The 288,358-nt window shown below is 47.4% G+C and overlaps 4 protein-coding genes and 2 pseudogenes across 7 annotated transcripts; 4 read left to right on the top strand and 2 right to left on the bottom strand.

Moving 5' to 3' along the window:
• The first annotated feature begins 15,901 nt into the window (after window positions 1-15,901).
• LOC144111877 (uncharacterized) lies at window positions 15,902-47,794 on the top strand. The gene is made up of 6 exons (XM_077644904.1): window positions 15,902-16,000; window positions 20,597-20,774; window positions 43,101-43,312; window positions 47,182-47,276; window positions 47,491-47,592; window positions 47,701-47,794. The coding sequence occupies exons 1-6, from the start codon at window positions 15,902-15,904 to the stop codon at window positions 47,792-47,794; spliced, it is 780 nt and encodes a 259-aa protein (XP_077501030.1).
• A 66,828-nt stretch (window positions 47,795-114,622) lies between these two features.
• LOC144111904 (N-acyl-phosphatidylethanolamine-hydrolyzing phospholipase D-like) lies at window positions 114,623-123,531 on the top strand (annotated as a pseudogene).
• Window positions 123,532-131,454: 7,923 nt separating this feature from the next.
• LOC144111894 (ectopic P granules protein 5 homolog) lies at window positions 131,455-139,596 on the top strand (annotated as a pseudogene).
• Window positions 139,597-142,579: 2,983 nt separating this feature from the next.
• On the bottom strand, window positions 142,580-185,916 carry LOC144111869 (uncharacterized). 2 transcript variants are annotated; one of them, XM_077644897.1, is made up of 8 exons: window positions 185,497-185,916; window positions 180,863-181,344; window positions 163,817-165,017; window positions 156,672-156,857; window positions 155,177-155,347; window positions 144,507-144,590; window positions 143,849-144,004; window positions 142,580-142,912 (listed from the first exon to the last, which is right to left on the bottom strand). In XM_077644897.1, the coding sequence occupies exons 1-7, from the start codon at window positions 185,891-185,893 to the stop codon at window positions 143,892-143,894; spliced, it is 2,634 nt and encodes an 877-aa protein (XP_077501023.1). In that variant the 5' UTR covers window positions 185,894-185,916; the 3' UTR covers window positions 142,580-142,912; window positions 143,849-143,891. The 2 variants fall into 2 exon arrangements, with proteins under 2 accessions (XP_077501023.1, XP_077501022.1); XM_077644896.1 differs by having other exon boundaries at window positions 142,580-142,882.
• Window positions 185,917-185,958: 42 nt separating this feature from the next.
• LOC144111876 (uncharacterized) lies at window positions 185,959-227,022 on the bottom strand. The gene is made up of 14 exons (XM_077644903.1): window positions 226,999-227,022; window positions 226,899-226,936; window positions 222,356-222,480; window positions 217,303-217,383; window positions 216,933-216,997; window positions 204,397-204,431; window positions 202,588-202,664; window positions 196,956-197,025; window positions 195,943-196,089; window positions 193,450-194,925; window positions 192,459-192,605; window positions 190,336-190,482; window positions 186,038-186,972; window positions 185,959-185,964 (listed from the first exon to the last, which is right to left on the bottom strand). Exons 2-14 carry the CDS (start codon window positions 226,930-226,932, stop codon window positions 185,959-185,961), a joined length of 3,345 nt encoding a protein of 1,114 aa, XP_077501029.1. The 5' UTR covers window positions 226,933-226,936; window positions 226,999-227,022.
• A 15,467-nt stretch (window positions 227,023-242,489) lies between these two features.
• LOC144111903 (ankyrin repeat and BTB/POZ domain-containing protein 1-like) lies at window positions 242,490-277,215 on the top strand. Of its 3 annotated transcripts, XM_077644942.1 has the most exons (16): window positions 242,490-242,711; window positions 242,824-242,886; window positions 242,983-243,038; window positions 243,603-243,747; window positions 245,949-246,108; window positions 252,014-252,059; window positions 253,289-253,405; window positions 255,071-255,186; window positions 256,718-256,810; window positions 259,597-259,770; window positions 260,683-260,883; window positions 261,359-261,420; window positions 264,692-264,812; window positions 271,559-271,748; window positions 273,943-274,085; window positions 276,650-277,215. In XM_077644942.1, the coding sequence occupies exons 1-16, from the start codon at window positions 242,605-242,607 to the stop codon at window positions 276,944-276,946; spliced, it is 2,091 nt and encodes a 696-aa protein (XP_077501068.1). In that variant the 5' UTR covers window positions 242,490-242,604; the 3' UTR covers window positions 276,947-277,215. The 3 variants fall into 3 exon arrangements, with proteins under 3 accessions (XP_077501068.1, XP_077501069.1, XP_077501070.1); XM_077644943.1 differs by lacking the exon at window positions 259,597-259,770; XM_077644944.1 differs by lacking the exons at window positions 242,824-242,886; window positions 242,983-243,038.
• The last annotated feature ends 11,143 nt before the right edge of the window (window positions 277,216-288,358 follow it).

Genomic DNA, 288,358 nt, shown 5'->3' with positions numbered 1-288,358 from the left:
TCCCATGATACACTCGCGTATTCAAGTTTAGGTCTTATATATCTGTTATAAGCTATTAGCCCTATGGGCTGTGGGACAGGCTTTATTGTGTGGTGGATAAAGCCAAGTTTCTTGGAAGCGGCAGAGCGAATTGTTTCAATATGACTGGCCGGGCTGAGATGCTAATTTAAGGTTACGTATATGGACTTATAATTACCGACCTGGAGGAAATTTCTCGCGGTTCAGCGTTTAGGTGAACTGTCATGGTTTTTTCTTGTTGGTGACCCGCACGGGGTCACCAAGAAAGAAAAACTTTATTGATTTCCATCAACCATTCCACGCACCAATCTCAAAATCGCAAGCCAGTAAGCGATTATGGTGGCACTAGTGCCAAAAAGTCACACATGAATGCCCGGGTGCTATTGAATTAACTTGCCGGAGATGAATCGCGTTGTGTAAAATATGAACGTCCATTTCACAAGTTACACTAGATCTTCGAAAGTGTGCCCAAGAGAAGTACTTGCACTTGAAAATCGAGCAAACCTCCCTCGAATGACCGAGGGGTCGTACTGACAAACTGTATCCCACACAAGACTGCGACTTCATTTCGCTATGCATGGGCACTACCCTATCAGAAACATGCTAGTACATCGCGATACGTTCTGAAAGAAGTTAAGTTTTCTGAATCTTGTTACACGTGTGCCGGTGTAGCGCAGAAGTGTAGTACAGTCCGCACAGAATGGATGCTAAAGCTGTAAGAAAAAAGAAAAATTGGAACGGACACCTAAGCATCGCCTGAAGGGTATGATGCGACAGCGTAATGGAATCATTTCCACAAATGTGGAAGGTCGTTCTATACTTTACATTTTTAGATATATGGGAGTCCTCATACCACTCCTGGCGCAGTGGTGCAATGGTTAAGGAATGCCCCACTGCCCTGCGATGGTAGGTGCTCCCAGCGGTGGGCCTCGTTCGGCCCCGGTCGCTCTTCCCGTGCGACCAATAATTTAACTGCCCCCTGCCACGCTGGGCAGATTGTGATGATGCCGCAAGGTCATGTGACCTATGTGCCCCATTTGCCAGGGCCATGTCCGTGATTTTTTTCGCTCACAACAGCGACGTCGAGAACGCCGGCACCGAATTTTCTGGTGAACGTGCCGTAATGCTATCACGTTAAAACAAGCCTTGGCGCACTGGCTATCTGGTGATCAGAGCGTATGCTGGAGCCCAGGAATCCCCGCCATAAAGATAGCATGTGGATAATGTGCAACTACTCGGAAGTCAATAACAAGCTGACTCATGTGATACGCATCAGGTAAAGTGAAAACTTAGCAGCACCAGAAGCATCCAAAACTGGCACCCGATAGCTGAGGCATGGAATATTCTGGAACATAAACGCGGCCCCTTTTTACGTGTATGAGTGCTCGTAGGATTGTCCAGGATGAAACTGTAATCTTCTCAGCAGTCTATTTGATGTTCGTTCGGAACAAATCGGCGTGGAACGAAACTGCATCCTAATTTGCATAGCTGGACCTAATATTATTTCTACGTGCAAAAAGGGCGCCGTCCTTTTTTTCCAGCACTAGCTGCCCCAGGTTAAGTTCTATTTTAGCGTAGCCGTCGCCGTGAGCTAAACATTTTTAGCATAGCGGAGACGTACTACCGTATAGGAATAAACCAGATTACCGGACGCTTCCCGTGCACGCACGCCCAAGCTCAACACCCACGTTGGATCGCAGACGGCATAACGATGGCAAGAACTGGCATCAGGATCGGTCCCACATTGGCATTTCGGGAAAGCGCTTTCTTTTCTAAAGTTGGCCCGCCTTTCCAGCTGACATGACGTTAGCGTTCGGGTGATGGAGCGCCCAACGCTGTCTTGACGTTCATCGCGCCACATGGGTCAATAAAGCTTTCAGACCGGCTTTCCAGCTTTCAAGCACTGGTATCCAGCTTTTGAAAATTCAGGTTCGACAACGTACGAAGCTTGGCAAGCTGTTGTGGCACGGCTAAGGCATTCATGCTAATGAATCTGTACTTCAGTGAACTGATTAGTGATATCGGGACTAATCATTGCTTTCCTCTTGCAGGAGGACCGTTGCACTGCATTCAAACAAATTCCTCCTCCAGTTCTTGTACAATGACCTCCCTATACGTCAAACCTGCAAAGAGATGCATGATGTCATGATGAGCCTAAATATGGCCGTCACAGGGCAAAAAGAGAAATGATTAAATAACACTGAATTTTGTGAGACACCGCATGCGTAAAGATACTCGCAAGACAGTTTACAGAATAATTTTTATTTGATACTTAGAAACAGTCATCATAATAATTGAAGAAAGCGGATTTGAATTTCATGAATTTGTCAAATGGTTGATTTATAATCATAATAGGCCGTGTCGCACCCCCAATAAAAATTGTTCAAAGTTACAAAATCAAGTTAATCACGTTTTCAAAGCAAATTGACGTATTGTCTTGTTTTTGTATCATAACTACGCACCTTTAAACTGGGACCACATGTTTTTTAACCTTTCTATTGAAGTGCAGTTAAGGCACAGACTGTAGCATCTCCTGCACATGGACATCAAAACAACATCTTTGAACAAAGTTGTTTCTGTATGCAGTGAAAGAGACGGCTTGCACAGTTTTTCGAAATACACTGAACGCAGGTAACTGAGAGCATCTTTCTCTTGAAAAAAAAATCAAACAGTTCTTCTTTGTCGCTTGCCGTACATGTAGCGCAGGAAACGAAACTCTGTCTTTAAAAGCACACAAAGTCACCCGTCGGACAGTCCAGAGTTACATCTTTTTTTTTTCATTGGCGATAAGTTTAGCAAATATAGCTGAAACTAGAAATTGCTCAATTTCTTTAGGCACATACAATGCAAGAAAGATCGGCAGATGCCTCTTAAAGGAGACCCTTAAGCCAATGGCGTCTACCGATTTTTCTGACGTCACGGTTACTGCGATTAACCCATGGTGATTCATCAGCCACCCCCTGCAATCTCACGATAGCAGGTCCAGGGGGTCGGCCAAGGGGCAGGAGAGAATCGGTCCGCGCCATTGGCTGGAGGGGCTCCTTTGTGAAGCATTTGCCGCATCGTTACTGTAGTTGAACCCGCATATAGCGCGCCTGCAGCTATGAAGGCCAAAGCGAAACAGTACGCAAGAATTGCACATATATTTGCGGGCTGCCCTGCAGTGGAAGAACAAGAGGTTATGATTACGGTCGAGCATAAGCGGTAGATGACAAATGTTTTCCCGTACGCATCATATGTTAGAGCACATGACGTTCCAAAGAGCTGATAGAGAAGGTGGTCAAAGCTTGGTGAATTCATCTCACCAAAGACGAAAATAAAACTCTTACTATTCGGGCAGCACTGCACTGCGCACGACGTCAAGCTAGACATTTCGCAGTGATAGTAGGCACACAGCAGTCGTCCTCGCACATTGTTTCGTTCTCTTCTCCTGCCGATTGCTGAAAAAAATGAAGTGGCGCGTAGTGAAAGCAATAATTAATCTCAAAAGCGCATTAATTTTCAAACTTATCACAAGATATAAGGATGGTGGACTTACATATAAGACCTTGCAGGTCAAGGTTATGAAATACATTGGAGCTGGTGTCAGGTGTGGCTTTTCGCTTGCGCAGACTACGAACGGCGCCAGCTCGATCGTGCATGCTTTCGCGGCGCGCTGGTTGTGCGGCTAGGCGCCACCGTGCCAGCCATAGGCAGGACGCGTGGAGCCATGGCTGTGGCACAGGATATAGAGCAGCCGTAGCGGTGGAATGGTGATGTATCGCGTCATTCCAAGGCGAGAGATGGGGGAGTTGACGGGAGGGGGGGAATGGTCCTTATCTTTTCTAGAACTTTTGTTGTCGCAAAGGAAAGTTTATAGCCGAAAAATGGATAAATTGATATCGGAGAACGGTGCATGAGCGACGAACAGCTTAGCTGTGAGCGAGAGCAAACAGGTTTGAGAAAGCGAGATTCGTGCCATGGTGCTGTTGGGGACGAGGGGTCCTTGAGTGAGCTGACTCTTTCAGCGCCGCAGGTCCCTCCTCCGAATGACGTTGTCGGACTTGGTTATGAAGGAAACTGTATAGGGGGTTTATTTTACATTATTTACAAGATTTTGGAATCCATTGGAGGGTGATGGGGGAAGGTCGGAGGATCTGAGAAGATCTGAGGATGATCGAGGATTCCTTCCTCATGGCACTCGTCGTCCGGTTTTAAAAGGGTCCGGTCCCTAGGATTCCCCAGGTCCGAGAATGTCTTCGTCAGGTTGGGCTTGGCCTAACTTGCGCGGTCGTACACACACACACACACACACACACACACACACACACACACACACACACACACACACACACACACACACACACACACACACACACACACACACACACACACACACACACACACACACACACACACACACACACACACACACACACACACACACACACACACACACACACACACACCACTTCAAATAGGGACACGGCCCCGTCACATGCCTCGCCGGAGAGAGAGGGTGCCGCTGGACAATCGCCCCCCCCACCAGAGAGAGCGGTGTCTTCGCTTCCGAACGACAGTTCTCACGCTCAAGCCGGACCCGTCTTCCGGGAAGTCCGAATGGGCGAGGCGCCGGCGAGCAGGCACAGTTGAAGGGGCGACAGTTCTCACGCTCCAGCCGGACACGTCTTCCGGGAAGAATGTTGTTTTCAAACGGCAGTGGAATCCTCCGTCTTGAATCCAATAAACCTCGCGATGACCGAGCGTGGGAACCCAGATGCCTATCGCCGTGCAGGGACCCCGGCTGCAGGTGTCCTGGCCGAATACGCAGCTGAATCAGACCACCGGCTGTCGCCAGAAACCTTACAGCTCCTCCGCGGCCCGAAAAATCTCGAATGTCCAGCGTTGACGACCGCTGGGCAGGAAGAGATGAGATGGCGTCCGTGTTGGTCCCCTGGATTGCAATATCATCGCCCCCAAGGCAGAACCCAAAGCACCACCAACAAAGGAAAGCGCAGGTGGGACGTTCCAAACAGCAAAGCACTGCCCCACCCGCAAGCGCTCGGACTTCGCCAAAGAATCACCAGGCTTCTTCCATTGACAACAATACACTTTTAAAAAAATTGTGTTCAAATTTGGGTTAATGTTGTGCCGACTGAGCGCGAAACATCTCCTTTTGAAACTGCCACAGCCGGATTACTCGGAACAAAATAAAAAAAAACACTCACACAGGAGGAGATTCCTCTTAGTTCTCCCGCTTACATCAGTCTGCTCAAGCCATCAGCATTTCCGTGCAGTTTCCCCTTCTTATAACGCACCGAGAAATTGTACTGTTGGAGAGCCAGACTCCATCTGAGCAAGCGTCCATTTTTGGGGGACATCTGTCGCAGCCACGTTAAAGGACAATGGTCAGTCTCAAATACAAAGTTTGCTCCGTACAGGTAACACGACAACTTCTGCGCTGCCCAAACTAAACACACGCACTCTTTTTCGGAAGCGCTGTACGCTTCTTCTCTACTGGTCAGTTTGCGGCTGATGTAGAGAACTGGGTGTTCTTCATGGTCGTAGCCAACTTGGCTTAAGACAGCACCCAGCCCTCTATCACTGGAATCACACTGGACTATGAACTCTTTCCCATAGTTAGGGGTCTAAGGAAGGGTCGGGACACGAGTGCTTCCTTCATGCTTTTGAAGGCGTTTTCTTTTTGGTTATCCCAACTTTCGTTAGTAGGTGCTCCCTTTCGCAAGGCGTCAGTTAAGGGACTAGCCCGCTGTGAGTAGTTAGGAATATATCGCTGGTAGTACCCAACTAATCCCAAAAATGAGCGAATGGCCGTTTTCGTCCGTGGTTGCTGAAATGCTGCGATCGGGGCAATCTTTAACTCGAATGGGCTCCTAGTTCCCTGGCCTACAACGTGGCCCAAGTACGTCACCTGTGCGCAACCAAATCTACACTTTTCTGCCTTCAGTGTCAGTCCAGCCTGTCGTAAACTGGAAAACACGGTCTTTAGGTGTTCTAGATGCTCTTGCATGGTTTCCAAAAAAATTGCCACATCGTATAAATAAGGGAGTGCAAAGCACTGCATGTCCTTCAGTACGATGTCCATGAGTTTCGAGAAGCTGTAGGGGGCATTCTTCAACCCAAAACTAAGCATGGAGGGTCGAAAGGTGCCCGCTGGGGAGATGAAAGCGGCATACCCGCTCGCGCTTTCTGAGAGGGAAACTTGCCAATATCCCCGTACGAGATCGTGGGTGGAAATGAATTTCGCGCCGCTCACCCTTTCTATCCTTTCCTCTATGTTGGGAATCGGGTATAGCTGATCCCTGGTAATTGCATTAAGCTTTCTATAATCCACGCAGGGACGAGGATCTTTCCCTGGGGCCTCAACAAGAATTAGCGGTGAGGTATAGTTACTTTCCGCTGGCTCTGCAACCCCTAACTCCAACATGCGCTGAATTTCCGCGTCCATTATTTTTTTTTGCCGCGGTGATACCCTGTAGGGTTTCGACCGTACCGGCTCATCAGAGGTGAGCTCGATTTCGTGTGTCAGGAGGTGTGTCTTTCCCGGGCGACTGCTAAATAGGTCAGCGAATTCGCTCAACAACTGCTTTAGCGTGTCGACCTGTGTCCCGCTTAGGAAATCTGCATTCACGGAGTGAGCCAGAATGTTTTCCACGTTGTAAATAGCGTCCGCACCTCCCTTCCAACCCTGACTCTCGCTGTCGAGCTCTTCTGGTTCATTTAGAGTCAGATTGACGATCCCGCTGCGTTCCACGAACGGCTTCATCAGATTGCAATGATAGATTCTCACCTGTTTTCCCCTGCCTGGAACCCTTAGCGCGTAATTCATCCCGAAAGTTTTTGCAACACTTCTACTGGACCATCCCAGTGAACTTCCAGCTTGTTTTTTCTCGATGGCCGGAGGATCATCACGCGATCGCCCGCGGTGAAACCTCGAAGGCGAGCGTTTCTGTCATAATAGACCTTGGCGGCCTCCTGGGCAGCTTTCATATTTCGATTTACTAATTCCCTCGTGTTGTTAAGGCGGTCCAGTAGCTTAAGCACGTACTCAACCACTGTCTGGTTCTCTCCTGTCCCTTCCCACATTTCTCTCAGCATTCGGAGGGGAGAGCGGAGGGCTCTTCCGTACACGAGTTCTGCTGGCGTAAACCCCGTAGCTTCGTGGGGGACTGTTCATAAAGCGAAAAGTGTGGCCGGCAGACAATCCTCCCAGTCTGCTTTATGCTCATTACAAAGAGCGCGTAGCACCCGCTTCAGCACCGAATGCCATTTCTCTACACTGTTGGACTGCGGATGATACACGGAGCTGTGCAACAGTTTTATTCCGCATCTTTCTAGGAATGTGGTCGTCAAGGCGCTTGTAAAGACCGTCGCCTGATCGGCTTGGATTTCGGCCGGAAATCCTATTCTCGCGAACGCTAACAAAAGGGCATCAACTATTTCTGTGAAGCTCAAGTCCTTCAACGGAATTGCTTCGGGAAATTTTGTGGCGGGACATAGCATAGTAAGCAAGTACTTATAGCCTGATTTCGTGTTAGGCAAAGGGCCTACTGTGTCTATTACAAGCCGGCGGAAAGGTTCCGAGATCAATGGAACAATTTTCAGTGGAGCCTTCCATGTCTCTCCCGGCTTGCCCACGCGCTGGCGCGCATCGCATGATTTTACGTAGCGTTCTGCATCTTTGAAACAGCCCGGCCAATAATATTCTATTAATAGGCGCTCTTTTGTTTTATTGATTCCCAGATGTCCTGCCCAGCCATTTCCGTGGCAGAGACTCAGAATGTCCGCTCTGTATTTTTCGGGCACGACCAGCTGATCAAATGTTTTGCCTTTTCTGTCCTGGTAGTGTCGGTATAGTAAGCCTCCCTTCTAATGCATCGTTATGTTGCGTCTCGCGATGACCTCTTTAGCTGTAAGGTGCAGCCTTTCCAAAGTGGGATCCTGCTTCTGTTCTTTTGTTAGGGACTCCTTGTTCACCTGCAGAAGGCGATCAAAACTACGCGATGTTGGAGATAAAACGGATCCTTCAGCGTTTTCTGATTCCTCTACCGACTTAGTGGTTGAAGTCCCTCGTCGCTCATTTGCTCGGTCAGCTGTCTGGCTTTCATTCCTCGTTGGTTCACTTCCCTCCTCATTTGATTGCAACGATATGCTGGCTGGTGCAACTCTGGCTACCTGAGGTTCTGGAATCTGACTTAGTTGAGATGCAAGCTGACGAGTTTTCGATCTTGTCAAAGCTTGTATCCCCCCGCTTCCGAGTTTCTGGCCTCTCTCGCGTAGCAATTGGTCTGATCGATTCGAGAAGAGGTAAGGATATTGAAGTGGCACGGCCTTCGAAACTGCGGCCTCAGTGATTAGGTCTCCAAACGGTCCACAAATTATCACTCTAGCTATGGGAAGGCATACACTGTGTTCTTCTACTGCCTGTTTTATCCACGAGACTTCTCCCGTAAAATCGTCCACTGACACGTAAGACGGGTGGACAACGTCCATCGTCGCAGCGCTATCACGAAACACCCTGCACGGTTTCCCGTTAACGTGCAGCTCGTGCTGGTATGGCTTAAGGAGCTCTAGATTCTCGTCGTTATCCTCGACGCACGAGAACACCAAACGTTGCTTTGTACACTTGGCTGCAAAGTGCCCGACACCATTGCAGTTGTAGCAACGAAATGGCCTACTAGCCTCAAACTCTTTTTTCGCGGCTTTGTCTGCTCCCTGTCTCTTCGCCTGTTCTTCACGCTTTTCTGGCGCTACCTTCGTTGCCTCTGATTGCTCCGAACTTCTAGCACTTCGCGCCTTTCTGCTAGGCCCTTTATCTCGCATCGCGTTTCGAGCGTGTGACGCACCCTCTTCAGTGCTCAACCTTCTACGCGAAACGTACTCCTCTGCTAGCTCAGCGGCCCTTTCAACTGTGTCGACTTTTTCCCTGTCTTGAACCCACAGTTTCACCACTTGGGGAATGCTTCGGTAAAATTGCTCAAGGCAAAAACACTCAATGATTTTGTCTCGGCTTTCATAAACCTCGGCTCCTTTTAGCCACTCTAGCAGATTCGTCTTTAGGCCATACGCGAAATCCGAATAGCCCTCGCTATCGTTTTTCATTGCGTTCCTGAAGCGCTGTCGGAAAGCTTCGGCTGACAGCCGGTACCTTTTTAGCAGGCTGGCTTTGACTTTTTCGTAGTCAGCTGCGTCTTGTGTGCTAAGTCTCGCTATGACTTCAGCTACTTCACATGGCAAGAGTGTCAGAAGCCGTTGCGGCCACGTACTGCAAGCAAAGTTCTCCCTTTCGCAAGTTCTCTCAAAGTTTCCCAGGTACAATCCTATGTCCCTTCCACTTTCATAGGGCTGCATGAATCTGTTCATTCTATATGATTGTACATCGCTTGCTCTTTCAGGAGACCCGGCTCTCGTACTGTCGCCTTTTTTTCGATTTTCGCTTTCAAGCTGCAATCGCTTTAGATTTCTTTCTTCTTTTTCAGCTTCCCACTTTTGCCGTTCTTTCTCTTTTTCTCTTTCCGCTTCCCTTTTTCTTTTTTCTTCCTGTCCCAAATTCCACGTATCTACCAGCTGATCGTAATCTACGTGCTTTTCAATTGTCTTGCATATTTCAAGTTTTGTAATTTTTCCCTGTACTTCTATTGACAGTTCCTCGCATAACAACAGCAAGTCCGACTTTGACAATTTCATAAGGTCCATGACAATGCCTTCTCCGCTTTGGCAATGCTATCTTCAAAAATGTCGTGAGATTACCCTTTCTCAATTGACATACACTTCCCAGTGATTCTAGATTATTCTCTCAAAATCTGAAGCCTGGCGAATCCTACAGCAAAATGCCGAAACGCTTACCGGTTGAGAAATCACGATGTCGCACGGTCCATCCCAGCTGCTGCCAACCAGTTGTTGGGGACGAGGGGTCCTTGAGTGAGCTGACCCTTTCAGCGCCGCAGGTCCCTTCTCCGAATGACGTTGTCGGACTTGGTTATGAAGGAAACTGTACAGGGGGTTTATTTTACATTATTTACAAGATATTGGAACCCATTGGAGGGTGATGGGGGAAGGTCGGAGGACCTGAGAAGATCTGAGGATGATCGAGGATTCCTTCCTCATGGCACTCGTCGTCCGGTTTTAAAAGGGTCCGGTCCCTCGAATTCCCCAGGTCTGAGAATGCCTTCGCCAGGTTGGGCGTGGCCTAACTTGCGCTGTCGTATACACACACACACACACCACTTCACATAGAGACACGGCCCCGTCACATGCCTCGCCGGAGAGAGAGGGTGCCGCTGGACAATCCCCCCCCCCATCAGAGAGAGTGGTGTCTTCGCTTCCGAACGGCAGTTCTCACGCTCAAGCCGGACCCGTCTTCTGGGAAGTCTGAATGGGCGAGGCGCCGGCGAGCAGGCACAGCTGAAAGGGCGACAGTTCTCACCCTCCAGCCGGACACGTCTTCTGCAGTGGAATCCTCCGTCTTGAATCCAATAAACCTCGCGATGACCGAGCGTGGGAACCCAGATGCCTATCGCCGTGCAGGGACCCCGGCTGCAGGTGTCCTGGCCGAATACGCAGCTGAATCAGACCACCGGCTGTCGCCAGAAACCTTACTGTGCCTAGCACACTTCCTTGAAAAAGACGCGGCCGGGAGCCAAGGTGGGGAGATAGGGGACTTGAAAAAGAGAGGAGTTGGCGGATCCTGTGAAAGCGGCTTGAAATTCTCGGAGAATGCGTCATGGGCAGCTCCCAAGGCAATATCAATAAGAGACAAGGAAATGAGAAACGCGCAGGCGTCAGAGTATTTTCCCAGTGCAGTAGGAAAAGCAGTTCATTGCGAGCATCATGTTCACCGCCTGAAACCTTTAAAGTGACAAACGGGGAGCTTGGAGGTCGATTTCGATCATACGGCTTCAAAGAATCGCCTTATGTGTAGGGCTGTGTGATGTGGCCCCAGACATAATAGTAACAAAACTATGAAACAATAAATAAAATATTATGCATGCACAATGTATGCTCTTTTATGGTTTCATATATGATACTACACAAAAATGAGCGAAGATGTATGCAAGAGCAATAAAAAGCAGCTATGTAAGTGCACAATAAAATATACAAGAAAGAAGGATTTAGAACAATACAATTGGCAGGGATGGACGGAAAGATAAAATTCAAGAATACGTCCCCAAAAGCCTGTGTCGCTTTAGGACGTTAAACCACGTAAACCATAAACCAAAATACAAGAATACAAAATATATAATCACATGGTACGATGCTCGGACGCAGTAATCTTCTCTTAACAAATGGCCGCACCTCTTCTTAAAAACGGCGAAATATTTCGCACATGCTCAATGTATACAAATTATAACTCATGAAGCGATTGCTTTGTACCTGGTCGTTGCTAAAACTGCCCGCAAAAGCCCTTCAGCCAATACACTCAGCCGAGTCATTACGATTGATATAGCACTTTGCTTACACAGAAAACGGCTCGATAGTGTGAGAGTGAAATTACTTGTCTAGAGTGAAGCGCGTTCGTGGTGTTTTTGAGATACTTGCGCGAGCGGAGCCACAAAATGCATTCAAAGGCATTGCGTTCCATGACAAAATGGGAACATTATTATGCTCTGAAATCAGGCATGGGGAACTACGTGACTGCGGTGTCTGTGCACCTGTCAGGTAAACAACGAATTTCTTGAAAAGCAGCTTAGCTGAATAACCTGTTCATATTACGTTTTTCTCCTACGACATGCCAGCGCGAAGTCGTTACATCCTCGATTGGCGGGAGGTTTTCACACACACACACACAAATTTTAGTTGTTAGTTCCCGCTCATTCTGGCTGCCTCGATTTCATGTCTGCATTTATTCATCGTTTTCTAGCTTCGAGGCTTTTATTATGCTTTTCTTCTATAAGCAAATTTTTTCACGAAGAATTCATTTGTCTTATGTCAATTTCAATCATTGCCTGCAAGTGTTCAAGCTCTAGGAGCGCTTTTAATGCTTTGCGCGAAATTTTCATGGAATTATGTCAAATAAATTCACTGGCCTCTCAAAGGTTGAAGCCAGTGAATTTTCCTTCTCAGAAAAGTAAAAAGAAAGTACAGAATGCCGCTCGTAAAAAAATTATTTTTCTCCTGTTTTAATGATTCTAAACAGCTACTGACTGAGCACTACAAACCACAGGGCTGGATCAGTGCATGCCAATTATACGTGAACCGATATAAAAAGTCATTCCTGTTCTTACACCTCCTACAGAGCTCATTTCAGTTCCCGCGAGTTCGAAAATTATAAACTGTCAAGATCGTGCTCGTAACAATGACATTAATTTTCTCGGTCACAATACCGAATGCCAGCTGCCAGGCCATTTTACCTGACGGCTCAAAGTCGACTAAGCATTGCCAGCACGCTATAAACATTTTATAAGTCAGTGCAAACCTAGGCTAATATAATCAACATCTTAGAATGGCATAGCCAATTGTGGCAAAACAGTGAGGGATCCCTGGCTAACCTGGCCCATGATTGCCAGAGTTTTATTAAGCCTAAAGCAATACTCGGGATGTGATGGGCAAGCAATCATTGCATGTGTTAATGACACGCATATATAATATCAGAAACACACCGGCGACTCTGAGCCTACCTAGGGTCCAGCCTTGCATGGAGATATCTAATATAGGGCCGATGTGTTGGGCTACTTGGGCGCGGTGGCAGTGTCCGGGGCCAGATGGGGCTACTGCGCATGTGCAGCAGGCGTACGGTGATCTCGTGTATGTCTACGCTAGCACGTAAACGAAATACTAGAACTCTATTGCCGGTGCGTTCCCATACTCTTCGCCTCTCGTGTAACACGCTACTTTTTTCTGTGGTGGGTTGAGCGTGTTTGCGTGATCCACCTTACGATGGTGGAGCCACGATCACGTGACCACACCATGTAAGACGCCCATGCCTCGCGCCTCATTGGGCCTTCGTCATCAACAAATGAGACGCGCTGTTGGAACAAGGCCCGCCAAACGCCTCTCAGGAAAACACACCGGAATCGTCCGAACATAACCTCATTCAATTGCTCCCCGTGCGATTAGAAGCAGTACGCGCGTGCAGTAGTGGCTACCGCATTTATGATGCAAGGTAGTATCAAAATGACTCTGGACAAGCTCATTACACGTCATCAAATGGCAGCACAGAGGTGCGCTCACGGGAGTAATGACGCAAAACAATAAGGCACTGTGCCAAAATACTCTGCTGAGGCAAGATGGAGAGTTGCTTTGGACGTAGCTTCGTAGGCAAATGTGTGGGGCAATTTTCAATTGCACCAGGCAGAAAAAGTGGAAACAATGAGCTGACATGAAATGTTGCGTTAGTCTGAACGATTCGGCCACAGAGACGTTAATTATCCTGTCGCAAGAGTACAGTGATGGGGCAATCAGTCGTGCCAAAAGTTTCAAGTGGCACGAGCTTCAGAGCTCAGCGTCCTTTGAAGACGATTACACATCTCGAACACAAGCCATGCGCGACATCGCGGAAAACATGGAACCTATATATCACGGAACTTTGGGTTGAGGAACGTAGGACTAGAGATAATGACAAACGGGTCCGTGTAGGCAACCCAAAAGGTGGTATTGATCAGGCTGCGTGTCGCTGTCCAGTTGGTCCTCGAACTGCTGACCCCTAAGCTGAGGAGACAACGTTTAGCATTATGTACTCTACCACTGAGCACACCTCTTTGGCGAATTTATCGTCACGCACAATATGTTGTGGCTTCTGTAGCCTCCCCAGATTTATCGCCTGCTAACTTTTTCCTTTCCCCGCGAATGAAGGTGCAGCTCAATAGCTTCCATTTTCATATGATTGCAGAGGCCGACCACAAATTTGAAAATATTTCGCACGTGATTACGCAAAAAAAGATTGCCAGGCCGCTTCCCAGCAGTGGCAGCAACACTTGGGAGGGTGCGTTGCTGCACAAGGTGGCTACTTTCTAGGCTATGCTATTCCAATTTAAGCGTGTAATGTACATTTTTTATCAACAAAGTAAGCACAGAAATTTTTCGGATCATTCTCGTAACACCACGAGCGGCGAGGCTGCTCATCTGTCGTGTCGCTATCGGAACGCTGCACGTGTGCCGGACGCCAGCGCCTATACGTGCTGCAGGCCTAACAGAGGATCAACGCTCAGAGGACAGGGCCTACAAACACACTGTACAACAAAGCCCACTACTCCGTGTCGGCGTATTTCTCGCGGAAATTTCGTTGGGGCGTTGTGACGGCGTCATTGCGCTAATCATTTCTCGAGCCGGTGAGAGCTCATAACTCGTGGTACTTTTAGTCTAAGTCGCTGTAATTTTTTTTTCTTAAGATTTCAGATGCTCACTGCCTCACTGAAAACTGGCGCCGCGAGATCGCCACTAAGGACCGAAGGCTCTGTGCATCATCTTTACCACTTCGAGTCGACTTCCTCAAGCTGCGCGTTCCGCCCACTGCACTTACCGATGCTTATTGTTACGTTTTTATTGCAACTCCCATCAAGCCGCATGAATCATTGGCCAACAACACTGACATTTGTTTTCTTCGAAATAGAAATCATGTGCCCACTCGGTCATGATGATATTTAATATTTTTTTATGGCATATGGGCATCTGTGGCCACAGTGCGCCATGGCGTAAGATATTTTCTTCTATTCAAAGTTTGATGACATCATTTTTTTAAGCAATTTCACCCTAAATAAACCGGGCACCAGAACAATGGAAAGCTTGGACCCATTCTATCAGCAGTGAGAACTCTGCGGAACTAGGCATCCAACTCCGCACCTCCTGCAATACAAGGCGGATGCTTAAACCACTACTCCACTGCTGCGGGACACCATCCGGTCGTAAAAATTACCGCTGTTATTTTAGTGTGGAAAACATTTATTCTGAGACCACAAGTCTTGTGCTATCAAGGCCCATGAAGCGTCCTTTCTAAGTACTAGGCTGTTGCCTCTTCCTCTGTTTGAAACTTAAGCGCTTCAGCGCTTCTCATTAGTTTGTTAACAGCACACATACCGTATACACGCGACTAATGGCCGCGCTCGTGTAAGGGCCGCTCCCCCCAACTTGGCAGTCCAAATTTAGAAAAGAAAAAATTCTCGCCAGCAAATGGCATCGTCGTCGCGTCTCGCGTACGGCGCATTTCGCGGGAGTCACCAGATGGCAACAGCTGTACTGCGGCTTCCCCGCTGCGCTATCTGTGAGCTTCTGGCGCGCGGCACTATCCGGGAGATCTTGTCGCTTTTCTCGTCGGCGTCATTGATCCGTTGTGCCGCCGTTCATTTTGACGACACCCGCTTGTGATGGAAAAGAAAAAAAAACGCTTAACCGCGTATGATGCTGCGTTCCAACTTCAAGTTGTGGCATACGCCGAACAGAATGGAAAACGTGGAGCCGGCCGGAGTTTCCACGTCGACGACAAGTGCGTGCTTGGTGTGACCAAATGGAGGAGCTTGCCCCAACAAACAAGACTAGGAAAGCATTCCGCGGCAAGCCTTGCAAATTTCCAACACTCGAGAAGGAGATCATGAAATACGTCACGGACATCAGGAAAGACGGCTACGCGTTGTCAACAGGGACGCTCCACGTCAAGGCCCTTGGAATCGCACGCCACATGAACCTTTCACCGACGGATTTCAAGGGAAGCGAGGGATGGCTTCGGAGATTTATGAAGCCACAACAACTGAGCATCCGCCGCCGGACAACAGCAGAGCACGAGTACCACCTACACCACATAGGAAACACGGACCAAACACCTGTTTAGTTCGGTGCTCCTGAGAACACGACGGTCAGCCAAGCCGGCGCGAAGAGCGTCCTTGCGCTCACGAGCGGTGCCGAGCGTCAGCGTTGCACTGTAATTCTATCTATCACAGAGGACGGAAGGGAGATGCCCCCGTACGTAGTGTTTAAGCGACAGACGCTGCCCAAGAAGAGGTTCTCGAATGGAATAATCGTCAGAGTGCAAGAAAAGGGCTGGATGTCCGAGGTACTAGTGGTTGGCTGGGTGAAAACGGCGTGGGCTAACCGGCCGGGAGCCCTGCTCCGACGGAAGGCCCTGCTCGTATTGAACACCTTTCGGGGCCACCTCACAGAGCGCGTGAAGGCTCGTCTTGCAGAAGCTCGTACGCATCTGGCGGTTATCGCCGGCGGTTTAAAAAGTATGCAGCAACCACGGGATGCGTCTGTTAATAGGCCGTTTAAGGCAGAATTCCGACGCCGGTACTCTGAATGAATGACAGTGGGCCACCACGAGAAAACGCCGACCGGACGACTAAGGAGGGCGTCAGTTCAGCTGATCTGCTCTTGGATTTTAAACGCGCGGCCTGCGGTGTCCACAGACATTATTGTAGACGGTTTTAAGGTCACCGGGGTTTCCAATGCCATCAAAGGCACTGAGGACGATTGGATACATGAACGTGCGGATGACGCGAGCAGCGGCGACGAGCCGAGCCCGAGCAGCGATACCGATGAAGACAACTACAGAGGATGTTAGCAGCTAGACGCCAGATATCCCATCGTTAGGTATATACGGTACAATTAAAAAAGTTTTTTCATACGTGGATCGAAAATTGAACAAAAATTTCACACTTCCGTGGAAGGCCCGCACCCCATCAAAATCGCGGAAAAAAAGCGCGGCCCTTACACGAGTGTATACGGTAGCGCACATGCGTAATAATGCAGATAAGTTATATTCCAGTGCCAACAAATTAATAAACAGATTTCTGGTTAATTATGTTTGAATTGCTATAAAGCAACATTTATGAGAAAATTTTCAATGAATGTATGGCCCGTTTTACAGTCGAATTCATCCATGGTGTCAACAAAAAATTTTCAAGAGATCAGTAAATGGATGTTGTCTTTGGCACCATGAATTGATAACCTCAAGGGGAGAGAACAGGGAAATAATTTCCTACTTTGCCAGTTCTTTTTCTCGCGAATAACCCGTACATGCTCCCCAGACTAGACTAGAGGCTCGACTGCATGAACAGCATGCACTCTTCTGCGTAAGCTGTCACCACAGCGCATCCTGGGCCTCGACGTACTTTTTGAATCTTTGGAAGTCAGTCGCTCTCCGTACCGGAGCTCATGTCCAATAGGTTATTGTTCAGACCCCGAGGCCACTCGGGAATGATGCCTACAAAGTGTGGAGTTCGCAACCCAAGCGCTCTACGAAAGCGCGTAGAGCACTATCCATGTATGACTTTGCGAAAAAGTCTGATTAAGCAGCAACAGCAGGTAGAAAGTAGTTGATGGATCTTTTCAGGCTATCCGAGTCAAAATATATGCATTTATCCTCGCGACGACTCATCCTTCTAGTCCGGCGTCCTTCCATACTACTGCGGGCAGTCAAAGTCAAGGCGTATGCTCTGAATAGTAATGAGGGGCACTAAGTAGGCACTGAGGTGCGCAAAACTGAAGAAGTGCAAAATTAATTTCACCATTGTACACTATCCAAGGTGGCTGATTTTGATGATGACAACTGTGGAACAATTGAGCACTAATCGCAGCATGCAGTCGGGCATATTGGCTCACAAATGTTTACACATTTCTTGCCCTTTCACTTACTTGCGGCACTCTGAATCAGAAAGTATAGAAGCTGAGTAAAATTGAAGTTGTCAGATTTGGTGAGCGGTTTCATGTACTTTATATTTTTGTAGTGATAGCTGCACTATGCCAGCCACTTTGCGAGGTCAGCGTGGATGCGCGCTAAGCCGTGGCACCAACGCTTCGCCAGCTGTGCGCATGCGCGGAGTGACATCATAGCCCGCAGCTGGTGTGCGCGCCTCGCTGCTGCACCGACGGCGGAGCAGACGCCGCCCTCCTCCTCAGTTGTGCGCATGCGCGGAGTGACGTCAGAGCACGCAGCTGGTGTGCGCGCCGCTCGCCTACATTACGATAGCATTTGGAGCCTTCAGCCTGGCGGCGCCGTGGCCGCCATGGCAGCTGCCAGTGGCGCGGCGCGGCGGCGAAACCGAGTGGGCGTGGAGTGGAGAGGGGGAGATAGTGAACCCTCGTGCAGGGACGAAGATGAAGAAGGAACGCCCAGCGAAACGCAGCGGTGAAAGACTGACTTTGCAATTCGACTGAGCGAGTTTCACTCGGCCCGCTGTAGCTATCACGTCACGCCAGGTTTAACCAGAGCTAAACCACAGCCATTTTTTTCAGGGTATTCCATTTAGGCGAAATTGGTAAACGAAATGCCTTGTGAAGTTGTTCCGAAATCATAAGGTGCGCAGACATCTTTGACAAGAGTAACCTGCAGAGCGACCTGATAGGCTTTCCACATTTGCACAATATGTTCCAGGATGGCAGCAAAGCAGCCACCAGCTCTGTTTAGCAAGTGCGTCAGCTTAACTAAAACATCTTTGACTCTGCTGCTACTTGCAATAAAGCAAAAAAGAAAGCAATCTTAAATTGCGCAATTGAGCGCCATGACTTCAAAATGAGGAGGCGCCATTACAAAAGTGGTGCTTTGATGTAATATAATAAAATAAAAAACGGTGACATTGTAGTCGCTCACGAAATTCAGAAAAAGAACAGACCAATACCAATTCAATTCCGGGTTGCTTAATTATCTGGAGTGGACCGTAATCAGAATAACCACATTAACAGAAACTCAAGGAAAAAATCCTTACCGACTATGTATACAAGAGTAGAAAAACTGTGGTAGCCATCAAGATGTTGGTGAAGGGACGGTTGCTAGGGCTTTAGTAAAATCTGATTCAAAAGGGACAGCTGGACTTTAAGAGCGCTTCACGTAGACAGAACTCACAGACATATAAACGCACGACGCCATCACAGAGCTACATTTTGGAAAAAAACATCATTCCATCTTACTGTATAAACGAAGACGCAAACAGCAAAAGCGTGGAGAAGAGAGCGAATGGAGTAGGAAACGAAGGGCAGAATAAGTAGCAAAAATGACGCTTGGCAAAAGGTAAAAGCTCAGTGGAAAAAAATAAGCCATTACGTAAAGTCGCGCACAGAATGATACAGGGCACACTTCGGAGTTGCATATCTCCCCTCTCGTAAATATATGCCCGCCACTTTGATGCGTTAACGCGCAAGAGGCTTTTACTTGGATAAGCATAAAATACCCATTAACATCCGAAGCGTAGTCCATAATGTCTGTTTACGAGTGTACGTGTGGTACGCAGCGCATAAAAATAAGCGGCTATAACTTCACTTCCTTATAGAAACCGCCGTGAGGCGAATGTTAAATTAAGATATAATGGCTACTGGCAACTGCAGACGCGGTGGTTCATTCATTGTAGCTCGCAACTACCTTCCAATCTATGTAAACTTTATAGGATAAAAATAATGTTCCCAGTGTAGTAGTACGTTCGAAACGTGAAATAATTGCAATTTTCCAATTTACCCCGCCCAGCTCAAGGCCTTTATAAGTAGTGATAAAGACGACCCAGAAACATCAATTTAGAAAAAAAAGTAAGCCGAACCTTTGCAACTCCAACGCGAAGGAAGCACGAACTTATTTCGAATTAGGCGGAGTTCAGATAAAGTTCAGCCTCTTCATTTCACTTAATTTTTATGGGGCCAAGGAGTTAGCTAGTAAAAACCGGAAGTTAGAATTAAATCGAGTTTCATTAATTAAGAATTAACTGTATAAACGCGAGTTATGAGTGGCAGTTCATTGTTGGCACAAAATACGGCGTTAATGCTCTCGCACCTAACGCAAAAACTGTTACGGGAATTCGCAGCATGCAGCGTTGTCGGCACTATACTGAAGGTGCGTAATACAGGGAAAGCTAAACACAGCGAAGTCGTTAGGATCACAGTCTATCGGGCACGAAACAGGCCCAGCGCATGGTGAAGTTATTTGAAACGTCCAGCGTCCACGGACCATCTTTACGTAAGCTGTGCGCCGGAAAGCCCCTAGTAGTCGAGCAGGTTGCAAGTATGTTTCACAAGCGCTGAAATCCTGCCAGGAAACGTCGGCCATTGAGCCAAACCGATTTGACAATGCCTAATAAAGTCATAAATAAAAGAGCTGAACGCTTTTTTTGTGCCAAATCAACCCAAGCCACAAGGAATCGTAAAGTCTTTGTCAAGGAAGAAGGCGATGGCGAAGAGCCTATCATACTGGTCCTCTTACCGTCTCACCTTCCGCAGGGCCTCTTTGTGAAGCCACGTGCCGTATGAGCGTCATGACGGCGCTTTATAAGAGGAGTTAAAGGCGAGTAGCCACCTTTCTCACGTGTGAACCTATTCTCTTGACGCTCCTGCTGGGTCTCTCATGCCGTTGAGCTGTTTGGGGCTTCACTTCCCAAGGGGGATCATTCGCCAAGTGCTTATGGTGGTTGCGAACGCGTAAGGTGTTTTCTGAATTTTAGTTGACCAGAAAACAACTTTGTAAGATATGCATCAGCCTAATTAAGTATCTGCAAGCAGCCTTCATGTCATTTTGCCAACTTGCACCCCTTCAAATGTTTTAGGAGGTTTGCGCGACATCATGACTGTGCAAAAAGTGGTTCTCATCGTGGTGACAGTGCTTCTTTACGGGTGCCTCCCGTGTTGACTCAGTGGCAGCGGGTCCGACGGGGATTCCTCCGCATGAGTGAAGGAGCAGCAAAACGTAAGCTATGTAAGCAAGCTGAAAGAATGGATCGCCAGTGCCATGGACCGGGCCGCCCCGTCGTTGACGAGGAAGCTCCTGGAGGCCGACGTGTCGGCCGAGTGCAGCATTGGACTTCTCACACTGGTGCGCGGAATTCGAAATTTGGAGCCCCTGGCACTGCGACGTGAGTCTCGCTCGGAGCCCATCACCTAATAGCCAAGATTATGTTCCTTGTCGCTTGCTGTTGCGTATAGTGCAATGCTCACTGAGCGAATAACTTTTACGGCATTACAGTGCTTATTTTCGCTCGCTAAATGGCAATGCGAGCCTAAAATGCGCAGGCCCAAAGCCGCACATAGCATTGGGCATACGATCTTTGAATATGTGATATCCTCGGGCATCAAAGATCATTTTATGTGGCTTGCAAAGCTATTGTTGTAATTAATTCCTTCTCGAATATTAGCAATTTTGCTGCACCGAAGCAAGTCCCATCACCATAAAGTGAGACTTCGTAGTTTTTGCGCAGCAGATTAGAAGAATATGCACTGAATTCTGATAACCTCGAGGTGCGAAAGAAGCTCGAAGGATAGATTGCGAATGGCAGTCTAGCAATATTTTCCTACTCTAGATTCGAGCGTCGCGCGCATCGGGCTAGGAGGCATAGTATATGGGTGAGAAGCCTATCCTAGGTGCCGATCGGCAGAGTAGCTTAACTTCGTTGTGGACACCAGTGGCATGACTGTTAACAATAGGCGGTGCGTGTAAAGGGAGGACAGAAGGTGAAAATCGGCGCTTCGGTGAGCACCGAACAGTGCAGAACAGAGCAGAAAACAAAATCCAGCAAGGCTTTTCGAACTATAGTACCTTCCGATCCAAACTGTTCTGTTCCATTAGGAGTTTACTGGAAATTTTTTCTTACATTTGCCTGTTATTTAGAGCGTTCGTATTGCCCATTATCAAAAAGCTCTTGCTGTAGGTTTTGCGCCAGCATTCAGGTTAGAACACTGCACGGTGGCTGGATTACCCGAGAGCACAGGCAGCAGCCTGCCCGCCGGCCGAGCCCGGGCTGGGATACACGGATTTTCCTAGCTCCTGGGCTGGGCCAGGGTCCATCCAAAAGCCCATGCCCAGCCTGGCTCGCGGTTCAAACCGCGCAGGTTTCTTCCGGGATCAGTTAAGTCCCTACTAGTTGCAATCCCTCTCATCACACTAGACAACGTCCCGACTTCCTTCGTGTCAGAGGCGGATGCAATGGCGTGGGGAAGGAGTCGACCACGCGCACCTTCTTCCAACTAAAGCTTTGCGCACGTTTTCGGTACTACTGTAGCCACTCGGTCTTGTTTTTTTTTCCGCTCCCTGGATCTCTAACAGCACGCAGTATGAAACCTTTCTTGTCGCGCCCAAAGGATGCCCAACGGCGAGGTAACTTTGCGAATATGGAAGACACAAGCCGAGGGCCACGCGGGAGCAGGGAGACAATCTTTTTTTTTTCGCGCATCCCATCTATGTAGGTTTGAGTGTGGGGTCAGATTTTAGCCTCCAAGTGCTGTTGTCGGCCTCTTGCAAGAAATCCGCAGTACCGCTGCCCGAAGGAAAAAAAGAGAAGAGATACCTTAAAAGAAAAAGAAAGAGTCAAGCTATCTTGCGCAGTTTGGCGATACCTTCCCGCGTTTAGACAGAGCGGCGGGCGTACTACCTCGATGGAATAAATCGCGAACAACCCGGCGCCAACGCGCCCCGCTGTTTCAATTTTTTTTCACCGCGCTTTTACTTCGGTGATAGCAAAAAGACCCTATACTCGTCCATGATACAATCTAGGACGACCCTAAGGTCTTTCTTGTACCACCTAGGTAAACGCGCGATGAAAATAAATTTCAACAGCGGGGGGTGTTGGCATCGGGTTGTTCGCGTATCATTCCATCGAGGTACTACGTGCGCGCGCATCTGTATGTGCGCCCATAAATATGTGCATTCATGTGTGTGCGCACGTGCGTGTGAGGCTGAAGCAGGTATGCGTGTATGCAACAGCCAGTGGCGAGCAGGCTGGCGTCGACTACACGGAAACAGTGCCGAGTCCTCTTAATACTTTCAGCTGGGTGAGTTGGTTCGTGTTGCTATTGGGAATGCATGTAGCGCGACACGAGGGGCTGCAGTGGAAGTGTATAAACGCTTGTCCCGTTCATCTGAAGTCGCTCGTGTCATACATTCCCAATAGTGCCGAGTTTGCACGCTAGGTGCAGCAAACCGCGCCGCCTCCGAAACTATGCGACACGTGATGCGGCCGCGGTCGTACTACATGAGATCTCATGGTCGCAAAGCAGCGAACGCGGCTTTCTGGGACCCCAAGGGGCTTGTCGATTTCTTCAAAGGGAGAAGCAATACGCAAGAACTGAAACGAATGTATAGTCACTTTCGGTCAGCTAAGCTGCGATGGGAAGCTTTATAAGGGCTGAAGGCTGCCCTAAACAGCAGCCGCACCACGTGCCTACAGGTTTTTACGTGTCGTAATAAATTCTTAAGGGCGAAAGCGAGTTGCGACAGTAGTGAAGGAGGACATACAAATAAAAAAGAAAAGAAAGAAAGAGCAGGAAGAATTGAAAAGAAGACGAAACGCAAGCAAAACTTCATGAAGAAAACAAGACTGGAGACCTAAGAGCACTGAAAGACGTCATCAAGACGAGCTAAGGGTAGTAGAAGAGCGTAAGGGCATTTAGAACAGCGGCGTACTAAGGACAGGGGAAATGGCGCCTGAGAATTGCAAGGAATTCTGACATTGGTTCAAATCTGTCTCATTAGCGGGTTTTTTCTTTTTGTGCAATTGCTGTCCAAGATAACCATTGGAAAGATCCAGGAAGGACTTTCGTCAGGGTAGTTCAAACTTGTTGTAAAGAATGCTGAAAAAGATGGTGTTTGAAAAAAAAATCCTTGAAGTTGTCAATCGACGACTCGGCACGGATAAGACCTGTAAAATGCGGTGAATGCAAAGCTTCCTTTAGGTACCACTGCAGCCAAAGCGGAACCTCGCCCCTGAGTCGAAATGTGTGTGTGTCATATTTTTATTGCTAAAACATCACTTATTTTTTGTTGCGAATGCTTCCACAATTCCAGAAAGAATTAAAGAGAGCATGACGGTTGCTTGTGTGGGCTTATGCGTCAACGATATGCGGCCGTTTATATTTGTTCATGGAGATGGATTCGTTAAGCTCGCCGACAAACTGATTGAAATTGGAGCCCGATACGTAAACCTTCCTCCCAGTGATCTGCTTCCACATCCTACATGTGTGTCTCGAAAAGGCCGCTCATGTAGCCACTGCATTGCGAGACTCTATGAAACCTTTCCCTTTAGGCTGGGTCCAAAGCGGCCTTCGGTACAGCCGGGCCCGGGCCGGGTGAGACATGGGATCAGCGGGCTCTGGCTTGGTCGTGCCGAAAAAAATGGGCCCGTGCAGTGCTCTGATTGGGGTCACCATTTTGGTTCAGGAAGGACCCAGAGGCTTGAAAAGAGGAGACAAGTGTAAGAGCCATGAAGGTGGAATTGTGAGTTTATGTAAATTCAATGGATGCAGAGCACAGATTATGCCCGCTTGCGCCTCAGCAGATAAATTCCGGATGGCAGGAACAGCGAAGAAAAACGGGACACAAAAAACCGGATTGCAAGACCAACTCAGATTATCCAAACGGCTGTATACGGGTGTGTCAGCTAATTTGACCCAAGGGTTAAAAAAGGAATTATTAGAGACATGTGAGTGAAACTAGTTGCATATTGGCGGCAGCCATCTTGCGCTCTACAGGCACATTTTTTTTCTCAATTAATAAATATTGACTTTAGACAACAAATTTTATTTGAAGAGTTGTCGAGCACCTTCAGAAACCCCCCTTCAATCATTTACGATAAGGAAATCCTCACGTGTGTGTTTTTTCCCAGCTCCGAGGAAAGCCCGCGAAATACAAAATAAACCACGTGACTAACGCAATTGCACGCCACTATCGTGCTGCTCTCAAACGTGGTTTGAGCAAACGAAATCACCTGCACCCTTGACCCGACGGCCCCTCACCAGCGGTAGGCCGATATGTTGGCGGTGGTTTCTCGTCTTCGTGAGCCAGTTGGCACACATGACGGTGTGAGTTGCCATGGGTAGAAAGTAATCATGTACTCTTAGAACTTTTGACAGGGTTGAGAAGGGGTAGGCGCTTAGATGACAGCCTGTTCGTGCTTACCCAATGCATTGAAACAGCTAAGGCGGAAAACAGACCTCTGTATTTAGCCCTTCTGGACATGAGCAGTTCATGCGACAACGTGAACATGAAACTCCTGAGCAACATACTAAAGGATGAAGGTATCGGTGATGAGCTAATTGATTGCCTACAGAAAATTTACCGAAATAATAAAGTTGAAATTACATGGCAAGGAATAAGAAGTGCGACAACTGTCGAAGTACGCAAAGGATTAAGGCAAGATCATCCTCTATCATCGCTGCTGTCCATGCTTTATATGATAAATATGAAAAGCAGGCTGAAAGAAGTAATTTATGTTAAAATTTGTTATTCAGGTTAGGCAGATAGGTCATTGAACAAAGGCTACCGGGTTTAATGTATGCGGACGTTATTTTACTGCTAGCTGATAGCCAGGAAGATTTGCAAACTCTGGTTAGTTGCTGTGAAGGTGAAGGAGAAGTTCTGACTTTCAGTTTTAGCGCAACTAAGTCAGGTGTGATGATTTGTTAACAATACAACAGATCACGTGCTTACAGTACAAGGCCATGAAATGCCCAGAGTCTTGGAGTGTGGGTAAACGAAGGCAACATATACACGAAAAAGTACGAACAGTCTGTTAGGGCAAAAGAGCGAAGAGATGCCGGGATAGTGAAACATAGAGGATTATGGGGGTACAACAAATATGAAGTACTGAGAGATAATAGTGATAGTACTGAGGTAATAGTGCCAATACTTAATTTTGGAACAGGGTTTTGTGCCTATAAAGGCAGAGGTTCAGTAGAGATTAGAACTAAATAAGGGAGATGTTGGAATATTGCCACCAGATGCCCAATGCAAAACCACTAACGAGGCAGTAAAGGAGGTTATGGGCTGGGCTTTGTTCGAAGCACTGGACGCTCAGAGTAAAATATTTTGTGAAGAACGCCTAAGGAAATTGGACGATAAGTGGTGAGCAGCTAGGGTATCTAAATACATGTACAGAAAGCGCTTTGACTCAAAATGAGAAAAAATAACCAGGAAACCATCCAGTAAGTACGCAGGACCGAGAAGTAAAGGGCTTTAAACAACGGATAAAAAATGCAGAAGGTAAAAACTTCCTTGAAAGAGAAGCAGACTGTTCAGATACACCGATTTTGAAAATGCAGATCAGGAAGGATCGTTCTATAATAACTCAAGAGGCAGTTCCGTACTCTGTGAAGCTAGGTCAGAGTGTCTTAGAACACAAAGCTACAAAAAAGAAATATAACCAAGAAGATCACACATTTACAGCGTGTAGTAAATCTGCGGAAACAATTCAACATTTTTTTTTCTGGAATGTGGTGGCATCCATCCGGTTGTCGATGCAGGCACATCACTCTCCCTGAGACCCAGGTTTCAGAGATAGCGATGACCATGAGAATGAATCTGAGATGGGAGTTAGCAAAAAGTGATTGAAAGATTAGTGGCTCAAAAGCAGAGAGATGAATAATATTAGAAGTGCCGGATAAAAATGTATGTACATAAAATGGCGAGCATAAACCTATTTGCAACACCGTTAAAGAAATTTTAAGAAAAAAACTAAATGAGAAAAAAGCCGAGCATGGTGGAAAATGCCGCCACCCCGTTTTAAAAGGGACGCTCTCCTCTTCCGTCCATCCATCCGTTGGGATAGCCGTTGTGATCAGTGAGCCGATCGTGTGCCGCCTATCGAGGCGCGGCTACGGTACGTGGTGGGTGGCGTGAGATTATCAATTTTTCTGTTCTACTGCGACAGTATCAGTAGTTATGTTTCCGCAAAATCCCGAGCGTAGTGTGTGTAATGCCTCGGCGAGTGAAGCCTCCTCCCTCCAGAAGCACCAACCACCTCCCTACCCCTCCCCCTTAACTAAGGGGCTACTGACCCACTCACCTGTCCACAACATACACACTTCACATACACGACGCAATAATATTCTGGAGGGTGGCGGTGGGCGGAAGAAGGGGGTAGGGCTTTGGGTGCTGCTTGAGGATGGTGGTTTGTGGGATGGGGAGGTGGTCGGCTGGATGGATGGACAGAACCCCATGTAGGAGGGAGAGAATAGGGCGTGGTTGGTGAATGGTGCTTCTGGAGGAGGCAGGCATCCCTGGCAGGAACTTCAGAAACACCACGCCGGGATTTGGGGTAGCACCATTATTACTGCTGCAGCCTTAAAATAAAAAAAAATATTGACGGGCAGTCATACGATATGATGCGTCAAATCTTATTTAGCAGAATTAGTTTTACATTGCGGTTTTCATTTTCGCTTCTACAATGATCGCCTCTAATTGCCTCCAAAAATTTTATTTCGGCTCGGTTTTTCATTAGGGTGTAGCCTGGAATTTTGGTGGATGGTGCAGAGTAGAAGGTGCAGGTGACTTCCTGGTAGCTGGGGTTCTTTTGCGGGGTGGGTGTAGGTGAGTAGGCGGGTGGCAGTCTTCCGCCGGGTTGAGGTAGGGGGATGCTTTTTGGTGGGAATGCGAGTGGAGGATCGCAGGTGCCAGATGACATTTTATCCGTGGGTGTACCCCGGATGTGTACCCAGCGGAGTGTGGAATCCTACACACACACACACAAGCACGCACGCACAAGCACGCGCACGCAAGCACAGCCTAGACAGGGTTTCTAGCAAAAATTAAGTACGATTGCCTTGCATCAACGCATTTGCCCATCACATGCAAAAATTCGATTTAAACGAAAAACGGTCATGTGACCACGGTACATTGTCGATACTACTATCCCAAGTTCTTTTAAGACTGCTCTTTGTAATATGTATTTGTATATTTTATTCAGTTTTATTTTGTGTTCGTTTTCGCTGTCTTATTGATGTCTGCCGGAAATGTTTTCCTTTTTTGGGATTTATTTTTTCCCTTTTCCTTCCATTGCCTTGATTTTGCTTTTTGTTTGTTCATTTTTCGTCGCGTTATCATATCTTGTATTTGTTTTCGACACTGTATATATATATATATATATATATATATAACATGGTGAAAGAATGCAGCGCGAAAAAGACAAGGACGAACAGAAGTGGACAGGACAGGGCGCTGACTACCAACACATTTATTCAGAAAGATGAGCAGCTTATATAACGCAGTCCAACACTCACGTGACCAAGAAAATAGCAAACCCGTTCAACTATCTAATACAAAAAACAAAACGAAGTACACAATATCAAAGTGATACATATCTAGGTAACGGAAAGTCAGCCAAGAACCGATAAAACCGAGAGGACCACGACGAACCGTAAGGTGCACGCATGGAAAATGATCAGTCAGCGACCTTTGCCGCCAATGCAGAACGAGGCAAAACGAAAACGAAAATAACACTATAGTCACCGATCACTAAGTAAAAGACGAAGCTAAAAGCAGGGTCGGGGCCAAACGCATAACAAAACAATACAAAACGCAACGCAAAAGCTGAGTCAACCGTTCACAGTCAAACTGAGTGAAAAAAGTTGAAAGTTCTCTAGAACAAGAATTAAAAGCAGACGTGATTAAAAAAAAAGACGTGTTTATAGTGGGCCTAGAAAACTGGACTCCTTGTCTGTAAGTAAAATTGAAGGCGTGCTGACGCACTTGTCTCCAGCTTTGGCTATCATCCTTGCCTCAATGATGACCCTTTCAATTTCTGTCCGCGCCCGTGCTCTGACAACCGTGCGCGTGTAACATGGTACGCACCCTTTGCAAGACTTGCAATGGTCGTCCAGGTGCCCGCCGCTTTTGTTACGGACCCTCCGGCGGTGTTCAAACAATCTCTCGTTGAGACACCTGCCGGTTTGCCCAATATACACGCGTCCACACTTCAAGGGAATCTCGTAAATGACACATGTAGCACAATGTGTGAGTGGTTCTACATGTCTAATAGGGCAAACCTTCTTCTTTTGCTTTGTCAGCATTGTACACACTCGTGACAATTTGCACGGGGCTGAGAAGACAAGGTTTACGTTGTTTCTTTTTGCAACCTTCTTTAAATTGTGAGACAGCTTGTGAAGATACGGGATGACGGCCAAGGGAGGTCGTTTGGCCTGTCCTAGCTTGCCTGCGTCTTTGCCTTGCACTTTCAATTTCTGGAGAAGAGTCTCTAAAACGCTACTCACTAGTGTTGGTGAGTAGCCAGCACTGTAAAGACGTTGGACTTGGTTGTTAACACTGCTCTGCATCGTATGGGGACAGCTTTTTGTGAGCGCTGCCTGGATGGCAGAAGAAACAATGCCTCGCTTGATCAATTTCGAGTGAGCGCTGTCATGCGGAAGAAGACCTTTCTTAGAGCGAGGGTTGTACGTCCAACAGAGGTGGGTTTGTTCAAAACTAAAAAGTACGTCCAAAAACTGAACATCCTTGCCTCTCGGCGGTTCACAGGTAAAGTTAAGCCCCCAAAATGGGATTTGAAAAAAGCGACAATTTCAAGAATGACACGCTCCACAGAACCAGGTGGGCAACTTCTGAGGACGATCATAAAATCATGCACATACCGGAAGACCGAATGGACCACATCACCCGGGAGAACCTGGCTAATGCGCTTATCGGCTGCCGCCAGGTAGATATCACACAGGACTGGCGCGATTGATGACTCGATGCATACGCCATTCATTTGCACGAAGTACTGACCGCTGTACTGAACAAGAGTAGATTCAAGGTAGAACTGAAGAAGGCGAAGGAAATTGTCGCTGCTCACACCCGAGCTGTTCTGGAAACGCACTTCACCCGACTGTTGGATCACGTCGCGCACCGCTGCGTATAGACCACCGTGCGGAACGGAATAAAACAAATCTTCAACGTCAATTGTAAAGCCAGTCGTAGCGTCTGAACTGCCTTTGAATCGCTGTAACACCTCAGACGAGTTCCTTACCAGAAGAGGGTCATCTAAAGGTAGGCCATTCAAGTGGCGTTGTAGGTAGGCACCAACTTCAGCCTGCCACGTACCTTTTTCCGAGATGATGGTCCTCAGAGGGCAGTCAGGCTTATGGATTTTGCCTGTGAAGAAGACTTCCAAGAAGCAGTCTCGGGCCTTTTCTGCCGATGATCTTATTCTATCGAGATGGAAACTTGTCAGTAGCTTCAAATCCAAAGTTTTCTGTCTGCTGGGGCGGAATTGAACCTTCTTGAAATTCTTTTCGAGCGCCACCTCAGCCTTCTCCTTGTACAAGTGGTCAGGGAGGATGACAAATCCGCCTTCTTTGTAGCTTTGCAGAGCCATAAGGTTTCCCTCCTTGAGGCGTTTAGCAATGGACACGATGGGAGGCTTAGCATGCGTGAGCGAGGCCCCACAGCGACGTAGAACATCGACGCCATCCCCAATGACTCGTGCCTTGTCTTGCTCTGGTACTCGTTGTGCCATCTGCCGCACCATAGCCAGGAGCTGGTACTTGTTTGAAGGTGGTTGAAAGCTGAATTTGGGACCCTTCTGTAGGACCTTCAAGTCCTTAGACGAGATGCATGCACCTCCGAGAACGGTGACGTTGGTCGTAGACGACTTCACTTCCTTCTTCCTTTCTGGAAGGCGCAGACGGTACTGGTGCCATAGGAATTCAGCCGATTGTGCTGCGAGCTTTTTGTACTCATAATATCTGCAGCTCACCTCCGTCGAATGTGGCCTCTGGGGCGCGAACACACCTAGCCAGTCTTGGAAAAGACGCACTTGTCTCCAGAGTTCTGACTTCAGAATCTTGCACATACGCCGAACATGCCCCCAAGACGGCTCCACAGGGCCGAACAACACTCGCACTTCGAACGGCACAATTTTCTTTTTGATATGGAACGAGAGGATCCTGGCCTTGCAAAAAGAAATAGCGATGAGGTTCACGCAGGTTATGGCTGCGTTTTGCTTGCACGAAGTACTGACCGCTGTACTGAACAACAGTAAATTCAAGGTAGAACTGAAGAAGGCGAAGGGTCCCAAATTCAGCTTTCAGCCACCTTCAAACAAGTACCAGCTCCTGGCTATGGTGCGGCAGATGGCACAACGAGTACCAGAGCAAGACAAGGCACGAGTCATTGGGGATGGCATCGATGTTCTACGTCGCTGTGGGGCCTCGCTCACGCATGCTAAGCCTCCCATCGTGTCCATTGCTAAACGCCTCAAGGAGGGAAAACATATGGCTGTGCAAAGCGACAAAGAAGGCGGGTTTGTCATCCTCCCTAACCACTTGTACAAGGAGAAGGCTGAGGTAGCGCTCGAAAAGAATTTCAAGAAGGTTCAATTCCGGCCCAGCAGACAGAAAACTTTGGCTTTGAAGCTACTGACAAGTTTCCATCTCGATAGAATAAGATCATCGGCAGAAAATGCCCGAGACTGCTTCTTGGAAGTGTTCTTCACAGGCAAAACCCATAAGCCTGACTGCCCTCTGAGGACCATCATCTCGGAAAGAGGTACGTGGCAGGCTGAAGTTGGTGCCTACCTACAACGCCACTTGAATGGCCTACCTTTAGATGACCCTTTTCTGGTAAGGATCTCGTCTGAGGTGTTACAGTGATTCAAAGGCAGTTCAGACGCCACGACTGGCTTTACAATTGACGTTGAAGACTTGTTTTATTCCGTTCCGCACGGTGGTCTATACGCAGCGGCGCGCGACGTGATCCAACAGTCGGGTGAAGTGCGTTTCCAGAGCAGCTCGGGTGTGAGTAGCGACAATTTCCTTCGCCTTCTTCAGTTCTACCTTGAATCTACTGTTGTTCAGTACAGCGGTCAGTACTTCGTGCAAAAGAATGGCGCATGCATCGGGTCATCAATCGCGCCAGTCCTGTGTGATATCTACCTGGCGGCAGCCGATAAGCGCATTAGCCAGGTTCTCCCGGGTGATGTGGTCCATTTGGTCTTCCGGTATGTGGATGATTTTATGATCGTCCTCAGAAGTTGCCCACCTGGTTCTGTGGAGAGTGTCAAATTGTCGCCCTTTTCAAATCCCATTTTGGGGGACTGAACTTTACATGTGAACCGCCGAGAGGCAAGGACGTTCAGTTTTTGGACGTACTTTTAGTTTTAAACAAACCCACCTCTGTTGGACGTACAACCCTCGCTCTAAGAAAGGTCTTCTTCCGCATGACAGCGCTCACTCGAAATTGATCAAGCGAGGCATTGTTTCTTCTGCCATCCAGGCAGCGCTCACAAAAAGCTGTCCCCATACGATGCAAAGCAGTGTTAACAACCAAGTGCAACGTCTTTACAGTGCTGGCTACTCACCAACACTAGTGAGTAGCGTTTTAGAGACTCTTCTCCAGAAATTGAAAGTGCAAGGCAAAGACGCAGGCAAGCTAGAACAGGCCAGACGACCTCCCTTGGCCGTCATCCCGTATCTTCACAAGCTGTCTCACAATTTAAAGAAGGTTGCAAAAAGAAACAACGTAAACCTTGTCTTCTCAGCCCCGTGCAAATTGTCACGAGCGTGTACACTGCTGACAAAGCAAAAGAAAAAGGTTTGCCCTATTAGACATGTAGAACCACTCACACATTGTGCTACATGTGTCATTTACGAGATTCCCTTGAAGTGTGGACGCGTGTATATTGGGCAAACCGGCAGGTGTCTCAACGAGAGATTGTTTGAACACCGCCGGAGGGTCCGTAACAAAAGCGGCGGGCACCTGGACGACCATTGCAAGTCTTGCAAAGGGTGCGTACCATGTCACACGCGCACGGTTGTCAGAGCACGGGCGCGGACAGAAATTGAAAGGGTCATCATTGAGGCAAGGATGATAGCCAAAGCTGGAGACAAGTGCGTCAGCACGCCTTCAATTTTAATTACAGACAAGGAGTCCAGTTTTCTAGGCCCACTATAAACACGTCTGCTTTTAATTCTTGTTCTAGAGAACTTTCAACTTTTTTGACTCAGTTTGACTGTGAACGGTTGACTCAGCTTTTGCGTTGCGTTTTGTATTGTTTTGTTATGCGTTTGGCCCCGACCCTGCTTTTAGCTTCGTCTTTTACTTAGTGTTCGGTGACTATAGTGTTATTTTCGTTTACGTTTTGCCTCGTGCTGCATTGGCGGCAAAGGTCGCTGACTGATCATTTTCCATGCGTGCACCTTACGGTTCGTCGTGGTCCTCTCGGTTTTATCACTTTGATATTGTGTACTTCGTTTTGTTTTTTGTATTAGATAGTTGAACGCGTTTGCTATTTTCTTGGTCACGTGGGTGTTGGACTGCGTTATATAAGCTGCTCATCTTTCTGAATAAATGTGTTGGTAGTGAGCGCCCTGTCCTGTCCACTTCTGTTCGTCCTTGTTTTTTTCGCGCTGCATTCTTTTACCATGTTCACTGACCAACAAGCCCAAACAGCCGCTTTAGTTCATCAGATATATAACAGTTGCGAGGTAGGCACTACCCACGTAAGCAGCAGGTTGGACAGCCGTCGCCGTAGCTGAGTTGGTAGAGCACCTGGCGCGATATTCCGAGGTCGTAGGTTCGGATCCCATCGGCGGCATGGTTTTTTATATAAGTAATATGCGCTATAAGTAATTTTCTTTAAGCGACAGATTAATGTATGTACTATTGTCACGTTCATCAGCACTACAAATAAAAAAAATGGATATTCCTCTAGGCACTTTGGATTCGGTGATTGTTTGTTTCCTTCACATGTTTGTCAAACGAGGCCCTCATTTCATGTTCCTTGTCTGCTATATATTGACACAGTGCATTCCGCCTTTTCGCTTAGCGCTGACTTGAAGCACGCGCCGTCTTGAAGAAGAGGAAGCGGAGGTGTCAGCGATCTTGAGCTGTGGTGCAGACGTTCGTCGGATCCTGCGTTCCTGTGTTCAGTGATCACCGCATTCAGCGTGACAGTTTGGTGGAGGTGCTGGGTAGTGCACCCCATGCTCAGGACCCCTCCAAGAAGCCGGGACTCCAGCCCGCTTGACACCTTGAGAGTCGAAGTTACGCCCACCCATCAAAGTAGCCGGCGGCTGCAAGGACTGCAACCTGAGTTCGGGCCTCTGCAGTCTCGTCCGACCGCCAGGAAACTGACCTCAGCGAGACCATCAGTGCCCACAAACACCCCCGTCAGTATGCCGGATGCCATCTCTTTGCCGTCTGTCGTGCTGCAGCAGCCACGCGAACCACCCACCTTTCAAGGTTTCCCAGGTGAGGACCCGGAGAACTGGCTCGAGAAGTTCGAGAGCATAGCCCAATACAACAGGTGGGCTGACAACTCGAAGCTGCAGCACGTGTTTTTTTCACTGGAGGGTGCAGCTCGTATTTGGTTTGAGAACCGAGAAGCCACAATAACAACATGGGGCTCCTTCAGTTTTTGCAGGCTTTTACCACCGTCCTCAGGAAAGAACGTTCCGAGCTGCTCCTCCAGACACGCGTCCAACTACCAAATGAGACCGTCCTCGTTTACTCCGAGGACATGGCGAAGCTCTTCCGCCGGGCTGATCCCAACATGTCCGAAGAGAAGAAGCTGCGTTTTCTTATGAGGGGCATCAAGGAGCAGATCTTCGCTGGGTTAGCTCGAAGCCCGCCCAAAACGGTCGCCGAATTTGTTTCCGGAGCCACTACGATGGAAAAGATGCTCGACATGAGATCCAGACAGAACGAGCGTCCGCCGTCGCTGATGTCTACCAGCGGTGTCGATGCTTCTAGCCACGACATCCCTCGGGAAACCATCCGAACCGTAGTACGCGGAGAGGTTCAAAAGCTCTTTCCAGCCCCGGAGTCGCCGCAAGTTTCTTCCATTTCGGACATTATTCGGGAAGAGGTCCAACAGGCGTTCACGCCGCCAGCCCCTCTTCACCCGAACACAACACCCCAGATGATGATGTACGCCGCAGCCGTTCGCCGTCCACCGCCGCCTCCAAGTCGCCCGGATGCACCTGGCCACATTCACCGCCAACCACACCCACCTCACCCTTCTCAGGTTCTCCCTCGGTAGAGCGACGTCTGGTGTACCGCCGATTATCGCGCTCTGTGCTATCACTGCGGCGGGCCCGGTCACGTCTACCGCAACTGTCGTTACCGACGTATGGGTCTGCAGGGATATCGTGTCGATGCGCCCCGACCGCAGCGTGGTCAATGGCCTCCAGAAATAAGCGATTACCTGGCCGCGACACCCGAAGCACCACACTGCTATGCCCGGTCGCCGTCTCCACGTCGTTTCTCGTCTCCGCGACGTTTTTCCGCCGAAATTTCGCGTGGAAGGTCTCCTAGTCCTCGTCGGGAAAACTAGAAGCGGCAACCTTTGGGGGCAAGGTTGCTCACCTGCGACATGTCCAAGATCCTCCACTGCTGCACAAACATGACCGACCGCTTATACGACGAACCGACGATCACCAGACCGATAACACGCCTCGCCGCATCAATTCTTCGCCGCAACGAAACCGCCTGGTGCCGCACCGCAGCCGTGAGCGGACTCCGCGACGTTCCCGTACACCTACGACTACAACTGCTGATCTGAACATTTCAATCGACGGTACCGACGTTACCGCACTTGTGGACACCGGCGCCGACTACTCGGTAATCAGTGGACCTTTTGCCGCGACTCTGAAAAAGGTGACCACACCTTGGACGGGCCCACAGCCTCGTACTGCCGGGGGTCATTTGATCGCCCCAGCTGGCACGTGCACATCACGATTAACCATCGAAGAGGACACGTACCTGGCCACCTTCGTCGTACTCGACCAGTGTTCCCGGGACGTAACCCTCGGAATGGATTTTTTGACAGAAAATGGCGCGGTCATTGACCTTAAATCGAAGTCAGTGACGTTCTCCACCGACAACGTAACCCACAGTGCTTTCGAACGTCCCGCGGCTCTTTCCATCCTTGATGACGTCACCATTCCACCCCGTTCGAGCGTTGTGGTCTCTGTCGGCGCGAAGACGCTGCGAAAGTTTGAAGGTGTCGTCGAAAGCAAACCAATTATGCTTTTCGACCGGTGCCTTGCGGTCGCCAGAGGGGTCGTTTACCTCGAAAACGGAGAAACCAAAGTCCTGCTTACGAATTTTGGCAGTGAGCACCAACATCTTAGCCTTCGGACTACTGTGGCCCACGTTCATGGTATCGCCGACATTCGACGAGCTCCCAGTCTTGCCATGGTGTCGTCAACAGAAGTTCACACCGGGGTTCCCGACTTCCAGTACGACATTAACCCCGCACTTTCGCCGCAGCAGGGAGGCCAAGTAGAAACTCTTCTCCAGGGGTACGGCGATACCTTCTAGACTTTTTCCCGCGTCGGCAGAACACACTTGGCCAAGCATCGGATAATTACGGATGACGCCGTGCACCCTCTCAGACAGTCACCTTACCGCGTGTCTTCCACGGAACGCGCCGCAATCAGCCGTAAAGTTAAGAAGATGCTTCGAGACGACGTCATTCAGCCCTCTCGCAGTCCCTGGGCGGCACTTGTCGTCCTCGTGAAGAAAAAAGATGGTACACTGCGGTTTTGTGTGGTCTACCGTCGCCTAAACAAAGTAACTAAAAAAGATGTTTATCCCCTTCCTCGAATCGACGATGCTGTCGATCGCCTCTGCTATGCAAAATATTTCTCATCCATGGACCTCAAATCAGGATATTGGCAAATCGAAGTAGATGAACGGGACCGAGAAAAAACCGCATTGTTTACTACGGAGGGGCTCTATGAGTTTAAGGCAATGCCATTTGGTTTGTTCTCTGCACCGGCGACGTTCCAACGGCTGATGGACACAGTTCTGGCAGACCTGAAGTGGCAGACATGCCTCGTCTACCTTGATGACGTTGTGTGTTCGCCCCAACTTTCGAGGAGCACCTTCGGCGCCTTGAAGTTGTGCTGCAAGCCATGAAGTCTTCTGGGCTAACGTTAAAAAATGAGAAATGCCGCTTTGCTTACACTGAGCTAAAGTTCTTTGGTCACGTCGTCAGTTGCGAGGGAGTTCGGCCGGACCCGGACAAAACCAATGCTATTGCCAATTTCCCTCCACCGCAGGACCAAAAGGAAGTCCGCCGCTTTCTAGGATTATGTGCCTACTACTGTCGCTTTGTGAAAGATTTCGCTCAAATCGCCGAGCCCCTGACGCGTTTGACAAGGACAGACACGCCTTTCACGTGGGATGCCCCTCAAGCACAAGCATTTGAAACTCTTCAACGCCACCTGCAATGACCTCCAGTTCTGGCTCACTTCGACGAAAACGCAGATACGGAGCTTCATACTGACGCAAGCAACGTAGTCCTGGGTGCCGTTCTGGTTCAAATCCACAGCAGTCGAGAGCGAGTCATCGCTTACGCCAGCCTCTCTTTGTCTCGCGCTGAAGCTAACTACTCAGCAACTAAGAAAGAGTGTTTAGCGATCGTGCGAGCGACGTCGAAATTTCGACCCTACCTTTATGGAAAACGTTTTACTGTAGTTACGGACCATCATGCCTTGTGTTGGCTTGCGACCCTCAAAGATCCATCAGCCCGCCTTGTCAGATGGAGTCTGCGCCTCCAAGAATACGACATGACAGTGGCGTACAAGTCGGGCCGGAAACACTCGGATGCCGATTGCCTCTCGCGTGCCCCCGTCGAATCCCCAACGGAGGACGGAAACTACGACGACGACATCACCTTAAAGGCGATCAGTGCAACGAGCCTTGCTGACAAACAATACGCCGACCCAGAACTTCGCGACCTCATTGAGTTTCTTAACGGGACCCGCCCGACTGCCCCGAAGGCTTTCAAGCGCTCGGTAGGGTCTCTCTGCGTTCGCCATGGTGTCCTCGTAAAGAAAAATTTCGTCGCAAACAATCAGCAATACCTTATTGTTATACCGACGAGCCTAAGGGACGAAATCCTTCAAGCTTCACACGATGAACCGACTTCTGGACATTTGGGTGTAGCCCGCACGCTTGAAAGAATCAAAGAGAAGTATTACTGGCCCCGCCTTCATTCGGACGTTACACACTACGTCAGAACGTGCCGAGGCTGTCAGCGTCGCAAAGCGCCCTCAACAAAACCTGCTGGATTCTTAAAGCCTATAGCACCACCATCGCGGCCTTTCCAGCAGATCGGGATGGACATGCTGGGCCCATTCCCTTTCTCAATCGGGAATCAAGTGGGTCATCGTGGCAACTGACTATCTGACCCGATACGCAGAAACATCAGCTCTGCCAAGTGCCACAGCCCTTGACGTAGCAAAATTTTTCATCCATCAGATCGTTTTGCGACACGGTGCCCCGGAGACCCTAATCACCGACAGGGGTACAGCTTTCATGGCTGACCTCCTGCAGCAGATTTTACTCCACAGTCATACAGACCACCGAAGGACGACATCCTACCACCCTCAGACGAACGGTTTAACGGAACGCTTAAACGAAACGCTAGGTGACATGTTCTCCATGTATGTCGACGTTAAGCACAAAACTTGGGACGAAGTGCTCCCATACGTCACCTTTGCATACAATATGGCCGTTCAGGAAACGACAACCATGCCACCGTTCCGTTTCGTTTACGGCCGCGACGTGACCACGATGCTAGACGCCATGTTACCGCATGTGGACGACATCGACCCGAATGCGGATCTTCACACCTTCCTGCACCTCGCTGAAGAGGCTCGTCAGCTGGCCAGGGTGAGGATTCTCGACCAACAATGCCGAGATGCCCAACACTATAACCTCCGACGCCGTGATGCTCGGTACCCATCAGGAGACCGTGTGTGGGTCTGGTTTCCCATTCGCCGACGCGTACTTAGCGAAAAGCTCCTCTGCCGGTATTTTAGACCTTACAAAATCATCAGGCCACTTGGAGACCTGAACTATGAGGTCGTTCCTGACGGCTTTCAGAAGACTCGGCACTCCCAGCACCCTGAGGTGGTACACGTTGTCCGCCTCAAGCCTTACCACGAGCGGTAGCGCTAGAGCTGGACATACGGCCGCACAACACGTGAACTTCCCTTGGTGAACTTTTTTTTTTCAACACGCCGGCTACGCATCGGGACGATGCTCTTTTTTTCCGGGGGCCAGTGACACAGTGCATTCCGCATTTTCACTTAGCGCTGACCTGAATCACGCGCCGTCTCGAAGAAGAGGAAGCGGAGGTGTCAGCGATCTTGAGCTGTGGTGCAGACGTTCGTCGGATCCTGCGTTCCTGTCTTCAGGGATCACCGCATTCACGCGTGACAATATATATATATATATATATATATATATATATATATATATATATATATATATATATATATATATATATATATATATATATACATATGTGTGTTTAAGTATACTGACGCACGCTTAAGAACTGACGTTTCGATCGATTGGGGACCATTCTTGTTCAGAGAGAATATATATATTGTAGGGTTGAATTAGGAAGATAAGTACGTTCTCCCCACTCAATCGCGGCTGACACTGTTCAAAGCCGCCCGGACCCCACCCCGTGATCGCGTACGCTACCGAGCGCTCGCCGAACACGGCGGGCCTTGCTCTGGGGGAGTAAAGGAATGACACATTGGCTGACACAGACATTTATTGCTACAGAAACAATGCCAGCTAGCAACAAGGTACGCTAATGAATCAAGGTCGTCCGACTCACCAGCAAGATTCCGAGCGAATGTTCGCCCGCGCTAGAGCAAGGGATATATACTCCGAAGGCCGGACGGAACGAGTAGGGGAGCCTGTCTCCCCGTCGCTTCCTCGCCCCGCCGGCGAAGAACGGAGCCGCGAGCGACACGTCCGATCGCGCCGACGATCCCAGCCGAAGCGCCCCATGCCCCCTCTCCCTCGCGCGGGCTTTGGCAGCCTCGCGCGCAGCGATGCTGGCGCCCTCTCTTGCCAGTTAATGTAACTGACAAGGGAATGCGCTTTGCCTCAAGGTGAGACTGCCGCTGCACGGTGCCTCGCGAGAAAGCAAACTCAGGGGGCAGCAGGGCAGGTCCCCACTTCCCCCCAAACTTAAATAGACCCACGCGCCTGAAAGTACATGCTATGGAGGAGTCTCCTGGTCTTCATGTCCTTGAGGCACGTCTTGCAGCGGAGGTCACGCCGACTTCCGCGGTGTTCCGAAGGCGGCGTGAAGGTCTCCGCTGGGACGACTCGTATGGCCCGCGGACTACCGTGTCCGCAGGCCCGCGAATCGAAGGCCGGTGGGAAAACTGCAGGCCAGGATCCTGCAGTAGTCGTTAGGGCAGCAGCAGCCGGAGGTGACTGCTGACTGGTCTCGCCACAGCTGCCCCGGATGGATGCGGCGAACAGTATACAATCCGCTCCGTCGCAGCAGGTGGCAGCGAGACGATGTGCACCGGACAGCAAGCCTGGGTGGCTCCACCGGATCTGCAAAATTGCCGAAACGCTCTCGGCGTGCCTTTAACGTAGGTCACGGGAGGGGAAGTGGCATCCGCAAGGGCCTCGTGGCACAATGCCTAACTCGCTAGCAAAACGTGTCGGTGGCTGTGCAAGCGCAAAGTTCGAGTGAACAAAGCCCTTTCTTGAGTTGAACGAGACTGCTCAGTTCGTGCGAGGTTACAAAAAAAACAGACGGGCAGCAAAATGTGCCCCCTCTCAACGACACGGTCCGGTGGTCGTGTCTCTTTTAACGTGGTGCAGGCAGCTCCGAAAAGCCTCAGGCCTAACTACCACTCCGACAACGATCGTGACCACAACAAAGACCCGAAACGGGTTATGTGCGCGCAGCCGCGAGGAGACGTCAGCTTTGTGGGGTGGTCCTACCCCGCTCACTGCACAAAGCAGCTTCTGAGCGGTCGGCGCCCACCGCATCGGACGGGGTCGGAGCGCCCGGTGCCGAGCTGCAATACCAGCGAGCTCGTAGAGGCACCCGTGGCCTCAGGCCACCCGGCACCCGGAGCCGCGACTCGCATAACCGAAAAAGAGACAGAAGACAAAGTATATACAGAAGCTCGGACCACCCACGCGGCTTCCGTACTCACTCGCTTCGGGCTCGGCGACTCCGCGGGCGCTAGGCCTCGCGCTCCCTCGATGCGGACCAAGTGATTCTCATGAAGAAACTCCAGGGAAATCTTAATTAAAAATGTGCTAAGCATGTCGAAAAGTTCAAACATGCTGCAGCGCAATACACCTCGCACTAAAGAAAGCATGCCGCAGGTCCTAGCGATCAAAATTCACTCTAGGCCTAGCACTTGTCAAGTCCGGACAAAGAACGTTCCTCGAACCGAACCGACAGTCGTCCAATGTTCTAAGAACAGGCCCCACGTTGTGCTGCCAGATGTGGGGGTTTGATTTTGGGAGACAAGTACGTTCTCCCCACTCAATCGCGGCTGACACGGTTCAAAGGCGCCCGAACCCACCCCGTAATCGCGTACGCTACCGCGCGCTCGCCGACCACGGCGGGCCTTGCTCTGGGGGAACAAAAGTACGACACATTAGTGGACACAAACAGGCATTTATTGCTACAGAAACAATAACGCCAGCTAGCAACAAGGTATGCTAATGAATCAAGGTCGTCCGACTCACCAGCAAGGTTCCGAGCGAATGTTCGCCCGCGCTAGGGCAAGGGATATATACTCCGAAGGCCGTACGGGACAAGTACGGGAGCCTGTCTCCACGTCGCTTCCTCGCCCCGCCGGCGAAGAGCGGAGCCGCGAGAGACACGTCCGATCACGCCGACGATTCCAGCCGAAGCGCCCCATGCCCCCTCTCCCGCGCGCGGGCTTTGGCAGTCTCGCGCGCAGCGATGCTGGCGCCCTCTTTTGCCAGTTAATGTAACTGACAAGGGCATGCGCTCAGCCTCGAGGTGAGACTGCCGCTGCACGGTGCCTCGCGGGAAAGTACACTCAGGGGGCCGTAGCTCAGTTGGTAAGAGCACCGGACGCGATATTCGGAGGTCGTGGGTTCGGATCCCACCGGCGGCATGGTTGTTTTTTCTGCTGCTTTATAAGTAATTTTCTTTAAACCGATTGATTCGCATTACAAATAAAAAAAAAGATTAAAAACATTCCCCCATGCCCCTTGGTTTCCGTGACTGTTGGCTTCCTTAATATGCTTGTCAAACGAGCCCCTCATTTCCTTTACCTTTTCTGCTAATATATATATATATATATATATATATATATATATATATATATATATATATATATATATATATTAGCAGAAAAGGTAAAGGAAATGAGGGGCTCGTTTATACCTGCCTACCTGCCGGGGCATGTGGTAGCTCAGTTAAACGCGAGATGTTGCTCAGGAGTAGCAACCTGGGATTCAACTCAAGCCAATAAACAACCAAAGTTCCATCAGGCCAGCACATGCCAAAGAAGGGCAGTGGCGCATCGCTTAACCACTTCACCACTGCACCAGCTGTGGTATGAGGACTCCCACGGATCTATAATGTTAAGGAGAGAATGACCTATTGCGCATAGATGGGCATTAATCCTTTATCGCTAACCTTACAATGCTTTCCGTGAACACTAGATCTGAACAACGGAACTGAAGTGAAAACCGAAGTGCTAGCGCAATTAATTTGTATTTGGCGTAACTACGGAAATCAACGATCTTTTCATACGTTGTTGCTGCTGTTTTATGTTTTCTATGCACTAATAACAGCTCACTTAGTAGGAAGAACAGCAGTTTCTTCATCATCAGAGAAAAGCGTGTTTTTAAGAGCATTTATTATGGAAACCACTTCATCTATTGAAGCAGGCGACAAAAATATATAATCCGCAGCTGGAAAAAAATATGGAGCTTCTGTTCTGGCCCCGGAGCTCAAATGGAGCCATGGTGAGCTCCAGTACCTATAAAGTCATCATTAAGTATACTGGCAGGTGAGAACCCGCGTAAATATCCGCATTGGTACGTAGTTCAGAACGAAAGTCATATTTTTACCCCTTCTCGCAGTATTAATGGGTTGTCAGAGCGATTTAAGTTTGTGCAAGATGGATCAAAACTTGTTACTATAGAAAGAAGACTGCCTGCAAATGCTACAGATATTTGTAATTAATTAAGTAATGCAGAAACCGAAATGTATCACAACCTAGAGGATTTCACGGATTTCGCGCGTCTCTCCCAAAAGAACGAAATATGGAGCGACGCGGCACATACAGTGGTACGCTAGGTGAACATCTTTAGTAGCGGTAATCGTTATTCAGAGGACACACAGAGTTAATGCACTGATGCGTCTGAGCAATGTCACAAGTTTTGTGCCACAGGATTGAGACATTTGTGAAACAATCGCTTGGCACATCTCGAAAAACTGTATTCAAACTTTTCTATAGCTTCCTTCTTTGGGTTCTAAAGAATTCGAAAAAAAAAATGACTTGACCACTTTTCCTGTGCCTGGTAAAGGTGTAAAACAGACTTCGCAGCCAAAATTTGTGCGTTATTTCTCTCAGCAGGGTACAGCAGTAGGACTACGGGGAAAAGATTTTCCACTTGATCTGAGAAATTCTTCTGTTATGCGCAGTGATTGACGCCACCGGAAAGTACCCTAGCGGACTTCTGACGTCTGCCCGGGCAAACTTGGGTGCCTTCGACAAATGCGTAGAGACTGTGGGGCACAATGAATTCGGTCAGAAGACAGCGCGGGGCCAGTACTGCAACGTGGTGGCATACGGCGGAAACAAAACCGACCTAGACGACCTCATCGCAGCAGCTATGTCTATTACACATACACGGGTGAGAAGTACGCCTGCTAGATAGTTCGAAATTATTCGGAGGTTATATGGTCGCTCCACTAAATCGTCATTCATTACCCAGGTACGGAAAAAAAGTTTAAAAAATTGACTGTGGTTTAGTTCTGGTAAACCCATGTTGAATTGCGAAAGCTTCGTTTCCTCGGCACGTCGTCCACACAGCGTCTCATTCCGACGCTCTCGAGAATTCAAACCGGTCTCTTCCGCAGTTGAAGAGTCACTCCGGGACGTGGCACGACTTCTTCAGGCCGCATCTTCGTTACGACGCTTCTCGAGTCGTGCGGCGCGTTCTTCTGCCGTCTCCTCAGCACGTTGTCTCTTCCTCGCTTCGTTCTTTCGTTCTTGTCTCTCTTTCGCGCTCTCCATAACGACTACAATGCACTGAGGCCACGGAGCAAGACTATATAGGAGGTTAAACTCCCGTCAGCGCGAGCGAGCGCAGGCGACCAGATAAAAGAGAGTTTTAGTTTCACGTACGTAGAGGGTTCACGTACGCAAATGTGAGAAGTCTACGTAGCCTGCACGCAGGTCGTTTGAAACCCTTATAGTTACACTTACGCGACACACGCCGCGCGTTATTCCTATCGCCATCTACTAGAAAACACAGACACTGGTTGTAGCCTAAATCATCCAAGACAGGTCTTTAAGCCAGGCCATTCGGTCTGTCCTCGTGTTTGGCAGTTTGGCTATGTTTGGCTGGTTTGGGGCTCCCTCAGTTCGTGATTTCGCGAGACCGTTGCTATGACGACGACCAACGCTACTCCGTCAGGCTTAAGAGCTGAAAAATCGCCCTTCTGTCTGAAAAACAAAAGCTAGTTGACGCTTGAAACCTTTTGCTAGGGTAAGAATGGACAAATCGAAGGCGAATACAACAGTTTAGAACACGATATCGCTTCGAGGGACTAGCGACGAAGCTGTTATTGCTGTGAAGCGGCGGACAGGGCGCCGCCATGTTTGTCAACGCTACGTACGCAAGGAACGCAAAGACCGCAACGTAAAAATCCGAATCTCACGTACGTACGTGAGACTCGCGCATACCCTTTGCGTTCTGCGCATGCGCACTGGTCACCCGTAAGAGCTCTACGTACGTGAAGCCTCTACGTACATGAAACTAAAACTCTCTAAAGTCACAATTGTATGCGCCGACGGGACCGCATGCAGTGGCGCCATGCGGCACCTTGTTGAAGCCGCAGCGAAACAAAAATGCAGCGCCCGGGCTGGCAGCTCCGGCGCGCTCTCCGGCAGTGCATGCTCAAAGCAGACGACAAGCAGACGACACGGGTGTTTGCTTCAGCGGGCACGCCATGACGTTGTATTTCTGAGCCCTTAAGTCATACAGCAACAGTTCTTGTCGGTGTCTGTTTAAGGTCCGTAATACTAACAGCGTTGCTACGCGCAGTGCGGCCTCCTTCGGAATTTGCTAGAATAAGATGGGAGGCAGGTGTTCTGTTCGAAATTGCAAAAGCGGTTACAAGTGTGTCAGGGAGAAGGTGAGCGAGGTGAGAAGTTGTAGCCGCTTGTTTCCTTCTCGACTGGCGTGTAGTCATAAACGCTGCGCCGTACGACGCCCGCGTTCTCCTTCGGTAGATGAAACTTAGCGTGGTCACATACTCGACGAACATGAAGGCATGTTTGCCTTCGACGAATGCCAACAGCGCTTACACCCATCCAATCAAAGTCATCGCGCCGGTGTCAAACAAAAGCCCTGCTTAAAACCAGAAGCTACAGGTCATCTTATAGCGGTCATGGAAAAGAACACGTTTTATTTTTTACTGTGCTCAAATGGTTGAAGCCTAGCACCAGTTTATCTTCGGGCTACCAGCGGTAAAAAAGCACGCGTGAGTGCTCTCAATAGAAGTCGGGCACTCGCGGCCGAACGGGAGCAACGCGTTCGACCGGTTGCCTTGGCAACCGAAACGGCCGCTAGGCGCCGCCAGCATGATAGTGGCGCCGCGGGCTTCTGACCTTATCTGGTGGCGGCAGACAGCGGTGTTTTCACTCCTGTATAGTCTTCCTCCGTGATTGAGGCGAAGCGCATATATATATATATATATATATATATATATATATATATATATATATATATATATATATATATATGTGTGTGTGTATATATATATACACATATATATATGTGTATATATACGGCAGCGGCGTCGACGGCGGCGCCATCTGTTGGAGAGCGCCTGCGGTGTTGCTAGCCAACGGCGGCTCAAGCTCGTTCGGCGGCCACGGCAAATGGCACACGGCGTACGGCATACGGCACATGGCATACGGCATACGGTATACGGCTGAAGTGCGCGACGAGCCGAAATGGCTCTCTGGTTGGCGTAGTAAAGCATTCGCTTAACTTCCTCGTGCAGAAATCTAACAGGACAACCTCTTAGAAGTATTTTGCATTTTTATATCCTTTGAATGAATGGCCCTAATAGCAACTGTTGCAGTTAGAACTCTAGCGGCTCATATTGACAGCCTGCACGTTTCTACCGATACGCATCTTCGTAAGAAAATTCTGAGGGATTACGAATTAAATTCTGCCGTAATTGTCCTTAATCATGGTCATAATAGTTCTCTATACTTTTGCCATCTTAAATACCTTTTAAGTAATAAACGAACTATTATTTGCACCATAGTCTGCATCACGTTCATTTATTTCGCCGAAAAGCTCATGTATCGCGTACTCGCCCCACCCAGAAGCACTGTTCGGGGTACGAGAGAAACAGGACGGTTGTAAAAGCTCCCCTTTATGGGTTTGAGTTTGCTGAAAACCAGCTGTAGAGATGGTTAGTACTGATTCTGTAAAACATTCTTAGCAAATGTTTCTTTCCTGAGTGTTAATTCTGACGTAATAATTTCTATCTGGGCGTTGTAGGCACAAGAGTAAGCAAACATACGTGCGTCCAAATGTTCCTGTATGATGTACACATACCGAATAGGCAGTAGTGCCGCTCACTTCGTAGACGCGCACAATACCGGCTTGCATATACCTGCTAACCCATTTGGCATGACAAGGAGCATGAGTTAAATCGAGCGCTCGCATGAGTGTGAATACAAAATCAAGGAAATAAATAGACATCTTAAACTGGCCCGCAATTAAGATTTCCTGCTGATATCCGCAGGGAACGAGGCATGGCTTCATGAAGTGCTGCGCCGTAATAAAGCGGTGGGATCAGATACCTTGGAGCCTTTATTACAAATATGCTCTCAGTGTATTGCCTGCAGGCCAATGATTAGTTTCTGGCATGAGTAAATATTGTGGTGCGTAATAAATGTCAAGGGAAACAAACTTCCGGAAAGTGAATGAAACGAATAATTGAACGTTCGACACGCCCTTTATTTCCCATAACTGATTAATGTCTGTCACTCTAAGATAGCAAATAAGACTAGTCAAGAAAACAATAAACTGTTGTCATGCGTATCGGAGCCAACTTTCTCTTCTGAGTCAAACGAATACAGGAAGCCGGATGCTTGCTAGTAACATTCTACCAGACAGTACAGACTACTGAGGCAACAGGCCGAGCCCATGGCCTTCGCTGTAACAAAGAAAATGCCCGAAACGACCACTAGAGCCCTATCTTGTTTAATGTTGCAAGATTACTTCGAAAAGACCAGTATCATTCAAGAAAGCCGGTTTGCAGCTGCCTAGGCAGATAAAAAACGGCGCTCCTGATTTTGTTGTCGTCGAGAATTTTCATTCTCGACCACTGCATGCCGGGCAGCCAGCTGGTTTTTCGTAAAACCACCTGCAGCCTCCGGTTTTAGTGTCAATGTCCCGTGTAGCAAGAAACATAGACACAAAGATCAGGTAAGCAAAAGCTCGGGTGCCTTTGACAGATATTTTTCTCTCGGCAGGTTACCAGATTTCGAGGGCATATCTATGAGCAGACGATTCTAATCATGCGATTAGGTATTTGTGTGCTCGATGTCTGCAGTCAGGAGGAACTACAGTGAAATGGCAAAATCAGGTACGCCACCGCAGCATTAAACCTGTGCAAGGTTCTCCGAAATTCATTGCCCGCTCCAATGTGATGATCAGCAGTTTTTATTTCTTCGGGCGAAAATCTCTCATTTGGCTGCTGCAACGAATGACAGCATTATGTGAACGAAAAATAATAGTACAGTGACTACCCGTATGATCAAGATCTGTATTTTTGATGCGCCTGACGTTGTCTTCTCAGTGCTTCCTGAAACTCTAGACGCTACCATCAAGAACTGCATCACAGGCCTGTCTCCACGCATCACAACAGCTCAGGTTACTATCCTGTAAGTATGTTGAACGAACTGCACAGGAACGTTGAGAATAGCTCCGCAATTCGCCCGATTTAATCTGCGAAGAGCAGCAAGTTATCTAATGCTCCTTTCTTTCTGCAGAGCATTCCTTGGCACTCTAGGCCTTGTGATCGTGCTTGGAAATGCCGTCGATTTGTACAGCTCACGAAGAAACGAGAAAGAGAAGCAAGGATAAATATCTTTGAATATTTATTGACATCAATTTTTGAAGTATATAACCTTCAAAGATAAATTTTAGGTACCGTATTACGAATTGTGAAGCGATTGTTACGACTGACAAAGGAAATAACTACCGAGGAGTGAAGTTGTGAGCTCTTGCACAAGGGCGTGAACAATCTCCGATTTTTGCACACTGTTACATTATGCGCACTTTCTGCGCCGCGCGTTTAATTCTAGAGCCTGTTACCTTCCTTATTTATCAGCGCTCTATTATTAACTCTGTAATCATTATTACGGCCACTTAAAAATTATTTGCTTTTATTCATACTGTTATATTACCATGCTGGACATTAAGAGTAATGCTTTCCGAAACGTGGGCAAGCATTCTTCATTTGATTTTAACTCAAGAGAGAAAAAGAAGGAAAGCCAAGTTTATAAACTCTCTATCGGCACTTTGATTCGAAAAAAAGCATATATTTTCTTGAACAGCTTTAAGCCGCATATGAATATTTTTCAACTAGGTCTCCTTCACTTCTTACTTTATTGCAGGTGTTCTTATATCGATTCTGAAATCATTCTCTGTGATGTCTAATACGCGCATGATGCTTCAAATTGCGAAAAACAAGAGCTCTGACGCCTACAACATGAGGTTCCTGCACGGCATCCGGTTCTTCAGCATTGTCTATATCCTTGTTGGACACAGCTACGGTGCCCCTACGGAAATTTGGAGTGCGTGAGCCTTTGGCCTCTAAACCAAACGATTACAAGATCCTGCTCAGATATATAGTCTTTATATAGAATGTATATATAGATTATATAGACTTTATAGGTTTATAGCCTGTCATCTTCGCAGCAGCGGCCTGTACGTCCCTTGTAATGCCGCAGCTAATAAGAAGACGCACTCGACAGCGTCAAAGGGGGCTATGCTGCTCGAGCTTTCATCGGAGCTGCTTTTTTATTTTTCTGCGTTTAGCTCTTTACTCATGAGGGCCATTGTCGTTAGCAATGATCAGGTGGCGTAAGAATCTATAATTTAAAGTGAGACTAAAAAGCCGTCCGCTTACCAAAACGCAGTGTAAGGGAAGCACGCCGGTTTGCAAGGCACCTCTTATGCTGCGCTGCATTACAGAAACAAAAATGGACTCCATATCTCACCGTCGAGAGTAGATGTAAGCATGAAATGCACCGCAGAAAGGGCGCACCACATTCCAGAACGTCTCAAATATCATGGTAGGTGCAGTCGAGTTTTGGGAAGCCATCAGCCGCTTTTTTTAGTCAAATAGAAGTGAGATAGTATAAATATACTGCACTTTTCCTTGTCTCAAAGCTAATTTTTCGCGGTGCAGTTGGGACGAATCAAAAGTAAGAAAAGCGAAGCCAAAGTAATCAGCGAAAGCTGATTGACATCGAAAGTGTGCCATAAATTTTTATAATTATTTTCTTTCATCTTAGTGCTTTGCTGCGTATGAACCTTCATACTGTCGTAAGCGACCGTATTATTGTTATTGCCACACTTACTGCAAGATAAGTAGTCTATAAGCAAATTCACTTGGCATTAGCTTCAACGACTTGCATGCCAGGTTAGAGTGAGGTTCGGGGAGGAGGTATCTGTGGCTAGAGCAATCCCTTGAGCTAACATGGTTGCTGCGACTCGGATATGTATTCATTCCGACGCTGCGATGAGCTGCGTGACCCGCGCGTGCTCAGTAAACGGCGGGGCACATGATATAGATGGTGTTGTTGACGCATGCGCTGCTCCGGCGGCAGCGCAGCACGTAGGCAGCATGGGGTCACTGAAAGTTTCGCCAAAGTTCGTTTAGGTTCGCTTTTGTGTTCTTCCTCTGTTCCTGCAGCTGCGCGTGGACCACTGCGACTAAAAGCATTAAATGCAAAAAATACAAACGATGGTTAATGATATTTCATGTGCCAGAACAACGCCGTGCGCATGATGCACTATATGCTCCGAATAAATTCCCAATATCTTGCGCTAGTCAACGTGAAGTCAAATATCAGCACGCTTTCCGTCTTATTCTCGTTGAATTCGTCGACATGTGACCAGAGGACTTATTTCTAGCCCGGGGCTGTGGGAAACGTAACGCTTCGAAACCTGCTCCTCAGCCTTGTTGCCGCGGGAGCCTTGGCGGCTGTATAATACGAGGATTTCGGCTCATGACACTCTACGCCAGATAAGTGTCATAAATGCTTCGGAGCCATAAATGCTTGCGTGTCAGTGCCATTAATAACAATGCAGCTTTAAAGCGAAGAGTTTGCATACTTTTATATGTTGTTATAAGGGTAAAATACAGAAATCAATAACTTTTGCGCTCCGCTAACAAGGGATAAAAGAAATATGCGTTGTACATATCTTTAGCTTCAAGCACCTATAAAATTACTTGCCTAAGACACAATACCACGTAAGGCAACGACAGTAAAGGCAACGACACTAAGGCCCGAGGGAAAGCTAATGTGCAGTGGAAAAAATAGCGAGCATACACTGCTCAGACTGCGCGAATTGGTTTTCCGCTCTGCAAGTATCTTTTGGCGTGGTCATGTGCGTTGAAAAAGACAAGAAAATTCTTACTCTTATTTATCCGCGGCGACTGCGGCTTCCGCCTTTCGATGCAGGCGCCATTGAAAAGGACCTACGTGCTGTGCGTTGTCAGCGTGTATTAAAGAATGGCGTGGTCCAAATTTGTCGCGGTGATGCATTTAACTGTGTTTTTACTCATAGCGCAGCACAGCGTAAAGCTTCAGCTTTACTTATACCCATTTTCTCTTCATCAGCCCACATGGTGAACGCCGTAGTGTATATCAACAACTGGCAGAACATATTTACAATGGTGGGATTTAAGAGCGTCGACTGCTTCTTCTTCTTCTTCTTGAGGTACGTGTTACAACGGGCTTAATCAGAATAGCCTACAGCCGCAAGCGCCGCGCATGCACACATCGCACACTCTATTTTATCTTCCTGCAGTATCTACTGCTTCCGCTCCTGGCCCTCCCACTTTCTCCTTGGCTAGTGCACTATCCCTTCGACAGCCCCGCGGTTTCTCAATCACACCAGAAACTGCGAGGGAGATTCTATCAGACGCCGGAACATCGCATGACTGCGTCGCCTCGTTGTGGCAGTCGAATGGGCAGGCTGCAAGTCCAGCCATGTCCGTCAGCCAAGCCATGGAGGCGACTAATTGCGATTCATCCGCCACCAGAGCATAAGCGCGAGTTCTACCGTATGTCATTGCAAGATGTATATGGATTTGTAACAACTTGACAGTCATGAGCGCAGGCATGTTCGGCGAGCAACGTTGCCGCATCAGTGGTATACGAAACGGTCGTGCGAGCTCGCGCAAGGAGAAAATTGAAATAGGTGACAACAAAATGCAGTTAGAGAAGGAGCCTAGCCACTGCGGAAGCACAGCGCCTTAGTACCGCTCCGGATTACTTGCAATGGAACCCACTAAACGCGAGAAAAGTTGTGTTTAGTAACTGTGCACGCACATACGCAAAAATTAATGAAAAGCAGTCGTTGGCAAGTCCTTAACACAGCCGATCACTGCCGTCATCAAATTATTTTTCTTGAGAGCTGGAAATCGGCAGGAAGGCCGAATACATGGACGATTTTTGGAAGTTTTCTTTAACACCGCGATTTGAATACATGGACGATTTTTTTTATTTTTGAACATCACAGTTTGATAGTGTGGGAGCTGGGGCTTCGTATGGGGGGCTGATTTCAGTCAGCCCCTTTTTCATCTTTTTCTCAAGGCGGCCCGCCATCTATATCAAATTGTACAATAGCCTGGCCCAGTCAGTCACCTAATTCAACACATATGCCATCCGCACTTATGCCAGCTTGTGCGAGAAGGCCCTCGCACGCCTTCTACTGAAGCCGTTATAAAGCTGTATAGCAATATCGAAGCGGCTGCTAACTATCATGCAGTGAGGGGTCAAGTTCACTCAGCTGTTTTGAAATAAAAGTTGGTGATTTCCCGATGCTTCCGCCGTATCTGTGATTCCTGTCGGGATTCCCAGGGTGAACCCGCACTGAGAAATCATGAGCTTTTCTCACGTACGAACAACCTCATGAATTTAGGTCTTTTGGGCGGGCCTTATAAAAGCGTTCGCGCATCCTCGTAAATAATTTTGCCCTCAGACTGGCCGGCGGCGATCCGCTGTCCAATCACGGTAGCCAGGGGAATCACTGCTGAGCCGGGTATTGTGAAGTCCTGTGATTTCGACAGCCACCAAAGAAAGTTTTGCGGTGAGCAATAACTCGCCGATCTTGCACACAGAAGCTAACGAATCACCAGGTTAATTTTGGGTTTTATGCCGCAAAGCGTTTATCAAGTGTAATAGCCGGTCGTGCCTGCCCGGAGCCTTTACATTTTTACAATTCCCTCTTAAAAGAGTGTCAAGATTAATAGGTACCATTTTTACGTCAGCAGTAGCTTTTCCCAAGGTTAACTTTGCTAGCATGGCTACCTCCACCCGGTTAGCCGACACCACGCAGCTGTAGCTTTAACCGTGCTGCAGGGTATCAGAGAGGCAGACCCACGTCTCGAGCCAGAATTATGAGTTGCCGCGCGTAATGCAGTTTTCAGTTAACAAGTCTGTATCGCTGAACAGCAGATGACAACGTGGTAGTAGCGACACAGTTACACGTTCTGTGCGTAGAAGACAACAGTAACATTTCCTTTAAGTAGTCTTCCCGTCCACGCAGTGACCTATCAGTGAACAAAGTGTACACAGTACAGAAGACGTGGTTTGCAGCAATTTGTGCTGAAGAAATACTTCCCTCTTGTATAGCCAGTCACCATTGTACTTATATTCTCAATGCTTTCTTTCAGCGGATTTCTCTTAGCTTTCATTGTGTACAAGCAAGAAAGGAATGGGGTGATCGTCTTCCTGCTTGCCATAGTCAGAAGGGTAATCAGGTAAGCGTAATCTTGCATGCACCCGCAGTTAAGATAAGGCCCTGAATGCAGGCTGTGCATTTTACGATACTTATTTTAGGCCCAAACTTTTTATTTTCTTTGCTCTTAGATAGGAGCTGTGTTATGAAACAATTATTTCATTTTTTTAATAACTGACTAAAATCTTTAGCCGTGACAGAGACGTGTGAATGAGCGGCGTCAGCAGTGCTGTGTGGCAAAGTAGGTCGTCTTGCCACGCCACAACCTAAGAAACTGCGTTGGCAAACTTGTGCACGTACATGATTCGGGAACAAAAAAAAAAATATTGGTGGCTAAAAAATTCCCATTCAGAATAAAGCACTTCATGAGCCTACACACTCACGGTAGGTGTTACCAGTTCGGTGCAAAAGACAAGAGCCCAACAGTAAAGCTGTACTGGCATGAAACTATAGTAACCCCGCCGCAGTGTCTCAATGGTTATGGCACTCGGCTGCTGAGATGAAGGACGCGGTCTCGATTCTGACCGCGGCGGTCGAATTTCGATGGCGGCAAATTTCTAGAGCCCCGTGTACTCCGCGATGTCAGTGCATGTTAAAGAACCCCAGTGTGATGTGCACATGAAAACACCGGGTGATTTTCGAACGCGGTGCGTCGACCGTGGTGTATCGAACAGCGGAGCTCTGCGCGTTCCAGCCCAGCGTTGCGCCTGTGCGCGTGAGAAAGGTGTTTGTGAGGCGATGAAGAGCGTAGCGAGCACGAGCAGCGGAGAGCTGACGTGTCAGAAAACCGAGGGGTGAAGGGACACAGAGCAGCGGATATCGTGTCATTCAAGCGTGTAGGTGGTAGCCTTTGGACGTTGGGTCGTGCTGCCGTGGACCTCCCTTGGATCACCGACGCACGCCTCCTGCGTTCCTTGCAACCGTGGGGGTGGCAGCCGACCGACTGAGGGTCCGTGCTGCCGAAAGGCACCCTTGCCTGCATTAAAACTCCGTAGTTTCGGCACGACATCGACGGGTCCAAGCTACGCTTCTCCTGCTGGTGCCAAGTTCTTCGGGCTGTTGACGGGAGACCATCGGCGTCTTCCTGCAGTCAATCCTCTCCGCTGCTAGTACCACCTGACTCTTTTTCGCCACTTCCGTCGACGCAACGCCAGCGACGTGTCGCAGTTCATCAACCCGCGTTCCATCCTGTCTGCAAGACATCCCCACTTCACCTGGGACGCTCAATATCTGGTGAACGCTTTCCTTTGACCTGCAGTTTTGTACGCGTGTTGAATGTGTTTTATTGTTGTTTGTTTTTCTTATTGGCTCTTTTCCTTTAAATTATAAATACGGCTTCGTTTTGTTTTGCTTGATCTCTTTGTTCTCTTGTTCGAACCTGCTCACGATAGCGTTCCCCTTCGGAAATTCGGGGACGCGACAATTCGCGGCAATTGGCGTCCGCGCGACAGGGCGAAGCCATTTAACTTATATTGAGAGATCCTTTTAAGAATATGAAAACAATGAGCACGCTAAATGAGTTAATTGAGTTAGGGAGAGAGTTGGGGTTGAAAGACGCCGAGCTGCGCACGTGGTTGGCTGCCGAGCAAGAGAAGGAACGTGCAGCACATGAAGCCGAACGCGATGCTCAACACAAGCATGAAAAGGCGCTAGCAGAAGCCGAATGCGAGCATGCACAGTCGCTAGCAGAGGCTGAAGAGCGTATATTGCAGCTCAAGTTTAGGCTCACAGAAGCCGGTGAGGGTAATCGAGAACCCGCACACCCGCACCGGGGCCGTCAGTAGTGGTTGGCCCACACAAGCTGATTCCGCCGTTCGATGATCGTAGGCATGATTTGGATGCTTACCTTAAATGTTTTGAGCGTATCGCAGAAGGGCACAGCTAGCCCTAGGAGAAATGAGCTACAGCACTGAGTATGTCTTTGACTGGGAGACTCTTCGTGTGTTCAGTCGACTGTCCCCAGCAGATTCAATGGGTTATGATAAGGCAAAACTAGCCCTGCTCCAACATTTTCGGTTCGCAGCAGAGGGGTACCGCAAAAGGTTTCGTGAAAGTAAGCCGCTAGAAAGAAACAGGCAAGCAAAACGCGGTACGCTTGTTCACTTTTTTCGACAGATGGGTCGAGATGCCGGGAACGGCCACAACGTACAATGATTTACGTGACTTGGTAGTGGTTGAACAGTTCATGAGGAACTGTCATAGGCGTCTGGTGATTTTCCTTCGAGAAAAAGAGTGCAAGACGCAGGACAAAATGGTTGAGGCAGCAGACAACCTTTCTAGAGGCCCAGCGGCAAAGAAACTTGTCTTCGTTCAAAGACTCGTTCGAAGTGGGCATCCCAAGAGGGAAGAATTTTCCATCAAGTAGACAGAAAGTATTGTGGGGCAGCCTAAAAAGAATGTAAACAATTAAGCCCCTGTCTGTGCCACTACGTATAACAGGCTATCCCATCAAGTACAAAGTTAGGAAGGTGCATCATTTGTAACCGACATAGACATAAGGCTGTCGACTATCGCTTTAAACGAAAACAGCTTTATTGCATTTATTGCCAAAAAACAGGGCATGAAGTAAGTTCCTGTTTAAGTAAGCACGAAAACCCGAAGCAGTCGTCCTGTTGTGTTCAGCCAGTGTGTGTTGCGCGTGAAACGGTGTCTTCAAGAGCAGGTAGACTTTAAGTAGCTGAGGGTAAGGTGGTGGTCAGACTTGTCCTGAAAAAGCCTGCAGACGCACAACACATGCCTGCAGAGGGAGGGCTCCGAGGCCTACCCGTACGTGTTTAACCGCACACGGGGAGCAATACCGTGGTTGTGCGGAGAGCCCTAGTTCCTGACTCAGCTCACCGGCTCGAGATATACGGTGTTCATTGTGGACGGCAGCAATCTGGAAGTGCCCGAGGCAGCAGTTCATATCGTTTCGCCCTATTTCACTGGCACGGCCCTGATAAAGTGCATGGAGACACCATTGTACGATCGATGTCATAATTTGAAATTTACCAAAGGCCCGTGAGCCGTCAAATCCAGACATTAATTAGAAGAGATCGGAGGGCGTTGGTAAATTATGTCCTCGCATAGTGAATGACGAGGCTGCCAGTGGAAGTGGTGAAGGCCAGGACCAAAAGTGCTGTTGGCTGGAAAGGAAGTTTCCGGACGAAGGAGGGAAAATATTGCTTTAAGCGTTCGTCCCATGAGGTTTACCAATGGGATGTTAGAAAAAAAGCAAAGAGAGGATGGGTCATTGAAGGCGTGTTGGGTGAAAGTAAAAAAGGTGTTCCACGGCAAGCACGGCACTTCGCACTCGTATTCTGTCGAAAAGGGTTTGTTGTACCGCCTCTATCATCTAGCCTCTGGCAGATAGGCTCGACAGGTAGTTCTTCCAAAGTATTGCAGGTCGCAGGTTTTAAGGCTTGCCCACAAAAACCCGTTGGCGGGGCATCAGTGCAATAAGAAGACTACAGATCGAGTTCTGAAAGAATTCTACCGGCCAGGATTGAAGGAGGAGATTAAGAGGTATGTCATGTCGTGCGACTCGTGCCAAAGGACGTGCCCGAAAGGCAAAGTAGGGAAAGCTCCGTTTTAACGCATGCCTCTTATCTACACTCCTTTTGATCTGGTCTCTGTCGATATTGTCGGTCACTTGTCGCCCACATCGGTGAAATGGAATAAATATATTCTCACTCTCGTATATTTTGCCACGCGGTATCCCGACGCCGTGGCTCGGCCAAATATAGATTCAGCTACCGTGGCAGAGGGTTTGGTGGAGATGTTTTCACGAATAGGTTTGCCGAGAGAGATCCTTTGCGACCAGGGCTCCTGCTTCACTTCTGAAATGATGAGAGTGCTGAATGATCTCTTGGCGGTGAAACATCTCAGCACGCTTCTTACCATCCAATGTGCATTAGAATGGTAGAGAAATTTAACGGCACACTCAAGCAGATGCTGCAGAAGCACAGTCATGAGCAGCCCAAAACATGGGATCATTATATGGCTCCGTTTCTGTTCGCATGCAGAGAGGTGCCGCTAGCGAGTCTGGGCTTTCTTCGTTTGAGTTGATATTTGGACGACATGTGCGAGGACCGCTCACAGTCCTCAGAAAGTTCTGGACAAGGGAAGAGCTTGGAGCAGACACGAAGACGACATACGGTTACATTCTCGATCTAAGAGAACGTGTCGATCAAACTGTGAGGGCGGCACATTAAAATTTGTTGCGTGTCAAACACTCTCCGAAGAGATACTATGAGAGGAACAGCAAGACGCGGCAGTTAAGGGTTGGAGATCATGTCCTCATTCTTTTGCCGAGTAGCCAAAATAAACTCTTGATGCAGTGGAAAGGTTCATTCGTGGTTTCTGGCAAAAAGAACGACGTGGATTATTGGATCGACTTGGGCCACACTCAGAACCAATTTACATCAATATTCTCAAATGGTAAGAAGAGCGTGCGTCCGAAGAGACCGTGCAGGCGTAATCTTACGTCGTATTCGAAGAAGGTGACTCTGACGAACAACTGCCTACCCTTAGCACGGACCACAGTAAAGGAATTGAAGCCGTGCAAATCTCCATCAAGCTCGACGATGACCAACATCAGGAGATTCGCAGCTTACTTAAGACGTATGCAGACATCTTTTCCGAGATTCCCGGGAAGACTAATATAGTGGAGTGTCAACTCAGGCTCTCGATTTCTGAATTCGTGAATACCCCGCAATACCCGTTGCCTTTTACCATGAAGGATGTGGTCGAAAAGGAGCTAGATGAGATGATCAAATTATGGGTCAATGAACGTTCAATATCTCCATACAATTCCCCCTCGTTCTGATTAAAAAGACAACACCTATCGGACTTGCATCAACTTTCGACGCATCATTGAAGTTCTTCTGTTTGATGCAGACCCCACTACAAGGAGAGATGTAATATTTAGTGAGGTTAGAACCAAGGTGTACTTTTCAAAATTTGACCTTGCTAAAGGCTACTGGCAAGTACCCTTGGAGGAAGCTTCGAGACCAAAAACAGCGTTATCTACCCAATCTGGTCACTATCACTTTGTCTATATGACCTTCGGCATTAAGACAACATCGGCTACATTTACGCGCCTGATGCGCATTCATTTACAAGGCATAGACAATGTCGTTCATTACATCGACGATGTTATTGTAGCGACCTCTACCTGGGAAGAAGCTCTTTGGACTTTAAACAGACTCTTTAGCAGGGTGTGCGAGGCCGGCCTCACGATAAAGCCGCAGAAGAGTGAAATCAGAGCCACTAGCATCTCTTTTCTTGGACACCAGCTTGGAGAAGGAACCATCCGACCGTTGGAAACGGTGGTGGAAAAGCTTGTCAACATACTGCTTCCAAAGACGAAGAAGCAAGTGCATTCCTTACTTGGGCCTGCCGGATACTACCACGAGTTCATCCCAGGCTATGCCGACAAAGTCCAACCGCTCGTGAAGATGACACGCAAAAATGTACGCAACCTTGTCTCTTGGACACCACAACGGCAAACCGCTTTTGACGAGCTCAAGAACGTATTAACCTCCAGGCCCGTATTAAGAGCTCCAATTCTCAGTGTGTAGTTCATGCTTCGCAGAGATGCTTCCGAGGTCAGCATAGGCGCCGGTCTTTTGCAGGAGCATGATGGAATCCTCCACCCATTATCATATGCGATTTGACAGTTACCTTGCAAATCTCTCTACTCAGCAATTGAATGCGAGTGTTTGGCGATAGTCTGGGCGGTTGAGAAATTCCACATATTCTTGCACAGGACGTTCTTCATCATTCACACTGACCATCAACTCTTGCAATACTTAACAAAGGCAAATCAATTGAACAGCAGTATACTGCGTTGGAGCTTAACATTACAAGAGTATATACCGTTAGTGTAAAGTACATCAAGGACTCCGAAAACGTAGGCGCCGATTGCATGAGTCGTTTTCAAATTGCCGGAGGGTAATGCCCAATGTACAGTGCTACTATCCGGTGCTTGCAATGGTTACCTGTGCAAATGCAGTGTGGTAGTGTTTGTGGCTTGTTTTTCTTTCTTCTTCCTTCGTTCTCCAATTATGGATTGTTTAGTGTGTACATATTCACCTTCATCGCACAGACATGTTTAAAGTTTGTGTCTGATATTTTTCTACTGATTTTATTTTCTCTTTTGCCAGATGTATAAGGTTTGACCCCATCTTCCTTCTGTGCGCGTTTCCATGTGCCTCCATGTGTCACTGTCAAAAGTGCCTTCGGTGACCGGCAGCATCTAACTTGTCCGTTTACCACATGAACATAAGCCTTGTGTGCACCAACGGCAGTTCTTTCTATGTGAAAAACTTTTCCGAAGGGAGAGGGGGGGGGGCATTTGCAATGTGCCCATGAGATCGTCGGGGGATTTTCGAACGCGGTGCGTCCACAGTGGTGCGTCAATAGCGAAGCGCTGCACGTGCCAGCCCACAGTTGCGCGTGTGCGCGTGCGAATAGTTTGTGCGAGGTGACGGCGACGAAGAGCGTGGCGAGCACGAGCAGCGGAGAGCTGACGTGTCAGATACCGAGGTGTGAAGAGAGACAGCAGCGGAGATCGTGTCATTCAAGCGTGGAGGTGGCAGCCGTCAGACGTTGGATCCGTGCTGCCGTGCCCTCCCTTCGATCACCGACGCAAGCCTACTGCGTTCCTTGCAACCATCGAGGTGGCAGCCGATGAACTGAGGGTCCGTGTTGCCGAAAGGCACCCCTGCCTGCATTAAACCTCCGGTGTTTCGAGACACCGTCGACGGGTCCTGGCTACGCTTTTCCTGCTGATGCCAAGTTCCTCGGGCTGTTGACGGGAGACCACCGGCGTCTTCCTGGAGTCGATCCTCTCCGCTGCTAGTACCACCTGGCTCTTTTTCGCCGCTTCCGTCGACGCAACGCCAGCGACGCGTCGCAGTTCATCAACCCGCGGTCCATCCCGTCGGCAAGGCATCCCCACTTCACCCGGGACGCTCAATATCTGGTGAATGCTTTCCTTGGACCTGCAGTTTTGTACGCGTGTATAGTGTGTTTTATTGTTGTTTGCTTTTCTTATTGGCTCTTTTCCTTTAAATTATAAATACGGCTTCGTTTTGTTTTGTTTGATCTGTTTGTTCTCTTGCTCGAATCTGCACGCAATGGCGTTCCGCTTTGGAAAGTCGGGGACGCGTTACGAATTCGCGACACCCAGGCGGTCGAAATTTCCGGAGCTCTTCACTACGGCGTCCATCATTGCCTGAGTCGCTTTCTGACGTTAAACACCCGATAAACTATTCCAAGCCAAACGATAATAACTTACAAAGTAGTGAAAGTAAGTAACTAAGTGAGAGAGAATTTGTGAAAGTAACGCTATACAATATTATTAGTGTTCTTGAAATGTTGTTTCTGCCTCCAAAACCGTGACACTAGATCCTTAAAAAAATGTCGTAGTGCTTATTAACAAAAAGCTGGTAACTCTTCGCCCAGTTTGCTACTGCCATGCAAGTTAGTGAAAGTAAGGTGCGTGGTGGTAAAATTTAGTAACCCTTGAAAATAACAAGAAATAGCCATATCAGCAAAACTATATATCAACTCCTACTGAATGACTGTGAAAAAATCATAGTAACCGATACCAACGTGTGTGCGAAAGCACTGTTCACATTGCAGCCCCAACCAAATATGCATTAATACAAACACCTATCTGCTACGACCTTGGAGAAGTTAATGTATAAAAGTACTCGGTGTGTGTACCAAAGGCAATTTTATTCCGGCGATTTCGCATTGTACCCTTTTAAATAAAGGTAGTGACCCTCAGGAATTAAAACCTAGTAACTGCTTTCTGCGTATATTGTTCCTGGTATAGTCAGCTGCAGGTACGTACTAATTTCGCAGTGCTCAAAAACATAAGAGTCACGCAATAATTGGTATAAGTGCTCAAAATCAACGAGAGCTACCGCCTCTATGGTGACAGCAGCTTACGTGCTTAACACATTTACTGCGTCTCGAGTCGCCGTTGACACAAGTCGTGAGTATGCTGTGCGGCCACGAATATTGAGACGCACGATGCAGCCGTGGTACAGCTCTGATTTTTCAAATAGGTCTACATTGCCATCTGTTGGCGGTTCCAAGAATTTCGCATAACCGCCGCTGCCTGTGAATTGTCGAGACGCATCCAAGAAAATTAAAGGTGGCCCACCGGTGGTCCATGATGCACAGCATTTATGGCTTCGAAAATTGCTCCCGTGGTGAAAGTGTCAAGTAGAGACGCGGTGCGGCTATAGTACAAATCATTTTAGCTTAAAACATTGAAAGAGAGAGGCAATGAGAGGCAATGACATCAAGTGAAAATCAGTACGAGGTACAGGCAAAGCTGCGCAAAAATAAACTAAGATCTGAAAGGCAGTCACAAACGCAACAAATTCATTGCACAGGCACTGAATAATCCCATCTTCACTTCTACGCCTCGACAAACTGACCCTCGAAAGGCTTTTACATATACCTGTTGAGCTAAGTTACTGCGCTTGATTTTCAACCTGCGAATGAAAAATGGGAAAATGTGTCCAACCACATTAGGCTGCAAGAACGTTCCATTAAAAAACCATGTTATTCACACTACCGTCTTTGCCATTTATCTTAACCTTTTTTAGAAGGGTGAAACGAACAATTACTAGACAAAGTGAACAAGGGAGCGAAAACCTCGGGGTGCTTTCCAACGTTTCGACAAGAGGACTTGTCTTTATCTGGGCAAAGCGTTCATTATTGGCGGGGTTTAAATAGGGTCATGCCTCCGAGGAGGAAGGTCCCGTGAGGGGGAGGAGAGTATGAAGTGTTAATGTTGTTATGACGGGAAGGACAAATCTTGTCCAGGCATGATGGCTTATAAGTTTGATTACCCGGTTGACCTGCAAGACAGTGAAAAGAAAAATTCCAGCTCAGCAGAAAGGAATCCCTGGGAGTAGAGCGTGGAGAGATAGCGAGCGTGGGCTTGAAAGGCAATGTCCAGCTGCCACATGTGGCGTTGATTGACTGGCTGCTTTGATCTGAAAAACTTATAAAGGATTAGTCAGCTTGGCAGAACGAAATACCCGGGAAAAACTTACAATAAAGGAAAAAGAGCAAGCAGATAAAGCATGAAAGCAAAATGGGGGGGGGGGGGGGGGGGGGGTGAGTAGAAAGGAATGCGGAAGACACGTGATCCTGAGAAGTGATGGGAAGAGAAGCAGGGCAAAAGATAAATTTAAATTGAACAAAATTGTCATTGTAGGGGTAAAGGACAGGTCGGGGCGGAAGGGTAGAGTGAAAGAAGCGATTAATCGGCGGTATGAAGTGCTAGTAAGTGCTCTTACCATGTGCAAGATTTGTTTAAACAAAACACTGAGATTTGCCCAGCCTTGTTCACTTTGTGAGGACTATCTGACTAACCTCTCTCTACCAATTACTAGCAAGGTAATAAGGAGCAACAAGAGTCAGTGCCGTCAGCGCCGTCAGTGCCCTTCTTTGAGCTCGTAGTAAAGATTTATTAGTGAGGTAGAAACAAGGCAGGAAGGCGGAAGCTCTGCCTTCACGGAGGTAGCAAAGATTTTCCAGGTAGGTATAGCAACAAGCAGTCAAAGTAATTGAAGAAATAGTAATGCTTAATTCAGAGATAGTAAACAGAGGCTCTTACTAGCTTCTTATTAATTTTATAAAAGCATAGAGCATATTAAGATCGAGCGGAGTGCGGGGAGCATATTTAAATGAAATGTCTTCAAGGTTTTAGCCAAGACAGCATCCTTATCTCAAGGAAAGTGATCTTAGATTCGAAACGACGGCGCGTGCCTTGCCGTACCGTTGCTGGCGCGTGTTGCCACGAGTGCTGAGACAGTGGACACTGGTCCTTGCAGAGCACCCCAGCGCTTCCCCGCGTGTCTCTCCCATCCTGTATTTTGTTGAACGTTTTGCTTCAATCTGCTCTACCTGTGAGGTCGCTGGATGCACCTGTGCTTTTCTCAACGGCTACGTAGCTCCATCAGCGGTAGTCGGAGTATGAGTGACGTTAGCGCTTGCCAGGGGGTCCCGTTTCGTACCAGTATTTCAGACAGCGCTAAGAACGCCGTGCTTCTTTCCTTCCAACGCATGGCTCCGCCCTCGCCTTGGAGTTACTGAGGGTAACGCTATCGATGTTTTTTTTCTTACTAAAATTTGATAGTTCGGCAAATTGTGACTTTTTTGCCGCTTGTCCGGCAGCGAAAGCTGCAATTATTGCTAAGAGATTAGAATTGGATGTTGAAAACTTTTTTCTTCCGCTACGATTCAAACTCGGTACTCTCTGATGAAGAAATGTATGAGAAGAAGGACGTAAAACGGCGGAAAAGGAAACGAGTACTCTGTGATTGCTGACGGCGAGCGCTGAGCTCCTGCTTAGCAGCAGCCGAAATTAAATATACTGCCGGCCGAACGGTGAAGGCCTCTTTCAGCTATCACCGCTTCGTTCACGTTTCCACCAACATTACGATAGATCCAGTTCCCGATTCCAACAACGATGTTCTGCGGCCTGCTTCCAGCGATCTCAACCCGACACTGCACGCGATGCTTTTGAGCACTGAGGCGGCGGGTCTGGCAAGAAAGTCCTCGCGCAGAGGAGTCGGCGGCGTCGCTGTCACCGCTGAGCCACCGTCTCGACTGATGTGTAGTGACTGGTACGTGAGGGCATATTTAAATTCTGTAATAATATTCCTCGTAGGACTGGTTCTGCAGCCCTGCGTCTTGGTGCGTTGACGAAGTGAACACTCCAAGCGGTGCGTTTGCTAACGTAAATACACGTTCAACACTGGTTACGCGCAGCTCTATTTCCTTGTCGCAGTTGCGTGCCATTGCACGAACTTCGTCCGAGGAGCACTTAGACAGGCACTTGGAGGTGCTCTGCTGCTCCGCCATTGTGTATCGACGCGCATAACGAAACCGTGCGGGCACGCAACACGCATAGCCGCGAAGCACCCCAAAGCGTACGGAAACTCAGCTGGCCGTCAGTGGCAGGTGTTCTTTGATTTCCAACATTGAGGTTGTCTTTTTTTTCCCGTCTTCCTCGCGTGCTCAAAGTGCACTCGTGTTTTCAAAACAAGACTTCTATACTTCAACATTTATCAAGCATATACATTTCATGCAAGTTTGTCAGCCTCGGAGGTCTGTGGAGCTTTTGTTTTACTTCATGATCACGCTTGTACTTGCGAGATTGGCCTTTGGGGGCGATACTTGTATTTTAGTTCTTGCTCTTTTCTAACTTACGAGAGCTTTGTTTTCAGATAGAGTGATGTTTTTGTGTTGAGGAGGTGGTTTTCTATCGATACAAGCCAAATTCAATTTCTCCTTAGTGTCTCTTTAAGGCCCGCTCACACTTGTCCAAAAACTCGGCGAGCGAAGCTAATTCGGACGCTTTTGGCGCCAACAGGAAAGAATAGCAGCACGGCAAGATCAGTCGGCCCAAGACCGATTTCTGTTGCCGGAAAAATTCCGCCGATTCCCATCGGCCAATAGGTATGTGAGTAGGCAGTTGCATTCCCGCGGCGAGAAACATGGCGGTGCCCTTCGAAGCAGTATCCCTCACTTCGGACTTAATTCGTCGCTGTTACTGCTGTTTTCAGTGCGTTGGGTGGCCATAAATGGGGCACCGATCTTCCGCTTCGTCTCATCTCACCTATAAGAAAACGTATAATTTATACATTTGCTTTATTTTTTATTCAGAGTGACGCTTCTGCCACTTAAGAGGAGCGTCCGTTTGTTGACAAATTGTTCCCATCCCCAGAACCAGAGGGCGCCACTAGGCTGATCTTATCGTTGCGTCTCTGCATACGCTGAACTAAATGTCGGACTACGATAAACGGCGTGACGCCCGGCAAAATACCTGCTTTTAGCGTACGTGAGCGTGCGTACGCATGGTAAGTCGACAGCGTCGATTTATGATCTTCGCTAACCATATCTCCGTACGCCGCGAGCGGCGACGCTGTAGCCGACGGATTTCGCTCACTTTCGCCTCCGGATGGCCGAGTGTGAATGAGCCTTTGGTGATGTTTTTCAGCCGTTTGCATACTTGTGTCTCTGCACATCTGCTCTTTATCCTCATAAGTTCTATCCTATAAATATTGTATTGCGCCCTACTACTTTAGTTATCTCCTGTGCTCTTTTTCGCTTGTTGGATGGTTCGGGTTCCCGCCGTTCACTCAGGCGTTGACACGGCCCGCGGCCCCAGATCGTCGCTTTAATTTCTGCCAAACAGCCGCGGCTATTGATACCAAGATTTAATTCACCAAAATATTAAGCAATCTGTGTCGCTTCGCAGACGGGTCATCCCCGTTGTTCTATGGGGAAAAAAGGCAGAGGCCTGAGTTCGGTTCCGATTCAGCTCACCCATAGCATTAGCCGATTGCAACGTCTCACTTTGAGCATCTTCATTCTCGAATGTGCTTCAGCAAGTTATTACAAAACGAATTCTTTTGCAGAACCATGGCTCCGCTGTTCTTCGTCCTCATGTGTATTTTCCTGATGCCTCTTATCACCTCCGGACCAGACGATAAGGGGTACTTCCACAAGTTCAAGGACGAATTTCAGAGACAGTGGCTGTATCTGCTTCTACAAGTGAAAAATTACGACTTTAAGGTCACTGCAGATGCTGGAATTTTCCTCTCTGTACCATGAAACATAATTTATACCGGCCGCTGCACATATTAGAAAATGATATATGCATGCCGCAGAAAGTAGACATATAGATCAAAGTTTGAGCTGCGGCCTATCGTTTCCCTCACAACTCTTCGAGCCAGTCTCATTACCTCTGTGAGTGCGTCGGCTGATTCACGAATTTATCGTAGAGTGCAGAAAACCACCAGTGCATTGCCAGTAATGTTCTATGATACTAAGTTTGACCTCTCACTCCCGCAGTGCTTGTGCTTACCACGAAATCACATGCTTAAATCTCTAAATGGTCTGACACGTTTCCAAGGCATACCCAATCATTCTGGGCAAAAGCTTTTTTAAACAGGAAAGAGTTTATGAACGCAGTTTTTTCATATATTGTACCATTTCGCCATACTAATCAATATATACGCAAACTCCTATAAACTAGTTTTTCTTTCCTATTAGCGTATTTTGCGATCGTAAAAAGCGTTCCCCATTGGTTTTTATGACAGTCTTAACTGCTCCATGCGAGAGATAGAAAAATTGTAAAAGAAAAATTTTGCTGGACATAGGAAGAATCGATATTTATCCTCAATATTTCCATAACACTGCCTTGCAATTTTTCAAAATTCAGCATTTTTTTCCAAGAATGTTGGAAACGCCGGTAAGATTCACAAAAGTGAGCCTCAGTTTCTACAACTAAGGAACTCCACGTTAGAAATGCGAAATAATTTAGTAATTATCATATACTGTGAAACTAAAGCGGCCGCTTCAGACAGGAATAGATTAAGCGTACCAAAATATGCCAGATCTCAATGGGCTGCGAACCTATAATCGTTTTGTTTTGATTGCAGCCTCTTTTTGGACACTTATGGTACCTGTCTATGGACTTCCAGTTCTTCCTTGTCAGTTTACCTATTCTGCTGCTGCTGAAGAGGTAAGAAACGTTTGATTCCCTATTGCCGCTCATACCCTATTCCACTCATTTTGGAATATGCGTAGCCTGTGGTGCGGTAACACACAGAAACCTACCTACTAACGCTGCGCATGGGATGAAAGGAAGCCCAGTGCTTGCCCCTTTATCATTCCAGTGAGAAGAGAGGGTTCGGTGGAGAAAGGCAGGTTCGGTTTAGAGTTTCGTCACGGTACCAAAGAAACAAAGTTGCCAGGGTTTTAACTTGGTTAAACGTATTATAGTGCGAAAGCACTGATTTTTGGCTTTACTTAATTTCGAAAATGACCCAGGCCATTTTTGGAAGTAACCATCGTGTTGGGCACGGTCCATTTTGGATGGATATTGATTTTATTTCAAATCGGCCGAGTTCAGATTTCAAGGGGGGGGGGGGGGCAAAATTTTGGAAATGGCTTGTTAACAAGAACAGCGGTACCTGTGACATTTTATTACAACGCGCGACTTTGGCCACCAGGGATCCTGAATAAATAAACAAGAAACACCAGAATGTGCATCAAGAAGTATTGCAGCGGCGCTTACATGCAGATGTAAATGCGTGCAGATGTTACACGCAGATCTAGGAATTTTTTGAAAGTCATCAATATACTGGTGCCATAAAAGGGGCCAAATATTGTTGTCCAGTGTGAGCGAGGCGCATGCCCGGCTCCTGAGAAGCATTTAGATTTCTTTTTTTTCACGATGAAGTCTAAGGCTAGCAGTGGCTGCCTTCGTGGTGCTGTCCCTCGTAGGCTGTTCCGTGGCAACATGGCAAGTGGCCGGCAACGAGATGACGCCATTTATCTTTCCATTGACAGAGTCAATAACGTGAGTTAAAAAAAAATGCTGGGGATTTCATTCCCCAGGTGACACGCTGGAAAAAAGAAGTCAATTTTTTGCACTATATTATACACCAATAGCCAGCCGACGGAAATAAGATATATAAAACATTCTAATAATCCTTTGTGTTTACTTCCACTTGAGAGTTGCATGCTAGAATTCCTGGATTTGTGCACACGAGATATTATGAGCATGTTTCTTCATTTCAGGAAAATGAAAAGGAAAATAAAGGAGTCTAGGACAATGAGGAAGACTACTAATATCATTGAGGGTTCCTTGGAGGAAATCATGCTATGCGTAATTCTCTCATGAAAAATGCCGAATGCGCGGGGTGATTGCAGTGCACACAAAATAGGCACCTGCGAACACTAATAATCACCGATTACTGAATAATAGTACAAGTTAAACACGCAAAGAATGCCGCTCGAGGATCAGCAAAGTGGCAAAGTCTTTATGCTGCGCTAACTAAATAGAGGCACCTCTACTTAGACAAAGTCATATAGCTACTTTACTTCCTATCACTTCAGATTAATACGTTTCTCTTCACATTTTAACGAGAAGTGCATTAAATTTTTGAAGATCTCTCGCGTGCTAGGTAATAGCCACGTTCATTATCCGCCCACAACCTACTTAATACTCCAACGCTGTCGCACCATAACATGCCAGTAGTATTATGTACAACGCCGAAGTGTATTGAGTAGGAATCGCCTGATTATCCGCCATTCCAAAAAAAGGTCAATCCTGGCAGCGTGTTTCACCTCGTACAGGCGCGATAACACGAAGCAGAAGGGTGCCGCTACCGAATCGAAACATGGCAGAGATTGCAGTGCGTGAAGTTGGTAATGGTGACGCATGCCGATGTATGGGAGAAACTCCTGCAATATAATTCATGCAATGTTGGTGTAGTCACCACGTAGTCAGGTGTTGTACTCGACAAATCAGGCCGCTTGAAAGGCTGGCAAATTTTGTGACCGCTGAATTATTGTCCGAGGTGATGAGTGAGTAATTTTCCTGTGTGGTTGGGCTAGATGGACGCACGTTTGGTGTGGTGCCATAAAAGTTTCAAAAATGCCTTTTGAGTAAGACACGCGCGGTTTCTTCAGCAATATACAGTCATAGAGACAAGCTGAGAACATAATAATTCAAAATAGTTGCAGCGATTTTTTGCTGCTGCAAAACTAATATGCCCTCGCACCTTGCGACGGTGGGGGCTGCCACTTGTGTTTACGTACTGGACATTAAGCGTTGACTGCGCAGAGCGCATCATATAATTACTATCAGGGGAACAACAACAACAGGCATCACGGGCGGTATCCGCGGTTAAATCGGTGATATCCCCAGCACGTGTACTGACCGGATTCCGCCAGCATTTATGCGATAGTGATATAAGGAAGCTTTCCTGGCACAACTGAAGGCGACCTCCCCGTCAATATACCTACCATAGCCGAAAACTGTCACATTCTTCACCAAGCCAAATCCAACGATTTAAAAGTAAGCTATAGCCACACCACACGTGTAGTGCGGCGCACCCAATATGGCATAAACTAACGGGACGTTTGTTTGAGCTTATCAGAGACCGCAGCGTGCCCTCACTCCTCCCATGCTATTATCTTCGGCACGTACCGACTGCACCGTCCGTTTCAGGCCGTCGCGATCCCTTCGTCTACATTTGACGGTGCTGCCCTCCAGTCATCCTCAACGCGCTCCCTCCAAGCATGCATGATATCACTACTTCCGAACGCAACGCCGGTTGGAGTGTGTTTCTAAAGGCCGATCGCCTTAAAACAGACCAGTTAAGGCGCCGAGGGAGAATGATCGCGTTGATCCTGGTGACAGTGGGCACACAAGCCGATCTCAATTTCTTGCGAGCGCGAATACAGCTCGTTTGATCGAAAAGCTGTCGGCGTTATAGAATTTGTTGTGCACACCATGCGTCGGAAATATTCGGAGCTGCGTAAAAATGCACTTATATTCAATGAATAAAATAACTTGGTCAAGGCCGGGAATCTAGCCGGGGCCTTTGGCGTTCGAAACGGGGACGCTTCCATTCCGCCATGACAGCTCTACGTTTGAACAAGAATGAAGGCGCGTCTAGTGAATGCACGGGTTTCCTGGAAAAGTACGTTCGAGATCTATACTGAGATATAAATGAGTAATTATGAGCATGTAAATTACAGTTGTCGGAATCAGGCGAATGTCATGCGTTTCCGGCAAATTTCCTCCGTGCTTGGCATGCAGTAGTAGCGCCATCATATGACACCCCCTGAAAACCCCTTCGCCATGACACGGCGCTGGCCCGGCAGATGGCCCGCGCGTAGGCTATCTTTCTGTGTCGGAGTAGTGTCGTTCGTTTCTGAACAGGTGTCATGGAACTACAGCCGTCTACGTGTGCTAATTTGGAGCAGCGTCTGTGTTCTTTTTAGAGGCCTCTTAGAGACTCCGAGAAATTTGTCCAACGGGCAAGGCGATGGCGTTCCGTGCACTCCCTGGCAGCGCTGCAACACGCTGTAGCGTTCCACTCTTAAAGACGAAGCTGAAACATCCTCCCATTTTTCTTAAATACGTCTACTCTTCAACTACTCTTCTCACCGATTCTTCTTCTCATTCTGACAAGAAAGCTCAATCTTGCGTTAGTTGCAATCGGTGTGTTGTGAGCACATGTAAATAAACATTAACGATCGCCAGTACGGATAGTCTGCCTCCCTGTCCTCATGAACTCCACGCCTAATGAAACATCACTTTAGCATGCTCGGTCAATTCGGGCTAGAGAAGGAGCGAACTTGCCCGCTCATTCCATTGCATGTACAGGGTGTGAGCCACAGCGCAAGAGCGTTAAGATTCTGGGCAGCAGCAGAGAAAAATTAGCGCGTGAGCTTTTATAAGCGCACCACATGAAATGAAAAAGCGATGACTTTATCAGTGATACTTCCGTAATGCAGTACAATACGGGAAAGAAGCTCCTACGCATCTTTTTTTGACCTGTGCACAGGCTTCATTTGCCTTCCTTCTCTCGTTTTCCTCCTTTTAGGCACGAGTGCACACTGCCTATATAAGCCTTTGTGCTGTTAACAAAATCAGTTGAAAGTTTGAGCACTTTCCGTCTTCTTGTGTTCTTCCTGTGTCTGTCTTTTATGTGTGCGCAACTCGTCTTTAAGAATGGCGGTGGCTGAGTGGTTATGGCGCTCGGCTGCTGGCCCGAAAGACGCGGGTTCGATCCCGGCCGCGGCGGTTGAATTTCGATGGAGGCGAAATTCGAGAGGCCCGTGTACTGTGCGATGTCAGTGCACGTTAAAGAACCCCAGGTGGTCGAAATTTCCGGAGCCCTTCACTACGGCGTCTCTCATAGCCTGAGTCGCTTTGGGACGTTAAACCCCCATAAACAAAAAAATCTTTAAGAATGGCAGCATACAAAATGGCGACTATAACGGGTTGTCAACAGCAGGCACCCTAGGGATGTACCATTTTGTCCCCGCAATTTTGGGCACCTTCTCCAAAAAGCAACTGTTTTCCCGCCTTTATCAAGGCGAAAGGTCTCACAGCGCCCGGTTCGCCGTTTCTCCCCCTCCCTTTTTGGCCACGACAGCGCCCACTCGAAAGCACACATATGTCCCATGAATAATCAGGACATATTCTCGAGGCAGCAGACTTCGCGCACGATCAGGATAACATGGGATTACTAGGATAGCGTTCCTAGTCGCAAGCGTGTTTGGTCACCGCAAGCTACGGATGGGCAACACCAACGCCGCTTACGCCACAGAAAGTCCCCATTGAGCTACCGATGCAATATCAAGACTTTCACAATTTAGCTTTTCACATACTCTATTGAATTTATTTTTGTGGGCGTGAACGAAGATAACATCCTTGTGTTGCATTCAGTGCTGCCGTTGGAGCTAAACACGTGAGTAATTAGATCCCAGTCTAACACAAACTCACTGCTGACTCCTCTTTAAGTAAAGTTTTGTCGTGTGCCAACCCTACTGTATAAATGTGACAGATGCTTGATAAGCACATTTCTGTGTTTACGATTTGACATTCACGCTGAATGTGTACATTGGCGCTTAGATTAACAACTTTGCCAAAATTAGAGGCGATGTCTGCTTTTTGACAAGCAGCAGCCAGCTCTGAACTAGGAAAACACTTAAAATTTGGTACTAGCATAAAGTAAGCAGGCCGAAACGTTTGTCAGGAAATCTTTCTCTCTCCTTTTCAAAAGATGTCATCATCGCGAACCCTCGTTTTTATCATCCACTTTATGCAGGTAGCGTTTTGGTTTCCCATGGACAACCCTCTTTTGTGGCTAAGGCCCTTGGTCGGACAAAGAGGCGTAACTCATTCAGTCACAAAGAACAGATCTGTTTACGCTACTTTCGTGTCGGCTTCGGTTACTGCAGATATACAGGGTCTTCCAGCTAATTTTAGCCAGAGTTTAAAAATATTCCCCGGCACTCTTGGATTACGCGACCAAAAGCACGTTGCTGGCTATTGTATGGAGCAAGCCGCACTATTTTTTGTATTGCGCTTAACTGCATAATTTGTCGAAATTTGTTAACCAACTTAGCAAGCTTGAAGAGAGACGAAAAATTGCAATTAGAAAGTTGTAGAACGGTCCTCAAAACGTCCGATTAAACAGTTTCTAATTTTTTGCCTATTACGTGTTTGTTTTTTTGCTCACTGCAGATGCCCGCGAAATACAAAAAATACCACGTGACATGTTCGCCTGTGCGCCGCGATTGCAGTGGTTTCAAACGTTCCGCCTACTAACGAACAGTTTAATTCGCCCGGTGGGCTGCCGCTTAAAAGGTGACAGGGCTGCGACGCAGGCGCTGGCTGTGCGATTTACGCCAGCGCAAGCTATAGGGGCTGCGTCTGCTTATTGCTATCATGAACCACCGCGAGGGAAGCATACCGCATCGCACAGCCAGCTGCTGCGTCGCAGCCCTGTCACCTTTTACGCGACAGCACACGCTTGACAGCACTGCAATCGCGGCGGGCAACCAGACATATTACGTGGTATTTTGTTCTATTTCGCGGGAATCTGCAATAAGCGGAAAAAAGGTAGTACGTAATAGATGAAAAGTTAAAAACTGTTCATTTGGACGTTTAGGGGACCGTTCTACAACTTTCTAATTGGAATTTTTTGTCTATATTGCTTGCGAAGTCGGTTTATTAATCTGGGCTATTTACGCAATTAAGCACAATATAAAAACAACATGACTTGCACCATAAAAGACGCATCAACATGCAATTGGTGGCCTCGTCCTTAAGTGCTGCGGCATATTTTTAAACTCTGGCTAAAGTTAGCTGGGACTCCCTGTATAAAGAGCCATGAATGTCAAGAGTGTATAGTTCGAATACTTTGAATGCAGACCCATAAAACCATTTAAGATGGACTCATCCGTGTCTCACACAAGCGGCAGTGGCTTTGGAACGTACGGTATGTGTACTTGTTCGCTTGTTTTGGCTTGATCAGTGTTTTAAAAGGCCTAAATTACGAGTACCTCTTGCTGGGCTATTTGGTGTAACATTGTGTAAGAAAAGTAAAAACAGCGCTAATTTTTACACAAACCACACAGAAAGACCAGATAGGACGGGCGCTGACTCCAACTATGTTTCTTGAAAGCCACAAGTTGCATATATATATATATATATATATATATATATATATATATATATATATATATATATATATATATATATATATATATATATATATATATATCCCGAAGAAGGTGAATGCATGCGCATTTCTTATATGACAAAAAAGAAAAAAAAGGAGAAAAGCAACAACAAAAAAACACTCACACTCAGGCAAAACCTGCTCATTATCGCGCATTTTTTAGCAACCTATGCTCACTTTCTCGTAGAGAGATAGAAGTGGTACTTACGCACATGCCACCTCTCCCTTTGATTAAAAAGGCTTCAGCTAATTCCCGAGATAATCGATCATTGCTTCTTGCTAGAATTTTAATCTTGCCAGGTCATGGTTCACAGTTTTTTTTCGTTTTGATCAATGCAGGAGCGGCAATGGGCGCGCAGGTTTTCGGACGAATCTGATGCATTCCCTAACGACCTTTTATGTTCCCCTGCACGCTCGTTTACGCAGCGTCCAGTCTGACCGACATACACCTTGCCACATGCAAGGGGGATCTTCACAAGGTGTCCCACAATTCACAAGGTGTCCCACAATTTAAAACGAGTTGGCAACAAGTACGGAGTCCCCATGGTCTTCTCCGCCCTCTGCAAATTGGCCAAGATGTGCTCAAGGTTAGCAGCGGTGCCAAAGAAACATTTGGGTGTGGAAAGAGGCACTCGAAGCCCTATGTAAGGTGGGCCACAGGAGTGGTCTACGAGATCCCCCTTGCATGTGGCAAGGTGTACGTCGGCCAGACTGGACGCTGCGTAAACGAGCGTGCAGGCGAAGATAAAAGGTCGTTAGGGAACGCATCAGATTCGTCCGAAAACCTGCCCGCTCATTGCCGCTCCTGCATTGATAAAAACAAAAACAAAAACTGTGAGCCATGACTTGGCGAGATTAAAATTCTAGCTAGGAGCAAAGATAGATTATCTCGGAAATGGGCAGAAGCCTTTTTTATCAAAGAGAGAGGTGGCATGTGCGTCAGCACCTCTTCTTCTCCCTACGAGAAAGTGGGCATAGATTGCTAAAAAATACGTGATAATGAGAAGGTTTTGTCTGAGTGTGGGTGTGAGTTTGTTATTGTTGTTGGTTTTTCTCCTTTTTTTTTCTTTTTTACCATATAAGAAATGTGCATGCGTTTACCTTCTTCGGGCTATATATATGCAACATGTGGCTTTCTATAAGAATAGTTGGAGTCAGCGCCCGTCCTGTCTGGTCTTTCTGTGTGGTTTGGGTAAAAATTAATGCCGTTTTTACTTTGGTTACACAAGCCTAAATTAAGCTGTGTATTTTATACACAGTCTTCTTTATACTGCAGCGACTCAAAAGAAGTGCACTCATAACAGTCGAGATTCATCACGTGGAGATACCACGACCAAAGAGAAATTGCATAATTGTTATCACGCAGGATGGAATTTTTTTCAGCAATCTAGCCATACTTCTTACAAAAATTTGAAATGTTTGATATTTTCCTCCGACTGGATACTAGATCGTCACTGAAGGGATAAACATCCGCGCATTGAAGAAACAACAAGAACTACACATATATTTCTATCGCTCACTCACATATATATATATATAATATATATATATATATATATATATATATATATATATATATATATATATATATATATATATATATATATATTTTGCTGCAGAACTTTCCTCGGGACAGGTTCTCTACTATTACTTTTATTTTTTCTAGCACGGTGTGTGTTACTTCACTGGTTGCCTGCATATTCTTCGTGGAAAGACTTAAGGAGAAGAAGATTTCAAAGGTGAATGCTTCTTTTTTGAATATTGCGGCGGAAAAGCTGCTGTTTGGATGTCGACATTTCTCGAGTGAATTATATTCTGCATCATTTGCGCCATTCGGCAAGATTTCTTTTCGCTGAAAGCAATAACATCATTGATACTGATCCAGTTGCTCTGAGGTAATCAGGATCGTGGCGGAACTTAGCCGTTATCTTTAATCTTAAATATACGTCCAGTGGCCTGCACCTAAGGTCAGTACGTTTTTCACCATCCTTAAGCGTTAGCGTAAACTTTAAAATTTTTGAATTTAGACCAAGTTCGCAGAAAGTCGTGATGAAAGTTAGTAAACAGCCCAATTATTTATTTATTTGATTATATATATATATATATATATATATATATATATATATATATATATATATATATATATATATATATATATATATATATATATATATATATATATTGTCACTGAGAAACGGTTGGCGTAATCAGGGCTGGTTTACTTGCTTTAATTAGACGCGCAAGAGGTTGGAACGCGCAAGGCAGCAGGCAGCACGAGAGATGAAGACGAAGCATCTAGCCCCGAGACGGCTCAGGGCTTGCCAACTGCCAGGAAATGCAGTTTAGCCGCTGTATGGCGCCACTAGAGTAGTTAGTAGCGTAGCATTGCTCCCCCTCTCTTGAAGACACCGACTCGGTGTGGTAGAAATTGCAGGCAGGACCACAAGGGTAGTCGCACGTGTCTGGCGTGTGGGTGCAGACACGCGCGAGGGGCTAGCGGGGCGTGGTACGGCTTCATCCGAGCGACGTGGACAACTTCGGAGGTCGGCCGTCTAGAAGAGCGAACTGTTCCTTGGGGAAGAACTTCGTAGGTAACTTGACTGAGCTGGCGGAGCACCTCGTAGGGGCCAAAGTATCTGCGTAGAAGCTTCTCAGAGCGTCCACTCATGCGGATTGGACTCCACACCCAGACTTGTTCGCCGGGCAGGTAACGCACATTGCGGTGGCGGAGGTTGTATCGCTGAGCGTCGTGAACTGCTGGTGCCGGATGCTCTGTCGAGCAAGTTGGCGGGCGGCCTCAGCGTAACGAACAAATTGGGCAGCAGCCATAACAGAGGGGGTAGCGCTAGCTGGAAGCAGCACTGCATCCAGCATGGTTGTGCTTCGCGACCATGTACTAAACGAAATGGAGTGAAGCGTGTCGTTTCCTGGACCGCAGTATTATAAGCAAAAGTGACGTAAGGGAGTATGGCGTCCCAGTTCCGGTGGTCCGCGTCGACATACATAGAAATCATGTCGGCGATCGTATTGTTGAGCCGTTCGGTGAGGCCGTTCGTTTGAGGGTGGTAAGCGGTTGTTTTGCGGTGACTGTGCCGCTTAGGCGCATAACCTCGTGCGTAAGGGCCGAGGTGAACGCTGTTCCCCTGTTAGTTAAAACGATGGTGGGTGCAGCGTGACGAAGCACAAATGTTTTGAATGAAAAAGTTCGCAATTTCGTCAGCAGTACCACGGGGAAGAGCTTTAGTCTCACAGTATCGGCTGAGGTAGTCGGTGGCGACCACAATGTAGCGGTTGCCCAGCGAGGACTCCGGAAATGGGCCGAGTATGTGCATGCCAACTTGGTGGAAGGGAACCTGAGGCGGATCAATAGGCTGGAGTAGGCCGGCTGGCTTAGTCGGCGGTGTCTTGGGACGCTGGCACTCGCGGCAAGTTCTTACGTAACGTTTCACAACTGCAGCAATCCTCGGCCAGTAGTATTTTTGCCGTATGCGTGCCAAAGTTCGACAAAAACCCAGGTTACCAGAAGATGGGTCATCATGGCTCGCCTGCAGGACTTCGTCGCAAAGAGCCGTAGGCATGACGAGTAGATAGACAGCTTCGGTTGGGCTGTAGTTTTTCTTATACAGGACGCCGTCACGTAAACAGAACGACGACAGCTTGCGCGAAAATATTCGCGGGGGAGACTGAGCGCTTCCTTCTAGATACTCAATGAGGGGCCGTAGTTCGCTGTCGTCCCTTTGGTGTTGAATGAGGATGGACGTGGAGATGGCACCAAGAAAAACGAAATCGTCGTCGGGGTCAGCTCGGTTGGTCTCGATAGGAGCACGATACAAACAGTCGGCATCACTGTGCTTCCTACCAGACTTATAGACGATGGTGACATCGAATTCCTGAAGTCGAAGGCTCCAGCGTGCAAGCCGTCCCGAGGGATCTTTGAGGTTCGCCAGCCAACACAGCGAGTGGGGGTCGCTGACGATCCTGAAAGGGCGGCCATATAGGTACGGGCGAAATTTGGTTACTGCCCACACAATGGCCAGGCATTCTTTTTCGATGGTGGAATAGTTCGCCTCAGATCGTGACAATGTGCGGCTCGCGTATGCGATTACGCGTTCGAGACCATCCTGCCTCTGCACAAGGACCGCACCGAGGCCGATGTTGCTGGCGTCTGTGTGTAGTTCAGTGTCAGCTGACTCGTCGAAGTGTCCAAGGATGGGCGTACTTTGGAGACGAGTGCAGAGGTCTTCAAAGGCTTGCTGTTGCTCCAGGCCCCAGAACAATGGTTCGGAATCTTTCGTGAGTCGCGTGAGGGGCTCAGCGATCTGGGAGAAGTTCTGCACAAAACGCCGATAATAGGCGCAGAGACCCAGAAAGCGGCGCACACTGCGCTTATCGGTTGGCACGGGAAAAGCAGCCACGGCAGCAGTCTTATCGGGGTCTGGGCTAACCCCTTTAGCGCTCACGATGTGGCCCAGAAACTTCAACTCTTCGAAAGCGAAGTGACACTTTTCGGGCTTGAGGGAAAGACCGGCCGACCAAATTGCTTCGAACACAGCGCGCAGGCGTCTCAGGTGCTCTTCGAACGTGTCAGAAAAGATGACAACGTCATCCAAGTACACGAGACAGGACTGCCATTTGAGATCGGCAAGAACGGTGTCCATCATCCTCTGGAAGGTTGCAGGAGCCGAGCACAGGCCGAAAGGGAGCACCCGGAATTCGTACAGACCGTCCGGTGTAATAAAGGCGGTCTTTTCCCGGTCGCGTTCGTCCACCTCGATTTGCCAATAGCCGCTTCGTAAATCTAGCGATAAGAAGTACTTGGCGTGGCGCTGCCGGCCCAGGGAGTCATCAATACGCGGAAGAGGATAAACATCTTTTTTAGTGACTTTGTTTAAACGTCTGTAATCAACGCAGAACCGTAGGGTTCCATCTTTATTTGCCCCTAGAACAACAGGCGACGCCCACGGGCTCGTCGACGACTCTATCACGTCGTCCTTGAGCATTTCTTGAACTTGGCGTCGAATGGCATCACGTTCCTTCGAAGAGATGCGGTAGGGCGGCTGACATAACGGCCGTTGGTTGGCGTCAACTATAATTCGGTGCTTTGTGAGCGGTGTCTGCCTAACCTTGGAGGTCGAGGCAAAGCAGTCGCAGAAAGACTGGATAACGCTTTCCAAGCAGCGTTTCTGGTTAGTTGGGAGGTTTGGGTTCACGTCAGTGTTTATGGGAGTGGTCCGTTCCTCCACTGATGCCGGGGCTCCGGTCAAAGCGTGCTGTCCCGCGAATTCGCTGAGTTCCTCGAAATACGCAATAGCTGTTCTGCCAGGCAAACACTGAGGTTCACAACCAAAATTGGTCACCAAGAGTTCGGTTCGGCCCTTGTCCAGTTCAACAATTCCTCGAGCAACACAGACTTGCCGACCAAGGAGCAGCGACATGTTGATTTCAGCAATGCCACGAATTTTGGTACTGTAATCGCACTCTACAGTAACAAACATGCTGGATCTTTATGGGATCAAAACGAGGTCGTCACCGACGCATAACTTATCCCTGCGTGGCTCGGTATCGTCGTCGACAGGACCTTGGGTGGAAAACGACACGATTAGCTCCTGGAGGTTGATAACGGCACCGTACTCTTGAAGGAAATCCAAACCGAGTATGAGGTCTTTGGAGCACTCTGGTAACACAGCAAAGCAGCCAGGGGAAGTAACACCGCGGATCTGGATTCGCGAAGTGCAGACACCGATCGGAGTTACCACGTGGCCACCAGCTGTCCGGATCTGCGGCCCAGCCCAAGGGGTCAGAACCTTCCTCAAGACAGTGGCGCCGGTATCCACGATCGGCGCCGGTATCCACGAGTGTGGTAACGTCGTGGTTGTCGGCGGATACCGGAATTTCGGCGGAGGCCAGTCGGTCGCAGCGCGTCGTCGAGGTCGTCGGGTCAGGTCGTCGTCGCGCGGAGCGTCGTGGCGAACCGCCGGGTGGAGGCTCTTGACTCGGTCCAGTAGCGGCAGCCCTACCCCCGGAGGACGCCGTCTTCAGTTTTCCCGACGTGGGGACGTACCTCTGAACTGGCCAGAGTATGTCGGGCGGCCGGGCGAAGAGAACCGCCTTGGGGATAGCGATCGGGACTGGCGTCGCTGCGAGGTCGAAGATTGCACGTTTTCAGCCAAGTACTGTTCGATATCTCGTGGTCTTTCACTGTAGCGTGGTCGAAGTGCGTCAGGTGAAAACCCCCTTAAACCCATCCTGCGGTAGGGGCAGTGGCGGAGGATGTGGCCAGGCTCTCCGCAGTGGTAACAGAGCGGCCGATTGTTTGGCGTACGCCAAACGTGCGGTTTGCTCACAGGGGGCCTGAACTCCTGCGGCACGGAGGGTGCTGTTGCGATTGGCTCCTGCAGGTATTGCACAGGAGCGATGGGGGAAAAGGCTCGCATCACTGGCCCGGGACCTCGTAGCGCCTCGCTGTACGTCATAACGGAGGGCGCCGGTTGTGGAGCGGGGGGTGGCTGCACAACTCGTCGGATTTCTTCGCGGACCACGTCCGTAACGGCAGCGACGCTGACCTGTGGAGCTTCAAAGCGAAGTTTCGCCAGTTCCTCGCGCACCAGGCTTCTTACAAGCTCCCGAAGGTCCTCGGCGGGCAGCGACGTAGGCGTGTACTGGGACTGGGAAGCGGCTGCTACAGTAGCCTGACGTCCGTAGTGGGCGCCCCGTTCCTGTAAAGAGTGCTCGATACTCATTGCCTCCTTGGTGAAGTCGGACACTGTTCGTGGCGGGTCATGGACCAGTCCGGCAAACAGTTGCTCTTTTACGCCACGCATTAAGTGGCGTACCTTCTGGGCTTCGGGCATAGCAGGGTCGGCCCGATTGAACAGCCGGGTCATGTCCTCGATGAACATCGCGACGCCCTCATTCGGCTGCTGTGATCTCGAGCGCCGGGCGATTTTAGCTTTCTCTTTTCTTTCGCTGCTGGTAAATGTCGCTAGCAGCTCTCAACGAAAAGCCTCCCAGGTGGTAAAGGAAGCTTTGTGGTTCTCAAACCAGGTTTTGGCCGAGTCCTGCAGCGCAAAGTAGACGTTGCGCAGCTTGCGCTCGCCGTCCCACTCATTGAAACCCGCCACTCGGTCAAAGCTGGCCAACCAGTCTTCGACGTCCTCGAACCTGTCCCCGTGGAACGGTGGCGGCGATCGAGGTGCGTGAAGGACAAATGGCGGGGCACTCCCGGAGTGCTAACTTGTCTGGCTAGCCGCGGTGGATGTCATGGCCCTTACCGGCGCTGTCAGTTGGCCGAACTCAGGTTGTAGGCCTCGCAGGCGGCGGCTCGCCTTGTGGACTGGTGTTGTAGCCACGCGTTGAGAGCTGACGTCAAAGGTGTCCTCGAGGTCAGCGTACATGGGCCGTTACCCAGCACCCCCACCAAATATGTCACTGAGAAACGGTTGGCGTAAGCAGGGCTGGTTTACTTGCTTTAATTAGACGCGCAAGACGTTGGAACGCGCAAGGCAGCAGGCAGCACGAGAGATGAAGAAGACGAAGCTTCTAGCCCCGAGATGGCTCAAGGCTTCCCAACTGCAAGGAAATGCAGTTTAGCCGCTGTATGGCGCCACTAGAGTAGTTAGTAGCGTAGCAATATATATATATATATATATATATATATATATATATATATATATATATATATATATATATATATATATATATTCAAATACCTTCAGGGCCCAAAGGCATTAAAGAGGGGGGTGGGAAAGACATACATTGAATAAAATACAGTGCAGCAGAAACATAAATAGAAGAAATGATAACGCGGCGAAAAATGAACAAAACAAAACACTAAAAATGAGGCAAAAGAAGGCTAAGGGGAAAAAATTACAAACCCCCCCAAAAAAGGAAAACATTTCCGGCAGACAGCAATAAGACAGCAAAAACGAACGCAAAATAAAATTTACCAAAATTTAAAATAGAGATTGCACAGGGCAGTCTTAAAGGAGCTTGGGTCAGTAGTATCGACAACGTGTCTGGGAAGGTGGTTCCAACTGTCGGAAGTGTTGTGGACAAAATAAGAAAAAGTGTGTTTAGTATGGCATCACGGAACACTTACTTTGCGAAGGTTATCAATGCGGCCTGAAACATGTAGGTGTAGTTAGTAGCCGGCTCTTAACGACAGGATTGTAGTGATATATCTTAAGAAATAGGCATAAGCGAGAAATTTTTCTGCGGAATGAATGCGGTGGCAATGATAAGGTAGTTTTCATAATAATAACACTCGAGATACGGCGATAATTTGAAAGCATGAAACGTGAAGCACGGTTTTGAACAGATTCGTGTTCAGATGCTAATGATAACAGGGCTGGGTCCCAGACAGTTGTTGCATATTCCTATTTAGGCCGAACAAGTGTTTTATGAAGGAGCAATATTATTTAAGTACAAGAAAGGAAGAAGTTTCTACGCAGGTGCCCCAACATGCGGTTAGAATTGTTAGTAATAAATTCCACATGCAGAGTCCAAGAAAGATTAGAAGTTATGTGCAAACCAAGGTACTTATATGAAGGCACAGCTTCAAGAGGAGCATTATTGAGGTCGTAAGTGTCTATTCCAGTGTTACGTCGAGGAACACGCATATGTTTACACTTATTAATATTAATTTCCATGAGCCATAATTTACACCATTACGAAACTTGGTTAATATCAGATCGAAGGACAGAAGTGTCAGAGTCACTGTTAATATCACCGTAAATAACACAATCGTCAGCAAAAAGACATACGGAAGAAGCAATGTTGTTAGGCAAGCCATGATTATAAATGTTAAAAAATAGGGGCCCTTGTAGAGAACCTTGGGGAACACCTGAGCCCACTGGAGAGGAAGGAGATTTGGATTTATTAGCAGTCACGTATTGAGAACGATTAGCGAGGAAAGACTGAAGCGACGAAATGATGTTATGGTAGAGGTTGATATTATTTAATCTGAAAAATAGTAATTGGTGAGAAACTTTGTCAAAGGCATTGGAGAAATCAGGAATATACAGTCAGCCATAGAACCCCGGTCAAGAATGAAATGAACATCCTGTGTAAAGAATAGAAGCTGCGTCTCGCATGATAATGGTTTACGAAACCCGTGTTGGCGATGGCTGAAAAAAGAATTTGACTCAAGAAAATAGGCAAGGTGAGAGCAGACGACATGTTCATGATCTTACAAGGGATGCTAACACGTGAAATGGGCGGACAATTATTAGGAGAATGTTTGTCCCCAGCCTTGTGCAGGGGAAGCACCTTGCCCACCTTCCAGTCGCTAGGGACAGAGCCAGACTGAAGAGATTGTTGAAACAGTTCAGCAAAAATAATAGCACTATACACTTTGGTATTTTTCAAAAGTTTCGAGTTGATGTCATCCACTCCGCATGATGATGGCATCTTCAGCTGTTCAATTATTTTTTCGATGCCAACAGAATCCATTTTAATGGTGTCCATAATCAAGAAGTCCCGGGTTGGTTAATGAGGAATTGCGGTAATTTATTCGTTAGTAAATAATCAGATCTTCTGAGTGATCTCGAAGCTCAGCATCATAATAATATTGGTTTTTGGTGTGGCTATACCGCTATCAGACAAATGAAGGAAGTCTGACCGTCAAATGTCTGAATGTAACTTAACACCCACTCTAATCAATCATTTCAGCGCAAGAGAGAAGCCTTATTTACAGGAAGACAGTGAGGGTGGCCTAAGGGATAATTATCTGGCCTTCTACTTTGCAATGAGCAAAAGAGGAAGAGCAGAAAGAAGATTGTAAGCGGCAATGATGTAGGCGGAAAACAGATGATAATACATAAGCAAGTCAGGAGCACTATTAATTACCCCTGCCAGCCAAGATACGTGGAGCTATGAGACGCGTGCTTTGGCTCGAGAGCCTTCCAAGTCTCCGGCCCAGTATTTCCCAGTAAAAAGCCCTCCGTGAAGGCCCTGGTCTCGAAACGTGCCACGGAGTTTAGTGCGGTGCCTATAAACAAATATACAAGAAAACTAATTAATTATGTAGATGGTAACGGAGCTAAGGGAAAGCCGATGCTCCAGCATTGGTTGTACTCACTTGAAGAAATAACGTTATTTCACCCTTACCTAAAAACATCATCAGTTCCATACTCAAAATGAGGCCATAACGAAAACCTCTCCCAGCAGTGTGAAGCGAGCACTCATCATGTAAATTTAAGCGCCACACCTGCTGCACAGGCACCTTTTCTTTCTGTGCCTGAAACGATGTGCTTCCGGTGTCCCCTGTAACAGTTTACCGAAATTTCCGCCTTTTGCAATGAACGTTTGCAACTTATGTCCATGTAAAACTGTCTCTTCCAGGCGTGCGAGACCGCGGCCTGGTTGTTAGCAATAGCGTGCGGGTTATTGTGCACCTTTATTAAGATTCCTTGGTACCAAGCCAAGGAGCCCACTACAGAATGTAGGAAGTTATTCCTGGCATTTTTCGACCGGATTCTGTGGTCCATTCTTATGTCGAGGGTCACTATCGTCTGTGACACAGGACGAGGAGGTATGTTTCATTGTTACTGCCTTCTTTTGTCCTCTCCCGTATCATATGTTCCACAAAGGATGAGGTCATTTCAGGCAAAGCATTACATACTTCCGGCGACGAACCAACATTGTCTGGAATTAGTTTTTATACTTTTAGCGCTGCTGGAGGCTAGCACTGGGCTAGCGGCTGGTTCACACCAATTGTTTTTCTCTTGCAGCAAACGTTGTCGCAATACAATCTGAGATCAAGACTTCCTATGACAGTCTCTGGAAAGCGCACGATCGTAAGGTTGAGCGCGGCTACTTCGAGCCGATTAACGAGGAAAAAATTGCGTTATAAATAAAAAAAAGTACTTCAGAAGAATCGAACACGGCCGACAGGGAATTGATAGCAAGCTAACGAGGGAAGCGCTGATCTAATGTCATATGAGGGGTTCCGGGAAACGTCAAAGAAACCTAAATATATTTAGAACTTGGATAGAGCCTTAGAGTTCCACTTAAGAGGCCCAAGTTGTAAACACGGGAGGAGATGAATTCAAGAGAATATACCAAAAATGTCCAAGCCTTCTATCGGGAGTAGGCATTCCTAAAATTATATAAAACATCTTTGCCGAAAGTATAATCAAGCCACGGAGGTTTGTTTCGTAGCCGCATAGTGCAACACTTCTGGCGTCCTTAAGCTGTGCATCTGTTCAAGACAAGCAGAGCTCTTGTTCGCAATCATAACTCTCATTATTTTTAGCACTGATTCTTTTCATGCCTTGTTCCTGCTTATTGATACGTGTTCTTCTTCGCCCCACTTCCTAGGAAGCGTGAACATAAACATAAAGGGAAACATGAAGTGCTTCAGCCGCTTTATACACATTAGCTCTCTGTTCAGACAGCTAATGTGCAGAGTGCAGCTAATGACGGGATTTCGATATTTCAATGAACTGTGGTTGCAAGCCTGAACAGCCCCTACTCAGCCAGGGTATGAAGTGGCCGTCAGATATATAACATCTCGGTTCAAAGTTGATGTGCTTCATTCTTGAAGTACATCAAGTCAGTTACCGTAGCGTTGGCCTAGTGGTTTGGGCATCCGCCTCGCATGCGCGAGGTGCGGGGCTCGATCCCCAGTGCCGCCGGGTAGTCACCGGTGATACAATGGGTAAACGCTATCCCCTGCCTGGGGCTCGGCTTCTTTAGGGTGAAATGCTTGGGAACTGGGTCTTTGACCCCACCTTGTGCAATGAAAAACTACCTTGTGCAATGGCGCTCTTTGGCCAAAGCTGCCTTTGCGCCATAAAAATTTATCATTATCATCACCACATCAAGAGCTATGGTTGCAGGTACGATCAGTGCGAATGAACGGACACAGAACGGACACATCTCAGTTTACATGACCCAGTATAAATGGAGAGGAATCAACGATAAGAGATGCCGCGCAACCCATGCGCTAGACGATGCCGCGTGGTCGCGGCGAGCAAGGGCCGGACTTCTGCTTGGGGGTTGTTACCAGCAGCGGATCAGTAGAAACGACTCCGTGGGCCGTATATGTGGCCCATATGACGCAGTTTGCGGGGCCTGTAGTAATAGCCTGAGTGGCAATTTCTACCTCCGAATGCCGCAAATCCGTGCTTAACATGAGCTGCGTTTAACAAGATACGCTGAAAAACTGCTTCGTAATGCATCCCGCTCCTCCTTCGTTTTCTTTATTCAATAAAAAGGATACAAATTTTGCAGATTTACAGCGCACAGATGAACACTAGTGCAATACATTTGCTTACTTCCCTGCTTACAGGCCTCCTATAGTGGCTGCCTGGGATAACAGTACGCATCAAAATGACAGATAGCTGGGAGAGTTTGTGACCTTTATTACCACTGTAGTGCGCAGAAAGGACGACAGACGGACGGACGGACAAACCGACAGACAGACAGACAGACAGACAGACAGACAGACAGACAGACAGACAGACAGACAGACAGACAGACAGACAGACAGACAGACAGACAGACAGACAGGCAGGCAGGCAGGCAGGCAGGCAGGCAGGCAGGCAGACAGACAGACAGACAGACAGACAGACAGACAGACAGACAGACAGACAGACAGACAGACAGACAGACAGACAGACAGACAGACAGACAGACAGACAGACAGACAGACAGACAGACAGACAGACAGACAGACAGACAGACAGACAGACAGACAGACAGACAGACAGACAGACAGACAGACAGACAGACAGACAGACAGACAGACAGACAGACAGACAGACAGACGGACGGACGGACGGACGGACGGACGGACGGACGGACGGACGGACGGACGGACGGACGGAATTCGCACTCCAAAATCCAAAACAAGCGGATCCAACGCTGTGTTATGGGGAATCGAAATGCCCTCTTCGCTCCTTCTCTCATCCTCTCGTGTTTGGCTATCGAGCTTCTATACCAGACTACCCTACTGAGGCGTCATAGTCGGGTAATCATGTCGTCATTTGTTTCTTTCGTTACTTTATTTACCTCTCAAGGCAGCTGCATTCATTCGTGCTGCAAGTGATTGGCTAGGCTGCCGCCGGTGCGTGGCCGCGCTGCTGCCTGCAGTGATAACCTGAGTGGCCATGGTTACCTTCGAAGGCCGCAAATACGTGTTTCACATCAGCTGCACGCGACGAGATACGCCAAGTACCTACTTGCTAATCCACCCCACCCTTTCTTCTTTTTTCTTATTGCTTTAAGCTTACAACCCCGCAACACATAGACGATCACTCCTTGAAAGGTTTTTATTTCCTTGCTTTTTGATATCCAGAGGGTTGCCTGGAATAAAAATATGCGCTAGAATGAAAGATGCCTGGGAGAGTTGGTGAGATTTAGTACCAGTGTAGTCTACAAAAAGGAAGACAAATTAAATGACGGCGACACTAACAATGAACTAATTTTTGTAGGACTACAGACTCCAAATTTTTGCTTTCGTGTTTTCATCTTTCAAACAACGCGTTAGACATTGGTATACACGGGCCGCCTCGTGGTATTCGCCTACGACCGCTAAATAATTTATATTGAATTTCTTCTTGATGCTTGTACTATTATCAAGTACGTGTGATGTGTTATCAAGCACGCAGGCTGATGCATAGCATGAGCAAATCCTGTTTCACACGAGCCGCGTATCATGTCCAGTCATGCGACCTTTGCGGTCTTTATAAAGCCAGTAACACCCAGCAATAAACGTTTTCTTTCTTTCTGCCGCTACCCACCGGTTACGTTCCGTTCCTTCAATGCTATTTAGCTTTGGGTTTCATAAGCCCAACGATAGCTGTGGCCTGTAGTGGATGTTTAGGTCACGTGAAGCACAAAAAATGCAATGCAACTGCTGATACATAGACTGTTGTAATTCTAGCTATTGAAGCAGGCTAATTTAAGTCTTGTAGTGAGCTAAAACTCTGTGTCACCATTAATATAGGCGTTTATTTCTGCGTCAGGTGACCTAAACATCAACTGCACGTCACAGCCATCATTCGGCTGATGAAACCCAGAGTGAAACAGCATAAAAGAAGAAATTCAATTACATAATATTTAGCGTTCGTAGGCGAAATCCACGTGGTGATCCACGTATTCTAAGGTGAAAAGCATCATTTGGAAGAGGAAAACACGCATTAAAATTAGGTGTGTATAGTCCTTTAAGAAGTGTTCATTCGATTTTGAACGACACTGCTTCATGGTGCTTTTCAGAGAAGCGGCGCTTGGGAAATCGAAATATCTCCTTCGCCGTCTTCGCACCTTTCCCGTACTCTCGTGATTTCTAGCCCGCTCAAGGCTGTGGGTGCCTCGCCACCAGCCTCACCTAGCAAACAGCCATCGTCAGCGTGATTATGTCGGCGTTTGTTTATTTTGCTAGGTAATTTGTATTGCGCGGCTGCTGCATTGCAAGATCGCGGCGTGAGGCTCATGAGACGTCTGAAGGTGCCGTACGAATTGCTCTTTTGAAAAATATCCATGTAGACACGCTAACGTAAATGGCTCAAGTGTCAAAAGTCGAAAGAATACGAAAGTCACTTTCGAGCATAACTTTGATTTCTGAGCTGCTTATGGAGGCACACTATTAGCCTAAATATTTGTCACAACACGAGGTAACGCGAGGGCGAGTTTATTTACGGTATGCTCATAAAAAGCGCCTAAGAGACCCTTTATTGCCAATTCTTTCAATAATTTCACAAAAAACAAAACAAATTTGTTCAATGCGCATTTACTTTAAATATTGAAACGAAGAATTTCGGTACCATGAAAGCGCTCTGCGAACATAATTGCACTAAAAATATATTTTATTACCAGTTTACAGGCCGCGATTACTTTTAAAAGCTTGCGCAGGTTTCTGCTGATATCACACGGAGCTACCGACACAGACTACGCTTTTTAAATTTGCCGTCTCGAGCATCGTCATCCAGTGCAGTACGCTTATAGAAATTCAGAGCACACCAGAACTGGCGGAGGGGCCTTTCAGCAAGTGCAGAAAGACGCGAAACTAAACAAGGCTGGGAAATGATTTAAAAAAGTAGCGATATCTGGGGAATAATTCGCTACTCTCCTGCTGCTCGGGTAGCCACATACGCGTGTAAAAAGTTTCTTTAATTTTTGCTGAGAGGTTGGATGGCACCCTGCACAATTGCTATTAGAATTTAAACCGAGAATTCATGAAGTAAGATACGTTTTATATTGCTTTCTGCTTCTCGTGTCGAGAAATGAAACAGTCGTATATTTACTTAGCTCGTTCCCCAAAACCCTCCGTGCTAAGATCTACATGAATGTCAGCTGAAGGCATGGAATGCGCAAGCGTCAAAACGTGTCCAAGTAGTCTGCTCGAAAATAACCACAATGCACTTCCAACTCCGCACGCGATTCATTACTACACAAAGACAGTGTCCTTGCGAGCAAATCCTTTGTTCTTCATGGAGCAGGGCGAGGTACAATATCCCAGCGTAAAGACCTGAAATGATGCCAAGTTGTTTTCTCCTCCACTGCGTGTTGTACGTTACAGTAAGTTCCTTCAAAATATTTCGCCCCCGAGCCAAAATTACCATCCTTCTAATAACAGTGTTTTGTTAAAAGCGCTCAAATGCGCAAAAAAGCACATGCAAGCCTAATCGATGTTGCTCGCGTGTCGCCAAAGAGTGGATCTGAACCCGGACCCCTGGCATTTGGACGTAATTGAAAAAATAAGGGCGCTTTAGGAGTTCACCTACGGTAAACAGACAGCGTCCACATTCCCGATGTGTAACCTTCCTCCCTGCATCCTTCTCAAGCAGTCCCTGGAAAGCGAAAATGTCGTTTGCCTACAGGTTGTGTACTGTCACTCTGGCAGAGAAATGTAGACACGTCTATCGACTGAACCTGGGACTCTACAGAGATGGGATCAGGTGGTGGCCTTGGTTTAGTACGGAATTTTGGCGCATTCCTTGCTTTATTCGTCAATTCCAAGTTATTGGAGTGATTGAGCCATCTATGGTTCAGAATGAAAATGCACGCGAGAACGCGGTGAGACAACAGGATGGACAACTTTTTATCTTTTCTCAAACTGGTACTACCGCAGAGGGCTATATATTGGATACAACTGGATCGACACAAGCGTGCATTGCAATCAAACACGGGTTTACGTCTACTTCCCAGTGGCACCGCTTTACTAAATATCAACGTAAAGCGGACCGATTTGTTCAGAAGTACTGGTATTCATGGCTGTCAAACAGCAGCAAAGCGGTCGCGGGGCCTTTGGAAACTAGTCTGCAGGCTAAATTTGTGCATTGCTCCATGTGAGTTGCCATAGTCCCTGCATCACCCAATATGAATATAAACACCAGATATTTAGGGCTTCATTGTACCACATTCTTTAGAACCGCAGTGAGTACTCCGAAAATCTAGGAGCAACAGTGTGCTCTTTTTTTTTACTGCATGCTCCAGAGAAGTGCACATTCTGCCCTATTCACGTCGGCATAAAACATGATTACCAGTGTTTTCCTACGTATCCTTACGCGAACGCAGGCTTCTTGAACACATTCCTGTCTTTGGTCCTTGAGTGCCTTCACGCCCCTGAGCAGGCGATCCTTCGGTGTGTACATCATCCACATGCCCTTCATACATCTTTGGCTGCACATCTCCCGCTAGAGGATGTTCTTCTCGCACTTCTTCGTGGTAAGTGTCCGGAGTGAAGAATTTTGGTTCTGTGAACAGATATGCATAACTAGAATTTCTCGCATGTTTCGTCAAGACGTGAATTCGTTTTTTGTTTCCTTTGTTGATCAAAAGCCGCACATGACTTTAGGGGACCAAATTTATCTAAAAATGCCAAATATAGATGGCGTTCATAGATATCAAGTTGGTTGAACTATTAGGGAAACATTGACACTGAAGCCCCCAGAGAGATACGCTCCACGTTGCTGCATGCTAAGCCGCGGTGGGGAAATATTCTAGCCGCCCGCTGCAAGTACTGAATTCCTCACTTGTATTGTGAGAGAGGGTGTGTGTTTGTGTCCGTGAGAAGAAGGAGAGAAAAGCGCACTGGCTTGCCACTGGTATCATGACCGCCACTACCGTTTCCGAGTGCAGCTTCACTGTAAGCACGGATGCGCCTATATGGTACTAAAAGAGGGTAAGCTGTCCTCTAAAATTAAAAGAAAGGCCGCTAGAGGACAGCTTACTCTCTTTTTACTCCTTTCTCTTCAGAGTAGGAGGAGCAAAAAATTGGCGGTGGTTTAGCTCTGGTTAAACCTGGAGTGATGCAATAACTACAGATGGCCGAGTGGAACTTGGTCACGTGACCAACCACATGACGAACCACGTGATCAGCCAAAGCGCCGTGCCGCCGGCAGCTGCTTCGCACCACGTAACCAACCACGTGAAAGTGTGGCGGCGCAGAAACAAGGGGGCGGCGCCGCCACGCTGAAGGCTCGGAATGCTACCGTAATGTAGCTATCGCTACAAAAGAGATTAGAGCAAGGCAGGAGAGGAAGAAGAGACGGGCGTCTCCGCTAGGAATGTTGCTTGGAAGCACCTGCCAAACTTGAGACTATACTTTGTATGGAGCAACGCCCGACAGATACACAAGCGTCAAATTTTTAAAATATCCCGAGCCTAACAAATTCGGTATTAATCGCCGCTGCATGTGGACACAGCAGAATATGGGCAGGGCCCGCTCCTAGAGATCACCAGAAGGTGGTAGTTAGTAGATGCCTGAAATTTCTAGTGAATTATGCTGAGCGACGTATCCCTAACTTCATTTGTTCATTAAAACGTGATTTTGGGGAAGATATTTATTTCCATCCAGGGCGAATTGCGTGCCACCTAATCCTGCACTGCGTAACTCGCCCAATAGGGTGCGCATGTTTATCCTATTTTAAGTACAAATGCGGTCCTGAAATTTAAATTTTTAAGCGTATTCCGTTCCATAAACCTTTGAGTGACGGTGCACAAGGTGACACAGCGTGTAAGTTGCTGCTTCCTGGATTACCTTTAACACAGCCTCGGATATGCTTATGAAAAGCTTGTCGGGCACCGGTGTCAACGTTTTTTGACCAAATCGTAATTTCGATCTTTTGTTTGTACCACTAGAGCAGTCGATTACTCCGGGACGTGCTGTACTGGAAATAACAGATACAAAATTGAGTCGGCTGCAGTGACCGCTCGCATTTTAAAAGGAGTTTTCTTTATAAATACAACACTAACTTTAGGTGGCCGAACGAAAGCACCATTAGTTCACTGACGGCTGTTGTGGCATTACACCTGAGTCCCATTCCTGCCGGTACCAAGGCTGCGCCGGGCGTGGTCGCATTTCCTTCTTGGCCTCGTGCGCTTGCTGATGAGAGAGACCTCGCGAGAGCGATAGACACGAGGCTCCTCACCCGGTGCAGCCTCAATAGTGGAAAACACGGCCCATAACAGCGCCATCCATCGTGCAGCGCTCCTTCTACACCGCGGTGTCGGTCGTAGCGGACTCGAGTTGTGACAGAAGCTGGTTTATGGGGATTTAACGTCCCAAAGCGACTCAGTCTATGAGGGACACAGTAATGAAGGGCACCGGAAATTTCGACTACCTGGGGTTCTTCAACGTGCACTGACATCGCACAGTACACGGGCCCCTAGAATTTCGCCTCCATCAAAATTCGACCGCTGTTGCACGGGATCGAACCCCTGTCTTCCGGGTCAGAAACCGAGTGTCATAACCACTGACCCGCCGCGGCAGCAGTGTGACAGAAACTGTACAAACTCAGCGAAGCCGCTGCGGTGGAAGTTATGCGATTTTAGCATCGTTTTCACGCTCCGAAAATTTCCAATCAGTATCGCGTATGTAAGCGCGATAAGAGCCCGACGAGTCAGGCGTGTAGCTGAGCAAAGTCACGCCCTTTGGAAGATCCGGCATTTGTATTGACTCCATGCCATAGATTCTAAACTGATGCAACTGAACCGGCGCCCTGCGCAAAAGTGGGCGCACTGAATGAGTAAACTTGTTTCCCAAGACCGCGAAGCAAAGGAACCGGCCTAAAACGCGCTCTTAAATTCCCTTTCTATTTACTCCCCAATCCGACTGTGTTTCAATATCACCCAGCTCCCCGATCTGACCAAACGGTTCTGCTAGTAATGCCGACCCACAACTGGAGCTACCGCATCTCGATGTGCTAGTGTTTACTTAAGCCCCATGCGTGAATTCGTTATCCACCATTCGACCAGCCCATTTTTGTACAATTCTTGAAAACCTTAGCGTATCATCGCTAGTATGGAGCCCTCCTGCTCCTTTTCAGCTGCCAGCGTTAATGCTGCGCCAGTCTGACGCTGCCAGCGCGTACCCGATTTTACTGAAGTATAGGTCTTATAGGAAAGACGTGCATTCGCATCTATCGTCATCGCACTGACGCGTCTGCAAAGGGCAGAGCGCATGCGTAGCAAGAAGGAGGCACAGAAGGGGGAGTTGCAAGTACCGCGTACCCAGCGCAGATAGGCGCCTGCTAGAAAGTGACTCAGCGGCACAGATACGGATCGCCAGAGTAGACATCGACGCAGCTACGTAGATGGAGGGCGCTGCAGCAGAGCGATGGAGCGCCAATGACCAGGCAGACAGTTTCGGATTGTCGATGTGGCAGCTGAGTAGCGCCAATGGATGAAGCAGAGCGACGACGCGTGGAAGCTCGCGCTCGTTCCACGGTGCACAAGACAGGGCCAACTTCTCGGGAACGTCATCAGTACTATGCCCCAAACAAATGCAAATGCAACAGGTGACAGATGTTCACATGTAGCTTTCAAGCTCAGTGTCTGGCTCGCTGATCAGCATGGCTCAGGCGTTTACAAGTCGAATTAAAAATCTCCTTCCTGCAAGCACTGATTCCTTCCATGCCTTGCTCCTCTTTATTGACAGGTGTCCTTCTTCTTCTCCATGGTTCTCTGGAGCTTTTTGCTCAGTTACCTGCTGTTCATCACCTGCGAAGCACCGACGGGAAAGCTAGAGAAACTCATCTTTGAGCCACGACGAACGAAGACGACCAAGGAGGCAGTAAACGAGCAGGCGAATGCTGATGGCAAAGAACCCAAATTACCATGGGTAGCCTCGTCTCCTCAAGGTGACAAGGTTGCCTCGCTACAAAACGGTGAAGGCGGGAAGTCATATAACGGGTAGCATTACGAAAATGGCACCCAGACAACATATCACCTCTGAAAGAATCGTAAGTTGCACAGTTCTTAGTAAGCAAACATTTATGCTTTTCGAGAAAAGTGTTGCAGGCGTGGTCTGTGTCCGTTATGCTGCTCAAAAGGTTTTAGGGAGACTGGTATCCCAGATGCTGCACTATTATGGCATATGGAAGTAAATACGTCTGGAAAATACACTTGGGAAAGCTTTGTATGCAGGCATTCAAAGCATATTTGTTGAAAATCCAGGGCAGCGGCAATCATGATATATATGCGCTAGATTTTTTTATTTAGTCACAAACTTTTAGCCACATCACATACTTGCTTGGAGGCCACGAGAATTCATCTTTGTTGCTTGTATTCTAGGCTGCCCTTGTGTACAAACCTGATGTTCTTTCCAATAAACCTTGATGAAAGTCAGCGCTTTGTCTTCCCTTACTACTTCGCTGTTTTCTCCTTTCTGGACTATTGTTTCGTCGATCTTGAGCTACCAACAGGCCCAGGCATCCTAATGCGTAATAGATTGAAAGTTACAAACTGTTCATTCGAACGTTTTGGGGCCGTTCTACAACTTTCTAGTTGGAAGTTTTCACCATCTTATTTGCTTGCGAGGCTGGTTCATTAATCTCGAATGATTATGCATTTACGCACACTACAAAAAATATTGTGGCTTGCTCCATACAATAGCCACCAGCATGCATTTGGTCGTGTAGTCTTGGAGTGCCGCGGCACATTATTACCCCCTGGCAAGAGTTGGCTGGGACAGCCTGTATATATGAAGTTTCCTACCCCTGACCAAGCCGTCCGATCCACTGCTGTGGAAATGCGATGTCCAGCCAGGTCCGAGAGCCTTGTCGCTGCTGCCTGTGAGGATGCTATCCTGCTGAAACCATACATCAGTGGCCTTGTCGACTGACAGATACAAAAGGAAGTCGTCAATGGGTCCTTTGTGGATGTCACTGACATAGCGCTCTGCTGTCATCGTCTGGTCGAAAAACACAGGCCCGAGCAAGCTACCTTCAGAAATTCCAAACACTGAACGGCCATTGGTAACGGTGCTGCGTCTGTGAAACCCAGTGGGGGTTTGAATATCTCCAGTAGTGAGCATTGTGTATGTTTACCGGTGCATTTCGCGAATAAGTCGGCTCGTCACTCCTCACCTGTTTGGTCAGAAAATGCGGTCGTCTTGCAACTCTATGAGAGCCCAATAGGTGAAGTAACTCCTGCTGTGAAAGTTCCATGGCGCCAGGTTTTGATGCAGCAGCAGATGGAACGGATGCAGGTGGTTCTTCCGCACCATCCGTCACACTGATGACTAGGGAAAGTTCGTTGCTGGGCGAGTTGGTTGGCATTTATGATTTTGAGAAAGGCAGCGCTGACACAACGGTGCGGAACTAATAACTTTATTTTCGAAGACAACTGAACCGCACCTTTTATACTGTGACAGAAAATTCGCAAGCACAAGGAGGCAGAGACACGCATGCACAAGGATATGCAAGGATGAAACGAGGCAAACCATATGAGTCACCACCTATCTAATCGTTCCCAACGCAAAAAGAGACAGGTCCAAAAAAGAAAAAACGATGGCAAAAAGCACGAACAAAGCGAATGAAAGCCAACAACTAACACGGCTGAACTGGTGACAATGAAAAAATATAGAAAGAAAATGATATAAAAGGCAACAAACAACACAACTAAAAAGCGACCGAAAAAAAAACAACGCTAAAAACGATTCACACTGAGAAACAGCGAAAAGTATGTGCAATGAAAGACAAGAAAACAAAAAAGTGTAACTTGCGTGAAAACCAACAGAGAAAGAGGCTTACAATGCTGATGACATTAAATCTTCGAAGGAATGAAGATGGTATATAAACACAATTAACACAGGCGAGGTGATACAAATAAACACACGCGCGAAAGCCCAAGAAGAGCGGAGAATCATATCGAGGCAGAGAGGAATCTATTTCTTTTTCCAACACGGCAACTGGCAGCCTGCTGACGGAACAATCGTTTAGCTTTTTGGTGTTAGCTGCTTCTCTTATTTCACGGGTGTGTTGGTTTCTGTTGTTTGTCAAAATTTGTTTCTTCAAAGTTCGAAGAGCGGCGACGACAGGGACGGTAGTCCCGGCAGTGAATGGCCAAGTTTCCAGTCTTCTTTTCTTTTGTGTTAGTATGTTCTAGCAGCCTTTTATTTATACACCGACCTGTCTGGCCGATGTATTTCCTGTCACAGGTTAAATGAATGGAGCAAAAAACACGCGCGGAGCATATCATGGTAAGATCCCGGCGCCTAGTTGTGCATTCCGGAAACTCCTCCCTAGGTCCATTGACAAGCCGGAAAAGGTTAGGAAGGTGATCAGAAGCAAACAGTACATCTACTCCAGCCCTTTTGCAAATTTTTTAAAAATTATGCGACACCTGTTGAACGTATGAAATCACGGCCAGTTTTTTTTTCCGAACCCTCTCACTCTTGAAAGTGTGTTTTTTGCTTTGCTTTGTCTTTAACAATTTTTCAGCCACAGAGGACAGGAGTAACGCCGAGCACCGAGGCTTAAGCAGTCTCTGTTCATGGTTTAAATGACTACTCTCAGGGCAGTTCTCAGACGATTTGAGCTGCGCGTTGGTAAAGGATTGCACTATGTTTTCAGGAGGACACAGGGGCGCAACAAAAACACACGGACATAGAAGTAGACAGGGACGAGCGCTTACTATCCCTGTCTACTTCTATGTCCGTGTGTTTTTGTTGCGCCCCTGTGTCCTCCTGAAAAGATATGAACCAACACGCCCAAATACAAGTACTTCTGTGCACTATGTTTCTCTTGACTGATTTCGAAAGCGCTGAATCGTAAAGAAAGACTGGCTTGTTGGCTCTATGCTCAAAGATCCAGCGAATGGGCTGGTGCGAAAAGCGCAACTTCAATTCCAGAAAGCGAATGCAGTCATTTTCCGGTATTTCATGTGTTAAAACAGGCGGAGATAAAGACTGTGAAAACGGCTAGCACCTTGTGTACTTCGGCCATAAGAGCATTGTAGCGGCAGTATAGGAGGATTAAACTGTCATCAACGTATGCGAAGATTTTAAGCAGTGGAAAATTTTCAAGTTCCTTGCCAAATTTTTTGTCATGCATAGCAGTAAGCCCGTTATATTTAATGGTGCGGGCTGGGACCTATATTTCTTCTTTCTGTTTTTTAGTCCTAATATAATCTATCTCATGCATAACCATGTAGAGGACGCTCAGAACAGGAGCGATGTTTGAACCCATAGAGATGCCCTGTTTCTAGATGGAAAAAGAATCATTTCACTTGGCAGCATAGAGGGACTTAAGAGTGGTGGATAACACTTACTAGTTCAGCGCAGTTTCTCCACTTCGTGTCCTTGTCCGTTGTCCGCCAGCGCTACCTTTCTAATGACTCGGTCACTCCAGTATCCCGGCTTACGCCGCGTACGCTTGGTTGAAGATCCAAAGATAATAGCGGCAGAATGTTGGCATCGACGCCCTCACTTAAAACAATTGCTCTGTGCCGTGTCCGCTTAAAACTGCCCCTCTGTCGTAGGTATAGGTATGCAGAATTTTCATTGGACTTGGCCGCCTGCCTTGCCACTATTGCTGCACAAGGATTGCAGCGCGCCTTCTGTTCCCATGAGATGCTCCGAAAGCCAGAATCTAGTGTGCTTTCTCTTCATTCCTGAATAGCATGTCTGCTATGCTAAAAAGCTTCCATTTCACTTATGACTGCCATCACAATAGCACATCACAAATTGTGCCTGACCACTGCTCCCAACCACGGCTTCCTCTTTAGGAAGCGACAGCACTGCCATGGACAGACCTCATGCATGACAAACTAACTTCGCCACCTCAGCATCTCGTCACTTTGGGGCTACATCGCCATCTCAAAAGCGCGGGGTGTTCGCTGCAACTTGCACCGTCACGCGCGCCAACTGGCTGACTGCGGGCAAAGAAACCATCGCAAAGACATCGGCCTACCGCTGCAACGGGGCCGCAGAGTGATGGCCGCAACTGATTTCGCTCTTTCGCTCGCTCAAACCACGCTTGACAGCAGTACGATCGTGGCGCGCGAATGAAGAGCCAAATGAGCCGGAGCTGGATAAGAGGGGCCCACGCGCCGAGCGGCCTTGTGAAAACGGTGGATTCTGCGCTCTCGTTTCTCTCATACGTCACGAGGACTGCTCGTGCGCCGCTCGGGCTGCTGGACAGAGAGTTGGTTCCTTGGCGCCGCGTGCTGTCTTGGCTTACCGCGGGAGTTGGCAAACACCGATTTTGACCCATGTCGTACTCCGGCAGCATCACCGCACGCTGGAACCAGGAGACAGACGAAAAGTTTCATCGAAGTTCGATGCCCTCTCTTCGCTTAGGAGACGTGATTTCGCTCCTTTCTGCCGACAAGGTTACTCGCGGCCAGAGGTGGGCAAATGCCCTCATTTTTGGTTTTCCTTCCTCACCCTCACTGTTGAATCCAAGGCCCTCCCTCACCCTCGCCCTCATTTTGAGATGTTATCCGGCCCTCCCTCAGCCTCATCCTCAATTCAAAAAACTTGCTGGCCCTCTCTCGTCCTCACATCGGTGACCCTCCCTCACCCTCACCCTAACTAACAGTCGTTTTAAAATTCGAGTTATTTTTGTAGTAGGCAACTTCCGGCGATATTAGTGAGTAATAAACATTTAAGACAAGCCCTAAAGGCATTGTTGGACGAGAGGCTAGATCCTTTTATTGAGTGTGTCCGTGTACATGTGTGTGTATTGTTAGAGCTAATACGTGAGACAAAACCGAGACAGTTACGAGTTGAGCCCCAAAATAACACTCTGCCTTTACTTCTGGCACGCACTGCGTGCATACATGTTAACTGCACCTACAAAATTTCATTGTTATCTATATGCGCCGCTAAAATAAGTCAGCACGTTGTTGTGTCTGTACAAAAACTAATGTACGCCAAGAATATTCAGAAAAAAATGCAATAGCATTTACCACGAACATTACAATGAGTCTAAGCATAGAAAAAACTTAGAAAAAATTTCTAGGCCGCTTAATTACCATTACCCGATGACTTTACGATAGCACTGGGTCTTCTGAATTTCACTGCCTTTAACCTCTCGCCATATCGTGCGGATTGCTGGACGCTTGTCTGATGACGCTTCCACGCGCACGGATTGAAGCTAATGAAGACCACCCTTTCAAACTGCAGCGTGAGAGACTGGCAATTTAACACGCGTGAACGTGCGTAGTGACCAAGATGACGACAATGCAAGCATAGATTGAGAGCTTGGCAATTTTTACAGGCAGAATGTTAAGATTTCTCCCAACTGACCGTTCATCTGAGGCAAGTGCATGAACCGAACGACATTAAATCGGAGTGGCCCTCCCTCTTGGTGATGTGCTCAGCCTTACCTCGCATCTAGTGCTCTGCTGCTCTGTCCTTTTGCGATACGATTCGAGGCGTTTCCTAAAAAGTTAATGTAAATGAAAATATTTTCAATGCAATTAAAATACAGTGCTTTAAAAATGCTGTTGCGATGGCGTTGAGGTCTGAAGCAGCGACCAGCGGAACTGATTTTTTAGCGCCACCGCGGCTTCGGATCCCGCTCCTCCAGCTATGAAGCTTTTTATTTCTTAAGTGTCTTCCCTCAGTGCGATTCCGGCTTGCCACTGCAGTGAGGCTCTTATGCTGTCTCTTGAATTAAAACATTTTTCAGGCCATTTGAAACTCAAACGCGTGGCTAAAATGCAGCTTTTAGGCTGAATAATGGCAAACATTAACTGTCGGTGTCTCGAGTGAACGGTTCCTGTGGTTGCCATTATAGTGCCCTAGCGTTTCTACTCCGCCGAAAATCGGTGGTCTGTCTATCGGAATCCTGCTTCTAGCACGTGGGCCACCTTGGTCACGTGACGTTGTGACGTCATCACAAGCTGCCCATCAAATTATGAGCAAATGGCCCGCAGTGGCAGTTCAATTAATCATATGGGAGAGATTCCTCAGGAAAAACTTGGGCCTCATAAGCCCCGCCGATGGCAGCATCTGCCATCACAAGGCAGTGGCGCGTAGCCTACAAGCTACATCTCAGCGCCAGGAGCGGAATCAGGATCAAATGGGCCTGTGAATGCAGAGAATTGACCAATTATACCGCAGTATAAGTTTAAAATGATGCAATATCACGCAAACTTACATCATATGAAATATCAACCGAAGTAAGCCAGTTCACGTCAAGCAAAAGTATACAGAGTAAATTTAAATCAGGGCTAGTGGTGCTAGCACACAATAATTCTTGATTAGCCCCAAGCTAAACCGCCCGTGATTGCTTTGCTTGCATGGCTACGCATTACCCAAACGTTGAGAGTCAGTTTCCTACCATGCCTGCGAGAAATGTGGTTCATAAAATCAGGCGCGCGATTATGTGGTCTCATGTCTCACCAGCGACAGAAATAGAACCAAGAGATGTTGCTGTTATTTGGAGAGTTGTACAACTTTTTTCTTTTTTAGCACATCGCACAATGCAAGGGGGAGCGAGCGATGATTCAGACCAAAGTTGTTAAGCTGCTGCTTTATTTCCATGGTAAGATTACAATGATTGACTTTGCCCACCTCATTGTCGGACCGCTTTCCTATACCTCAATTCCAGTGAATATAGAAAGATACGACTGTGCTGAACTACTCACAATATGAATGGAAAAACTCCACACTAACGCCGCCAACCGGCTTTCATTTGAGAGTGGAATTTCGTCGAAGAATTTTTGCGCTGCAGCCAGTTCTTTAAAACCTCACTCAGCTGAAATCGAACTTCGTTCCGACAAAGGAGGCCTACAACTTCGGAATTCAACGGCCTTGCTAGGTATAATTTCTACGTGTTTTACTCTACACTCTGATCATCCGACCGACTCGGAGCTGGTAATGAAAATGTTGACTGCAGTGCTATGGCTCCCGTTTGACAGCCAGCCACCCGCACGGCTCGGCCAGTGGCCCCTTGTTATCACATATGCAGGGTTATTCACTGAATACTTTAGACAATTAAAAAAAATCTTTTCGAGTTGAAGGAGCTCTTTTTTCGGCGGTGTAGTCCATCATGGCGACGAAGAAGGTGTGCTGCACCCCCGTTTCGTGTTCGCCTCGTGTACCTCCAGACTGCACAAACTACGTCTTCCCCGGGATCTTCACCATAAGAAGTAGCGCTTCAAAATAAGAATTCATAACGGCCGGCACAGACAAAAGCATTAGCCCGGAGTGCGGTTCGAGCCATCAACCTCACCCTCACACCGTGCATCTTGTCTTCCCTCGCCCTCACCTCGTCATGTATTCCACCCCTCGCCCTCACCTCATTATGTCGTTCTTCCCTCACCCTCGTTCTAACGAATTTTCATACGCCCATCTTTCCTTATCCTCACCTCACCGACTGAAATCCTCATGAGGTGAAGGTGAGGACGCCCTCATGAGGGCTCGTCCTCTTGAGGATGCCCATCTCTGCTCGCGGCACGCCGAAAACGTGAGCTAAAAGGATTTAGTGCTTAAAATAAGGGCGCTTTAGCGGTCAGTTCGCGCAAACTGACTGCTTTCACTCTCCTGATGCGTCACCTAGCTCCCTTCTTCCTTCTTAGGTTCGTAAGGCTGGAAATTCGATCGAACCCGAGTGACACAAGCGTGTGTTTCAAACACGCTATTAAATCAAGCCGACCACCCTGAGCCCGTCTTCGTAAGATTTAAGCGTAAAGGAGACATTATTTTCAGCAGCATGAGTGCTCACGCCTGTCATCCTGAACCAATATTTGCCACTATCTTTTAAAGCGTTATTGGAACCTAAATTTGTGCATTGCTCGATAAGAGTTGCCGTAGTCCGTGTATTGCCCTACAAAATTAAAATTATATGTTTCCGGCAGTGAGTGCTCCGAAAAGTCTTCAATACCTTCTCTCTTGCTTCCATGGCTCACAGTAATAATTGCTCATTCTGTTCTTTTTACTCGGTCATAAAACAGGATTATCTATGTACTTCCACCTGTCCTTTCGCGAACGCAGGCTTTTTAACACGTTCCTGTCATGGAGCTTCTTCACGTCCCTAAGCAGGCTATCCTTCGTCGTGTATGAACATCACCCACCTGCCCTCTATACGGCTCTGGCTGCACACATCCCTGGAGAGAAAGTTCTCGCACTTCTCTGTGATAAGTGCCCGGAGTGAATTTTTGTTTTGTAATTAGTTATGAGTTTGTGCTGACTTTTACGCTTAATTTTGCGCTAATTTCATGAGACTTGAATTCTTTTTGTATTTCTTCGCCATTACCCAAACGAGACGCCGAGGAACCAAACTTCTCTCAGAATAAACCGGTTTTGCTAAGCCCACTGCGCATGCGCGCGTTTACCTGATGAACTCAAGTGCCATCGTGGTTGTAGTCCTTGGCGGCGTCGTCTGCACGACAACCCACCTTACTCGGCGCCTTGATTGGCATTAAACTCTGTCGTAGCCAATTTCTGCCGTGTCACGTATTCTGGTCAGCTAAAGGCAAAAGAGCTGCCCCTATAGAGCTGGTACTTACGCTTTGAGAGTGTGTAGCACGTCGCTGCATGGAGGGGAGTCGCCGCGCCGGCGACACTGCGCTTTTTATTCGAACCTTCGTGTTTAAATGTTGCAGGCGACAAAGAAGACATGCTTGACCGCCAGTGCAGCTCATTTTGCCAGCAGAACATTTTTGTGCATAGTGATGCTTGCGTTTCAGCGTCCTCAGACAGTGCGTACATTTATTCCCGTTTTTCATGGGTATCCATCTAGGCATACACTAGCCGTGTACCGAGCGTTGTCTTTATTTCTTCGTCATGCTACATATCTAAGAATGACCACGCAGTTCTTTTATTTTCACATATAAACCCATAAATATAATCACGAAGTGCTTGGGGGCTTACCTCCAAGAAAGCTTCAAGCACTGCCCATGCGAAGCCGGCAGACGATTTCCCACTCCACTCGGTAAAAGTTTGTAACGGATCAGTACGGACGATCTATGCCGTTTTCCTTAATAGAATTGTGAATAAATAAATGTCATGTTGCTAAAATGGAATGATCAAATACCGGCTACAAGAAAAATCCAAATTATCTCACATTTCCACTGTCTGATAGTCAAGATTTCTCTTTCCACGAAATACAGAAAGCACTGTCTCTATAATGACACTTGAGGTATCAGCAAGTAATATATGTATCAAACACACACGCATTCTGGACTCCTGAATGTAAAAATAAAGCTTCGCGCAGTTCTTCACCCACAACCTTACATCGGGGAGAAATTGCTGCTAAGTCCGCTTGAAGAGAGAGCAAAAAAGTGAATCCGAACGCCTCCTTTTGTTGGCAGTTTAAAACTGACAACAAAGGGTGCACGGGGCGGCGAACTGTGTTTGTTCTAACTCTACAACATTACCTTTAACAGAGTCTCGAACTATATTGCTCATGGAAAGTTTTTAGGGGTCGAGTGGAGCGGGGGATGTGGGGAGCAATGAGTCAGCTGTTCTTCATTGAAACTGTAATATCTCTAAATCTTCGTGTTACTTATACCAGAAAAAATCCCCTTCAGGAAATTACTCCGGGATATGAGATGCTGAAAAAAAACTGTCTCTTGTAGTGCGCGCATTTTAAATAGGCTATTTTTTAAAAACATCACCTATCCTGTGGTGGTCGAAACAGAGCACTGTCCAATCACTGGCGGCTGTTATTGCGTTACGCCAAGGTTCCGTACCTGCGGCAGCGCCGTCCTAGGAGGCATGTCTCCCTCACTCTCGTGAACTTGCTGAGGAGGTCTCGCGGGAGCGAGAGGCAACGTCACCTCTCCCGGTGCCTCCTAGATAGCGGCAATTGCAGACGATAATAGCACCATCCTTCGGCAACGCTCTCGCTCTGGCTATGGTTACGGTGCACGGTGTAATAGAAAGGTGTCTCAACGAGCCCTCGGCAGGTGGCACAAAACGCCTCGCAGTTCTCGACGCTCGGCCGGATGGCGCCACATGACTGCGGCCGCATTTGAAGTTAGAAAAAGCAAATTGGGCAGGAATAGACGTTAGCAAGGAAATGTTGGAATATTGTGGAAATATACCTTGAGAGGGAACGAGAGCAACTGGTTTAAACGCAAAGCTTAGCCAAAATGAGTAAATAACCAGAAAATGAGACGCATGTTTTCCGATAATTCCCATTGTTTACCAGTAGTTCTCGTGGCCTTCAGGTTATTTAGCGTGTGCGAAACATTGGTAATTCCAACCATTCGCTTGCCACCAGGCTGATAAAAAGTGGATTCCTGTATTCAGCGATTATGCGCAATTCATCAAACCGTCAAAGCGAAAAACATTCAAGGGATTTAAGCCAACACGGCGTGCAGGTTGTCTGAGCAGTGGTGCCGACTGCGGTGAGCGATCTGAGCAGAATGTGATAGGTGCTATTTTCTTTACTACAGACATTAAATAAATGAAACTGTAAATTCCTGGCATAGTATGAAAATATCGCACGCAAGCCAAAAAACACATAAGCCTGAGTGTGATCGAATCAGTCGGCATGCTCATGAAACTGCAAAATAATGCACTCATATTCGGTACATATATCACTAGCTTTATTGTCAAAGAAAACAAGACACTCTAAAATCGGTGTCACTGATGAGCGAAAGAGCACATGTACAACCCACAAGACGAAAAGCGCTGAAATTAGCCAGACCTTGTTTTTCGTGCCTAATTATAGAAACTAAAATCCCGGCCATTCCACGTACACTGCAATCAAGAATGTCCTTCTTTGACAGTTTTACTCAGTGATTGCGTTCTGTTGCCCATTTATTTTTCCTTTGCTTTGGAGTACTGACGAATCCTCATTGACGTAGCTCGCGTGCGTAGTTCGCCCTTTTCAGTGTCGCCATTCGTTCAGCATTTTCTGGAGACTTGAAACAAAATCTACTTGTTCCAGCTGCCTGACCTCTCTTCGCTAACCGCTTTTCGCGGAGTTTCAAGGTGTCCGAGAAACTGAGGCATCTTGGACAAGTGCTTAGACCTGAGGCTGCTGAATAAACTTGCAGTGCTTGTGCCACGCCACACTTATATCAAGAAATCCGCTGTCCCGCTAAACTCGAGGATAAGCCTTTGGATTTAGTCCACCACGACAGACAACAGCGTCACCCACTTGTTTGAGCAAATTGCGACAATATTTTCAGCACTTCGTGTCGAGTCACTTGACAGCTGAAATTTTTCTAGTGAGATTTGCCTTTCCAGTATAGCAATTAGCGTCATAGTCACGTCCTCATTGACAATTACGATCATTGTCGGCAGGACCGGAGGAGACGGGTTTGGCGGTGCTCTCAACTGGTTAACTTTGATGCGCTCAGCTTTCGAAAAGTACACGCTTCTGACTCCAGATCTAGTTCGAGTCGATGGCAGCCCCAAGAGCTAGAAGTTAAAATGTTCGGCAGCACTTCAAACAAGTAACTGAAGCCGCGCGATGTGGTGCCCGAGGAAGATATGGTTCCTGCGGCCCTCCTTCGTAGACGGCTCTTGATTCGCCGCATCCTCGAGCACCGTGGAGCGATTTCCGTTCCTTACTAACTTTCGACAGGTGTGCAGAACAGTCAAAGAACCTAGTTGGCACAGCATCTTTCGCAAGACAAGATCCCCCCGGTGCACGTACGAGTATATGGCCCTTGTACATGGCTTCCCGCGTTTTCGACACGAGATGAGGCTAGAAATGTTTCTCACATAATTAGCCCGAAGGTTGCAGCAAACGGTCATTACGTAAGATAATATTTCTCCACACCTTCAAACGTTCTCCGTCCTTGGCGCCCAAAACAGTGAAAACGTTTCTTTGCACGGCTTGTAGCCTGTCGTACATCGCGGAGCAGTGCACTTTCGCCCATTGTCGAAGCACCGAAGAACCGGCGACAGCACCATACATCACCATAATCAAAATGCAGTCGTGTTTCAGTCAAAGAACAACACTACAGACCGAATTGGAAGTCCATGCCGAGAAAAGCTTACGTTCAACGGCGTGTTCACTGCAAGCAGACGACAAAGACGGGCCCACTAGGGCCCGCATTTCTGCGTCGCCATCGGTCGGCAGGCAGCGAAACTGCGAGACTCTGCGATGAACGTGAGGAGCACAGGAGAAGCGGCGCGGTTGGTACACCTCTCTATTCTTACACCGTGGTTACGGTGGGCTCCTAGCTTTTGATAGACTATACTTGCGCAGCCAAAACTACCGTAGCGGAAGTTATTCGATTTGCGCATTATTTTTCATGCCCCGCAACCCTCCCACGAGTCCGTCAGATAATGAAGTTGAGCTAGTTGGTTTTGCACGAATAAATTAGCGCTAAGGACGGGACAAGAAGTGGGGCGACAAGAGTGCATGAGTCTCGCGTATCTCTGCGGGGCAGTAGGGACCGAGTCAGGCGTCTGGCGGAGGAAGGCCATGCCCATTGGAGGATTGGGCAATTGCACTTACTCGATGCCTGCGAATCGAGCCTGGCGCAAATGAAGCGGCTGCCTGCGTATGTGCGGACAGACTGAAGCAGTAAGCGCGGTTTTCAAGACCGTGCCTGAGGGCACCGGTAAAAAACTCGCTCTTATTGCACTTTCATAACAAGTGAACGACTCGACGGCGTTTCGCTTTAACCCAGCTGCCCGATTTGACCAAGTTGGTCAGTTTATAGTTCACCCGGCCCACTTGCGCTAGCTCTCGACAAGATAGCGTTTACATCAGTCGGTATCGAAATCTATTTTGCACAATTCGAGCCCATGAGACTCATCAAAGGAGGCACAGAAGTGGAGGGTCATGAAATACGTATGCAGCGGAGGTAGATGCCGCAGTGGAGAATTATCAAGCGAAACAGATAGCAGACTCAGGAGCATGCAGTAGCGCCTAGACAGATGGCACCGCAGCAGAAGAGACGGAGCCATGCTGATGTGGCCGACAGCACCGTAGTGACGACATGGTAGCTGAGTAGTGCAATGGATGAAGCAGAGCAGCAGCACATGGAACATCACGCTAGGCACGCAACATGTAAGAGAAAGGTAGAGGCGTGGAAACGTGAAGCCGACGGGAAGGAGGAACCGTCGGTACAATGTCCCAAGCGAATGCGACACTAGCGGAATGCTGAGCATACAAATGCTCGGCGCGCCACGATTCTGAGGTGCGGGCTCGGGAAGCAGCCCAAAAGGAGGAGAATAGACGCCGAAACACTGAAGCGCGGGCTCGGAACGTTGTACGAAATCACGAAACCCGGGAAGGCCCCGAAGTGAGAGTTCGCCACGTGACGTCGGCGAATGAGAGACCACAGCAGTGCGACGCAAGAAATGAATGGCGCTACGCGAACGCAAAAGCAAAATTGGAAGCAGGTCGGAAGGGTGTCGACATGTAGAGAAACCATGCGGGAACAACGATTCCTTGCTCGCAGTAAAGAAGCACAATGCGGAAATAGCCTAACGATGGCGAATTGTTTTGTGTGGTCTGATTGATGACGCCCGTTGCCTAGTATTGCATCTGAAACATTTCGACTCATATTAAAACACAGCTTTCATGCTCAATATCTTAATGCCTCAGACCTGAATGTCAACCACTGAAAGGTTCAGGTGTTTAGAAGACTGTTCATAGTTCTCATTAGTGGCTGCACTGGTTCCTATTTACGTCTTCTTCCACCTTATTGACAGGTGTCCTACTTCTTCATCATGCTTCTCTGGAGCTTCTTGTTCGACTACCTGCTGTTCATCACCTGCGAGAGACCGGCGGCAAAGCTGTAAAAACTCGTATTCGAGCCGCAACGAACGAAGACGACCAAGCAGGAAGTGAACGAGGTGGCGAATGCTTTGGCGAAGAGCACAAATTACCAAGACGTAGCTCCGCCTCGCCGAGATGACAAGGTGCCCTCGACACGTACCCTTGACTGCAGGAAGGTGATATAACGGGTGGCATTAGGAGAAACGCAACCAAAGAGAATCTCAACTCTGAACGAATCTCCAGTTGCACATCTTGTACTAAATCACACACGCGACAATTTATGCGTTTTTATAGAAGTAATGGCAGGTTGAACCATGTCTGCAATTCCGCAGAAAAACTCCTTTAAAAAGAAGGGTATCAAAAATGCCGCACTGCTGTGACATAAGGGATTAACTGCCTCTTAGGAAATTCTTTAGAGCTAGTTTTTAATGCGACGTTGAAAGCAGTTTTCTCAAAAAACTTGGCAGTCGTTGGGCTAGAGTTGTTTTGAAGCGAAAACTTCTCTACGCTAGGTTTTCAAGAGGGCAGCGTCTGTGCAGTCACAAGACAGGTGTCACGTGGTGTAACATGGCAGGTCAAGTGACCAACTCACGTCATCACAATCTGCCCACCGCGGCAGGTGGCAGCTGCCCCATCGGGCATTTCATCGACGCTTTGCAGACAATTCGTTCGGCAGTGTGTGTGGCGTTTTTGAACTTAGCCATGCAAAGGAAGGTTTCGCTTCTCACCAGGGTTAAACAAAGTTTAAACAAAGTTTAAACCACAGCTTTTCCTCCCTTATTTTGAAGTTACATCACGTACTTTCTTACATTCAGCGAGATGGCGGGTCTTCTTTGATTTTTAGCATTCCTGTGTATATAAACCTGACGTACACTATGCGGCACTCTGTCAATAGCTCTTTCAAGATCGAGTTATAGCATTTCGTTGCTCCCCTCTAGTGCGTGACAACTTTTCGGGACACTTTGGTTGTGAGCCTTCCTCCTTAACAGTGCACACTGGCGTTTGACTTACGTTTATGCATCTAATATTGTTGATGACCGGACGGTTTTCTTTCAAAGCGTCTACCAGGTGTGTAACACTGACCGTATTGTATTGACACAGGCTAACTGTGTTTTCTGAGCGCATGACAGATCTATAGCTCGCGCCTTGCCAGCGACGCCAGCGCGGACTACCGCTGTGATGTCGGCTAGAAGACGTCGGTCCCTGTCTTTGCATCCAAAGTGAAATGAGCTTTGCACACTTTTTTGAGAAAGGGAGAGAGAGAGTGAGCGGTTATTTGCTTTATTTAACTTCTAAATGATACAACAATAATAGATGGGCCTATAGACAAAGCTTGTTTGGGCTCACGCTTGGAAGCACAGTAAAATAAGATACTTGAAACTCAAACAGTGCAAATGCATGCCAGTCATAACACGAAAAAGAAGAAAAAGACAAACAAAATAACAGAGGGTGGTTGGAACTACGACATGTCGCTAAAAACATCTTTAACCCAGTATTCAAAGTTTCTAGATATTTGGATCTGAAAAGGGACGTCATTCTACATTTTATACCGTAAAGCTGCAGTAGTTGCTGACCATAAAAGTTGCGTGTTAAAATATGATTGAAGTTTAGACGGCTTGCAAGGTGCACGACTTTCAAGGCAAAAGTCATGCAGTGTTGTATCATGCATACGTGTCCCGTGTAGTTACTGTCAAGTGAATCCTGTATCAATGAAAATTGCTTGCTGCCATTTGGAGTTGGGAAGCAAAGCACACGTAGCAAATTCGTTTGGAAATCATTGAAATTTAATGATCAAGTTCTGGCAGACGAACTCTTTGTTAGAGAGACAGCGGACGTCATCGACGTGTTGTGTAATGAGTAGCAGGCATGTAGCGCAGTATAGTAGGAAAAATTGAAGCAAAAGTAAAAATGATAGCGATAGCAAGATCTGGCGTTATACAAGATCAACGAAAATGCTGCCAAAATTTTCCATGTGAGAACGAGCAAAATGACAGCTGAAAAATTTATCAAGGGACGTGTTTTCATCAATGAGATTCGATCTCTAAAGCAACAGTTGGAAGTATTGATGACGAATGCTCCCGCGGAGCTACGCTGCGGTTAGGTGCTGAGCGCTTGATGGCTGATTAGCCGCCTACCGAAAGCATTATCGGCGTAGAGAAAAGTCGTGCTCATTTGAATCAAATATATGACATTGAATGACAGCGGTCTCTGAGGAAGCAATAAGGCGGTATAAAACGTGCGTTTTGCTGAAATTTATAGTGCCCTATTCGCTTCTGGTTCAGTCAGGATCGAACATTTTAAACGTGAAATTTTGTTACTGATAACACGATTATACGATGAAATCAACGCTTGGTTTTAAAGCCCTATATCATCCGAGAAAGTAACAAAAAGACGCGAAGAACTGAACCCAGGCAAGTCTCCTTGTCCCAATGGGCTGAGGACTTCATTTTATAAATCCTTTAAGCCTGCCGTAGCTCCAGTACTGAATAAGCTATACGCGATTGCGTATGACCGTGACTCTTTGCAGCCGTCCTTTCTAACCTCGCACACGGTTTTAATTCCTAAGCAAGTAAGCTACGCTTTATATTTCGCCGGGAAAGCCAATATGTCTCAATAAGCCAATACCACAGATGAGCTTCCCGCATTGACGAAATGTCTTTACATTCTTTTCTACTCTGTTTTGCGGGAGAAAAAAGAATAAATGCATGAGGAGGTTATGTAGACGAGGTGCACCACCTGCCTTCGAATACATATAAATAAGGGTCATAAACTACATAAAACTGCAGAGCTGTAAAAGTGAGAGAAACATTCACTGTCTAATACTGAAGGTCGCTGTCATACGAGTATCGTTAAAATTACAAGATGTACCTAGTTATTCGTTTAAATACTGACGCACTAATTTCATTTAGGTTTAATTAGTCCTGAGCGAAATTTAGCCAGCTCCATCCAAAAGAAAGCAATGGTTTCACGAGATTTTCACTGCATTCCTTCAACTGGGATGCGCATAAGTTCGCGGATATAAATTTGAAAGCGTATGAAAATTTTTCCAGTCGCACAGAAAGAACTCTTCTTTGCCTGTATTCAAGCAGAGCCCATTTTTCAAGGTGACTGCAACAAAAAATTAAAAAGAATGTTCATCGCCATTTTCAGACACTACTTCCGCTTAAAAGAAATAGCCCAAAATCTGCGCTCGTTTATTGGCGGCACTTTAATCTTGTGTCACTCACAAAAAAGTCACAACATGTTTCATACCCCTCAATGTGAATTCCTTCAAAAGGCAAACGCACGTGGCTGAAAGAAGAAACGCTGGCGCAACAGTCGTGTTAAGCCTATGTTCTTGTCTTCGCTATAACTACTCCTAAGTAATAAATCGAGAACGTTTACCGTCTGTTGTCGTTCATTAGGTTGGCTTTAACTTCTAGGCGGTGCTCGATCGTTGGCACCAAACACGTCGTCACCAGTCGAGCTGATGGCAGCTGATTGGTTTGCATTTATCGTGAAGAAAGTCATTAGAAACGTTCTTCTCTGTTTTTGTATTTTTCGGTTAGGTATCTCGGAGCTTTGCAACTACATGCGCAAGTCCGTCCTCCGTGCCATTCGCATTTGGCGCCGCGTCTCCATCGCTTTTCTCGGTCTGTTTACGTTGAGGTTCGAAGACTAGCTTGTCCAGCCGCCCCGTTGGCGCCTCGCAACAGATGAACAAGAGGTAACTAAGGAGGTAGCTCCACACAATTGTGGTGAAGAAGAGCGAAACCTGCGCAAAGATGGAGGGAAAACACATATTTCACTATTATTACGCGCGGAGATTGCTTACAAGCCTCACATACGTGGAATAAAAGAGATAGAGTAAATGTTTTAAAAGCTAAACTATTAATAGTATTTTCAGTATTGTTCTGCCCTTTTTTATTCTCACAGAAAAAACAACATACAGCTCTTGGGGAAGGATGTGTGTTCAATTCATAGGTGTTTTTACAAGAAAACAGAACATATAGAAGAACCCGCAATACTCCCGATATATATATATATATATATATATATATATATATATATATATATATATATATATATATATATATATATATATATATATATATATATATATATATATTGCCACCTGGTGTTCTCAGGTGGCGCTGAAGTGTCTTCGAAGACGTTGAAGTGTCTCTCGCTGGCTGGCTGGCTGCTTGCTGTATTCTGCTGGTTAGCGACCTGTCTCCCTGTTTTCCGTTACATATTTTGGTGTAGGCGCTGGGTAAAGATCCCTGTATATGTCTCATACTCCTCCGGATACCCTGGGCTCCAGTCCTTCGCTAGTGGACACCCCCGTGCACCGTGCTAGCCGGAGAAATCAAGGCCTACCTCCCGAACACGGGCTTTTGGAGTCTGCCAGAGCACCCACCCATCGACCTGTCATGCCAGCTGCTGCCTACTACACCTTGCAGAATCCGCGACTGCCCAAACCATTCCACGGCAGTCAGCTCGAAGACGTAGAGGACTGGCTTCTCGAGTTTGAACGCGTGGCCTCATTCAACCAGTGGGACGACGCCGCTAAACTTCGAAACGTCTTCTTTAGTCTCGAGGATGGTGCACGTACCTGGTACGAAAACCGAGAAGACGCCCTAACATCATGGCACGAGTTCCGCCGACGCCTGCTGGAGACCTACACCAGCACGGATCGTCGAGAACGGGCTGAACGGGCTTTGCAGTCTCGCATTCAGATGCCGAATGAGACTGTAAGCATGTACGTGGAGGATATGACTCGGCTCTTCCGGCGAGCTGACCCGGCCATGCCCGAAGATAAAAAGGTGCGCCATCTCATGCGCGGCGTTAAAGAGCAACTTTTCGCTGGCCTCGTGCGCAGTCCACCTGGGACTGTTGCTGAGTTTCTCTCGGAGGCGGTCACGATGGAGAAGATGCTCTTGCGGCGGTCTACCACCTACGACCGGCCGGTACTCGCCGCTTCACTTACAGAGCCGCTTCCTGCCTTCGGGGCTAACCCTGGTCTTCTCCGCGACCTGATCCGCTCCGTTGTGCGCGAAGAGCTCCAGGCGCTTTTCGGTGCTCCCCTGCCGACGGCCGGCTCTCTCGCTAGCCTGGTCCGCGAAGAGGTTCAAGCCTTGAGACCTTCGTTCCCGTCCGTTGACCCGCCGCCTTTACCAACGGAGTGCCGTCGTCCAACGTACGCTGAAGCCTTGCAACGTCCTGCGCCCTCTTCGGCGCAGTTTCCTCCGTCCAATCAAGGCTCGCTGTTTTCCGCACACCCCGACACGTACTACATCGACAATCGACGATCACCCCAGCGGAAGACGGACCTGTGGCGTGCTCCGGATCGGCGGCGTCTCTGCTTTCACTGCGGGGAACCCGGTCATCTGTATCGCCAGTGCCCGTATCGACAGCTTGGGCTGCAGGGGTTCCCTATCGACATGCCCCGTCCACCAAGAGGTCAACGACCCCGGGAGATCGAGGACTACGTAGCCCAGCAGCGCATGGCGACAATTCCCCAGCGGCAGTCTCGGTCTCCATCACCACGCCGACCTTCGCCACAGCCCCAAAGCTCCTCCTGGATGGCGCAGAGACGGTCGCCAAGTCCCCGCCGGGAAAACTAAAGAGAGCGACCTCAGGGGGCGAGGCCGCTGGCAATCGATACGAACAAGACCCCCCGACAACGCGAACAGCGACCGACCGCGATTTAAAGGAAACGACTGCAGTACCTGAACTCGGAGATCGATTCTCGTTGGATATACCCGTGCTTCTCGATGGCTATAAGGTTAGTGCTTTGGTGGACACTGGCGCTGATTTCTCGATTTTAAGCGGAAAGCTAGCGGCGCTTCTTAAAAAAGTAATGACACCATGGTCCGGCACGCAGATTCGCACGGCTGGCGGACATGTCGTAACTCCGCTTGGCCTATGCACAGCAAGAGTCCAAATTCGCAGCTCCACATTTGTTGTCAGCTGCCTAGTTCTACCGAACTGCTCCCGTGACTGTATCCTTGGCGTTGATTTTCTCCGAGAGTATGGAGCTATTATTGACCTCCGAAAGCGCACTGTCACATTTTCTACCGAGAAAGCTGATGTTTACTCCGAGGACTGTCCACGCCGCGCCGCCCTTAGAATATCCGCCGAGAGCGTTTGGATTCCGCCACGTGCCAGCGTTTTTGTGAGTGTTCACTGCGACGGACTACGTGAAGGGACAGCGGTCGCAGAGGGCAACCTGTCCCTTTTGCTCACCCACGGCATCTGCTCAGCGCGAGGTCTCATCCATCTCCGCGACGGCTGCTCTGAGCTCCTGGTGACTAACTTCTCTAACGAGCCCCGGCACCTTTTTCGTGCTACTGCCATCGCATTCGCCGACCCCTTAGCGGAGGTTTCTGAATGTTTCCTGTGCGCCCATCCCTTGACATCAGCCCGGACCTTTCGGTGACTCAACAGCGAGAACTACGTGCCCGTCTTCACATTCAGCGGCAGCAGGGCACGGATGCACGCCGCTACAACCTCCGTCATCGGCACGTCGAATACCATCCGGGAGACCAAGTTTGGGTGTGGACCCCGGTACGCCGCCCAGGCTTGTCTGAAAAACTGATGTGCCGTTACTTTGGACCGTACCGAGTTTTGCGCCGCGTTACCGAAGTGACCTACGAAGTTCTTCCTGACGGGACTGTGCAGCCTCAGCGTCGTCCACCCCGCTCTGAGGTTGTGCACGTTGTCCGCATGAAACCCTACTTCACGCGGTAATGGATAGTACGCTCAGTGTTCTGCTAGTTTTCGCGTGGGACACCTTCGCCCACCTCCCTTGTACATTTTTGTGTGCTTGTGCTGTTTTTTTTTCTCTTTCCACTGCCCATACTGCAACCCCGCTTTTGTTTTTCTTTTTTTTTGGAGGGGGAGTAATGCCACCTGGTGTTCTCAGGTGGCGCTGAAGTGTCTTGGAAGACGTTGAAGTGTCTCGCGCTGGCTGGCTGGCTGGCTGCTTGCTGTATTCTGCTGGTTAGCGACCTGTCTCCCTGTTTTCCGTTACATATTTTGGTGTCTCCCTGTTTTCCGTTACAATATCATCAAAGATTGATCTTTGTTCCTGTGCGCTGCTTTGTAGTTACGAAGAGAACAAAAATATGAAACAAGAACAAAAACCCACTAAGACAATGTGCCAAACTTAGTGGGCTGTCGTTGTTCCATCTTTTTTGTCTTCATCGTAGCCACAAGCAGCGCGCATAACCAAAAGCGCTAACCCAAATAGCCCCAGTAGCAGCGTTACTGAGGTCATGATTTGTGTTAGCACTGAGTAGAGAAAAAAAGTTCTCACTTGGCAGGCTATAATGCATTATATCGTCAATACAGGAACGACTGATGCATTACCAACATTGATTTCCTCTAATAACAGTGACATGGCAGCTCAGAAAACATAAAAGCTCCCTAAGGAAGTGAACAACTTTCACCAGTTTCATAAAACAAAATTGCTTTCAATGTCTCTCCTTTTTTTTCTAGAAGATCATTATCAGCCGAATTACATTCAATGCAGGACAAAGCTGCTCACAATAATCTCCAAATAATCCTGTCTTTCACCACCCAGGGCCACCCTATTCCAGGACATTTCCCCTATCTCATCTCCATGTCTACTCTCTGCCACTCCTGGTTACGTTTTCTTTCCTTTCGAATCCATTCTGTTACCCTAAAAGAACAATGTTCAACTGTTAACACTGTCCACTGCATGGTCTGACATCAATAGGAAGACTGGTCTGATCTCCCAGCCTGTATGCAGTGTTGAAGGAAGCCAAAAGCCACTGAAACCAAAAAAAAGCATAGAGTAGATCACCACACGTGACTGCAGAGGTCATGGGTTCGGATCCCACTGGCAGCATGTGGTTGTCTTCTCTTCTTATTTCTACTAATCAATTATCATTCAGGTAAGCAATGATTACACTGCTAATTTCCGCTTCACCAACACAACAAATAAAAAAATAATTCCCACGTGCTTTCCTTGGTTTTGAGCGGCTGTTGGCTTCCGTCATATGTGACATAATGAGCCCCTCATTTCCGTGTCCTTATCTGTTGTATGTAGTGCTGCAGTGATTGTTGCTCACACTATGCTTGACTAGAACGTGATCCCCAAATGCATAACTGGCTGTGTACAACTGCACCCAATGTAAGGATTCTTCAGGCCAACGACAATGCTGACCGACTATCTTGGTGTGATTCTCTTTCTGCTGCAGGTGCTGTGGGGAGGCTGGTGTGTCATCAGCCCCGAGTACCGGTTTTACTTTGCGGGCGACACAGGCTACTGTGACGTTTTCAAGCAAATTGGGCAGGCGTACGGGCCTTTCGATGTGGCTGCTATTCCCATCGGAGCGTATGAGCCCAGGTGAGATGTACATGCCAAGAATTGCGTAATTATCACCATTGTTTTTTTTTTACTTCACCTACTGCCTCCCCTTGGCAAAGCTCTTTCAGTGACATTATCTTTTGTGTGAACTGCTACAATTATACTCCACGACAACTTTTTCTGGCAATGGAGCAGAAGCCATGCTGAAACTCGCACTCTGTTCCTGCGCAACGAAATGCATTCCCGCCCCTGTCCTTGTGACACCCCTGTACATATGTGCTGTTCACAACAAACCACTAGAAGCCAGGTTAAAATGCCAGCTGAATGCGCCATGTCAAAAACTTATGACAGAACGCACCATTTCTTATTTTGGCTATGAAACAGGTGTCTCAACACTTTACAGCACATAGATTAATACATTGCAGTAGCAATCATCATGTAATTTCTCATCGGCAACATACCATAATCTCACTGACTGACTGCAAAAATGCAACTGGTGGCCCCATTCTGGCAAGGTTTTGCAACTTTCAGGTGTACGTCAAAAGTGCTGCAAGCAGTGCAATGCTAAAATGAAACAACTATTAACTTCGATTACGTCTCTCCTCTAAAGTGTGTTCTGGCAATGTACGAAGCCAAAGAAAGTCCTTTTTCTTTCCAGTCCTTTCCAGAACCAACAATGCAATACCAACTAGATCAATAGAAGGCGATTCTCCTCCAGAGAACTGGTGCATTCTAAAATTGGAGTACCGAACATTCAAAAATTAAGAACGCTAAACCCGGCTCGAGCACCACTAATTTATGTTTGTGCAGAAAAACAGCAGCGCTATGCCAGTTCGCTATCGTTAAGAAAAAGTACAGGATGATAAGCAATGAGCTCTATGCATGCTTTTACGAAGGCGCTCTTTGATGGCTTAATAGAAAACTACTTGCATTGTATGTGGGAGGTACTGGGCTCAAATCCTGTTACAGCCTGTTACATATTCAAACCCTCCCGTTCAGCTCACCCAGGGGAGGCAGCGTCTGAAAAAGATGCCACGTGTTCCCTCAGACCGCACTGTCTTTCAGTGCTTGCAATGGCTGCACGATCCTTAACTCACTGTAACAAGAGGAACATGCAACACAACATAATAAAGCACAGAGAACGCCCATGTTTTCTAGAATTTCATACTTTCATCAGTTTGCGGGAACACGATGGCCGCAGGTGGCACAGGACCAGGTTAATTGGAGAGACATGGGAGAGGCCTTTGCCCTGCAGTGGGCTTAGTCAGGCTGCTGATGATGGGCTCCATAATAAATCATAAGAGCCATTATCATCTCAAGGTTCAGAATCACCAATGTGCAGTGTGAAACAGAACAGTTTGTGGTAAACTGCTATATACCCACTCCACGTCTTTGCAGCCTAACACCCACATATCTCAGCATGGTCCACCCTATGTCACCTTCACATGCGTAGTGCTGATTTCCTCTAGTGTCCGACAAACATATGACTTTGGCTCAAGTTCGAAACATTTGGAACGTTGTGCAGTGGCTGCATTTGCAAAGCAGAGAAAATTATGCTAAAAATTTTCAGAAACGATGAAACAAAATTCAGCAGTGTGCTCGAAAGAAAGCAGCAAACTACAGTCAGTGCAGCAGCTGCTTTTGAGGTCACATGCCCTGTGCCATGTTGCAGGTGGTTCATGAAGTAGCAGCACGTGAACCCCGAGGAAGCAGTTCTTATCCACAAGGATGTGCGCAGCCGTGCCACGCTGGCAGTGCATTGGGGAACCTTTACGCTTGCCAATGAGGTAAGACAGTTTTTCAGATTACTGCCTCGTACGATGAGCATGATATCTGGAAAGCTCGTTACAACAGACACTCCGATGGCACATTGTCAGGCACTGTACTCACTATAAGGTTTAATTCATCACACTTGATTTCAGCACATGCTGCAATGCCACAACTAAACAAAATACATGAGGTTCGGTGTTGTATAAATTGTAGTGGAGCTTTTTTTTTGTGTGTGGTAGTGTTTACGAGCACATCCTTACAACCAAATTCTTCCAAGTGTTTGAAGCATTAGTTAGAGGACCATAGACACCTAATTTCAGTTATGTTTTCTTTTTTCAAATGATCTGTGGACATTAGAATATGTGGTTCAACACATGGTATTCACCAACGACCACAAAATAATCCATAATTGAAATTGTTTTTGATGCTGTTCTGGTTTCAGTTTCATCAACCGAACGATGGCTGTGACGTGTAGGGAGTGTTTAGGTCACATGACACACGAAAAGAACTGCAAAATTATTGCTGATGCATAGTTTTAATTCACTACAACGGTTAGGCCGGCCTGGTTCAAGAGCTGGAGTGACAAAAAAACGACATGTCAGCAGTTATATTGCAGTTTTTTTCATGCCTCAAGTGTTTCAAGGAGACGATGATGATGATGATTAATTTTTCTGGTGCTGGGGTGGCTTTGGCCAAAGACCTTCATGGCACAAGGTATTTTCTTCTACTCAAGATGGGATCAAAAGACCCGTTTTAAATGCATTTTACCCCAGTTAATCCGAGCACCAGGCCAGGGCAAAGCCTGTACCCATTGTATCACTGGTGGATACCCGGCGGCACTGGGAATCGAACCCCGCACCTCCCACATACGAGGCAAATGCTCGAGCCACTAAAGCACTGCTGCAGTATGTTTTAAGATGAACACAATAAAATTTACTTTCTTGTTAATCTTAAGCGTTATTACACTAGCTTATTGAGATGTTCATCAAAAATCTGTCCTCAAGTAGCAAGACACCGCAAGGGTGGATAGCTGTCACCTACTCCAGTCCATTTTCAGCCCAATAAATGTGCATTCAGACTATGTAACCTGTTGCCATATGGCATATTAGGAACTTATTCGCACAATCGTGCGTGAGGAGCTTCACAAATTTTGTAGCCCGTCGCAGCCTGCGCTCGGTTCCATCTCCGCTCTTGTACGAGAGGAGGTGCAACAGGCGTTCCGGGGCCCTGTTCCTGTGGTCGACGTACCACCTCTGCCTGGGGACTACCACCGTCCGACGTACGCCGAAGTTGCAAGGCGTCCGGCTCCCGCTTCGCCGCCACCAATTCACGCCACGCCTCAAGCCCCGCGGCCCTCTGTGCAACCGGTGCAGTACTTCGAGGATCGTCGAGCACCCCTCCGAAAGGCCGACGTTTGGCGTACACCTAACCGACGACCGCTCTGTTTTCACTGCGGAGAGCCAGGTCATCTTTATCGAAATTTTTATTACCGACGCATCGGCATCCAAGGCTTCCGCACCGACTCACCGAGACCCCGTCAAGGTGAACGACCCCCTGAAATTGAAGAATTCCTTGCGGACCAGCGCAATCCATCCCGAGCGCAGCGGCAGTCGCGCTCACCCTCACCGAGGCGCTCTTCCCCGACACCTCCCGGCTTCTCGCGAGCGGCACCGGGCCGATCGCCAAGTCCTCGTCGGGAAAACTGAAACCCGCGACCTTCGGGGGCGAGGTCGCTGGGGGGCGCTGTGCTGAAGACCTCCCGTCGTCGCCGCTACAATCCGACAAAAACCCGCCGACGCCATCACTAGAGTTAAAAAACCGCGTTTCTTTAGAAATACCCGTTCTTATCGATGGTCGCAGAGTAAGCGCATTAGTTGATACCGGGGCCGATTATTCGATCTTAAGTGGACAACTGGCGACCATTCTGAAAAAAGTGATTACCCCTTGGCCTGGCGCGCACCTTCGAACTGCCGGCGGTCATCTGGTTACGCCCAAGGGTATGTGCACTGCTCGCGTTCAGATCAGCAAGTCCACGTTCGTCGTCAGCTGCATCGTCCTGGGCGAGTGTTCTCGGGACCTAATCCTCGGCATCGACTTTCTGCGGGAGTATGGAGCAATTATCGATCTGCGCAACCGAATCGTCATGTTTTCCACAGAGCAAGCCGCCGAACTCGACAACTCCTGCCAACGCAGTGCCGCACTTCGCGTTTTCGCCGACAGCGTCACACTTCCGCCCCGTAGCAGTGTTTTGATTGAAGTCGCCTGTGCTGAGTTGCACGACGCTGAAGCAGTCGCCGAGGCTAATCATTCGCTCCTCCTGACTCAAGGCATCTGCGCCGCTCGAAGCTTACTAACAATTCGCGCTGGCCGGTCTGCGATCCTTGTTACAAATTTTTCTCCAGAGCACCGGCACCTTTTCTCTGGAACTGCGATCGCTACCGCTGAAGCGGTTGTGGATGTTCCGGTCTGCTTTGCGTTCGCGGCAGCGGCCCCTGACGACCAATCATCGCGCGCCACTGACGACCAATCTGTTCCGAATATCGACATCAACTGCAACCTCCCCGAAGGAAAGCGCCTGGCCTTAGAGCACTTGCTATTGGAGTATAAACAGTGTTTCGCTTCTTCGTCGAAAGTTCGTCAAACGCCCCTAACGCAACACCGGATCATTACGTATGACGACGCTCGCCCTATCCGCCAGCAGCCTTATCGTGTTTCCGCCAAAGAACGGGAAGTAATCCAAAAGCAAGTTCAGGAGATGATTGACGACGGTGTAGTTCAACCTTCCCAAAGCCCGTGGTCTTCGCCTGTTGTCCTTGTTAAAAAGAAGGATGGAACACTTCGATTCTGCGTGGACTACCGTAAATTAAACAATGTGACTAAAAAGGACGTCTACCCGTTGCCCCGCATTGATGACTCCCTGGACAGATTACGGCGTGCTAAGTACTTTTCATCCATTGACCTGAAGAGCGGTTATTGGCAAATTGAAGTGGACGAACGGGACCGCGAAAAAACTGCCTTCGTTACACCAGATGGCCTCTATGAATTCAAAGTGCTGCCTTTTGGCTTGTGCTCTGCGCCAGCGACGTTTCAACGGATGATGGACACTGTCCTCACCGGCCTCAAGTGGCAAAGTTGTCTTGTATACCTGGACGACGTTGTCGTTTTTTCAGAAACTTTTGAACAGCATCTCGTGCGCCTGCGAACTGTCCTCAGAGCCCTCCATTCCGCTGACCTTACGCTGAAGCCCCAGAAGTGCCACTTCGGTTACACAGAGCTCAGGTTCCTCGGTCACGTTGTGAGCGCCGACGGAGTTCGACCCGACCCCGACAAGACAGCCGCCGTCGCCAATTTTCCTACTCCGACTGACAAGAAAGCTGTCCAGCGTTTTCTGGGTCTCTGTGCATATTACCGACGGTTTATTGCGGACTTCGCAAAGATTGCAGAGCCGTTGACGCGCCTCACCAGGAGCAACACCTCCTTCGTTTGGACAATAGACCAAGAGACGGCTTTCTCTTCGCTCCGCCAACGCCTTCAGACATCTCCCGTTCTTGCACACTTCGACGAAGAGGCCGACACCGAGATCCACACCGACGCCAGCAATATCGGTCTTGGAGCTGTCCTTGTCCAACACCAAGAGGGCATTGAGAGAGTTATAGCCTATGCTAGCCGTACTCTCTCCCGCGCCGAACGCAATTACTCTACGTCAGAGAAGGAATGCCTTGCTGTCGTATGGGCCACCATGAAATTTCGCCCTTACCTTTACGGCCGCGCATTCAAAGTCGTAACCGACCACCACTGCCTATGCTGGCTGGCTAATTTGCGAGACCCGTCTGGACGATTGGCCCGCTGGAGTTTACGGCTCCAAGAATTCGACATTACCATCGTATATAAGTCGGGCCGTAAACACGAAGACGCCGACACGCTGTCGCGTGCACCACTCGACTCTTCCGGTCCCGAAATCGACGACGACAGCGGTTTCCTCGGTATACTTAATGCATCGGACATAATAGCCCGGCAGCGGGCTGACACGGACCTCCGACCGCTGATTGACAACCTTGAAGGTCACGCCATGCCTCTACCACGACACTTCGCTCGACGTCTCGGCTCTTTCTGTTTGCGCGAAGGTATCTTATACAAGAAGAACTCGAGAGGCCAAGAAAGAGCTTACCTTCTGGTACTTCCGGCCGATCTTCGCGCCGACATTTTATTGGCATGCCACGACGAGCCCACTTCAGGCCATCTGGGTTTTTCCCGGACGCTCGCCAGGATACGCAACATGTACTACTGGCCCGGACTCTCGGACGATGTCCAAAGGTACGTAAAAAGCTGCCGTGAATGCCAGCGCCGGAAGACGCCACCGCTTAAGCCGGCGGGTTTTCTCAAGCCCGTTACTACACCCCGCTCTCCGTTCGATCAAATAGGAATGGACCTTCTCGGTCCTTTTCCGTTGTCACTCTCAGGAAACAAGTGGATCATAGTCGCTACTGACTATTTGACTCGCTACGCCGAGACCAAGGCGATACCCTGTGCCACAGCTTCAGAGGTCGCCGACTTTTTCATGCAAAACATCGTCTTGCGGCACGGAGCCCCTTCGTGCGTTATTACCGACAGAGGCACAGCGTTTACAGCGCAGCTAATCGACCATATATTTACGTTGAGCTGCACTAGCCATCGCAAGACCACAGCTTATCATCCGCAGAGCAATGGGCTAACCGAACGCTTAAACAAGACCATTGCGGACATGCTGTCAATGTACGTAGACGTTCAGCACAAAACTTGGGATGAGGTGCTACCGTACGTCACATTTGCGTACAACACGGCCCTCCAGGAGACTACACGCTTTACTCCCTTTCGTCTTGTATATGGACGTGAAGTCCAGAGCATGCTTGACGCGATGCTACCATGCCTCGATGACGACCAACTCGCACCCGATGTTCATGAAATTGCCCAACGCGCTGAAGAAGCCCGTCAGCTTGCCCGCGTACACATCGGCCCACCTAGTGTTGCCAGGTGGCGCAAGCTGTCCGATGGTGGCAAACGATGATGTGACTGCAGCAGCATGCACGGGCCGGTCGTAACTGGCGCAACGCTGTTGCAGGACCTTCTCCATCGTTGTGGCTTCCGAAAGAAATGCAGCAACTGTAGATGGTGGGCTGCGCACGAGGCCTGCGAACAGCTGCTCTTTGACGCCTCTCATTAAGTGCCGAAGTTTCTTCTCTTCAGGCATGGCAGGATCAGCTCTCCTGAAGAGCCGCGTCATGTCCTCGACGTACATTTGTACGCTTTCGTTCGGTAGCTGGACGCGGGACTGGATTGCCCGCTCCGCTCTTTCGCGGCGATCCGCGCTGGTGTAGGCCTCCAGCAGGCGACGGCGAAACTCTCGCCAGGAAGTTAGAACTTCCTCACGGTTCTCAAACCACGTGCGGGCGCCATCCTCTAGGCTAAAGTAGACGTTTCTTAGTTTCGCGGCGTCGTCCCACTGGTTATAAGCAGCCACACGCTCGAAGTGAAGGAACCAGTCCTCCACGTCTTCGAAAAGGTCCCCGTGGAAGGCCTTGGGAACCCGCGGGGTCTGCAAGGTATAGTGGGCAGGTGTAGCACCGGCAGCTTGCGTGAGAATACCGGTGGCTGGTATCATGACTGTCGCGAGTGGTCCAAGCTCCGGTGAAAGTCCCTGCAGCCTCCGGCTGAAGCGGTGTACCGGGGTGTCAATCGGCGCAGGGCTGGCGGCACGGCTCCCTGGAGGGGTTTCTTGCATGGGATACTCGTACCCAGCACCTCCACCAAATTGTCACGGAGTTCTCACGGAGAGACGCTTCAACAGCTGGAGTCGGCAAGAGGAGACGGTAATGGCGGCCGATCCGCGAAAGCACGATCGCAACCTCATCGTCTTCGCGGACAGCTTGCGCCACCTGGCAGCACTAGGTGGAAATATGAAGTACCACAAGCGATGGCAATAAACAAATTTAAGCACTTTTTCCCCCCCTAATAGAGGACACTTGAATTGGGGAGTGGTGTTTAGCATAAAGTTATGTTCAGGTTGAATGTGTTCTTTTTCTGATGTAATACAATCAAAAGATAAGGGGCACTTAGAGCCGCAGGTACTTAATTTTGGATCAATGCAATGTAGTGATTCACATCAGCCTGCCAACCAATGAGTGCGCTATCAGGATGTGCTGCAAGGATAGGTAACTCAGAGAACAGTATCCTGTATGGTCATGTGGTTCAAATGGACGTGACCTATGTGCACCTTGATGCGACACACTTGTGGTGGTAGGGGGGTACACTATAGCTATCTACATTGCTCCTTCATTCCAGGAGAGAGCCACAGGTTTGGGAGTTTTTTTTTGGGGTGTGCAGACTCTAGAGGAAGAAAACTAATTATTTTTCTTTTTATTTCTCCTTCCTCCCTTTCGTGCTTTTCCAGTACTACCTCGACCCTCCCGTGAAACTGCGCGAAAGTCTCGATCGCCACGGCATATCGCCCCGCGAGTTCTTCACGTTGAAGCACGGCGAGTCGCGGCTGCTGCACGCAACGACTTCGAACCGAACGTCCCGTGTGTTACCCTGACGACCGTGCTAGGGCGTGTCTGATTTCGATGTTTTTGGTTGTTTCCTCAACCTTCTGGCCGTGGCTTGATCCTCGGCTGTGTGTCGCAGCAAGGCTGACATCAACGGTGGCCCGCGACATCAACGCAGAAGGGATGCACTGCTGCTGTCATCAACAGCGCAAGTGGTGACGGCACTTACCTCCAAATGCAAGCAGTCAGCATCGACTACATGAGTGGCCTTGTTTTTCTCTCTTGATTTTCGTCGGGGGCAAGCAACAACTGCACTGAAAGATCAGATACTGGAAATATCGCAAGCCAGCAGCAGCCATGTTGTTGGCTGCTTGTTTGTTTGTTTTTATTTGTGTGTGTGTGTGTTCCTGTGTGAGTGTGTGCAAACAGTGGTCCTTGAAGCGGATTCGAAGCATTGTCCTCGAGGAACGGTTTGGCTATTGTATGGCATGCATGTGGGTACACAGAGCCTGGTTTCACGAAGGCACTACACTTCAGCAGGGTGATTATTCCGTGCCCCTCGGGACATCCGACACTCGAAACTACGATTGGGCAAGGGGCTCTTTATTGTTGAGAGAAGAGTTGTTGTTGCTGTTGTTATTGTTGTTGTGACTGTTTATTCTTGTTAACTGCAGACGTTGCTGGGCGAAAGGGGTTGTAAGAAATCTTTTTTTGGGTCACAGCGGCCTCTCTGCAGTTTTGAGAATTTTTTTCTTTTTTTGATTCCCTTGCAGCCATGTTTCACGGCTGACAAGCGAAGTATTCCCCCTTAATGCACATAGGAGTGAAACTATTTAATGTGGATTTCCTACGGTCGTGTTTTCCGTGCCTTAACTTAGTGTGGTATTTATAAGTACCTGTTCCAGATCGTCTGTGCAATCATTTATGCACTCCCTTAAATGTCACTGCTTAGAAATTGAAGCTCTCCTTACTTTTATAGTGCAAAGCTAACCATTTGTTACACCAGGTACTTTTGTCCACTTCACCGAAACTAGTCAGCATTGTCCAGCTTTTGACAAATACTTTAAGCATTTTCTTTTGTGCCCAGCTCGATTCCAAAAGTGGCCTGCCCATTAACATAAGCTTGTGTGAAACACTGCTTTTTTTTTTGAGCAATCACAAATTGTTTGGTACCCGGTGAAGTGAGCCAGCCAGGCAGGCCACTAGCAAATATGCTTCGGAGAAGTGCCGGTGATAGTTAAATGTGTACTTCAAAGGTTATGCTCCCTTCAGGTTGTGTTTTCTAATTAACTTCCTCTTGCTGACTCCTTTCTCTAACTGAAACTTTCCCATGTTTGCAAGAGTTTCCACATCCCTCACTCATCATCTCAGCAGAAAAAAAAAGAAAGAAAACGAAGAGACTTCTTTATTTACAAAAACGAAAAAACCAGCACTTCATTTCCAGAGAAGTTTACAACACCTTTAGCTTCAAAAGAACCTTATACTGTCCACTAGCACTATTGCTGCAAAAGTATGTAGCAAATTCCGTCCTAATTTTAAAATGATTTGTGGCCCCCGTTTTCCTTTTGTGCTGCTCGAAATAATAGTACACCACTTGTACATGGAAAAGAAACCAACAACTGCTTTCACACACTCCGTATTAAACCAGGCAGTAAGAAAGGTGCTCAGATTCAGAAGATAAGTGGTTGGAAACACATCTTCTTCAACCATTGTTTTGCTATTGGCAAAGGCCTAAATGCGCCGATCTCCAGGCAGTAGTGACAACACGTAATGTAACAGAAAGTACCAGCTAACATTTGTGTGATTCCAGTCTTCACAAGCTTTCTTCATGCACATTACGACATTAATCATGGCACTTGAAGCAAGCAAAAGTTTTGTGTCAAAGTGTTATAAAATGCTGTTCTAAGCAACATGTACTTCAATGAACTATTTTACTTTACTGAACATTTTTTTTGAACACCTGCAATATTTCAGCACCCGTAATAAACATTAAGCATTTCTTGCAGGCTTCACACGTCCCTCATTTGTCATTTGATAATTCCAGCAATGCCATGTTCAGCAAGTACCAGCGACTCCTCTTATGAATGTGCACTTGCTACATGTTTCTGTGCATGTGTGAATCAGCTAGTGTCAGTAATGCAAAATAAAAGCTGGCAACAGATTTGAAACTGTAAGATTAAAACAAGGCTGACAGTTCCCGCCTGCTAACTTCACATGTCACTGCTCTGGAATCAATCACCTGTGTGTTGTTCCTCTGAAAGAATTAGCCATTTTTGTTCTCTTTTTATAATGCAAGATTGAGTGCAATACCCTGATGGCCAAGGTTTGTCTTTTCTGCATGTATTTTTCCTGGTCATGCAATGCATCCCATGTGTATGCATCCTTCTGCAATGTTTTAAACTGAACGTACTGTGTTCTGCCATAATCGAGGTTCCTTTTTTTTTTGCCGCATCTCATACCTTGTTAACCTTGGAGGATGCTATGGAGGCAATCCAAGCGGAGCTGGTTTGAACTAAAACAGTGGCCCCCTCAGAATTTGTACGCCAATAGGAATGTTCATGTGCTTGTACTCTGCTTCGATGGGCGCTTACAAGATGACGCTTATCACTTGCTCCAATAAGCACTAATCTTTCACGTTTTGCTACACATGCGAGCCTAAAGCACCGATGCAGTGCTGAGATATAGGGAAAAATAAGAAATGCAAAAAAGGTACCAGGTATCGGCTGAATGCATTTTTTTCGGGTTTTTTTCCTAATGAAATCAAACAATGTATACTAAATCCAATGTCAGAGTTCACTTTCTTCGTCTTCAGATTTCGCTATTGTGTGTCGGCCTTTTCTTTTCACGTAAGTTCAAATGTTTACATTGAAAAACAAAACCTGTCATGCGTAAAATGCAAAAGGTCTGCTATTATTTAAGGTTTTGCCTTTTGGTTACTGATTTCTTTTCAGTTTAAGTGAATAGCGCACCACAATGTTTCTGCTTTCGACCCTGTATAGATTTCACTGTGTTTTGTTATAATACAATTATCAAGTGTGAGTGAAGAAGAAGCAATCTTTGTGCCCAACCTCATTCCCTTGTCAGTCTTATATTTTTTTTTTCTAGAAAGGCTTTCAGCAGCATCTGTTGGTGCACAATTACTTTTAGTACGAACCAGCAGGAGAAGCAGCGACACAAAAGATTAAAGGTCACACAATAATCTTACCAAAATTATCACGCAGCAGCATTTGATGAGTATGACAGTGCAGCATTCTCATGAAAGTAAGATAAAAACTTAACAAAGGGTATTACACAAGCAATGCTTACATGCACAGAATATTCAACTTTCCCATTTAGAAGTTTTAATATCTGACGCTTTGCCTTGAATTCTGCATTCACACCAACAACCCCATTGTGTAGTATATGTAATAAGTCACTCGCACACAAAGTGCAGCACTACTATAGCACCACCTTTCCTAGCTCTCAGGCTCTGTTGTGGTTATTGCCATCACCAAGTGTTTTACTAGTTCCTAACAAGCAACATCAAATAGTTCATTTTTTGCAGCAGTTGTGGGAAAACAATAAAGCTGCCCTACTGTCACCTGGGTTGCTCAAACACTTTCCTCAGTCAGTAAAAACAGGTCCTTTGCATGGAATACAAACCCTTGCAAGCCAACAGGCGGAAAACACTCGTGAAATTTTGATATTGTACTTATCAGTTCGGGTGTGTGAGCTACCCTTGCAAGGCAGTTTTTGTTCACATATTGGCATGTTTAATTATACACCCGCACCAGAGCTGGTTAAATTTCCTGCCAGAATAGTTGTAGCTACCCTTATTATGAAGCAGGAGCATAGATGCTTAGGATGACTTCTTCCCGGTCAGTTCTTGTGATGTGCGCCTGCTGTACATGTTTCTGTCCGTTCTGCAGGCAGGTGTGCGCATCGTGAAGTCACCACCTTCTTGCAGTTTACTTAAGGGCTGCTTTTATGCAATAAACTGTCGCAAAGAGTGTGCATCCTGCAAATTCCTTTGTCATTTAAGCTGGCCTCCTGCTGGTTCTTCATCTTTTACCTCTGGCGGAGGACTGAGAATCCTCGCCAGAATCCAACCACAGAGTGGAGTTTGGAAGGAACACTGAGGTCAACTTCATCCAATTTTTGTCCCCAGTAAAAATTAATTGTATGGCTCCTTTTGGGAACTTTGATGTTTGTTTGGCAGTAAAAAAAATGCCCTTATTGGCAAGAAAATTGGTCCCCCCCCCCCGATAAGTTGCACCGAAAGGTTAGTTCTCCCATGAGACTTTGGTCGAAGTATCAGTTTTTTTCTCTCTAATTCAAACTCTTGATGTAAACAATGAAAAGGACTTCGTGATCGCCACTAGGAAGTGATTGGCACTGTAACCTAGCTTCAGAGATCCACATGCAAAAACAGTCTTGACATCATTGTAGTTTGCGTACGAAAATGGTTTTCTATACTTGTATTACATTTCTTTTGTTCACTTTTTTTTTAGCTTGCGAAAGTTCAGTTCTGAGTGAAAATGAATTTTTTGTTACTAGAACATGACAATCTATCAATACAAGCTAATTTAATTTGTGCTCAATGTCTCTTAAACGTTGCCGCTTTTCCTTTGTAATACTAAAACACTTCATTCAGTGCCCGACTACTGGGAAAAGCATTGCGTGGCTATGACACAGCTCACTTGGTTCCTACAGCAACCCACGTGAAGCTCCACGCACACTGTTGAATCAAGCAATAAAAATGCTTAGTCTTGTTACTGTGGTGGATGTTTGCTTCTGTCTGTACACTTTGCTGCACTGACCAGCATTAGTAGGAAAAAAGCTAATTAAAAGCAGCATTGCTGGGTGAGGAAAGAACTCAAGACGCAGCATGAAGAGCTCATCAGAAATAATTTCATTTCAACATGCTTGCAAGGCCCGAAACTTTTAAGTGTAGCAGTGTTGCTTGATGAAGCTCACACAAGCTACTTTAGTAATCACCTTAGTACTCCAACACTGCTCATCAACATTTTTATATAGGTAAATTCAGGTTTGAGTTATACCATTACCCGCTGCAGTGGCTCAGTGTTTACGGCGGTCAGCTACTGAGTCCAAGGTCGCAGGATTGGAAGCATTTACATTTTGATGGGGACGAAATGCAAAAACAGTCATGCTGTGCGATGTAACACACTAGGTGCTCGAAATTAGCCCAAGCTCTCAGATACAGAAATTAGGATGGGCGAGTAAAATGAAAAAAATAAATAATATTGCCCAGCCCACATCACTTAAACCACAACGGGTGACTCATCCTTCTCCTTGATCCCTACAACCATAGCATAATTTGGGTGTCCACCATATGCCATAAAATTATTGTGCCACCGCTTTTATCGTAACCACACCACCCCCAGTCAATAACATTCATACCATAGTGGTTAATACCACACAGCAAAGGTAGTGGTAAACCTTCATGTCATTGAAGTGCACTTCTGTACATGGTTTCCACATTTCACTTATGTACTATGCAGAACTGTCCTGAAAATTTGCAAAGTTACTTAAAGCAGAGCAACATCTGTACAGAGGAAAACCAAAACGACCATGGTAGAAGCTTACACACGCCAGCGTTTGCCATAACAAAAAGATAGTGCAGCTCACCTTCAATATTTAGTTTGTTTTTAGTGCAAAAGCAGTTCTAGCCGCACTACCCCGGTTTCATTCAGCAGTGTGTCTGTGTGAAGCCTCTGAGTAGCAAATGTAACTAGCCCACTGGGTCAGTGGACACCTCAATTGCCCTGTGAGTAGGCAGTGGCATTCACCAAAAAATTCAGGCAGTTACTCACCTTTCCTTTTTTAAAAATAGGGGAAGGTTTAGACTGGACTGATTTTGAGGAAAGGAAAAGTACATAACTGGCTCCCTGGGTCAGTGGACACCTCAATCCTGTTTTAAGGTACCTGTGGAAGTGGTGCCCACCTGCAAATAAATGTGCTTTTGCACAGTATTTCGTGCTTAGCAATGTTAAACTGCCAGCCAATTTCGGTGCAGTGCTTCGCACAGTCTAGTATCAAACGCAAGCTATATGCCGACAACTATAGTGATTCCAAGAACACAATCAGAGCATACTGAGTTCCTTAGAAGCTCAAACGAAGTGGTCGAAGGCTGCATAAAGATGGCTTTAACTGATCAGAATAGAGCTTTGATGATCTGCTGGCAGTTAGACCAATGCTTTCTCACTTTCCAAAACCACACCACAATGTCGTAAATTCTGTACACGTCTCATGGGTTAGAAAACATTCTGTCTTGTCGCATATAGCTATGGTATGGGCTAAGAGCAATGCTCTATGAAGGGCCCTGACGGGTTTCAAAGATGTGAGGCCTTGCAATACCTGATTGCAGGGGTATTCCTGCACATTTTGAGATAAGTTGATGGCACTGACAGAATTGCTGCTTATAAAAATGACAGGCACATTGATACAGCTTCCATGGTGTTGAATTGGCAGATGAAAAGGATAAGGAAAAGACTACAGAAATAACACACTTAAACCTTGTCTAACTAAAATAGCATGCAAGCAGCAAAAGATCCAACAGTCAACCAGCTATACACACTGACAACCCCCAAACACACAACACAAAGGAACCTGGCTGGACTGATGAGCTCAGGAAGTTTGCTGGAACAAGGCAGTCGTAGCTGGTGCAAGAGAGGAGCCACAAGAGGTCGCAGGATGTGGACTCGTCATGCATCGGATTTGCTGCTGTATTTGCATAGACTTATTTTACACAGCTGATGATATCAGCCGGTGCATCTAAATCTTTCACCTTTAGCACCAGCCGCCCACTGCTCCCAGCATCACTGATTTTCTGGACATTCATACAGTAGAGGGACACACATAACAGTTCCCACCAGCGGATAGTCTGGTTTCTTCACAAGCACGTACCACTATTACCACAGCACACTATCACTAGTATAGACAAAATGCAAATTATAATGAAAAATGGGAATACTTAGATAGAGAGGACCTAGTAGTAGTGCTACAAATGAAAAGCAGCCATGACTGTTCAACCTATATTAATTAAACACTTCTTGTATCCATTTTATCATCTGCTCTGCTCTATTTTTGGCTCATTCAACAACGCTCACGCGCGAAATACCAATTTAGCCCTCTGTGACCGAGGCCGCGTCACAAGTATTCCCACATCTCTGTGTGGCACACCTAATAGCTATCGGCACTGATAAACTGATCCGATTAAAAAGAACGGCGTACCGATCGCACTTTTGCAAGTGCTTGCTACGTTCATTGAAAACAAAACTGTGCCCCACTGCACGCGTTCGTCAGGAAAATACATGCTCAAAACCTTTTTATAAACTCATTTAAAGCATTAAATAGAACACAGCGGAGGTACTGATATTGCAGACCAAACGTTACGAACTTTTACACTTTCTATGCTTACGGCAGACCGCAACTCAAGTAGAGCGAACTAGTTCATTCTAACTCTGCTTTCGACACATTGTGCCACATTCTAATTTCGCTCTAGTTTTAGCTCTACAACCTTGGTCTGCTTTTCCGCCCTCGACAGCATTATGCCAAAAACTAAGCATGCTTCAAGAAGCAAGAGCAGCAAGATCTGAATGCCATCCCAACAAAGCGAGCACAAAATGGGACGCATTTATGCGCTTTGAACGTACACTGCGCCGCCTGCAGCATGCAAAATCAGTGCCACGCGCTTTACGCTTTTGTCATCCCTGTTCGAACCGCCAGCAGTGCAATGCGTACACTGACGCGTATTCGTACATACCTGCGGCGCCTGCAGCTGCCTTGGTCGCACATGCGTAGTCCTAGCTCACTATATGAGAGCAAAATAAAGGCTGCCAGAAGTTGACGAGCAAATACACACCGTGAAGCTGTTCCCGTGTCCCTCCAAAGACCACTCCCCGCGGAAACAAACTTGGCGCCGACCCGCAACTGCCGTCCTTCGACACCTTTCCCCGCCGTATAAATCAAGTTAAAAAAATAAAAACCAAATATAAGTTTTGTAGTTGTGGCGTCATCTCTTGACAATAATTTAAACTTTCTGTGAGTACTTTAGGCAACAATTATGGCGAAGTGTAGGGTACACTTCAGTTGTACCTAATGTAGGTGTAATTGTTGTTTTCACATTTTCTAAGCGGAAAACAGACTTGGAGGCAAAATTTTTGCAACTTGCACAGTTTTTTAGATGACGTCATTGCTTAAAGGGCGCCATCATCGCCGAAACAGCTGATTGTTCTCTGAACAAAAGTAATTTTATTTAAAAGACGTAATTATCACTGCACACACTTAATGTAATATCTAGATGCGTAGTAAGATCAGTTCAGTACGATCTCGGAGATGACGCCGCTGATACGAAGTGTTGAGAGGCGTCAGTCGTGATAACTGGTTCGATGCGGATACGTCTACCTCGGCGGACCACCGATCTGCGCCTCGTTCGCGCGCTTAGCTGCTGCAGATGACATCATGGAGCAAGTAAGAGTGAAGAAGAAACCTAAAAAGAAACAACATTCTGGCCAGCCTCAGGCTTCCACGAGCTCCGCATGCGAGTCCAGCAATCTAGCAGTGACAAGTGCAAAATTGGACGCCGAAGGTGCAGTAGCTTCGCAATCGTGCGACGAGAAGAGCGTTGTTTACGCGACTCCCCAGCCGTCGGCCACTGGTGATAACTGCGATGAGGCAAGCGGCGCTGCTCCTGAAGGTGTGGATTCATCAGCGTGTATCGATGGCACCGATGCAGTGCTGCCCAGCTACCCCGCAGAGGCCGTTACGGAACAACAGGACGATGGCGAAAGGTGCCCGGAAGAGCTCAACGCCGATCAGGTAACGGAAACAGTCACGCTAGCTGCCCCCAAAGTACCAACTGCTCCAGCAGAAAGTCTCGATAGTCACTACGCTTTCCCAAGTTCTTCTCATGCCGCCGCAACAGAGCGTTGCCAGGTTGGTGATACCAAAGCGCCCGCCGCAGTCGCGGTTCGCAGTGACGATGCGCTCAGTCGAAACAGAAGCATTGGCAAGTTGTATCCGGAGCTTTCGGAAATACGCGACAATCGAGAGTCTATGCGCCCGTTCACGGAAGACCAGATACTCATGCTGTACGAAAGCGCCTGGCTGAAAGCGAGAAAAAGCATAGTTGCGGAATTCGTGACCCTCAATGAAGAGCGACACTTGAACCACCACGAGCTCTACAGGCTTCTAGAAAATTACCTGAAGTCCAGGGAGCAACTTGCCTCAACACAGTCTGTTGTGCGCAGCTTACAAGAAGATGTCGCACAGCAAGAAGCATGCCTGTGGGATATTGTGCCGGATGTTGTTAGTGGAAAAGGGAGGTGCGCCGACAACAAGCGAGTCACTGGCGAGCATTATTTTCAGCGCGCGCTGTACAACAATGACGCGGCGTCAGCAATGGCGTCGTCTGCGCAGAAGCTGCTCAAGTTGCTTGGAGAAAAGCATGTCTTGCACATGCACAATGCTCATACACAGCGGGTCCAGATCGATTACTATTTCCAGCTGCTCTTGGATGCTGCTCCTTTCCGGGACATGCCAAAGAATACTCCTGTCAGCAGTGGAACGCAGCCGCAACTTGCGGGCAGTGTTGCTGAACTGAGGACATGCATCAGTGTGCTGTATGTGTTTTTGAGGAAGGCCGTGCAAGATGATGTGTTTGTGAGTGACGTGCAATCGTGGTTGCGCATGCTGGGAAGCCTGCTCTTACGAGTGGCTTCCTTGGCTGATCACTTCTTCCTGCTGAACCATGTGGTGCGGTGTCCACCAGGAATCCACAAGTGGGCCATCAGCCTAGTCCAGATACCAAGCCCCATGCCGTGGCCTGAAAACACCGATTGGCGCCAGGCTACGGTAGGCTGCCAACAGCTGGACTATGCGCTGGCGGCATTGGCCACCATTTTGCTGCCAGTTGAAAGCCGCGCAGAGTACCTTCAACCCCTACAGAGCGCCTTAGAGGCAGCCTCCTGCCACGAGCCATGGGTTGTGCTGGACTCTGATGGTGAGGAAGATGATCCACCTTCAGTGGTCTACTGGAGGGAGAACGACGTTGTGGCTCTGCTGAACCAGGTGCCCTTTGCAGGCATCTTCCAACATCTCCTGTTGGTGGTGTCCGAGGACTACGACGCAGCCAGAACTTCCGAGCAAGGTGTTCTCAAGCTGATTGCAGTGGCTTCGCACTTGGTCTCAATTTTCCATACTGGCCTGAAGACGTTTAACCACTCGCGTTACAAGCAGCTAACCAAGAGAATCAGCCGCTTGATTCGTCCACAGTTCAGTATGTCTCGGACCATTGGAAGAGCTTTCGGCTCACGCAAGGTGCAAATGACACGGCCATTCTGATGCGCCTCCAAATTGAGTATGATCAGTTCTTCCTGCGTGCAGTCAACTGCATATTCTACTCGCAGAGCACAGGCGCGTGGCAGTTCATGGCCGTCCTTCCTTACTCTTGCGTGTCAACAGTTATGCTATGGCAGTTGCTGTGGCTCCTGCACAATAATTACGAAGAAAAGGTGCAGCAGACCCATCTGTCTCCGAGCGAAATCTGTGAACAGTTGCAAGAAAAAGGGCAGAAGCAGAGCTTTGAAGAGAAACTGTGCTCCATGCCTCAGTCGGAGGTGTACTTCTTGCTGACTTCATTTGCTAACATGGCTACCTCCAGAGAAGGGGATGGCCGTGCTTTCACTCATGTGGTGGCCCTGGAAGTCTTCCAAATCACCTACCTGAACCGCAACCTGAGGCAGCTGTTTGCCAAGGAAGGACGTGATCTGCTGTCGTCCCTAGCGCAGAAGGAGCCGTGTGTTGTGTCAGTGCTACTGGACGCTATCGATGACCACATGATGGCACTGGGTGTGATGGCTTGCTACCTGATGCAGTCCATGCCCCTGCACCTGTGGGTTCCCGACAAGCAAGACTTGGACGTCATTTCTCATTTCCTTCTCTATTACCCACTTGACTCGCCCCAGAGCCAGTTGGCTCGACTACTCATCGAGAACCTCAACTACGGCTTCAATGAACAGGGCCAACTTTCTCTGCAACACTGCCTGCACCAACAACTTGCACTTCTGCTCCTCGAAGCCTACAATAAGCTGTGCGTTCCGTTTGAGGCAGCTGGCTATGTCTACAAGCAGGTCCGTTACTTGTCGTATCTGGCAACGGGCACCACTGGCGAGACTTCAACGCCCATGGGCTTTGCTGCCTGGGTATGGACAACCCTCTTCCAACTCAAGCTGCATGCATTTGACAGCAACCACGAATTGCAGCTGCGCCTTGTCATGGATGAAACTCCTCCGCCAGACATTGCACCAGATCTCGAACAGTGCGAGTGGCTCCACCCTCTCCTTCGGGCTAGCAAGGACCTGCGCCCTCCAGCTCTCTTTCTGTCGGTTTCTATCGGGACTATTGGTCACTACCGAGAACAGGTGCTTGGCACTGGCCTGAAGCTCGTATCAACACTGATACTCAATGAGCAGCATGCAGCAGCCGTGAAATGCATAGGTCATATCTTGCCACTCTTCTATTTGCATCAGGACATGTTTTTAGGCAACCAGCAGTTCCTGGAAGATTTACAGCGCTTAGTTTTGGCAGACAACACGTACCTGGCAGCAGCCAAAAGTCTTGTGGGGTCGGAACAGCAAGGCACTGTGCTGAAGGAGCTTGCTGCTATGATGACCTGCCTTGTTCAGCAAGCCAAGCGCTGGGGCCTTCCATCACTTCCCATCAGGCTTTGGACAGCACTGCTATTCCACCTTCCCGACACCCCCATGCACAGAGCAGCCTACAAGCCCAAGGGCCGGGAAAATGTCATGCACCTTCTTGACGTTGTGGTACAGCTGGCCTACTTTGAGGCAGACTGTCTTGACAGTGTGCTGGCACACTTTACAGAACTTCTCGCCACCTTGCCAGCGCCCACAGCATCACAATCCATGATGAGGTCAGTGTTCTCCTACATGCTTGGAAGCCAAAGTGGCTCTTGGCCAGCGATGGTGCCCTTCCAGTCGGCACCGACGTTCCCATGGTTTTCCCTGGCAGGGATGCTTGCAGAAGCTCAGCTACCAGAAGTGGCCACTGCCTGGAAGTCCTTGCTGTCTGCCATAGCAGATTCACCCCAGGTGTCCATGGAAGTCCTCGTCAAGAAAACCATGCAGGCACCCTTGGATGTCCTACTGCTGTACCGATGGGCTTACCAGGCTCTACAGACTGATGCAGACCATCCCGCCTTGCCCCTTATATGGCAGCAATTTTTTTCCCTCTATCTGCAAAGGTGTCCCAATGGTAATAGTGCAGGCCCTCGTTTCTTTGAGAGCACAAGCTATTTCTCTTTGCTGAAGAAAATGAAACGGCGGCTGAGTGAGTTAGCAGACCATAGCTACCAGCGGTGTGCTAACACGGATGAAGAGGAACCATCAAGAGATCTGCTTGAGAGGTTGTTCAAAATGTACCGCACTTTCAGTCTGTGGCTGGAAGAGCCACGCCTTCAGACTGCCAGCATTGACTTCAGTGCCCTGCCATCTCAGTACTGCCCCGATGCACTGTGTGCCATCATTCAAGGAAACTGCCAGCTCTGGCACGAGCTTGTGTCTCTGGAGGAAGGACAGCGCAAGCTCCAGAGCCTTCAGCAGCTTCCCCAGCGACCGAGTGCCAGCCGCCCCTGCAGAAATCAGCAGCAGCATTGTGAACAAGCCCCCGAAGAACGCATCATCTCTCGGCTCAAGACATATGAAGGCCTGATGCCAGCGCCTTCCATGCCAATGCTTCGACCAATCATTCCCGCCGTGCCTTGCCTTGCACCACAAGTGCGAGAGTTGGTGTCTGCGCAGCTTAGGGTGCTAGTAGGTGAGGCGAGCACAGTCGTTGGCCGGCTGGACAAACTGACCTGCTTGGATCACATTTGCCGGGAGGAACTGTTACCCATTCTCTATGACAACGTTGCTGCGTTTGTGCACCTGTCCGTGCCCTGTGACTACCGTGAGGAGTGCAAAGGCCCGCTACACCTGAGGCTGCAGTACTACGAAGCAAGAGAGGCCCCCGACATTTCGCACAAGATAGAGAAGAACAGGACCGAGTGGATCGCCACTCTGACAGAGCTGCAGCGTGCTCCACCACATGCCAGTTGCTGCGCACAAGTGCAGCTGGAGGCCTGCCTCACTCAGCTGGTTCAGCGGCACCGTCAGGCCACCCCAGGCACGAAGGAGGCACTGCAGAAGCTGGGCAGTGAAGTCTTCTTTGATGTGGTCGGGTTTCTGCACAAGGAGATGGTGCAATACCTTCCTACAAGACAGTTTGTGACCCTCTGCTTGGACATGGTGGGAGAAGAGTTTGTGGCCAACAGGGCTGATCAGTGCCTGCCTGTGCTGCAAGCGATTCTCAACGACCCGAGCATGGTAGGCCATGTGGCTCCTTTCTTCAGTCCAGGAGCAGCAAATGAAGAACAGTATGCCCTCATGTACCAGTCCGTAAGCTCCTGCATCATTCCAAGCCTCTACAATGCTGTGTTTGTGATGCTCTCCAAGTTTGATCTCCCTGGCTGGCTGATCAGCCACGAGCCCAGCAAGGCTGTGCGACAGCAGCTGCTAGTGGCCGTGGAGAAGGCACTTTGCAAGTGTGGCATCAGTCCGCAAGCACCCTTGTTGCCGCTGGTCGAGGTATTCCACCTTCATCTCTACAGCTTGCTGCAGTTCCACTTTCCTGAGCACTACGCGTTCGTCCTTGCCATGCTGCTCAGAGGCACAGAATCCTGCTCCATTGCCGTGACCACCTGGGGCGTGTTTCTGCAAGCACTGGGTTACTGCATGCCTGACAAGGTAGTGAAGACTTACGATGAGGAGTATGCAAAACATCAGTGCCTGTTGACATTGGCTGAAGCTGGGGGAAGTATAGACACTACAGCAGACCACTTCACCGGCCTAAGAAAACCTGACGCCTCCACAGCAAAGAGTGGCTTGTATGGTCGAGTGAGGCCGTTTCTTCCAGTGCTACCCCGTTTCTTCAGTGTCATCGCACACTGCTACATTTGGGAAAAGCTCAAAGCTCCTAGTGCCAACTTGCAAGAGGCTGTAAACATTGTGCTGCGGCTCTATGGACCCTGGCTGGAACTAACCGACGGCAAGAGTATGTGCCTGCCGTGGCTCCCTGGAGACACAAAAGATGCTAGCTGCATGGCAGACTCACTTGTTACTGTACTGGCCTTCTTTCATCGCTGCTGCCAAGATGCCTGGAATGTGAATGTCCTGTCTCTTGCTTGGCAGCACTATTTCATCAAGTATGTGTGGACCAACCCGCCAGAATACATTACCACTGCTGTGCAAACTGCATTTGCCACATTGCCTTGGTCACAGTTTTGTCCCTCCACAGATGACATGAGGCTGGCTTGCAAGCTTTTGGAAGCAAAGTATTCTGGCCACTTGGATTTCCTGGTCAACGTGTTTACGCAAGTGCAGTGGAAGGAACGACTGGACGAAACCCTGCAGCTGGCAGCTGAATGTGTAGTGGAGTACCACTCATGTTTTGCTGAACTGGTTGTCAGCCTTGCATGGCACCAAAACATGTCTGCATTTGTGGCCACCACTGTTGGCCCACTGCACGAGCACGAGTGGGGCATGCTGCCTGTGGAACTGGTCAGCCTTGTCCAAAAGAAGCTTGCCTGCAACTGTGATGTGCGCCAGCTTCTGAAAGCAAGCCCCGGAACAGACAAGACAATGCTGGACTTTGTGGCCACCCTGTCGTGCATGTCACCCGGAACCAAGAGAGACCCAAACAAGCAGCTTTCGTTTGTGACCACGCTCGTTGGACTGTATGGCCCGGCCCTGGAAGCTGCCGAAGTTCAGGACGTGACCATGCTCCTGCCGCAGCTGCTCGACCAGTGTCAAATGGTGCAGGGTTCTGTGCCTGTTCTGGGGCGCGCCCTCTCTCTCCTGGACAGTGGCCGCAAGGGCAGCGCGCAAGAGCAGGCACTGCTCGGAGGCCTGCTACCCTGGCTCGACGAACGTCCGGGACATCCAGTCCTGCTGGCTGTGCTGGCAGCAGCCTGCACCAATATCGCGTCAGTGCAACACCTTGTTTGCGTGACGGAAGCCTGCCTCGCTGCGTTTTTCGAAGAAAACACTGCGGCCGACGGTGGCTGGGCGCAGGCGGCAGCCGCTTTCCGGGTTCCCGAGCTGACAGTGGCCGACTTCCGGGAGCAGTGTGCTATGCAGGGTGCGCATCTGACCCAAATGTGCTATCTGATGCACTGTTTGCCGCAGTGCCGCTCTCCTGAAGACGAACGTGCTCTGCTGGACCAGCTGGCCGACTGGGTTTCCCAGGGCCGAGCTGGTGGCGAGTCGGAACCCAAGCTGCTGCTGCTCTGGGCCAAGTTGCTGACCCTGAGCCTCCGTCAGCTTGACTTTGGTGGCAGCCCACAAGTGGTAGCTCGCCTCCTGGGAAACTTCTGCGCGACGTTGGGTGTCCTGGGTGAAGACCGTGACACAGGTGGCTTGCTCGGAGCTCTGGGCATGGGCCGCCGCTCAACGGTTTCTGTGCAGTTCAGGTTCTGCTGCCGTGTCGTGGCTGCTTTTGTGGCTGCGCGGCTCACTGACAATGCAGCTGTGGCCAACCAGATGCTCTCACGACTTCAGGTCCTACAGACCACCAAAGCATACCAGCCCCTGCTGCAAGAGATCCAAGAAGCCCTGAACATTGTGCAAGACACTAGTCTCACTCTTGGAGACAGCCTGCACATGATTCAAACACTTGTGAATTTTTTCTACTGTGAAAAGGCTTACCTAAGGGTCCTCTTCTTTGGCACTGTGTAATGTTTGCTGGAGCTGACTCGGGGTCGAGTTGTCTGTGGCGATGCGAGGGCGTCTTTTATAATTGTAAAATTCTTAGATTGCAGTGCAGCGGAATGCTCGCAGTAAGAGATTTGTGTGCAATCCTTCGTACCCATTTGTTTAAGTCAGGCCTGGCTTGTTCTTTGTTTGAGGTGTGATAAAATTGACAAAACCTGCAGGAATATTGAAGCAGCAGCTATCGTAGCAGAGGAACTCCTCTAAAATTAGCTATCGTCACACACCAGAGGCACCACCATTCTGTTAAGTCAGAATATGTGTGTTGTCAGTGTTGCTGTGCAATGTTTTTATTTTGCCACAGATCACATGCATATAAGCTTAAACCTTTACTTGTGCGACAACTGAATTGAGAAAGAGCCTAACATGTGTGCGAAAATAACCGGCACCTAATAAGTTACTGTGTCGCATAATGAAATTAAGTGCCTCACGTGCAAGCCTTGTTTTTATAATACAACGCTTTACTTTGTACAACTGAATGTCTTTTACGAAACTATAAAAAGCAACTGGGAGTTGTCTGTTAATGCTGTGTCTAGTGTTTGTATGGAAATTTCACCTCTGTAGCTTTGCTGAGCACAACTGACCAAAAACGCATCCTTGCACTTCTATACACACTCTTCTGGGTGGTTCTCCTCGTACGCATTTTGTTGCCTGCATGTAATTATAGTGGACTAAAGCCTCCAGGTTGGGCATCAACTGGTAGCTTGCTAATCAGCTGTCAAGACTGCGGATCATTTCGTGCTGGCGGGGTGGTTATGTGAAGGTGTCTGCACAGCGGTCTTCCATTCCCTTGGCCTATGTAAGAAGCAGCACAGCGGTGTGTCACTAATAGAATCCACAGAAAGAAATGTGTTATCTGAATCTAGTGTTTACGCAGCACCTTATCAGAACAGAGGCGCATGCCTGGAGGCATGCCAGTGTCTCTCTTCAGCTCGAGAGCCTCTTCTCGTCCCAAACTCATGAGCGCAGAAAAAGCCACCCCTATGCATGTGTGACAAATATGCCCTGCATGGTCACATTCGATGAGTTCCAAGCTGCCAGGTTGGGTGACATGCTGAGAGCTTGGATGATGCTGGTACTTCCACAGACTTTAGTTTCCAATAGCACATGTGGAATTCTATTAAGTGGCTAAGAATTTATTTCGGTTGGCAAGGTGCAGTCTGTTTAGATTCCGGAATGACCTACTCTAGACTTAGAGTGAGGAACTGGAACATCAAACTTGTGGCACAGTGGACATGCTCGTGTTCACGCTTGGTCGTACAGCAAGCGCCTTGGAAGGATTCACCATATAGGAGTGCTGGGTTGCCATGATGTGAAATATGCCATGTTGCCTCGGCTAGGGAAGCATATCTAGGCATAGCATATGGGCACATAGACCTCGTCCAGAGTCGTGAATAGAGTTGTCCATCCAGTGACACTGGGTAGCCTGATGCAAACTGGCATGTGTGCAAATTGGGCACACAAGGAACGACCAGGAGTGAACTGCACACAACACTGCTCTCAATTCTGTGTTGGGAGCAACACACAAAGCCATTGCTGGTCTTCTACACTGAGGCACAAAATGCTCGAAAGGCTCGATGATTACCACAATCGAATTACTGGTCTACCTGCTTAATGCAGCATGGAAACAACCTGTACACATTACCGCCACAGTGCAGCAATATCCAATTTGGACGCCTGGCCTCACTTGTGTTTAAATAAATGACAAGTGATAGCTGACACATTAAAATATTTTAGACAGATACCCTCGAGTTCTTGACAAAACCGGCTCAGCCAACTTTGTTAACTGCATTATACGGCTGGCGTGTATTGACCACTGTGCCACATAAGGCACCCAAGGAAGAAAGCCATCCCTGACACCAACTTGAAATCCACTTAGCATGGATGGTTATACTGGTTTCAACGCAACACAATGCCAACAGTAAGACCTAAGGGGACTCTTAAAAATTAATGTCTCGATGATTGATAGCAAAAAAAGTTAGCAGAAATAATGAGGGGAGGGAGAGATGGGACAATAAAATAGAAATAATGGGAGGGCCAGTTTTAAATCCCATGCAGCTCTTATTAGGCCTGCAGGCTTGTTCTGAGTGAGTTTTTCATCTGTTGTGCCCCTCGAGCTTGACTTCACATACTTAATACTGTGTCTAATCTTACTTGGACTGTTCTGGCCTCTATTTTAGGACCTCCACAGTTGCACTCAACACAACCAGGAACATGGCAGCGGCAGCCAGCACATGTCTAGTATTTTATGACCTTAACATTCACTACAACAGGCAACACTACACAGAAGTGGATATTGAAAGGAACCCTTGCCTTTAGTTGGCCTCTCTGCTTAATTCACAGTAAGCAAGTACTGCTTTTAAATGATGCACTGAATACACCTTGGTACACTTCAGGTCGTACTGAACCAAGTGGCCCAGCTTAAGGCCAGAACAGGGCCCTGAGGCACTGCAATGGACAGCACATTAAGTGACACAAACGAATGCAGCCAAATCTGCTGAAAAACAGCAAATACGAGACTACAGCAAGCCTGGCCGCCTTCTCAGTACTGTGACACTGAATGGAGCTAATTTTTAGCACCCACAGTAAAAAGTCTATAGCTTGATCTGCTTAAAAATTGTGACCAGGTAGCTTTAAATATTTCTGCACAAGCATACTGCCACATATAAATACATTTACTTTTACATGTTGTAAATGTAAATGTAATGTAAAATCGGTGCATCTTGACTTATCGGGAAGCATTAATTCTTTGCTCAGCCTCAGCTACCGAAGGCATCCGCTAGTCTAAGTTTTGAATTGTGACAGTCTCTATCGCATTGATACTTAAAAACTTGATTACTTTGCTAGGGTAATGCAGAGAAAAGGGTTGATCACATTTTGCGAATAAGGAACCAATTAAGAACAACTTTAGTGACTGCATTAAATGTTGAGCACTTCAGAGATCTTTATTGCTGTTTAAAATGTGTACACAAAGAAACATGAAAATGTGTACAACAAATAAACAAAAACAGACAACAAGAAACAAATTAAGAAGAATTTGACTCTCTCAAGTGCTAAGAACCTCTGTTATCAATACATGAACTTTAATATGTGTACACAAACTTTAGTGTACAGTGAAATAAATAAACATGTACAACTATAAATGAACAAAAATGCGCAACAAGGAACTAATCAGGAACGATTTTCAGTGACTAGCTTATATGCTGAGCAAAATTTATTGCGTGATTTTCAATGCAGTTTAAAAAGTGCCCACAAACTTTAGTGTACAATGCGATAAATATAAATGAACGAATGTGTATGATAATAGGAACAATCTCAGTGCTCAGCACATTGTGATACAAATTATAAGAACGATCAGTGCTGAGCACATTGTGACCTTTAATGTAGTTAAAATTTGTTAAGATGTGGACACAAACTTTAATATACAATGCAAGAAACAAATGTGTACAATGCAAGAAACAAAAACACACAAAAATGCACAACAAAGAACAATATCAATGACTAGCTCATATGCTGCCCACTTAGCTGTGAGTGCAGTTCAAAATACATGTACAAATCTTAGTGTACAACAGAACAAACAAAAATAGCAAAGCTTTATGCATAAAAATAAACAAAAACGCACAGCACAATCAGCTGTCACAGAACTGAGGACAGCTTAAACATGGCTGAATCATACGAGCCCGGGCTCTTCCTGCCTGGACAGCATGGGGCCGACCTGGAGCCTCATGTGGCCCGGTACCAGTGGACCCAGTATGTGTGGGTTGTGGAGACTGCTGCCAATAGACTGTTGCCGAAAGACAGCAGGCACCCCTGCAGGAGGAGCCGAGGCAGGCACTTCAACTACAGCAGAGGACAGATCCTCAGCAGCAGCAACAGCAAGACAGCACTTTCAGCGAAGTCATTAGCTGATCGCTATATTTTCCATATTTCCATATTTTCTTTTGGTAGCTACCGAGATAAACACACACCCGCCTGTAAGATAAAACAATTTAAAACGAAATTTTTTTACAAAGAACTTTGCTTTCCCTTTGCAAGTAGTAGGTATGTCTGCAAAACTTGGCATTAGAGACACGACGATGACTGCCCACTGCCGAGGGCATTACGACATTAACTGAGGGGAACAGGTTTTCTTAAAACTGTATATTTTAAAGCGCTAAAGTCCTCTTAAAATTAAAACTATCAATAAAATGCAACTGGTGATATCTATAGTGCTGATACCATATCATATATCAACCATATCATGCCAGCCACCACATTGCTGATGAAGGTGCCGCTGTCAGCATGAATAAGAATGGAGGCAGCCTGTTTTTTCAGCACACTTTAAAAGAGAATGAAAAAACAGTATTAAACCACACAAAGGAGATGCAAGAAAAAAAATATTAAGGCACCTCAACTTTCTTCTAACAAAAATAGCCCGCTGTGTTCCACTTAGCCTTATCATAAACTGTATACCCGCTCTAGGCGAAGCAGCCCAGCAGCCAGCAGACTGCAAAGTTTAACACACCAAGGTGTCACCATCTGGTCTGGCCTTACTTTCCTTGTTACTGCAAAATAGCATTGTTACCTGTTTGCCACATTATACGCGTCCCACCCAGGTCCATTTCTGCAATGACCGTTAACATTAAACGTGCAACCATTTAACACGTTACATGGACCATGACCAGGGAATATGCCAGGCCATCTGTATCATCTCAAGCTAAGGCGATCAATCATGGTCAGTTCAAACCCAGCAAGCACCATCAAAACAGCAGTGCAAAAGGTGGAGTCAGTGTTCACCTTCACTAGGAAGCCTGTCCCCTGTAGAGATGATGGCAGCACATCATGACCTGTTCCAATGCAAAAACCAGTAGGAAAGTTCAGCTGGCCAGCGGCTCTTTTGGAATCCGGGAAGCCTTTTGAATGCCTCGATGATTGCACCACGAAGCGGTGAACCTGCATGAGTGAGAGTGGGTCAATACATGCTGCAGCGAAGGGCACGTCAATGTAGGGCAACCAAAGTGAAATCTGGCCTGGCATGAAAATTAATGTCGCAGCTGGAGTTCCAGCCAGTCAGTTGTAGGTACATCTCTTGCGAAAGCAAATCTGGTGCGAGACAACCCACTTGTGAGGATCCTAACTAATATCAACTTGTTTATAGAAAATTCCCAGCTGGGATCAGTGGGAACCAATTGGTTCCATATCGTCCCAAATGGGAATTGTTCCATGAACCAGATGGGACCAGTTAGGATATTCACCTGAAAAGATATTAACAGCAAAAAAACTTTCTTGAGACTAGCAAGGCAAGGGAACAAGAGTGCTGCCTCCTGCTGCTGTCATTGCACTGAAACAAGTGAGCCCTGCCACCAAATGTAAGTGGTGCTCAACGATCGAAGTCCACCCTAACTTTGCGGATTGCCACTGACCGACCTCTAACAAAAGCATGTGCCAAACTCACCACAATGAGCCAGGCAGTCGGCCATTTGCTCCAGCAGGGGATCTAACCCCTTCGGAAACTTCTTAGACTCTTCCCAAAGGGGTCCTGCAACATATGAAACAGCAAATTATGGTGCATACAGTGTCATTTGGCCCTTGCCAAATGCCATGCTCCCTTCTAGGATGCTGCACACAACAGGCCTCTGAATAACAGTGCATGAACCTGTGTGTGAGTGGCAGATGGATTCAACATGCAATGTCAAATGTAATGAATAGAAGGCATCACAAGCGCTGGCAGAAAAAAAAAACATCCACCCACTCTCACCTTCTAGCAGGCATAGCTACGGCGAGTGGTAAAACCACCATACAAGCGAAAAAAAATTGGAGGACGCTTAAGCTTCACCTTTCAGAGTGGAATGCGACAGCATGTTGCAGCACTGCCAGGGAGTCCATGGAACACCATTGCCCGTTCGGCGCGAAGCCTTGCCAGTTAGGTTACTCTGCTACGTACAGTGAAATGGACGCGCGGAGCGGCAAACCACATAGAAGCGCTGCCAGGTGCCTTGCCAAAACGTACGGGACTCAAGTTGCAGTCGTAGTTGGTCGGCACACAGTTCTCGACAAACCTGATGCCACAAGTGCCAGCATAGCTTCTGCGCCGAATGAACGGCCAGCAAGCCACAAGCTTCGTGATGAACACGCTTTGGATGTGCGCTGTGTTGTTCGCCGCTCACCGCATGATTCCTGCGTGCCGCCCCACTGCGCCTGAACGAAACGAGTGGGAGGGGCTGCCGTCGCGAGCTAACTGTTGGGGCAGTGGCCTACATGGTGAGGAGGAGGAGGAGAGAGAGGAGGAAATTTTCGCTCACAGCCAACGCCTCCGACAGCGACGACACCGGCTTTTCTGCGACACGGGGCCCTTAACGGCGTTAAAACTGACAGCACACCTGGCAGTAGTACCAGCACCAAATTCCACGCCTGCGCTGTGCACAGTGCACTGTTTGTAGCACCAGAACTCTGGCAGAATGAAAAGCTTCACAATTCACTGTGCTGATGAGCAGGAGATAGGGCAAGTAAGAAAGAGCAACGAGTCAACTCCCAATATTGCTCCTCAGCTACATCAAAAACCAACAGCACTGGGTATGAGTTACAAAGTTTATATTGTTACGTGGTCCAGGAGGGAACGACGCGAGAACGCCCGGGCACAGCACACAGGTCAAGAGCACAGGGCGGCCCACACAGAGCACCAGGCACAGAGCACAGAATCCCAGAGCACGCGTGCCTCCGAGAGACTTCATTCATCTCTTCTTCTATCCGTTGCATGGCCCCCGGTAGCAAAAAACACCGTCTCGGCGGAAATTAGGGCGGAGCAAGGGATTGCGACACATAGGGCTTGAGGCGAGAGACGTGGACAACGTCACTCTGAGATGCACCGGAGGTGGTCTCCGGAAAGGCCGGGGTAATCTCGTAGGTGACGGCGGTGACCTGGCGGAGCACACGGTATGGGCCAACATAGCGGGACATTAGTTTTTCGCAAAGCCCGACACGGCGTGTGGGCGACCAAAGCAAGACGAGGGCTCCAGGGGAAAAAGTTACCATGCGGTGGCGGCGGTCGTAGTAGTCCTGCTGTGGGGCCTGCGAGGCTTGTAGGCGGGAGCGAGCCAGCTGGCGGGCGTGGTCGGCGCGGGCAATAGCGTCGTGGGCATATTCAGATGGCGGGGAAGGAAATGTCGGAAGCAGCGTGTCCAAAGGTAATTGGGGTTCACGACCGTACAACAGATAGAATGGGGAGTAACCGGCAGTGTCATGACGAGAAGAATTGTAGGCGAAGGTCATGTATGGAAGCGCAATGTCCCAGTCCCGATGGTCCGGGGAAACGTACATTGCGAGCATATCCGTGAGAGCTCGGTTGAGGCGCTCTGTAAGACCGTTGGTTTGGGGATGATAGGCGGTGGTCAGCTTATGTTTTGTTGAGCAGGAACGGAGAATGTCGTCGACAACTTTAGAGAGAAAGCAACGGCCGCGGTCGGTGAGAAGTTGGCGGGGTGCACCATGACGGAGGATAAGGTCGTAGAGGAGAAAATCGGCCACGTCGGTAGCAGTACTGGTGGGGAGGGCCCGCGTGATGGCATAGCGAGTAGCATAATCTGTCGCAACGGCAATCCATTTGTTTCCGGAGGTGGACTTTGGAAACGGGCCCAAAAGATCCAAGCCAACACGATAGAATGGCTCAGGGGGCACATCAACAGGCTGGAGCAAACCTGCGGAGAGCATGGCGGGACGTTTCCGGTGTTGGCACTGGTCGCAGGCACGAACATAGCGGCGGACGGACTGGTAGAGACGGGGCCAAAAGAAGCGACGACGCAGGCGAGACACCCAGATGTCCAGCAGATGTCCAGCACCCCCGTGTCGTCGACGACATGACCCAAGATGGCGAGTTGACGGCACGCGAAACGGCACTTAGACGAGTTGAGCTGCAGGCCAGCATGACAAAAGAGGGAAAGAATCTGAGAAAGGAAAACGAGGGCGAAAAGACAAAGACGTCATCGAGATAGCACAGGCAGGTGGACCACTTAAAGCCTTGCAAAAGAGCATCCATCATGCGTTCAAATGTGGCTGGTGCGTTGCATAATCCGAAAGGCATAACTTTAAATTGATAAAGGCCATCAGGAGTCACAAAAGCGGTTTTCTCATGGTCCTGTTCATCTACAGCAATTTGCCAGTAGCCGGAGCGAAGATCTATGGACGAGAAAAATTTGGCACCATGGAGGCAGTCAAGCGCGTCATCGATACGCGGCAGGGGGTACACGTCCTTTTTAGTGATCTTATTCAGGTGGCGATAATCAATGCAAAAACGCCATGAGTCATCCTTTTTCCTGACAAGGACGACGGGTGAGGCCCAGGGACTGTGTGAGGGTTCGATAATGTTTTTTTCTAGCATTTTAGTAACTTCCGCATTGATTACTTGACGCTCGGCGTGAGAGACCCAGTAAGGGCGGCGGCGAATGGGAGGGGCATCGCCTGTTTCAATGCGGTGCCTGACGGCGAGAGTTTGACCCAGCGTGGTGTTGTTCACGTCAAAAATATCCGAAAAAGATTCAAGAAGGGCACGAAGCTTGGCAGTTTGATCGGGATGGAGGTCGGTAGCCATCATGGTTGTGAAGGTGTCGGTCGACAGAAGAGACTGCCGGCGCGGTGCGGCGGTTTCTGGAACTGGGGTAGCGGGCAACGTAGCCACGTGGCAAGGAGCGAGAGGGGATAGCGTAGCGACGCAGATGCCGGACGGTAGCACTTGAGAAGTGAGGCCGAAGTTGAGGAAAGGCAGAAAGAGGGCGTTGGCTTGGATGGTGGCAATGGTATGAGGTAGGGCAACGTTACGGGTCAGGAGGAGGTCAAGATTGGGAGTAACGAGATAGTCGCCATCGGGAACTGGGCGAGATGGGGTCAATGGAACAAAAGAGGCGGTTCGGGATGACAGGTGAGCATATGCGGTACTGAACAGTCGCAGTGATACATCAAGTGGGTCTGCATCCAGCGCTGGAAGGGCGAGGTGTAGAACACCCTCCAAGCAGTCAATGAGGGCGGAATGGTCAGTCAAAAAATCTAAGCCGGGGATAAGGTCATGAACACAGGTGGTCAGCACGGTGAACTGAACTGGTATACTCTGGCCGGCAATAGTAACGCGCGCGGTACACATACCGTCCACAGCAGGCGTGCCACCATCCGCGACACACACACGGGACGTTGCAGGCGTGAGGACTTTGCGGAGGCGACGGCGGAGGGCAGCACTCATCACTGATACATGAGCACCGGTGTCAATCAGGGCGCGCACAGGAACACGGTCGATAGTGACGTTCAGAAGATTAGGTCGAGTGGTCGAGAGAGGATTTGTAGTCCGGGTCGTTGATGCAGCGTCACCTCCGGGAGCTGCATCACTTAGTTTTCCAATTGGGAGCGGCTGCGAGAAGGCGACAGGGGGGAACGAGAGCGGCGGCCCTGCGGGGACGGAGAACGGGAGAATCAGCGTGGAGGGGGTACGGCTGGTGCAGACGGTTCAGACGGGGCGCGGGTCGAGAAGTTGTGGGATGAGGCGGGACTGTAGAAGGAGGGGAAGACGTTGCGGGGCGTTGAAGACCATGGACTGCGGCAATGACGGGCGATGTGGCCAATGCGAGAGCACCGGAAGCAAATGGGACGGTCGTCCGCCGTGCGCCAGTCATTGGGATTGCGGGAACGGGGCAGAGAATAATAGGTGCGACGAAAAGCACAGGGAGGGGGCTGGGGGGTGTCCGGGCTTCTGATGGCGCACACTGCCGGAGCGAGGTTCAGATGAGCGAGTTCCTGCCGTACGACGGCCTGAATCAGCGACACAGCAGGCAGGGTTGTATCAGGGACGGAGGGCGGGGAAATCACAGGTGCGAGGGCCTCCAGTTCACGTCGGAAGATCCGGGTGACTGAATCGGTGACGGCAGGGGCGTCCGAGGGCGTGCGGGATGGTGATCGGTGGTCCTCACAGGAAGATGTCGCGGCCGTGTTGGGAAGGCGAGAAAACGACGGCGAAATGCGGCGGCCTTTGACTTGCTCAAATCGACGGCACTCGTTTATGATGGAGTCAATTGAGGTACAGTCTTTGCTAACAAGCAAGTGGAACGCATCGTCGGCAATGCCTTTGAGCACGTGGCCCACTTTATCGGTCTCACTCATTGCGGCGTCGACCTTGTGACAAAGCGCCAAGATGTCCTGAATGTAGGCCACGTAGCTCTCGGCAGAAGATTGTGCTCGAGTAGCCAGCTGTTTCTTGGCGGCGAGCTGGCGGTCATCAGGTCTACCGAATAGCGTCTTCAACTTTTCCTTAAAGGTGTCCCAACTTGTTAGCTCTTCCTCGTGGGTCTCATACCATACGCGCGCCGTGCCATTGAGGTAAAAGATGACGTTCGCGAGCATTAGCGTAGGGTCCCACCTGTTGTAGTTGCTGACACGCTCGTAGATGTTAATCCAGTCTTCGACGTCCGAGCCATCTGTGCCGGAAAACGTGCCGGGGTCGCGAGGAGGAGCCATGATGACGAAAGGAGTGGTAATGGGGGTAGTGGGGCTCCTTGACCGGCCGGGTTGAGCCATGGTGGTAGTCCAGGCCTGACGAGTACTACGAAGCTGTGTGGTGGGCGCAGCGTAAAATCCGCACCTCCACCAAAGATATTACGTGGTCCAGGCGGGAACGACGCGAGAACGCCCGGGCACAGCACACAAGTCAAGAGCACAGGGCGGCCCGCACAGAGCACCAGGCACAGAGCACAGAATCCCAGAGTACGCGCGCCTCCGAGAGACTTCATTCATCTCTTCTTCTATCCGTTGCAATATTAACATCACATGCACAAGCACGTGCTAAATGAACCTGTAATCAAAGTGCACTTGCAGGAGGCTTAACCGGCAGCATGACTATCTGCCGAAGCCACTGCAGGGAGGTCCGTCGAACAAGTCAAGCAGGCCGCAACATGTTTGCTAATGTGATGGGGACATGTTTGATATTAAAAATCCTTCATGGACTGTTATACAGTATTGTGCATTTTTATTGTGAATATTTTAAAAACCTTTCTCACCTCAACCGCTAGCTCGTTTGCGGTGAAACTGCACATAGAGCTTGCGTATTATGGTAACTTTTGTATCGTAGCAAGTTTTACAACGGTACTTACTTAGCTGAGCTGTGCATGATGTGAAAACGTAATCGTTGGCGTCGAGATCGGCGAACCGAAACCTGCAAACGGTGTTTTTTCGCTGGGGCGGCAGTGGTGCCATCTGGTTTCTGCTGTCACCCTTTGATTCTTTTGGAGTGTCACGAAAGCAAATGATATGAGCTGAAATGGATAAAGTCACTCGGCAGAAAAGGACATCAAACAATATTTTTTGGCCCCGCCGCGGTGGCTCAGTGGTTAGGGCGCTCGACTACTGATCCGGAGTTCCCGGGTTCGAACCCGACCGCAGCGGCTGCGTTTTTATGGAGGAAAAACGCTAAGGCGCCCGTGTGCTGTGCGATGTCAGTGCAGGTTAAAGATCCCCAGGTGGTCGAAATTATGCCGGAGCCCTCCACTACGGCACCTATTTCTCTCTTCTTTCACTCCCTCCTTCATCCCTTCCCTTACGGCGCGGTTCAGGTGTCCAACGATATATGAGACAGATACTGCGCCATTTCCTTTCCCCAAAAAAAACCAATTATTAATATTAACAATATTTTTTGAAAGGTAAAGCCTCGTTAAATCAGTTGTTCTGATATTTTTTCCGCTCAGTTAGCCGAAAATCTTGAAGCGCTTCAGTTGAAGCAGACGAAATGGCCGGAATGGCATATTCAAAAGACCCGCGCTTCTTGCAACGCTCGCCTCGGCGGCTTGTCGTGACGCTTTCCACTACAGAAAACAGACGATGCCACTGCCGCCCCTCAGTGAAGAACGGCGCTTCCGGGTTAAGGTTCACCGATCTCAACGCAGATGATTAAGTTTTCGCATCATGCATGGCTCAACTAAGTAAGTACCATTGTAAAACTACGATACAAATGTTACCATAAAGCGCAAGCTCTGTGTGCAGTTTCACCGCAAACGAGCTAGTGGTTGAGGTGAGAAAATTTCCGAAAGTATTCACGATAAAAATGCACAAAACTGTATATCATTGCAAAACATCTCATCATGCACCTATTTTCACAACAAACTTACAGCAATGTCCACTCAAAATTATACCTATCTCAGCAGTGCCGCACGCACAATCATGCTGTTGCATCACATGCAATAGTATCAGCACCGACTTAAGGCGCTTTCGAAAAGAGGGTAAGTTACCATGGTAGAGCAAGCAATCTCAATGCAAGTTCACTGCTCGTGGAACAAATTGTGACAGGTCATTCAGCGCCCAAGTTCAGTACGAGAAATAAGGTCAGGACATGAAAAGAATAGATTGATATACATAATGTTGCAATCGAACATTACAAAGCAGCACAGCGGAGAATCCGCTAAGGTGCAGTATAATTTAAGCATGCCTTGTTTCAGACCCAAAAACTGGCAAACTTGGCGTAGTCAACAGCAGCACACATTCAAGAAGAGGGAGCAGAAATGTATAGTGAGAGAGCCAACATATAGGTGACATATCCTGCACTAGTCAACTTGTTAATTTTGGCTCTTGCTCTTCAAGACCTGTTGCCATAATTTGTGATGCACTATCTTTAAAGTTAAAAACGGGTCCCTTTCATGTTATGAACCTATGCTTTTTTTTTCATGTATTCTGTTTTCTGACCATATTTGTATGAGTTTAAATAGCTACTGCATAATTTCTCACACAAGTGAACATATTCTGTAATTCTGAGCAGACTCACTGCTTTTCTATTGTACAGCATGGGCCCAAGCCTAGCTGAGAAGGCTAAGGGTAAAAATAATTACAGTTTTTCAATTTATTTTAATGCAAGAGCCTTACTAGCACCATTAGACAAAATTCCAACAGTGACTGTCGTTGTTGAGGCCAAGAGACGGTCCCAGAATGATGGTGTCGCAACAGCTATCGTCTAGCCACCAAAGCGGCGAATGTGACAACAGCATGCACAACAGATACCAGGAGCAGCCACCCCCCCCCCCCCGACTCCTCATCGCTTCCTAAGCACCACCTGCTCGTATGGCATAACTGGCGGACCTCCTTGTGGCGCCAGTTTCCCGGCTTGCATATAGAAATTGTAATGCAACTGTTTGTTTTTAAGCATTCTGGGCGATGTCATACGATTTCCCGTTGCACATGGCACACATATGCTAGTCAAGTTTGAGGCTAGCTTGCGAGAGGTATTCCAACATACTTAGCTTGGTGTCAGAGATGGTCTATGGTTCTCAATCCATCAAAGCGCAAAATTATGTCCATCTGCCGCCAATCTAACCCTTCTAAAACGTTCGATTACAAGATTAGTGGAGTTTCTTAGAGAACATTTCATCTTATAATTAACTCAGTGTTCACATCACTAACAACTTATCCTGGTGCATGCACATCAAACATGCAAACCGTGCCCTTGGTTACATACGTAGAAACTTCTCTCAGGCTCCATCCCATTTGAAGTTACTTTTATATCAAACACTAATACGGCCAAAGCTAGAATACGCATCATCGATATGGGACCCTGCATAACTCACCTTAATCGATGCTATAGAATCTGTTCAGAATCGGTCAGCTCGCTTCATCCTTTCCAATTATTCTCACACGGCTAGTGTTTCTTTAATGAAATCTAAACTTGGTCTGACTAATCTCGCAGTTCGTAGAAATATTTCACGCCTCAGTTTTTTCCACAGTATTTTCTTTCATAATGAGACACTAAAACAGGAATTCTTTTCTTCTATACCATCAACGTATCATCACGTGTTGATCATCCATATAAATAAAGTTGCCATCCCAACCTGTAAAACGAATGTGCTTTTTAATTCTTTCTTACCGAAGACTAGCACTGAGTGGAATCACCTTCCACCCCATATCGCATGCATTGAAGACGCGTCATCCTTCAAGCCACTTATCACCAAGTGTGTCATCGAACAAGCATCGGCATAATGATTTTTGCTTTTCTTTTGCCTGTACTTTTTATGTATTTTTTCTTTTTTCACCAACCCCTCTATAACGCCCTGCGGCCCTGAGGCTGTTGTAATAAATAAATAAATAAATACTACTTAAGATCTCATGATGCACCTCCAATTGTGTGCCTTCCTCGACATTTTTATCAAAGTTGCGATTCAGCAGTTCATCATTGAGCTGCCGGTGGTGTCATATGATTTCTCATTGCATATAGCATACATCTCTTAGTCAAGCTGCAGGCTAGGTCGCGAGACGAATTCTAACTGACTACATAAGTACTTTAATGGTGTGGTGGTTAACGACTTTCGTTTCACAATTGTGATGCAACTGTTTGCCGTACAGTATTCCGGCTGGTGTCACACAATTTTTCGTTGCACATAGCATACAGCTGCTAGTCAAGTTGGAGGCAAGCTGGTGACAGGGGTTCTAACCAATAACATATAAGCTTTGAATGAGACATTCATGCTTTTGCTTTCACAGCATGTAAGCAATATTAAGTGCCCTCTGTATTATTTTTGGTGCTAGAATATAGGATAAAATTGATTTTATTCAGTTTAATTTGACCTCGCAATCAACATTAGACACACTACTGGCCTCTGACATCACATGGTCTTCAATATATTGTGACAATATAACCAAACTGAAACTTTTAAGTAGAAGAAAAAAAATGCGGCAATTTTAGGGCCCCAATACTGTTTGGCTTATTAAAGTCCGATACAACTTAAATCTGTAGTGAAGCTCGGTCCGATGATTGCCAAACACTGTTCTTCCATGACAAGAAAGTAAAATAGTTTGTCATAAAAGCTCTTTCTTGTTAACCAAAACAAAAAGCTAGCCACAAGACGAAATATAAGCTCAAGAATTTTGACGACTCTAGCTTGTTTGGTATATGTAGTCAAACATTAAAAAGCTGATTTCGTCTGGTATTGTGACTGGTCAGCAGAGTAATACGGATGGACTGCCGCAGACCATGGTCCACTGTTACGAACTCCCATTTATTATAAGCTGTATATCCCACTTTATTTGGTACTTCATAATCTGTTGGGTATTGCACTAACTCTTAAGAGCAATCTCATGCAAAGCACGTTTGCAACATTGAAAAATGGGGAACCCGGAGACATAATGGAAGCCTTCATCATGCTGACAAGGAAAGAGGCGGAATACAACAGCAGAGCCCTGTCTATTGCTCTGACCAAGAAAAAATTCTCCTATCTGAACTCAAGATGCCAAGTGAACAAAGAACACATTCTCAACCCTTGAGCCCCCGTCATGTTTGCAGTCTGTTTTTGTGCCTCTTTTAAAGCAATCTTGTTAATGGTCCTGTTCAGCAGCGACCCCAGAGTCACGTGACCTTGCGATGTCACCACAACCTGTCCACTGTGGTAGGCGACAGATTACTGGTTGCGAGAAGTTGCTCAGGAAGAGCAGCGTCGGTCTCGCAAGCACACCACCGGTACAGCCACCTGCTAGGCAATGGGGCATCGCTTGAACTGCTGCACCACAGTGCCAGGAGTGGTATGAGAACTCCCCGCAATCTATGAATGTAAAGCAGAGAATGAATGACTAATTCTGCATATACAGGCATGCAGGCGTCCGGCGCGGCGGCTCAGTGATTATGATGCTTGGCTGCTGACCCGAAAGACGCGGGTTCGATCCCGGCCGTGGCGGTCGAATTTCGATGGAGGCGAAATTTTAGAGGCGCGTGTACTGTGCGATGTCAGTGCATGTCAAAGAACCCGAGGTGGTCGAAATTTCCAGAGCCCTTCACTATGGCATCGCATCCCTCATAGACTGAGTCGCTTTGGGACGTTAAGCCCCCATAAACCAACAGGCATGTAGACAAAACCTCGGTGACAGAAAAGGAGTACTTGAGCGGGAGAGATCTCTGATGCTATCGTAGTGTACTCAAGTGTTATGTGATGGTGCAAGAAAGAACAGTGTCCATGTCAGCAAATTATAAGCAAAGAAGACCTCAGGCTGCTGAAGGGACCCATTAACACTATTTCATCATACCTTGAGCCGGAGCTCAAATGTCCCCTCAAGTTTTCACCGAGTAAGCTGTATAAGCAATAAAATATTTGCTAGCGTACTCTGAGTTAGAAGAGATAAACTCACCCAGCAATCTGATAAGGCAAGTAGCATGCTGCTGAGCAAGTGGCAGCTGCAGCTTGGACAGCAGCGACTGGAGCAGTGGAAGAAGCTGTTTTCTCAGCACCCACGGCCGAATAGAATTGGGCGACTGCCGGCAGATCTCTTCCAAGGCCTTGCGAAGCTCCAGGCAGGTGTCTGGCCCCAAAAAACAACGGTCACATGCTTGGAACCACAATTCCATGACTAACAATCACGGCCATGCAAGTACTGTTGCGTGTGTATGTACTCCCCCACAGATCGAAAACGGCACGTTCACCATTTCCAATGATGCGAGAGCTGAAGATGCTTGGGTCTTACACAGTCTCTTAACCCCATAATGGGTGCTGGGTAAGATGCAGACTCCTTCAGATCACCCAAAGAAAGCACTGGTTGCAGGATCAAACCCCAGCTGCGGCATATGCATTTCAGTGGAAAGGAAAAGGAAACTGCTCGTGTATTGTGCGATGGCAGCACACCTTAAGAGCCCCAATGGCTTAAATTAATGCAGAGCCCTCCACTACAGTGTATCTTGACACGCACATGCAGCTCCCAAAGGTCAAGAACATTACCGCAGAGAACGCTGGTTCATCAATCTCACCAGGCAGTCTTGTATTAATAAATTTTGCCTTAATCAAGATGATACTAGCGTAAAAAACACCTCTAAACTCAGTTTCTTTGTAACCATCACAGGGTCAAAAAATATGGGAGCTAATTATACGATGTGATGTGACAAATCTGCATTAGTAGTATTGGCTTCACATTGTGCTGTAACAATTTCGCTTTTACAATCATCCCCTCTGCAGTGTGCCTTTGAATTTGATTTCACGGGTTCCAGGGCGGAGGCATTGGACACACAGAAAGCAGGGCTCTTGCTGAATGAGAGCTATAACCAAGAACTGCACACTTTCACTGCATCAGTAAACGCATGCCTTCCCGGAACAATTCCTTGAGGAGTTCACAGCCAGAATGTGCCCCTGAGCAGATTCAAAGTTGGTACACTGCCCCAGATCATGATCACACCGCCATCATCATCCTCGTTTTACGCCCACTGCACGTCAACGGCCTCCACCGGATGCCTCCAATCAGCTCTGTCCAGTGCAAGCCGCAGCCATCCTGATCTCACCTGGCCACCCGGCTACTGAAAGTGCAACGAAAGAGCCTGGCCGAAATAAAGGAAAGGAAATGGATATGGGCTGGGCATGTGAATGCAGAGGACAACTAACCGACGGTCCCTTAAACGTAACAGAGTGGATTCCAAGAAGCGTAACGAGGGTAGCTCCTTGGTTACACTTACTGTCTTTTGGAATCCACTCTGTTACCCTTAAGGAACCATTGGTTACTCGTCCCCTGCATTCACACATGCCCTGCCCATATCCATTTCCTTTTCTTGATTTCAGCAGCCAGGATACCATCTATTCCACAACCCACGCCCTTTCGTCGAGGCCTCGGCACGAAGTGCTCCAAGAGCCAACTCCCTCACCCATGCACTCGTGGGTAGTCAGCAGGGGATGCAGGAGATCATCCACCAGTGGATACAAGTTCCCGTCGAAGCAGGGCAGAGGTCCGAGCTTATCCAGCACCGTTTTGCAATATGACAGGAGTGTGTCGCTGAGCTCATTGGATGGGCACCGGTGCAGCACGTAGCTGATGACATTCCTCACTGGGCCTGCATTCGACATGTACAGACAGTGGGGCGGTTGTTGGCTGAAGGACCAAGCAAAGCCTCTGCGGGCAAGGTCCCCTTCCTATGTCCCCCACTCTAAGCAGAGAACAGTGAAAGGGCATGTTGCAGGACTTATGCCAAGAAGTTGCATCAACACAGCCTTTCAAATATTAATAAGGATAAATTTGGAAAAGCATGCAGTTCATGACCAATAATCAGCCTCAAATATGACAACAGAAGTTATAAAAGGGTTAACATGGCAAACTGAAGGGAAGCAGCTTCTTCAAGTATTCCGTGTGTCGAAAATAGTTTTCTTTTTTTCTACAATCTGCAAAAAGCTGCGATGCACGAAAACATGAAACAAAAAAACAAAAGACCGTTAACATCATAGGATACACTGCATGCAGTGCGCCCAACAAAGACCATTGCATACACCAGAACAAACATCTCAAGAACCAAACATAAAACTATCACTGCACACAACCTGTTTCTGGTCACCCATAACAAATCGCCTATTCCTGTTTGAGAAAGTGTGAAAAAAAAGCAATGCTACAAGGGACTTTAGTGTAGACCTTTAAGCCCTACACTAAAGTTGGACAGACAGAAAAACCGGATTTGCCCAGGACTGCAGTGATACTCTGAATCTCTTCTGACGAAGGATCACTTAGTGTTGAATTTGAGACGCTGGTTAGAGCGTACGAGCTTTGAGTCGACCTCTTCACTTGGGAGTGAAACATGAACCACCACTGCAGACTAAGTGTTCAAAACTGGGTTTGCCCTCGAAAGTGCGCAGCGAGGTTTGCGGAGCCTCCTCCAAGCACACACCCCAGAAGCCGGGCGCCGGGCCATGGTTGGCTTGTACCCATTTTTACCGGTGGGTGTTCGGCAGTGGGTTTCGAACCAACCACGTACCTCCCGGAGCTGAAGCGGACGCCCAGACCACTACACATTAAGGTTGAGGACAACTTGTTTAAGTTATAGCTCTCAATAAAAACTGATTCTCTTTGACTCTTTCCAGCTACCCTGATGTTGATATGGCACCAAAAGACGTTTATCGCCAAAAAAATTGAATTTGAAAAATTTCTCTGCCAGTTGATTCAAATTCGTGATGTCCTTGCCAAAAAAGGTCGGGTTGCCTGTTTTGAAGCGCATGGCGGAGTAGTGTTGCCTCTGGTATCCGCACCCAAAAATCAGTGCTAACGTGCAAGCATTTTACTTGTGAAATCAGCTGGTGGTGGTGACACTGGTATTATGTTTCTTTGGACTTTTCTACAGCATATATAAGCTTCCTTTACAGTGACAGTGGTCTCTTTGTGATTAGAACATGGCACCCTGCTGATATATAGGACAAGTTTTATTTGTTCAGTTCCTTTAATTAGCAAAACAAGCAAACAATGCTTGCCTGCAGCCAGTTATGTGATACCACTGAATGGCCATGCATATTTTCCACAAATCACATTACTGTGAAAATCCGCTTAGTGAACCATGCTCACACGCGAAGATTACCTGTTCGCCTCAAGGAATTGAACAGCGCGCTGCTATGATCATACGTTGCTGACATCACTGCCACAGGGTGACAGTTATCCTAAGAGAACTGATCACTCCCGCTCCCTTTCAACACAAGAGTACCGTATTTACACGAATGTAAGTCGACTCGAATGTAAGTCGACCCCCCCAAATCACATGTCCGAAAAACAAAAGTTGACGCGAATGTAAGTCGACCCCCCCAATCGCATGTCCAAAAAAAATAACACCGGTGGAGCGCTTCAAAAACGAAAATTTATTGCATAGACGGGCTATTCATCCTCACTTGAGTCATCTTCAGTGGTACTGCTGTCGTCGTCGTCGCCGCTGCGATCCCACAGCACATCGTCCTCCATGGAAAGCCCGCACTTCCTAAATGATGATGATGATGATGCTGGCTATCCCTTTGTATCGGGAGATCAACGGTACTAAAAACCGGATCAAGCCAAGAAGGTAATTAAAAATAAAAATTAAAGAATAAAAACACCTAACATACGCTCATGGCACGTTTTGGTCCCCTGAGCCTTCAAGGAGCGTGACCGTGTCGTGTGCGCCACCAATGTTCCAAACATCGCTTGGTTCGCTCAACCAGCTTCCATTGCGGTGGCTCGTCGGGTCGGTGAAAATCGAGTGCTATTGCTAGTGCCCCGAGGCTCTTGGATCCGCTGATCGCGTCAAGCGGCATGGGGCCTACTGAGGAATTGTCCTGTGCATTCGAAACCGACGGGTGTAGGCCTGCACATTCCAACACGATGTGCTCGACGGTTTTATCAGCGCCTCCGCAAGGTTCACACATCGTGCTCATACCCTCCGTGTACTTTGCTCGAAGACATCGGGTGCGAAGCACACCGCTCCTAGCTTCGCACAACAGTCCACTGCCCCTAGTGTTGTCATACAGGGGCTCTTTTTTGACCTTCGATTTCCCTTGTTGGTAAACGGCCAGGGCTGGCTTCTCGCGGGCCGTCTGCTGCCAACGACGCTGCTCCTCGCATCGCACTTGTTCTCGAATCTTTTGCCGTCCGTTGGGTTGGAAACTTGAAGTGGGGGGGGTACCACTCCGTATTTATCCGCCAGACTCCTGGTCGTACGACGGGCCCACTTGGTGTTGACACACCTCAGGTGGACATACTTGAACACTTCCTGCGCCCAGCAGCCATCCTGCATTTTGCTAAGACGACGCTCATAGCTCAGTTTGGCTACGGCTTCCCGTGCCTCAAAAGAGGACCACCCCAGATCACCCTGACCCGCCTCGTTCGGCCCACTGCCGTGAGCTCCCATGGCCATTCGTCCCACCTCTCTCTGCCGCATCTCCAAACCTTGGCGAGTCACGGAGGATAAACAGATGACTGCGTTGCTGAAGGTAAGGCCTGGCACCGCCACTGCCTTCCATAGCGATCAGGTGACTTCAAAACGGTCGAAAGCCCATAAGGCACGTGAGCTCAGGAAAGCCCGTCGTCTGATGGCCTTCGTCTGGAGTTGCTTCTCGAAATCCTCTACATAGTTGCAGCCCGCCGAGATTTCTATTCCCAGGTATCTGTAAGACGGCAACCAAAGGACACTGTTGTTCTGAAGATGTGGGGTCTCTTGTCCACTGTCCTCGGACGACTCTGGCAGGAATCTGACTGCTGCAGACTTCATGGCGTTGAAACGGAGCCCGAGGCCATCGCCCTCAGATGAGCATATGTCTAGGAGGCTCTGGAGATCTCCCGTGTTGTCCGCAAGCAGTACGTTCTGAAGATGCAGAGGTGGGGTCTCTTGTTCACTGTCCTCGGACGCCTCTGGCAGGAATCTGACTGCTGCAGACTTCGTGGCGTTGAAACGGAGCCCGAGGCCATCGCCCTCAGATGAGCATATGTCTAGGAGGCTCTGGAGATCTCCCGTGTTGTCCGCAAGCAGTACTATATCGTCTGCATACAGGAGGGCTGGTAGCCTGCGAGTACGAGTGGCGCCATCCCTCATGTAGGTGAGGCTGAACCCAACTCCGCTCTCCACAAGGCGCTGCTCCATCCCCGAGATAAACAACATGAACAGGATTGGCGACATAGGGCAGCCCTGACGCAATCCCCTAGACACGCTGATTGGCCTGGTGGTTGAGGCCCCCCAGTGGATCACAGCCTGGGTTTCAGTGTATAAAGCCTTCACCAAGTGTAGTAGCGGTTCTGGGATAGCCTGTGCCTCCAGGACCTCCCACAGTCGATCGTGCTTCACTGAGTCGTATGCCTGGGCTATATCCAGAAAGCCCAGTACCAGCTCTCACTTCTCTTTGGCGGCGATCTCAATTGAAGATGTCACAACGAAAAGGTTGTCTTCCAGTCGGCGATTGGGTCGAAAGCCATTTTGCAGTTCGCCCAGAATTTGAGCATTTTCCGCTCATCTCTGTATGCGAGCTCGCAGAATGTGGCAAAACAAGCGATACAAAGCAGATGTTATTGCAATGGGTCTATAGCTTTTCAAGAGGGCCTTGTCTCCTCCTCTCTTTAGTACCAGCTGTATCCTTGAGCACCGAGCAGTGTCTGTGGTCATTACATAGTTCAAGGCTTCCCTGAGCTGTTCCCGTGTTCTTTTCTCCATCTTTTTTATTAGTAATGGTGGTATGCCATCCAGCCCTACTGCCGAGCTTCGCGCCACGTGTCGCAGTGCTCGCTTCAGCTCCCCCTCTGTGACTGTGTCACATCCCGATTTGACAGGTGGGCTTGCGGGTGGTAGTGCTGCACTATCCTGGCCTATCAGGGATTGGAACTGGTGGGCCATATGTGTTTCAATGCAGCCCAGGAAGGCTGCTTCCACGTACTCCTCCCCTGTGGTTGGTTCTCGCAGGGTCACCGTGTCAGCTTTAGCCACTGGCTGAAGTGTCTCTCTGGGTAAAAAAGGCAATAACTGCAGTAAAAGCTAGCCGGCCAATCCAGAAGACATAGACCTAAAGCATGGTGGGACAAAGAGGTGTCCAATGCCCTAAAGCAAAGTAAAGTCACTTGTAGAGAGCTTCGACATGCCACACTGTGGGGCACACCTGAAATAATAAATAGGCTGTGGGAGGCATACATTGAAGCGAAAAAGCATATGGTCGCTTTGGTACAACAGAAGATGCTGGCAGTTAACAGAAAGCTCCTCCATGAAATAAAATCAGCTGGCAGAGATGGCCCAGCGAAATTCTGGCGATATATCCAGACCACGACCGCACCGCGACATTGCGTGGAATGGCCGCCCAAGCGGAAATCACCCACCCGCACACAGCCGCCAGGGAGGCTCTCTTCACGCTCCCCGTTGGCGTATGTTCCCGCCCTTCTGCCGCCAGCCACTCGTACTCACGCCGGAGCAAGTCCTTGAATGGCTTGTTAATGCCAACGTCTAGCGGCTGCAGCTGCCCCGTCAGACCGCTAGGAATCACCAGCATATCTGTATCTTCTTTTCGGAGCTCTGCCTTCACTTTCACGGTAAGGTGGTCGCGAAATGAGTCCAGCACGAGGAGGTTCGGATTGCGATTTTTGAGGGATGCCCCTGGCCTCAAAAGCCACACCCGACGGTACCAATCAATAACTAAGTCGTCCGTCATAAAGCCTTTTTCGTTCACTCGCACAATCACACCATTCGGGAACATTTCCTTTGGCATAGTTTTTCTTCTGAAGAGGATGTACGGTCGGAGCTTTGTGCCATCTGCCAAGCATGATAGCATAACAGTGAACCGAAGTTTCTCGTTTCCTGTCATGAGAAGCTTAACCTCGCGAGCTCCCCTCACGCTCACTGTTGTGTTGCTCGTCATGTCGAAGTAGACGGGAGTTTGGTCCGCATTGCCGATTTGGCCGAGCAGGTATTGCCGCGAGTCGCGGAGCTTGAGGTAGTGCCTATGGAAGGCGAGAACTTTCTCCTTGCAAGCAGCAGGCAGCTTCTGGCATACACTAGTACGCCGACGAAGAGAGAAGCCAGCCCTCTTCATAAATTTCGAAGCCCAAGCCCTGCTGGGTTTGAAGTCTGTTCGGAGTATTCCAGCTTCCGCAGCAAAGACCCGGCCTTGTTGCGTGAACATTTCGCATGTCACTGGAAGGAACCGATCACGTATTTCGGTGACATACGCTGCAAGCTTGACCTCCAGCTCCAGAAAGCGTCCCGACTTCGGCCCACGGAAACCTCTTCGCTTGGAGTCGCAATAGAAAATTTTGTCTCGCTGCTTCCGCCACTCCCGCACCAACCGTTCAGAAACGTCGAACTTGCGGCCCGCCGCACAGTTGTTGGTTTCTTCGGCGTAAATGATGGCCTCCCTCTTGAACGCTGCAGTAAATGAGCGCCGAATGCTTTTCGAACCTGGAGAGCTCATGGCAAAGCAAGCTGCCTGCAGTCGAGTCAAAAGCATCGGCTCTTCCAGCACACATCGGCATTCCCCAGAAGCGCCGCTAATTTCGACCACCTGGGGATCTTTAACCTGCTGTACTGACATCGCACAGCACACAGGCGCCTTTGCGTTTCGCTTCCATCAAAACGCTGCCGCCGCGGTCAGGTTCTAACCCGGGTATCCTGTTCAGTAGCACTGAACCATCGCGGTGGGTAACGGTGCAGTGCGCAGTAAAAATAAAAAATAAAAAATCCTGGCCAAAAAGCACGCGGAATACCTGAATGCTACGCTTGGAGCCATAGAGCAAATAAAAACTTCTAACATCGCAGTAGCGTCCCTGATAGATTGTTTTTCTTTTTATTGGCAGTGCAAGGTTTCGTTTCGATTGTAAGTCGACGCCCCCACTTCAGAATTTTAAATTTCAAAAAAAGGGTCGACTCACAATCGTGTAAATACAATCGTGTAAATACGGTAACATTGCGCCAGCACTTCTAGCAACATACAAGTTTTTAGGAGTTTATGAACATAATTACAGCAAACATATTTTTATACCTATACTGCAGTGTACTGTTTACAGTAATAAAAATATTCACTGTAAAAGAAAACTGTAGTACTGGTTGTGTGCCGACTAATATTGACATGTGCACTACTTTGACACGCCTCCATGATAACAGTTTATATACCGCAGCGCCGAGTGCAATTGTTTCAGTTCATGCTAGCTTATCGCTGACAGCAGCCAAGCTGTGCTGACACTCATTTGTACTTTGTTAATGGAATAAAAATATTCCTTCAGCGTGTTTCACTGCCACTGCCTTGGTTCCTACCTGCACGGAAGAACACCACAAAACATTTAAGATATGTGGACATGCACTCAGGGCCTGACTCCTCCCAATTGGCTCACTCTAAAAGGCTTGGCAGCCAAAACAATTTTTCTGCAAGTGCGTCCTAACTGTGAGTATGCACACTCTTCCAGTAAAACACAATGTGCCTGCCTATAGTTCCATCCATTTCAGGCAACTACCACTGCCGAGTTTCAAGGCATAAGTGGAAATAGTGCTTCGAGCAGTGCCAGTTCAGCTTACTACTGCAGATGACGAATCCAGTTCCTTACCTGGTGACAGGGCATCAAACAGACCAGGCCAGGCACCCACTGCTGAGGCCACCAGGAACGAAGCCCGGTCAGAGCGCATGAGCTCCCAGATCATGTCACGGGCCACTGCACGCTCACCAAGGCTGCGGCACAGCGCAAACATGAACCGCACGTATGCGGCCTGTGGCAGCAGACTTTTTGGCTGCCAGATGCTACAAAAGCGGGCTATCAGCACGAACAGGAGTGCCGCCTGCCGATCCGGTGCGGCATGCGCCATAGCGATGAGCAGCAGATTTTCCATCTTGGTGAACAAGGGGGCCTTGCACTTCCCCTGGCAGAACTCCACGATGAGGTTTGTCTTGCACCTGCTCAGCAGGGTGAGGACGGCGCACAAGAACGTGTTGTGCTCAGTATTCGACACGAGCACCGCCACAGAGTCGGACTGCTCGGAGAGTGAGGCCAACGTCCTGAGCTGGTCCAGAAAAGCCCTCACTTCCTTGGAAAGAGAGATTTCGGACAACGCCAACTCCCCCAGCTGAGCATGTGCAGGACTTTGCAGGAATTGCATGTATGCAAATGCTTCTTCACGCTTCCCTTCCTGTACCTCTACCGGTCTAGGCAAGCAGCTCTTCTCAATGAGCCGTGGGACCAGGGTGGGCGATGCTTCCTGTACCTCTACCGGTCTAGGCAAGCAGCTGTTGTCATTCAGCTGTGAGGCCGGGGTGGGCGATGCTTCCTGTACCTCTACCGGTCTAAGCAAGCAGCTGTTCTCAGTTAGTTGTGGGGCCAGGGTGGGCGATGCTTCCTGTACCTCTACCGGTCTAGGCAAGCAGCTGTTGTCGGTCAGCTGTGAGGCCAGGGTGGGCGATGCTTCCTGTACCTCCACCGGTCTAGGCAAGCGGCTGTCCTTGCTAAGCCGTGGGGCCGGGATGGGCGATGTTTCCTGAACCTCTACCGGTCTAGGCAAGCGGCTGTGCTTGCTCAGCCGTGGGGCCGGGATGGGCGATGCTTCCCTGCTAAGCCTCTCTGGCACGCTGTGTGGAGGAGTGAGTGGGGACGTTAGAGAGACTATTTCTGGCCTGCTGCGTTTTCTGCAAACTTCTTCCTCTTCTTCCAATCCATTAAAGGGGCCACCCTCACTCATTTGGTGAACCGAGTGCCGTCTCTTTGTCGGCAGCGCCACCTCCAATGGCCGTCCATTGTGCATTTCGTCATGTGAATGCTGGAGAAAACAGAGGTCAAGTTAGTTTCGACACCACCAAATGCTGAAGTAAATGAATAAAGTAAAAATGTTATAAACTAGCGGCAAATAAAATTTTGCTGTTGATCCAAGCAGAATTATTATGATGATGATGATGATGGATTTTTCTGGCACAAGGGCATCTCCCACGAAACACAAGAAGTGCTACGCAACATGTAACAAATGTCTACTAAAGTATACGGTAATGTCTAGTACAAATTTATTTTCAGATGTTCTCTAGACAATGAGGCAAAAAGGGGTGCTATATACCTGCTGATGCTCCGCCAGAAAAGATCTAGAAAACTTCTTCGTAAGAACTCGCTCAGAATTTAACATATTTAGGCATTTTTATTTTTTGAAAATGGCTGCTTTCATGAAGCCTGTAGACTCAATATCAGTATGCTACATATTTAGAGCCCTCTAGAATCAACCAGTGGGATCCCAGTAAAAAAAAAGGGGGGGGTCCAGTTGAAACCAATGGATCGAAAACCAATTGTGTTTTCGCCACCCATTGGGCTCCACCAATTGAGTCCAAATGGTGCTTCCAGTTAGAAATAATTGGTTCACCCAACCAGGCCGAATGGACCACCAATTGAACGCAATTGCCATACCTATTTGACTCAAATGGTTTGAACTGGTCAGCAAAAAAAAAATATAGAATTATATTGGAACCAATTGGCCTTTATTCTATGACTTCTGTGAGACTGCTGCCAACATTTCTACAAGGGACCTGAAATTATAAATACATGCCGTTAGGAAAACCAAGAGAGACTAGCAAGTATGCATTACACACAGAGAGTCAAACGCTGTGTACCAACACAAGTTCTTGACGTATATCCACAGAGCACACTTTTTCAGTCACTAATATACACCACCGATGAGACCGTCTAGCTGGAGCCAGTGGCGAGTGAACATTAAGCGAAGTTATCTAATTTAAGAATGCCCACAGTGATGGTGGAAGTGATGAAAATAATTCAAGAGATTAAGCTATTAATATCTCTTTTACAAGAACACAATTAGCCTAGCATTCTGTTTTATAGCCAGCTAAACATATACACAGAATGAAGAACATCAGTCACTTACGCACAGACTTTCCAATTGGATTGTCCAGTTGGAACCAACTGGAGCTTCCAGTTGGGACATCAACTTCCAATTGGTTTTCTTGGTTCCAACTGGAAGCCCCAATTGATTTAAAATGGTTACAGTTGGGCAACCCAACTGGAAGTGCCAAAATCAATTGGAAACTCAAAAACCAGTTGGGTAATCCAGTTGGAAAGCAGAACCAATTGGAATGCCCAGCTGGAACTCGGGAAACCAAATGGACTACCCAGTTGGATTCATGAGTCCAACTGGCTGACCAATTGGATCCAAATGGTTCCAATTGGAACCAAATGGTATGCCCAACTGGACCCATTGTTTCTTTCTTTTACGGGGCTATTTCATTAGGTTTAGTGCTCATGCTTTTTTTAGAGCTGCAGATTTTGTTTACTCAGATATTTGCAGTATAGCTTGAACTGTAAAGGGCAGGCAGCTGCCCTTTGCAGCATAAATACACATGCAAATGAGGCAAGAAAACCCGCTTCGTCAGTCTCTGCCATAGTTTATTATATAAGTGTCCAATAAAGAAAGCTGAATTGCTTGGCATTAAAACTGGAAGTAGCAGGATGCTTGCTTTGCAGGGGCCACCTTCCAAATTTCTCTTACACTGAGAAGTTTCATACCTGCATACGTTCTCGAGTAGACTTCTCGTCAGAGAAATTTTTAAAACATTGAGTGGAAAGTGTATATTTAGAAAAGTTTTCAAAACATTGGTGAATAAACCTCTATTATCAGTATGTTTTTAAAATGTCTGTGAATAAACCTCTTTTGTCAGTGTGTTTTTAAAACGTTTGTGGATAAGCCTCCATTATTTTATGAGATGTTTTTTAAACATATCAATCTAGAGTTGGACGCGGCTAATGTTTGGAGTTGTTTGAAGACGTTTTATAGAAGTTATGTGTTTCATCGGCTGTGACCAAAGAGCGCCATGGCACAGGGTACTTTTCTTCGACTCAAGGTAGGGTCAGACACCCATTTCCCAAGCACTGCACCCTAAAGAAGCCGAGCACCAGGCAGGGGAAAGCTTGAACCCACTGCATCACCGGTGGCTACCCGGCGGCACTGGGGATCGAACCCCACACCTCCCGCATGCGAGGCAGATGCTCAGACCACTAGGTCACCGTTGCGGTCTGCAAGCAGAATCGCATGCAACGGTGCCAAATTACATCATGCACGAAAGCCATTAAACAGTGACTAGGTTGGAGATCCATCAAACGTCCACGCTCTGTGCAGGAAAGAAAAAGGTGTTGGGTTCTTGACCAGAAGACCAATAAAGGCTGCAACATTCACAATCCTCCAAGTATGGGAGGGCGGCAGACATCTTAAACAAGCTTAAAGGGACATCAAAGGCAAACTGCATTTCAAGTTCTGGAGCAATTTTTGGAGCAGAAAAATATTCATTTTGGAGAACCTTTGTATCAGAACGGTAATCCTGGAGCAACCCGGGAGCAGCACAAATGGAATAAAAGGAGTCACCCAAAAGATTTTGTTCCTAATGAGATAAAGTTCAGCCATGTGTAGCTAGAAAGAAAAAACAGCTGTTGAAAAAAGTGACAAAAAATTTTATTAATCCTGACACTGTCTTGCACGCGAGTTCAGCCAAGCATGCTTGACTAAATGTCTGAAGAACACGCTCACTAGAAACATTCTTTTTTTTCATTGGCTCAATTTAAACCTGGTTATAAAGAAATTAAAAAAAGTGGGATTTTTCGTTACTTGCAGTTTCTGCGAGAACAGTCGAAAGCACACTGCATAACTGAAACTAAAATAAGAAATAAATGTAGGTGAAATCATATTGAAAATGTTTACAAAAACAGCGTTACTCGAAGTAAGAAACACGGAGAAACGTTTCGCGATCGCGCTAACTGCGGCAGCAGCCGGCACCCCCGCCGCGGCTCACGCAATGCTGCTCCGCGTGGGGTGGGGAGGGCGGGTAGGGGCACCGCGGCCTCGCCGCAGAGGCACATGCTTCTTCCTGCATGTTCCCGCTCTCGGTTATCTTCTCAGTTATCCCCTTGCTGTTGCCCCTGGAAACGAACTCCTCACCTTGCGTTGCCTGTGCTCTCCACCGTCCCCGCTCCCAATGCTTGAGAGCTATCGGCATCGGAATCACACGAGCAGCCACGCGGCAGCGATGGTCGTGCACTGCTTGTGTCTTTTCCTTTTTTTGCTATGACCTATTATTTTTTCGGTGCTTTTGAGCATGAACTGTTGTAATGCCACGTAGCATGACGTTCCAAAAGAGAAAGTGCCAGAGATGCACCGATGGCGCTGGAGCATGGCACGTTGTGTCAACTGCAGCCGCTGGCTGCAATTGGCGTTCGTCTTATGTCGGTGCTTTATCGTCATGAAACTTCTGCGTGGTTCTGCCAAATTTCGAGTGGCTCAGCAGCACTAGCTAACAGAGAGATGGCGTAGCCAGTTCGTTGCACCAAGGTCAACCACCGCAATACCTTCGTTACATGGAGGTCTGAAATACATGCGCTTCAATGCAGGTGCTGGGGAATTCAGAAACTTCATAGTATCGAGAAATTCACTATATTGAGGTTCATTACGTTTAGGTTTAACTGTATCTCAATGCTTCTTGGAATTTTTTTACTAATTCATCAAGCTCGCGAAGTGCATCAGCAAGGCTGAAATTCCTTGTTCCAACAAAGCTTGACCTTGTTGGGCCTGCTTCAAGCTTTTGTTTCTCAACCCAGAAGATACTTGTTCAGCCCTCTTCAGGGCTGACTGACATGATGCAATTTTTTTATGTAACCGACATGATGCGCAAACATGGAAGAAGGAAAACTTGGGAGAGGCCCTCGTTATCCGAGCTGCACGCCAAAGTGCGCTAGAAATCACGGGCTTTTGCAAGGACTACTGGGAGTCTGCCCGACGGCGTAGCCAATAGTAATGCTAGGCGTAGCGTTGTTGTCTGCTGCAATGCCTGCTGCGCATGCGCAAGCATGCTGATACAGCGGCCAAGAAGGGAGCAGGAGGAGCCAGCTACACAAATGATGTTACTGCCTCTCCAGAGTTCTTTCCTTCCTCTATGTGCGCGAATAAACTGGCTGCTAAATTATACCACGAGTATAGTGAACTAGAATACTTTCTAGTGGCACGACCGGTGGCTGCTGGGGCCAGATCGGCTGAAGCGAGTTGACACTGACGGCCGCCAGGGGCGCTGCTGCGCCTTTTCCTAGCCTCCGGCGCGCACGTTGGCAGCACATGGCAATGCGGTGTGTGATTTAGCTCGCTTCGCGCGCGCGCTGTCACGCAGTTAATTTTACTTTAGCGTTCGTATCTTGCTGTTAAGTAGGGATAGCAGTGAGCAGGAACTATGTAGCATCAGTGTCAGGGAATTTAACGAAGTTATGGCAACAAGAAGAACTGATTCTCACTGTTTTGCGCCAGGCTGCCGCACCGGCTACCCGGGCGCGCCTAAAGCATCGTTGTTTGCCGCACCAAGAGACGACGAGTTGCGAGGGAAGTGGGAGCGGAACATGCGAAGGGACGACAAGAGCCTCAGGGAACTATCAGCAGTGTGTGAGCACCATTTTGAAGCCCACCTCATATTGCGCGACTACGTTCACGTAATCGACGGCGTTGAAGTGCATATACCCAGAGGCAAGCCGTCGTTAGCTCCCGGTGCCATTCCGACGCTGCTGCCTGGGTGTCCAGCCTACCTCTCTGTTAAAACCCCTAAACAGAGGACTGAAAGGAAAAGATCTGCTTGTCAAACAATTCCACCACGAAGCAAGAAGCCGTGTCAGGACGTGAACAGCGCTGACAACGAACATCAAGAGCCGGGAGAGCTGGCTGCTACAGAATCCTCGCCTTTCTCGTTTCAGTCGCTCCGTGGACTCGCTCCTTCGACGAGCTGGTGCCGCTTCGAGGACGAACGTTTCGGGTTAATTTTTGCGACGTCTTTGAAAATGCAAGCAAGGCTTGTGATTACGCATGAGCGAGCTGTGGTTTTCAAGCCTGTCGGAGGCAAAGTTTGTGCTGACATTTATTACCAAGGAGTGATGTGCACAGAAAAAACAGTTGCCTCTGTTGGCGACGCTGCAGCTGTACTGCAGGATGCCGAAGCAACTTGTGTTTGCAAGGGAGCAATGACGGATGATGAATATAGGCAGGTGTTACCGAACTTGACGGTGAAACTTCAGGCAGCAACATGCAGCAACGGACTCTGCGTCTTCAGCATAAAGTGCTCCCGTCCGTTGGTAAGTAATTTTAAGAGACTTTCATGTACTAGTCTCGTATGTATGTATTCTTTATTCCAGCATTTAAACAGTTGCGTTTTTTTTTTCATCGACAGGACTTATCTGCCCAGAGTGCAAGTCGCATCGAAAGTTATTGCTGACCCGAAAGTCGAGCTTAAAAGCCCGTGTGTCCAAGAAAGGAGCTCTTGCTCAGCGTCTAAAACTTCAAAGGCAGAACACAAAACGTTTGAAGACCAGTGCCACTGCATTAAAGGGCCAACTGAAAGCAATGGCAGCTAAAAACAAAGACATCAATGAGAAAGAATTTGCCTCTAGAATAGAAAGTCTCCCTCCAAAACAGCGTGAAGCAACACTTCACATGTTTAAATCTGCTTCAAGAAAAAGCACAAAAGGCATGCAGTATTCTAACGAATGGGTCCTGGAGTGCCTCATAATGAAAATGAAGAGTGCCAGGCTTTATGAGCACCTGAGGAAGGAAACGATACTGTCACTCCCGAGTAAAACAACTCTACGCAAATATTTGAAATCCTACAGAACAGGGTTTGGTTTCTGCCCAAAGATCTTCAAAGTCATCAGTGAAAAGACAGCCACAATGGATGAATATGCACGCCACGGTGGAATTATTGTCGATGAGATGAAGCTCTCTCAGCATCTTTCTGTGACAACGGCTGGCCACATAGATGGTTTCGTGGATCTCGGCAAGTTTACATCGACTGAGGACAAACACACACCATGCGATCACGGAATGGTTCTGGTTTTCGTACCGTTTGTTGGAAAATGGACCCAAATTCTTGCAGCATTTGCAACAAGAGGGAACATTTGCGGCAGTACCTTAACGAAGATCATGATTGAAGCCATAATTTTGGCAGAAAAAGCAGGGCTGAAGGTTGAGTTCGTAACATCAAACGGAGCAAGTTGGAACTGACGGATGTGGACATTAATGGGCATCAAGGCATCTTTGGACCACATTAAATGCAGTGCACCACATCCTGTAGACGAGCACCGTCAACTTTTCTTCATGTCAGACTTCCCTCACCTCATAAAGTGCCTTCGAAACCGGCTGTTGAGCTTGGATTTCCAAACACCAAAGGGCCAAGTAAGTATTTGCCAAAGCGGCATGCTTAACTGTTTTCTGTAATTTTTGTTCCAGTCATTCTAACTGGCAGTAAATAATTACTGATTTGCCTTACCTGCAGGTGACAATGCGAACTATTCGAAAAGCTGTGGAGCTGGACGGAAGCAATGTTACCCTGCAGGCTATGCATGCATCACATCCAGCCATACGAACCCTAACAATTTCGAGAAAATGAGAGTCTCCTTTGCGTTCCAGCTCTTCAGTGAAAAAGTAATTCATGGGCTTCAGCTGCAAAAAGCCATGTTAGAGCCTCTGTGCGGCAGCATAACAGCGACAGTTCACTTTTTTGAGTAAGTATTGCATATCATAGAATGATAACTCCACTACTCCAGGTACAAAGAAAATGCCTTATTTTGTCAACCTAACCTTCAACCACAGCCTAGATCAAACTGGGACTAGCCTGCCTGACAACAAGTCTCACTTAATACAGTGTGCTATAGTGAACTGGTGCACGACCACATGACTAACTGAACGCTTTATTATTTATGTGTCGTAAATAAGTTAAATACCTAAGTGTGATTGAAATTGAACATTAACATTGCTCTTGCAGGATCATTCATGGTGTTATACAAGTCATGACGTCACGCTTTCCAGCTGAAGCACTGCGTCCGAACTCTGCATCGGCCGACAAGTTGAATTCTTTTCTGTCGTTTCTGTCAGAGTGGGAACGCCACACAAATGGGCAGCGGGGCTTTCTAAGCCAGTCCACAGTAACTGGACTGCGTGTAACTCTATGCAGTACCTTGTCGCTGTTGAAGTGTTTGACTCAACACATTGGTTTCAAGTATGTAATGACAAGCAGGGTGAGCCAAGACCCCGTGGAACATCTTTTTGGCATCGTCAGACAGTCATCGGGATGCAATACTCATCCTACACCTCAGCAGTTCATTGCTACAGTGAACTGTCTCAGCTTCAGCAATCTTGCACACTCTGTGTCAAGAGGAAACTGCGAGCCTGCTGTTTTAAGTTCACTCTTGAATGCAGATGCTGGTGAGCAGGACACTTGCACTGGGAGGGAGAAACTCATTGACAGATTTCTCGATGCCGGAAACTTGGATGCAGCCGACGCCCTGCTCACAAAAGCTGTGCCTGACCATTCTTCCATTGTTGTGGCATCAAGCGACTGCAGGCTAACCTTTTACATTGCTGGTTACGTCGCGCGAAAATGCGTTCTAAAAACGGGTTGTGAAAGGTGTCTTAACCTTCTTTTGCTCACCAAGGAGGCAGCGGACAATTTAAACATGGCCGAGCTTGTCCGTTTAAAGGACAATGGTGGGTTACTTTACCCTTCAAGCAAGTTGTTTAAATTTGTGGCTGACCTCGAAGAGTCATTCACAACCTGCTTTAGCCTTTCAGAGCTGCACTCTGAAAGTGTGCTTGATGTTTTGGACCTTGCTAAGCAAAAGCAGCAAACTGAGCTTGGATGCCCTGAGCACGCTCATACCATAGCTGCAGAAATAACTGCATTTTACCTAACTACTCGTCTGCATTTTTTCACCAAGAGCATTAATCGAGCCAGCGACAGCAAGCGGCAGGCGTCAAAGCACCTTAAATTGAGTAGGTGCTGAACAAGGCAATGGCAGGGAAGTTGTGGATTTTTGCAAACAAGATTTTTTTCTGATCATTTCTGCACTGAAGTCAGTTGTAAATAAAAGCTTCATATGGTGTTCATGTGTACATAGCTGTGACATCAATTTTATAATTATTACTACATCAAAAACAACACCAAAACTCACATCATAGCAGTAAATCAATCATATTTACAAGACCATTGACTTCTCTGAGCCATATATGAGCTCAAAATGCCGCATAAAATTTAGCTTAAACGGTTTACTTCTGAAAGTGTGTGGACAATAAATGGCTGTGAGTACACACACTAAATGGCATTGCTTTCGGGTCTTGATCTTCAAACCACAGCAATGGTCGCGCAAATAATTTGCTCTGTATGTCGTGCTGACCGCTTGTCATTCTGCGATGGTGTTTTGCGCCAAAAAATCACTCTGCAAGTCGGAGTTTAGCAGACGACGCGACAGTAGGAATGTTGTATCCTTGCTTAGGTACGTGGTTTTCAGACGCGTTTCAATAATTAACAAGCCTAGTCACTGTAACTGACAGGCGGAGAACAGCAAGAAGTAATAAATGAGCGATTCTTATTAGTAAATGAGATGAAAAACGCAAGATGACAGACGACCTTTTCAAAACTACGCGAATTCCTGTGCCTATGAAAAGTTGCGGTGGCGCCATCTCATGGCGTCTGTTAGAAAACGGCTCGCCTGCGCCTCGCCACTCGCGCCACTAGAGAGTATTCTAGTACACTATAACCACGAGCCAGCCCACAAGTGCTCTGGGTTGCCAACTGCAGAGACATTTTAGTAGGTTGCCAACTGAAAGCCAGTATGGTTCCAAGAATATTTGTGACAGCGACTTCTTTTTAGCGCAGCTAAGGAGCAATATTGATCAATTTTCCGCTTTTGGAGCAGAATTGCGCAGCAAAATGTAAATGTATAAAGCGCAAATGGCGCAACTGGAGCACCAAACAACAGGGAGGCTACTTTTAACTGAAAACGGCACCCTTATAAGCTACAGAAACCATCCAGAAATGATTTACAGGCATCGCCACCACAGGCCGTTTTCGCAAGCAAAATGCGGCATGGTGTCAAGATATACTTTTCTTATGCACAGATCCCTGAGGGTTGAGTTACACCACCACCGTACACCTCAGAAATATAAATCTTGGAGTATCTTCCCATGAAACACATAACTTCTATAAAACGTCTTCAAACAACTCCAAACGTTAACAGCGTGCAACTCTAGATTGAAACATTTAAAAAACACCTCATCAAATAATGGAGGCTTGTCCAAAAATGTTTTAAAAACATACTGACAAAAGAGGTTTATTCACAAATGTTTTATAAACTTTTCTAAATATACGTTTTCCACCAAATGTTTTAAAAATTTCTCTGATGAGAAGATTACTCCGGAACGTATGCAGGTATGAAACTGCAGGTACGAAACTTCTCAGTGTAAGAGAAATTTGTAAGGCGGCCTCTGCAAAGCAAGCATCCTGCTACTTCCAATTTTAATGCCACGCAATTTAGTTTTTTTTTGATTGGACACTTATATAATAACCTATGGCAGAGACTGATGAAGCGGGTTTTCTTGCCTCATTTGCATGTGTATCTATGCTGCAAAGGGCAGCTACCTGACCTTTGTGGTTCGAGCAATACTGCACATATGTGAGCAAATAAAATCTGCAGCTCTAAAAAAAGCATGAGCACTAAGCCTGATGAAATCCCACTGGTTGATTTTAGAGGGTTTTAAATATATAGCATTCTGATCTGGTGTCTACAGGCTTCATATAAGCAGCCATTTCCAAAAAATAAAAATATCTAAATATGTTCTTAGAGAGTTCTTACGAAGAAGTTTTCTAGATCTTTGTTGGCGGAGTTTTAGCAGGCATATAACACCTCTTTTTGCCTCATTGTGCAGAGGACATCTTAAAATAGATTTCTTCTAGACATTACCGTATACTTTTGCAGATGTTTGTTACACGTTACGTAGCCCTTCTTGTGTTTTACTCTTGACGGCGCAAGTCCAAATAAAATGGTAAAAAAAGGAATTCCATTTTCAAACCCAATCTGCTCACCAATAACTGCGTTTTTGGCTGACAAACAAAAGAGAACAAAGCCAAAAAGAGGAACCATTAAGTCAATATTTTCCATAAACAAACTTTTAACGGCATTATACTCAGTGTCCCGTTATAACAGCAGGCACAAGCTGAAGATGTCGGCGGTCGTCTTGTTGAGCCGTTCGGTGAGGCCGTTCGTTTGGGGGTGGTAAGCGGTTGTTTTGCGGTGACTGGTGCCGCTTAGGCGCATAACCTCCTGCGTAAGGGCCGAGGTGAACGCTGTTCCCCTGTCAGTTAAAACAATGGTGGGTGCACCATGACGAAGCACAATGTTTTGAATGAAAAAGTTCGCAATTTCGTCAGCAGTACCACGGGGAAGAGCTTTAGCCTCACAGTATCGGCTGAGGTAGTCGGTGGCAACCACAATGTAGCGGTTGCCCAGCGAGGACTCCGGAAATGGGCCGAGTATGTCCATGCCAACTTGGTGGAAGGGAACCTGAGGCGGATCAAAATGCTGGAGTAGGCCGGCTGGCTTAGTCGGCGGCGTCTTGCGACGCTGGCACTCGCGGCAAGTTCTTACGTAACGTTTCACAACTGCAGCAACCCTTGGCCAGTAGTATTTTTGCCGTATTTGTGCCAAAGTTCGACAAAAACCCAGGTGACCAGAAGATGGGTCATCATGGCTCGCCTGCAGGACTTCGTCGCGAAGGGCCGTAGGCACAACGAATAGATAGACAGCTTCTGTTGGACTGTAGTTTTTCTTATACAGGACGCCGTCACATAAACAGAACGGCAACAGCCCGCGCGAAAAGATTCGCGGGGGAGACTGAGCGCTTCCTTCTAGATACTCAATGAGGGGCCGTAGTTTGCTGTCGTCTCTTTGGCGTTGAATGAGGATGGACGTGGAGATAGCACCAAGAAAAACAGAATCGTCGTCGGGGTCAGCTCGGTTGTTCTCGATAGGAGCACGAGACAAACAGTCGGCATCACTGTGCTTCCTACCAGACTTATAGACGATGGTGACATCGAATTTCTGAAGTCGAAGGCTCCAGCGTGCAAGCCGTCCCGAGGAATCTTTGAGGTTCGCCAGCCAACACAGCGAGTGGTGGTCGCTGACGATCCTGACAGGGCGGCCGTATAGGTACGGGCGAAATTTTGTTACTGCCCACACAATGGCCAGGCATTCTTTTTCGGTGGTGGAATAGTTTGCCTCAGATCGTGACAATGTGCGGCTCGCGTATGCGATTACGCGTTCGAGACCATCCTGCCTCTGCACAAGGACCGCACCGAGGCCGATGTTGCTGGCGTCTGTGTGTAGTTCAGTGTCGGCTGACTTGTCGAAGTGTCCAAGGGTGGGCGTACTTTGGAGACGAGTGCGGAGGTCTTCAAAAGCTTGCTGTTGCTCCAGGTCCCAGAAGAATGGTTCGGAATCTTTCGTGAGTCGCGTGAGGGGCTCAGCGATCTGAGAGAAGTTCTGCACAAAACGTCGATAATAGGCGCAGAGACCCAGAAAGCGGCGCACACTGCGCTTATCGGTGGGCACAGGAAAAGCAGCCTCGGCAGCAGTCTTATTGGGGTCTGGGCTAACCCCTTTAGCGCTCACGATGTGGCCCAGAAACTTCAACTCTTCGAAAGCGAAGTGACACTTTTCGGGCTTCAGGGAAAGACCGGCCGACCGAATTGCTTCGAACACAGCGCGCAGGCGTCTCAGGTGCTCTTCGAATGTGTCAGAAAAGATGACAACGTCATCCAAGTACACGAGACAGGACTGCCATTTGAGATCGGCAAGAACGGTGTCCATCATCCTCTGGAAGGTTGCAGGAGCCGAGCACAGGCCGAAAGGGAGCACCCGGAATTCGTTCAGACCGTCCGGTGTAATAAAGGCGGTCTTTTCCCGGTCGCGTTCGTCCACCTCGATTTGCCAATAGCCGCTTTGTAAATCTAGTGATGAGAAGTACTTGGCGTGGCGCAGCCGGTCCAGGGAGTCATCAATACGTGGGAGAGGATAAACATCCTTTTTAGTGACTTTGTTTAAACGTCTGTAATCAACGCAGAACCGTAGGGTTCCATCTTTCTTTGCCACTACAACAACAGGCGATGCCCACGAGCTCGTCGACGGCTGTATCACGTTGTCCTTGAGCATTTCTTGAACTTGGCGGCGAATGACATCGCGCTCCTTCGAAGAGATGCGGTAGGGCAGCTGACATAACGGCCGTTGGTTGGCGTCAACTATAATTCGGTGCTTTGTGAGCGGTGTCTGCCTAACCTTGAATGTCGAGGCAAAGCAGTCGCAGAAAGACTGGATAACGCTTTCCAAGCAGCGTTTCTGGTTAGTTGGGAGGTTTGGGTTCACATCAGTGTTTATGGGAGTGGTCGGTTCCTCCACTGATGCCGGGGCTCCGGACAAAGCGTGCTGTCCCACGAATTCGCTGAGTTCCTCGAAATACGCAATAGCTGTTCTGCCAGGCAAACACTGAGGTTCACAACCAAAATTGGTCACCAAGAGTTCGGTTCGGCCCTTGTCCAGTTCAACAATTCCTCGAGCAACACAGACTTGCCGACCAAGGAGCAGCGACATGTTGGTTTCAGCAATGCCACGAATTTTGGTGCTGTTATCGCACTCTACAGTAACAAACATGCTGGATCTTGATGGGATCAAAACGTGGTCGTCACAGACGCATAACTTAGCCCTGCGTGGCTCGGTATCGTCGTCGACAGGACCTTGGGTGGAAAACGACACGATTAGCTCCAGGAGGTTGATAACGGCACCGTACTCTTGAAGGAAATCCAAACTGAGTATGAGGTCTTTGGAGCACTCGGGTAACACAGCAAAGCAGCCAGGGAAAGTAACACCGTGGATCTGGATTCGCAAGTGCAGACACCGATCGGAGTTACCATGTGGCCACCAGCTGTCCGGATCTGCGGCCCAGACCAAGGGGTCAGAACCTACCTCAAGACCGTGGCTAACCGTCTGCTCATTACCGAAAAATCGGCGCCGGTATCCACGAGTGTGGTAACGTCATGGTTGTCGGCGGATACCGGAATTTCGGGGGAGGCCAGTCGGTCGCAGCACGTCGTCGAGGTCGTCGGGTCAGGTCGTCGTCGGTCGGAGCGTCGCGGCGAATCATCGAGTGGAGGCTCTTGACTTGGTCCAGTAGAGGCAGCCCTACCCCCGGAGGACGCCGTCTTCAGTTTTCCCGACGTGGGGACGTACCTCTGAACTGGCCAGAGGATGACGGGCGGCCGGGCGAAGAGAACCGTCTTGGGGATGGCGATCGGGACTGGCGTCGCTGCGAGGTCGAAGATTGCATGTTTTCATCCAGGTACTGTTCGATATCCCGTGGTCTTTCACCGTAGCGTGGTCGAGGTGCGTCAGGTGGAAACCCCCTTAAACCCATCCTGTGGTAGGGGCAGTGGCGGAGGATGTGGCCAGGCTCTCCGCAGTGGTAACAGAGTGGCCGATTGTTTGGCGTACGCCAAACGTGCGCTTTGTTCATGGGGGGCCTAAACTCCTGCGGCACGGAGGGTGCTGTTGCGATTGGCTCCTGCAGGTATTCCACAGGAGCGATGGGGGAAAAGGCTCGCATTGCTGGCCCAGGACTTCGTAGCGCCTCGCTGTACGTCATAACGGAGAGCACCGGGTGTGGAGCGGGGGGTGGCTGCACAACTCGTTGGATTTCTTCGCGGACCACATCCGTAACGGCAGCGACGCTGACCTGTGGAGCTTCAAAGCGAAGTTTCGCCAGTTCCTCATGCACCAGGCTTCTTACAAGCTCCCAAAGGTCCTCGGCGGGCAGCGACGTAGGCGTGTACTGGGACTGAGAAGCGGCTGCTACAGTAGCCTGTCGTCCGTAGTGGGCGCCCCGTTCCTGTAAAGAGCGTTCGATACTCATTGCCTCCTTGGTGAAGTCGGACACTGTTCGTGGCGGGTCACGGACCAGTCCGGCAAACAGCTGCTCTTTTACGCCACGCATTAAGTGGCGTACCTTCTGGGCTTCGGGCATAGCAGTGTCGGCCCGACTGAACAGACGGGTCATGTCCTCGATGAACATCGCGACGCCCTCGTTCGGCTGCTGTGATCTCGAGCGCAGGGCGACTTCAGCTTTCTCTTTTCTTCGCTGCTGGTAAACGTCGCTAGCAGCTCTCGACGAAAAGCCTCCCAGGTGGTAAAGGAAGCTTCGTGGTTCTCAAACCACGTTTTGGCCGCGTCCTGCAGCGCAAAGTAGACGTTGCGCAGCTTGCGCTCGCCGTCCCACTCATTGAAACCCGCCACTCGGTCAAAGCTGGCCAACAAGTCTTCGACGTCCTAGAAACTGTCCCCGTGGAACGGTGGCGGCGATCGAGGTGCATGAAGGACAAATGGCGGGGCACTCCCGGAGTGCTGACTTGTCTGGCTAGCCACGGTGGATGTCATGGCCCTTACCGGCGCTTTCAGTTGGCCGAACTCGGGTTGTAGGCCTCGCAGGCTGCGGCTCGCCTTGTGGACTGGTGTTGTAGCCACGCGTTGAGAGCTGACGTCAAAGGTGTCCTCGAGGTCAGCGTACATGGGCCATCACCCAGCACCTCCACCAAATATGTCACTGAGAAACGGTTGGCGTAAGCAGGGCTGGTTTACTTGCTTTAATTAGACGCGCAAGACGTTGGAACGCGCAAGGCAGCAGGCAGCATGAGAGATGAAGAAGACGAAGCATCTAGCCCCGAGATGGCTCAAGGCTTGCCAACTGCCAGGAAATGCAGTTTAGCCGCTGTATGGCACCACTAGAGTAGTTAGTAGCGTAGCAATATCTTAGTAGTTGGATCTTGAACTTAGACCTTCAAGCTTTTTAGACAGGAACTTTAGTGTGTATTGATCCCAAATATGCCATTTTTGCAAAATCGAAATTTTTGCACTTTTTGATCATTTCAAGACCCGCGTCTCACCTTAAGGGGTGAAGCTGGTCATAAAAAAAATTTTAATACCTCAGTCACAACTATGAAACTTTCAGGGAACATGTGGTTTAGCCTCCCTATTCCAAATATATGTCATTTAATTTTGTGTAGAGCAAGTAGTTGTGCACTTATGTAATACGTTATGTAAGTTTTTTGCCGAGAGCTTTGAAGGAATTCTGCTGCAGGGAACTTACCAAAATGCATCCCATTGGTTTCTCTTGACATTGAAGAATGCAATAAAAGTAAAATTATCGTCCTATCTATCATAGAACTGGTTACACGATTTTGAAGTCGCCACTGCAAACACAAATAAAAATTTTTCTTCCAGCCATGAAGTGGCAACTTCAGAACAATATAACTCAACTTCTATGATAGGCGGCAAGTAATTTTACCCTTATTTTATTCCGGTAAACCAATGACATGTCTTTTAGCAAGTTCTGTGCTGAAAAATTCCTAAAAACTCTCGGCGAAAAGCTTACATAAAATATTACGTAAGTGCTCAAGTGCCTGTTTTGCACAAAATGAAAAGACATCACAGAAATCAGCACGAAAAAAAAAACACTTTCCCTGAAGATTTCAGAATTGTGAATTCACTAATTTTTTTTCTAACAGCAACTTCCCGTGAACCGCCCACACACATCAATTGTAGCCAAAGAAAATAAAAACCGACAGTGCAGAATAAGTATACAGCAGCAAATATGGACAGCCAACAGTCAGCAAGTACATGCCAATGGGAGCCTAATGGCCAGCTTCATCGCAACCTGACTTGATTCAATATGAACTGTCAAAACGCAAATGACGAAGGTGTGTTTCTGACTTCACCCACCTGTTCCTGGCCCGGTACTTCCTGCCCCCTGACCAGAAGTGGTGCCACTCCTGATGACTGCTCCTGGCCACATGAGGCACATCTCCTGTCCCTCAGCTCCGTAGGGTGATGCAAGTCTGGCCTAAACCACAGCCCGAGCTCGTTTCTAAACAGCTGCATGTTGTCCGAAATCTGCCCCAATTTTTCTACTATTGCCATCAGCGCCGCCAGCACCGACCCCATTTGCTGTGGCTGCAGTGGGCACTCTTGTCCAGTTGTGGCACTTTGCTCCGCCTCCTCCGACGAACTCTCCTCCCTTGATGGCCTTGCCCTGCTAGGTAAGTGCGCTGCCTCAGCTGGCTGTGTCCCCTCTCGCAGCTGCCCTGTGCCGGAGGCCGTCAACGTTGCAGCCGCGGAAGTCCGCACTGTCATGGGGCAAACCACAGGGAGCTCGGCTCCAAGGTCGCGCTGCTCGGCTGGTGACGCAGCTGCTGCTGGGTGCGCTGCAATCAGGAACAGGAAATGTGTCACCTGGGTTATTTCCAAAATCCCCACCGAGAGCAGAAAACCTTAAATTGACTTTTTTTTTTGCAAATAGGCATTCAATAGCTCCTCCCCAAGGTTTCAAACAAAAAGTATTCAAAGAGTGCCCCACTTCAAACGCGCCCTCATAAAGAATGGAAAGCATACACCTAGGAAGACACAACTGATATCTCTGCAAAGTTAAATTTAATCAATCACTAACTAATAACGCAATTTGCAAACTACTACGGATATTTGGATGACATTGATGGGCTAATTATACATGCTGGTAAACATGAGCACGAGACAAAGAGGGTCCAACTCCATATCAGGCTCCATGTATTGAGCAGAGACTTCCTTTTTTTCTTGCAATTTCACGCCCCCATTGAGGTGCAGCTATCCTATTTCATTTCCTCCAATGGCAAAAGGTAGCGGTGGCGGAGAAAACTAGGTAAGGGTTAGCTCAAGAAAAGGAGGTAAAAACAAATTTGGCAAAGGCATAGCATTCTTCAACATTTCCCCTTCATTTGCAGGCTTTAGCACCACGCTTTACTTGTGAGCTTGTTAATTGTTTCACCTGGACAATGCATAAGTGCAATGGCGACGATTCTGACACTGAAACCAACCAAAGTATCAAGTGCATCGATGAGTGTCACGTTGGTTGGCAGTCTTTAAATGCATTTCGCCGCAGACGGACCCAGCAGGAGCAGATCGACAGCAATTTCTTTTCTAAAAACGCACTCAATCAAATGGCCTCTCCACTCTTAGGTAAGAGGTTAGGTATAAGCTACAGAAGCAGCCTGCAGACACCTTGCCTCATACGTTCCTCAGTGATGCAAGGTGAAGCTACCCACCCACACCTTGAATGCCGCCAGCAGCACTGTCGGCAGAAATATCTCCCTACCGATTTCCAAATGCACATGCACACACAGAGGAACAAATCAGTCAGTGGTGCAAGTACACAAAAAACCATAGAGAAGCTAGAAGGACAATTAACAAATCAATACTACTTGCAAACCTATCCTGTAAAAGATTTCACCATTGAGAGATAGAAGTGGCCAAGAAATGAGGCATTTTCATAATTAACACTGACTTTGCTTCGCCTATTCGCTATATCCAAAAAAAAGAGACACCCTGCATTCACCTCCAGTTTTGTTTACACTGTCTGTGCTAATGGCTCACACTTTCTAAGAACACTACTCTTAGCTGAAGTATGTTCCTGTCCTACCCCGGCAAAAGAGAAAAACCTCTTGACAAGCAGGATAAAAAAAAATTGTCTGTGCTTAGCGTAACGTTATACTGTTTAAAGGCAATAAATAACTGCGGAAAAAATTGACACTCTGCTGGTCCTAAAAGGAGACTTCTTACTGAACAATTCTCGCCTCATGCGCACCTCATGCTCTGTGACATCCTACCTCTGATCTGAAAATGCAAAAGCCTGGTCGTGGTGAGGCACAGGACACACATGCAGAAAAGCTGGCATCGTCATCGGCATTGGCGTCATTATCCGTGAGCGAAAAATACACGAAAAATCCCCAGAGAAGCAACCTAGGAGGCAGGTGGGGCACCTCGGTCACATGGCTTTTGTGATGTCATCAAAACCTGTCTGCCGGATTGTGAGCAAACTGCCCACCATGGCAGGTGGAATTTAAATTTGATTTCGTTTGATGGGGTTTAACATCCCAAAGCGACTCAGGCTATGAGTGATGCCGCAGTGGAGGACTCTGGTAATTTACACCACATGGGGTCCTTTCACGTGCATTGACATCGCACAGCACACGGGGCCTCCAGCATTTCATCTTCACTGAAATGTGACTGCCACGGCCAGAAGATCAACCTGGGTCTCACACGCCCCACTGCTGGCAGCACCTGCCATTGCAGGGCAAGGAGCGGTAGGAGGAGCCCTTATGGTCGACAATGATCAATTCCACATATATGGTGGCACTAAACCATTAACGCTATCACGTCAAACTCTTCAGGTGGAGCTTAAGTTTCCCCTCCAATTTTCCCTTCTCATCTGCACTGCCACTTACGTCAAACAGAATAATTCTTGAGTGGCAGTGGTTGAGTAAGCATGAGTCCACAAAGAATAAAGGTTTGAACATGGTTGAAAATTTGCACGTAATAACTGCATATGCTCAGGACAGAAAACAATGTATATTGCGACACAACATAAAACTACTTGCAGACCTGTGCACTACTACTACGTGGCGTTCAATTGAGTGGAACAGTACGAGCATGAAATCTGAATTTTTATCACGAATCCTTCCTCTTCATGAAGGGTACTTTCCAGCTGATTTTTAATGCCTGCTTCGAGGAGTCTGGCCCTCCATGGGTAGGCTTTTCCATAGCCACCTTTTCTTAAAGAGAAAAATAACTAGAGTTAAAAGGGAAATGACCATTACACCCCGATTTCACTCTGAAGATCAAAAAGCCTGGATACTTTGAAGTTGCTCCTGCGCCAGCAGTGTGTGAATGGCTGAGGTTCTAACACAGAAGCAGACCACAGCAGCAAGACCACAGTTCAAACAGACACTGACAGGCGCAGCCAACTTTTGCAGCAGGCAGTTGTTGCAATTCAAGTAGAGACAATACGAATCCACAATATGGGCAGTGTCAAAGAACTGGAGAATTATGCCCATGCTCTAGACCCTACAGCTGCCACTGCACCTTTCCAGGCTTATGCACAGTCCACAGATGCTTATATTTTATGATTCAGCTAGATGTGGGCATAACTGTTAGTAAACTGTTTTGCAAAGAAAACATGAAGCAGCAGACAATACCTGGATTCTTTTGCCAGGCAACTTTCTCTGTCAGCATCAAAAAAGCCCCTAAGCTAAGCTGGTGATGACAATCAACAGAGTGGGGATCATGGTGGAAACGGCAAAGGCGAAGGTCTATGTGGAGGTCGCCCGCAAACAATATTGTCTCCTGAGGAGACCACCGAGTCTGGGCTAGCAAATACTATAGACCTCAGGCACACCAGTGACTTTTTTCCAGCAAGAATGTAGCGACAAATCCTAGGCACACAGGCATGGATCATATGACTGCAGAAAGTACATGTTCCTTAGCCAACTTAGCTGTATTCTCACAGATCAGTATGAAGATAGCCATTCTGAAGCACTAACATTGTTGCGTCTAAAAGCCACTTAACCTCCCAAACACAGATATTGCTGCAAAAGAAAATAACTGCAAGAGAATCCTTAAGCATAAGCCAGTGACTGCAACAAAGTGGGGACCATGGTGGAACTGACCAAGCTGGAAGTCAACATGGAGGTTATCTGCAAATACAGTCTTTCGAAGTGACTACAAAGCGTCCATCTGCCGTGGTGGCTCAGTGGTTAGGGCACTTGGATACTGAGCTGAAGGATCTGGGCTTAGTATCAGGAACGGCGGCCGCGTTTCGATGGAGGCAAAACACAAAAGGCGCCCATGTGCTGTGCGATAGTGGTTTCAGTTACTTTGGAGCCTTCCGCTACGATGCACATCATGGGCTTCAGGAAGTAAAACCTTCCAATTTGCAATTTTTTGTAAATCACGTCCAACCTCAAGCAAAGCAGTGGCTTCTTTACGTAGTACTGCAGTGATATGAACATTAGTGGTGTGACACTGGTGGACTGCACTAGACACTGAAAATGGGGCATTAATTATGCTCTGAACTTTTTAAGATTACATTATGCTGCACTCGGATGCATTCTCAAATTCATCCTCTCTCTCACACACACACACACACACGCATGCACACGCACACACACAAATTAAAAAGAGACCAAATCAAATTATTTCTTAATCATGATGGCAGCAGGCTGTTACTGCCGTTTAGCCCAATTACGAAACATATCACCTTCATCCAAGCAACAAGCCTCAGATTGCGATGCTTCGCAGTTACTGCCCATGAATAAAAGTCCATGCTGTCACCTAGTTACTTGTGATGGCATCATAACAATCCTTTGACAGCTTGATATAATGCAGCCATATTGTTCCAACACACATTGAAAGCCTGCACTGTGTCCCTGCCATCCAGTGTTCTCACCCAAATTTTAGAGTACAAGCTGCAAAGTGAAGCCATGCATCAGGTCATTCACAACGCACGCATGGCTCTGCAACCTGCACAAGAAATCAGAAATACTTACGCTCTGATTCAAATGCAGCCTCTGGATGGGGTGACAGGCCAGACTCGGCCAGTTGAGGCAGCAGCGCCGTTGTGGTTGGCTGCACTGGCTCAGATGAAGCTGCAAGTGCCACGGACTCAAGCACAGGGGCCGGAGCAAGCTCGGGGGAAGCCGGCAGAGCCGTCACTGGCGCCTCCTGACCAAGATTTTCCTGCTTCAGTTCACAGCGAGCGGCAGATTCTGCCACCTGACTTAGCATAAAAAGGTCTGGTGGCCAAGCTGTCTGTGGTGGTTCTGACCGAACAAGCACGTCCAGTCCTGTCTCCTGCACAGAGATAGCCCCAAGCGCCATCGGTTCTGCAACGTGCTCCAACATCCCTGCAATATCCTGTGGTAGTTTGGAGGAAGCTGAAGTCATCGTAAGTTCCTCCACAGCTTCCATTACAGGGGCGTGCAACTCCATCTTGGAGACAGCAGCAGACTTCAGCTCTTCTGACAGAGATGCCTGCGTGCTTGCTACCAATACATGTCTGGGTTCAGATGCTTCTGAAAAAGGTGACACCTCCGGCAATAGGCCTGGCTTCAGTGCAGATATAGATACAGGCGCCATTGCCTCTTCAGCATGCTCCAGCTGCATTGCTGTTTCCTGGGGCAGCTCAAAGGATCCTGAAGTCACCATCAGTTCTCTCGCAGCTTCCATTGCAAGATTCTGCTGCTCCCGTTTGGAGGAAGTAAAAGGCTCCAGCTGCTCCTCCAGATATTCCTGCACACTATCCCACGACGGCTGTGTGGGTTGGGGTGGTTCTGAAGTAGGAGTCAGCTCTGGCACAGGCCTTAGGTCTGGTGCAGAGACAGATGCAAGCGCCATTGTGTCGTTGACGGGCTCCAGCATCCCTGCAGTTTCGTGTGGCAGTTTGGAAGAAACTGAAAGTGCCACAAGTTCTTTAACATCTCTCATTTCAAAATCCTGCTGCTCATCCAGAGATTCCTGCATGTGAGCCTCTGACAGTCGCATGGGTTGGGGTGGTTCTGAAGTCACTTCCAGCACTAGCCCTGGCTCTGGTATAGAGATGGGTGCAAATGCCGTTTGCTCTTTGCCATGCTCCTGCCCCTCAGCTGCATCCTGTGGCAGTTCGAAGGAAGCCAAAGGCACCACAGGTTCCTCCAGAGTAGCAGGCTCCAGCTGCTCCTCCCGAGATACCTGCACACAAGCCTCCAACAGTCGTGTGGGTTGGGATGATTCTGGAGGAGGAGTAGACTCCGGCACTGGCTCTGGTGGAGAGGTCTCTGGCTCTGATGGAGAGGCCACTGACAGCGGTGACCAGGCCAGCCATGGGGATTTGGAGGGCAGCTCTGGCAAGGTGACCTCAAATTGGTCAACCTTGCTTTCCTCTCCACCATGTGGAGGCGATGGAGGCAAGGGAGTGAGCGACCGGGGATCCCCCATTTCTGCTATCATGTTGAGCAGCATGCTTCTCTCATCAGAGGCACCATCACCTGCAAGTAAATAACAAAGCAAAGTGCGTTCTCCCATACTAAACACAACCAAATGTAGGGAGAAAACGTGAGTGAAAATGAACACAGACGTAAATTAGTGACCAACCAACATATGTATGAAAAACATTCACCATTCTACCTCGTTCATTTCAGACGCAGATAATCGTAGAACAAAACAAAATAAAAACAAAAATCCTATCATACTACTTGGCCTGGGAAGAAGCTTTGTTCTTGTTCGACGACATCAAAATCAATTTCCAGTGATACAGCCTTTCTTGGCTGAATAGTGTGGTGGGAATTTGCTGGAATTTTTTCCCTTTTTTGGTTCTTGTGAAAATCGAGGCAAAAACCTATGGGGCAGAAGCATGGAGGCTAGTGAAAAGGGTTTAGCTTAAGTTGAGGACAGCACACCAAACTAAAGAAGAACAATAGGTGTAACGTTAAGCTGGAAGTGGGCAGAGTGGGTGAGGGAACAAACGCAGGTTAATGACATCCTAGTCAAAATCAAGAGGAAGAAATGGGCTTGGACAGGGCATGTAATGTGAAGACAAGACAATCGATAGCCCTTAAGGGTAACAGAATGGATTCCACGGGAAGGGAAGTGTAGCAGAAGGCGGCAGAAAGTTAGGTGGGCGGATGTGATTAAGAAGTTTGCGGGGATAGGGTGGTGGCATCTGGCACAGGACAGATTTAATTGGAGAGATATGAGGGAGGCCTTCGTCCTGGAGTGGGCGTAGTCGAGGTGATGACGATGATGGAAATAAAATACCAACACAAGAATATAGAATGAAACCTTATGTCTATTGCGGAAGGGAATTAAAAAACGGCACCAGGGCTATAAAGCCTGCAATAGTCTCTTAATTTGTCAAAAAAATGATTACTGTGAGGAATGCTGTGCCTAACACTAGCAAGACCGTATAGACGGCCATGCTTTGTGAAGTCAAACTCCACAAAACATCAGTGCCTTTGCAGAAACAAGGCACCATGCATCACCAATACGACCAACTTACATTCTTGCTTGATGGCCAAGTAAAAAAAAAAATCATTGGAAATTTCAAATGGAACCAATTCGACTTTCCAATTGGTTCCAAGTGGATTTTACGATTGTAACCAATTGGTTTCAGTTGTGTTTTTAGCCACTTGGCCAATTGGACTCCACTGGATCAACTGGACCAATGAATTGGACCCATTAGGCCTTGGGCAGCTTTTGCATCCAGAAAATATTCATAACATATACATCACAATTAAGTTGTGAAAAATATACGATGTGAGAAATATTTCTACAAGTCAACATATTAATGTCCAAAAGGAAAACTGAGTTGCTTGGACTGGTGCCAATCAACAAATTTTTACCACGGAATTAAAAACCATAAGAATTTATGGATATCAAGGCCAAAAGACAAGCGTAAATCACACACAAGAAACACTACACATTCAGACACTAATAGCATATAAATTAGCTCGATATGTACATGCAAAGAACACATTTGCGTTCCAACTTATATACCCCATTAATGAGGCTCTCATGCTGGGGCCAGTGATGCTTGCCCACTGAGCACGGTTATTTAATTTCGACCACAGTGGTGGTGCAAGTGGTGGATACAACTTAGGCAGTGGTAGTGCAGATAATGAATACAATTTAGCAGGATAAGCTGTTGATAGCTCTTAATATAAAAGCCATGTTACTTCTGCCTTGTTTGCAAATATGCAAATGTTCACATGGATACATTGGGTGCAGTTGTATAGACCAATTGGGTTCACCAGTTGGAAACTCAATTGATCCAAATCTAACCATTTGGAAACTGAATTGGTATAATCGGATACTCCATTTGGACTATCCACTTTGCACACCATTCAAATTGGAAACATCTGTAAACTCAATTGGTCCAATTGGAACCAGCTGATAATCCAATTGGTTCCAACTGTTTTCTTTTCTACTGGGAAGTAGCCCTTCCATTCCTACACGAGCAATGGTTGCATCATTCACTAAACACCTCAGGTCTTTCCTTTCTCGTTTTTTGCACCTTGCTTCAAGCAGAAAGAGAGACCTTTCCTTCAAAGAGAAAAAAAAAGCAAGCAAGGCTGCTTTACAACAGTGTCTTCAGCGACCATTGAGCTAAACAAAGAACAACACTAGACAGGGGTATTCTTTGATCAAATCCTATCGACACCTAGAATAACACTAGGTTGAGATAATGCTTCGACACGGCATTTCTTTTTAAGTATGGAGACCATTAATGTACAGCACCAAAAGATTTAGCACTAACTCACAACCTGCAGACAGTCAAGGACTAGTAGCTAATTAACCCATCTGAAGTACCTAATTGCTGTTTATCTCGATCTAACATTCAGTTCCCTGCTGCCTAGGCAAGGAGCTACTCATAAGCAAAAGACAAGAAGACAAGGAATCGTGGTGCTTTGTCTAAGGAATTCTCATGGGTGGATGTCACCAGAACCCCCAGACAGAAGGCTGCAGAGGAAGCACTATGGTTACATCTTGTACGCTAAGACTAACCTAGATGTTTCTCATGTTTGGCAACAACTTTTTTCCCTATTCATTCCTTTGTCTCCATGGATTGGCCAGCTCTGCCATCCATACTGGAGCCCGTGAATCACATGGTTTGTTAACCTGTCAATGATGCTGTCACAATTAAGTTGCAGCGGTATACCAACTGTAGAAGAAAAAAATAATAAAGTTGAGAAGTGGATTGTTACAAAGTATGGTCCCTGGTCACTGTATGCCATCTAGCTGTCGTGACAGTCAAGGAATCAAGGCTCTACAGAATTCAGTTGAATGCTTATGTAGGCTGTTCTTGATTATCTTAAATTTTTAAATTTTAACACTATGTTCCAATGTCAATAAGCTCCTATGTTTCTCTCTGGCATATGAGTTATTCTTCGAACTTTGTGAAAATAAATGCTTATATCAACAGGGCTATAAGTGGAAACATACAGACACGGAGACTGGGGCCATCTACGCAAATGACAAAGGGACGTGACTTTATTAGGATTAAGTAAAATGACTTGCTTTATCATAAACATGTAATGTTCAAGTGAGGCACTGGGTAGTTTTGCCTGGAAAAAAAAAGGACAGAAAAAAGTTCTGCCTGAAGGCATATGCCGTGACTGTGATTTACGCTTTTTCGGACAGCTCTAAACTTCCCTCCATTCGCATGAAACCATATTGCGACCTACGCAAACAGGAGCATACAGTAGGCATAAGCAGCTCTGCCCCAATTTTGGCGTGAATATAAGTGCACTCAGGGTTAGCAGCACTCATGAGCAGCACATTTTTGGTAGTAGCACGAGGAAGAACGTGATTCCAGTGGTGAGAAAACATAAGAGGCCAAGCAAGCATCTCACCATGGGCTGTTGGGTGCTTGTGCCCTTGTGTTACAGTCATGCTGCCTTCTGGCGTCTCAGTTCCAGTAGCCTGGTCCAGCCGCGAAATCGTTGCCGGACTGTGCTCGGAGGGGAGATGTCTAATCCGTCTCTTCAGCCATGGTCTCCCTGTATAAGGCATTGACACGACATTTGAAGCAGTACCCAGTATGGACAGCTGCATTGCTCACCATCAAGTCATTGCAATATGCTCAGCTAAGCTCGGTGTAACGATGTTTTGCCACAACTGCCGTAATTATCCCTGCACTATGGTGTTGCGCTGCATATAAGAAAATCGCTATCATTCGCATGACATTTGAATAGTAGGAGCTAAGTGTCATGCTCTTCCACACACACACGCATGCACAAACACACGCAATTATCCCTGCACTATGGTATTGAGCTGCATATCAAAAAATCGCTATCATTAGCATGACATTGGTCTAGTAAGAGCTAAGTGTCATGCTCTCCCTCTCTCACGCATGCACACACATGCACACACACATTAAAAAGAGGCCAAATCAAATTATTTCTTAATCATGATGGCAGCAGACTTACTGCCGTTTAGCCCAATTACGAAACATATCACCTTAATCCATGTTTCTCGCGTTTTGCAAGAACTCTTTTCTCTATTCATTCCTTTGTCTCCATGGATTGGCCAGCTCTGCCATCCATACTGGAGCCCGTGAATCACATGGTTTGTTAACCTGTCAATGATGCTGTCACAATTAAGTTGCAGCGGTATACTAACTGTAGAAGAAAAAAATAATAAAGTTGAGAAGTGGATTGTTACAGAGTATGGTCCCTGGTCACCGTATGCCATCTAGCTGTCGTGACAGTCAAGGGATCAAGGCTCTACAGAATTCAGTTTAATGCTTATGTAGGCTGTTTTTGATTATCTTAAATTTTAGCACTATGTTCCAATGTCGATCAGCTACTATGTTTCTCCCTCGCATATGAGTTATTCTTCGAACTTTGTGAAAAAAAATGCTTATATCAACAGGGCTATAAATGGAAACATACAGACACGGAGACTGGGGCCACCTACGTAAATGACAAAGGGACGTGACTTTGTTAGGATTAAGCAAAATGACTTGCTTTATCATAAACATGTAATGTTCAAGTGAGGTACTGGCTAGTTTTGCCTGGAAAAAAAAAGGACAGAAAAAAGTGCTGCCTGAAGGCATATGCTGTGACTGTGATTTACGTTTTTTCGGACAGCTCTAAACTTCCATCTTCCATTTCCTTAGACCTCTTGTAGTTGCCAATGGGCTGTGCTGCATATACACACATATGAAAGAATGCAAGTCTTTGAAACAAGCTGCAAGATGCCTTGCTTCAAGTGACCACCTCAATACCAAGGCCCTAACTGTATGGCACTCCAGACCGGTTATGGGATATACGCTATGGCAAAAGCATTCCAACCAGCAGCCACATAGATACATGTCTAAGCTTCTCATATACATTGTGTCATGACACATGTCGTAAATGTATGCAAGGAAGGACTGCCCCTGTCTGCGGTCAACTGCAAGAACGTATTGCAAGAGTAGACCATTCCCGCTCTGCAGGTAGCAGCTGTGGTTATTTACCGCCACTGGTGTCTCGCCTTCACCAGCTGCTCTTAGTTACTGCAGAATCTGGCGGCACTGATCCCCTTCAGTTCGGACTGGTAATAATTGCTGACTGCAGTCACCACTTGTAGTACGACAAAAAAAAAAGGTGCTCCCTCGGATTTGCCATTGTTAAAAAGGTTTTATGATGAAACGGCCCCCTCGGCAACACTTCGAGAGGCTTTTCAGCATCCTAGCAGAACAAACAGGAAAACCCATACTGGGTGACAAAACGTCTGTCACCTATGTCCTAAAGTCTGGGCAAAGTTGGAGGCGCCAGGTATGTAGAACCTATAAACAACATCAAACCATATTGCGACCTACGCAAACAGGAGCAGCATATGATAGGCATACGCAGCTTTGCCCCAATTTTGGCGTGAATATAAGTGCACTCAGGGTTAGCAGCAAGCATGAGCAGCACATTGTTGGTAGTAGCACGAGGAAGAACGTGATTTCAGTGGTGAGACAATATAACAGGTCAAGCAAGCAACTCACCATGGGCTGTTGGGTGCTTGTGCCCTTGTGTTGCAGTCATGCTGCCTTCTGGCGTCTCAGTTCCAGTAGTCTGATCCGGCCACGAAATCGTTGCTGGACTGTGCTCGGAGAGGGGACGTCTAATCCGTCTCTTCACCCATGGTCTGCCTGTATAAGGCATTGACACGACATCTGAAGCAGTACCTCTGAAGCAGTACCATCTGAAGCAGCAGCATGAATTAACTATGAATCTATGAATGGATGGTTTGGTTTCCTTGTGTTGTTGGAACTGTATACATGCCTCGTTCCAAACAATAAACACCAGTTGAAAGTCAGCGCTCGTGTGTGTCGTGTCTCCCTTCGTGTCCGTGTCTTAGTGAGCGCTGTTCTGGTTATAATGAGTTACCAACTCGCCCAAGGATCTGTTTTAACCCAGTATGGGTAGCTGTCCACCATCTAGTCATTGCAATATGCTGAGCTAAGGTCGGCGTAACGATGTTTTTCCACAACTGCCGCAATTATCCCTGCACTATGGTGTTGAGCTGCATATTGCTATGATTAGCATGACATTGGTCTAGTAGGAGCTAAGTGTCATGCTCTCTCTTTCTCTCGCACGCACGCGCGCACACACACTTAAAAATTAAAGAGACCAAATCAAATTATTTTTAATCATGATGGTAGCAGGCTGTGACTGCCGTTTAGCCCAATTACGAAACATGTCACCTTCATCCAAGCAACAAGCATCAGATTGCGATGCTTCGCAGTTACTGCCCATGAATAAAAGTTCATGCTGTCACCTAGTTACTTGTGATGGCATGATAACAGTCCTTTGACAGCTTGATATAATGCAGCCATATTGTTCCAACACACATTGAAAGCCTGCACTGTGTCCCTGCCATCCAGTGTTCTCACCCAAATTTTACAGTACGAGCTGCAAAGTGAAGCCATGCATCAGGTCATTCACAATGTACGCATGGTTCTGCAACCTGCACAAGAAATCAGAAATACTTACGCTCTGATTCAAATACAGCCTCTGGATGCGGTGACAGGCCAGACTCGGCCAGTTGAGGCAGCAGCGCCGTTGTGGTTGGCTGCACTGGCTCAGATGAAGCTGCAAGTGCCACGGACTCGAGGACAGAGGCCGGAGCAAGCTCGGGGGAAGCCGGCAGAGCCGTCACTGGCCCCTCCTGACCAAGATTTTGCTGCTTCAGTTCACAGCGAGCGGCAGATTCTGCCACCTGACTTAGCATAAAAAGGTCTGGTGGCCAAGCTGTCTGTGGTGGTTCTGACCGAGCAGGCACGTCCAGTCCTGTCTCCTGCACAGAGATAGCCCCAAGCGCCATCGGTCCTGCAACGTGCTCCAACATCCCTGCAATATCCTGTGGTAGTTTGGAGGAAGCTGAAGTCATCGTAAGTTCCTCCACAGCTTCCATTACAGGGGCCTGCAACTCCATCTTGGCGACAGCAGCAGACTTCAGCTCTTCTGACAGAGATGCCTGCGTGCTAGCTACCAATACATGTCTGGATTCAGATGCTTCTGAAAGAGGTGACACCTCCGGCAAAAGGCCTGGGTTCAGTGCAGATATAGCTACAGGCGCCATTGCCTCTTCAGCATGCTCCAGCTGCATTGCTGTTTCCTGGGGCAGCTCAAAGGATCCTGAAGTCACCATTAGTTCTCTCGCAGCTTCCATTGCAAGATTCTGCTGCTCCAGTTTGGAGGAAGTAAAAGGCTCCAGCTGCTCCTCCAGATATTCCTGCACACTAGCCCCCGACGGCTGTGTGGGTTGGGGTGGTTCTGAAGTAGGAGTCAGCTCTGGCACAGGCCTTAGGTCTGGTGCAGAGACAGATGCAAGCGCCATTGTGTCGTTGACGTGCTCCAGCATCCCTGCAGTCTCGTGTGGCAGTTTGGAAGAAACTGAAAGTGCCACAAGTTCCTTAACATCTCTCATTGCAAGATCCTGCTGCTCATCCAGAGATTCCTGCATGTGAGCCTCTGACAGTCTTTTGGGTTGGGGTGGTTCTGAAGTTACTTCCAGCACTAGCCCTGGCTCTGGTACAGAGATGGATGCAAATGCCATTTGCTCTTTGCCATGCTCCTGCCCCTCAGCCGCATCCTGTGGCAGTTCGAAGGAAGCCAAAGGCACCACAGGTTCCTCCAGAGTAGCAGGCTCCAGCTGCTCCTCCCGAGATACCTGCACACAAGCCTCCAACAGACGTGTGGGTTGGGATGGTCCTGGAGGAGGAGTAGACTCCGGCACTGGCTCTGGTGAAGAGGTCTCTGGCTCTGGTGGAGAGGCCACTGACTGCAGTGACCAGGGCAGCCATAGGGATATGGAGGGCAGGTCTGGTAAGGTGACCTGAAATTGGTCAACTTTGCTTTCCTCCCCACCATGTGGAGGAGATGGAGGCAAGGGAGTGAGCGACCGGCGATCCCCCATTTCTGCTCTCATGTTGATCAGCATGCTTCTCTCATCAAAGGCACCGTCACCTGCAAGTAAATTAACAAAGCAAAGTGCATTCTCCCATACTAAACACAACGAAATGTAGGGGGAAAACGTGAGTGAAAGTGAACACAGACGAAAATTAGTGACCAACCAACATATGTATGAAAAAAATTCACCATTCTACCTCGTTCATTTCAGACACAGATAATCGTAGAACAAAAAATAAAAAAAATCCTCTCATACTACTTGGCCTGGGAAGAAGCTTTGTTCTTGTTCGATGATATCAAAATAAATTTCCCATGGTACAGCCTTTCTTGGCTTGAATAGTGTGGTTGGATTTTGCTGGAATTTTTCCCTTTTTTGGTTCTCGTGAAAATCGAGGCAAAAACCTATGGGGAGAAGCGTGGAGGCTAGCGAGAACGGTTTAGTTTAAGTTGAGGACAGCACACCAAACTGAAGAAGAACGATAGGTATAACGTTAAGCTGGAAGTGGGCAGATTGGGTGAGGGAACAAACGCAGGTTAATGACATCCTAGTCAAAATCAAGAGGAAGAAATGGGCTTGGGCAAGGCATGTAATGTGAAGACAAGATACCCCGATGGCCCTTAAGGTGGGTTCAGACAAGCGGACCGAATCGCGTATGGCCCGCGCGCGTCAGCGCGGTTATTGTGACACGTGACCAAGCATCTGTCAGTCGGTCTGGACGTCGAGCATTCACACGAATCCAGCGTACAATCTGCACGTCCTCTCTCCTGCAGCGTGCTAGCGGAACAAACAGGAAAACCCATACTGAGTGACAACACGTCTGTTACCTATGTCCCACAGTCTGAGCAAAGTTGGAGGCGCCAGGTATGTAGAACCTATAAACAACATCAAACCACATTGCGACCCATGCAAAGAGGAGCATATGGTATGCATACGCAGCTTTGCCCCCATTTTGGCGTGAATATAAGTGCACTCAGGGTTAGCAGCACGCATGAGCAGCACATTTTTGGTAGCAGCATGAGGAAGAACATGATTTCAGTGGTGAGACAATATAACAGGCCAAGCAAGCATCTCACCATGGGCTGTTGGGTGCTTGTGCCCTTGTGGTGCAGTCATACTGCCTTCTGACGTCTCAGTTCCAGTAGCCTGATCCAGCCGCAAAATCTTTGCTGGACTGTGCTTGGAGGGGAGACGTGCACACCGTCTCTTCAGCCTTTGTCCACCTGTATAAGGCATTGACACGACATCTGAAGCAGTACCCAGTATGGGCAGCTGCATTGCCCACCATCCAGTCATTGCAATATGCTGAGCTAAGCTTGGTGTAACGATGTTTTGCCACAACTGCTGCAATTATCCCTGCACTATAGTGTTGAGCTGCATATAAGAAAATCGCTATCATTAGCATGACACTGGTCTAGTAGGAGCTAAGTGTCATGCTCTAGGTTACTTGCCACATCAGTTCTGTAGCACCTTTCAGTGTTTTTGTTTACCCATGATACACAAGGGTTTTAACCGTTACATATGGTGCATTGATGGCTGCGAGACAACAGCTAACTAACTTCATTTACTGGAAGGCGCAGCCTCCAGAACAAACGAAAGCAGAAAAATACCTTACTATTATTTATCTTTTATTGTCTCTTGTCAAGTAGAGTAGTTACTAAGCATTCATTTCAGACAAGAGATAATTTACCAATCTAGAAGACATGCCACCAGTGAGAGCCAAACCAACGACCTATATGTTGTTTGTGCGACCCTACAACTTCATTAGCAGGTTCAGCTCTTTTCTTATACTTCGTTACATCTTCTTCTGTCTGAAATGATCACCCAATTACTTTTCCACTGTTCCAGCGACAATAAAGAATAAATCACAACAGTAATGTTTCCCTATGCTTTCCTTGGTTTCAAAGACTGTTAGGATCTTTAGTTTTTTGTATGCGTTCTAATAAAACCTTTATCTTACCTATTCTCAGCTATACATGTACACAATAAAGGAGCTTAAGCTGATAACTTCCTGTTTTGTCCCCCACCCCTGAAATACAGCTGCCTCGTTCTTGCTTGCTATGGTGTTGACGTACAAATGCGAACGCACCTTGGTCTCTTGGAGCCTCCGAGGCTGCCTGGTTCCATGTCCGCCCATATATCAACGCTCTGGAGCAGTTCTGCACACATGCAGAAACCACACGATGAACACATGAAGAACACATTCAATACACCTCTTTTAGAACCAATGCATGCAAGCAAATCTGCTGCAAGCTTTCGGATTCCTCCGCAGAGGCAGAAAGAAGGCCAAGAACACTCTGTGCCAGGTTCTCCCCGACCATAACCAAAGCTCTTCAAATTGTTGAACTGGCCTCCTTCATGCAAGACGGCGACGAACACACACAAGAGGGCCCTGGTGTCACCTCCTAAGCACATCGTCTGCCAACAGTTACAGACTGCCTCATATTGCTTCCAAGAAAATTATACAAAATGCTTTACTCATGGCTGCAGTCAGCTAGCTGCGCTAATCCTCATTCGGTCATGGAGCTGAAAAAAATTTCTGATTACATTTCGAGGCATTGTTCAAGACAGGCTGCTCCTCTTTTAGTTATCTAATACACAACAAAATGCAAAAACTGCCCTAAGACTGGAATAATCACAAAGTGAACAAGGGAAAGGAAAGTCTCAGATTGCTTGCCAATGTTTCGACAAGAGGTCTTGTCTTCGCCTGGGCATCCATCACTGGCATCCAAAGTGATGCAAGTATTTAAAGAAAGTGATTGTACAGTATTTTTAACCTTCACTTGCTGTAAGATATGCTCGAACACTTCCTGTACTCTAACCTAGGTAAAGCACTTCTAGGAAAATATCATTTTTCTCCTGGTCAGCACGGTTTTCCCTCCGGTTTATCATGCACAACACAACTAAATGAACTCGGATGGGAACCCGCACTACGCTAAAAGCTATAGCCCTGGGCATAGATGCATCAAGATCAGGTGAGCAATAACAGGGACTAGTTGGTAGTTCATCGTACACAAAATCACACCAGACTGATCACTAAAATGAGAAGCCACATTTGTGCACCCTTGTGTATTAGTCATCACCCCGGTGAGGTTTTCTGCACAAAGATTTCAGGAGCTCAGAGAACAAATGCTGTGATAACTCGGACTCGTTGCTTCGGTTGAGCAATACGTAGCATATAGTGCCTAGATATGTTTTATTAGAAGCATACCTCCCAAGATAGCAAACTAATTTGCACCAGACATATTTGCAACCAGTTTAAAAACTGATCAACAAGTATATGCACAATCTTCTTTTGCAAAAAAATTGCCACACCTAGTTAGCTTTCATTTTCATAATAATCTCGAGAGGATAAGCAATTGTTTACCCTTGCATAAACAGTACGTTGTTCTGAACAGTGTAACATCAGATCTATAAAGTGCACTTTTATTCCTTGTGTTGTGAGGGCCAGTGTCAGTGCCGCGAGCAGGTGTCAAAGTGGAGCACTGTGGAACAAGCTGATGGGGACGGCAACGCGGTGGCCTGGGGGAAGGGCGCAGGAACTGGACATGCGTGGTGCTTGGTATGAGCGGGGAGGACTGCCGCGGTGGAGACATACACGTGCGTGAACTGCGGCATGCGAAGGACACCGGCATGGGGGAGTGCGCGACGGTATATGACCTTGGTCTAGTAAATAAACTTTGAGGCCTAATAGTGTCAATAAATGACTGAGCAGCAGACCTTCCATCCACCATCATCAGGCCATACGCTAATGACTGTGCTGTATACTGTCCAATCAAATTCCTTGACGATGTGTCTATTTTGCAGTCTAAAGTCAAAAAAGTCTCTCTCTGGTGCAATCTATGGCAGATGACTTTCAGTACTGAAAAATGTTATGTGCAGTTTACAAAAAGAAAGGATGAAAAAAGCCCTCCCTTAGCTCGTGTAAAACAAATAATGTGGTTTGAACTACAGAAACTGTTAAATATATTGAAGTTACATTTACTGAAGTGCTTCACTGGCCTAATCATACTAAATTACAGCAAAAAGCTTATTGTTTTTTACCAAAGTGATTTTTAAGCACACTCAGTCATCCTTGAAAGTAAACATACCTGACTAACATTATGTCTGCCTTAGAATATGAATGTATAACTTGGGATCAACACAAAAGAAACCTCACAGATAAAATGGAACAAGCGCAAAAAAGGAAGCAGTACGCTTTGTCACAGGAAATTATAATTTTGCTGGCAGAGGCTATGCAATGTAAGTAAAGCCCTTCGTTTTTCATGTAAAACCCACTTTTACCTGGTTTTTGCACACCGAACTTCTTTCTTAAGAATCAGGTCAAACCCGATTTTTCCCTGAAAGTGGGCCGGCCTTCTAGACCATATTGGTCTTCAGCTCACAAAGCTCAAGACACCACAAGAAAATTTGTGGATATCTAAAGCTTATTGCAGAGGGGTGTCTTTGGTCAATCAAGGACCCTGAACCTCTTTTAATTCTTGTTCTTATGAGGTGGACGAATCTGAGGACAAGTTCGAAAAGGACGATGTAGAAACGAGAGGCCAGAACATGGGTGCCGGCAAGACGTTGTATATCAATTTCGCTTAGGAAGCACCATCCACGCTGACAACACCCTGACCCAACACCTTCCGCATTTAAAATCGTCGCTATGATGTTTAATGTTTTCACATAATACAAATAATGGCAGGATGTGGTATTGCTCAGACGCGGGAGTCTCTCATGGGAGACTGATAGAGTATGCGATGGAATATTTGTAACAGGGTATAAAAAAATCTTAACTAGTAAATAACTTTTTACTGGAATCTGCAATTTCCATTTTGTTTATGAAATATTGAGCAAAACAAGAAAATTTCGTGTCTAGCAGAAAAACAAATCATTGCCATTATACTGTCTTGTGTACCAAAAAAGCCCAAACTACGTAAAATTTTTTTTCTGAGTAACCCAATTTTCACCCAAATTTGAGCTAGAAAAATATGGTCGGTTTTCTACACCCCCCACATCGAAAAGAAAAAGAACCCAAAACGAAGGGCCCTGAATATAAGGAGGTCTAGGTTAGAAAATGTTCGCTATGCACAGAAAAAAAACCTGATCAAAATTTCACAACACGTACGTTCTCATCATACTCGAGCAAAAGTTCAGCCTGGCAGGGTTAATCCACATGCATATCTCAAGCCTTGGCGGTGCCTTGAATGTACACACAAAATCTGGCAGACAGTTCTTCCCTAACGAGTTCTCCACGCTTTCTGCTATGGGCCTCCAGGCATACATAAACATGCGACAGTGTTTTATAGATCATATTTAGTTAAATACTTGCATGACAGAATGCACCTTTAAATCAAAATTACAAATAATCTCATGGAAAAGCACGAGACACTTGGGAGCTGTTTGGCCGCAGGAAGCAGAAATCTGGTTTAGACAAATCAACCAACTTGGAAGCCTGCTCAGAGCACCCCCATTGTTTCGCACTTCTTAAAACACCCACTATGTGCGAGCACAGTGGTACTTGGGGTGCGGAGGCGGTGCATTTTTTCAAGAATTCCGTTTAAAACAAATGCGCATCATATGTACGTGGGTTCTGATTAGGGTACACACAAATAAAACTGGCACAGGTAGAACACTGTTCGTTAAGAAGCAGCAACAAATTTCGTCTAGGAGAGACAATACATACCAAGAAAATTAGACCGTACCAGTACCACATATAATAATAGCTTTAAATAATTCTTTTTCCTAACACAGTTAGCAACTGGGAGTAGCTCCCTAACAAAGTGATGGCTGCACTTCAAATCAAAAGCACAACTGAGAGCATTGTTCACAGATGCTCCTTAGTGATGATCAGATTCGCTGATGTGTTCTGCTGCTCATTGAGGCATGCAACAATACCTTTAATTTCTTCCCTTACTCTCCGCTGTCGATGTTCCCCGATTATTTGTTGATATATGAGGCGTCCCTGGGAAGCCGATTGCAATTTTTTAAAAATAGGGTGTTTGAGGTAAAGAGAAGCTTTTTGCAGCATGGTAATACCAGTGTTGGTGAACGTCAAAAAACAAGTAAATCACGTGAACTAGTAAAGTGATTAACTAAATTCTAATAGTTAACTGTAAATATTACTGACAGGCATCTGGTTGCAATCAGAGATTTGTAGCTGGCCATTAGTAACGGCCATATCAGTATGATTTAGAGAACGCGGTTACCCTCAGCGCTGTGGCTCGACAAGATTTGGCTATTTCGACTAGTTACGAGCACTGGAGGGGTTGCTTTGCCTGCATGCTTTTCAAAAGCGCGCATATTTGGGTACGATGTAGCCAATATTAGTTGTGCTGGAGCAGCGAGAGTTATCAGGCTTTTGAAATTCTAAAAATTCACATGGCTATTACTAATGGCTGGCTGCAAATCTCTAATTGCAATCTGGTGCCTATCACTATAGTAGTTCAAAAGTTAACTACAGTAGAACCCCTCTATAGTAAAGTGACTCAGACCAGAAAAAATCTTTACTATATCAGGGTCTTTACTATATCAGTTGTTGGTGATGGTATGGCTCTGAGGATGCTCTCTGGAAATTCACTGGCTACTTACTAAACACAGTGTTAGTTTATGAAAGGAACTCACAAATACGTTCCATATACTACTCTTACTGTCTTTTTATGTGTTAATTACTTATATTCAGTTATCTCATTTCATGTTATCACGTTTTCGATTTTGTTTATGTTCTGAGGAAGTTTGTCTTGAGCGACCCGCGCCTCCTTCTTTCTGCGTTCATAGCCCGCCTTACTTTTTTTTTTTTTCGTGCGCGCCGCACGCTTCGCCTCACGGCCCCAAGATTAAGTTGGCTTCTCCTCACAGCTGTCAATTTTGGTGGTGAAGCTATCTCAAAGAGCGCCGTTTTATTGTCTTTGGTATGCATTTACCTCCGAATATCGGCCTCGCGCGTACCACGTTGTCATCATTCCGCGGGAGGTACGTCGCCAAGGCCAGGCTCTCTTTTCTATAGCCGTTTTATTTGAAAAAAAAATCCTTACTATAACCGAAAAAAAAAATGTACAGTTTGTCTATGGGAGGCGAAATGGGACCGCAGTTTCACTTTACTATATCCGGGTTCACTATAGTGGGGTTCTACTGTTTTAGAATTTGGCTAAATATCCCTTTACTAATTAACATGATTCCCGTTTTTTGACGTCTGCCAACACTGGTATTACCATGTTGCAAAAAGCTTAATTCTCTTTACTTAAAAAAAAAACCTATACTTCAAGATTAGTGACTGCCTTCCCTGGAACACCTAGAGTAATGCTTAGTGGTTGGTGTGTTTGGTTTTATGGCACATAAAACAGCTGCGGGCTACCATGCACCAAAAACAGGGTCAGAAGGATCTCAGCTGCTGTGCTGCACGGTGGGACGCCAGTTTTTTACAGTGTCACAGTTTGTTAATGAAAGGTCTCCCTTTGTACAATTTCTTACAACTAAGCCCCTCCCCACTACAATAATGCCTTACTACAGTATAGTGTTGTAGGTATAACTAATAAATAAATTAATGAGACAGTGAGTGAGTGAGAGAATAAGTTAAGTCAATAAACATTTAAATAAAAAGCTCGATAAAATGGCACCTCCTCAAAGACAACAAACAAAGCAATGCTATCACCAATATAAAACTAAAATTTTCTTTAATTCCCTAACAACTGACGCAAAAAAAAAATAATGCAATCAATAAAGCATTGACAACGTACCTCTGCTTTGTCTTGTTTGAGCCAAAACCGCTTCCGGCTGTTATACGATGCCTGTGCCTTTCGCTCCACCTCCAACACTGCACAAACAATGCACTGTTTGGTTCCATTGCCTCAACCCCTGACAAGTAAAAGTGGCACATCAGTATTTCGGCAGCCGTGGCCAAACCAGCACCGTCTGCTCGCCCTTATTACGATTATATACCTGCACAGACAACAGCATTTCGATAGAAGAAGCCAATTATGTTTCCGATCACCGAATTTATACTCAATGACAAAACTAAGAGAGAAAACGGTGAGGCAGGGATGCTTTAGGCAGGCACATTAGAAGGGCAACTCTAGTGATTTTTCAATTATCAGAGTGAAAACAGCGCAAACTTCATGAAGGACGCAGAAAGGGAAGACGGAATGCAGACGCTGAACTAACAACTGAAGGCTTATTACTCTGACACCTCGAAGTTGTTAGTTCAATGTCTGTCTCGTCTTCCCTTTCTGAGTCCTTCGTGAAGTTTGTGCTGTTTTCGTAGTGATGAACAACCAACTAGCTCATGGTGTGTTCTTCAGGCTCATTTCAATGATCACTTATTAGAATTAAACTTTCATGTAGATTTTTCTCTCTGCCCTAGATCATTTTGGACAAGCTTGGCACTATTCAATTTTAAAGTTTACCATTTTTATCATTCCAGTTTAGGCAATTCTTATACTTAAAAGTGCATCTGTGATGTCGCAAACATTACCTACAACCTGCTTCCTGCTCGCTGAACAAAAATTTCAAAGCTTATATTAGGCCATTTCAACCACCTTATTACTGGAGTTAGTCATCACTCTCTGAGCCATGCTGTGCTGTGTACCGTCCAGACGTAACGAACAAAAGCAGAAATTAAATTGAACATGCTGTTTCACACAGCCATGATGAATGCATTGTGTTACTAGAAATGAGCTGTGCAAGCCTATATACTACAACTTTTCAGCAGTCATTCTTCCTGCGCACAGCATAAGACTGGAATGGAATGGCCACTGAAGTTGCCACCATCGTCGACCCAGTAACATTCAAGCAGCTCATCGATAACAATTCATCGTGATTTTCATTGAATTTCTTTGTAGCAATAGCTACATTACGCTAGCATTTCGAGCCTTCAGTGTGGCGGTGCCGCCACGTTGTTAGTCACGTGGTGCGGAGCAGCTGCCGGTGGCGCGGCGCTCTGGCGAAACTGAGTGGAGGGGGAGTGGAGAGGGGGGAAAGAGTGAATCACGTCCAGGGACGAAGATGAAGAAGGAACGCCCAGCGAAACGGAGCGGCGAAAGGCTGACTTTGCAATTCGACTGAGCGAGTTCCACTCGGCCAGATGTAGCTATCTCGTCACTCCAGGTTTAACCAGAGCTAAACCACAGCCATTTTTTTTGCCTTGCAATACGCCCACTCCCTCGTGCAATTATCTTGACATGGGACCCTTGAGGAATCAAATAAACAAATAAACAAAATGATGCTCAACACAGACTTTCATGAAGCGCAAGCTACACTACTCTTGTGCCACATGCTTTAAGATGAGGGTGCAGCCACTGGCATCAGCATCCCTTGCGCTGTCTCACAGGTGCTCAGTAAAACATTGACTGAACAGGCTACGACTCAACAAAAGCTGAGGCTACAGTTATCCCTGGTAGCATCCCACAAGTATACATGCTTTGCATACAACCACCCATGCACGACAAGTGCCACTTTTTTTTTTTCTGCTCAATATCCAATCACAAGTACAGAGAAAAGAGAGAGAAAGTTGCTGCCAGTCAGCAACCCCCCACAAGGTGTCCACCCACCATCGTCGGGCAGCTGCTGCTCCTCCTCGTAAGACCTGCACAATGAAGAGAGGATTGGCAAACAAACAGAACACGCTTCCTTCACGGTGTTACAGTAATGACAGCCATTTTGCCGCAGCAACCACTGAATCTCCCACTGTACTGATCATTTTATTTTACTTGCTCGTTAGGGCAGTAAATCAATGTTTGCACACTTAAGGATATCAAAAGAAGGGTGCCGCAGAATTGCCCTATTCTTTCTGCCACCAGGAAATACAGGAAAGAATGTCTACACCTACTACAGTTGCATAGTTTTCACATAGCGATACACAAACAAAAAACGACATGGAGTATAATTTTTCACAGAGTATATGCAAAACAAAAATGTGCCTATGAAATGGTTTCCATATACTATATGCAAAACACAAAGAAATAACATAAGAAGTTTCTAGGACACTTTACTTCCAGTAGCACAAGCTGCAAACGGCATAAGTTGGACAAAAAAAATATGAACTTTACATACAGCATCTTATACACAACAAAAAACAAACATGACAACGCCTAAGTGCCACACAGTGACACTTCACAGCACTGAACTAGACTGGGTGAAAAAAAAATGTTCAAAAGAGCAAACAGCACCTGCGCAAAAAAAAAATCTTAATTATGCACCGTAAAAAGGATTTCCCCACAGCATTTCTTTAGACATGCTGTGTGGAAACACACTGATACTTTGTGCTGTAAGCTTGCTTCAGCTTGTTACATTCTACTTAACACATGGGGGTTTCTGGACATAACTGTGCTAAAAATTATATAATTTTCTCTAAGTAAACAATTTCTCTAACTTGCCATTTAACATATACTGCTGCGAATCGAGGGCTACCAGATACAGGTCCTATATTGATCAAATTTTCTCTTTGCAGAAAAGAGCACTGTGTATAATAACATACTCCAACAGGTATCAGTCCAGTACTTCCTAGTTCAATAGGTTGCAGATTTTGCAGTTTCCTTTGCTGTATGAAATGAAAACCGCGATGGTTGTAAATATTATTATACGAAACAATTGCCTTCCTTCAAACATTTCTGTGCTGCCTAACAGGAATACCAGGCATGCAAGCAATATAAATTTTAACTACCCTATAACCTGAAACACCCACTGACAGCACCTAATCGAGTATAATGGGGCTAAAGTATGGAATACCGTGCCACTAGAAATTAAAATGGCTCGGAACTCTCTCTTCTTTGCGTGCATCCTGTTGCTTAAATAACAGTGTAAACGGCCTCTACTAGCTTCGGCTATTAGCTCAACAAATTTTTGTGATTGCTTTTTGTATTCAGTTTGAAAGATAAATAAAAAAAAGAAATAAAGAACGTCCTTCAATGCAAGTTTGGGAATATTTACTTACATGGCCACTGTGTGCTTGTGTTATTTAATGCATCTTCAAAACAGTGTAAATTCCTTTTAAAGAGGGACATATCCATTCCCAGCTCACACACATATATTTGTCTCATTCTGCTTGTAGCAAGAAAAAAAAATTTCCTCTTGGAGCTTTTCTCTCGAGCACAGCGCAAGTTGTCTCTGTATGCGTTCTTCGCGTTGATCAGGGTGGCACTTTGCAAATCAAAGGCACATTAATTTCCACCAAAAACTTTCCGATACATTTTTACACATTACGCACTGACTGTTAAGCGCAGTTGGTTCTAATGTCTTTCAGAAAAGAAAAACCACCACTGCTGTTATGTTTCATTATGGCATGTGAAAATTAGTGCCGAAATGTGGTATCATCCTCCTCTGCAGCGATGCAGAGGTCAACAGCAGATTTTGACAAAATCAAAGCAACAGCCACAAATGCCAGTGCTGCTTTAAGTCTGCCCACTGCACATGAACCTGTGCATTGCATAGCTTTCACTGCCAATGTTATTAGCCAATACAATCTTTGGCTTTCAGGTGCTTCTAGATAGGAGAGAGCTGATGTGGTATATGTCATATGGCATGTGCTTTGTAAATTTGTGAAAATTGGCTGAGGAAATCTTGGCCACCTGCTCCAAGCCATTGGCACGGTTACCATTGGTGCCTTAACTGCTCGAAAGTAAAAAGAAGCTGCACAGATAACCTCAACCTATCTTTATACAGAAGAACTGAACGGAAGATGGTTTAGGATTGGTTTATTGGGGTTTAACATCCCAAGGCGACTCATGCTATGAGGGGGGACACCGTAGTGAAGAGCTCCAGAAACTTCGATCACTTGAGGTTCTGTAATGTGCATTAACATTGCACAGTACACGGGTCTCTAAAACCTCTCCTCCATAGAAATGCAACAGCCGTGGCCGGGATTGAACCCACGTCTTTTGGGTCAGCAACCGAGCACAAACGGGCCCAGGTTTTGAGGAAGCTTCATGTATGTAGCCCACAGCTAACCTCGCTATGAAGTTTGAGGCACTTTCAACGCAAACTTTAGCACAAAGCTTCAATGCGGTGTTGGGCTGCTTTTAATGCTTGCTTTGCTGTGGTCATAGCTGGGCTCAGTGCCACAACAGACATGCCACGTTCCATTTCATAGATATGATGTGTGGCCACGACTACAGGCGCTGTCCACCAACCAGAGAAGCGAGTGGGCAAAGCAAGAGTAACCCAGCCACAGCATGCCAACCCACGCCCATACAGAAACTGTTATATAACCATATGCCACTGGATTCTGCAGAAACAAAAATATTGTCAGCTGTTGATAATTCTGAATTAAAGAGGATGAGCCAAAAAGATTTGGGTGACACTTAAAGGCCAACTACAATAAAAATTTTCACTCCGTAAAAAGGCGTTTTTCTAGTAGTACGCCAACAGAGAGCAGTGAAAATGAGAGTTGACATCCGTAATAGAAGTCAATACCCCGTTTCCAAAAAGTAACTGAGCAACAGGCTTTGTTACGAGCATGATGGCCCTTGCCGAGAGGCGTACAAGCTCGGCGGTCGCCATCAATGGCTACACTCTGAATACACACTGTGTTCCACTGTGCAAACCACACACATGCACTGCCCGTGCCGTGCCCTTTTTATTCTCACATGATCGTGGCGCTGCCTCTTGGTGGCGCCACGTGAACGACTGAATGAAAACGAAACTAGAAATGAGAACAACATTGTAACAGTCCTCCCCCATTAGATTGTTCAAGGAGAGCATTATGGTGAGTAGCGCTGCACTAGCTTGCGGCTCCTAGAGCTTCTTCGCAACCGGGGCATGCGCGTGCTGCACACTGATTTAGGAAAGTATATAGCCGTCTCTTCTGTGCCATTAGTGTCACTCAAGGCTGGCTCAAGCAAGGTTGGTGTCACACACAGTTTCTGGATGCCTGCAAAGCGTCTTGTGTCACAGGAGCCCAGCGGTTGGCTGGGAGGCTTCTTGGGATTGAGGGTGAAGGTGGTCACCGAGCTTGTGTTAGACAGTACCGTCACTGAGAGAGGCTGCAGCTGCTGACTGGCCTGTGGTGCTTGTACCACGTGCAGCTATCCACGGTGGCCCCTGCTGAAAATTCTATGTGAATACGTGGTCACCCACATTTGGCAATGGAGAAGAATGGCATCCTTTATCGGCCTGCAGCTTCTGTCTAAGCTGTCTCAGCAGCACTCAATTATGCAGACTTGGGCGAAGAACATCTAAAGGTGTCTTGAACATCCTTCCCATGAGCATTTAACACGGTGCACTGCCTGTGATTTCATGTGGTATGGTTCTGTAATAAGAACCGTGAAATATGGGTTTGAAATGATCCACTCTTCTTGATCTTGTTCTTGACAGTCTGTACGACATGCTCTGCCATGCCATTCGAAGCTGAATGGTAGGGAGGTACAAGCATGCAAGACGTATTCTATTACGTGTCAAGAATTCCAAATATTGCTCACTTGCAAAGGCAGGTCCATTATCGGACACGATGAGGTCCGGCAGTCCATGCTGTGCAAATGCTGTTCAGAATGAATTGATAACAACATCCGCTGACATTGAACTCACTGGGAAAACTTCAACCCATTCTGAGTAGGCGTCAACAATGACCAGGAAAGTATGACCAATGAATGGGCCCCCAAAGTCTATGTGAAGCCTTGACCAGGTCCTCTGAGGAAATGGCCATGGTGTATGCTGAATGCGTTGCGGTGTACGCAGGTAAGATTGGCAGGCTGCACAGCTCTTCACGAGACAAACATCTGGAAGCAAAAGCAATGAGCAGTTCTCGACCATCAGATTCTCGGTGTGCCAAAACTGCGCCATTCCCATACGTAGAGGCATCAGAACTGAGACACAATGGTTTTTTTGGGTCAAAATGCACTAGGACTGGAGCTGATGCTTTTAACTGCTTCACTCCACTGAATGTGTTTTCTTGCTCCTTTTCCCACACCCATTTCTTCTCGTTCATGAAAAGCAAATGCAGAGGATGGAGGCGTCCGGAAAGGTTTGGTAGAAAACGACTGTAAAAGTTCACAAGTCCTAAAAAACTTTGGAGTTCCTTGACGTCACAGGGTGCAGGTGCAAGAAGGATGGCAGATACTTTTGCTCAAACTTGGAGACAGCCCTTGTTTGCTTATGATGTGCCCAAGGTATTCAACTTGTTCGACGAAAAAATGGCACTTGTCGAGCTTCAACTTAAGGCCAACACCACGGAGTTGAGAAAGGACATCCCTGAGGTTGCGAAGGTGCTCTACATCATTCGAGCCAGTGAAATGGATGTCATCGAAATATACTACAACATGTGGCAGCCCCCGGAAAAGGTTCTCCATCTCCCTTTGGAACAACGCTGGTGCCGATGACACACCGAAAGGAAGACGTGTGTACTTCAATAATCCCACGTGCATGGAAATTGTGACATACTTTATGGAGTCTTCGTAAATGAAAACAATTGTAACAGGTTTTTGCTTCTAAACTGTATAAGGGAGCCTTTACAGCAGCCTTAAAAACTAAAAAGTGTCACAAAGTGAGTACAAGCATTCATTTTACATTACACACATTCAGAGCTTGAGGGCTGCCATGAGTGCTTCACTATGCAGCTAAGAAACAAACCGTCGTTGCCCGGTTACTTTTGGCAAATACATTAGAAATATTTCGCAAAAATAATCATTTTTCAAACCAAAATTTGAGAACAGAAAAGGCCACCATTATCAAGTGCTGAAAATAACATAAAAACGTACCACTCGGTCTAAAGAGGGGCTGCTAGGGCCAGCAGTTCGGGGGCATTTCGGAAGCTAACTGCTTCCCATACAAAGCGCAGGGAGGGGACATGCATTCCAAGCATGTACAATTAGCGATGCAAATGCTGATCGCAAGAATTTCCAGCACTGCGTACGGACACACGCAAGCAGAGACCGCCTTTTGTTTCAGATGTCTGCTCTGCTAGCAGAGCCTTTGCAAAAACTGTCTTTTTTTGGCTGAAAATGCAATAGGTGATGTGGGTTTTATATTCATTTTGACCCATCCAGGCAAGAAACTCACCAGAACGCTTTGTGAAATAAAGGGGACCGCCGTATGCCGGACAACGTTAGCTGTTTTCGATACTTTGGAAATGCATGCAGCATGAGCATTGGAAGGCAGCAGGCGTGTTCGTGCCTCGATGTCTACCAGTGTTTTAGCAATGTAACTGCTCCTAAAATTTTGAAACACTCTTGTACAGTACCACAGCAGGGCTGCCAATGAGGCTCAAGCCTTATTTCCAGCCACAAGCCTTTCATGCCGTCCGTAATATATTCATGTGATTGGGCACGGCTTGAGGAAGGTTCTCAGTGGTCAATACCTTCATCATGTCCCTGACTGTGCCATTGTGAGGTGCACACCAAATCATCGTGGATTTTCAAATCCGGTGTGTTGACAGTAGTGCGTCGGACAGCGGAGCGTTGCGCGTGCCAGCCCAGCGTTGCGCGTGTGCGTGTGCGAAGGGTGTGCGCGAGGCGACAAAGAGCGTGGCGAGCATGAGGAGTGGAGAGCTGACGTGTCAGAGAACTGAGGTTTACTGTAAAGGAAGGCAGCGCAGTGGAGATCGGGTCATTCAAGTGTGGAAGTGGCGGCTGTCAGACGTTGGGTCCGTGCTGCCGGTGACCTCCCTTGGATCAGCGACACAAGCCTCCTGCGTTCTTTGCAAGTGCGGAGGTGGCAGCCGATGGACTGAGGGTCTGTGTTGCCGAAAGGCACACTTGGATAGCCTGCTTTAAGCCTCTGGCATTTCGTGACACTGTCGATAGGACCTGGCTACGTGTTTCCTGCGGCTGCCAAGCTTTTTGGGCTGTTGACGGGAGACCAGCGGCATCTCCCTGTGTTCCTCTCCGCTCCTACTACCCCTTGGCTCCCTTCTGCCGCTTCCTTTGAGGCATCGCCAGTGACGCGTCGCACTACATCGACCAGTGTTCGCCCTGTCGGCAAGGCATCCCCGCTTCACCTGGGACGCTCAGTACCTGATGAACTCTTTCCTTTTATTCTGTAGTGTTGTACGCATGTTGAGTGTTCGTTTTCTTGTTTTCGTTTCCGTTTCTTATTGGCTCTTTTCCTTCGGCTTCGTTTTTGTTTTGTTTGATCTCTTTGTTCTCTTGTTCGAACTTGCATGTGATAGAGCTCCCCTTCGGAAAGTCGGGGACGCGCTACCAATTCTCGACAATTGGCGTCTGCGACAGGACGAAGCCGTTTAACTTATATTGATGAATTTTTTTTAATAAGGAAACGATGAGCACGCTAAAGGAATTAATTGAATTAGGCAAAGAGTTGGGGTTGAAAGACGCCGAGCTGTGCTCGTGGGTTGCCGCTGAGCAGGAAAAGGAACACGCTACACGAGCAGCCGAAGGCGAGCATGCCAAGGTGCAAGCAGAGGCTGAGGAGCGCAAAGCACAAGCCGAACGTGAGAATGCAGAGTTGCTAGCAGAAGCTGAAGAGCGTAGATTGCAGCTCCAATTAAGGCTCACAGAAGCAGGAGGGAGTAATCAAGAATCCGCACAGGGGCCCTCAGCAGCGGTTAGTCCACACACATTGATCCCGCCTTTCGACAATCGCAGGGATGATTTGGATGCATACCTCTAACGTTTTGAGCGAATCGCAGAAGGGCACAGCTGGCCCAAGGAAAAATGGGCTACAGCACTCAGTATGTCTTTGACTGGGGAAGCTCTCCGTGTGCTCGGTCGACTGTCCCCAGCAGATTCAATGAATTATGATAAGCCAAAACTAGCCTTGCTCCAACATTTTCAGTTTACAGCAGAAGGTTATCGCAAAAGGTTTCTTGAAAGTAAGCCGCTTGATAAAGAAACAGGCAAGCAATACGCAGCACGTTTGCTCAGTCTTTTCGATCGATGGGTCGAGATGTCGGGAACGGCCATAACGTACGATGATTTACGTGACTTGATGGTGGCCGAACAGTTCATGAGGAACTGTCATAGTCGTCTGTCAGTTTTCTTTCGAGAAAGAGAGTGCAAGACACTGGACAAAATGGCTGAGGCAGCAGACAACTTTCCAGAGGGCGAGCGGCAAAGAAATTTGTCTTCGTTCAATGAATTGTTCAAGGTGGGCGTCCCGAGGGAAAAGGATGTTCCATCAAAGAGACAGTCAGGGAGGTGCCTCATTTGTAACCGACAGGGACACAAGGCTGCCGACTGTCTGTCTAAGCCAAGGCAGCTTTATTGAGTTTATTGCCGAAAAACAGGGCATGATGTAATTCCTGCTCAAAAAAAGCATAAAAACCAGAAGAAATCGTCCTGTTGTGTTCAGTCAGAGTGTGTTGCATCCGAAACGGTGTCCACAGCTGCAGATAGGCTTGAACAAGCTGAGGATAAGGTGGTGGTCGGACTTGTCCGGAAAAAGCCTGCAGACGCCAAACACATGCCTGTACTAGAGGGTGAGCTCCGAGGCCTACCCGTACATGTTTTACGGGACACGGGGAGCAATACAGTAGTGGTGCGGAGAGCCCTAGTTTCTGACTCAGCTCTCACTGGCTCGACATCTACGGTATTCCTTGTTGATGGCAGTAGTCTGGAAGTTCCCGAGGCAGAAGTCTATATCGCTTTCCCTTATTTCACTGGCACGGCCGTGGTAAAGTGCATGGAGACACCATTATACGATGTTATAATTGGAAATATACCACAGGCCCGTGAGCCGCCAAATCCAGGTATTAATTGGAAGAAATTGGGGTGTGTTGCTAAATTATGTCCTGAAATAGTCAATGACGGGGACGCCAGTAAAAATGGTGAGGGCGAGGGCCGAAAAGTGGTGTTGGCTGGAAAGGAAGTTTCTGGACGAAGGAGAGAAAATACTGCTTTAAGCGTTGGTCCTAGGAGGTTCACCAAGGAAATGTTAGAAGCATAGCAAAGAGACGATGAGTCATTGAAGGCGTGTTCGTTGAAAGTAGGGAACTTGTTCCATGGCAAGCACGGCACTTCGCACTCATGTGCTGTTGAAAAGGTTTGCTGTACCGCCTCTGGCAGAGAGGTTCGACAGGTAGTGCTTCTCCCAAGTCTTGCCGATCACAAGTGTTGAGGCTTGCCCACGATAGCCCGTTGGCAGGGCACCAGGGCATTAAGAAGACTACAGATCGAGTTCTGGAACAATTCTACTGGCTGGGAGTGCAGGAGGAGATTAAGAGGTATGTCAGCTCGTGCGACTCCTGCCAAAGGACGAGCCCGAAAGGCAAAGTAGGGAAAGCTCTATTGGGACTCATGCCTCTTATTGACACTCCATTTGATCGGGCCGCTGCCGATATTGTCACGAAGACGATGACGCTGGCAGTGGCGCGGGACGGAGTGCTCGCGCTAGGGAAGCCGCCATTAAACATCATCTCACTGCCATCATACATCTCGCCTCAATCTTCGGCCGGTCGCCACGTAACATTTGGTGTGAGGTGCGGGGTATCATCCCCTATCCTGGTTTCGGAGCTTCAGTGTCCTGTGTCGACCGTGGTCGTCGGCCATGAATTCCTGATCCGCGTCGGCCGGCCGTGCTCCAGCCTGCCAAGCCCGAACTGACATCGCCGCTCACCCAAGCCCCGTCCCCTGCCTTGATCACAAGATACGACGACATGACGCCGCCGCTGCGACCCGACCCCATGACCCGACCGGCCCGAGACGCTGTCCACACATGAACACACAGCCCCCCTGCCCCTGCCTTTCGGTGCGTCTTAGGGCTTCGGCCGTCGGCTCCTGGCGACCTGCGGCCCGTAAGCTTCATGGACCAGGATTCATTCGCAAATCTCTTTCATCGTGGCGGCCAGCACTTCACCACCATGCCATTTCTATTGTAGCGTCCTGTGAACCTATCACCATCGAGCGCAACTCTTCGTCGATATCTTCTTCGATTCACGATCGGGACGATCGCTCGGCAGCCTCGGGTAGTGTCACGAAGACAATGACGCTGGCAGTGGTGCGGGACGGAGCACTCGCGCTAGGGCAGCCGCCATTAAACACCATCTCACTGCTATCATACATCTCGCCTCACTCTTCAGCGGGTCGCCACGTAACAATATTGCTGGTCCACTGTCGCCCACATCAGTGAAATGGAACAGATATATTCTCACTCATCGATTTTGCCATGCGGTATCCCGAGGCCGTGGCTCTGCCAAAAATAGATTTTAGCAATCGTGGCTGAAGGTTTGGTGAGGATGTTCTAACGTATAGGTTTTCCGAGAGAGATCCTTTGTGACTAGGGCTCCTATTTCACTTCCGAAATGATGAGAGAGCTCAATTATCTCTTGGCGGTGAAACATCTCAGCACGACACCTTACCATCCGATGTGCAATGGGATGGTGGAGAAATTTAACGGCACACTCAAGCAGATGCTGCGGAAGCTAAGTCTAGAGCAGCCCAAAACATGGGATCGTTATATTGCTCCGCTGATGTTCGCATATAGCGAGGTACCACAGGCGAGTCTGGGGCTTTCTCCGCTTAAGTTGATATTTGGAGGACATGTTCGAGGACCGCTCGCAGTTCTCAGAGAGCTCTGGACAAAGGAAGAGCTGGGAGAAGACACGAAGGCAACCTATGAAACGTTCTCGATCTAAGAAAACGTCTCGAGCAAACTGTGAGAGCAGCACATCAAAATCTGTTGAGTGCCCAACATTCTCAGAAAAGATATTAAGATAGGAACAGCAAGAAGCGGCATTTAAGGGTTGGAGATTGTGCCCTCATTCTTTTGCCGAGCAGCCACAATAAACTGGTAATGCAGTGAAGAGGTCCATTCGTGGTTTCTGGCAGTGACGTGGATAATTGGATCAACTTGGGCCACACTAAGAAGCTCTTTCACATCAATATGCTTAAGCGGTACGAAGAGCGTGCGTCCCAAGAGACCGTGCAAGCGTCATCTTTCGTTGTTTAATCGAAGAGGCTGACAGGCTCAGAAAACATAGGCGCTGATTGCATGAGTGGTTTATAATTGCCGGAGAGTGATACCCAATGTATACTATTACTATCCGGTGTTTGCAATTGTTACCTGTGCAAATGTGGCCTGGTAGTGTTTGTGGGTTGTTTTTCTTCTTTCGTTCTCCGGTTATGTGTTGCTCAGTGTGTACATATTCACCTTTATGGTATACACATGTGTAAAGTTTGTGTCTGATATTTTGTACTATTTTTATTTTCCCTTTTGTCACATGCATAAGGTTTGACCCTCTGTGTATAAGGTTTGACATGTTCCCTCTGTGCGCGTTTCCATGTGCCTCCATGTGTCCTGTGTAAAGTCCGGTGACTACGGCGGCGTCTAACTTGACAGTTTATCACGTGAACATTACTGTTCGTGCATCAACTGCTTCCCACGTAAACATTCGTGTTGTGTGCACCGATGGCAGTTTTTTCTGCGACAAAACTTTTTCGAAGGGTGGGCATATGTCAGGTGCACACCAAATCATCGTGGATTTTCGAATGCAGTGCGTCGACAGTGGTCCGTCGGACAGCGGAGTGCTGCGTGTGCCAGCCCAGCGTTGCGCATGTGCGCATGCAAAGGGTGTGCACGAGGCGACGGCAACAAAGAGCGCGGCGAGCACGAGGAGCGGAGAGCTAACATGTCAGAGAGCCAAGGTGTAAAGGAAGGCAACGCAGTAGAGATCAGATCATTCAAGCGTGGAGGTGGCAGCCGTCGGACGTTGGGTCCATGCTGCCGGTGACCTCTCTTGGATCACAGACGCAAGCCTCCTGCATTCTTTGCAAGTGTGGAGGTGGCAGCCGATGGTCTGAGAGTCCGTGTTGCCAAAAGGCAGTCTTGGATAACCTGCTTTAAGCCTCTGGCATTTTGTGACACTGTCGACGGGACCTGGCTATGCTTTTCCTGCAGCTGCCAAGTTCTTCGGGCTGTTGACGGGAGACCAGCGGCGTCTCCCTGTGTTCCTCTCCGCTCCTACTACCACCTGGCCCCCTTCCGCCGCTTCCTTTGTCGCATTGCCAGCAGCGTCGCACTACATTGACCGCGTTCGCCCTGTCTGCAAGGTATCCCCGCTTCACCTGGGACGCTCACTACCTGGTGAACTCTTTCCTTTTATTCTGTAGTGCTGTACGCGTGTTGAGTGTGTGTTTTCTTGTTTTCATTTCCATTTCTTATTGGCCTTTTTCCTTTAAAGAATAAATACGGCTTCGTTTTGTTTCGTTTGATTTCTTTGTTCTCTTGTCCAAACCAACACGCGATAGCGTTGCCGTTCGGAAAGTCGGGGACGCGCTACCAATTCAGCCTTACGCTACCAGGTGCACGCATCGCCTGTTATAGAGCTTTTTCAACACCAGTGCTGATTCTCTAAGTGTAGAACATTCTTACAGTTATTTTTATGATGCACCCAACATATTGAGAGGCATTCTAGGCAAAGTAAAATTTAGTTGCAAATGGCCCTTGAGCTCTGCCTTAAGGACATGACACGATAGCGCTAATGGATCCCATCAATGGCCTGAGGTCCTCTTTCTACACCAGTTCGCTAACATGGGCCCTACATATTCTTTTCTTTCTCCAACACAATGCTTTATCACTCACCCCATCTCAGCACTGTCATTCCAAGTCTTCTTCTGCTTCACACCCTTCATAATCAAAACGCATTCCTTAAGTGCCATCTCTTGGAGCTGCGAAGTACTCCGCCGCATGCCGGTGCCACTACAATACATTAAGCGGCTGTCGGCTGTTCATACGCAAAAAGGCTTTCTTAGTTGGCAACATTAACTGGCGATGCTAATTGGTAACCTTAATTAACTGGATGTTTTTGCCTGCTGTGCAGCCTACTCTGCAGTGCAAGGTGCTCACACAAGACCTCCTTTTATCACACTCAAAGCTCCTCCATGGCAGGGTAGCATGCCCGGCTCAAGACGAAAGGGGCATCGCTTTGAGTACCAGCTCAGCCATTTTTCTTTTCAGCATAACTGTTTTTCTTTCCTCACAGGCTACATGCAACGGTGGTGGAATGATGTCGCAATCCTGTAGACCAATGAGGAATTTCATTGTAGCCCCAAGGTCTTCACTGGACATTTGCTCTAACGCTACCACGTTATTGCATCCAATGCATGAGAAGAACGCCCTCTGCCTTGAGTGGACAGCAACCAGCAAGCTTCTAGAGACATATTTCATCCAGTGCAACTCTTGTAACATGACACAAGCTCACCGGTGCAGCGTAGCTGTTTGCGCTTGTTCCTCACGAAGCAGCTCTATGAACCTCGGAATAGCATTCTGCACAGGAACAAAAAAAGGGGGGTAAGTGTACAAAATCCCTGAACATGCCCCAGCGTTCCTATTTTTTTTTCTTTCAAAATGTTTAGCCTCAGTGTAGTTGGTTTCCACTTCCACACAGATCTGGCAGCGAACACAATGCGAAAGTGCATGAATAGACCATATACATGGAGGCGACGCGATAGCGGAAAGCAGCGCTATCCCATCGGATATGTGCTGCTCGCCTCTCTAAGCTTTGTGACGTATGGCTTCTACTTTCTGCAGCCTCACACGCATTCGCCACATAAAAAGAAGTAAAAGCTCACCTTGCAGAACTCCACTTCACCCTCGACTTGCTCCCACTGTTGTTTCATTTCCTTCAACTCCATTTTGACCTTGGTGGATTGCTGCAAAGCAGGTGCAAAGAGCACAACCCACATCAACTCTCTTCAGATAGCAAATACAACATTCTACTCTACACCAAAACTTTCGCTCTGCAACCTAGAGATTGCAGCAAGCTTGGAGAGTAAAATATGATTGGCAGAAGCATAGTGGTAAGCATGCTACCACCAATCACGCGCTACTTAGCTAAAAATGGCTAAATAAGACTACAACAGTCCATTAGCACCAGGCTCGCTACCTCCATTTTTGCCATCTCCCTTTATGAGCCACAGCTGCGCCCACAGTGTAGCTGCATGGTATGCCGGAGATGGCTTGTAAAAGCTTGCCTGCCAAGTGTGTGCCTGCTGAGCCCGTACATGCCAACACTGTAACATGTGGTAGTTCTTTGAGAACATGATTTACCATGCTTTGCTGCAGGTGCGAGTGCCTCTGCTCATTCACTCTGAATTCCAACACTCACTCATACCTACTTTTGCCCTAAACCGTCAACAGTTCCTGTGATGGTATCAGCCGTTGCTCATATGATCCCTGGAGCTGGGATGCTGGCAACCTGCTTGCCTCATATGAACCTCACCCTTTTGTCCATGCCTGCCAGGGTACTTTGATTTGAAACAAGGCTACAATGCCAGGCTAGAGTATCAAACAGTTTCATGCTTCAAAGATACGAAAATGCTGCTTTCCGCACAGATATTTTGGTGCTGCCAAGTTGAGCCCCTGATGGTGGCTCAGCGGTTAGGGCACAGTCGGTTGCAGAGATGGCTTGGGGACAAACACACAGGGATATCTGATTTTCCAACCAGCTTAAGAGACCTTTTTGTTGGGCTAGTTGGCAATTGACCATTGTAATTTAAAGGCACCAAAACCACACACACACACACACGAGAGAAGAGAATGGGACAGGTGCTCTATCCCGTTCTCTTCTCTCGTGTGTGTGTGTGGTTTTGGTGCCTTTAAATTACAATTTCCAGCCAGTTATCATCATCACTCCAATGCACGTGGGTGTGGTGCATCCCACGAAACACATAACTTCTATAGAACGTCTTCAAACAACTCCAAACATCTAGCAACGTCTAACTCGTGATTGAAACGTTTAAAAAACATCTCAGCATTGGAGGTTTATCCACAAACGTTTTAAAAACATACTGACAAAAGAGGTTTATTCACACACGTTTTAAAAACTTCTCTAAATATATGTTTTCTATGCAATGTTTTAAAAATTTCTGTGACGAGAAGTTTACTCGGGAATGTTTTAGTGAAGTTGTTTAACAGCAATTTGTTCCAAACATATCTTTGCATATATGTCCAAGTACTTGGCATACACAGTCGGTAGATGTGAACTAACGCCACGCAGAACCTAAGTCCAATCATATGCATTTTTATGCGTCTTTTATTTTGGTGATTAGTGATGACTGAGCTAGTCATGTACATGACTCAGCGCCAATTAACATAGGATAATTCCGCACAGCCGTTAAGGCAGCAGGAATGTCCACGCAACGAACGTTGCAAATAGCATTCTTCTTCGAAGTCAGTATATAATAAGAGTAATAAGAGCAATATAGAATGTGCGTTGGACATACCGTACATAGTAGAGCGCGAGACAATTTCTCGACTATGCTGGTTTCAAGCTCCACGCACACCGCTGGCAGAAACTAATGAACTGATGAAACTATGGCAGAGACTGATGAAGTAGGTTTTCTTGCCTCATTCGCATGTGTATTTATGCTGCAAAGGGCAGCTGCCCACCCTTTGCAGTTCGAGCTATACTGCAGATATCTGAGCAAACAAAATCAGCAGCTCTAAATAAAGCATGAGTACTAAACCTAATGAAATTCCACTAGTTGATTTTAGAGGGTTCTAAATATATAGCATACTGATCTGGTGTCTACAGGCTTCATATAAGCAGCCATTTGCAAAAAATAAAAATGTCTAAATATGTTCTTAACGAGTTCTTGCGAAGAAGTTTTCTAGATCTTTTTTAGCGGAGCACTAGCAGGCATATAAAACCTCTTTTTTCCTCATTGTCTACAGACCATCTGAAAATAGATTTCTTCTAAACATTTCCATATACCTTTGTAGACGTTTGTTATATGTTGTGTAGCCCTCCTTGTGTTTTGTGGGATGTCTGTTCTATCATTTTTTTTTTCACCTCCTGATTCTTTCAACCTGCTATCAACATGAGGCAGTGATAGTGGCCCTTATATATTGCTGTCTAAAGGCTCATGCACTTTCATTTCTTTTGCTTTTTCCAACCTCGGTGGTCGTTCTAATGCAGGCGAAATGCAAAATACCACATGCCCCATTCCGAAGCCCTCAAACATAGCCCCCCCCCTTCTTTCTTTCTTGTTCAACTCTTTTTTTCGTCCCTTCGAGAGATGACACAGCTGCTGCACCCGTAAGCTTTCACCCGCTCTGGTTGATCACACAGAGTTGCATGTTATGATAAGTGCCCAATATGTTTTAAACAAGAGTCAATACCTTCATTCTTAGAAGAGTTAATCGATGTAGGCATCTGCCTCATACTCTGAGTTCGCAGAAAGTGGCAGGCTTTGGTATTCGGTGTGTGGAATGGGGATGCACGATCATAAGACGCCACCAATGTGGTTCAAAATGCCTTTGAAATGCTCAGTGCACATCTGTGCATCCGTTATGGTTTATGGGGGTTTAACGTCCCGAAGCAGCTCAGGCTATGGGGGCACCATAGTGAAGGGCTCTGGAAATGTCAACCACTGCCATTACAAGTACACAGGACTCTAGAATTTCGTCTCCATCGAAATTTGACTGCCGCAGCCCGGATCAAACCAATGTCTTTCGGGTCAGCAGACGAGCACCATAACCACTGAGCCACTGCGGCGGGTGTGTGTACCCGTTATAAGTAGTTACTAGCTAAGATGTGATAGCAGTATGTCTGATAACGAGTGGTCTCGTGGACTGCACCTTTGAGGGAAGAGATTAAAGGAGCAAGATGGAGTAAAAATAACCTTTGCGTTTTCTCTCACCAAGATTCACAAATAATGCGGCATAAGGTAAGCCTGCTCAATTATTTTTTTTTCGCATGCAATATTGTGCAAGATACCTTCACAAGAAATTTCTGCATCAGTAGACATAAGCGAAGCAAAGAACTGCCAATTTCTTTTTATTTCGTTAGCATTTGAACACCCATGTTGAAAAAGTCTGTCCAAAACCCGGGCTGGCAAGTGGAAAAGCAGAGAGGGCAGTCCTTTCCACTTCAAAGAGAGGGAAAGTGAGAGAAGGAAGACTATAAGAGAGGGTGGGTGGCAAGAGTTGCAGGTGGCAAAGTGAAAGGGGGAATCTCCCTCTTGGGGAGAGGAGGGAGAGGGAAGACAGGGTGAGAAGGGACAGGTAGGGAAGAGTGACAAAATGGGGAACAGTGAGGGAGAGAGGTGTGTCCCACAGCGACTGTTGGATTGGATTGGGGGCAGTGGAGTGTGTGTGCGGAACGTCACATGGTGATTGACGGACTGAATCACGTCACCCATTCACACAGCATGAACCCACCAGCGGCAGCTACGTGCAGGGCAGGGAACACTAATGCTAACATGTACTTCACTGCATCAATCGCACTGATCATCTATAACTGTTTTTTTTTTGCTAGCCCTTGTTTTGTTTTCCAGCTATGAACGTTTGTGCCTTCCAGTAAAAATTTAATTGTGAGACAAGCACTTGCGCAGTCATTTTCCTTTCATGCTCGTCTTTGTAATGTGAAAGCATTATGTCCAGAGTTTCCTGTTAGCAAAATTTTCTCTGCACGATTACATCGCTCTCTGAAGATAAATGTGCAAAAGTTTGGTTATGTTAGTGTGTGATGAGATCCTGCTGTGGGAAAAATTTTGTCAATGTGGTGCAATTAATTAATTAAATGCGAGAATTACACTTTGACGTCACAACAGCCACGGACGTCAACATAGCTTCTCTGCACGATTGTGCCGTTCTATAAAGATATATGTGCAAAAGTTTGGTTGCGTTAGTGCATGATGAGATCTTGCTGTGGAAAAAATTTGGTTGATGAATTGTAATTAGTTAATTAATTAAATGCACAAATTACACTTTGAAATCATGATAGCCATTTTTATATCCAGTGTTTCGTGTCAGCAAAACTTTCTCCGCATTATTACATCGTTCTGTGAAGATAAATGTGCAAAAGTTTGATTGTGTTAGTGCGTGATGAGATCTTGCTGTGGGAAACATTTGGTTGATGAATTGTAATTGCTTAATTATTTAAACAAAAAAAATTACATTTTTAAATCACGATAGCCTGTGTTTATGTCCCGTGTTTTGCGTCATCAAAACTTTCTCTGCATTATTATATCATTCTGTGAAGATAAATGTGCAAAAGTTTGATTGTGTTAGTGCGTGATTAGATCTTGCTGTGGGAAACATTTGGTTATTTTTTGATGAATTGTAATTGCTTAATTGTAATTACACTTCGACAACACAATAGCAACGGACGTTGACATAGCACCTGGATGTCAAAACAGCCATAGACGTCAACATAGCACCTGGACGTGAACCGTAAAATAAATGAAGTAAAAAACATAATAAAGAATAGAAAATTTTAAACATAATTGAATTTAAAACGAAAATATAATAAAAATAATATAAATAAAAATAAATCACGTACTGATGTCGCAGAAAAAACCCACGTTCTAGAAAGTTCCATGCTTTCGCATTCTTCCATGTAAGCAGACTTAAGTGCCCCGGTAATTACTTGTGTTTATTCCAAAGATGTCCATAGTTCCTCGCTACGCAGGTGCAGTATGAGAACTGATACGCAGAATATGTCGGTGAAAAAGCATTATGCAATGTTGTGCAACACACACTTGTTTGAGCAGAGTGTTGTGTGGCAATACATCACTCACCAGATATGTACAAGCACCATCAACCAGGCAAAACAGGTAGCAGCAGGCTTTATACTGAAATGACTCAAACACCTCGACGGTCCTACGCGGACCTACCTACCTGTACAGCGAGCCGCTGTTTGTCCGAGGTAGCTTTCACCTGCTGCTCTTGCTGGACCCCATCCATGCGCAGCCGCTTAGCTGTGCCTTCATATTTGATGATCGCCTTCTCCAGAGGCGCACACTCTGCAAGTCCAAACAAGAGTACACCCGCATCCCTTGTGCATTTGTGCAAAGAAAAGACTCCGTTTCCCAGCTGCACAAAAGCAACAATTGCCTGCCAGTGCTCCTACCAGTCATGACATCCACAAGCAGCTTTACACAAATGAAGCTGCAGAACCACAAAAAATGCCCGTGGTATTTGAGATTGAAATTGTGCTTCTAAGATCAATGTGAATGTTTTATAGTTACCTGTACAATAAATTAACTCAGCCGGTGAATAATGGTGGCAGACAAAAAAAAACAGGATTCGAGAAAGACATGCATACATAATATATATATATACACACACACACATTTATAGACCATACTTTTTTTTACTTTTCAGACATACTCGCATTTAAGCAGCAATTTTCTCCCAGTCATTTTCTCCCAGTCAATTTTCTCCCAGTCAGGGAACGAGCCGAAGGGAGCGGTTGTGTGTCGCTGAGTTTTAGACTACTGGCAAGCCAGGCAGGCACGGGCCCAGGTGCGCACGTCCTTGTTGATGCCAGGCCAGGCGTAACGTTTTGTGAGAAGGTGCTGCATGGCGCGAATTCCGGGATGGGACAGGCCACGGAGGGCGTCGAAGACAAGACAACGAAAGGCAGAGGGCACCAAAGGGCACAGAGTGCTGGCCTAAGTGTCGCAGATGATGGGGACAGGGCACGAAGAGAGGAGAATTTCACGGAAAACCGGCGAACGTGGGTTCCTGCGAAGGTCCATAACTTCCGTGTCATGTTGCTGCACTTTTGCAAGGGCGGCAAAGTCGAGGTTCAGTGGTGGAGCAGCGGAGGCGAGGGAAGCAGTAACACGTGACAGAGCATCCGCCGGGGCATTGTGAAGACCTTGCACATGTCTGATGTCGGTCGTGAGTTCTGCCACGTACCAAAGGTGACTAATTTCACGGGGCGAGAATTTACCGCTCCCCAATTTGATGGCAAAAATAAGTGGTTTGTGGTCGGTGGTGATGTGGAATTGAAGACCTTCAAGGAAGTGCTTGAAATGCCGCACGGACATATACATGGCAAAAAGTTCACGGCGGAAAGTACTGTAGCAGCTTTCGGCAGCGGAAAACTTGCGGGAGAAAAAAGATAGAGGCCTCCAAGAACCATCCACGAGTTGGTGGAGCACGGCTCCAACACCGGAGTCGGAGGCGTAGGGGTGCATCAGGGCGCGGATGAGCAAGGAGAGCGAAATCGGATAGTTTCGTAATCAAGGGTTCGACAGAATCCTGTCTGGCGAGGGGGAAGCATACTGGAAGCACAAGAAACATACACTCGCCAAAGAAAAATATTTAACACATGACGTTTCGAGACCCATACGGGTCCCTTGTTCACAAAGAGGATGGGCGGAATGGGCCGCTACTTATAAGCGGACTTGACTGCACAGTGAGTGGGCGTAGATATCGGGGAGATTCCCTCTCGTCCTGTTGATAGCATTCTTGGTCGTCTGTATGTAAAATGATTCGAGAAGTAATCGTGAAGATAAAGGTTTCTTCGTGTCCAAGATTGTGGCGTTCTCCCAGTCAATGGTGTGCTGCATCATTTGGGCATGCTCTGCAAGTGCGTTGGAGGAAGTGCGACCTTTCTTGGCGTCATTCTTGTGTTCCCTTATTCTTCTTTTAAAATCACCTGACTCGCTAATGTATGATGCATCGCAATCCTTGCAGGGGATCTTGTATACAACGCCGGGGTAACATGTGCGCTCTAGGCGGTCCTTCACGTGACACAGCTGCTGTTTCAGCTTGCTGGACAGTACGTGCGCAATTCGAACGCCGTATTTGGCAAATATTCGCGTCAGAGCCTCACTTGTACCCCGGGAATACGGGACAGTCGCGCGTTTTTGTTGCCCAACAAACTGGGGCTGAGCAGGTTCCTTACAGCGGCGTTCTTGTTTAGCATCTGACGGGGGTAGCCATTATTTTAAGGTCGACGCGAACTTTCTGCTGCTCGGAAGAGAGAAGGCCAGGACTAGAACATAGACGACCAGCTCGCTTGAACAGAGCGGACATGACGGAGCATTTGTGGCCTATGGGATGGGCAGATATAAAATCGAGGTACTTGCCGGTATGTGTGGGCTTTCGGTATACGGTAGTGGCGAGCCCATCGGGAGTGCGGAGAACGAGAACATCGAGAAAAGCAATACTTCCGGCGGCTTCTTTGCTTTGGCGGTCTGGAAAAAATCCAGAGCAGCTGAAGACCATGTCAGCTGTGTGGAGTTTGTTTTCTTGTCTTGAAGCATGTCCATCAGTGGTTTGAGGAGTGCAGCACAGTGAGGGATGAAATGGCGGTAAAAATTGATAAGGCCAAGAAATTCACGGAGCTTGCGGATTGAGGCAGGCTGAGGAAAGTCTTGAATGGCCTGGACTTTTGATGGGAGAGGCCGGATGCCGGAGCTGTTGACACGGTGGCCAAGGAAGTCGAGCTCCGACTTGCCGAATTCACATTTTGCTCTGTTGATGATCAGGCCGTAATTAGAGAGACGTTGAAGAAGAAGCTGCTGGAGGTGTAGCAAGTGCTGCTCCGTATCGTGCTGAATATGAGAAGGTCATCGATGTAGGCCATGCAGAAAGCTAGACACCTTGTAACTCTGTCCACGAAGCGTTTAAATGTCTGGCCAGAGTTACAGAGGCCAAATGGCATGCGGAGGTATTCGAAGAGGCCGAATGGTGCGATGATTGCAGTTTTGGGTACATCGGATGGTTGGTTCTACAGGGATTTGGTGGTAGGCCTTGGTGAGATCGATTTCAGAAGAAATTGTAGCGTCATGCAGAGCGGTGGTAAAATCCGCGATGCGAGGTAAGGGATAACGGTCTGGAATGGTAGTGTTGTTGAGGGCGCGTAATCACCACAGGGACGCCAGTCTCCTGGGGATTTGTTCGGTACCATGTGTATGTGTAGAGAGGACACCCAAGGGCTAGATGAAGGTCGGATAATGCCGAGCTCAAGCATGTGTTCAAACTCGTTGCGGGTGATCTGTTAACGGTCTGGAGCAAGGCGACAGGCGAGCATGCGTGGTCGGACCAGTGGTCACAATGTGATGCGTGACCTGGTGTTTGACGAGCAGTAAGAAGTTGGAAGGACGGAGCAGAGAAGGGTATTACGCAGCAGCAGCGTAAGAAGGGTGCAGTCTCTGTGCTGTCCCTTCGCCTTCCCTAGTTCTCGCCGGCCAATCCTCAACTCTGGCTCACTCAAGTCAAAAGCTAGTTTGCTATTGGCCGCATCACCACCCAAGCGCAGAAGTTTCATCACGCCGCTGCATCGCTACCACCTGAGATTGCCGCTGAAGTCTGCGACCTCCTTATAGTTCCGCCCGCCTCAGCCCCATTTGACACGCTGGCTGCTGAGCTCAAGTGAACAGCCGTCTCGGAACATCGCCGCCTGCAGCAGCTCATCTCCTCCGAAGAACTGGGGGACTGCAAACCAACACAGTTGCTGCGGCGACTCCAGCAGCTCCTGGGCGACAAGGCTGCCACCTTCAACCAAGCCTTCCTGCGTGAGTTTTTCTTTCAGCGCTTGCCGTTATCGGTATGCTTTGGAGAAGCACGCTGAGCTGGCGGCATCCAACATGGACGTTTCCTACTCCAACATTTCTCTCGGCGCAGTGTCCCAGCCTCCCACCCCACCATCATCTCTTCCCTCCCGCGTGGACCTTCAGAGCCTTCATGACGGCTTCCATGCCCAGATCACACGTCTCTCCGATCAAATCACCGCACTGTCGACCTCCTGCTCTCTTTCGCCTTCCCGCCACCAGGCCTCACCTTGCCGACGTAGTGCTGCCCCACCTCTTCAAACCAGTAAGTGCTGGTATCATCGCACCTTTGGTGCAGCAGCGCGTCAGTGTACCGCTCCCTGTCGCTTCCAGGGAAACTTCCCACGACACAACTAGAAGCGGCAAGTGGTGTCACCCCGGACAACAGCCGCTTATCATCTTCGATGGCTGGTGCTGCTCCTGCTGCATAAAGCCGCTGCTGCTGCTACATATTTTCTAACTAGTGCCAGCTGATTTTGAAAGGAAGGCAAGCTAAAAATAGGATAATTTTCAATCTGCCTTCAACTGTAGCAGCAATGGTACTCGTCTATGAACAGTGCCGCATAGACTGCGCTGAGGCAGAGCTTCGTGGGCCAGGTAAATACAGCCCACACCTACAAACGCCAGAATCTTCCTATCAGCGACATCAGAACACATTAGTATTTTCAACCCCAGATTGTAGGGATAACAAAAATGGCCTGGCTTGTGTGTTCCTCAATGAATCACTCTATTAATCAATTGGTAAATCAATCAATCAATAGTTACATGGACAAGAGAAAACACATTTGTTGCAACTATAGTCGCTTTGTACATTTGTTACAAATGTGGTAGACTGTCCTGCGATAAACAGGAAAAAAAAGAAAGACACATACCTTGCCTCGATGAAGCCTCCAACTGCTCAGTCATATTGCTGCAAGAAAAGTGTACAGTGTTAAGAACCGAGGTCTTTTTAAGTGCCATGAGCAGACTTACTGTCTTTTAATGACCTTCCTCTTGAAGTCCTTATACTCCTGCAGCAGGAAAAAAAACAAAAGATTATTGGGTGTGTGATTATCATTATACGATGATAATATAATAGCATTAATTCTTCTTGCTTGAAGAGCTAAGGTTGTTGGCTTAGTGCATTAATCAGCGAAAGCTGTTTGGAATAGGCTGACTGGCCCACCGCCTTCCATGGTAACTACCAACCGGTTGTTCCCGTGGCAACCACCCTCAGGTTGCGCAGTCCTCCATCCACATCAGAACCTTCTTCGTCCGTGGTAGCTGCCCTCTGGGTTCTTCTTGTGGCAGCCGCCTTCCAGCCTTTCCCTCCTCTCTATAAGTGAAGATATTATTTCCCTCTCCACTTTAGCACCTGTCATTTGTGGCAGGTGGTCCCTCCTCTACAAGTGGAGAGGAGATTTTCGTCTCTGCTTTAGCACCTGCCAAATGTGGCAGATTGTCCCTCCTCTACATGTAGAGAGATTATTTTCCTTTCCACTTTAGCCCCTGCCAACTGTGGCAGGTGGTCCCTCATCTACAAGTGGAGGGGATTTTCTTGTCTCTGCTTTAGCACCTGCCAAATGTGGCAGGTTGTCCCTCCTCTACAAGTAGAGAGATTATTTTCCTCTCCACTTTAGTCCCTGCCAACCAAGGCAGGTGGTCCCTCCTCTATAAGTGGAGAGGGCGATTTTCCTGTCTTCACTTTAGCAGCTGCCAACTATGACAGGTGGTGTTCACAACAATACAATGCTGGACCTGCCTATGATGTGTAATTAGACTTCTAATCACATGAGACACATATGACAAAAAAAATGTGACTTAAGTGCTACCTGACTGTCACATAAGACACATATGAGAAAAAGAAATGTGACACAAGTGTTTCTTGACTGCCTTAAATCTGTAGAGCTCTTGCACCAGCCAGCGCCAAGAGCTGATAGGAGAACAGATGAACAAGTAAATATAATACGGCAGTTTCTGCATGCTTCAAGTGGCCTCATTACAACCACCACTTGTGTTGAAAGTGACACAGAAACAAAATTCAATTACAAGTTATTTATCAGGTGTAAGCGAATTCAACAAGGCAATTTAAGTTTACTAACTTCTTGTGCATCATTACAAAAAATGAATGTGCAACTAGAATTTGGTGCAAGCCTTTAATTAATGGGTCACAAGCTCCATGTGACCCATCGGTCATTTGACTGAAGGCAACGGCCACGTGACCTTGCTATGTGAAGATGTCATGTCATGCTGACAACAAACATGATATCTCAAACAAGTCTGACAAAAACAGCTGACATTGCAAGCCTTGTGCACATACTATTTTTCTCTAGACACTATAATGTAAGTAATCTAGTTTTCAGAGCTAACCAAATGTTGGCTAGTGTGGCACCATTCCTCTTAAACTGCCAAAGACAGAGGTCACGCACATGATATTATCATGTCCTCAATCAGAATATCATAGACAAACATAGAAAGCTGAAGGCCTGGTACGCTATAAATGGCCATTTAAAAGTGATATTTTACTTTCGTTTCTTGCCAACTCAACATAATCCCCTCTGGCACAAGACGCCACGGTGGCTCAGTGGTTATGGTGCTTGGCTGCTGACCCAAAAGACACAGGTACGATCCCGGTCGTAGCGGTCGCATTTCGATGGAGGCGAAATGCTAGAGGCCCGTGTACTTAGCGATGTCTGTGCACGTCAAAGAATCCCAGGTGGTCAAAATTACCTGCAGCCCTCCGCAACGGCGTCCCTCATAACCCAAGCTGCTTTGGGACGCTAAACCCCATGAAACACATAACGCCATAAACAGTCAGCTTCTCAAGGAGCTGTGATATTATCATCGAAATCATATATTTGAATGTTGGAATATCCTTAACCAACATTTGCATGAAAAAAATGTGTCCTAGCAGGAAGTAAAATACCCTGTTAAGCCAATCACATGATGCAATACCATTAAATCTAATGAACTGGCACCAAATGTTCATTGTTGGAATTGTCTTAACCAACATTAGCATGAAAAGAAATGGATTTTAAAAATGCGTTTTAACAGGAAGTAAAACACCCTGTTAAGCTAATCACATGATGCAATATGGTTAAATCTAACGAACTCGCACCAAATGCTCACTGCAAATTCCTTGCCACCAAAACAAGTTTGATGCAGTGTTCACCTCAATAGTGTAACATGCCAGCAGAAGGAAAACATAAACAGATGAGAATTTTAAAAAACGAAGCAAGATGGCATGCCCAGGCCTGCCTGCATTGTAGTGCTATAACGCCTCTTCATATGCATACGCAACTGAATGCCAGTACACGTGCGCTCAATCAACCATGTGCAGGCTATTTCACACTTAGAGGGAAACTGGGAGTGCGTGCCGCCATGGTTCCAGTAGTGCTGCCGGCGAGAGGCAGCGAGAATTGGCGCCTCAGGGCACATGTGCAGAAATAACAGCAGGCAGTGCTTGTTTTGCGCATGCATCTTTGTCGCCGTTTCTCCTCCTCTATCGGCGCAAGCACTTCGCATAACGCGGCTGCCATGCACTCCCAGTTTCCCTCTAAGTGTGAAACAGCCTGTACGTCCATTAGACTGCAACCTCTGCATCATAAATGCCTTGATGTTTCACAGGCAATGAAACTGAGCATTAAAAGCGCATATACATTAGGATATGTCTCGTAGGTATGTGAATCTCGATGATACCGTTATGGGTGATATTTATTTTAATTACTTATTTATTTATACAAAATACCCCTAGGGGCCCTCAGTTCGAGGGTATTACATTGGAGGGGTACAGGCATGTAATCAAAAGTTAACAAATAAACCACAATTTCAAGAGAGTAAAGCTGACAGCTGAAGTGCATTGCGTACAAAGTGCAAAATTTTGGGCGCTCTGAACACTCTCCCGCGCCGCTGTATGGATGACACAAACGCGGAGCCGCGACCATACACGTAGGTACCAAGTGCTGCCCTGGCACTACAAATGACACGACCGCCTGTTGCGTAGTACATACCGTGAGCACAGAGCAGTAGTGCGCGACTCACACATTAGGGGACGCCGCGATGCCCTCAGCTCCATGCAGTGAACGCGCAGCGCGCCTACGCACCCTCGCGGAAGTGGTCTGCACATGCGCGCACCTACGTGCCCTCGCGTAGGCAGTCTGTGCATGCGCGTGCCTACGTGACCTCACGAGGGCGGTATGCGCACGCGCTCGCCAAGAGGTGCGAGCGCATGCCGACTGCGGCCAAAATCTGTATCTGACTAAAAGCCGTTATTTCTATGTGCCTTCTCCGAAGATGCTGATCTACTCCACGCGGATAAACAACCCTCGCCATCCCCGCAAGAAGGTTCAACATTGCACTTGACAGTTAACGCGAATGGCCTGAGAACTCAGAACGAGACACTTGAAAGACTCAAAGACTGGAGCGGAAAATCGCTCACTTCTCACGCCAAAAGCGGATGAACCTTAAAGCAAAAACAGCATTTCGTGCTTTCCTTGTCGCCACTGCAACTAGTGCATTCCGTGTATATGCTTAGCGAACCTGGCAGTAAACGCATGATAAAACGCCTGGGAACCTATAGTTTCAGATTCTGATTAGGGCCAAGTACTCGAAACAAGAGTGTAACTCGACCGCAAGGGCATTATTTTGCACCGTTGGAGGTAAGCTAAAATAATTCTTTGAGGATTCCTTGCCCTGCCTGCGAATGAATATATTATACTGAAAGCCCAGCTAACATTTTATGATTGATATATTGTGTTCACCAGAGTGTGTTCGCCAGCGAAGATGGAGACCTACGGTCGGTAACGAAAATTAACCGGATGCGTGCTTCAGGAACAATCAAATTTGTTTTTACGTTGTCTCGTGACCCAGTCGCCTGTGTCCCCAACTTGCAGCGATTTCAGGAGACTGGCCTGCCTAATGGCGCCACAATATTTTTTTTTGTTTCGCGCACCCACTTCTCATAAACTTTTTCTGTCGGCCTTTGATCCCTCTATGTCGATGCCACAGGTGCAGACTCACATGCGCGCTACACGGGCCTCCGAAGCTGTATATTATACTGCCAGAACCGATGAAACTTGGCGCTTAGTTTTCTGAAAAGGACGTTTCGGGCACGAGGCGTATTCGACACTTGTAGGTGCTTGGCCCTTCGCGCAGCATTGACATCTCACGCTGTCATTTCGTTGCTCGCACTTTGGAACCTTCATCATCTCCTCACTTCATGTCCTCTCACCGCGATGTCTTATCGGCTGTCTCATGGCCTCCGCTCGTTGTTCGCGATACGAAGAGTTTTTCCACCCAGCTTAGAGTCCATGCAACCTTCAGACATATTTAGAGTATTTTAGCAGAGCAGAGGCCTACTAGCGTAGACATATAGCACTTTACCAGATGTGCACGGGCAGTGGCAGGGGGGCTGCCAGGTGGGGCCACTGCGTGTGTGCAGCCGGCACCTATTGTTGTGCAGGTCTAGTTCAGGAAAAGTTCAGGAAAACTATGCACCTCATCAGTGGTCGGTGCCAAAATCTTGCAGCTGCAGCAGCCATGGAAGCAGGCGATAGCTTGCGAGACGATGGCTTGTGCGTTGCGATAAATGCGGCGAAGGAACTAAGGTTTATCTGCTCGTCGACGAGAATGGTACCCCAGTAGAGTCCTACTCCTGCGGTGCGTCACTGGGGGCCTGATGATCAGGTCTGTAAATACTTGCGGCGATTTCTGTGCAGTGTGTGAGCAGAGAACCACGCGTGCTGTGTGTGTGTGTCAATACTTCTGTGCTGGTGCGCCCGCGTGCGGCGAACCATTACTCGTGGACAGATGCGTGCGAACACAGTGCAAAAGTGCCCTCTGTCACAATCACAGCGGACGCGCCGCTATTTACTGTTTACTCGCTATTTACTCGGCACGCACACAACTCTGCTGTGTTAAGTAAAAGAACACACGTGCATTTTGCACGAGCTGCTGCGAGGCGCACATGCGTCGATCGAGGCTGGCTCATGGCGCCACTTCGCTGCGATGTTGTGTTCGAAAATTTTAAGAGCCTTAGCTCTTATACGTCATGCTTCTCGACTTCTTGGGGTCTGCTACCACCTCCCTTCGGTGCGAAATTTTCTAAGCCTGGGGAATGCAAGATGGTGGCCCCCATATAATAGCTACAGCAACCCAATTGGTGATTGATTGGCGACATCATTAGTATATCAAATTGGTGATTGTTGGCAGCGTCAATCATTCTGTGACGTCATAATTGACTAATCATGTGACTGTTTATTCGCTTAGAACTCAGTAGTTAATGAGGTCATTATAAATGGATTAAACATTTGGAATCCTCTACATGAGTAGAACACGTTAGACACCAAAATTAACTAATGAAGTTAATATTTAGTTATAGTTAGGCTTATATTTAATTGCTTATAATTAACCGATAGCATCATGATCTAACTAATGGCATATTCGTGAGTAGGTAATGTTAGACACCAATATCGCCTAATTAGGTTAATATTTAGTTATGGTCAGGCTTAACATGGCGGCCGTGACGTCAGCACTCGGCGGCTCACAATATCGTACCTCATGGTGACCGGGCACCTACCGCATTGAGATAAGGAAAAAATGGCCCTCCAAAGAGTCGAAAAAGCTTTTCGGCCCAGAGTGGTAAAAATATCCGACCTCAAGGCAGTAGGCGCCCGCTCGCCGTGAAGTATGGAAAGGTAGCCTAATCACGTGGTAATACATTGCATGGATGATAGATGGCGCCACCAAACACCTAACGCTCGTTACTTAAACGAGGCGCCATATTTTTTTCACACGGTTCGGGCACTGGCTGCAATTTTCTCGCGACGCCAAGGCTAGCAGACAGCCAGACCTGCACTCGACCATTCATTTTGAAAGCAGTCAGTGCCAAGCTGCACTTGAATTGGTGGAACTGGCCCTGCACACTAGAGTCACCGTTTCAGAACTTTACAGCACTGGTGCATCGAGTGCAGGCGAATCGAACGGACCTGTAGTTCAAAGAGTGCAGGCCTTTCGCATTCGTTTTGCAAGTGCAGCATGCGTCCGCTGCACCTCCATATTCGTTTTGCAATGGAAGGTGCAGCTGTAGTGCAGCAACATGGCGGTGCCCATGCGTAGGTTGCAGAAGATGATGAAATTGCGGCAGTTGTCTCTTCAAAGGAAGGTGCGTTGCTGGTCGAGGCTTCAGGATTTTCCTCAGAGGCCAAGTCAACCAGTGGCAGCATTCCAACATATATTCGCACATCATGTGTGCATTTTTTTTTCTAGAAAACGACCATTTTTTGGGGTTTGTAATCGCAACTTGGATGACGTTGATGCGGGTGCACACAACTAGCTGAAATTTGGTGGCGACGCCAAAGCTAGCAGACGACTAGGCCTGCACTCGACCATATCTGCTTTAGAAGCAGCCAGTGCCAAGCAGCACTGGACTGCCTGAACTCGTGGAACTTGGCTGAACTGGTGCAACAAGTGCAGCTAAATTGAACAGCCTGTTTAGAGTCACTGAATTATCTAACGCATTCAATTCAGTGCTGGTTTACAGCACCAATCCTGAAAAAAAGCTGCTGGTGCCAGTGCCGTGCAGAACCAGTTCTGCGGTGCAGGTGCAGTTAAAGCCCCTCAATAGAATAAAAGTAACGACATCTCCTCCCCCTCCTCCTATGCCAGCGCCCCTTCTCTCAGCCCCTCCCGTGCGCCGACGGTGGTGGCTCCTAGACCGGGGGATGCTAGCAGACGCTCCCGACGCTTGCCTTTTGATGCGCAGGAGACCGCGCGCCCGAATGAATTTTGTGTAGCGTTTTTATGCGAAGCATATTAACGTAGGTTTCGGGCCTTCGTGCGACGCCCGGCGGTGGCCACCATTGACCCTGAAGTGGGGTCACGTGACATGACGTCACGTGATGACGTCACACCGGCTGCAGATGGGGCCTTATATCGCGCCGTCGGTCGCCTCCCGGCGGTGGCCACCATTGACCCTGAAGTGAGATCACATGATGTGACGTCACGTGATGACGTCACACCGGCTGCAGATGGGGCCTCATATAGCGCCGTCGGTCGCCTCCCGGCGGTGGCCACCACGCTTCGGTTCGCGCCGTCGCGCGCGACGCGGCGGCGGCGCCACCATCGCTGCATCACGTGATATGTGACGTCACGCCAGGGATGAAGCGGCGCGCGCCCGCCGTCGCGTCAGTCTCTGTGCCCCGCAACCGCGCCAGCGTCTTTGCGCCGGGCGTGTATGCGGTCAAGATGCCTCCAAACAATAATAGGAATGCAAAACGAAGGCTGCAGCGTGCTACGGAAACCGATGAAGAACGCGAAGAACGCCTAGCCAAGCGGCGCGCTCAATATGCGGCTCGACGACAACGCTCCGAGGGTGTATGCTTCGCATCCACTGGGCTTAACCTTGATAAGCCTCCAATTTTTTACCTTTGCTTCGGTCGAAATGACATGATGACATGGAAGATCGAAAGATCAGTTACTAAAATAAATAACTGCCCCAACCAACGCAGCGCTGCTTTATCGAAACTTTTTGCCGTGCGATCGCTTTGACTACGGAGCATACGTTGGAAGTGGCGTGCGCGAGCGAGTTCGCGGCACTATAGTGAATATACTCAGTGCGTTGTGTTCCCAACGCTCGCGCTTTGGCGCGTAGTGGAACGCGCGACCGAATCAATTTTTTGTTGCATTTTTGCCTCTGATTCGGCCGCATGGCATGGGAGGTACAAAAATTACTTGCCCAAATAACTGCCCCGACCCACGTCGCACTGCTTTATCAGAACTTTTCGTACTGCGATCGCTTTGATCGCGGTGCACACAGCGGAGGTGGAGTGAGCAAGCGAGCTCGTGGCACTATAGTGAATGTCTCGGAGTTGTGTTTTTCAACCGGCATCTTTTGCCCATTCTTATTAAACATTCAACTCTGCAAAGAAGAACTGGGCCGACATGCGACTAGATGTGCGGCCTAGACTTTATCTGAACGGATGGAGGTTTAACGCTCCTATAATATATTCTCTCAAAGGCGCGTTGGCTCGTGCAATGGGCTGTGCTATTCAGTGTGTAGGCGATTACTCGTCTCAATTTTAATTATTTTAGTGCAGGAAAGCTTGGAGATTATTTTGGAGTTAATATACCTCGGACACCTCGCAGGCTACCATTAAAAATATCCGACTCACGTCAGCCACATAATGTTTGTAAATAGGCGAACACGATGCCCTATAGTTGCACACTGTAACACGGTTGTGATCAGAATTTTGATGTAGGGTTAATAGTTTGGGTTGATTAACAGCAACCAAGAAAGGCATCTAACGCTGTTTCGTGAGCAACTACAGTGCCGCATGAGTCATTCGAATGCTGCTTGTTTAGGTGATTATCCTCTTGGGTCAGCATATGCAAAAATGTCCTGTAAGAGAACATTGCCTTCCCTTTTGTACTGCATCTGGCCTTATTTTCTTTATACCGTAATTCCGAAGGACATGGCTCTCAAACTGGTCTTCGGTGAAGTGATCCTAAGACGAATAAAGTAAGATCTTGTAAGACACAACCTTACGAGGAACAATACAAAACACGAAAAATATACAGAGAGCGTGAGCTTTCACAACTTGAAAAACATGCGCAAGTGTTAACACGTCAGCAGACCCCACAAAAGGCCATAAGAGCTTTGCCAAAGTCGGACGTTGGAAATAGTATCAGTGCGCACACCCCTGCGTTGGTGATTCATTTGACACCACCTATCCCCGTTACAAAGTTCCACGCAGCGCGATTTTTGCATGGATTCTCGGCAGAGATGACTGCCTTGAACCCAAAATGTCTACAACTATGTTTAAAGAAGGTCCTACCTTGCATTCTCAATTATTATCCATGCAGATATCGAGTATTCAAGCGATAGCTGCATTACTGTGCCTAAGCACAGTAACGCCCGATTTTGGTATGGACCCTGCCTGACATATACGTCCAGCAATGCACACAACATGAAAGCTAGACCTGAATCGCGAGCAGCATGAACAGCGGGGTCTTCAACAGCGATAACCACCCCTTTGGCATCGAGTTCGTGAGCGATGGAGTCCAACTGCAACAAAACAAATACGTCCAGCGATGCGCCCAACAAGAAAGATAGACCTGCACCGCGAGCAGTATGATCAGCGGAGGCTCAAACAGCAAGAACCGCCCTTTTGCTATCGAATTCGTGAGTGAAGGAGTGCATCTGTAATGACACAAGTACGACAAGCAATGCACGCAATATAAAAGCTAGACCTATATTGTACAGCGGGTATCAAACAGCGAGAACTGCCTATTTAGTATGGGGTTCGTAAGCGAAGGAGTTCAACTGCGAAAAAAATTCCTGCAGCAGCGCGCAAGCTGAAAGCTCGACCTCCAACGCAAGCAACATAGAGATGGGGGATTAAACAACATGAAGTGTAACTTTCGAGTCGAGCCTGCGAACGAGTCTGACTGCAATCACGTGGACGCCACGAAATGCGATCAAAGCTGCACCTGCAGAATCTAGCAGAGCTGGCACGGTGGGCATAAGACAACAAAAAGCACAGCTTTCGTAGCCTACGAGCGAACCAGTCCATCTACAACTATGCCAAACAGGATTTACTGCGAAGACTGCAGTCGCTCGCGCTTCGCACCAAAATCACCCCCCCCCCCCAAAAAAAAAACACTACTGACAACTGAAGAACGGCCACACACCTCACAAAGCTGCGGATCCAGCACATTATCGAAGTTTGCCCGGCTGATCCTGTGCAGCCAAAACTTTCGGCGAGCCGCGTTGCTTTTTCCGGACGGAATTACAAAAAATCTTTTCCCACTGCCTCCTCGGTTGTTGCATCCATACGCGCAACAGAAGCTTAGCATCACCGCAACGCGTAGACGCCGTCAAAGATGGAAAAACACTTCCCGCCAAAACTGTTGCACAGAAAGAAAACGAAGCGCGATTCCTACAACCGACAATGGCACCGGCGTCTGCTGCGGAGCCAAAAAAGCGCGCGCTAACACGTGACCACGGCACCTCGGCCAATGGGAGGCTCGATTATCCGGCGGAGCGCTAGGGGAGGAAGGAAGCCGGAAAGTTCAAAGCTTTGCGTTACTTTTGCTTCATTGAGGGACTTTAGGCATAGAGTTTCTTACTGATAACTAGAAGGAAAGCTGGCGGCGCTGCACCTGAACTTCCATGGACGCGCAAAGCATCATGGGGCGATGAGCTACTTGGTGCGGGACAGTAGGTTTTTTTCAGGAACACAAGAGTGGCGTTACGAAGATGTCCCATTCCGTATCCACGGCGCGCTCCGCGCAGACGACTTCGGCGTAAAAGTAGTGTGCAAAAGCCATAGTAGCGAAAACGCAACAGCACACGACGCCAATAAAAGGCTTTTGTTTTTCGAAATACCTTGGAAAAATCTTCTAAAATGTTGAAGCGACATTTTTTTCAAAAACATTTTTCTTTTTAAGAGTGCGCCTGTTAAGCACGAAGTATCGGCTTTTGTGGCCTGCAATGCTTGGCCAATAGGAGATCAAGCCATCGCTTATTTTGAGTAAACTTTGCATTTACATGCTTTTCTCCTTGTTTGTTACGATTTATATATAGACAGAATATTAAATTATAGGACATTCTTGATCTCGAACAACGTTTGTTTTTTCATTATTTTTTGGCCAAAAGTTGTAATTCTGCCGTCGGTAGCTCTCCGCCCTATGATGCTTAGAGCGCCCATGGTGGTACAGGTGGTGTCGAGGAAGCTCCATGCAAACCTCATAGGTGCGACAATTTTCAATCGAGCGCGTGCAAACAGGTTTTGTCGTCTGCTCACCGTGGAGGGGTTAAGCTCTCGCGTGTCGGCCATGGTCGACGACGACGACATCGCATAGTTCCTTGCTATGAAGTAGTTCTACGCTTCCCACAGTGAATACGAGGAAACCGACTCCGTGCTGTCTTTTGCTGCACCTTACTTAAGATTCGACTGCCGGCAGTCGAATTCCGAAGTGCTATAAAAGCGCTGTTGCGAGCTATTTCAATTACGGATTCAGGCTCTTCAGACACTGAGAAAGACGTTCGAAGAACTTTCAGCGCGCTTCAAGGCCTCTGCATATTTTCCGATGCCTAGCGGAGGGCGCCCGGAAATCACCCCCGAGAACCCGCCTTGCTCATTTAGCTCTTCATAAGCAGCGATAAAAGAAAAAAAAAATGTCCTTCGGAACGAGATGGGCCGCGCTGCTAGCCCTGGCGTCCCAGTCGCCGCAGCAGAATGGCAGCGGCGAATCAGCAGTACCTGCCTGCTCAGAAGGCACAGCACAAATAACATGGCAGCTACAGCACAAAACACAGAAAATTGAGAGCGATTTAGAGAGCGGTACAGAATACGGCCCCTGCTGTCGCGTAGGTTTCATCGCCATTTTCTCGCAGAATGACACCGAACCCGTCGACCACAGAGAAGGCGTCTCTCAATTCACGTTCAATATTTACGAGCTAACATGCGTCGTCTGCTGAAAGCAGTCTGCGTGCGCACAACTTTTTTTACCAAGGAGGTGCAAAAAAGTTGTGCACGTGCAGACGGCTCTCAGCAGACGACGCGGCGCTCTGCGGAGCGCCAGTGCATCCGTTGCGGCCGCATATCGAAGCGAAGCGGCGCAGACGACGCATGTGTACCTGTAGGCGGGGCTTCACGTCGTCTGCTACAGCGCCCCAGCGCGCCGACATCGCGCTGCGGGAAAGCGCACTTCACTCGCTGGACCGCATTGTCGTTTGTGTTGCGTAAACTGAACGGCCAATCTTTTCAGTGCCACTAAACGAGTTAAATGCATTTATTGTTGTAAACTTCTCGACAATTGGGAGCACTCTGTCTGTGACGAGGGTAACGGAGTAGAGGTAATGCTGTGGTAATGCTGGTAATGCTGTGTGTCCGGAGATGGCGTCCCACTCGCTTTGCTTGGTCCGAGTGGTCACATATGATCAGTTTAGAGCGCAGGAGCCCATAGATCACTCGATACTACTACGATACTAGCTGCATCTTATTTCTTGGCCGTTTCTAGCTCATAATAGCTCCGTTGTCATTGAAAGCAACTTCTCTGCCGTTGGAATGCGGCATCCTGTCGACAAAGGTCAAATTCGTGCTGTCTGTCCTCAGCGTCGCTTTAATTTACTTATATGGAAACTTTATAATGTGTTTGGCGCCAATCTGCCCATTTCTGAGTGCGTCATTAAAAAGACGCCGTGCGGGAGATAAACGCGAGGACGCAGCCAAATCCCGGCAACGGCGGCCGCCTATCAAATGGAGGGGAAATGCAGCAAAAGACGCCCGCGTGCTGTGCAACGCCAGCGCATGTTTAAGAGCCACAGGACGACGAAATTAATCCGGAGCCCTCCACTACGCCCCTTCGTTCTCCCTTCCCCTTCTCACACCCTCTCTCCTTCATCACTTCCCTCACGGCGAGATTGAGCTGTCCACCGAGAGTGGGACAGTTACTGCGCCTTTCCTCATAACCAATTATTACTTCACAAGTACAAGTTCGCGGCGAGGGCTGTTTATGGGACAACCCCCTCCGCCAATCACGCGTCGCTCTTCCTCGCACCGCGGGTGAGAGAAAGCACGGGGCGAGATCAGCATACGTCGGGACCAGTACGCCCCCCCCCCCACCCCCCCCCCCCCCCCACCCCCCATCATAGCAACCACCACGACCACTAGGATCATGAGAGGTGACAACTTTTTTGTCAATGCTGCAGAGGCTAGGGAGGAAAGGGAAGGAGACAGGCTTTTGACACCGTGCCCTGGGGGAGTTGTTCATTGTTCGGCTAGGGGTGTGGAGGGGTGAAAGGGGGGAAACTATGGAGCCGAACAATGGACAACAAGGCAAGGGGACAAAGTCCCTCTCTCCTTTCCTGCCTAGCCTCTATACCGCATTGCCAAAAAAAAAAAATTGCTGGTGCTTAGCTCTGGTTAACCCTGGCCGAAAGCGAAAAGCTGCATCTCCCTGGCTACGTTTGTGGTCGAGCGACTGGCGGTTTCCATAGTATAACCATACTGAGATATGTGAGACAGGCGTAATTTCCTTTCCTTAGAACCAACTTTCATAATCCACTTTCCTTCCCTTACGGCGCAGATGGGGTGTCCACCGAGTATGTGAAACAGGCGTCATTTCGTTTCCTTAAAACCAACTTTATTTCATTTTCCTTCCCTTACGGACGCGTTTCGGGTGTCCACCAAGATATGTGAGACAGGCGTAACTTGCTTTCCTTAAAACAAATCTTCATTTCATTTTCCTTCCCTTATACGGGCGCGGTCCGGGTGTCGTCTCCACGGCAGGCGTCGCATCGATCACACCTAGTGCCATTTTCACATCAGAATGCACCGGCGTTTAATGCAGAACCCACTTTCATGACCCGTGCATGCGATGCCGACAGACACTTGACCGGAGGTAAAGGTCAAAGTCGAGATAGTTGGTGTAACAGTCGCTGTAGTTGACGTCATGTGTCGAACCTGGCTACCACCATTTGACCTCTATCTACATTAAAGCTGAAACTTGTGGCCACCGTGACCTCCAGCTACATTCAAGGTCAAACTTGCGGCCCCGCTGACGGCTCGAAAAGCTGGCGTAGTGAAGCTTTTCGCTTCAAAAAAGTTGCCTTCAGGTGACGCGCACGTTCACCACGCAACCCCGGATGATGTGTATAAGGTGAAGCTGCAACGATGTGCTGCAGCTAAGAAGCGGCGGCGTGCGGAAGAAACGCATGAAGACCGGGAACAACGTTTAGCTAAACGGCGTGCATATTGTAGTTGTCATGGAGAGCGCGAAAGAGACGCAACAACGACAGAACGAAGCGAGCAAGAGACAACGCGCTCAAGAGACGCCAGAAGAACGCGCCGCAAGACTGGAGAAGCGTCGTAACGCAGATGCGGCTAGAAGTGACACCTCCCTTAGTGCCTCTTCAACTGCGAAAGAGACCGCTTTGAATTCTCGAGAGCGTCGGAATGAGACGCTGCGTAGACAACGTGCCGAGGAAACGAAGCTTTCGCAATTCGACTTGGATTAACCAGAGCTAAACCACAGACAATTTTTTGAAAGAAGTCGAGGAAACACATGGTTCGAATGGGACCGCTTCCCCCATTCCATGAGTTATGCATAGAGAGAGGACGACGAACTGAAAGGCAGGAAGGAAGGTTAACCCATTAATATGCCCCTGCCTCAATAATGGCACAACAACGCTCAACAATGACACAACAGCCGAACGCAGTATACCCACTGAGCCGCAGGGCGGGATCTAACGGCGAAGAAAATCTTCGCTGAGATAGGGCCAGGAATCCAACGCCGATACCGGAAAACTATCATGTTTTCGTCCATGGCTACGACATCGAAACACGCGAGCAGACACGTCTGCAATTTATTGTCCCCTAGTCGCAGCGGATGATGCAAGTGCAGCAGCAGGGGGGCGAACGCCGTCTCAAGTGACAACAGAGAAAGACTCCCTTTTAACTGCGACCATTAGGGGATCAACGAGCACTGTACTAAAGTGTACTAGAACTTAAGTAGCGTCTGGGGCGCGTCGCATCGACTCCATGCGCTAGTTGTACAGAAGATTTCGCATGTACGGGTGTTTCGGTCCTGCGTTTAAAAAAAAATGTTCACGGTCGACCCTCCAAGCCGATGGCTCCACAGATCGACGACAAATTACGCGAGCAGAAAAAAAAAGATGCAACGTTACGGTATCATCATCGAATTATTGAAGGGTACGTTACGAGTCCCTCGCATCAGGCTTCTTGTTTCCACTCTATTTTACAAAATTACAAACTTCATTGCAAAAGCGCAATGGACGCGCGACCGCGCGTCGCGTTCAACGCACATTGCGATACCGGCACATTTCAAGCTTCTGGAATAGAAGCGTGCTGGTTGATAAAATTACGGGTTTTATTAATCAAGAATAAGCGATATATGACCAGTAAGTGTCTTTACTTTTGAAGTTGATTAGTTTGGCGGACACCTGTTGCCGGTGCCCCAAGAAATTAATGCGCGTTGAGGCTCGGTAGCGCACAAGTTCTTTAGAAAAGTACCACTTACCTCTTTCCACTCGCAGTGCTCGTTCAAGGGATCTTCGTCCTCCATCGCGCTGCACAAACAAAACCCCTTTACAACACGTTGTTTCTCGCGGTCACACCGCAGTACCAACCTTGAATCCTAAACCGCCGTTCCACTTCAGCGAAGATTCCCTCCGCGTTTGGCCGCGAAAGCAACAGCCAAAATCCAGCTCGCGTGGATATCTTCGTAGTAGTAGCTCTATGCGTTCCACGACGTTACAGTGTAACGACGTTCCGAAGTCGAAATGGCGAACTTTATACTTAGGTCATTAGGTGGCGCCCTCTCATAACAGAATACTTTTTATTTTAGTTAGCTGCATGTTTAAAACATGATCTTACTTTATAGTTGGCAATTTCACATAATTGTTTTTTTTTTGCGCATATACTATGTAATGTTTTTTTTTTTTGTACGGAACTACCAATAAACAATGGCTCATGTCCACTACCTCGTGTTTCCGGATCGCCGCTTGAATGTGCACAGCTTTCGGTTGTGTTAGTGGTGTGGAGAGCTTGGTAAAGTCGCGTGGACGGCGCAGGTATGCGGTTGGAGAAAGACGCCCTGATCGCCGAAAGTCACGATGGACTCCGGAGGAACACCTTGGAGCTGTTCCTCAGCTGCAGGACAGGCGACCTTGCCCGGGTGAAGTACGCGAAAAATCGAGCACCCAAGTCGACCCTTTGTCGTGTGTCGAATCCGGCATGGCATGATGACAGCTGTCAGCCTCCCGTCATTCACTTCTCCCTTATTTTTCTGAAGGTACCTCGTCGAAGAACAGGAAAGCGAGCTCAACGTGAGGGACAGATGGGACGGCACACCTCTGTGAGCGGCTCGATATCGCGACCTGACAAATTACTCAGGTTGCTGGTCGAAATCGAGCAGTCATTTCCTTCTCACAATTTTTTATTTCTTTTTTAGATACTACGCCTGTCTCTGCGGCCACAAGGACGTCGTCGAATATTTACTCTCCCAAGGTGGGCATTGTCGCGGGTTTCGCGCGCACACAATTCATAGCATGCATGCACGTTTTTCGTATTAATACTTTCATTCACATGGGCAACTGGCGTGGTTATCGTTTCTTTAACATTGATATGCCTATTGTGCACCGTAAGGAGCTGGATCTACTGATGTCACATAAAATGATATTCACCAGTGTCCCCATTCATTTCCCCTCTCCAAGTTTCACTTTATACCGGCTGATCGTGTGTATGTGTGTTCAGGTAGCATATTGAGGTTCGGTTAAGTTCCACCGAATGCACTGCCGATCAACATCACTGAAAAAAAAAACGCACATATTTGTTCCACATACCTCATATTGCAATGGGGCTAACAGTGCACTTAAAAGGAATGAGTTGCTTTTAATCGGTATGCTTTTAAATGCTGTACATGAGCTCATGCGTGTTTTTGCTAGCTTATCTCTAAACCTATTGCTATACATAGTGTGCTAATTTTATGCGTGCAGATTTGTTCCAGCAGCTTTCCTTTCGTGAGAGCACGCATGCTAGTTTACCTTTTCTTTTTACCGCACTCATTCGCAGGCGCAAGCTGTGTGGCCAACACCTTCGATGGCGAGCGCTGTCTGTATGCATCGCTGAGCCTGGAGATTCGAGATCTCCTGCGAGACCGAAAAGTGATCACGTCGAACACGATGCGCCGGGACACCTATGATGAATTCTTGCGCAGGTACGAACTTCTTTAAATTTTGCCACGATGTTGGACAGTTCCCGTTGTGGTATATGCAAACGATCAGGGCTGACTAGCCTAACAGCCCCGTGACCTCAATGACCAGTTCTGCATATATGGGCATTAACCCGTTAACCTTTTCTATTTCACTATATGCCTTATGTCTGCTCGTGACCGGCCCCTGTTTTACTCGCTTTCCGTTCTGAGCATGCTAACGAGCAAGCTGGCAGGACAAGGCACTGTATGCTGGTCCTTACAATGAGTTTCATGTCAGCTAGTTATCGAGGTGCACTGCAGGAGAGTCCCCATCAGTATGATTTCAATGACGTTGCGATGAGGACAGAAAATTCAATATTGTGGCTATTGCTGTCACTGCCATATCAGTGAATGTCACACATTATGTACTAGCTTACTGGTATGCCTAATGTACTGGGTCTTCTGTTGGTTTCGGAAAGAGGTATACCACACACTTTTCCTACCTACACCACGAGCTTGCTCTTACTCAATTTTAGAACGCAGCTCCTAGGCACCCGTTCCTACATTCCGTGTCGGCGTTGGTGTTGTCGGCGTAACCGGTTGTCCATGGATGGATGGATACGGCTGTTGTTTGATTTCTAACCTTGCTTGAACATCTGGTCCAACATCCAAGTAGCAGAGCGAAGCGCCACCTGGAAGGTGACTGCCACGGGAAGATGCCGGAGAGTGGTTAAAAGCATAACATGCCACCTGTCAGCGATGGCAGGTGTCGCACGAACAGCTGCGCTCAAATTTCGCATTACCGGCTATCATCAGTTTTTTGTGCAGTCTGTCAGTTTTTTGTGCAGTTTTTTCTGCTTTCAGTTACGTATACCAAAGTGCATGACTTTGCAGAACATCAACTTGCAGGAGTTCAGATGAAACCTAAGATCTGTTTTCTTACTTATTTTGATATACTTTCACATCCACATACTGACTTACATGGTACATTGTACAGTCACTGATGGTGCCCTGCTTCTCCTGCTGTGGTCTCTTTGGTGTGACAAACACAGTACATCTGAATGAATGTTCCAGCTGTCAACATTAGCTTTAAACGTACCGCTGGAATGCTTTTGTGGGTCAGTTGAAAGTTGTAACAGCAATGCAAGCATCATTTAAAAGACTCTGAACACAAATCCGTCAAGGTCTTGTTCTACTGACAGCCAATAGTTTCAGTTCTCATGGCTCTGTTGGTGTTTGTTTGAAAGCAAAAGATGCTCTCATTGCTGCAAAATTTGGAGCTAAAGCCGCAACATTTTTGTTTCACTGCTGCAATTAAAGCTTGGCAGTGGTGGCATTAAGGTTGATGGTCTTGCATTGCTTAGTATTTGATTTCGTGCTAAAGCTGCATGAGTAATAGTTCTAGTAAAAAAAAAAATCTCATTTATGTGCAAGTAGCTATTTGACTTTTTTTACCCCTTCTGCCCCGCTTCTGCTACAGAGGTGACGTTTGCTCGCTTCATACTAACTTGCGCCGGACTTCGGGAGGCACGCAAGCAATACCTCGGTATTCAGGGTTACCACCACAGCCGGCCACCAGACACTCGGATCTGGACTAATGGACCCCAATACCGGGCCTTGTTGGCATTTATAGCCGACACCGCCTTGCACAAGTACATATAACTCTCCTATGCACATATAACTCTCCTATGCCGAAGGGCATATTTGCGCAATAATAATAAAAAAAAAGTGGTGACCGATTAACCTAGGCCAACTTTAATTGTCCTCTCTAACCCTCTTTATTTGTTACTGGTGGCACAGTGTGCAGCATGGTTCGAGTGAGCAACTGTAAGGTGGAGAAAGGTGGCAGGGTTTGAGTGGAAATCTGCTGGAGGACATTTTTTTTTCTTCTAGATTCCCTGTCACCATACCTGACAGCTGCATATGGTACTGAAATACTAGACGTCAACAGGCTCTGCGGCCACTGCCAATTTTCTGTTTACAGCCTTGCAAGTTCACGAAGTTAGCATGCATTGAAAGTGAAACTGCCAAAACAGTTCTTTGAAAATGAAAACACCAAGTATTGTGGGTGCACTGCGTTGTCTTGGGAAGGCATGGTGACGAGAGAGAGTAGACCAACTGACGTGTAGAGTTGGTCTCAAAAAGGGTAGCATGGCCCTTTGTTCTCCTGGAAGTTCTTTACAATAAAAAAAATCCAGTCTACAATGAAAATTTCATGCTTGCAGGTGCTTGGAGGACAGTCAGCACTGTGATGTATCATTCAGTGTACAAGGGGAAATAATTCCTGCTCACCGCTGTGTGTTGGCGGCACGCTGTGACTTTTTCCGCCGTTCACTGCTTGACAAGTGGGCAGGACGGCAGTTGATTCCAGTTACTCACCATGCAGTAAGTGTGCCGTAATGCTGCCTGCAACAACTTGCCATTCTTTCGTAACGTCGTTTATACTAAGTATTTGTCCTCTGCTGCTATGTGGTTAGTATGTGCCAATTTTTGGGGCCCCAGTCACTGCGGCATACCCCTGGTTTCAATCACAGGTCACCATTTCGTCTACATTTGCCACAAACTACTTCCCGTGCATGTTAAAGGGGCCATGCAACAATATTTAATATGGAAGAGCAGTCGGTATTTTATCATTCGTCATCGCAACAGAAAAATTTTTAAGCTACTGTTGTATCGTAGTAATGATAATTAGCAATGAAACAGTACACGTAGCATACGGTCGAGCCGATCTGTATTCTCCTACTTCGTCGTCTTCTCTCCCCCCATGCGCGCGAGTGCGTGCAGCGCACTTGCCACACTTCATCTTTATCACATTTCCGCCGCACTTAAAAAAAACAAAATGTCTAGCGGATGTCATAGTCTTTGAACCATGCGGGCCGCTTCTTTTTGTGAGTACTTCGGCGAGGCGGCGCAGGAGGTGAAGCCGCAGTTGCCGCTGCGGATTTACTACACAAGGGTTGAGGAGCGGCTGCCGATTCCGGAGCAGGCGGAACGGCTGGCATCATATGGATTGAAGGCGCGTCCGAAGAAGGACCCTGGACCACGGTTCCGGACTGTGGACTGGGCGGCGGCATTCGGTTGCCGTCGATAGGCGGCGAAATATCAGCGAAAAAGGCCGCTGGAGCTGAGGAGGACAGTTGCTGCTGAACTACTTCTGGGCGAACCGCAGAAAACTTGGACGAGTGCCACACTCGCCCATCATCCAGCAGATAAGATGCAGGTCCACGCTGCTCCACAACCTTCCGAGGCTCCGAAAACCGAGCTGACAGTTTGCCTCGCACATTTGGTTTGCGGACACGCACGTACTGGCCAATCTGAAAGTCACGACACTGGGCGCCACTCCGCTGGTCCGCATAAAGCTTGTATTGCGCTTGTTTCTCGTCAAGCCTCTGCCGCAAAAGCTTAAGCGCTTTTGTCGGATCCATTGAGAAGGACTGATCCGGCAGTCCTACGACGTTAAGTCTTGTGCGGGGCAACCGGCCATGAAGTAGGACAGCTGGTGCAATTCCTGTCGTGGCATGGGGCGTACAGCGGTAGACACCGAGGTAGTCCACAATCGCTGTACGTAGGTCGCGTCGCTCGCACAGAGCTAGCTGAATGTAGGACTTAAGCACTCGATTGAATCGTTCAACGAGTCCATTAGCTTGGGGATGGTACACTGAAGAGTAGCAATGGCGTATCCCCCGTTCGCGGAGGAAAGTTTGCATGGCCATCGATGAAAATTGAGGTCCGTGGTCAGAGACAATCTCTTGAGGGTAACCCTCACGAGCGAAGAGGCCAAGCAGGAATTCTTGAACGGTTTGAGTTGTGATGGCATCAGCGAAGACAACTTCTGGCCACTTACTGTAATAATCCATGAGAGTAATCGCGAAGCGGCAGCCACTGGGAGCTTGGTCGAAAGGCCCCACGATATCAATGGCAACCTTATCCCAAGGTTTCTCTGGGAAGGCGACAGGTTGCAGAGGAGCTGCCACCGGACGAGCCGATTTGTCACAGGACTGGCACACGACGCATGTCCGTACCATTTCTTCGACGTGCTCGTCCATTCGCGGCCACCAGTAGAGCTCTCGCAGTCGACTTTTCGTGCGGCTGATCCCGGGGTGTGACTCGTGCGCGATGTCCATGAGGCGTCGTCGCAAACTTTCGGGAACGACGAGCCTGTCACCTCGGTACAAGACGCCTTGCACGACGGACAGCTCCGAGCGCAGGAGATAGTATGGCCTAAGGTTCTCCGATAGGGATTTCTTGTCCGGCCATGTCGCCGATGTAAACTGAATGGCTTGAGCAACTGCCGCGTCGCTGATGGTTGCCTCTTGAAGCTCTTGTAGAGTCACGGCTGGCGATAGCAGGCAGACGAAGTCGTCGTCACTGGCGTCGAACTCACTGGGCTCACTGCACGATGTGGTCGGTAAGGGAAGGCGAGACAGAGCATCCACAATAGAGTTGTCATTGCCTTTGCGGTACTCTACAGTGTAGTTGTAGCACAACAGGCGAGCCGACCAACGTGAAATTCGCAACGGCCGATGGCCCGTTCCTTTCGTCGACAGCAAAATGACAAGTGCACTGTGGTCGGTGCGTAGAACAAAAGGCCGGCCCCACAAATACACGTGCCACCGTTCGCACGCCCAAACGCAAGCTAGGGCCTCACGTTCACCAACAGAGTACTTTCTTTCTTGGGGTGTCAAGGTACGGGAGGCAAACGCAACAGTTTGCAGGGAATGGCCGTTGTCTTGCTGAAGCACTGCCCCAAGGCCATATCCGGAAGCGTCAGTCGTTAAGACCACGGGAAGGGCAGGATCAAAAAAATGCAACACGTCACATGACGTCAACATGGACTTCAGTAGTTTGAAGCTTGAATCCGCAGCAGCAGTCCAAGTGAAGGCGGAGTCGCTGCCTCGAATTAGGGCGCGCATAGGCTCAACGACGTCGGAGTAATGCGGGATAAACTTGGAGTAGAAACCCGCAAGTCCAAGGAGGGAGCGAAGCTCGCTGATGCTAGATGGAGTCGGAGCCTTCGTAATCGCCTCGATGGCAGAAGAAAGCGGAAACAGTCCTTCACCGCTGACAGCATGCCCCAAGAAAGTGAGCTTCGGAACATCGAAGACACATTTGTGGTTGAGCTTGAGTCCAGCTTGGGACAGGCGCTCGAGAACAGCACGAAGGTTGGTCAGGTGCTCCTGTCGGGAGGTGCCATGGACTATGATGTCGTCGATGTAGAAGAGGACACCTTTGCACCCTTTTAAAATTAAGTGCATCATCTTCTGAAAAGCCGAAGGCGCCGAAGCAAGGCCGAAACACACTCGTTTGAAGCGGAAGAGGCCATCATGGGTAATGAATGTGGTCAATTCCCGACTCTCAGGGCTAAGTGGTACTTGATGGTAAGCCGAGGCAAGGTCTAACTTCGAAAAACGCTGTGACCCGGCCAAGCTATGTAGAAGTTCTTCCGTTTGAGGCAAAGGAAAACTGTCGACCACAATAGTCTTGTTCGGCTCACGCAAATCGACGCACATTCGGATGGAGCCATCTTTTTTCCGAGCCACGACTATGGGTGAAATCCCGTTCAATGAAAACCCGTTCAATGATGTCTTGAGCTTCAAGCTTCTGGAGTTCCTCGGACACCTGCTGACGAATGGCAAACGGCAGCCGTCGGAGCTTGCAAGCAACAGGAGAAACGGAATCCTGCACTCTTTGTGCACGTAGCCACGAGCAACTCCGAGTTCCTTGGAGAAGAGATGTTCGAAGTGTGGACGTAGCTCAGGAGGTAACAGAGGCGTATCCGGTGTCATGGAAAGACATTCCAACGATGCACCTTTGATCTTCATTTGTAGAGCGGCAATGGAATCCAGGCCCAGCAGCGTTGTGCCTCCCGAGACAACGTACAACAGGATGCAGGCGGTACGGTCGTGGAACTTTGCTGTGGCAACAAAACACCCTTGGACTATAATCCGAGACTTAGAATAGTCCAATAGTTGAACTGCAGTTGATTTAAGCGGGAAACATTTAGCGAAGAATCGGTGGTATAGATCTTCAGAAATAATTGACACAGATGAGCCGGTGTCAATCAGGAAGCGGATGAACTTGCCTTCAATCAGGACTGATGCGAAAATTCCGTTTTTTTTACTTTCAACATTGAGAATAGATGCACTGCTGGAGCCATCCGGCATCGACGATGTGTCAGCAGTATCTGCAACTTGCTGAACTTGAACAGGACGGTCGGACAACTAGTAGAGAGAGTCGAAATGGCCCACCTTGCCGCACCGACGACACTTGCGGTTGCGGGCTCGGCATGCAGGGTTGTTCGCTAGGTGAGTTGTAGAACCGCAGCGGTAGCACATGCGCTCTGGTATTGCAGCAGCAGGTTGTGATGGTTGACTTTGGCACTTGCAGCAATGGGCCTGAGGTGGTGTTTGTCTCGATCCACGCTCGCATCTCACACGATGTACTGGAGCGTCCTCCTCAGCCAATTCCCTGGCTTCCCGAGAAGCTTGCTCACACTGTCGAGCAAGGAGCATGGCGCGCGACAGAGTCAAGGAGGAGCCTTCCATGAGTAGGCGCTCACGCAGATGGCAACTCGAGGTCTTCTCCACCAGCTGGTCCCTGATCATATCGTCCGCCATGGTCCCAAACCCGCAGTCGGCGACAAGACTGCGAAGGACAGCGACGTATTCATCGGTTGTCTCTCCTGGAGCCTGAACTCGACGGCGAAAGCGATGACGTGCGGCGATTACATTCACGGACGATTTGTAATGCTCCGACAGGATGGATATCGCCGCATCAAATTCGTCAAGGCGGGGCGTCTCGTCACCGGAGTGCGAAGCCGCAGCTGTAGGCGCTGGAGGGGACGACGGCGGCACCAATGTATAAAAAATGCGCTGACCTTCCAGTCCGAGGCAATTCAGCAGGATGGCCTTCCGCCTGTCCGCGCCCAGAGTAGAGGCACCAGAGGCCAGCATGTAATTCCGGAACGCCAGCTCCCATTGCTCCCATGGAAGGGCAGGACGACCAGGAGTCGGCAGGAAGGGTGGTGGTGGCTGAAGCCCAGAAAAGCTCATGACGGATGGTGAGCAGGCCACGTGAAGGTCCCGAATCAAAACAGCATCCTCGTCGCCAAAATATGTTGTATCGTTGTAATGATAATTAGCAATGAAACAGTACACGTAGCATACGGTCGAGCCGATCTGTATTCTCCTACTTCGTCGTCTTCTCTCCCCCCATGCGCGCGAGTGCGTGCAGCGCACTTGCCACACTTCATCTTTATCACAGCTACCTTCGTTAAAACCAAAGATACCTGCGATTAAAAATGACGCTCCTCCTCTCCCGCTTCAACCCGTACGTGCCGAGGCTCCACACACACGAAAATGAATAAATAAACAAAACAGGTCGGGAGTGTGTCTCGTTCTGCCCACGCCACTTGGGCACACCCAATGAGAAGGCTCGCTCAGATTCGCTGCTCTGTGTCGGCGGGAGAACTGTGGCTAAGAACACATGGTGGGATGTCGCCCTAATCGGCTGCGAGCTGAGACTTTAAAAAAATTAATTGTAAATTGTAGGTATATGCAGAGCTTTTAAATTTGACTCGAATACTCACAAAAAAAAATGCTACAGATTTGTTGCGCTAGAATATGATCATCAAGATCATTTCAGGGTCCTTTTAGCACTACGTTATATTGCTGACAATTTATTTACCTGAACAGTAGCACTGAAACATGTTCTTTGCATTTTGTGAGGAGAAAACATTTTGAAGCCCGATGATAATCATTCTTTCGGTTTGATGTATTGCTTAATCTAAAGTACTTTGGGCATGTTGGCTGAATTCTGTGATGTGTGCACTTCTCAAGCATGTGTTGCTTGTAATCTTTTTATTGAATGTTCTTTTTGTTTGTTCTGTTAGTGTGCAGGAAAGCAGCTTTTCCTCATAGTACAGAATCGGGAAGTTTATGCTTTAAAATGAACCATTTGTTCTGATAGTGTCATGCACTAGTAACATCTGGTGGCAAGGAATGCAAGCCATGCTTTTTATTTTTGTTGCCCTAAACATAGGTCACAGAGCAGGGCGAAGAGTTCTAAACTCTTGCTGAAGATGGATTACAGGCTTTTATCAGTGTGCTTCACTGTGGAAAACGATAGAAAAATGAGTAGCTCAGTGTGCTTTAAATTGTGTGTGTTTGCTAAAAATGTAATAAAAAATGCTATAAAAGATGCAGCTCATGGGTAGACACAGTTACCTTCCTAGCTACTAGATGCCACTGGCATGCAACTGGTACCTAGCGCACTCTTTTGTTCTCTTCAGGTTGATGGTGCTGTGTTCAGGATCATCACTCAGTATCTGTACACAGGTGGGTATATTAAGTGATAGTTTTCAATAAGCATGAAGCAGTTATCCGCAAGCTGTTAGAATGCTTCCTTTTAAAATGATTTTGTTGAATACTTGCAAGTTTGCCCACTAATTAGTAAATTGTAGTCTATGAGGGACTTTGCTGGCTTAGTGTGCGACTCTTTCTTGTTTGTTTTTATTATTATAATTTACTTTTGTTGATATTTTATCTAGTCTGAAAAGGAAAATTTTGCCTTCTTGCCTTTCCTCTTGTTATGAAGTCAGGGTAAATGCCCAAATTAACTGCTATGCAGTTTTTCTCAGCATGCAAGGAGTAGCGGTCGCATTTCACTAAGGCAAGGCGCTATGCTATTTTCTGCACGGGAGCCAGGCTCACAAAAGGATTTTCTTGTGTGTATGCATTTGAAACATCATTATCTCAGTCATTATTAGGGCAGTAGAGCCAGGCCAGTAGTTGTGAGCTGATGGGGAATGTGGGCAAGTCCGTGGTTATAGCAAGAAGCCATTGCTGTTGGGACCACTGCAGCTTTCTGCACACGGCTACTGCTTGAACAATGCAGCTGGATGCAGAATAGAAATTAATGAGCTGATGCGCTTCTCTTGAACATCAGCATTGTACAATACTTGAGTGCACTGTCAAGCCACTAAGGGGAGCAAAGCAGTTTCATACAACATAGCTTCGTAAGCTGTCACTGTGGCTGCGGTAGCGTGTTCAGAGAGAAGTGTTTGTTGCTCCAAGCTATGATCACCTCCCTTCCATGTCATCCTCCCGAGTGAAATGGTCTGGTTGCAATACAGAAAGACTAGTGCACCTATGAAAGTGCTCAAAAGCAGCTTTTGTTGCGCAATCATGTACAAGCGCAAAAAACAAGGACAAAGAAGGACTGGACAACTGGTCCTTGTTTTTTGCGCTTGTACATGATTGCAATGCACCAACTCGCCCAAAGGTCTGTGCTTTTGGTGCACAAATTAAGTTTAACATGGCCTGGTGGGCTTAATGTTCAGTGGGAGGCAGCTTCAGAAATGTGGCTACTTCAATGGAGTTCCCTTCTTATCGAAAACCATCATGTAATGCGAGAGCAGAGGTGTTGCCAAAGGGTGTGCACTTGAGCGCACAGCCCCTGCTATTCAGTTGCTTGTCACTATAGCACATTTCTTGCTGACAGATTCAAAGCTGTTTCCAGAGCTCGTATCTAAGTAAGCACTGATACGTTGTTGCATTACTTGCAGGCCGACTTGAGATGCAAGCCAAGCATTTTGAGAGTTTTCTCGAGCTTGCATCACGATGCCAGCTCATTTCTCTCATTGCGGATGTCAAGGAAGCTTTAGCAGAAGTGCTGAATCAGGGTGAGTGAGTGCGCATGCGCTCAAGCACGGCTGTGATTTGGAATGTTTGGACATGTCGTTGCCTCTGAAGCCAGATAGGTTAGCTGAACACATAAATGACAGCAAAATGGGCGCATGGATGCTTCACACTATGAGATTGTCGATGCTGCTCGACGCATACTCTGTCGCATTAATCGCTTTGATCGTCTATTAATTTTTCATTGATCTTCACATTTAATAGTTGTGCTGTATTTTAGCTACCACTGAGGGAACCATACATCCATGGGGCAGCCTTTTGTGAAGGCCTGCAGGATGAAGTAGGACTTAACTATGGCTGATGACTCCAGCTGTGACTTTCACATGTCTTGTGCCCCCGACAAGCACGTTGGCACCTTCCTTCAGTGTGTTCAGCGAGTATAGCTTGTACTAACCACTACTTTGTTTAGAAATGACCATTTGAGGACTCTGTTGTGCCTTTCATGTGTGAAGTACAATGGTATTTTCACATGGAGTTGCTCTGTGTCATCACAAGTATTCCTCTAGATTGTGCTGGGACTGTACAGCATGCATGCCTTCCTGTGCATGACATTATTTGGCTTTGGGGGTGCGCTTCAGAACACAGACCTAATCTAACCTATGTGAACACCTTTGACTGTGCATTGATTGTGTGCATGCAAGTGTGCATGCAAGCATGCATGTGTATGGCACTTCTTTCATTGCTGTCATCTAGAGTGGCATGTCAGGTGCATAGACAAGGTAAAGCCTTCACCATGGTAAAGAGTGCCTCTCAGTGTCTCTCTTTTCTGTAAAAATTGGGCTTTATAAGTCAGCATGGTCCTGATAGGGCCCATCAGCTGACGCTTCATGGTGAAGCCTTGTTGTTTCATTTAGGTGAACTACTGGTGTCCCTCAGATTTTTTTTTGTATAAAAGAGAGTTTGATTGAAACTAAAGTTGAACATATAAAAGAGGGCTTGACATTTGCAGAAATCTTAGGCTCAGTGACCTGGCCCAGTTATACGATAGCATTATTTTTCAGTAAAGATGCAGACTGAAATCTGCAATAAAGACAGAGTCGTACGGTATGGGCCAAGTACTCACAGTGGTGGTGCATTGAGTGCATTTCACCAATCACACTGTTGTGGTGCAAAAGCATTGAGGTTTTTAGATTATGTTTCTTGATAACTGTACGATAACAGGTGAGGATTTAAGCTTTCCTAACCTCACCTAGATTGCTGGGAGTAGTAGGGATATCGAAAATTTTATGGTTTGATTGGTACATACAGCATTGAACAGTATGTTCATGAAGCATTGCTCGGAACATCATAGATTTCACATTACTGTGTGATGGCTTGTGCATTGGCGCGATGTACGTATAAGTCCATGAACTAGTGACTGCGGAATCACAGCACTGTGCTCACCCTTTCACAGTTAGCACCATGCAGTCATGGCACAAGGAAGACGTGTTTCTGCATTAGGGCTTGGTGTTGGAGCTTAGAGTTGCTCACTTTCCTTGCGCAACAACTCTCAGTGTACTTACCCAAGCAGCAGAGGTAATCGGCCCAATATTGGAACCATATTGGCCAAGTCCGGCCCTACAAAGTAGCAGAGTGAAACCATCCATTTCCAATATTGGACTGATTACCTGTGCTGTTTGGGTAGTAAGTAAGTTCTTTTTTCCATGCAGGAAGCCAGAGAAGTGGTGTCAGCGCAGAGAGTGAGACCATCCTTCTTGAGCCCACACATTACCGGGAGCAGCTTCAGAGGGACTTCTCCACATTGCCCGTTGAGCTTGCATCAGGGGTAAGCTGCTGGGCTGATTTGTTATTTTTCTGTTTCTTTTTTTATTAATTTTTGTAAGGTCACTTGTGCTCTCTACTTGTTCATTCATCCATGTGCCCATTCACTCACTTGGCTTTTATGGTGCATATACAGGCTATGCAAAACTGGGTAGTGAAAAAGCAGCAGTGAAACACAACCACTGGAAACAGCTAGCTCAGCGGGGCGTGATAAGTCTGAGCTGGCTTGAGCTGATGACAGTTTCTCTTTGCCAATGGTTTGCTGGTTTTTTTTTAATTATGAGGCCTTTTGGTGAAATTTTCACAAATCTTACTTGTTGATTTGAATATGTTCTAGTATACGTTCATGAGTAATGAGTGCAGCAGGAAGTGATTTTTGTGTGTGTTGTGTTGTGGTTTATGGCACATAGGCAACTGAGGCCATCATGCGCCAAGAACAAGCTGTAGGAAAAGTCTTTTGTTGAATATTATAGAAGTGCAAGAATCACCCTTGCTCTAGCGGCCCTCAAACATTAATATTACCCAGTGAATATAGGTGATTTTTGCTTTGAATTTTTATTTTCTCTGTTATTAATTAATGGTCAATACATTACTGTTGCTGCACTTTACCAAGGGTGGTGGAGGCCTTTGTTGGGCCTTCTAAGTACCATTAGTCCAGGCCTTCCCTTGCAGGTTAAGGAGCGAAATAAAGTGAAAGTCAAAAAGACAGAGTAAAAATTATTGCAGGGTTTAGTTGTATCCCTGCAGGAATTTTAATACTGTTACTTCATTCAGTTCCCTCGGGTACATATACAAGTATTATTGCTGTTGCTAATGGCGAAGGCCTTTAAAAGTTCACACACGTCTTGTCCTCGCTCTTTGCTCAGTAGCATTAGCAAGTCTTTGGCACCACTGCATTACAAAGAAAAGTAATTGTGACATCAAACCAGCCGTAGAAAGAAATTTGACAAGGCCAAATGCGAGAGATAAAATGACTTGGACTTCTCAAAATTTTTTAGGTCTTATCATGTATGTGTATTAAGTTCCAGGCTTTCATCATCAATTGTTACTTCACCATTTTTATCTTTTTTTTTTGGTCGGTGTCATTATGGGTTTGTTGTGCATTTTCAGCAGGTAATTTTTTTCTGCCAATGAGCTTAGAAGCAAACCTGTCATTGTATTTATGTCAAAATGTTATTCAGGTAAGATGGTGAAAATATATGCAATGTAGTTAAACCAGGAGCTGTGGTAAGGCTTTTCAGACCATTGACAACAAGATGTATAGCATTTGCTCATTTTTTGCATGATGACAGTGTAGTTAGTTTTGTGTTAATGAAAACCTTTATTTTTATTCTAAGTTTAATAATTTGTCAATGGTGACCATTGCCTGACTGAGGGACCTGTTAAAAAAATGTGGCTGTTAGTTGCACAGCAGATTCAGTCAAAAATTATCCTACTTTTATATATTTAAATTAACCTGTTTGTAGTAATCTGCTTGTGCCAGTCTGAATTACTTGTTGCGTAGAGGTACGAGCAATGATGTTTACATGCCTCAGGTCACTGCTGGCGGTGCTGCATTCCCTGCTGAGGAACATAACCATGCAGACATCTGCATTAACGTGGATGGTACACACTTTCTTTGCCACAAGGTAAGACATACCTGCTGCATACCTTTGAAGTACATCTCCGCGTCATGATAGAAACGCACCTTAAGCTTGGGGGCACTGGTTGTAGAGCCACTGGCTAGGTAATGCCCCGCTTATGGTACTTTGAGTCATTGAGTCAGATATAGGGTTGTTCTGTAATCTGTTTGGTTTTTGTGGGAGCAGTGAGCATGGAGAGCTGAGAAGGAAGAGAGTTAAGTATTTAGTTTGGAGATATCAGTGTATGCGCTTGCTAGATGTGTCTCTTAATTTCTGCAAGCAGTTAGTTAAAATTCCCTAATTAGTTGAAGCAGTTAAGTTATGTTGTCCTGTGCATCATGCAAACACAATCATATCCCCTTTGGGCGCTGCGTCCACATATGTGGACGCGACCTAACGCAAGGCTAATTTCCTTCTTTGAATAACGCGCTCTTACGATTTTTACCCTCCCTGTCAAGTTTGTGGTGCCATCTCTTGTAGCTACAGCGAAATATGTTTGTAAAAAAAGAAAATATGTGTCTCACATCATTTGTCGGAAGGACGAGTAAATACCTTGTACTTTTTGCATTCTATCATAACAAATGATCGCGAATGATGCAATTTAGGGCTCAGAATGTGTCGATAGGTTAATGTAGAAACGGCACACCAATTTTCATCCTCATAGACGATGAAAAAATGCTGCGGTAGATGTTCGAAGTGGCGTGTCCACAAATGTGGACATGGCGCCTTAATGCAGAAAATATCAGTGGCGTTTTCTCCCCACAACGCGCTGTTTTTTTGTGCACGTATGGCACGAAATAGGCTTACTGTTTACGGCCATTGAAAACCATGCTTTTACAAAGAGAACGTTGTATGACTCCAGCGCAGAAGCGTTTTTCATGAAAATAGCCTATGGAGAAGCGCCTCCAAAGTGCTGCCGACCGAGCAATGAACATCCGCAGGTCGTCGCAAATAACCGCCAGTTAACTGAGCCACTGCCAACAAACACAGCGCGCTATGACCAATGCTTATAGTCACGGAGGTCTAGGAGGGTCTTAGGCCCCTTGCTAGTATTCAAAAAGGGGTCCGAGGCCACCTGTGCTTGATAGTAGAACACATGAATCTGAAGGAAGCAACAATTTTCAGTGACGGCCAGAACATTTTTTCAGTATCGCTTTGAAATTTTCACTGCAGTCTTTAGCAAGAATCGTTTCATTTTGTATGAAACTTGACACGGCGAAAAATACAAAGTGGCAGCACTACACAAGAAGGGATGAAAAAGGAGAACCCGTGCCCTCACACCATGATTAGTTCAGAGCTGGCCGCTCAGCTCCAAGGCTACAAAACAACAATCAGCACATTGGTAGAGCGAGGGGACAGTTTGTTTCAGGTCTCTGACATAAATTGAGCAAACAATGACCTTTAAAAATGATTTTTCATTTTTGCAAAAACCATGTGGAAAACAGGCCGCAAGATGCTATCTCTTTCTCCCTTTCCACCTGTGCTCGGATCACTCGAGACCCCTTTGATGCATGTGGACTTGAAGCATTACTTATGATGGAAGCAACCATTGGCCCCACCTTCTGAACACGTTAATTACACAGCGGTGCCGACATGAAGGCTGCACATCTAAAGCCACGTTCGGTGCATGAAGTGCCGAATTTTCCTCTGCCTGTCGTCACAGAATGGCTGTTTTTATCTGTTCTATAATTCACGACCAACAGAATAATACCCTGAAGCGCATATTCTCACATCTAAACATTTATTCGTGTCTAACGACCAGTTAAAGAAGGCAAGTAAATGTAGCAGTTTTTACGATCATGTATCAGGTTTAAGGCAGCGTGTCCACAAATGTGGACACGTATAAAATATGCTTAAATATGAATTTTTGCATTTTTTGCACATCACTTCTGCTTAGTATACTGATCATTATTGATGCAAAAGAAGAATTTTCCTTTCAGCAGATTAAATTGGTTCCTGAAGGGGATATGATTGGCTTAATATTGAGAGTAACTGTATCTTATAGCAAGCGCACTCCTGTAGCATGGCTTCTAGCACAGTAGTGATATTGATGTGAGATAGAAAACGTTGCGGACACAGAATTGAAAACATGACATAAGATGGTTCAATACTTGAGGTACATCCAACGTAGTGCTAAAGGGTGCTGGGCTCCCCCCGCTTGCGGCCCTTCAGTAAGGCAGGCCTAGTGCACTGAATGTGCAGTTCCATTCTTCGACATTTGTGTCAGGAATGCGATGCGTAAAACAAGGGCATGCCATACCTTCACTTGTCACACTTTTTGCAGGGAGTCTCAGAGCATCTTGCTGTGTCTTGCCTCACTGTCTGAAAAATTGTAATTCAATTTCTTTGTACTGATTCGGGACGTGCAACAAATTTTTTTAATGGTCAGTCAATTCTGAAAGCATTTGGAAATTCCGAGATTCACTATCATACCTTGCAATCAGCTGGACAGGTGATGGCATGTTTTTACATCCTGTGTGCCAATCTTGCTGGTAGATGCTGAGAAATAAATGCAAACATAGCTCATTGAGCCTGCTCTGCTAACTGGCAACAAGCTCAGCAAAGCTAGACTTTTTGCACTTAGCCAAGTGCCGCCGCTATAACGTTACAAACCTGGAAAGCCTGGCATTTCTCTGAGCCTAACTCTCACAACTACGAGAAATATAGATTGCTTTTGGGGTTTCTGCCGGAAAAAGTTCAGTTTTTCTGCACCAAAAATGGCACACCTGCTACTGTATCGCACAAAGACAGAAGTGCCGTCCCATTAGAGTACAACCCTGGTGTAATTTCAGGTGTTTTTGTGCAACCGGAGTGAGTACTTCCGTGCCCTCATTGAGGACCACTTCACAGAGGCCAGTCGGCTAGGCAGTGACCAGCAGCAGCTGCCAGTCATCGAATTGCAGCAAGTCACGCCTAACATCTTTGGCTGCGTGCTGCGACATGTTTACAGTAACTCAGATGACAGGGTAAGCGCTTTGTGTGCAGCCGGGATATTTTATATTTTGGGTTTGAATTGGCTTCAGTCCACAATTGACTTGTCTTTTCGGTGAGCTTTTTTTTATTATTATTGGATTCCCTCACAATTTGTGGCACCCCCTCAGCTCAGCCCCACAAGCCCAAATATTTTGAAGGTGCGACAAAGAAAAGATAATTTCACAATAAGCATTGTCATTAGCCAGTGTTTGGTTTACACATTTTTGAGACCACTACAGTTGTGGTGTGCCTTCATCTATGCGAGCTGCTCTTTTTTTGGAGAGGGCGTGCAAAAATTGTGAAATCTGGCTTTTTGGAAACTCATCTTTTAGATTTTTCTCAAAGTTTGTGGCAATATTTTGATTGGGACCTTGGCTACTAAATCAATAAAGTAAAGTTGGCTGACTTGTTTTATTAATTACATAATTAAGCACAGATAAACCCCGATGGTTAGCATTAGCTGCATCTCTTGACACACTGTCAAAGACATTAGCACAAAGCCTTGTGTTTGCGTATATCCCTGGAAACAATTGGGACACCTTGCTTATGGAGAAGGAACATTGCATGAATTCGGGGACAAAGGTATTTGCTTTGCAAGCACTGCAAAAAACAAAAATGATCAAATTTTTGCACTGCCTCAAACTCATTGGCACTCTGTACTGTTTACACATACTAGTTAAGGTTCTGCATAGTATTAGTTTTGAGCTGTGTACCTTGGGATCAATGATATTCACTTCTCACCGTGCCTGTGCTTCTGAATTTTGTCCCTGGGTGTGTGTACAGTTGTGTCCAGGTTGCACCTGCATGTTGTCTTGTGGAAATGGTGCAGACCTCGTCAAGACAGTTACTAATGGTTTTCCCAAATCTTTCACCAAGTGCATGTTATTGTAATTTTATCTTGGCAGGTGAATGCAACCAATGTCTGGGACGTCCTGTGTGCTGCTGATGTGTACCTGCTGCCAGACTTGAAGCGGCAGTGCGGGGCGCAGATAGCACGCTTGCTTGATGTTGAGAGCATCTGCGGAACATTGCGGGCATCGCGGCTGTTCCGCCTGCCACGGTTGGAGAACCAGTGCATAGAGTTCATGGCAAAGCACTTGGCCGAGGTGAATAAGGAAACATAAATGCTCCTTCCAACTGGTGCTGCTTGTTTCTTTATGGCTTCAACACTGCAAACTCTTTTGTTACTGGAAACACTTAAAAGGCAGTAGTCCGCAGGCTTCAAGCAGTAAATTTAAAATTCAAAGACACTTTGTCTCTGAAGCAGCACTAGACAGTAGTTAATAGACATGGTGGAACCAGCGGCCCATGTTGTAAAAGTGAAAACTGGAGATGTTAAAAGCTGTATCATAAAGAAGTACACATGTACTTACTACATGTAGTAGTACGCTGTAACACAGGATGTAGTTGCAAGACATCCCTTCGCATGTTACCAATAAATAACTACTGTATTCCCTCAGAAAAGCTTCTTTATGTAATGTCAAATGGCTTAAAGCACGAACCTGTCCAGAGAAGTGCATTTGATTATATTTTGCACTTGCCTTCGGCATTGAGACAGACCAATATTTTTTTCCATTTCAGGTCATTGAACTTCCAGAATTCCATGAGGCGATCCGAGAGGATGCGAAAGAGGTGAAACTCAGGCAAGAGACCGATTCCATCACCGTAATAGACGACATCCGCTACTATATCAGTGCCAATGCACGAAGCACAGCAGAGATTCTAGATGCCAATGTGAAGTTGAAGCTCATCGATGACCTCCTAACTACACTCGGATTAGATGCCTATAGTAGTGCAATAGTGGAATGGTATCTGTGCCGTCCACAGCACCCGAGAATGAGTGCTGCTGCACATTATAGCTTACTGCAGCAGAGAATGTGTCCACAGCTGTGAAATTTCTATGCATTGCACAGACAGGCATTTAGTTTGTTTAAACTGTGATAGAATGAATCTGGCTTTGTTATTGGCTACGCACTTCATCATATAAAAATTTTGCGCCTTACATGGAAAGCTGATGCAAAAATTTTGCATGCATGAACTCACAGGACGGTTACGACTGTGTAACATGAAATTCAGCAATAGTGGTCATGTGATGCACCCCTGCACTGGCAGGCAGCGGTTCCAAACAGAGCCACCCGTAGGCTTATGCGACCCAGGTTGACCGCACAACCAACGCTGATGATGGCAACGCGAAACCCAGGGACGGGCGCCATAATGCATTCGAAAATTTTTCAAGCCCTTAAAATTCACCAGTGTCTTAAAGTGATCAGTTACCCTTTAGGGACAACAGGAAACTGCGGAACTGGCTGCCAAACATTGAGGAACTGTACAGTCTTGCAGCTGTGTTGTGCAACATATCTTTGCTGTATGCAGTGAGCGGTTCATGAACAGTGGTGTGTGTGCACCAAGGATACATATTTATTGCCTTGCAAAGGCTTAGCATGAGCAAAGGATGTGATACGCTGTGTCTTACAAGCAGAGGGCAGCCTGTGGATCTTGGCCATGACAATCCCCCTGGGTCCGCATTCTAAAAGGATTGCTTTTTGGTGAATCACTTTTTGTTGGGTGGAATGTCCTTTACAATGCCATGATGCAACAACACGGTGATGTCGATGGAAGTAGTTGCTGATGTTGCATTTTATGCGGTGATGTTTTGTCTGGTAAAATGACATGCAGTGTGTTGGATTGAAAGCTCAAAGTTCTGATTTTGGTGTGAAAGGTGACACAAACATATCTGTAGGCATACTGAATGGATAGCAGTATTTCAGAAATGCTCGTGCAGAATGGCTAGCCACATAAATTGATCAGGGAATCAAAAATACAGATCCCAAGTGGTCCTCAATGGTATCTGCCAGTAACCATGTTGCTTGACTGCATTGGCAGAACAAAAGTGACGTGGTAAACTGCAGCATCTCTGGCCAAATATGGGACAAAAGAGTTTGAAAAGAGTTCTTAATAATATACAAATAAATGAGTGCACGCCACTGCATAATTCAAGCATAGTCAACGAGCAATGGCTGAAGCAAATGCTTCTATGTCACTGCTCTGTGTCCCGAAATTTTAAAGGGACACTGAGGACGACTCCATTAATTGTTCTGAGTAAAAATTGATTCTCTGGCTATGCAGTTGATTCTCCAGCAACCAAAAAAAAAAATACTTATTTCTGAGGAAGTTGCGTTTAAAAATTTTGCCACCATTCGATTAAAACTCGTGAAGTCCACAAGATGCATTCTACTTGCGTCAGCGCCTACGCGTATACCCGTTTTTCTTTGTTTTGCAGCGCATACGGGTACAACGAGCTTAGCCGAAGATAAATCTACGCACTGTCACACTCGATAGGAGGCCAGAAAGGAAACTATTTTAAGCGCGGTGGGCGTATGGCGCCGACCTCTGGTTTAACTCGGGTCGTGTTCGGCAACGCAGCCGTGGGTTACTAAAGATATGTGGACGGATTTTCGGGTATGGATTCCTATTCAGGTCGCTCTCCTTTTTGCCACCGACTCATGGAAAGCTAGTTTTTTGAGCGTATAACATTATGGTTCTTCGCTTAGACGGGGCATGCCGTGAAAGAAAACACGCACACTAACCACCCAAATGCAAGCTTTTATGCATCTTCGCATATGACATCGCTTCGGACTTCTTGACAACGTGGCTGTTAACTTGGGGGCACTGAGAGATTATCGAAGGTAGCCTCCTATCGGCAGATTACGGCATTACAGCGATAAAGAGACCACTCTCACCGCAAACAGACCTCAGAAAAAAAACAAGAAGAAATACACGTGTGGCCACCACCGGCGGATTTCTGAAGTAAACTGCATACGTCAACACCGTTTTCATTACGCGGAGCTCAGGGGCTATGCTACACCGCCATTCACTTCAAAGCAACAGCAAGCAGTCCGCGGTCTGCATGCCACGAGTTCATTTTAAAATTAAATATTCTCCGCCATTAATGTTTTTTGTTGTCCTACTAACGTTAACATACCCAGAAAGAGGCAGAGAAGTATTTTTGGTTAAGAGCAATAAATCACTAGCGTTTTCCTGTGTCCTCTAAGAGAAGGTCATCCACGCAGGCACAAAGAATAACGGTCTATTAAAGCTAGATTCAACACTTTTGCGAAAAATTTTTCTTTATACATCTGCTATTTCTTACCATGGAATAAAATGCTTACGTTTCTCGCTGAAAAAAAAACATAACAAAGGCTGATTACCACCAACGTGAATAAGCCCACAAAAATTGCCATGCCCATTTTCTATCATGGAGAGCTCGATGTCTGGCATATTCGTGGAGTGCTTCCAATGCAGGGATGAGTTGATTTCGGCGAATATATTAGTCAAGCAGTATGCGTTACATGGAAACTTTAGCCTTGCTGGCGCCCCAGTATTGCGGGTGCCATCAAGTCGATTTACACTATATTTTTCCCCGCTCTTTGTTGTTGGAAAAAACACCGCCGCTCGCCCTTTTCTCCAAGATCTGCCTGTCAGCGCTGCAAATGGTGGCGATTTAGTAGAACAGATTGAAAATAAATCTATGTGTTACCGGTTCAGTTTATTAGCTGCAAACATTATCCTCCGTTGAGTGTCTTTCTGTAATGAGCTATTTAGTTCGTAATCATCCTTTAGCGCAACCATGTTATACGAAGAAACGAACAGGAAGTATACAACTGTTCTTGTGTTCAATATGTACGTACATACCTAGGCGACGATTGCGCATTTGTCACTCAATATTTCTTTTCTACCAGAGTAGATATCATGCAGTCAACAGGGTTTCTTTTTTGTGAATGTTGCAGTGTTGTTGCGAAAATGATGCAAAGGTCTTTGTGCAAGATGAGTAATCAATAGAGCGGACTTTCTAAAGTGTGCAGCTGCGCTCGTTGGTGCAGATGTCGGATGCTTTAATATTCTTCTTTCTTGCAGATCTTTTCTGAAGACTCATTTCTACTACTACTTCTATCCATTCTACCACGCTGTGTGCTACTTCACGGGGTGTATAACATTCTTCGCCGTTGCCAGTTTCAAGAGGAGCAAGATGCCTAAGGTGAAATAATGAGAAAGCTTAGCTGGAGCAGTGGGCTGCGATCCGTGATCATTTCCCGGATGAGGTCTCTGTCTTCAGACTTTACTCATAAAATAGTGGGGATATAACAAGATTCAGGCTACATTAACTGAGTGCATGTACTATGCAAAAAAAAAAACGTGCGACGCACACGCTGTCACCTTATGTGTATGGCACCGGCAGTTCAGGACGTCACCTTGCCCCGGCCGTTATAGTTGAAAGGAGAGTTAAGTGAACAATATTTTGATATAGAGTCGTGTATTTTGTTTGTTTGTTAGTACTTCAAAGCACCCGCTCAGGCCATTACATGAGGAGCGGACTAATACGTAATTTCATTATTTCTATGATGAATAACTTGAAGCGCTCACGGGCAGCATGGCTAACGGCTTCCGCGGACACGCTGTTCCATTTTCTTGCAGTAAGGATGAATAATGATTTCAGTTGTGCAGAAGTGGATGCTCGAGGTGGATGAACGACTCTCGGATTGCCCATGCGAAGTGAAAGGCAGTGTGCAGGGATAACAGATTGACTCAGTGAGGAATAATAGAACTTGGAGAAAAGGCAAATTCTGGTTATTTTCTCAGGGGATTCCAGACTTGAGGCGGAAGTGGGGGGGGGGGGGGTATGTTCAATGCAGTAACGCTTGTATGATATGAATATTAAGAATATAGTAATTCAACCACACGGATTTTTACGGACTCAAGCGGTTTGGCAAGGGTTGTTTGTCGGGGGTCCTTAATAGAGCATGGATATTCCAGTTTAGGAAGGACTAGAGTTAAATAGGCGGACAGTTTAACAGAAGGTGGTGCAAGTCGGAGGTTTTTTTTACATAATCAAAGACGCAGTTAGTTGTTTTGGTTACGTTCTTGTCGGTGGTGCGACAAGAGAGATGGTGTGTTAGGCTGATTCTTAGATATTTTAGTAGATGGTGTGATACTGCGGCGCCACATATACTGTAGTTTGGTGTAGGACGTGACTGACGACGAGGAAATAAGATTAGAGTTGTTTTATTAACGTTTAAGTGCATTAGCCAGTTAGCGCGCCAATTTTCTCTAAGTTTTAAGTCATATTCCAGATGGTGGGAGTCCCTGTTTTAAGTCAATGGTACATGGCGCCGTTGTCAGCGAACACACGAAGAGTAGAAAATAGATTACTTGCGTAATCGTTAATGTCGACTAACAATAATAGCACATGACCTGTTCAAGGGTCTTCAGCCGGACGGCACTTAAAATCTTAGAAAGAAACGGAAAGTAAGTGGCTTTACACGTTTTGCTGATGTCGACAGAACTGCTTAGTACACTCTCGGCCACAGTGTAGGTGAGGCCGCTGAAATAAAGACGATTTCTGAGTGATGGCGCGTAAACGTTATTCGTGTTGTTTACAGTTGTAAGTATGAAAAATTCACGCGATTGTCAGTTGAAGCTGACGTCGTAGTAAACCCACTATATCCCAGCAGTACCCACAAATCTCTCAGTGCATATTCCACCACTGAAATTGGTCAGGGAGTGAGGTAGATTTGCCAGTTTGCGATGTCCCGCCGAATAGGCCCATGCGATTTCACCTCCGCTTCCGTTGGGGCGCTACATGTGTGCATCTATAGATGTGTCTTGTGTTGCAGCCCAATGCACGCTAACCGAAAGATGGTCTCCTATTTGTCAATATTATTCAATCTCTGTGACAACCACATGAACACTTTGAGTCGATCGTGAAGCCCGTACAGGGCGTCTGTAACATCACGGCTGGACCGCCCGCCTGCACGGTCACGGTGAACACAACTTCGTAACTACAGTGGTCCTGTCATTGCTGTTCATAGAGCTGCATTTATTCTTTCTGATAAAAAAAAATATTTGCAGTTTGAGGCATGTTTTGTGCACTAGCACAAGATGCATTGCTCGCAAAAAAGCCATCCTGTCTGAGAGTGAAGCCACGGAGTAACCCGGGTAAGCTCGTGTAAGCTTTATATAGCTTCGCGCAAGCTGCAGCCAATGGGAGGAGGACGTAGCGCTTGCTGCAACCGAGTGGAGAAAGGGTGCGAAGATGAAGAGCGAGAAGCGCGGTTTTGTGCACATGCGGATGCCAGAAAGAAGAGGCAGGTGAAAGATCAAGTCGCCAGAGGAATGTGTAGCGTAGCAAACTGTACGTCATGGACAAAGCCTGTCATTCGACAGATTACAAAACCGAACGACGTCCACGGTGAGCTGAACAGCAGCGCAAAAGAAGAGAGCGCAACCTGATTCAACCGATCCAATGGATATAGAGCTCTAGGAGAGATGCCAAAGCAGAGCGGCGAAGGCAGTATAACCTAGATAAACTAGATACGGAAACAGCTGAAGAGCGAGGAACGAGAAGACGATTGGGTGAGAAGGGGCGATTGATGAAGTCGCCAGAGGAACTTGCAGTCGAGAGGCATGTACAAGTAGCTTCAGAGACCACCGAACAGAGAGAACGTGAAGACTGGAACGTTAAAAAACGAGGAAAAGTAGTTATAATTATTGAATGAAAAACGAGTGGGGTGTCTTTTTGACCATAAATAGTGGAAAAGTATATATAGGGGTCCCGAAGAAGTATCTGCGGATATATTGATTGTTAAGGTGCAGTCTTAAGATATGAGGAAAAACTCCGCTCATAAGCAACTTCTCTTTGAAAAAATGCGTTTGTCCAGAATTTCTGGATGGGAAAATGTCCCCATGCATGGCGTTTTTCTTTTAGTGTTCAAAACATCTGAAATTCAACGCTTTACAAAATCAGTTTACTTTACCTGCCCTACAGCTTTCTCCTATTTAACGTGCAAGGGTGTCTGAATTGAGACGGTAAAAAAAATTCCATCGCTAGAGTAAAATGACTTGCCATTGTGCATGGGCCCGTTCATACGTTGTGTACTCTTGATAAAGCGTGAATCCATGGCATCTCGTTGCCGCACACCCAGTAGCAGCGGTTGCTGTGAAATGTTTATTAACGGGATAGCCTTGAAGTCACTGCACTCCAGAAAACCCAGTGTCGGCGTGGTCGGCGTCGGTGTTGTGAGGGAAAAATCACGGGCATGGCTCTGGCAGGTGCTCCCCAGAGAGCAACCTAGGAGGCAGGTAGGCCACCTAGGTCACGTGACGTTGCAATGTCATCAAAACCTGCTCACCGGATAGTAAGCAAACTACCCACAGTGGCAAGGGGCAGTTTAATTAATGATTGGTCGCTCGGGAAGGTCGACCTGATCCGCACAAGGCCCACCGCTGGTAGCACCTGCCATTGTAGGGCTGTGGCGCATCCCTTAAATGCTGCACCACTGCGTCAGGAGGGGTATGAGGACTCCCAGGGATCTATGAATGTAAAGAAGAGGATGACCTTCTGCGTATATGGGAATTAACCCATTACGCTATCGCGTCATACCCTCTAGGCGGGGCTTAAGTGTCCCCTCCAGTTTTGCTTGTAGCTTATTGAGGAAGGCGTTGATGCAGCCGACGCATCACTAGCAAGCTGTGACATTGAATGCAACAACAATCTACCTGAAATAAAAGAAGTTTGGCAGCCAGAAACAACCGGATTGAGCCTGCACTCGCGCTAACCATTTGCACCAATTCAGCCTCCTGCATCTAAGAGTTGCGGCTTTCCCTCATAATTTGTAAGCTTTCTGCGGCAACTCGGTAGACCTACGCGCACCTCTAGGTACTTATACAGTAGCTCTAGCCCAAACAGCATAGGAGCGCTGCCTAGACGGGCCTTGAGGAAATGTAGTGCGGGACGCGCGTATGCGTGCTCTCACATGTCGGCATTCATCCAGGCTTCCTTGATTGCGGCAATCACGGCCGCCTGGATTGGGCAACTCCTTCGCTCCTCCGGTCTACGTGGCGGTGCCATGACGCACGTGATGCGCGGCCTTCTGGCCGAGGAATTCTGCCCGCATCACGTAGCCTCTGCGTCCGTATAGCGCGTGGGCCGCCGCTAACTGCCTGTGCGGTTCGCTGTGATGCCTGCCCCTCTAGGTGTAAGCGTCGTTTCGGTTCATGTGCCTCGGCAGTCACGCAAATACGTGTTGCCGCACTACAGAGCGATCGACAGCGACGTCGTTAAGAAACTTACACTTAGCGACCGATGATGCGATTCTCTGAACCAGCCGTCGCTGACCTGTCGACCTTGAGACGCAGTAGCCCCGTAGCGACAGTGACGTCACGTTAATCGATGACGCTAAAATGACCCTAAACGCTCTGAGGTGCAGCACGCTGCAGTTTTTCTAGACTCCCTCCCCCGGTTCATGTGTGCCAAAGAAGACAATGAAAAGCTGAACGCTTTTGAACCGACCGAGCGACCAATCGTCCATGTCGCGTTTGGTTAATGACTGCGTCTGGACCCGAAGGCAACGGCTGCTCTCCGGCACGTGAGGACGCAACGAGTGACTGAGTGGCTGACGCTTGTACCTGAAGTGTACCCGACTGCGAGTCATTCGACTTTCTTCCCTTCCTCCATGTCAGCATTAAGAGCAATGGCGCGAGAAAAGTTATTCGGCGACACAGATTGTAAAGTTCGCGTCGACTCATTTCAAGCCGAATTCGGCTACGCCCTTCCGCACACTCGTTAGCAGCCGCAACTCACCAGCGTAGGAGCGCTAGTACACCGTGAGGCATTCCAGTTGAGGGGCAAGGCAACAATAACACAACTGAGGTAAAGTGATTGAAAGCAATAAAGCAAGCAACAAAAAATACAACCATTGCTAAAACCAACAGCTTAGGTACAAAGGCAAAACTCATTAAAAGATGTTACGCACTGTTTAACCACGGTTACACCCAAAGGTCGAGAGATCGCATTTTTGCAATGTCCGAGGCCAAATTTGGAGGTCGCCATCGTGTCGGGCGCGCCTAATTATGATTGGAAATCGACTATGATCCAAATAGGGCAATGTAAAATTTCGGGGGTGGGTCTAATGTTGGTTGGGGAATCAATGAGAAAGCACGGATTTTGTGCTAGGTGGAAGACGATGATGAGCTGGCAGTGTCGCCGGACGGAGCAGATGGGAGTTGACGAAGGCGGCGTACTGCAGTGCGTGCGCAGCGGTAGAGTGTGGTGCAGTTCAACACGGAGGTGTGCTCGCCTGGTGGTCTCGCACAGCATTCTTTGAAGCTGATCTGTTCCCACCGTGGCGGGTTCGTCTCCCAGTGGTGGATTTATTTCTTTTTCGATCTAGGCACATTTCGACCTTGTTTAGACTGAAGGTCCATTTCAGACAGCGGACCGGCCACGCGGTGTTGAGCATTGAGAAGGTGCATCGAGAAAAGCTATTGTCTAAAAATAAAATAAGAATGGCTGGCGGTTAAGCATTGCGAAGCACAAAATACTATGCCAGACCACAGTGGTTTGAGGGTGGACACCACCGCCATGTATATGAAAGTGCGATTCAGGTGTTACGGCCAGTTATGCGCCTTATCTCTTTTTTTCACCGTCAGTGCCAACTTGCGCAATATGCGCTGGCGGGCTGTGCTCCAGCTCCGCGTTTGTGTTGCATTGCTGTCAACGGGAACTCGCATTCCTCTAGAGCCCTGTTTTTGCCACAACGTTGTCTGCGCCAGCGCACGCAGCGCACCTCTCTGTGTCACTATACCGCCGCATAGCTGAAAGCGCGAATATCAGTTTGATACTTGAATTAGTTGATGTAGACCATGGGCACACACACGGTTTCGCTCTATCTGTAGCAGGGGCTTCAAAAGAGAAATATCGTTTACCTTCACATAATTTCATTCAACGTGCTGTAGAGGCTTACAAGTCTGAGTCGTCAAGGGGTCGCTACGCCTATTAGCTCAAGACTTGTCCGCTTACGATATCCAGTAGGACGGCGCGTCTCACAGGTAATGGTTCTCGGCTGCTGCAAATTTTCCAGGAAGTGTTGGTATGAAGCTGATAATTCGTGCGCTGAGTGTCGCGCCCATATACGACGTTACGTAAATGTTGGTTTATGCTGTCACGCAGAAAAATACAAAACAAGCCTCCCATTTCTGGATTAACAGCATGTTCTGAAAGCTGGTCATTTGAAGAAAAAGGTTGCGTACAATGCCAAATTTTTTTAATGATTACCGCCGCACTGAATATGCATTTCGACAGGCAGCACGTTTGAATTTTTGAACATAGGCCCTGAATATTTTTTACTGCAATTGGATTCAAAGGTTACCCTGCAAAGGTAGTCGAAAAAGTATTTAGAAAATTCCGCGCTCGGACTTCAGATTTTGTGAACAGCGCATGTAAATCCCCATTTGCGGGGCCTATTGAGAAAATAAATCAAATAAAGCAGGTGCATGTCACTTTCGTGAGCAGAAGCATCGAGCAGGCTGACCACTTTGCGTTCATGTCAGGAAACGGCCGTGAATATTCTTTATGCGTGTGGAGTTTTTACGTAACATGTATGCCACCTGCCATAAGTATAAATGCGACTGCTGAATAGACATGATTAAGAAAATGAAAAGAAGAAACCCGAAAGGGGAAACAAGGCTAATTTAAGATATCGGTATCAGATGTATTCACGAGGACGCGATTTTTAGGAATGAAGTAATGGTATTCCAAGTTTTGCAGGAGCGACTGAAACGACATTATTCACCGTGAAAGACGTTATTGTGAAGTATTCACGTTGCCTGGTTATGCAACACGAGTCTGTAATGCTCAAAAGAATAGAGCAGTTGCCGTATTATATCCAGAGGGAGAAGATTACTGATTTATGGAATGCATTTTGTACACAACCAATATCTCTTCAGGTGCTGCAGGCCACAGCATGGTGCATTGCTGTCGCCTGTGGGATGTGCTGTATCTTCATGAAGACGGTGTGGTACCGCACCAGAGACCCCACCACGGAGTTTGGAAAACTATCGGCAGCGTTCTTCGACCGGATCTTGTGGTCCATTTTCTTGGCCTGGATCACCCTCTCCTGTGCCACGGGACGAGGAGGTATTTACGACAGTTTAGCATCCCTCGAATTAAGGGGTGAAAACATATTTTATGGACACTGCAGATAGGAAATGCCACAATACTTCAGTGAGAATAAAAAAGTTGCGGTGCAGGCGAGGGAGCTCGTGAAAATATAGAGAGAAGGGGAAGAGCACGACATTGTCCATGTTTCGCCAGAAGTCTTCCTTTCGTAAAAATATCTCAGCGTGAAATGTAACAAAGTGGCCATTCAGCGTCAGTGTCAGTGTTATGTGAACTTTCATACGGGCCAAACTCTTTTACAGCGATGCTAAGTCACATACATAGAAAGAGTCACGCACTCATACATAGTCACTGAGGCGAGCGAGGCTAATTTAGGCAGAGGCTTGCAACGTTCTACGCTGCGACATATGTCAGTGCGTGTGTGGTGAGTGTGCCCATAGCAACAATTAGGCGAATGTTTTTCTTTGGCGGTTTTCACACTCAAGCGAAGCTCCGCGTGCAGAGCGGCTTCATAATTTCCTTAAAGTCCGGCATTTTCACTGTCTGGTGAAGCAAATTTCTACGCCCTGGACTGCAGGAAACTGATACTTTTGTCTTTGGATAGCCCCAAACTTAGGATATGCCGAAAAAAGCAGAAAAAAAGTCGAGTCTAGTACTGCCTAATTTATAACGTGGTCAGATACGAGGGCGGTAAACACCATATTGCTATTGTGCGCACACGTATTTATATTCATGACTGTGACGTGAACGATTGAAGAAATGCACAAAAAATGCAGCGAAATTTGTGCATTCATTCTTTCAAGGCGTAGAGCAACTCTACCGTTAGGCGATCAGGGTGCATGCCAAGTCGGGTTTTCCTGGCGTCTATGTTGACCTCGACGCTCTTTAGCCGTGTCCCAAACTCCATTATTCACAACGAAATCTCCTCCGATTGGCAGTGTTTTATACCAGCAAAATGACTTCCCCCAGGACGGATACGTCGACGCGGCCATTTAAATGTAATGCGTAATACGAGCTCGTTCTTAGTGCCTCGCTGTGGGTCTTGCCCAGCAATGCTCACCAGCCAGCACTACGCAGCTTCTGCCGTGGCCCATGAGACTCTGTCCTTTAGTCGTGGCTGCCGTAACTATCCCAATTGAGCCACCTCGTTATCACTGGGGCTATGGTACACCTTACCCCTTCTAGATATTCGCAGTGAAAGCACCTTGGGTGATGCTACGCCTCAACAAGCTTGGCGGGGTCTTCATCACGCATATCACTGTGGAGCAAAGATTGCTGCTTTTGTTTACTCTGCCATCATGTCAACTATAAGAGCTTGACCACCAAATTGAAATTACGAGAAAATCCCAACTATTGATGGAATAGTAAGACATGTGCTACGTTGCGAAAGAGTTTCCCAACTAAGCCTCGAATTAGCGCTCTGTGTAGAACGCTTAAGGCGCAGTTGTATTCATGAAACCCTCATTTGAACGTGCCGCGCAAAATGCCTGAGAATGTCCGGCACTATTACGACTATAGTCAAGACCCACCGCCGTCACTAGGAGGATGAGGCGCCCTGCTAGTCAGTACGTTGTCGCGGAGTCTCATCCCAGCCGCAGAAGCACCATCGTAATGAGGGTGAAATTCGAAAAACGCCCATGTGCTGACCACTGAGGGCTCCTCCAAAAACCCTAGGTGGTGCAAATTGCACCATATCCCTCCACTACGGCGTCCCCAGTAGCCCTGTTGGAGCTTAGGGACACTAAACCACCCATACAACACTCTGGCTTTTGCTAGAGCATCAGGTTTGCCTTGCTTCTTTTCTCCTTCTTTCTGCTTACCAAGTTTCCCAATGAAACATGCTCTTACTTTAGCCTTTAGAATGCCAGAGCTTCGGGCCATTTTGTGAGACATGTCTAAAGGAGGGAAACGAGACCTTGATAAGGACGTAAGGAAAGCTGCATGCAGATGAGACGAGCGCTACTATCAATTGCGCATGTTGCTAATAACACTCGTCATGTCTGCACCGCTCCTTGCGTCCTGTCTAAATCTTCTGTAACCTCCCTTCGACACATTAGAGCCTGAACGAAACATGGAATCGTTCAAACGACTCTAACGGTTCTCGTTCCTTATGACCACAGAATGTCGTTGGGCAATGCTAAACTTTCACTGCTGCTAATAAGGTGCTCCATGGTTCTCTTCTTTTCACCAGTCATGTTGTCTGTTCCCCTAGGCTTTCTCAACAAGTTCCTCTCATGGAGCGCCTTCACGCCTCTTAGCAGACTGGCCTTCGGCGTGTACATCATCCATCTACCCTTCATACACCTGTGCCTGCACATCTCCCGGGAGAGGATATTTTTTTCGCACTTCTCTGTGGTGAGTGTCTGGACCAAAAACGTTAAGCTTTGGAAGGTGCAGCGGTTAAATACACTGGCCAAGGACATCGTTACTTAGGCCACCGCATATCTATACCTAAAAGCAATCCCCTCTAGGCATTTCAGAGCATTTGCGAAGGGCGTGCTAGTACTTCCGGCTCACCGTTTCCGTATTGCTGTGCCACCATGCAGATAATAATGCGCATCGCGCATGCACAATCACCTATTGGCAGGCAACGTAGTTGCAACACGGCTACGAATCCTAAGAAATGTAATGCGGGCGCGGAGCGTGTCTAGCATGCTGCATAAAGGAATAAGTCCTTTACCGCTTCAAGAAAATGGGTATTACTCTCAGTGAATTTAAAAAAAAAATGTTTTATAGCAGAGAACAGAAAGGTAGAAATTTGTCTATAATTAAGCAACGAGCATCGACTTCAGTTGCATCGCGCATACATTAGTTGCTGCCATAGAGGAATGTCTGGCGGTAGATTTAGTAGTGTACCATAGCGGCTATTTTCAATCATTGAGTGCTTTCTGCTCCTTGGCGCGTTCTTCGTTCGTACATAGGCGGATGAGTTAGCGAGCTTATATGAATTTGCGCATTCTCGAGAATGTCTGTTTCGGTGGCCTTTCTTCTTATCCGTCATGTCCTTTCTAACTTTGTAAACCGCACATACCCGAGTTTTATTTGAATCACTTGAATAAAAGGAGCTAAATGAAGCCAACTGAACCACAAGAAACTCAAGGAGAGCCCAATAAATCCTGTAGAGCCCAGAAGAATTTCAACGAGTTTTTTTTCTCAATATCAAGTTTTGTGCTTCGAATCTCTTAACAGCACAAATTAAACTTCGGTCATAACCGGGTAAATATCTTCATTGCTACCGCAATATAATGACATCTTCTGAGGGCACCAAGCGCTCTAGCAAAGAGAGTTCTTGCGAAAACCCTGGAAAGAAAAATAATTAATCTGAAGCTTTCGGCTTGACTCAATTTAGGACTTACATTAATTGAATAGCAGACACTCAAGAGTCAGAGTGATTGTGATGCGAGTGCAGAAAAAGACACCAAGCATTCGATCTCCTGTGCCTACCCTGCGACCCCAATGCGCAAGGAGGACGGCATATGTTCCAGGTACAACACGACGTTGCCAGGTTGCATTCTTTGCAGAGTCGCGCCGATCGCGGAAGCCATCAGGCTGAAAGTGCTTGCTTAGCATCGTACGTATCGTTTAGCATGAATGGCGGTATACCTGTCGGGCATCATCAGCGTTCCACCAAAATATTCCTGACTGTACCTTTCGCGTGGCCAGGTGTCTCCTGGAAAAAAGCTTTCAATTCCTTAATTGTAGAGTAGATAACAAGATATACCTCTATGTATTTATTTCTTTAAAAACACGCTGACAGAGGCCGCCGCTACACATTCAAAGCCTTAAGCGTCACTAGAGGCGCCAAGTTCAGCGATCTTATTCACTGCCTGCTCTTTGAGGAAACATGGTGGTTGCAAAAGTAGAAGAATTCTCTTCTGAAAAAATCCACCCTGGTGGCTCAGTACCTTTGGCGTTCACCTGCTGATCCCAAGGTCGTGGGATATAATCCCGTCCGCGGCGGCCGCATTTAAATGGAAGCCAAGAGCAAAAATGCCCGTGTGCTGTGAATACGTTAAATAACTGAATTAAGGTCTGAATTAAACCGGAACTATCCTCTACGGCATCCCTCATAGTCCATGTGTCGCATCATGGCGTTGTACTCCTACTACCAACACTGATCTTCTGGAAAGAGAGCGTCTGCTCAATTACAACAGCATCCCTAGCTAGTCAGGCTTTTCACTCGTTTCATCACGTGCTAATTGGCACCGTACGTTTACACGCAAAGTTTAAAATGAAATTTCTTCACAGATCACGCACTTTTACAATAGGCATTTGCTTGTAAAAGCCTGCCACAGCCTTACCCTTTGACATTGCTTTATTTACTGCTTGTCCACACAGCATTTATTTTTACATTATCTTCAAGGCACCATTTGTCCGGTATAGTATATATGTATCCTAATCAGCATTTGTTCTCTTCAGTAAACCTAAAACAACACCGAGACAATACTAAGTGCAAAACTTTTGGTAAGGAATCCGAACTTCCCAGAACGAAAAAGTATGGTCGTGTTCTCGGGTCATTGTAAAGTTTGAAAAATACAGGCAGCCTTTGAAATAAACACATGTTGTGTGTCTCGACATCTTTTGTGTACGCTGAAAAAAAAACGTTTCACCAGTTCTGCAGATTCAAAGCAAGTCGAGAAGTTTATCTCTGAAGAAAATATTAGATAAGTTGTTTTTTTTATTTTATTTTCTTTTTTAAGAACGCCTCCAGCCTTACATATACTATGATGTCATAAGAGCTGCCTATTTTTTGCAGCCGAAAATTAACTGCCAAGGACTGTGTGTCAGATATCACTGCCTCTGAAACGCTACCTAGTAGTTCTAACGTGTGGAATTGGTTAAATTTGGTTTAGGGGCAGAAGAGAAATCGCAGCGACTGAATGAAGCTAAATGTGCGTCTTATTTCGTGTTTTGTGCAGGTTTCGTTTTTCTTCAGCATGCTTGTGTGGAGCTACCTACTGAGTTACCTTCTGTTCATCTTTTGTGAGGCGCCGACAGGACGCCTGGACAAGCTGATTTTCGACCCTCAACGCCGCAAGACTGAGGGGAGAGAGAAAGACGAAGCGCCGAATGACAACTCTGTGCAAGACAAACTTCCGGACGCCGTTGTGACGTTCAGAGATAGAAAATTGGACATTTGGCAAACCAGCTCCGAGAAGAACACGTCGAATGGGATTCTTCCTGGGAATTGCAGCCGAACAAGCTGCCACCTTTGACTTTACTGGTGATGCCATAATTCATGCAAGCGGTGGAGAAGCGCTCAGAAAAGAGTCTTCACCGGGGATGAACGCGATGGGTGATAACGCTCTAGTTGCGCTTTCAGCGCATTTGCAGAGCACAGGAAAAGTAGAGCAAACTGGAATGACGTTTCAAGAAGTGTTTCTTGCTTCAGCGTCCACATCTAACGAAAAATCTGACGTCGGTGGTGACAGAACATTTCATCCCTTCTCTGGAGGTGCCAAAAATAAATGACATGTGTAAAACAGCGGAGCTCTATATCATTCGGCTATTCCGCTACCCAGTCATTTTGCTTATAGCCACATCGAGCAAAAAATGCACTTCTGCAACAAACGCTTTTATCCTCATGCTGCCTGCTTGTATGGCGAAACAGCGTTTAAATATGCTCCCGATTTTACTTCTTCTATGTATATATTACCCCCGAGAAAAGGGGTCCTTTAAGGTAATAAATTGAACTAAGCTGAACTGCTGTAACCACCTTCAAAGATGAGTCGTGTACGAAACGACGTTTCATGCATATATCCTCTCGTCTTTACGCGGATATAAACCTCGTCATTCACTGTAAAATTTTCGTTAATAGCGTTATAAGCTCCTCAGGTTAACCGAGCGAAAGTTTTGTGAAAGCTTTTGCATCGAAAGCTGTATAGTTTGAGTTTGGCCATACAGCCCTGCATTTTGCCTTGGACTCTAGAAGAGTCAGCCGCAAGACCTTAATTACTTAGTGATTTGATTTAAAATATCTTCCTTATTTTCATTTGATTGAATCAAGTTATGTTCCGTCCAATGCCACCACCTACCATGATTGGCAGGTGGATAAGTAGAGAGAGGGAAATGCCCTCTCCACGTTTAGGGGAGGCGACAGGTGGCCAGATCAAATTTCCTAGCTTCGCATGCGCACGGCTAGGCCTTCTCGTACGCTTGACAGTGTAGATTCGATGGCGAAATTCAGCGCTAAGTGGCTTAACCAAAAAAAAAAAAACTATTACAACTTTAGCTGATTCATGGGCTAAGCAAGTAAGCTTTGCTCTACAAATTCCATCTGCCCCCTCCCCCCCCCCCCAAAAAAAAAATTCGATGCGAACAGGTAGGAGCAAAATAACAAAAAGGCGTCAGGTTCTCCATCTGCCACCTATGTAGTATGTAGAGAGATATAAATCACGCACCCTTTGTAATGTTCATGGTCCTCGCATAACAGCGACTTTCCGATTAACTCCCTGAATTGTTGCTTCTTATTAGTATCTCATCCTCGCCCTTCCGCTGCCCTTGTGTCGGAAGACGGCGCGTAGCCATGACGGCAGCGTTGCAACATGATGCTGCATCTCGTAGGCCGCAGTTCTTAGGCGAGTCTTCTGTTTCCGTATCGCGATGAAGCAACATTTACCAGAAATAAAATGAGAACGACCGGAACGCATCGCAGGTTTAGCTTTTCTTGGCACCTTCACTTCCCCTTATTCCTGTCGTAGGTAGCTGATGTAGCCGCTCGGCATCCTTACATGGACCCAGTGACGCGGTGTGAGCGTTTCGTGATATGACAGTAGAGGGTTACAAATTCTCACATCCCCCCGGAAGATTCCTGGAGAAAAAATAACCTACTTGAACGAAGTCCTCTTACGCTTTATTAGATGACAACAAGGTCAATCTTTTTCCATACACCGTTATATCCACCGTAACTCTGCTGAATTTACAAAACAGGGAACAGGCAAGAAAACTTAGACTAAACATCAGTTGCAAATGTCATCATCAGCAGCAGCACCACAAGCTCCTTCCTATCAGTGCATAACGAAGGCCGGCAATGACCTCCAGTTAACCCTGCCCTGCGTCATCCCGGGTCCGAACCATCCCCGAGCACTTCCTTACGTCATCTGCCATCCCGACTTTATCGCACCCTGCTGCATTGGACTTTCCCTGGAATACACTCTGTTACCCTAAGCGGCGATCGAGAGTACATTTTCCTCCTTACTTTAATTGACCATGCCCATTTCATCATTTTGATCATAACTGGGGTATAAATAACCCGTGTTTCGTCCGGTAATAAACTCTGCTCTCTTCCTGTCTCTTAACTTTACCCTTATCACTGTCCTTTCCATAGCTCGCTGCACTGTCCTTAATTTATATTCAAATCTTTTCGTCAGCCTCCAAGGTTCTCTCCAATAGGTGAGTACTGGCAATATACAACTATTTTATGCTTCCCTTTTGAGAGATAGTGATGAGCAACTATTCATGAACTCACAGTACCAGTGAAATGCACTCCGCCCTTCTATTATTCCCCTAGATCTTTTCCTCTCATGATCAAGATCTGCTGTCACTACTTGCCCTGGATAAATGCATTCCCTTGCGTCTACAAATACCTCGCTGCCAATCGCAAACTGTTGGTCTCTTCCTAGATTGCTCAAAACTTTATTTCATTCACTATAATTCCTATCCCCACCATTCTGATTTCAATATTAGTAATCAGTCATGCACTGAAGTTCTGCTCCTGTAATTACATTAGCAGTTTTTAAAAAATACAGCACAGAAAAGAGCACCATTTGTTGCCTTACACCACTACACAGCTACATATGACAGTTCACGTCCCCTTCCATGATACATGGGACAATTTCGTTCCCCCTCAGTGCTTTGTTCGAAAGGCCTGCAAGCCCATTCCTGGATGAGCCAATATAAGACACCGTTGCATCTCTCCTCTCTGTGTAGAGCTGTACATTATTACTTTTCAAGAGAAAAAAATATGCGCACTCCACCAACAGTTCCGGCTGAGACTGAAAACAGCCAGCACCTTGGAAAATGCCTTGATGGGCTACACTGCCTACCTACCGTGCTTTACCAGTGTAGTGTGGCGCGCAGTCCGAATAGCATGCAATGAGAAGGAAGACCTTAGTGTGGGCTACACCCTCTGGCTAAATAATGGTAGTTCACTGAAGGCACCTAACAGCTCGGTGACCGTACGCAAGTATATGTATATACCGAGACTTCAAAGGGACGAACAGTACATGAAAAAGATAGTGCAAATAAAAGTTTCTGGCTCAAACAAACAAAGTAGTATGAATGGTACAATACTTACTAATAAGTGTTTCTGTGCCTTTAGACTATTGCGGTTTTCACATTTCACATTTGGACATCTCATTTTATTTCTGCATAAGATGAGTCGTTTTGTTATGCCCATGGCACTTATTCAAGCGAAATCTTTTCCTTTGGAAAGCAGCTAAAATCTCTTTCATCTATCAGTGCTTTCGGCTCTTGGGCATTCCGCACATGTATTCAGCAACTTGTTAATAAGTGTCTTCAGAAAATCTATTGATGTGAGAATATGAATTTAGAAAGTTTTTAGGCACGTATGTTGCCGAAGGAAAGTGCTCTTTGTAACAAAAACAGTATTAAAGAATATTTGAAATATAATAACCGCATAACAACGAGCTTGTAAAGCTGAGTACGCGATGATTTAACAAAAGCTGATTCGCAAGCCACTGAAGGCACTCCCGAATGCCGACGAGGCATTTTAGCGAATATGTTCTAATGGGAACTGCAGCGTTAGCAACCTGCCCTTATTAGCAATAAAAGATATGGAAAGGCAGGTATGAATACGTATCCAACACGTTTTTCTCTTCACTCTTTGCAAGGTAGCAAAAGAAATATAGGGCACCAAATGCAAATCTGCCTCCCTCTCCCATCCCTGTTATTCTAGCAGTGTTCAATACTACTGCGTTGTTAGTTGTTACTGCGTTTTTGATTTGCCTAGCACCAGCTAGGAAAATCATTTTCTGCACGCACTGCGGTTCTGGATAGGTATCATAAGAAAAAAAAATTACAGTCATAAGGAATGCGCAGACTTTTTCAGCGTTTGTGTATGGTTGGTAATGCAATCCTTTATGCAAACTAGCCTTTTACCGGCGATACATTCCCTCATCATTTGCCCTGACTCTCTCTTGCTGCAGCAGGTTCTTGCCGCGATGTTTTCTTCTCTCGAGCTGTTCCCAAACGCACTATTCCGTTACCTAATATTCAACAATCTCATCGCCGTTGTTTTACGCGTCGGTAATTTTTACCATCTACGATGTAAAGGAACCTTGAACGGGCCTAAAATTCAGTTTTTTTTTTATTTCACACTGTGGAGTTGACTTCTGTTAACCACTCCAAATCGCTAGGTTCCGACAACGTTAGACAGAGAGCAGGAAAGACTGCAATTTTGACAGCACAATATGGACAACCGGAGGGAGGGAAGCCTGAAAAAGCTCCTCCTGTCGAAATGCTGGTCAGGAATTTCAATCTTTCCTGCCTCCCGCTTTTTTTGTTTCGTGCAATGCTCAATGGTTCATTCCCCGTTACCTTTTGAATTACTTTTCACGTTATGTCTTCTCTAGTTAATATATAAAAGTGGTGCGTATGCAGCACTTAGAGTACCTTTTGTTGGTGATGTGGCCTGTAGTAGATGCCGTATTTGACCATTAAATGGTTCTCTTTTCTTTTCGTAAACAATACAGGAGACTTACATGCACCGTAGAATTGATTCGATTCACCTTAATCCAGCCGACAAAATGACGCAGATAGGTTGTCGCGCAGTCTTCACCGCATGTCATTGTGGGAATGTTGTCGCACGTAAAACCCGCGTACACAACATGCCAACCTTGTTCAAAGCAATCAAGGAGCGCTCTATGGAGCGAAGAAAGCGAAATGTGGCCTTATTTGTAGACCCATTTCATAATATTTTACTACACTTACAGAAGCATTTGCTCAAAGCCGTCGATAGGTTTTACAAAGACATGCATGTAGTGTAGAGAATATACAGTTAAAAAATATTTTGGAACATTCTTCAAAGCGCCGCGTTGAGGCAAAGCTTAGTCCGGTGCGTGGGCTAGCCAGATCGTGCTAAGTAGTGAGCAGGAAAGAGGAACATGACGGGTAAGACGCCGAATCTACGTTTTTCACCTGTTTGCACCCTAATATATTACTGTTTTCTGCAGCCAAGCGAAGCACTCAGAATAAATAACCTGAAGAAATTGTTGACAGGTAAAAACTAAGATATCTGTTGACGCCAGCGCAGCTGAGAAATAATACATGGCGGTTCTTGAGAGCGCGAACGGGGTATTGTATATTGCTGGGGAAAAAAAACGTGCTGTCGAAATGTCCTTTCTGTAGTACGCTCGAAAACGTGATTTCTGCCATCAATGTCGTTCGATTCTTTATATCTAGTTTCCTCCGCTTTCGGGCATATAGACCGAGTGTTCGCGATAGCAAACCATTTTGAAACCAACGCTAGGTTTGTGCGCGTGCATAATTCACTATCTGTAGTGTTTTTCGCGGTCAGTTTTACACATTTCTTGCTACTAACTGGCACTTAAAGATAGCATCAATAATTGGTGTTTTTGTTCCCGCTCTAAGTCCTCTCATCGCCTGCAATTTTGCGTAATGGCAGGCTGGTAAGTACAGCGGCCGTCTACTTCGGTGCGGACCACGCTTCTGGCTTCGCGCCAAACGCCCAAAGCAACTTCGAGATAGGAAACACACTCGTCCTCCCACCCCCTGCACACACATTTTTGTCTTACGGAGCGCTGTGCAAAAGCGGCGCCTCTGGCAGAGGTGGCAAATAAAAGCGCCGCGCATCTAGACTAACAAAGAGGAGGACGACGGCTCTGCGGCAAAAATATAGCGGCTTTCGGACGAGGTTTTCCTTCCGGCGGCCAAGACCCTTTAAGGCCACCCCTCCCCCCCCCCTCCCCCCCCCGGCACGCGCGTCCGCTCGGGCGAGCTAAAAGGAAAACGAAAACTGGCGCTGTGAGTGCCACCACCGAGAGTATTAAAGCCTGGGCGGCGAATCGATACTGCTTAGTTTGTTTTATTTGGAACGGACTTTCAACGTAGGTTTTCCCCTTCCGTTTGCTTCTTTTATGAGCCACGTGTGGTAATACTTTCCGGGCGATGTTTTTGTCGCGTGCTATGTTTCAGGGTCAGCGCGCCAGAATAAATCAGCTGATCTATGTTAATGACTTCCTAGGCATGATTAGGATATTGGCTTTGATTTCTTTTTCCCGCGCAGCATGGTTCAAGCTCTACGCCGTACTCCCAAGGTCACTGTGCCGAGACTGAGGAGCCGCACTGGCCGGAGTTAACGCGACCTATTTCAGTCGGTTAGTTTTGCTGCCGGAGCGAAACACTCAGCGAAAAAGAAGGAAGAAATTCTAGAAAATTTGCTTTTTCTTGTACGCCTATAATTGTAGTTGCAGTCCTGCAGATTAAAAGTAATGATTTTGCCAAGAGGAACAAGGCAACGGGCTTTCGTCTTATCCGCACAATGCAGCCCTCAAAGGCACTCCTCAACACCAAGAGGTCTCGAATGTCGAGGAAAACGGTTCTCCTTACCTTACAGAGATTTAGAGATCAAAGGCTGCTATAACGACTGCTTCTCAAATATACTGACGCAGGCTTAAGAAAACATAAGGTTTTACTGATGTTTCAACTGGGGACCAGTCTTCTTCAGAGAGGGACTCACGTCAAAAACACTCTGAAGAAGACTGAGACTATGAGGGACGCCGTAGTGAATGCCTCCAGGAATTTCGACCACTGGGATTCCTTAACGTGCACTGATATCACACTGTACACTGGCCTCTAGAATTTCGCCTCCACCGAAATTCGACCGCCGCGGCCGGGATCGAACCCGCGTATTTCGGGCGAGCAGCCGAGCGCCATAACCACTCAGCCACCGCGGCGCCGCTGTTATGCTTTATATATATATATATATATATATATATATATATATATATATATATATATATATATATATATATATATATATATATATATATAACTTGAAAACTTCCGCGACTGCTGATAACATAAGTGAAGAGTTGAAGAAACTTTGAAGAAACTTTTACTTACTAACGGTCTCGAACGGTGGACCGTGTCTTACCCTGATGAAAAACGGTCCACAGTTGGAACCCGTTGGTAAATAAAAGTTTCCCAAGTGTACTTCAACTCTTTATATATATATATATATATATATATATATATATATATATATATATATATATATATATATATATATATATATATGTGTAGCCGCCGCGGTGGCTGAGTGGTTACGGCGCTCGGCTGCCGGCCCGAAAAACGCGGGTTCGATCCCGGCCGCAGCGGTCGAATTTCGATGGAGGCGAAATTCTAGAGGCCCGTGTACTGTGCGATGTTAGTGCACGTTAAAGAACCCTAGATGGCCGAAATCTCCGGAGCCTTCACTACGGCGTCCCTCATAGCCTGAGTCGCTTTGGGACGTTAAACCCCCATAAAACCAAACCTATATACATATATATATAAGCTGGGGGAGAAGATCGAATGGATCCGGATGGAGAGTTCACACATGGTGGAAGATGTAACGATCTTTACTATTAACGATAACGATCGTTACTTTATCCGCCGTTTGTCAACTCTATATCTCTATTCCATTTATATATATATATTATAAAATCACCAAAAATTGAAGAAACATAACAGGATTTAATTCACGACGTTTCGGCTGGAGGACAAGGCTGGAGGAAAGGGCTGGTCCTCGAGCCGAGACGTCGTGATTTAAATCCTGTTATATTGCTTCAATTTTTGGTTATTTTATGTTATAATGACCAAATCAGCTGCCAGAAATCACTTTATATATATATATATATATATATATATATATATATATATATATATATATATATATATATATATATATATATATATATATAGCCACGAAGTGGTGGCTGCAGGCCGGAGAGCAGAAAGGCTCATAAATGGCGTCCAAACAAAACTCTATTTGGGCTGACTTGCGCCCACAATGGACTAAATCACTCAGCGGAGGCGTAGCCACAAGCGTGCTCGGCGGTCGTCGAATTAAATACCCGCCGCTGTCGGCCGTGTTCAATTTAAAGCTGATAGTTAAATTTCTAGATAAAGCGTGCAAAGTAACTAGAACATTCTGGAACAACGTAGGGTCACTTCTGCCTGGATGCGATCAATCGGGATAAATCTGGCCACGTCTTGCGTCGCAAACAAAGCGATAAAGTGGCGGGCCGGCCGCTTTGAAGAATGAACAAACACTGTAAAGGTTCGCGGCATTACTTTTCTCTCATCAAAGAAGCATCGACCCCATGCATAAAAACAAATAAGGCGGCTAGCAACGAACAAAACGGATCGTGCGAAAATAAACACAGAGTGTGGAAATGCAACGTCCTTTAGCGCGCATAATAGGGCATCAGACGGACGACGTGGACAACTTCTGGTGGTATGCGGCGTCGCTGGGATGCAGTCATTGCGTCAGGGATGACTTCATATTCCAGTTCACCTGGCCGACGAAGAACCTTGTACGGGCCGAAATAACGGCGCAAAAGCTCTTCACTCTATCCACGGCGGCGAATGGGAGTCCAAATCCAGACTTGGTTTCCTGGATTGTATTCCTCGCTGCTACTTCGTAGGTTGTAGCCTCTGGCGCCGGTCCACTGCTGGTGTTTGATCCGTAATCGGGCAAGTCTTTGGGCTTCTGCGCGTTGAAGGTAGTTGGTGACGTCGACGTTCGCTTCTTCGGTAACGTTGGGCAGCATGGCGTCTAGCGTGGTCGTGGCTTCCCTGCCATGGATGAGCCTAAAAGGCGTCATCTTGGTGGCCTCCTGCACAGCGGTGTTGTAGGCGAAGACGACGTAAGGCAGGATGGCGCCAGGTCTTCAGTTCGACAGCTACCTACATGGCGAGTGTATCGGCGATGATTTTGTTCAGGTGCTCGGTCAGTCCTTTCTTCTGCGGATGGTATCCAGTTGTCCTCCGGTGGCTGCTTCGGCTGTAACGCAGGATGGCTTGCGTTAGTTCCGCCGTGAATGCTCTTCCCCTGTCCCTGATGAGCACATCGGGGGCGCCGTGCCGCATAAGAATGCACTCCACGAAAAATTTGGCGGCTTCTGCTGCTGTTCCGTTCGGTAGGACTTTTGCCTCGGCATAGCGGATCAGGTAGTGGGTCGCTATGATGATCCACTTATTTCCAAACGTTGACTTTCTGAAAGGGCCAAGCAAGTCCATGCCGATCTGCTGGAAGGTCTTTCGTCGCTGACAATCTTGGCAGGTTTTCACATAATGTGCGACATCGGCGGACAGTCGGGGCCAGTAATACTTGTCTTGAACGCGGCGGAGGGTGCGTGTAAACCCGTGATGTCCAGTTGTCGGCTCGTCGTGTGAAGCCTGTAGAACTTCTTTGCGGAGACAAGCAGGTACAACAAGGAGGAAGGCTGTTTTATTCGCTGCGGAGTTCTTCACAAGGACATCATTCTGTAAAGGCAGTCCTCGCTTGAATGAGGCGGAGAGTCAAGAAAGCTTGCCTTCCAAGAACTCGATGAGGCGTTTTAGGTCGGGTTGCGAACGTTGCTGCTGTAGAAAAGATCTGGGGCTGATGGATCCCAGGACGGCGTCCTCATCATCGTCCCGCGGCCGTGTATGTACAGGGGCTCTTGAGAGGCAATCGGCGTCGGAGTGCTTGCGTCCGAACTTGTAAACGACGGTGTCGTGAAGCTCCTGGAGGCGGAGACTCCATGGAGCGAGGAGGCCAGAGGGGTCCTTTAATTTGGCAAGTCAGCAGAGCGAGTGGTGAGCGCTGACCACCTTGAACGGTCGTCCGTACAGGTAGGGGCGGAATTTCGACGTAGCCCAGGTGATGGCAAGGCACTCCTTCTGAGTTATCGAACAGTTAGTTTCGGCCTTAGAAAGGGAGCGGCTAGCGTATGCGATGACTTTCTCCAGCCCGTTGGTTTTTTGAACGAGGACGGCGCCTAGATCTACATTGCTTGCGCTGGTGTGAACTTCAGTATGGGCGTTTTGGTCAAAATGCGCGAGGATCTGTGGAGACTGTAAACGACGCTGAAGCTCTTTGAAGGATTCTGCTTGCGGCGCTTCACATTTAAATGGCACATCTGCCTTCGTGAGTTGCGTGAGGGGATCGGCGATGCGTGAAAAGTCTTTCACAAATTGTCGACAATATACGCACAGTCCGAGGAAATCTGCGCACTGCTTTCTTATCGGTCGGTGGTGGAAATTGTTCAACAGCAGCTGTTTTCTGCGGGTCTGGGCGTGCTCCCTCCTTGCTAACGATGTGGCCTAGAAACAGCAGCTCTTCATAGGCAACGTGGCACTTCTGCTTTCAAGGTTAGGCCAGACTTGAAGGTTAGACTTGATGGCGTCTAGTACTGTTCGAAGTCTTTTGAGGTGCTCTTCAAAGTTCGAAGCGATGACAACGACGTCATCTAATATACCAGACAAATTTGCCACTTCAGGCTTGCCAGCACTCTATCCATTACTCGCTGACACGTCGCTGGTGGGAAACAGAGACCCAATGGCATCACCTTGAACTCAAAGAGCCCATCCGGATTGATGAAGGCGGTCTTCTCGCTATATTTTTCATCGACCTCAATTTGCCAGTAGCCGCTCTTGAGGTCCATCGATGAGAAATACTTGGCGTTGCAGAGCCGGTCCAGTGTGTCGTCAATGCGGGGAAAGGGGTAGACGTCTTTCTTTGTTATGTTGTTCAAGCGGCGGTAATCAACGCGGAATCGAAGTGCGCCATCTTTCTTTTTAACTAGAACAAACGGTGCCGCCCATGGGCCATTTGAAAGCTGGATGACGACGTCGCGAAGGATTTCTTCCACTTGGTCCCGGATGGCTTGTCGTTCTCGCGGCGACGCACAGTAGGGGCTTTGACGGAGATGTCTGGCGTGCTCGTCGGTTATAATGCGATACTTGGCAATTGGCGTTGGTCGGACCATTGGTGATAACGAAAAACACTCGCTGTAGCTTTGAAGCAGATTGCGGATCTGGTCTTGTCTGTTCCGGGGCAGGACTGGGTTGACGTCGGAAGTGGGCGAGTGCTCTCGGTCAGGCGAATCTTCTGCGGATGGGTCGGAGAGGGTGAAGGAGTCTCGTACGTCGGATATTTCGTCGAAGAAAGGAATCATCGTTCCTATGTTAATGTGCCGGCATTCTTCGCTCAAGTTAGCAGTACTTCGGCCTGGCCGTTGCGGAAGTGTGCGATTCTTCTTGCGATGCTGATTCCACAGTATAGAAGCAACTGCATGTTGCCCTCGATGATGATTTCAGCGTTAATGGCTATCGTGGCACCTACGGTCACGATAACGCTTGAACGGTGGCGTGGGGGGGGGGGGGGCGGGAGGGGGCGCTCACATCTTCCTCCAGGACACTCATGGCAACGTGATTTTCCAGAGTTCTCATTGAGAAGATGACCTCGTCCGTCGAAACCGTGATCAGCTGCGATCGCAGGTCGATGATCGCCTGATGCTCACTATGGAAATCCATTCCCAAGATCACTTCGCGGGAACATTGCCGTAGCCCAACGAATGTCCCAGGATAGGTATGTCCTTTGACAATCACTCGCGTTG

This window comes from Amblyomma americanum, unplaced genomic scaffold, assembly GCF_052857255.1.
Source record: "Amblyomma americanum isolate KBUSLIRL-KWMA unplaced genomic scaffold, ASM5285725v1 scaffold_12, whole genome shotgun sequence".
In the NCBI taxonomy this organism is placed as follows: Eukaryota; Metazoa; Arthropoda; class Arachnida; order Ixodida; family Ixodidae; genus Amblyomma; species Amblyomma americanum.
This window is presented reverse-complemented; position numbering and strand designations above follow the sequence as displayed.

Coding starts and splice junctions, on each gene's coding strand:
- LOC144111877 (XM_077644904.1), top strand. CDS start 15,902: ATGCCCCCGTACGTAGTGTTTAAGCGACAGACGCTGCCCAAGAAGAGG. Junction 16,001..20,596: donor AAAAGGGCTGGATGTCCGAG/GTACTAGTGGTT, acceptor GCATGAGTGAAG/GAGCAGCAAAACGTAAGCTA. Junction 47,593..47,700: donor ACAGCTCAGGTTACTATCCT/GTAAGTATGTTG, acceptor TTCTTTCTGCAG/AGCATTCCTTGGCACTCTAG.
- LOC144111869 (XM_077644897.1), bottom strand. CDS start 185,893: ATGACTTCAGCTTCCTCCAAACTACCACAGGATATTGCAGGGATGTTG. Junction 144,591..155,176: donor TTGCCTTATCAGATTGCTGG/GTGAGTTTATCT, acceptor CATATGTTGCAG/GACCCCTTTGGGAAGAGTCT. Junction 144,005..144,506: donor CGACTGCCTGGCTCATTGTG/GTGAGTTTGGCA, acceptor TCACTCATGCAG/GTTCACCGCTTCGTGGTGCA.
- LOC144111876 (XM_077644903.1), bottom strand. CDS start 226,932: ATGACTGAGCAGTTGGAGGCTTCATCGAGGCAAG. Junction 204,432..216,932: donor CAAACAGCTACGCTGCACCG/GTGAGCTTGTGT, acceptor TTCATTGTGCAG/GTCTTACGAGGAGGAGCAGC. Junction 186,973..190,335: donor CAAGCACCCAACAGCCCATG/GTGAGATGCTTG, acceptor ATTTACTTGCAG/GTGATGGTGCCTCTGATGAG.
- LOC144111903 (XM_077644942.1), top strand. CDS start 242,605: ATGCGGTTGGAGAAAGACGCCCTGATCGCCGAAAGTCACGATGGACTC. Junction 242,712..242,823: donor GGCGACCTTGCCCGGGTGAA/GTACGCGAAAAA, acceptor ATTTTTCTGAAG/GTACCTCGTCGAAGAACAGG. Junction 256,811..259,596: donor CACACTTTCTTTGCCACAAG/GTAAGACATACC, acceptor GTGTAATTTCAG/GTGTTTTTGTGCAACCGGAG.